The 259639-nt window shown below is 25.4% G+C and overlaps 1 protein-coding gene across 4 annotated transcripts; it reads right to left on the bottom strand.

Annotated features, from left to right (window-relative positions):
• Nucleotides 1-31659: 31659 nt before the first annotated feature.
• On the bottom strand, nucleotides 31660-203108 carry LOC129618639 (putative uncharacterized protein DDB_G0282129). Of its 4 annotated transcripts, none has more exons than XM_055533502.1 (4): nucleotides 200999-203108; nucleotides 137086-139046; nucleotides 106695-107367; nucleotides 31660-31716 (listed from the first exon to the last, which is right to left on the bottom strand). In XM_055533502.1, the coding sequence occupies exon 2, from the start codon at nucleotides 138857-138859 to the stop codon at nucleotides 137447-137449; it is 1413 nt and encodes a 470-aa protein (XP_055389477.1). In that variant the 5' UTR covers nucleotides 138860-139046; nucleotides 200999-203108; the 3' UTR covers nucleotides 31660-31716; nucleotides 106695-107367; nucleotides 137086-137446. The 4 variants fall into 4 exon arrangements, with proteins under 4 accessions (XP_055389477.1, XP_055389478.1, XP_055389475.1 ...); XM_055533503.1 differs by lacking the exon at nucleotides 31660-31716 and adding an exon at nucleotides 57175-57968 and having other exon boundaries at nucleotides 200844-203108; XM_055533500.1 differs by lacking the exon at nucleotides 31660-31716 and adding an exon at nucleotides 57175-57968.
• Nucleotides 203109-259639: the final 56531 nt, after the last annotated feature.

The raw sequence follows: 259639 nt of genomic DNA, 5'->3' as shown, positions 1-259639 counted from the left end.
AAAAATTAATTTACTGAAACAACCACGCAAATACAAGAAAAAATATCTGTTGTCTTTCTTAGCAGTCAAAACATAAACAAGATGAACTTGACAAGTGAACTTGTTAAAAAATACATTTTTTTTGCTTTTCTGAATTTGTTTTGTTCTTGAATCTCTACAAACAGAAGAAAAGGCAGGGTAGAAATAAAATAACAAGCTTTTAACCTTAGGGTAACTATGTAAAATTATAATGTATATTTGGATTTTTTCTTACCTTTTCAATGTGTTTCTTTAAACAACAAGCTATTCAAACCGAAAAAAGTATGGTAAGATGTCTTAAAACTAGGGTTCAATAATCAACATAAATTTTTAGGAATAATTTAAGTTGCTAAAGATTCACTTTACATTTTGAAAAATTTTGTAAATAAATTAAATATTTCTTAATAAAAATACTGTCGTCTAGAGTACAATGTAATATTGGTATCTGATACTACCTCAAGGAACTTGTTAAGGGAAAGCCAGATCGTGAAATACCGGGACAGAACCCCCAACAAATTTATCATCCTATTAGATTACTTATTGTTAAATTCAACAATTTATCCCAATTTAGCATAATCTTACACTTTAAATATATAGTACATTTAATTCAATAACCCAGAGAAGAACTAAAATTCATTAACCCAAAAAAGTGAATAAATTTAATATATTCTTTCGAATTTAATTTCGTGATTACTTTAAATTTGAGCAGTTGACATTCAACATTCAACGATTTAACATTCGTTGAATAAAGAAAATAAATCCAAATTAAAATGGGTAGTAAAATTTGTGCTTTAGGAATAACCTGAGTTTATATATAGATGTATCTTACTACTTGTTGAGATATGATAAGCTATTTTGGAAGCTGTATTTGGCTTGGGCTACTTTTATTATTTAAAGCTTCATACTAAAATTGTTTGTGTGAAATTTTGACTTTCATCTCTCAATTATATTAATGAGATTGAAACATACTGTTTAGATGATTTAAAAGTGGTTAATCGGTTCCCAGTTAGGTTTCCAAGCTCTAGTGTTAATAAATTATACGTTAAAACCTTGAATTCAAAAATGAAATTTTAAGGAATTCGATTGGCTATTAATATTCGCAAAAATGTAAATTTGACTCGTTGTAAGAATAAGGTCGCTGACACCTGATTTCTTTGAAAAGATAAGTGCTTACTCGTACTGCCAAACGTAGCTTTAATACAAAATTTCAAGAAAAATCGTTGATTATTCTCTTAAAAATGGTCGACAATATAAAATTGGCCCATAGTAAAGATCTAGTGCCCGGAAACTGACACATCCTGAAAGTTGATCAAACTGTGCTACAACCAAAGTAAGCTCACATATCAATCAGTTTTATCATATCATATCAGTTATATCGGTAAAGCCGGAATTGAGATACAAATCTGCACAGACTTAAAAACATCTCTCTAAAAATAGTTTATTTGCGCTTACCTACCATAGCGAAACGTATTTCCGACAGAAACTCCGTATGCGAAATTTCGTGCCGTTATTGTATGCGATGTGATCGGTGAAATGTTTAAGAAGTTAGTATTATAAGAATTTTTTAAACTAAAAAATTTACATCTTGAGATTTGCAGTTTAAAATTTAAACTTGACACCTTAAATTTTAAGCTTACAATTTATATCTCAAATTTAAATTTTAAACTTAATAGTTTTTAATAGAAACTACAAAAACTTTTGGAAGATTTTAAGTGATAAACTGCCAAGTTCTAATTCTTTTGAAATTTCGAAATTATTTCATGTTTCAAAATTATTTCAAAATTATTCAAATTAATTTTGGAATAATATGCAAGGCATAATTAAAGTACACAAGATAATTAACTATTTTTGTTTATTTAATAAGAAAAACTTGTAACAATAATTTAATTTAAATAAAATATAATCGTAACAAAATATAAAATTCTAAATAAAATTTTCGTTCAAATTTACTTTTATTATCGACTTTTTCATTTTAATTTTAATTTTAATGCAATATTGGTTTACAAGTAAAAAGTTTATATCACATTTTAGCCTAATAAAATAATCATTATTATTATTATATGAAAATAAAACGACAATAACAAAAAATAAGGAAAAAATTAAAATTAAAATATTCAGTACACACATTCTACATACATACACATACATATATACATGCACTCAGCCCCGGATTTATCATACATGCAAAGTATGCATTTGCAATGGGCGATAAAAAATAGGGGCGCCATTGAAAACTTAAAAAACCCCTAAATTTAAAAAAAAAAATTTTCACCCAAAAAAAAGGATTCCAAGTTTTTTTTTATACATCAATTTATAGCGAAATTAACTTAATAAAATCTACCTACATGCAAACATAATATTTTGTTCCTACACATATTTTCTATTTGCACCATATAACAAAAAATGTTCATAGAATTAAAATTACTCATTTCTTTACTCTACACTACTCTTTCATTCTTATTTTTTATGTATTGTATATGCCTATAAACACAGAATATTATTTCACACAGCTGTATACATTCAAACGTTCATATATATAAGTGAAATCGTCTCATATAATATACATACATATATAGAAGCAATGTACGCAACAAATAAAAATATTCAAAAATACACATGTACACATAATTTATATTGTCTAATATGAATAAGATCAACACTCATGCGTACACATATAATTATCTCATAAAGCAAAATTTTTATTTTGCTGAGATTGCTCCCTATCAACACTCTCTCGTACACATATAATTATATCACAAAGCAATGTTTTTATTATGCTTAGTGGCTACACTCGTTCGTACACATTATATTTAAATTGTTTCACACATGCAAAATTTTATTTTTGCTTAGTTGGCGCCCACTCACCAAACAAACAAACACATTATTATAATGTATTACTTTTCTGTATACTATTGCATTAGTAAACAACAAGAACAAAACAAAAAAAACACAAATTAAGAATGAGAATAGAAAGAAATTAGAAAAAGAGAATGAGAGCAATATTCTTAAATGATGGAAAGCATAGCTTGATATTGAGATTGTGTATACCAATATTTTGTTTTTGTTTAACAACAAAAAATTTTGAATGAATTTTAAAATTACATGATCGTTATGAATTTCTACTACTATGTTCTGCTTTCGTTTTTGAAAAAACTGTTATCAATCACAGAATTAAATTTTAATTGATAAAATCTACTACTTATATTGAATTGAAAAAATGTTGTTTAATAATCAAGTGAATGTTAAGAATTTTTATGCTGAATTGATGTAGTGTAAGTCATCCAAAAAATAAGAGTAAAATGAAATGGCGCATAATTTGCTTCACACATTTATCTCCAAAATTAAAACAGTTAAGCAAAACGACATTCTGAAATTTCAAAACCACGAGCCTATAAATACCAGTAAATGCATTTATTTTAATAAAATCTAAAAAATATAATGAACAGTATAAAAGCTTATAGCTATGTACATGAAAAGCTTAGTTTTTAAGTCACAAATTTTAGAACGAAACTTTGATTTTCCTTAAATTTTTGAATGCAAGTCGAAACTTTTTTTATACGCTGCTTCATTTCTCAGGCGATTTGTGAAATAAAAAGCCAAATTTTACGAATAAAAATAAAAATAATTATAAAAATAAAAATAAAATTACGAATAAAAATAAAAATAATTTTTTACTTTTTTTCATATTCAAATAAGCTGTGAAAAAGTTCATTTGATATAATTTTCATAGAACCTTTTACAATAAGTTTTACTTACGTCAAAAAGTAAATTTTTTGGTTGTTAAAATCAAAAAATCAAGTTTAAGTGATTGATATAAATCTGATCATAACTTCATAAAAAAACGTACAGTTAAATAAATTACCTTGTTTTTGAATTTATAAAACAAAAAATTGAAAGTTTAGTTCCAGACTTTAATTCTATAATTCAGCACAATAAGGTTACAAGAAACTGCTTTATGATGCACAATGTGCAATGCCTATTAAATTTTGTTCACAGTAATAAAATAGGTGAAAAGGTTGAAGGGGGGGGGGGGGGGGGGGGGCGCACTTTTTAGGAACCGCTTAGGGCGACGAATACATCAGAACCGCGCCTGCATGCACTATGTTATATAAAAAATCAATATTTATTGTTTAATTTATAAAAAGAATGTTAATGGTATACCCATATTATATTATAATGTTGTATGTGTGCATAAAGGAAACACAGAAAATAACACAAAACTGGAAAAAATTGAATATTTATGTAAATTCAATTTATTTTTGCATAATAAAATTCACATAAATTGCTTTAAATACATACTTATGTGTCAAGAAGAAATTTTCATAATATTATTTGTAATTTGAAACATGTATATATATAGATACATTTGCGTACGTATATTGGATACCTTATTATTCGCTGTACGTTCTCATTATAGAAAGATCAAAAATACATATAGAGAAAAATAGATGAACCAGAAGATTTTTATAAAACTGCAAAAATCACATTATGTTAATATCATTTAAATATACATAGAAGTTTTATCAACCTTAGCATATTATTGTAATTTTTACCACCTCATAATAAAATATTTCGTAAAGTTTATTAAGATTGCATAGCATTTAAAAAATAAAGGAGAAAATTAGAAAAAAATCTATCATACAAAATTCACATATATCTCTATAAACACACTTAATACAATACGTAAAAAATACAATATGAGCACATAATTATGTCCTAGTATTTGGCAAGTACTTTATTGCATAAGGCAGGGTGCAGATTTGATTTAAAGTATAACAACCTGACAGTTAAAAGTTCTTAGAATAATATTCAACATGGCTTTAAATGGTTTTAAATGAAAAGCATTCTTCAAGTACATTTTTTGAATTAATGTGTATAGATATTATATGTAATATTATAGATATTATATGAATCTTTAGGCAGATATCTTTCGAATTAAAAAATTCTGTTTTAAAGTAAAACAAGTTTTAAAATTAAAATTTTCTAATTTGTAAAATTGGAGTAAATAAATCGAATTTGTAAAAAAATAAATAAATCTAATTTGTAGCTCTTGAAAGCAGTTATAGGCCCTATTGTCAGGAAAAATTAGCGTTATATATAGGAATCATTTAGTCTTTCGAATTCCAACTGGTTTTTATTGCCTACAACTAACTAAAGCTTACACATACATAATTTCATAAAACAAAAATAATAAATTATTTTTTAAACTTACTCCTGTTATTTTCATACTTAATTTTCTAATATATTTTTGATTAAACAACTAACACAACCTGTACATCTCAAAATGTTTAAATTTCTTTCAATATTTAAACGCTTTTCTGTAAACTAGAGAAAGACTAAATATACATATGAATTGAGAATTAATGCACACATTGTGCACACACATACTCGTATATTCCTATTAATGAAAGAACGGAAAATTAAAATTTCAATTTCTGGCAGTTTTCATTTTTTTTTTTTAAATCATGGAAAATTGCTCAGTTGAGTGCTTTACAGCTTTACACTGTAAATAATTGCATACTATTTTGCTATTTTGAACGCTATTCAATTTTATTGAATAAAATAAAAGTATAAAAACAAAAATAATTCAAGAACAATTCATAAAAACATAAAAAAAAACATTGATGAGAAAAGCTTTTAGAATTGCATACTAAAGAGGACTTACTAATTTTTAAACGTGAACACATATTATATGTAAGTATAAAAACATTCCTAATTCCAACAATTTTTCACTGTCGAGTCAAATAAGTAAGTGAGCGAGCGTATACTAGTTGTTTTTCTTATGTACACATTATTCCTACTTTCTTTTTTTTAATCGTTTTCTTTTTTATATTATTTTCGCAAATTTTCTTTTCAGACGCCAGACATCCTGGCGTTAAAAAATACAAAAAAATAAAAAATGTTCTCAAAACAGAAAAATCTTCACTCCCATATTTTGTTTTTGCATTTTTCTATTTTTTCAAATTTTATTCTCAAAGTTCATTTTGTGTATTATAAGAGGAGGCAAGTGAATCCTAGACAAAATGAAAATAAAAATAACATGTGAATTGTATGCATGTACTTATTTATGCATGTTTGTATGTAAGTATGTAACAATAAAAAATTTTGTACTCGTATATAAACAGATCTGCCTAACAGTTTCTGTATTTTAAAATGTACAAAGTACATATGTATGTACATTTACATGTTATATGCTTAGATGTGTATTGAGTTGTGACAATATATATGAATGTACGCATATAAATTTCTATAAGTAACGAATGTATCGAAAGTTGCGTCAAGCTTATAGTTTGTAAAGAAGCACATTTCCTTTGAACATGTGAAAATACGGCTCTTAAAAGCAGTCTATTACATTTTAAATTTCTTACATTCATATTCCAGAATATTCTAATTTATATAAAATTTCAATTTCCCCTAAATATTTCAATTGCATATATTTAGGGTGAGAAAAAAAAATTGAAAGAGGCATTAAACTAATGGTGAAATTGCATAAGTTAAGATAAATAATCAATTAATTATTTACTTAAGTTTGTAGTTTCGAAAATATAAGAAGTCAAATTAATAAATTTTGAGAGACGATTTGCTTCCAATAATATAAACTTTGTTAATATTTAAAGGCTGGCAAAATTTTAGACCCTTACAACTTACGATCTAGAAAAAATACGTATGAAAATAAGTATGAAAGATATGAAAAAAGCGGGTTTTAGATAATGATTAACTTTAGCGGTAATTTTGCCATTTCCGTGTTCCAATATACTATTCCATTGTGGATAGAGCCACGTTTACAAAATTTAAAAAAAGTTGGGATTCAATAAATAATGAAAAAATGGCATTTTTAGGATTATGGAGGGCTATAACTTTTAGAGGAGGGGGATAGGTATGAGTTTTTCTCTACCGTAATGAGTTTTTAAATATAGATCTTTATGTAAAATTTAGCTGTCTATGTTAAGGGATGTAGAATGGACAGAGTGAAACTAATAAATACTTTTTTTCGAAAAATTGTTAGAAAAGTGCTAAAAAGGTTTAAAATGAATGAAAATAATATTATCTTTGCATATACATACATATTATATATACAACAAATACTTACATTATACATTAGACGCATTAGACAAAACAAAATTAATATGGAAAAGTTATTTTATAAATTTCTGTAATTTCTCTTCCTCTATAACATGAGAATAATAAAAATTGTTTTATTCAAGTGGAACTTACAGCATTAAATCGAAATGATGAAAAACTATATGTTAGTATATTATATGCATGTATACAAACATTTTATGAAATTAGATATTAAGTTTAGATGAATGAATCAAAAGCAATAGAAGAATATTTAAGTTCAAGCATTAAAAATAGCTTCAAAATTGTACAAAATATTTGTAAATTTGTAAAGTTATTCCAAGTATGAAATTATGTATGCCTATACGAGTATAATGATTAAAAATCCTATAAAATTTAATGATAATCTATGTTATGCTTAATCGCTTTAGGCTTTATCGTTAAAATAAGTTGACTTACTCAAAATAAAAAAGTTGATTTCTCTTTGATAATAAGTTTATTCAATTTCGGAATTTTTTTTTTTTAAATTCATATGCTCCGGAAGAGTTTCTATTTAATTGTATGCCTACTTTTTAATTCCTGCAAAATACGAAAAGCAAAAGCCTAAGCTCAGTACAAATAACGATTGATCAATCAAATGTACGATCTTAAATTTAACACATAACTTTAGATTTTTCTTTCTATTTTGTTGCCTTTAATATCACAGTTTAAGGAGTTAAATAAAGCTCGATAAAGAACCTTTTTGAAAAAGTATACTTGTAGATTTCAACAACAATATTATTCATAGAATAAGATCCGGATCCAGTTAGTATTCGATTTTAAGCGTCCGATTGATTTATACTTATATCGCTGCCAATTTTATTTGTCATGTTATAAGTGTCGGTGGCAATTGTGTTTGTGGTTTAAAGTGGAGTTAAAATTCCATGCAATGAACGCATTTTATCTGCAACATTCATCACTAAACTATAGGATTTTTAAAATTGTTTATTATATTCTAGGTAGTATATCTATTCTTTGAAACAGTTAAAAAAAATTTTGTTTTTGGCAACATACTGGTATTTATTTCATTCATTTAACAAAGTAATTCAATTTATTCCCATGACTTTTGCGACATTAAAAATATACAAAATCATTTGGCAATATCTGGTTAACAAGAAATATTAATATTTTCTATATCATCTTCATCTACTTAGTATTTAAAGAATATTCAATAATGTTTTTTTACTTTGAATTGTTAACAGCATTAGAAGACTGTAAAAAAAGGACAAACTTTATACAGAAACTAATAAAAAAAGAAGAAAAACAATAAAATAACAAAATTTTGTAAGTCTTTTTTCCGTTTTTTATTAAGAATCAGTAAAAAAAAATTTTTATATTTTCTATACCAGGTTTCGAAATTTGTCTTTAAGAGAGACGATGATAATACTTTTCTATATCTTTTATTTTATCGACATGCATGGCACATAATGTACTCAATTTCAGATAGATATGTACACAAGTATTTTTTGTATATTTTCTAAATCACCTTCCTTATAGCGATTTAGTCGTTGTTGAATAGAACCGAATAAAAATGCTATGGGTACACCCATGTATATGCAGAATGTATACATACATATATGTATCTCTTGTAAAAGCAATATAGAAAATGCGACCGAATTTATTTTGAAAGAAAATAAAATTTTCTTTTGTTTGAATAATGGCGCTTTTTATGTAACTTAAAAGGAGGCATAATTTACTATCTTTAAAATAAATATTCTCTACTTTAATTGATGATACCATCTGTAGTTTAACTTGGTTAGAATTATAATATGTATGTATTGTTTTTTATTTTGTTTCATACAAAAACCCTACAAGCATTATTATACCTACGAATACGATCGTCCTTCGAGTATAATATTCCAACTCATGCAATATGAATGTAAATGGCATATAATAGCAATATTTAAGTATATGTTTAGTGTAGAAAAGTGAATATATTTTCTTTTTTTTTTATATATAAAATGACAAGACAAGAATTCTTACTATTATTCTATTGAAATTTATGTAAATTGTAAAATAAAAGAAACGAAATGGAAACATTAAGTTTGCTATATCAATATATATATATATATATATATATATATATATATAAATAATACATTTACAGAATATGATTAAATGTTGAATGTATTGAAATAGGAAATAAATTCGAATAAAAAGCTCAATGAACTAAAATTTTCCATTAGAATATCATTTTATTATTAAAATACTTTTTTATTTTCACAAATAAATTCTGATAAAAATTCTTATTTTTATTATTCGATCATTTTTATTACAATAATATTTTAATTTTTATGTATAAGCACAGTTATAACTGAAACACTTTGTAAAAATCACATTTTTTAAGGAATATTTTCTTAAACAAAATAAAATAGAAATAGGAAAAAAATAGAAAAAAAAACAGTCTCCTCTAGACGACAATAATATTTTCCTATTTTACAATTTGTACGTATGGAGGAAAAATATAAATTTAGATGACTAACACGAAAGTTTGACAAGAAAAAAAAATTTAATACTTTTAAAACTGTTAACAAATTTCAATTTTGCATTAAAATGAAATCAGTTTTAGAGAATATTCAAATCTTATACAAGAAGGTACGTATGTAATTAAGTTACGATGAAGAATAAAGATTTTCGGGGTACTTTTCAATTTCGTGTTGCAAGAAACCATCTTGTCCTCAAATATTTGACGAGGCATAAATCTTATGAAAAATAACTTATGATTGAATTCCATTATTTTTGTGTTAAAAAAAATTTTTTGTCTAGTCTGCTACGATAAGAAAACTTCTGGACGTTTTACTTTTCATAACTCTACAATTTATTCTACATATTCTCTACTTAGAAAGGGCTTAATATGGAATTGGCAATATTCTACTCTAATAAGAAATAAAAATTAAAATCTAATGTTCTTGACAAAACTTTGAAACAGTTTATAAAAATCATGTCGAGTTCTAAATTATTCATCGTGCATTTTGTAATATCAACATATCATTTTTAAGATAATTTAACATGAATCGTTCAATAAAAACAATTGATTGTAGGACCTATAATTTACTATGATTTTGTAATTTACATATTTTGATTTCATATGCTCATAGAATATTATTTGTAAAAGTTTTAAAATTATTTTCCATTTTATTGGTTTGTTTTAGTAAAAAAAGAGAAAATTTTCTTTGGTTGTTTAATTTAAAAAAAAATTAATCGAATAAATTAAAATGGAAATATTCCTCTTCCTCTTTTAACATTACAAGTACAATATTACAAATTCACGATGAGAATGAAAGATTCAAATGAAATGAAAGGCACAAATCAGATCGAAGAAAGCAAAATGGTATGTAAAAATACATTGGAAAATTTAAAAGAAGATAAAAAAAAAAATAACAAAAAAATGAAAAGAAAGTATTAAGGTCAAGAAAATATCTACAAGATAAATTACACTTTATAGTTGAAAAATGCTTTTTTTGAGATGAATTGAATGTAATTGATCCTTGTGAATTTACTTCTTAAGTTAAATCGAAAAAATTTATCCTATTAAAATGTTTTCAAAATTTTATACAAAAATATATATTTACATATATTGTATATTTGTATAAGTATATGTATCTGTATATAGAAAATGAAAAAGTTTTCCGATTTATATTTCGTATATAATGGAGCTGAAACTAAATACAAAATTTAAATACAAAACTGTGCGAATAATGATGACAAATATAGACTTACAAATCATTGTTAATTATTTGCTTTTTGATTTTATTCAATAAAAATTAGAGAAAAAAAATATTTTTTTTTTCACTGTATACACAGATTCCAAAAGTTTTTATGAAGCGAAGCATTTTGTATATAATTTTACCTAAAATGAAGATTAGTTTTGTAACAATTGAAAACATTTCGAAAATTTTAAGATCCATTTCTCAAGGTAATATGGGGAAAATCAAATTAAATTAGAAGCTATTTAATTATTTTTTAAATTTTGTATTAATTTTCCGTTGAACAGGTTTAAACTGCAAACTTTTTTAGTCTTCTTATCATCTACAAAATATTTACATATATGAATATTAAAAGTTTCGAGTATAGAATTTCAAAAAATGAAGACTTCAAAAAAGAGTAATTTCAAATTACAAGTTGAAGCAAAAATATTAAGGGATAATTTGCTTAAAATATTTGAATATATTCGAGTAAATTTTGACTGAATAATAAAACTATGTTTAGAAAGATAGAATAATTAAATTTTCATTTGAAGAAGATCAGCTTTGTTAAAGTGCATATGTTACGCACGAAATATATTAGCAAAAATAAAGTTTTTTATTCCGAATAAAAGGCAGTTTTCTTTTATTCGGAATAAAAAACTGAAATGAAGAGTTAGTATAGTCGAATCTTTTGGTTATGTTTATTGGTGGCAATCGACATTTTGTTGCTTTAATAGAAATTTAGAAAAGCTTTCAATTTCGAAAACTAATGTGTTTAAAATTGAAATTTTATTATTTTCAAGAAGAGATAACATTTGTACAATTGAGGTAATATTTTCATAAATCTTAAACACCAATATATTATGCATGCATTATCTAAATTCACCTTTCACCTCAAAGTCTTATAAATCTTATTTTATCATTACAAGTGCAATATTACCTATGAAAGTTGAAATATTTCACCTTAAAAGGACATTAAACTTTTCAATGCAAAAACCGTCATTATTTACTGTAAATTCTGTTTTTTTTGATAAAATTTTAATTTTCTTTATTCTTAAAATGTAGCTTTGTAAAAATTAAATATTATTTTAATCAATTTCAGCAAATTTTAAATTAACTATTCACAATAAACGGTTTTGAGATTGTAACAAAACTATGTACTTAAGCAAAAAATGACTAAATAAATTTGATAAAAACAAATTTATAATGAAAAATTAACAGAAGAGAAAGACTTAAAATTAAAACGAATATTGATTGAAAATTTAAATAATTGTTTTAGAAATGCATTTAAATTATGCTATTTAGGTTTACAAATTTCCAATATTGATGAGTTTGCTTTTTCCATATTGATTAGTTTGGTTTTGAAATAAAAATAGAAATAAGAGTTATTTTTGTGAACTTAAAGTGATTAGAATTCTATTTTTGCTCTCTCTATAAGCAAAAATTAAAAGTTGATGAACAACCATTTTCCAGTTAAATTGATAATATTTTTTTACCTATTCTCTTTATGCCTTTATGGTAACCAGTTTGAAAGATAAAATATTCATTAAGTTCGTTTTGTTGCGATTTTATGAAAAATTTACCATTATTTAAAAGTTCGGGAATTTAAGTATTTTTATACCCGTATGAAAGTATATATATATTTGAAATGTTATGGAAAATAGATTTACCGTTCAGTTTTTAACTTGAGAAAGAATGATCTTGAGTTATAAACAAATTCATGTCTATATCTATATATACAGTGTTGAAAGTAGAATCGATTTAGCAATTTTTATTCTTCCGTGTAAGCGATTATTCACAAAATAATACAGCTAAATTCACTGAATATTTTCAAATTGCTTAAAGTGATAAAAGTCAGAACCCTAATAAATTTCAGTGTAATCGGGTCCATGTTTAATCTAGCCCATATCTCGAAAGATATTAGAATTATAGAGTACTGAAATGCGGCATAAAAGTGATTGCACGAATCATTATGGTATATAGTCTCGCAACTTTTCGAGTTGCTATACAATGGCTTGAAAATTATTTAAACTAACGTACAGAAATGTTGCATAAGCAAATTTAGTACCAAGCAAATAGTACAAATATGGTAACAGCCCAATGGTCTTACTAAAAGAAATTTAGCTTACATAAGTTCTCGTTGTAGAAGTCACACAACTTCAAAAATTATTTGACCTTATCTTAGGAAATATAAAAGGTACAATATTGAAATTTCGTGCATATACAAGAATTGTATAAAAATATAGTAATAATCAACAATAATAAATCAGTACTATAAGAATCATTCATTCATGCGGGTACGAGGGATTAAGAAAAATGCTCAATACTTTAAATTAATGGTGTATCCGTTTCAAAAATATACAGGTTCTATACAATATACGTTATAACAAATATATAAAAAAATATTTGTTATAAAATCAAATTGTCAGGAAACATTAAATAGGATTTTGTTGGCATTAAATTCAATACTTTAATTTAGTAAATCGCATTTGTCAAAGAGCAAGATATGACATCACACGTCCTATGTATTGTAAATATTTAGTATATACCTAAATTATTTGTATTTTCAAAAATAGTTTTCCAGATTTTGAACAAATTAAGGGAATTTTTATTTCGACCTTGAGTTACTTAAATTTTATCACAAAAATAGTTACAACGAATAATAACACATTCTGAATACATTAAATACATATTATATTATGGTATGAGTTTTATTACGTGTACGTATGTATGTATATAAGTAAATATTTTGCAAGTATACACGAACAAGTAAAAACAAAAAGCAACGCCCCATATAAATACAAAGGCGTTGAAAAAGAATAAAAGTATCTGTAGCTATAAGACTACTTTTATGTTTGATTTTGATTTTATTATCCAACATTAGAGTTGTATAATAAATAGATATGTGCTTAAACTTCAAAATTCATGTATACGAATAAGTAAATATGTATTATATAAAATGCTCTTATTATATATTAATTTGCGTGAGGTAGCATAAAATTACACAAATTATAAAGAACGAATTTTAAAACGGTTGCTCTTTTTCTTAAAAACAGAAAAAATTCTTATATATGTATAAGAAAAATGCCAAAATAATTTTTCAAGTATGGGTTATCATCATAATAAGAAACAAAGAATACAGTTAAAGTTACTATACTTTAGTGACGAGAAACCTCTTAACCTCATTAGATGTAATGTCGATCCCCTCATAAATATTATGTGGCATAAAACATTAGTTTACTTTGTACTCGTATGCATGTCAAAACTTTTTATTTTTGGACGGAATTTTTTATTCAACATGAAATTGTGCAGTATTCCCAAGAATATTTTTTACTTCATTTGCTATAATTAAGATACTTGCCGCCCTTAAAAATTATATTTTATGAAAAATCATTAAAAAAATATGCAATAACGAAACCGTAAGATAAGGTTTAACAAAACTTTAGTAGTTATAAGATTTGAAATTTTTTAAGATATATTGTTTTAAGATTTTTCTTCAAAGATTTACTACATATATACATATATATATATATTTTAAACAGCATCTATATAAATGATCAACAAATATGAGTTAATTTTTTTATTCAAGTATGTTAATTAATCTGCCAATTATATGAAATATTACATCCTAAAAGCCATTATATTAATTTGATAAGTTATAAGGGTTTCCAACTTTCTATTACTCAATATTAAAACTCCTTGAGTAATTCCGTAATTATAGCATTAAGCCGTGGCAATATTTGTCCATCAACTACCTTTGTGAATCAGCTTGTATTTTTTCGTTTATTGTTGTCTTTACCCAATCTTCAAACAAAAAAAAAAAATAAACGCAATTTGATATGTACAGAAAAGCAAAATGCTATCTGTCAATTTTGTGTCAAAATCTGCTTTTGAGAAATTGAATTGCTTGTATTATGTCAAAAAAATTGTTGTATGTCAGCATTTGCCTATTAGTACATTCACGTGTAGCAACTAGGTTATCATCCAGAATATGAATGCATTTAAACGTTACATTACATAATATACATTACGTTTTATTATGTGTAAAATGGCAAGGAGCATAGGAAAATAGTTATAAAAATACTTATTTCAATAAAAGTTATCAAAATTAGCACCACATTTGAGGTTCTGAATATTTTTCACTTGTTATATTATTTAAAATTTATTCAGAATTGTATAAGAAGGTCATATTGGAAAAATCATAAAATCATATTAAAAATTAAATAGAGCAAAAATTGGGAGATCACGCTTCACCTACATTTTCAGATATTATTCTTAATAGAAGGTGAACGTGCATTTAAATTGTTTATACATTGTGTATAATTTAAAAATAAACAAACAAAAGGAGTTGTAACAATAACACAAGAATTATACGCCTATGGAAATAACATTCGAAAGGTATTATGAATTATACATTTGGTTTTTAATATTGAGATAAAAAGGATTATTATGAATTCATAATTCCAAGGAGTTATATCGCAATTCAGTATAAAAATTCAGTACAAATCGACGAAACTATATTATTATTTTCTAAAAAGAACCACACCTAGCGCAGTAGAAATATTAAATACATTTTATGTATCAAAATTAAAAAGTTATAATTGCATTTAACGCCTTTCTTTCTCTGAATATTGTAGCACAGAGACAATTTTCAAATAATTTGAAAATCCTAGATTTTCTTCAAAAATAAGATATCATTACAGGATTCATTATTTAATGAAAATAGGGCACATTATTACATATTCATTAAAGCCACAATTATACGAACGTTAGATGGGCGAAATTTCATACCAAGTTCATATTCAGCATCCAAATTTTAAAATGATTATTTTCAGTCAAATTGATAAAACATTAACATTATGGTACACATTTACACTACGTTCAAAATTATTTCCATTTTTATTATTAAATCCCTTTTATAATATTCATATACATGTGAAATATATGAACATTTGTATGTTGATATTATGTATGTATTTAAAATAAAATTTCTTTTAAAGGTTATTATGATTTTGAAGAGTATTACAATGGTGTATCGCGTTTAAATTTATATAATATACGATGAAAATAAGAGCACGAAGTAGTTAATGTGTGGTATGTATTATATAAAGAGCACAATCATCCATCGTATATGAAAAGGAAAGGAAATTCTCATCAAATGAAAGGAAAAGTTTTATACATAGCTTCTATACAAAAATTGTTACATTGAAAATTTTATTACTTTAGATGTAAATGTACTTTATGTAAATGTAATACATTCAGTGTATATAACACATTTTTACATAATATTATTACCTCTTATACATTATGGTGTGCCCATTGAAATTGAAATATGTATGTATGTTTAAATACAATCAGTGATGTTTCATATTAACATACATGAGCCGTGCTTTATTAAATTTAATTTCCATTATGAATGATTTTTTTCTTGTTTTTTCCAAATATACATGTATGTACGTATGTATGTAGATAATAATGTATTTCTTATACCTTATTTTGTTCTTATTTTGTGTGTCACAATAATGATTTTAACAACATATCAAAAATTATGCATGTATACAGGCTTAGATATAGAAATTTATATGTTTACTTTGGTTCGTATACACACGAGTACATATGTAAGGTATGATATTTATACAGACATATGCATATAAATGAGATGGTGGTTTTTGGCAAATCACTTTCGCATAAGAAAAATTTTCTTTTTTGTATAGAAATTTTTAAGAACATATAGGAAAAGTTTTCGTTATAAACAAGAATTTCATTTTACATGTGCTCTACAATATATTTATTGTTGTTCCTCTAATTAATTTTCAAGAAGAAAATGAATTTTGAAGGAGTTAGTAATATTTTGATACAAGGATGTGTAATAAATTCATTTATTGAAGGTAATTATTTTTACAAATTAGGTAGCTATTTAAAAATTCCTTAGAAACATTTTTTTTTTCTCTCTCAGACTGTTTTTGTTTCTGTCAGTAGTATGTTGGTATGTGACATCTTAAGTGCCAACATAACTTGACTTAAGTAATTTTCTTTAGGCTTTGTAAGTGAAAGAATTTGTGATGTTAACATACATAAAATATGGGAAAGAAATATTACTTTCACTTTCATTTTTACAAAAGAATTTGTCATCACTTTAAAATTAAAACGAAAAAAAAAAATTCAAAAAATTTTTTTAATTAGAATTTTTATTTAATTATGAAAATATTTTTAATATTCAAAGACGATAATGAAAGTCATAAAATAATGACAATTTTACAAAAATTAAATTAAAAGTTGAAATATTTTTTCGGCTTTAAACTAATTTTTCTTGTTAAATTACACAAAAATACATAATTATAGGTATTAGCTTTTATTGCATACAAATAATTATACGTGTACGAGTATTATATAGCATAAACATATACACATTATACAGTAGTGTGATATTTTTGAAATATAATTTTCATTTAAGTATGTAAGTTCATGAAATTTGCATATTATTTACATTAAAAATACAAATGAAAACAAAATAAATTTTCCCATTGACATGCAATTTAAAATTTAAAATTTCAAATTCATGAAAAGGAGAAAAATATTTTAAATTGTTTTTTAAGTTACAGAAATCTCATAATTGAAGAAAATTTAGTTTTACTTTTATGTTCTTAGTTACAAAGCCACTTTAATTCAGACAGACTAATTTTATACAGTAAGATAATTTGAACAAAAGTTAACTAAACTAAAATGATATATTTTTAAATATTTTTATATTTAAACTAACAATATATTATTCAGTCAACTTTTCCATTTCCTTTCGATCACACGATATCTCAAAAACAAACATCACCCAATTTTCGGGAATTTTTCTTCCCTTCCAAGGATGGCTGCTTTTGTAATTTCTATAATTCAAACAACGAGAATGGGTAATTACCATATAACTTTCAAAAACTAATAATGGAATATTATCATGAAACTTTTTAAACTTTTGTCGAGCTCTGTTTTATACATGTATATTATATGAAATTTTTAATGGAATATCAGTACTAGATCGGGCTATCTACCACAAAACCCTTAAAGACAATTTTAAATATTTCAAAAAATATGATAAAGCTATAAATGCATTAAATTTGACAGTCATGTGACGAATACCAATTACAAGTCTGGAATCATAGATGTTTTTCTGGAATAGCTGGAAACAGTTTCAGGTGTCTTCCAAACAGCTATAAATTATTTTTCAATATAACGTATATACATATGTATATTGTAGAGAATTTAATCGGTTAAGATTGACTAAAGTGCTTTTAATTGTAAACAAAAACAAAAACACTCATTTTTTCGAAAACGTGTTCACAAACTTTCGGAAAGAGCAGAGTGTAAGGAAGTGAAAATATGGTGTGATTTTTTATAAAAGAAAAAAAAAGTTTTTTGAAGACCTTTATGTTGAGTGTATGCAGAGTTTACTTGCACATTATAATTATTAAAATTAAAACTTTTCATAATATTTGTATATATCAAGATAAAAAATGAAGTATTAAAATTTTTAATAATCTATATTATATTTTACAAGATTTTTCCAGTTCATGAACAGTTATACATATAATTTAATAAATAACAAAAACAAAAAAATGAAAATAGCAAAAGAGAATACTGGGTAGATACATTACTCAATTGATTATACATACTGTAAAACAAAAACAAAAAATGAAAAGCGAAAGAGAATAAAAAAAGAGTAGTAATATTTTTTTTGTTTACAAAATAAACAAAAATAAAAAGCAAAAGGAAGCGAAATATTTTAAATGAGTTAAGTAAGAGTAAAATAATTTTTTGTTGTTGTATTTAATATGGAATGCAGCGTTCCCACTTGGATACATTTGTATCCATTTGGATACATTTTTGCTTTAAATTTGAGCTTGGATACAAAGATACTCAAATCTGCTAAAATGCCGAAATTGGCTACATTTTAAAATTTTGCTGAAATAAGGATACATTTTTTTTCAAACACTAAATAAATATTACAAAACAGTTAAAATGCTGCTAATATTAAATCGCGAAGTTGCTTTATCTTCAATAAATGTTATTTGCTGGCCATTCTAAGCAGGTTTCCGAATTTTTTACAAGAAAGTAAAAAGATACTTTATTAACTGCCTCTTCCTGTATTCAAATTTAGAAAATTTATACAAGAACGTACCAAAAATATTTTAGTGTTAGCTAGAAAATGCATTGGATGTACATGTTTTTTAAAATTTGTCCGTTTTCATGGTCAATCGTCTTTACCGCATAGTTCAACAGCTACAGAAGGCATATATGCATATGTTTTTTCTGACCTTAACTTTCACATTTAAAATATAATAGAAGTTGTATGTGATTTCTTAAAGAATTTTCTATAAATAACAAAACTCATATTGTGGAATAAAGCAAATTATTATTAATTATGGGTTAATTTGTACAAAATAAGACGACTTATTATAATAATGCTATTTTACGAGGTTGGATAAATTTTGGATACATTTTTTTCTCGAAATTGGATACATTTCGTTTTTTCCGAGTGGGAACACTGATGGAATGGAATTAAAAAAAATAAAACTAAAAATTGTGAGAGATATTAGAACACGAATAATGTTACGTTACGTACTTATCTAGATAACGTTGTTTATAAGGAAATTTTTCGTTCTTAATTGTTAACTAATTCTTAATTTGAATTTTAATCATATCTATGTAATTAACAGTGACACATATTACATCTTAAAATTTATTAAATTAAAAATATTTCCATTACTTTTATTTATCATTAGTATTCAAACCAATATGATATTTATGCATATACAAGTATATACCTGCATATGTATGCCATAATATGTACAAATTTTTCTAAACTTATTTTAAAATTGATTGCCACAATCCTGTTTTTACAACAGATAATGCTGCTTATAAGCAAACCACAGGGGCCCCTAGTTTTTAGTAATATTGTGTACATGCATTTCATAAATTCTAAATTTGCATTACGTTAATTCAAGAAGATTTGTCAAAGGATTGTCAATTTTTCATTGCATTTATTTAAATCAAAACGTTTTTGATCTTTAGTTCGTAGAAATTTAATTGTGTTTACAAAAACCTCCACATCCCTTGCAATAGAAAACTGAAATTTTATGCTGAAGTAGATGTTTACGAAAAAACTATTTCTCCATCTTCTTCAACAAAAGTTATGGCCCTTCAGTACGTTTTACCGTCAATAACAATAACAAGAATATCTTTTTTGATAATTTATTGTCTTAAAATCCATACAAACAATCTTAAATTCAAATTAACCAAATTAAATTCCTTTCCAGTTTTTGAGATCGTCATTTTCTAAGACCTTACGAAATTCGAAGACTTTATCAATTTGTTGAAGCTAATACATGGGTAACACATGGCTCAGTAATGGAAAAATTCTGATTTTAAAAAAAAAAAATTTTCGAAGACGTGCTCAAATTGGAATAAAGAAGTACAGCTTTAGATTATCTACATTTTTTACTTTAGTAAAATGTAGAGTAAAATATACTTCAGTTGCACTTTTGAATAAGTCACATTTACCAAAACTAGCAATTTTTGTATTGAGAAAAATTAAAAATTGAGTAAGAAGAAATTGGCTAACAACTTGTTTATTCTTTGATGGCTGATTACAGTTGCAACACTTGCCATATATTTTACACAAAAAAGTAATGTGTTTTAAGTACTGTCATTCAAAAATGTACATGTTGTAGTGAACAGTTTGAGAAGTTAATATTTTTCTTCTTGAGATTAGCTTGTGATAGCAATTCAAAACTTTGACATCAAAATATGCTTCACTTTTGTTGCAAATGAGATGTATTATGAAATTTTACTGATATCTATACATAATGTATAGATAAGTATGTGAGCGAAAAAAATATTTTATCAGCCCGAAGATACAAGGAATATTACTTGTGATAATGTTTTAAAATTTTCTGTATTTTACAAGGTTGTCCTAAATATTGTTCTCATTATATATAAAAAAACAAAATCTATTTATTTATAATTTTAAATAATGAACTTTTTGTATTTAATTGTCATAGAAATCAAGTAGCACTCATTTTGACTTCAAGAAAGCGAAATTGCAACAAAATACAAAAGATTGCAGTTTCACATATTAGATACCACTATACAGTTTTATTTTTTTAATTGTAAGGCAACATCCCCAGAAGCATTTTCTTTAAATAGGACAGAATTTAATGGATTTCTTTCATAATTTACATTCTACTTCGCTATTTTCGTTTTTTTTTCTTATTTAAAATTCATTTTAGCAAAAGTAAAAAGTAGTAAGTAAATGAAATTCGAAAATCGGTTTCAGGGAATATATTGTAAGCTACATTTTAGGTTACCATGAATTAAAAAATTTTAATTTGTAACTTGCTAAATTCAGTATTTATTACATTTATGTAAAAAAATATCGTTATTCTAACGAAGTGATTACACAGGTTAGGTCAAGGTGGGTACTGTAAGGTACACATAAGCCAAATAAGTTTGTTGTGATATAGCCGTATACACAAAACCTCTTGCTATCATAAGAAACAGCACAAGCTTTTGAAATAACGGCTAAGGTCGCTGGCATTTACATTCGCCAGATCCGTAATCCGCAAAAAGAAAAATAATCCAAGACATCTCTGACTGTTCCTTGCCAGAGCCGGACATGAGCAAAAGGGATAGGCTACCGTTTTCCTTCCTCGTCACAGCAATTTCTACACTCACCATTCACAGATCTAGCTTTGGTCACAATTCCCTGATCTCGTTGATATAGTTCCGTTCGCCCATCTGCGGTTGGCATACTTAATTGCATGCCAATCAGCAACTTTGTGGCATTCAGAAGCCCTTCCTTTTGGCTAGAACTTCAAAAATCGTCCCATGCTTCCTCAGATCATCAATAATTTTCTTTTCTTTTCTTCCATAAATAACATATCTTATTATGCCCTGAAATGGAAAGCTAAAATTTTGAAAAAAATAATTTGTATAAATTTTTCACCAGTAATCTATTTTCAATTTTTGACAACTCTAATCCGTTTCACACATTTTCGTATCAAATATCTTTAAGGGTCTTGCAAAATTTAATTAATTTACAGTTTTTTTAAACTCTTCTATTAACAATTGTTGTAATTTTCGCCAAATTTTGCGAAAAATTTCAATTAAATTATTAAAGTATTAAAAAACTACATTAAATTACAAGTATTAAAAAACTAGATTGGTTACTTTGAAAGTTATTCTTATTTTTCAGGGTTGGTTTTCAAACTGTAAAATTGTTTATATATTTACAAAACTCCTTAATTATTGCTCTAATGGCATGAATAGTTTGCAGAAACCTATTTTATAATTAATTCAAATACAATTTCAGTTTTGATTCCACCAATTAAGAATTCGGACCACCATCAAACATTTAACCAAAATCGTTATGTGCTCATCATTGTTTATTGTACACAACGTTATAGCAATGAATAAATAAACAAAATAAGCAAAAAAAAATATTTTTGCTCTAAATAAATAAATATATAGATACAACGGTACATATGTAGGCACAGGTATATAAATTTACGCATATTTACGTACATATCTTAATAACAATAGAAGGAAATTGAGTCCTTCTGTTTTTTATACGCTATTTACAAAACAATGAAAGAAAAGAATAAATAAAATTCATCCATTTTGTTTTCTTCTCTTTCCTTTCAACAATCTATTTTAAAATTTCACGTTTTCTGTTTTAATTTTTCTTATTAGTTTTCTCTCCTTTTTGTGTGTTTTGTTTCTTTTACTAACATTAGTTTGTTTTGACTTATTTTACCTTTAGGTAACTTTCTGTCCCACTTTATATGTGTCAATAGCACGTTAAGTGCATTGCAATTAAAAAAATAAAATAATAATAAGAGAAAGAGAAAAAAAATGTTTTCCTTTATTTTTTTTATTAAAGTATCTAACATCATTATGGAATGAAAATATCATTCTTCTTGTTTTTGATTTTACTTTACTTTGCTTTTTATTTTGCTTCACTATGCCAAATATTTTCCAGTTCAAGAACCCAAAAGGTTATAGTCCCATGGAAATATGATATTCTTTCAGTATTTCTGCATATGCACATATTCAATGTATATATATATGCATGAGATGTGCACTCATATTTATTTGTTTGTGTGTTATAACAGGACTCTGTGATAAAATATGAATGATGTTGTGCAAAAATGTATTAAATGAATATTTATGCCAAATAAAAAAAAACTGAAAAAAAAATATAATAAAGATTTATGAAGTATGTGTGTATATCCATAAGCGCATCTATGTATGGATATATGCATGTTTGGCAGCATATAAGATATAGAAAAAGGGGTTTTGTAAGCAAAAAGTAAAAAGTTCTATTTTTTGTATAGAAATACTTTTACTTAGTTAGGTATATTAAAACATCCATGTATATGTATGTACGTACATTTATGTAGATTTTGGGATATGTTAACGTTTATGCACGTGTAGGTATGTCTTTAAAATGAAAGGTAAAGTAAAGAAAAGACTTAATGTAGAAATTTTTGTTTCTTTCTATTTCGAAAATTTTTATTTCTACTTTATACTATTTTTTTTAATTTGCATATAATATGTAACACACATTTTCAACGGATTTTTAGTTCTTTTCAGGAAAAAAATTTCGAAAAGAAGTGCTTATTAGTTGCCCGTACGTCCGCGGATATGTTTACAAAACTTTTATAGCCTTGAAGATAGAAAGCAGAAGTTTCACTCGTACATAAATTTTTACTAGAAACTTATTTCTGTAAAAAAAAATTTTTATCTATCTCCCCCTTTTTTCAAGTTATAACCAACGACCTATACATTGCAGCGAAACCATAAGCTTTATGGCTGACTTCTTTTAACGCGTTCAAAAATCCGTTTTTTTTTTTTTTAATTTTTGATGTCGTTTTTCTTCTAGACCGCATGGTTTATAGGATTCTGAAATTATAGCAGCTTTTAGGTACTAATAAATAGTTCATACCGTTAGAAGAAAATTTTTTTCCACCTCCAGCACTCGCAAGTTATTAGCTTTCGAAATTTGTGAACTTCGAATTTTTGACACTTTATATTTCCGTTATAAAGCTAATGCTAATTGCCATAGAATTAAAAAGAATAGTTATTTTTCTTAACTCACGCAATTAACCCTTACATTCAAACATTATGTTAACGCCTCTTTCAATTTTTTGTTTGTTTTATTAAAAATTTTTTGATTGCTCATCCTAAATATATGCAACCTTTGAAATACATTCATATACGAATGGAAGTAATTTTAATAATGTAGCACATCACTAGATAGTTTTTAAAAGTAGTATTTTCACTGGTTGGAGGGAAAAGTGCTACACTAAAAACCAATTCTTTGACCCAATTTTATATGAAATTTTATTTCAAAATTCATAAAATTAAAAGAGAAGTTAATTGTTGATTCTGTTTAAATTAAACAGAAAATTCGAATGATGTTAGAGTAAACCCTTTTCAGATATACATGCAAATCTATAATAAAAATAAATATTTGTTCAAACTAATGCATAAAAAACACGTTTTCTTTAAAGTAACAGCAATACTTTTATTATTTTTTTTTATAATTGCAAAGCGTACTAAGTATTCTTATATTATAAATTTAAAAACATTTTTATTATATCTAAATTAATTTATTTGTGTTAATTTATCTCATCATTCTTTGCATTGTTTCATCAATATTACGTATTGAATTACACATATCTCTAGCAAAGCTCTTGCAGATAAATCCGAAATAATTTACAAGAAATTCATAAGGAACTTACACAAAATTTGTATGAATATTTAGACTTCCAAACTATAAGAAATTACTAATACTAATAAATTATCCAAAGAAAGATGAAAATAAACAGTTTCAAAATTTGTAGGAATGAGAAGAGTAAGCTATATGATGTTTTGAACAATCTTGATATGTGCATGTTAAAACCTTCCTCATATATCTACAATTTTTCACATGTAGTTTCATAGTATTTGTATCATTGCATCATGTAGTGTTGCAAGTATTCGAAATTTACAATAAACATATTGCGTTAATAATAATGATCTGTACCTACACTGAAATACAATGATCTGTTAAATTATGAACTTTTTCAAAAAAATTTTTATACAAAATTCAGGAATATTGGGAATCTATAAATTCCAATTCCTCAGTGATTATTTTGCTAAAATTATTAAATGATTGAAAATTAAACGTGTTAAATAACTTTTCAAGAATCGTTTTTAAAATTATGAAAGTTTTAAAAGTTCTGTAAGGCAAAAACATTAAAACTAACAAGAAGTACAGGCTTAAAAATGTGATATCAAATAAAAATTGCATATAATTTTAAGTATCTATTAATTTCGTTAATATAAGTATCTATTAATTTCGGTTTTGCCGAAATTGAGATACTGAAGTGCACAAATGGACAAACCAACACCTTTTTCTTTTCTTCAACAGATTAAATTTGAAATATAAATTGAAAATTACGTCAAAACTTTATTAAAGTAATAAAATGGCGCACAAAAATTTAAAAATTTTCTTATCATTTAGATTTATAAACAATTTTCATTTTCTATATTTTAAAGCCCTAGAAATATCAATTCAATGTCAAAAACTTGTTACATTAAAAAAATCGCGATAACCATAATGTCATGTACCTATACTAAAGCAATTATTTAATTAAATTTTTAATATAAATGCGGAAAACATTATGTAGGCATTTTAATTCGACACAAGCTTTTAATTGTAAATTTTATTGTACATATGCATTTACATATGTAAATGTAGGTAAATAAATAGTTTGCCTAACTTCATTATATACAATATGAAATGTAAAATCCAAAATGTGATCATGACATAGTAACCTTTATAATATTTTAATTATGTAAAACATGTTAATTTCCCAAGTACAAACTTTTAAATATTACAAGACATGTAACTAGATACATAGATATGTATGTATATAATATTATAGAATTAAGGATTTAATTCAACTATGTATTTGTAAACTATTCTCAAAAGTTTATAAATTATAAAACTAAAATGATATGTCCTTGAAAAGTTTACAAGCTTATACATTGAAAATGTAATTTTTGTATATAAGTTTCATTATGAGCTACCATAAGATCACTTAAAATTTTTTAGAATAATTTACGTACACTCGTACTTTTTTACTGCTCTTTCCATATTTACAACATAGTAATTATAAAGAGTATATAAACTGCATCTGATATGCTTATTATATGAGCATAATTTTCCTAGGTTAATGTTTGTAGAAATGGGTAAATATGATGAAAAATTTATCCTTGAATTTACCATTTTTCATTTTGTTTTTACAATTTTTTTATTTTTTTGTTTTTACATTTGTAAATTTTGTTGTTTATTCTTTCCATATGAAACCGTCATTAAAATTTAAATTTTATATTTGAGGTTCATAATATTAAACTCGAATTGAGTTCATTAGAAAACTTAAAAAATGCTTTTTTTAATTAAAAACATTTTATGATGTAGACCTTCCATGAATTGTAACAATATACTTTGTACTTTTTCAAATGTAATTTATTTATAGAAAATTTTATGTGAATGTTATACTCGTACACGAACAATAATTTTGAAATATATATTTATAGAATAAAATGCTAGATCCGTATATAAAATTTTCATTTTAAGTATTCGAAATTATTCCAAGTACAGCGTTTTTGGCAAAAAAAAAACAAAAGTTAAATGAGAATAAATTTTAAAATTTTATATCATATACAGTACGACTCTAAAATTAACGAAAAGTTTTTGCATATACTTGAAAAAGTTCAGCAAGAGGTTCGGTGGATAAAGATTTTAGCAAAAATTATCTTGTCAGTTTTGTTCTATATTCTATTTGCAAGAATTTTTTTCTGAATGTTAATCTGCAATTTAATACGCTTGTATTCGAGTAAGGGGAACATTTGTTAAGACTCCATAAATGATTTTTTTCCCAATTATAAAATATTTTTGCCAGATATTTTGTTTGTACAAAATATTTCTGAGTTTGTTCAAGTCCAGTAATTGTATAACATCTAAACTGTCACTACAATATTAGCAAAATAATATGATTTCCTGGATCAATTCCTGACTATGCCATTTTAAGAGTTTTTATTAGTAATAAAATGTTTTCAAATTAGGGTAAAGAATTTTGAATTTACTCAGAATTGTACAAAAGTATGTAGATACGGTAAAGAATTTCGTATAGTACAAAAACATGCTAAATGTATAAAAGTTCACAGAGTCAGACTGTATATTAGAATTCTTTAAATGATTAATAGAGGAATGAGCATGCTTACGTATAATGTATATGAGTATGACAATATACTTTAATTCTTTTAGAATCTATTTGTGGTGCGATGTATTTTCGTCATCATATTTTTAGGAATGGAGGCCTTTTCTTTTTATGATGATATTAGAAATAAACTTTAGCACGTACAGCCACATGCATATATAGTTATTCTACAAGCATTCATTTACTTTAGTCTATTGTATGTATTCATTATTTCTTATTTTCTTTTACTTCTTTTTAGTTTTTTTTTTTGTTTTCTATTTATATTATTTATGCAAAAAACAAAAAGGAATAATTTACAGTTGGATTAATCCTGCCAGACTTTAGCAATAATGTCGTTTACTATTAATATTTTGAACTGAACTCATCCAACCATAAACTGAGTTTATCTTTTGTGAATAAAATACAAATAGAAAAAATATAGTAAGGTAATTCAATTGTCGGATATCCGAATGTATAGGATACAGTAAAAGGAAACAACAAAATGCAAAAATAACAAAATTTTTTAAATAGAAAAAAAAAAGGAATGTCAACTCAGCAAATACAAAAGGTTTACATATAAAAAATATTTTAGATGATTGCGAATTGTATGTACACAAAATAATAAAATAAATATACAGAAAAGGTAAATGCACATAAATTTCATAAAAACTAATGTATTTTTAAGGTTAAAAACAGTAATTCAAATCGTTGAGATGGATAAGACTTGCAAGTATTTGACAAAAATGTATAAAAATAGAAAATTTAATAAAAAGGACAATAAATTTTTGTCAACAATTTTTCATACAATTAATAAGAAAAACAAACTTCTTTTGATTGATATGCGTCATAGTTTGCTGCTAAAATATCGCATTTTCATCTTAGTTACCTTCCATAATTGTTTAAGAAATTGGTAGTACGTCATTTCGGCCATGTTGTTCAGGAAGAATTACTTAGGTAACCAAGTATACAAAAGTGTATTATGTACGAATTTCTATAAAGAGCATGCATATCTAACACTTGTAGTGCATGTATAGTGTTTTTAAAATCTTAAGACAGTCTATTAGAAAAAACTGTTTTTTATGATAGAGGTGATAAGTGACTCTTCATTAAGACGTGCATGTGTTTAAATTTATAGGTTTGTATTCTTATGTAATAGCATTTCTATACCAGAATTATGAAACAGAATTGCATACAAGGAACCTTGCTTACAAAAATTATATTGTAGCTATTGAAAACCATAAATACGAGTCATAGTTAAGTTTAAATTCTTTACATACGGTTTCGTTATACAGGTGTCGTATAAGTGTTTCTAGTTATTTACATCATAATTGAATTATAATAATAAAAAAATTACTAGAATGATTAGTTTTTAAAATGGGATTAAAATACGTACCTATATTAAAAATATAAAACTATTCATATTCAAACTATAAATATTCAACATTATAGACGAAACTTGCAAGAATACTTTAATATTCGTTTTATCTAAATACATGCTTGTGCCCAAGTATGAACGTAAATATTAAAATGGAAAAAAAATCATGCGCTCCATCAAATCCTTTTTAAAATTATATTATTTAATTGTCATTGCTTTAAGAAAAATGGAGCGGAAATGAAATAGAACTGCATAATTTAAACTAAAATACTATATCTGTTTTGTTTTATTATATTTTTGACTTCAAATGCGTATATTTTACCGCATTGTGTTCAAGTATATATTTCACTTTATTACAAATTTTAAAATTTTATTTCTTGCAAGTATTAAAACTTTAAAATTAAAGTTTTAGATAGAATATTTATGTGAGTATAAACTATGTATACAAGTATTTCCTGCTTTTAACTCTTGAATGATCAAAGGAAAATTAAGTTCTTTTAAGATCATTTATAAAATTTTTAACATAAGAACTTCCTATAATAAAAAATTAACACCATTCAAGTCGTATTTATATCTCTTTCTTTGATTATTGAATAATTCCGTGAATTTATGAAAAATATATCAAATTCATAATTTAATTATAACATGACGTATAACTAGTAGTCAAAACATTTAAATTTTAATTAACTGCTAGTTTTGTAACTTAATTTTCATTTAACTTCGAACTTGTTAATCAAATTAAAAGTTGCTTCAAACTTTATCATGTTTTCTGAACTGAAAGTACTTTAAATAAAATTGTTAAAAGTACAAAAAATAATTTGGTATGGTTAAAAATGATTCAGTTTTCATTCAAAAAAATACTTAGGTTCCAGGAGGAATATTTTCATCAAAGTTTTTCTACCAAGAAAAGAATTTTTCTTAATTTTATAAATTAAAAATTCTAGTATCTCATAAAAAAAAGGAGGAGTGTATGGAGGAATAAAGAAATCTGTAGTTCAAATTTTTACAAAAGACTAAAATATTAATTTGGTGTAAAAAATTTTAAAAACTTTTTTTAAAACTCTTCAAATCAAGAAATGTTAATAAGAAAAATAGTACATGATTTGAGTAAATAGATTTTTTTTTATAAATTATGTTATATAGCCCAATACCAGGTATGCATATGAAGCATTTTATAAAAATATAAATTGAAAAATTCATAAAATTAAATTTAATCTTAATAAAATTGGGTCAAACCAATGGTTTGTAATGTAGCACTTTTCCCTCATGCAAGAGAAAATACTGCATTTAAAAAGAATATATTAATTTAGATAATATTCATGAATACATTTATTAGATTTTAATAAATACATTATTAAATTTACTTTCATTCATATACAAGTATATTTTAGAAAAAACATATTTAAAGAGGCGTTAACGTAATGCTCGTATTTAAGGGTTAATCGCATTAGTTAAAAAAAATAATTATATTTTTATCATTTTATGATATCAAAAAGTTGTAAAAAATAGATTATAGATAACGGTAAATTTTAATGACTATTTTGTTTCTTTAAAGTTCAAGTATGGTATGCCACGGTAGAGAAACTCAGCCGCAGACAGAGTGAAACTAATAACCACTTTTTTGCAAAATTTTTTTGAAAAAGTCATAGACCACAAGTAAAAAATATGCAAAGTACAGTGTACGCAATTTCTAGAGAAAACATTTTTCTGCTTACAATTTGAAAATTATCTAGCATAAGCATTTTTTCTTAGTATTGTTATGTTTTACGAAATTTTTTATTCGTATTGTATTATTCTTTTAAAAATAAAAAGACATACCATTTTCATAAAGTGCTATTAAATTGAAATTATTTTGAAGAAATTGAACAAATTTTTTTAAATCTATTGTACAACATTCTTTTCTTCTTTTTCTTTTCTTTGTTTTGTTTAAAAGTGGATTTAATATTGAAATAGATTAATCTTCCTTTATATGTTTTTTTACCTTTGTCAGAAAATCAATTTAGTACCTAAATTTGCATTAAGGCTTTTGTTTTTACGAGTATGAATCTTTTATATTGTAGTAATCTTTTGTGCTTGGTGCCAATACTATAAAATTTAGAGAATTTTTATTTTTTTAATAATTTTTGTTGATTTTTTTGTTGTAAGAATTTCCTCTTTATTTCTCATGAAATACTCAAGAAACTTTAGCATTGTTGAATGGATCTACAATTTTCCCCACATAGTTTTCACTGTAGTCTTACATTATAAAAATTTAATTTATATATGTAATTTAGAATATATGTAATAAGGGCATTTTATTATCCTTTTTATTTCTATTATCCTTGCAGCCCTACAATAACTCTGTAGTATTTTAAAAATTTATAAATATTTGGGCTTACATATTATAGTTCAAACTTTATTAGCAAATATTCTTCATGGAATTAGAGCATAATGTTGTAGAATTTTGAGATATAGAATTTAAAAACACCAATTGTATATGCATTATAATATAATAAAACAATTTTTCTAGCTACATAATGTGTTTTTAAAAATTACATATATACTCGCATAATTGCTCTAAGAATATTTAATAATACCTATTAAAGTGTCAAATTCATCGATAAAAGCTGTTTGTAACAATGATAGTTTTCGTTTTCTCTTGAATAGTAAACAAAAAGTTTGAAAAGTAAACGAAAATTTGCAGTGATTCAAGATGATGCAAATATTTACCCGTACATGTACGAACGAATTTCGCAGGGTGTTACAAATTTAGCTGTCCATTGAAAAACAGTTGTTTGAATAGTTGTTATACAACTGACAATAATATAGTTATGTTTCGGAAACAGTAAAGCTAAAAGTGTTCAAATTTCTCATAAATGAATGAAGTAACACGGTTACTATTCCAGTAAAATTAGCTTGGGATTGTGTAAGTTCTAATAATAGTAGCCATAAAAATTTAAAAATAATTTGCATTTAACTCATACATTTACAATATGTACGAAACGCAAACCATAAACACTCAACTTCAGTAATACTCGTAGAACCTTTCTGAAAAATGTTTCCATTAAATTTTTCCTTAAGTTTTGAGTAGCTTATTGAAAGCATTCGTACTATAATTTCACAATTGACACGGTTTTCTTTTTGTTTTAAATATTGTTTTAAGAGTAAAATAAATTCAAAAGTATGTTATAAGTACAAGTGTTACCAGTTATAATCTTATTTCCAACTATGTGATGTTATTATAATATTGAATTCAACTTACCTGCAAAAGAAAAGAAAGTGTAATATGTATAATAAAATATCAAAATTTAATAAAAAATATATAATAAAATATTAATCTAACAGAAGTAAAAAATTACTAAAGAAAATCAATAAATGTTCTTTGCAAGTTCGAATTCCAGGGCTATCAACACAAAAAATTTTGCAAGCACAAAAAAAAATAAAGAAAACGCGAATTTTATCATTTTATTTTTGGCCTATGATGATTCGTGATAAAAAAAGTAGTTTGCTACTTTCCTATGGTAGTTTAAAGGCTTTTCCAATACCGCGAGAAATTTTGTCAACAAAATTGCATATTTAGGACTTTGATGAGTCATATTTTTTATGTCATATATTCATAATTATCTTACACGATGCGATGTGGTGGCAATAATTAAAGTTTTTAAGATATTCGGTTGCTCCAGGAAAATTAAAAAATACTGGTAATTAAGAGAAACTGCATTTTATCTCAATTTCTTCTTTTGAAAATTTAATTTTTTCCAGATTATTTATCATTTCTGATTATTTAGGCATTTTTCGCTGAGGCGTATAACATTAATTACCCATACACATAGTAAAAACAAAAGCCAATCAAAAATTTTTTTCAAATTTTATCACATTAAAAAGAACAAAATTTATGTCCTCGTACGTCAGTTAATAATGACATGTGTGTATATGTATTGACATATTATGTACGTAACGTGATTCCTTTTGACAAAACAATTCTTTGTAATGAACAAAGAGATTAAAGATTGAATGTAAAAATATTTATAACTTCGTTTTTATTTTATATTTGATTACGTAATATATATTTTTTTGTATACCACAGGATGGGAAAGAAAATAAAAGTGATAAATACACGAATAAAAGAGATTTTGTTAATCTGCTATCAAACAAAAAAATAATAAAATAATAATAATATTAAAATAAAACCAAAAAAGCGTAAGTACTTTTGAACGTTTTATTTATACAAAATGCTCATTAATGTTTAATACTTAAAGTAATTTTATGAACAAAATAAGAAGGAGCCTTAACAAAAATTAATTTGTCCCATAACGAGATAACCGAACATTATATTATCCTTCGCTTGTTGTCTACAACGGCATAAGGAATATCAGAGTGTAAAAAGAACGATTGTTTCGGAAGAAAAGGAGACCTAGAATCGAAATTATGAAATTTGGGAAAGGGTTAGAAACAAATTTTGTAAATTTGTCTTTGTTTGTAAATTGTAAATCTGACATCCAACAATTGTTTTCTAAGATAGAAGTAATATGTCGTCATAATCTGTCTTTACTAAAAGGTAGAAGTTTCAATGATGCTCACATGAGCCATCAAATTTTATTCACTTATATCTAATTACATAAAGCAATATTTATGTAATATCAGCAGCCCCTATTTAATTTACGTGCATAAAAGTAAAATAATTTCTTCATTACGAAATTAAATAAAAATACGAAAAATATAAGGCGTAAGTATGTTTTCAGTCTGAACATCGAAAAATTGAAAAATTACTTCTATAATAGTAAGTAAGTAATAATACAAATTATTTGCAAATTATTTACATACGTAAATACCGATACAAAGAGAAAGCCTTAATCAATAAGATAATTTAGTTTTGAACGGGAGAACTAAATGTCTTTTCATTAAAACAACATTTCCAAAATAAACTTTTAGATTAAAAACATATTAGTATAATCATAAAAAAGTTTTATTTTATCTAGTATCATTCCAATGTTCTCTGCATTGGATTGGATGTTTCTCTGTTCATGCATACTTAGTTTGAAAAATTGAAATTAAATATTAATATTGCATACGCCTGTATGTATGTAACTGTGAATGAATTAAAAATAATTTTTCATAACCGGTCTTTAATTTAATATAGCACTGCCAGTTAATGCGATTTTACTATATTCGTCGAAACTTAAATTTGAATTTTACAGAGACAAGTTAGAAATACTTAGAATAGGCAAAATAGAAATACTTCTTTAAAAAAATGATAAAAATCTTCTAACAACTAATTTTCAGCTATACATTTAGCAGTTACGTTTTTGGTTCTCTTTGAAGTATTTTTAACAAAATTAGAGTTTGTACCCTTCTTCTATGAGATGTTAAGTAGTAAAAGAGACCAAACTCTTATTGCGGATAAATAAAACGTCTATCACAAAGGCATGCTTTTCAAATTCCTTCAAAAACAAATTACAACAGTAAATATGTTGCTATGTAAAGTCTTTCATAACACACAACATTAACGACAAAAAAACGCCATTACAAAAAAACTCAAAAAATTATTGTGTTTTTTTTTCTATTACCGTCGATGTTATAAAATTACAAACAACGTAAATAAAACAAGTAAAAACGTTTCAGTCGGTATAAACCGATTGAATTATACCCTGCACCTTTCGTTATTGTATAGCAATTACTCGAACCTGTGAAATCATTCTATAGAAATTTAACGGATATGTCTGACCTATAATTGGACATCCGACTGCCAAGTTTCATGAATCTGGCTTTATTATTTTTCCAAATATTTAAAATAAGCTTTTGGAGTTGTATGGCAAGTACCCGAACCTGTCAAGCAATTCCACTAAAACTTCACAAATATATCTGATCTATAATCGGACACACAACTGCCAAGTTTCATGAATCTGACTTTATTATTTTTCCAAATATTAAGAATAAGCTTTTAGACTTGTATGGCAGCTACTTGAACCTGTCAAAGAATTCGACCAAAACTCCACAAATATATCTGGTCTATAATCGGACACACAACTGCCAAGTTTCATGAATCTGACTTTATTATTTTTCCAAATATTTAAAATTAGCTTCTGGAGTTGTATGGCAGCTACCCGAACCTGTCAAGCAATTCCAGTAAAACTTCAGAAATATATTGAGCCTATAATTGGACACATGACTGCCAAGTTTCATGAATCTGACTTTATTATTTAATCGAATATAAAAAATTTGCTGTTGGAGTTGTATGGCAGCCACCCGAACGGGTGCAGCTATCCCATTATAATTTTTAGAGCATGTGTAGAATATAATTGGACACATGTATACAAAATTTTATATTTATAGCTTTATTAGTTTTTGAAATATTTAAAATAAACTCTTTGAGTTGTATGGCAGCTACCCGAACCCGTTGTCCGAATTAGTCCAATAACAATAGGGTTCGTCCTTGGCACAAAAGAAAAAACTTGTGAAAGTTTGGTGTCGATTGCATTATTCGTTTTTGAGTTATCGTGCGATCGGACGGACGGACGGACGGACGGACGGACGGACATGTCTAAATCGACTCAGAATTTTACGCTGAGCAAGAATATATATATATGTCTATACCGCAGATGACTCCTTCAAGTAGTTACAAACTCCATACCAAAGTTAATATACCCTTCACGAAGTGCAGGGTATAATAAAGTTATTTTTAAAAGTTTTACTTTTCTCAACACTTAATTTTTGCTTTCTAAAATTAATGTCTTTAATAATTAAAATTAGGTTGCTAGCCGGGCTATGCACTGAAAGAACGTGACAAAATTAAACTATAATTAAAATTTAAGATATGCTGAACCTAACTAATATGTACATACAATCAAACTGCAGTGTGTATATATCTCAAGCATTTATTGGCCATAAGCAAGATTGAGCGTGAAATACAATGTACATACTGCTAAAATATTTATTGATTAATCTTAATTTACTAATTAATCTTTTAATATACATTATTGTTAATTTTACTAAATTATGGATTGCGATATATCACGAAGAATTTGCTGTAATCACGATTTTAAGCCTAGTAGAAATCGAAATTCATCAACCATTAAAATGAGGTTATACAGGCAATAAATTATTTATTTATCTTTCAATTAAAGATGTGCAAAATTTCATACTAATTTTCATTTTATATAATTAAGAATTCAGGAAACTTATAAAGTACAACGCCACGTGCGTTGTGGTTACTGTTTTGATTTCATTTCATTTGCTTGCACCTTACTCAGAATAATTAAAAAATTAGTTTTGTGAACTTTTTGTTTTATCCAGAGAAAGAGCTTTGAATATTTTGCTCTCATATATTATGTAATTATACGTATACTTTTCTCATATTATAAAAGTCAAGAGTAATTCTTTTTTTAGTTCAACTTGAGAAAACTGGACTACATAGTAATTATCTGCTTATACCTACACAATAGTAATAATAATTTTTTTTCGGATAAATATGTTAATTCATAAAATTCCAATTTGAATTAGAATTCATAAAAACAAAATTATTATAACGTTTGTCTTTATTGTGTACACATATTCTAAACTAATGTGAATAATAGACATTAGTATTCGCATAGATTTAAGGGAAAACTGAAAAAATACTTCAATTAAAATTTGAATAGAATCCAGGACAAAAAAGCAAAAATAAAATAAAGTTGAACGAATAGGAAACAAAAAAGAAAAATAATTAATTTAACTCAGTTACCTACTTATCACAATGAGTAGAAACTTTCTTTCTTTTTTTTCATATTTCAGACCGTTTTTCTTAATTAAATTTAATTTAAGAACCTTAAGAAAGTTCCTTTTTTTTCTAATAATTTTTTTTTGTTTTTTGAGATTCTTTAGAAAGTTGGCAGAGGAAAACCCAGATATTACGACAAACAAAAAAAAAATAAAAAAGGAAAAAAAACTTCGTGATAAAAGTTCTATAATAAGTTTCTTTTGGTCCTCTTCTTCTCTTAACTTTTGTTTTAATATTTGAAGTCAGAAGGACAATGATAACCTCTACAATTTTTTTTTTCTTCTTTGTCTAAATATAAAAGAAATATTATGTACCAAAAAAAAGGGAAAATTTTCAAATAGCCATTAAAATTTCAGAACGATCAAAGAAGTAACAATCACAGCTATGGTGAGGACTTTTTTTTGTATTTGTCGTGTGTTGCGTCGGAATTATTTTAAAAACAAAAATACCAAACTGTATAGAAAATATTGAAATTTATTTAAACGTAAATCAAATTGTGTTTTTCTCTTTTTGTAATTTCGCATTTTATATTAAAATAAATATTTACAATTTCTTTTATATTACTGTCAACAATATTTAATATTTGAAGTTAATTTGAAACTGGATTATTTTAGCTTATAGATAGTATCAGCAGGGGTCTTTCTAGGTGTATGTATACTCGCTTATCTACTCTCAACTAAAATTCCATTTGGGGTGTTCGCACGTTATAAAACACCCTATTCAAAAAACAGAGAATAAATAATTTAGGTTATACATATATGAATTATCTCACAATAAAAATCAGAAGACACAGAATTATTCCTGTACAATGCAATTGGTGTCATATTAAAAGAACTACTATATTGTTACGATAAAGTGACACGAAAATCGTTTTTAATATTGGACATGCATGCATGTATGAACTGTTTTGTTTTGAAAGTGGTATAAGTTCATGTTTTTGTCAATGGGAATATATAATTGTTTTAACGATAAAATGTCTATATCATACCAAAATTGCTGGAAACTCAATAAAATATTAAGTTTAATTTTTACATTTATAACCTTGTGAAATAGAAGAAATTAATTAGATTCTATATGCTTTTAAGTATATAGTTGGACAGACAGACTCTGCTTGAAATTTTATTTTTAAAATTAACTTCTCCTAGAACGGAAACTCATACCCTTAAATATTTTCTATTTTGTTTTAAAACAAAATTTTTTACAGTAATAAAAAAGTAAAAAATAAAAAAGATTAAATTCTTTAACCTTGTCGCAGTATTTATAGGGAATGTATACGCCTGTGTATGTGTTGACAAAGATCTTTTATCTTTATCTTTTATTTTAAATGTCCCTCAATAATTCGACTTACAACCATTCCCTTTGTCTAGCGGTATATGAAACAATGTAAAATATGTACTGTTTAAGGAACCAAAAGGATCATTTAACTGTAAAAGTCGAAACAAATGAAAAAAATTATTTTTGTTTTGTAAATTAAGTTTTTTTTTTGTTTGTTTGTTTGCCTTTTTTTATAGCGTTGGTCACAAGTTTCTTTTTTATTTGAATTCCTTGCTTTTTGTTTTCTTGTTTTGATTTCTTATCCTTCCTTGGGAATTAGAAACAGGAAAGAAAATGCAATGTTTTTTCTTTTACGATTTCTTTTTGTTTTTTATGTAATTTTTTTTACTGAAAATACAAAGTTTTTGGAATGATGAGCTTCAATTACAATTTAAGAAGGAACATTTCAAAAAAATGTATAACAAAACAAAAAATAAACTAAGAAACGAAGGAAAAACAAATCCTGAAAAATACCTATTAAAAATTAATGATTCGTAGAAAATTCGAAATGATTTTTGAAGTGAAGGAAAACAATGGCAAAACTGAAACCCAACACAAAAATGAGTAGAAAAGATTAAAAAAACAACTTTTCTTAGGAATGGTCACAAGGTTAACAAAAAAGATGAGAAAATTCTTTTATTCTTGAAATATTTCTTAAAAATATAATTAAATTTTTTTTTTTGGTTTTTTTGGGAACGTAGCTACTTTTCAAATTATTTATTTTCGAAAATCTTCAAAATGCAAGAATTGCCTTTAAGGAAATATTAAGAGGAGCTTATCGTATTTGCTGCGTAGCTTTTACATGCATATAAAACACTATAGAGCCCTGTTTTTCCTTCAGGTTACCGCTGTATGAAATACGTAGCTTATTACTTGTGAAATGAATTGTGCAATACAATATCATTAATAAATATACTTTATTAAATGCTTTTATGTGGTGAAATTTCAGTAAGATGTTCCGAAAGAAACTCTACTTAATTAAGATCAAGAATGTTTTATTTTGCAATATAAATTATGATGGAATCTGCAATGTTTTAAAAAAAAAACTATCAAGTGTCGCCACTTGAACAAGATTAAGAAATATTGCTCGAATATACAGCATAATAATTACGCATATTTATTCTGTTAAAGGACTTAATTTTTCATTTTTATATGAAATATAAATACCGAATCTTCAATATTATAGTTTAAAAATTTATTCAGGTATATAAAGTAGATATTCCCAAACACTGCGGAGTAATTTAGAGCACCATACTCCTGAAATCCGGACCACAACAATTGTTGTTATATTTGCAGTTACATGCAAAATATTTTCGATTTTCTTTTTAAATTGACAAATTCAAAAAAAATATTTACAGTATAAAAGTCTTAAACAAATTTTTATTATTTTTCGTTACCATGAAAATCGTTTAATAGGCACCGAAAGTAAAACAAGTATTAAATGTACCTACATGAATTTTTGAAAAAGAAGTTTATTGTACGTTCTCTAAATTTTTGTAAATATGAGAACAGTTATTTGAACAATTCGAAATTTAAAAAAAAATTGTAATTTGGTTTTTAATATCTGGTGAAATAATATTTCGCGGTTAAGGTTTTCCAAATGAGTAGTGGGAATAAAAATTTATATTACACGGTTAAACACAAAATTATTATGGAGGAAAAAAAAACTAGAATGCAGTTGAAAAATTTTTGAGTTCTTAAATATTGAAAATAGTTTAATCATTTATTAAGTTGCATAAATTATTGATTACAAAAAATTTGAACATTTCATTTTATTCCGTATGTTTTGGAAGGGGCAGAAAGAATTTTTCCACTTTCAGAGATAGAAAACATGCATAAATTAAAATTGCTTATGTTTCGTATATAAAAATTATTTAACATAACGAATAACAAAAAATTAAGAAGCACAAATAACCAAAACCACAATACCAATTCCTAACATTCTATTTTCCATTGCAAGGAAAGATCTACTAGGGTTAAATTCTAGTAACTTTCAAATTTTAATGAATTTAGCCAATATTGTTTTCTGAATAAATGCATTGAGAACAATATTTCAGACAAAAAATTCTAATGGTAACTTTAAAAAATCAAAATTTCTGTAAACTCGAACATTTGGTTACATTACCAGAGATGTACCTTTTTAGATACTTATATTTATATTAAATCAACCATCACTGTTATATTTTTAAAGAAATAACACAACATTTTTTATGTTGCTGAACACAAAAAATATAAATAAAAAAAACTTCTTTACAGGTTAGAATACTTAAGGTAACAAGAATTCGCGATTTAATGATGCGTATCATATTTAATGACCTGTTTTCTTATACAACAATGAAGAAATATAAAGGGGATTGTACTGTTCCATGCTAAATGATTAACTTCGAACGGTTTCAAGTTTTATCTTATATTGCAAGAGTAGTATAATGCGCTAATAATAGCGTTGTGATACAATGTAAGTTGAAAATAATATTATGTTTATTATGTGATAACATTCTTGATAATGGAAAAGTCTGTGAAAGTAAAGTTTTATTAGGTAACGCAAACCGTTCATTTATTTTAATCATGTTTAAAACTTCGAAAAATTTTATTTAACAAATTTGAAATTAAAATTTTTAAATTATTATTTTACTTATAAGGGAATAAAATTTTTACATTGGCACAATCACACATATATATATAGGCGTATATACGAATAATGTTTAGTCTTGAAGTGAATAACTAACCCCAAACAGTTTAATCTGAATTAAGCAAAAACATTTAACAATATTTCGAGAGTTAAACCTTACGCCTCGAAAAATTAAAAACTTAATAGTATCACTATTTTGAATAAGTGAGAAAAATTATAGAAATTTTATGATCAATAGTGAATAAGTAATTTATCATTTCTCTTTTTTGAATATGGAAAAAAGTTAAGAAACAGCTTTCATACATGCAACTCTTTCTTTTACTCAGAAATGTCCTAAATATATGTACAATTCTTCATCATAGCAAATAAATTGAATCACATAATTGATATCACATAAATTACAAAAGAGCTTAAGTATTCCATAATTTTTCATTCATTCACTGAGGTGGAAAAAAATTTGATTAAAATTCTTACTTTCTATATTAAAGTTCTCATTTTTCCTCAATACTAAATTTAGTTAGAGGGCTTTCTTTTTACTGTTATTAAAACATTTTCAGCATTTTTCACATATGCTTAAAAAAAATTTTAAAACAAAATTGTAATTAAACTCATTTTTTAATATTCTGCTTTAAAAAACATGAAGTAAAAAAAAATAAACAGTTTTTTTATTATATCGTTTTACCCGCAAAAATTGTTGAAAAATTTGCATATTCCTTCTATAATATTATTTACAATTCTTTGTTTAATTCATTCACATTTAGTTTACGAACCGAGAAGCACAAAGAAACTGAAAATTAAAACTGATATTTTTTCAAATTTAGGTAAACCTAAAGAATACGAGTATATGGATGAATGTGAATATGTGAATTCAAAATTACTTCAATTTTCAAACGGCTCTACAATAATTAAAACTAAATCAATGTTAGGCACATAAAAAATGTGTGGTCAATTTACGTGCATTGAATTTAACATGAATAATTTCTAAGGCAAAAACTTATGTTTAGTAAAAGTAATTTTAAGTTAAAAATAATTTTAAGCTGTAGTATAGTATTACCCATAAAATATAATATTATAGGGTACACAATTTACATACGCATTGAAATTTCACTAAATATTTTTATTTTACTAAATAATACTTATTCCATATTAATAAATTTCTGTAATTTATTTTTTTGGAACTATCGGCATTGGTGAAGCATGTGTTTATCATATGGCAAAAATAGAATTTAAGGGCATAAAAAGTTATTCGGCCATATCTCAGCGCATAGTTTTGAAAATTTGCACAAGCAAATAATGTTTCTAAGGCTTTTATGTTTGATAAAAGAAGTTGAAGTTTCTTAACTACTTAAGGTAGTTTTCATACAACTTCATATTTGTTCTCGTTGCAATATTTGTTCTCGTTTTTTATAAAATTTCAATATTTTAATACGTCATATCTTTGATATTTTAGGAATGTCAGAAATACTTTAATTGAAGTTTTCTCTATTTCTAATAAAGCAATTTTAATTGAGTTGTCATTAGGCTGACGAAGGATAATTTAAATAATTATTTACGAGTATAACTAAATTTAATGCAAAAAAAACATTTCAACTGCTAGCAAATTTTTAAGAAAATCCTTTGCTTTGGAAAAAGCAAAGTTTAGTGATGCTTTGCAGTGTTCATATAAAATCGTAATTTTATTTGTTTTTATTCCACTGGAAATTTTTTTATTACCCCCATAAAATTCGTATATCTAATAAGAACTTTCTAAATTACTGAAAGGAAAATAAAAAGTGCAAATAAAAAGAAAGAAAAAACTAAAGTAAATTACTAGCCATCATAAAGTTTGCGAAACAAAGAAACCAAAGGGAAAAAATTCTTAAATGTTATTTGTCTCTTAATCCATTCTAATCAATTACGTCATTCTGTTCAATATATTATTATAATGATATCGATTGCCAATTAATTAACTGTATTTTAGTCTTTACTTTTATTTAATTTTTTTTTTTGTTTTTTATAATCTTTTTTGTGTGTGTATTGATATTGTCTGTGTATGATTATTGAATATGTAGATATGATGGTACTTTATACTTATATTTTATAAGATAAAAAGGGCCCTTCGATCATTAGTTACACAACATAAGGCTTCATTGTAACAAACACATTACGATGAATTATCAAAAGTAAAATAAAAAAACAAGGACAAAAGTACAAAAACTTTTTATTTCGTGCTCTTTTGTAATGAGAAAAAGAAAAAATTATATCAAGAACAGGATAACAATAGGTGCTATTATAAATAGCTCTAATATATCGTAAATGTTCTTATATTAGATCTCTAAGAACGCTTATTTATCAAGTCATTAGTTTTGACTTAACTTAAGCTCCTAATAATTTACAAAAGAATAAAACAAAACAAAAAAATAAAAAAAACAGAAAAGATAAAATAAAAAGCGCATAAAATATGTATGTATAAATGTACATGTAGGAAATTAATTTTAATAAGGACCTGGCCAGGGAAAACAAATAGTACATTATATAATATAAAAATAAATCTATAACAATATATTATTATATGTATTATTTATTAAACTGAACAGGGGTAAACTAAGAAGGAAAGACTATTTATATATGAGAAGAAGGAGAGAAATCCAGGATCCTTAAACATATTTATTCATAACATCCTATATTAAATATAAACATACTTAATAACAAAAGCATATATCCCCATACATACATTATATGTATAATTATATCAAATATCCTATTTAATTCAAACATGTATGTACGTACGTAGGTATACATAATTTTTCTGCAAAAAATGAGAAAAATATAAAAAAAAACCATTATAGTTAATATTATATAAGATTTTCTGAAAATTGATAATAATATGTACTCCTGAGTCTACTTAAATTTGAAAGACGAAAATGCTTTAAAGAGGTTATTAGAGCAGAAGTTGGACATGGTTGGTGGTATTTTTTATTCCTTTGTCATGCGGTTTTTACATATATTTCATCTTAATTTATTTCTATGTATTATTATGTATATATGTACATACACAGCTAATATATACTCACACAATATAATCCTCATTATAATCATATTTGCATGTACATTATGTATTTACAATTATTTATGTAATATTGTGTAGTACATTAGATAGTTCTGTATATGTAGATTTATTTCAATGCACTGTTAAACTACGTAGATAATTACCATCTAATAAGATCCAGAGAAATAATACAAATTGAAGTAATTTTATAGCAAGACATGCTGGTAATTTCATTATTCAATACAAAGTATAACGTATGAGGTTTTATTTACATAATAATCTATAATTAAATATGTATATGTTTATATAAATAAATAAAGACAAGGTATATAAAATTTATTTTCTAGATTATAGTTAAAAAAATTCGAAAAAAAAATCTTTTTAACCTTAAAGTAAATACATGAGTTTAGATTATATGTGTATTGTAATGCAAGAATTATAACCAGACATTATGTAATAATTAGTAAATATTTAAAGTATAAGTATACATAAAAGGATTATGTTTGTGCATAACGATTTTCCATTACAGAGATATACTAAATTTCTATCCAAATGTAAAATATGGAAATTAGGGGTGTATTTTAATAAAAATACATAGAATCTGCTTCTGCAGAATAATTTTAAGTTACTAGTAGGCATAAAAAACATATAAACAGAAATTATTGGTTTAATTCCTTCCAGAAACAACCCTTCGACGATAACTTTTTTATACAGGTTGGTCAAACAAAAAAAAATTCTTCATACTACTGTAAAATAGATGAATGACATAATCCAAGTGACGAGCCAGGGCAGAAAAATTAAAAAATTAAGTCAACATTAGATTGATATAGACGTGACGTGACTGTGGTCTAAGGGCGACCAAATCTAATTATATTTCTTCCTATAGTTATTTACTGAAAGGGAAATACAATGTGAGATAATATAGGTAACTACAAAAGGGTAGGAGTTTTACCAAACTAATAAAATTTTAAATAGACGAATAAACGAATGATTTTAGATTTTTTCTGAAAATCTCTGAACATAAAATTGAAATGTTATGAAACCACAAAAACAAATATTTTACATGAATTTGCATATCTTACATAACTCAGTGTGTGTAACTAGTTTTCGTATGAAATTAACATTTTAACATAAATTATCAAAATCATGCCTCTGTAGCTCAGTTGGTAGAGCGTCCGCCTAGAAAGCGGTAGGTCACTGGTTCGAGTCCAGTTCGAGGAGAAAAATTTTTTGAATGAATAATTTTTCTGCCTTTAACTCGTTCCTTTGATTACGTCATCCATCTGTTCTGCAGTTGCATGAAGAAATTTCCATTAAGATAAATTAGTAGTGTAATAGACACATTCTTATTGATTCCGCAACTATAATGTTGTATTAGTAAAATTCATAATATAGTCAACGTTAACTTTTTTTGAACTTTTTAAGTTCCTTAGACTGAAATTGCTTTTAAAATTTTTTTTGTATTCTATAATTCTATTGGCCAAATTTTTATTTATGTTCTTATCTCAATTGGGTTATTCAATTGCAAAACTATTCAATTTGAATACCATTTTAAAAATTAAAAATAACTCAATTTTCATGAAATAGTTTTTATATTTAAATATTCAACTGTTGGGGTTTATATTTATTTGATTTCTTATAAAATCAATTTCTTTCAGTCTAGTATTGAGTTCCAATAAGAGATTTTTTTATACATATGAAATGAAAAAAAATTTAAAATCAAACAAGTAAAGGAAAATATAAATTTTTTACCTTTTGGAAGTAAATAAAGCTACTAAATAATTTTTTTTTATTCTTTAACAGCAAACCAAAATTTAGTGTAAGGAATTGGTTAAAACATGGCTAACTAAACATTAAATGGTAGTTTGTATGTTATACATAACTAAATGTTCACATAAAAATATAAGAATACGGAAAAAACTTTTTATGTAGCACAATTTTTTCCAAAATGCTGCAGAAAACTATACTAGCAATAAAGTAAAACAAGTGAATATGTTTTTATCACTCCATTTGCAACTGTCATATTAGTCATTTCGAACTGACTTTTTATTTTATCAAAGAGAATAATTCATTTTTGCCCTTGCTTCGTCACGCGTTGCTTAAACTTTTAACAACGTCTTGCATGGTTTTCATGTAACTGTATTCTGACTCAACCTCAAACAGCCTCAGTCTTATTGTTCATTAATTAACTCTTTAAATTGATGTACGTTCGATAATCAAACTTGTACGACAAACTTTAAGAAAAATGTTAGTTCCAGAAATTATAGACCAGTTTCTTAATTTCATAACGTTTTATAACATATACGAGTATAAATTTTAGTAATTATTTCTTTTAAAACAACTTGCCAAAGTCACACAAATTCTAGTCATGATTTTTGACAAAACCTATAATTTATGCCGTGAGATTTGCTGTCATATACCGTCAAATATCGCATTTAGTTGATTGCCACGAATTTTCGACAAATTCGACTTGTTCAACTTTTGTATTCTTGCAACATTGCAATGTAAGTCTTTATTCTAATTAAGATATGAACTTATCGAGTAGTGAATGTATCTTTTTATTGAATACGAATGCAAATTAAATTTGATTATAAAAGTAGTGTTATTTTAATACACTTGAAATTTTGTTACTATTCCGCATTAGCTTATCATAAGACTTTATTAAAAAAATCTATAGAATTTACAGAAATTTAATCCTTTCTTAAAAAAATATTTTTTTTTCTTTTTAAATAGCTAAAGTGAATATAAATTTATTGAATTTGGAAAATTCAAATTTACTTTTTTCAATTCAAAAAAAATTACCCAAATTCTATTATGTAGCAGAATACATATTATTATCGTACGTACGTACATACATACATGTTGTATATTTATAATATTACACAAATAAATAGATTTGCATGTTTGTACCTTGTACATTCTGCATATACGGTTTCATGTATTGAAAATTCATATAAGTAGGTACAGCGGATTTTCTTAAAAAATTCCTACCTTAAAAATAGCATGAATATATGAAGAATATTGAACAGTTTTCTTTTGTTGAGTCTACCTTATAGGATATTATGTACATATAGATGTAGAATGTATATGTCACATTTAAACTTCTTATTTTTGCAAAAAGGCAAAATATATAGAGTGTGTATCTATGGAACCGTTTTTCAAAATCATCAATGAAAGATTGAGGGATTTAAATGAAAATTTATTTTCACATTATACTTATTTAATTTTATGTGAGTTTAGGAAAAAAATTTGAAAGATAATTCGCTTGATTTGCTATTTCATATTTCCATTATAAGGCTTTCATATTTCTTTTATGCTTAATTCTATTTTTCTCTGTTATAAAATCAACCAGATATTAAAATGTACATGAATTCAAACATAGAGAAATATAATGCGTCAAATTTTTTATTATGCTTCAAATTTTCTTTTAGATTTTTGATTTTAGATAAGATCAAATTTTGATAAACTTGAAATGAAAAAATTTGCATGGGGACATGTTCACGGATTTGATAAAGGCTGCTCAAGAAATTCTAATTTCACTTGTTTTACTTTAAATTTCTATAACAATCAGCAACTTTTATTGCAGATTGCTATAAATGAAAAAAGAGTTTAAAGGATATTATCTCATATCTTTTACAATTACTTTATCAGATCAGAAAGTAAACTTCATGGTCACTTAAGTGCTGACCATATCAGATTTTGTTAATATGTTGGAAGTATCTGCAATTATTAAATTTGCCAAAAAATTTATATGAGTTCCAAGTAATATATATTACTTTACATTTGCATATTCTTCTGTCCAAAATCACAGAAATAATTCCTCTTCCCTTTCGCATTCTTGTCATTTGCATATTAAAAATACACGTGTAGCCTATGTGAATGTCATATTCCGTTCTGATTTAAATTTCTTTGTTTAACTTAAATCAATTAAAATCAAAAATTTATTATTATGAAAAATAATTCATATTGTATATGAATATTTCATATTATTTAAACAAAGTCTTATCTGATTATTTTCTAAGACTTTTTTATAATGATAAAAAAATATTCATTAAATGAAAAAGGCAAGAATAATATAAAACAAAATTTATTTAATTCTCTGTAGTCATATCAATTTTAACAAGGTTTCAATTATGCTAATATACAAATTACACCATAACCATAATAAATTCATTATTCATATTATAATTTATGTTTTATAATACGAAGCACAATATGCATAAACATGGGTAATATACGATTCTAAAGAATTTTTTTTGTTTAAAATTTATTAAAAATTTTATAATGAGAAAATCATGTTATCACACCTTTGTGTTCTCAAAGGTAATCACAAAGTCAGCTACGAATGTATTCAGATGCATATAGTAGATATCACATAAATTATAGTACATATACATATACACATATTGTGAAGATTATTGTCTACACATAGAAATTCATATTATGCAAAAGGATAATTTGTTATTATTATTTATGCAAAATCTTATATACATAAACAAATATAGGGTGACCAAAAAAAAATATTTTTAATTAGCTTAACTATGTATATACATGAAAAACAAGATGTCTCAGTGTTGTTTTTTAAAATTGACAGGGAATATTCGTGAAAAAACACATATTTAAAAGCCTTTGGTAGGAATATTTAAAAAGAAAGATCTGATGTGATCAGCACATAACCAACGGCAATGCTTATTGTTTAGTTTAGCGAAAGTGTTACAGAAAATTATGAATATGACTTTCAAACACTTTCTTCCAATTTCATGTATCTAGAAAAATGTAAATTTGGCTCTTAGTACAGTTTCGGTTTGTGCCATCTTAATCCTCCGAAAAGTTCACCGCAGATAGTTCTGTAGATATAATAAAAATATAAAATTGACTCCAGTTCGGTTTTCGAGCCCCCATATTTTAAAAAAAATTACAGGGTCATTATTTTAACCCCAAGTTTATTTCATTGTTTACAGTGTTATTGCTTTAACGTTTTTTGAATTTGATTATTAAATTTCAAGAAAATTGGTTGACCATTTCTCTTTTTATGCGCCAAAAAGTAAAATTAGCTAGAAAGGTGCAATTCCCGAGTTCTTATATATCCCGAAAGTTGAGCAATCCGTGATATAGCCAAAATAAACTCACATATGTATAAAATTTCATCAAAATTGGTTCAGCCGAACTTGAGATACACGCGTGCACACACAGATCTAGCAAAAAAATTCATCAATACTCAGTTTGACCACATTTTGCGACTTTCAACTTTCGTAAAACAGGGCTCGAAAAATCGATTTTTTCTATTTTATTTAATTTTTTTTTAATTTAGAAAAAAAAATTAGCTTCATGGTTTCATCAGATTAATATTGTATAACAGATTAAAGGACTCATCTAATTGTATTATATTATAATTGTGTAGTTGTTATAGAAAATAGTAGATTAAAGTCCAGTATATTTTCGTATAAGTATATAAGAATTCATTTTTCGTTGACACTGTGATTTTCAGATTGATTATAAATTTAACATTGCTTATGTATACTCGCACAATGTTGTTATAAATGAACCAAAAAACTATTTATTCTTATGAGTTTTTAAAAAAAAAAGAAGATACCACAAAAAGCGTAAGAAAAAAACAAAATTTGAAAAATGGTTCGTCTTATGGGAATTATTAAATTTTTATTTAAGATAACATCAAACAAGATTATCCTTTTATCATTTTTTTTTATAATGCTCATTCTATATGTATGTATGTATTGTATGCATGTATTTATGAATCTTTGCTTTTCTAATATTTTCTATTGAAAATTTCTCCTCGTGTATTTTGTTTACTTAGCTCAACATTCCTTTATATCGTTAATATGTTACCATAAATGTTAGTATGAGCTTGTATAACAATTTCTTCATATGTATGTCCATATGTATGTAAAAGTGATTATTTATAATTTTTCCAATATTGGGGTACAATTTTTCACTTATATCATCATCTCAGTATTGTTTTCATTTTCTTTTTTTTTATGGATATAAAAGGTTAGTTTATGCTCTTGTTATATGAAATTCCTCTACAATATTTTTAGAATATTCATACGTAGGGACAAAGAAGAAACAAAAAGAACAAAGGGCCTTATTCCCATATCACATCAGTTTGTATTATGACATCAATTTTTTGTTTTAAAAAGGATATTCGTAAAAATATAATAGCATGCTTTATTGTGACTTTTTTAAGTGTCTCAATGGATTTATCACTTAAGATATTATTATGAAATGATAAAAAAAACAACAACAAATATGAAAAAACTATTCATAAACTTTTATCTTTAGCAAAAAGAAAACAAAAAATTATAGAATCAAGGCGAAATCTTAGAAACTTGTCATTCTAAGGAATGTGACATTGTCTAATATACGTGTGATAAGGAAAACGCCTACAAATGATCAAAAATTGAAGAAAATTTTCAATTTTCATATCAAAATTTTAATGACAACTTAACAATTCGAAATTTTTTTTCAAAAAAAATTTAAAGGCAAAATTTTTATTTTAGAAATTAAGTTTTCTAGTAATTCTAAAAACAACTTTGTTTAACAAAAATGATTTCGTTGATATTGTTTTTAAAATTTTAGCCTTCTATTTTCTACGTGGACAAAAAATACATAAGCTGATAACTGCAAATAGAGAACGAAATCAAAGAGCACCAATTCAAAGGAAATTTTCTGCCCGAAAAAGCCCGTTTAAAAAAATCTTGAAATCATGAATGTCTGAAATTTTTGTTGAAATAAATTCATGCAGTTGCAGAGTACTTTAAAGGTCGCAAAAGACAAGAGGATCTTTATAGCATTAAATAAGTAACATAGAAGAATTTTTTAATAAAATAAAAACAATTGAAACTTTTGTATTTTAAAGCGTTTCAATACTTCTACATTTTCGAGCTTACTTTTTCTTTAAAAGATATCTAATATCAGGTTATCTGTAGGGTAAAAAACGTCTTTTGCATTACGACTTCACATTATAAAAGTTTAATGTTGTGCAAATATACGATAGAGGTAAGTTAAGTATAAAAAATTTACGGCGACAATAAATATTGTGGTAGCACATAGCACTTACTGGCGAAGATAGAAGACGTTTTAAAGTTTTTTTGGTAGGTTTATTTTTCACATTCTTAAGTTTCAGATTTCTTTGCGTGTTTCATAAAAAAATTTATAGTAAGATAACATATTTTATGGAAGATGATAAAATAACTAAAAGCTTAATTCTGGTCTTATGTTATTACTCTGTTAAATTAAGTCGAGCAATGATACTTAATTTCCAGTGACATATAAATGAAATATAAAACAGAATGCTTTAAGCCAATAACCGACAATATTTATTAAGCGTATATTTCCGCAATTAAAACAAAGAACCAGAAAACAATTACTTTTATTAATAAATTAAGCGGAAGAATAGAATTTCGGAAAAATTTGAAGAGTTTGACACAGTGTATTGATGTAAAAGTTTTAAGAACAATAAATTCGGATCAAAAAATAGTTTTCTGAGTAATGTGGTTTCTACGTTCCAAATTACTTTTTAATAATTTTTGGCATTTCTGATGTAGAAAATTGTTGTAAAATGTAATTTTTAGTACTTTGAGGTGTTATAACTTTTATATATGTATGTATATGTAAAAATATTTTTCTAGTCGAATAAAGTGAAACTAATAATGCGAGCGTCTTCCTTTGTTCTTCAAATTTTATCGGAAATTTCTAAAAATTAACTAGTTCATGACAAAATTTAGCAAATATGTTAAGAATTTTCAGGAATAATTAGGAATTTTTGATACTTAAATAGGGCAAACCAAATATACATATAAAATAATTGCAGTTATCTTAAAGAGATTCTAAAGAATCAATCAAATATACATACGAGTACATAATTAAAAATCAAACTCACTCCATGAAGATTACGAAAACATTGTTAATTTGTAGTTATAAGATTTGATTGAAATCAGAAACATTTTCGATAAAATATTCAGTTTAATCATAGTAGCAAAATTCAACATCTCAAAAAAAAATTAGGTGAACAACACTAATTTGAAATATATTGCTGTAGCAAAAGTTGTGCTAATAAATTTTATAATAAAGCATATAAAATTCAAACGTATAATTAAACAATAAGGAAAATCATTTCAAGAAAATTTAATGCTGATTTATTTTTATTTTACGTTTACAATATCATTAAATTTTATATTACAAAGAATTTCCCATCTAAAGGAGGAGGAAGGTATAAATTGTTAATTTGTAATCAGCCTGATAATATAAAAATATATGGTCTACTATGTGTTTGTAAGAATATTTCTTAATCCTTGTGAAATTTAGAAAAACCTTATTTTAACTTTGAGTGGATTTTCGAGAAATATGAAAGTTTAATTTTATCACATCATTATGATTTTACTAGTCAGTTCAAATATTTGCGTTTTCGAATGGCTCTGATGTATCATTGTAACCATTATTGCAATAAATTAAATAACATTTGAAAACGATAAAAATGTTTATTAAAAAAAAAATATAATCTTCAATAAATAGTACTACTTTCGTTATAACAGGCTTCTGTTAGATTTAATTGTAAAAGCATTACTTTTGCAATCCTATCTTCTCATTTCCAAATATTACAAATACCATTTTTTTGGAGTATTGTATCAATTTTCGTTATGCAATGAAAAAATTTTTATATTTTGCTTTTATGGTGGTAGAGTTTCTTTGCATTACATTAACTATTAAATTAAACATTTAAACGATCTCGCGGGAAATTTCTATTTAGAATTTAACCTCACGATCTCCTCATTAAAATTATAAGTTTTTCTCATTTTATTCTTTTATGTTAATTCATGCAATTCCATTTTCCCTTATCACAATTCTTATTAATTGGGGAGCCTTATAAAAGCTCTCAAACAGATTATATAATATGCAGTGCATTTTTTTCCCAGTTGTATGTATGCAAAAGTAATCATACACTCATAATTGCAAAATAAATAAGAAAAATATAATTATATGAAGTTTTTAATACTCATATGTGACACAAGAACTTAAAATAATGAGGTTATTAGCAACGCCGTAGCTGAGAAATTTATAATTCAGAATGCACAATAAATCGCATGGCAACACAAGGAGAAAAAAATTTTATATTTCATATTGTAAAAACTTTTTATTTTTTACTTTTAATGTTTTTTTTATAGTTAAAAGCAAATTGCTTTTTAAATGAAACAAAGACCTTGGTGAATATTATAATTTGTGTAAAGTTTCAATTAAAACACAGTTACATTTAATTATGTTGTACAAGGTTATCTTACTATTTAATTAAACCAAAGAAACAAATGATAAACAATAAACTTATTAAAAAGTAAAAAAAAAATTGTTTGCTGCAATGATGACGTTTTGCGGTAGGGAAGTACAATCTTTCAAAATTATATAATTATGTAGGCGTACATATAGTCAACTTGTGTCCACACTTCGGATTGTACTTTGGAATTTTTTATTTTTTAACACCCAAAATTTTATTTTTAAATTGAAAGTTGAATTTTTATATTTTGTCAGGTTCAACTTACTTTCTTAAAAATCCAGAAGATTGGACTTTGTAAAGTACGATAAAATTGATCCAAGAAGAGCAAAGGATTAAAAGCCGCGCGATTTAATTTTGAATTCTTTACCTTTAGGTTCATTGCCGTTTGCAAATATGTAAGAAGATTGCCAGAGATGTACATTGTACAGGAATTATTTTGCATTTTTTTATAAAAAAAAATGTCTTCAATTTAGATTAAATACAAGAGTAAAACGACATGGGCATGTATATCATTAAATCTATATTTTTTAGCACTTTTCCAAAAATTTTTTGAAAAAAAGTGCTTATTAGTTTCACTCTGTCCGTCCGTCCGTCCGTCCGTCTGTCCGTGTGTCTGTTTACAAAACTTCTATATTCTTAAAGATAGAAAGCTGAAATTTAATACGTACATAGATCTTTACTAGAAACTTATTTTCGTACAACAAAATTTTTACCTATCTCCCCCCCTCTAGAAGTTATACCCCCCCAAAGCACTAAAAATGGCCTATTTTAACTATTTGTTGCAATGAAACCATAAGCATTTTTGAAATTTTGCAAACGCAGAAAGGCACTGGCTTGCTTCCCCTATCGCGGTATACTAAAGTTAAATTTTAGAAAAACAAAATGGCCGTTCAAATTTACCGTTATCTAAAGTCCTTTTTTCCAAATTTTTGATGTCGTTTTTCTTCTAGACCCCAGCCTGTAGAAGCTTGAAATTTTAGGGGCTTTTATTCATTAGACATTAACAAGTAGTTCATTTCGTTAGAAGAAAATTTTTTTCAATCTCCACCCCCTCTCAAGTTATGGCCTCTTGAAATTTGTAAAATTTGCATTTTTGACACCTTATATTCCTGAAACCGCAAGTTTTTTCAAATTTCTATAAACGCAAAAAGTTAACGGTAAATTCCATGACATTAAAAAATATAATTATTTTTCTTAACTCACACAATTAACCCTTAAAATTGAGCATTATGTTAACCCCTGTTTATATTAAATTTTGCTTTATTTCAAAGACTGCATAAATGGTTCATCCTAAATATATGCAATCCTAGAAATAGTTTCGTTTATAAATGAAAATAATTTTAATAGTGTGGTAGATATACATTGACTGTTTTTAAAAGCAGTATTTTCACTTGTTGAAGGGAAAAGTGCTACAATACAAACCATTGGTTTGACCCAACTTTATTTCAGTTTCTAGTGTAGTTTTAAAAAAGATGTTATACCGATATTGTTTAAATTCGTTCCAATATTTTTATTTTTTTTAATAAATTATTTTCATTAATGTTTTTTTTAAAAAAAGTGAATTAAATTGATTCTTATTTCATATTTTTAAAATAATTGCCAAAAAAAATTATTGATTGAGTAATTTATAAATAGGTTTAATTCGTTTATTTTTTGACTTACATAAGTTTATTTGCACTATTAGTTTCAAAACCCCAACATTGCCATTATTTAAAAATTGTATTACATATGCACAAATAAAAAAGAACGTACGGACACAATTTATTACATAGTATAAGTAACAACTCGCGTTATTTTCCTTAATTATAGTTTCCTTAGCAATGTGTGTAGCAAAACTTATAATTTCCTTAACACTACGATTTTTAAAAATCCACAATTCCTTTGCAGATTCGGTGAACATAAAAATGTAAGTAACAAACCTCCATTAAAATTTAAAACAATTAAAAAATTTTCAGTCGATCAGAAACCGACCGAACATTGGACACACGGCATAAACCGACCAAATAATTGGACACACCACTGTCAAGTCGGATGAATCTGACTTTATTACTTTTTCGAATACTTTAAAGTAGCCTTTTTAGTTCTATGGAAGCTAGCCGAACCTTTCAAGCCATTCCACTAAAGCTTCAAGGATGTTATCGTACCTAAAATTGGCCATAAGAATCTTGGAGTTGTGTGACAACTACCCGAACCAGGGCAGCCAATCCATTAAAATTTTCAGAGCATATGAAATTTGTTGGCTCTTTCTCAGCCATACAACTTCAAAAGTTATTTGGCGTTATCTCAGAAATTATTGGAATTATAATATAAAAATCTTGTGTAAACAAATATATTATTAGGGCTGTTATGTGTGATAAAAATGATTGAAATTTCTTGACTCGTTATGATAGCAGCCACACAACTTCAATAGTAGCTTGGCCATATCTTAGAAAATATTAAAAACACAATGCTGAAATATTGCATAAATTAATATGGTAATATGGCAACTTAAAGTCATAGTCTGTCCTATAGTCAGCTATGGCATATTTATACGCACATGGGATAACAAATTCGTACGGATATCACAGAGTTGGCACGGTCAACTCTATTATTTCTCGTTTTCCTTTATTTCAAAGATCGCATACAGTACTCATGCCTTCACTTGCTGAAGGGAAAAGTGCTACTTTACAAACCATTGGTTTGACCCAATTATTATTATATAAAACGATTAACACAAATGCGAACTTGCAGGCATTAGGATTAAATTATAAATGCAAATCATTTAACAACACAGATATTCTTTGTTTTCCAAAATTATTTTATAATTCTGAAAATAAAATAACAACAAGTTTTCTCATAGCTCATACTAAAATTAATACTTCATTAAAAACCGACAGGGAAAAGCAGGATATACCCACAATTTCAAGAACCTTTTCGTTAAATTATTTTGTGAGAAATCCAACGATTCTTTAGCAAAAGTGTGCCAAAATGCATGTTTGGGTTTGCTCAACATGGTGCAGATCGAACAAGCTGCAAATATAGGACAATGCAAAATAGTGTTAAGCAGTTTATGTCAAAATTTATAGTTTTAGACATACACTACTGTCACTCAGGAAACCCTGGTCAGCAATATTTACCAAGAGAACTTTCTATAAATAAGATGCCCAAAATATACAGCCACGAGTACTTGCCAAACCTTCGACTAAAAAACAGTTACTTTCAATTTATATGTAATGCTGCATTTAATACATAGGTTTAGAAACTCTGGCTACTGATATGCGCTCTATTTGCCTGATATATGTATGAAAAAAAAACAAAAATACAAAAAGATAAAAATAAGTGTAAAGATATTATGATTTAAAAAGGGATACATACGCTGCGCCCAAACATATTCTTCAATTTTGTTATAGAAGAATAAGACTTTTCGCTTTGACTGTCAGAAAATGATGGTATTATCAAAAGTACCTGATCAAGCGGCACATTACTCAAGGCAACTTTATTTATATAATTTTTGTATAGTACAAGGTTAATTAAAAGCTTACAAGGTAATTAAAATAATTAAAAATGATCGCTTACAAGGAAGCAATGAAATTGCATCTGCTATGTATCACAGATTACGCGCGGCGAATTACGAAAATGTATCTGTTGTTCGACTAATTTGCGATGGGTATGATGCACAAAAAACAAAAAAATTCATCATTATGGACATGATATTAAAATGGCCATATTTCGACGCTCCAGAACACATAAACTTTTATTTTGCTGAACAGAGTATTTGCGTTAGTAGAAAAAAATTCCAAAGTAAAAGAACAAATAATTATGCCAGAAGAATATTTTCACTTGTATGAAGATCATGACCAAGTTACTAGATTGGGATTTGAGCGTTAGAGTTTGAAACAGACATGACAACGGAATTTGCAATTTAGTAAAATGAAAAGATTTGTAGTAAAAGAAATAGTAATGTGGTCATTCGTGGAGAGACACATTACAGATCAGACTTGGGGTGCGGTAGAACTGTTCTGACACAAGGATGTCAATTATCGAATATTAATTTTGATACGTTGAAAATTGGAGCAGCGAATTTAATTATGTTACGTTATGTATACATATAGGATTTCTTTATTTTAATAATTTAATTTTTTTGGAGTGATTTGTGTTGTATTTGCAATTTCATCTTTAACAATAGTCTATTGTTTAACAATTTAAATATATTTAAAATAATAATTAATTGATGCAATTATGTGGCTTTCTATTGAATATGAATATATACAATATATTTTTATATATATATACTGTATACGTATATAATGTTTTATGTAAATCATGAAGTAATATACATATATTTATGCATATATATGTGTGCATGATGTCACTAGATCAATATATAATCAAAAGGAAGAAAACTATTAATCACTATTTCATTTAATGTAAAATATATCTACATAATATATGGAACGTTGCATATTATTGTAATTTTTATTGTATTAATTTCAATAAATATTGTATCTTCAAATATAATAAAATAAGATTAAGAGATAGTAAAATATTATACATGTATAAAATATTTCAAATATGAAACAATAAAATTTTAAATATAAAAGCTATTAATGATTTATAGCACTGACGTTTCTTTTGTTAAAATTATTTTACAAATATTACTATCTAGAAATTAAAACTATATATATACATACACAGGGTGATTCAGAAAGGTATACAACATATACCATTGGTTAGATGATCGAAAATTGATAAAACTTCTGTTCCGGACTATGTGCGAAATCTGAAGGCTTGTGAAATACAGGGATTTTAAAGAATTTCCACGAAATTTCTACTTATACAAACTTTTTTAATTATAACTTCCCTTCCGAAAAAGATAGGGGCTTTAAATAAACAGTTTTAAAGAGCTAGTACAGGAGTTGAAGGCAAAATATTACTTGATTTTGTATTTTCTGATCACCCTGTATATTTAATAATGTGTTTAATTTTGTTTAAATTTATTGCAACTCAATTTCTAGAATATAGAAACTTGAGTTAACACACAAAATCAAAATTTTATTAAAAGACGATTAACACTTATTTTTATTTGTAGAACAGAGACACGTTAAATAGATATTGTATTTTACTATGTGCATAAATATATGAATTTTTTTCATTCCTTATAGTTCTTGAGTAGCTATAACCCCTAAATTTCCGATATTTGGCTTTTTATACAATTTTTATCAATTTTTTTAATTTAGAATTTAATGTCATTAAAATTAAATGTATAATAATATAAAATTGTGAAATATGTGTAATTTGAATACATCTTTTTCCTTTATGTCCAAAATAGATAAAATTACTCGTACTTTATTAATCTTTATTAAATATTTTCTTATATTAAAAATCCTCTTAGCAGGGAACAGTACCCATGATGCCCAAATCTGATATCCTCTTTTGAAGTGAAACACTTGTTAAATGACCATAAACTGTATATAACCCCATGATTTTTCAAACCACTGCAAATGCACTCTTTTTGGACTTACCTGGAAAGAAAAAAAATAAAATTTTTAGAAATTTTATTGCGGTTTTTAAACGCATGTATACTTATATTTACATTTTTTATCGGTAATTTAATTAATAAAAATTTGTAAAAGTGCGTAATCAGTGCGAATCTAATTCAGATCCAATTTTTAATTAGCTAAAATTTGTTACTTTTCAAAAAAATTAGAATTACTTTCAATTTATCCGGTTTTATCCGGTTTGTAAATTGATTTTTCAAAATTATCTTGTTTTGGATAGAACCATTAGGAGCATTCAAAAATATTCCCGACGGATTTTTTTTTTACACTAATAAATAAATATATTTTTTTAATGTGTAAGTTAATACGTTGAAAATATCGAACCATTAAATAAATAGAGCAATATTTATCATTTTTTACTGGTTTTTCACTGTTGGACAAATAAAAAAAAAGATTCTTCAAAGAAAAAACTATATTAAAAAAAACATGTGCATGTATAAATAGAATTCACCAAAAAAACTACATTCTTTTCCAAAATTACGAGAAAAAAAATAAAAAAAATATCGCAAACATTCGAATTCCAAATTTTTAAACTTTATACAATTTTTATTACTCAAACCAAATACAACAATGTAAAAGCAAAGGAACAACACAATGTAAAAGCAAAAATACGAATTTCATTTCTTATGAAAACGGTGGAAATAAACAATTTTCGAACAAATTTTAAATTTATACAAAGAACTTTACATTTATTCACGTATTTCAATATGTTAAATTGGGACATATCCGCTTCAAAAAGGAAACACTCCAGGCCATTAATAGATGTACATAATACTATTCATATTAAGATAAAAAATTGCGTTGGTGTATGTGTAATATTTAAATGCTTCACATTCATTAATAAAATGGTAGAAAAAAAATGTTTGATTCTGTTACTTTGAAAATAGAGAATCGGGGCAAAAAAAGTCTTTCCTTACAATTAAGCAATTGGATTTGAAAAAAAATAAATTCCAATTTCAGGAAAAGTCCGCTTGCTTTATGCTGATTTTAAAATGTTGTTTATATAAATCAAGAAAGTTATAAGAACAAAAATTTGGTTATTCTGAAAACATGCTTTTATGTTATACCTACAATTGATCTTGCACCAGAACTTTTATAACATAAACGTAATTTTTGCTTATATAACATTTGTGATTGAGGTTTTATTTAAACTATTTGTAATTAATTAATAAATTGCTTAAAAACAATTATGTTATATTCGTTGTTTCTAATAATTAACCTTAGTTTTTAATTATTGAGCTATGTTGCACTCTTTATGGCAATCTTTAAAATACGAAAGTAGAATTGTGTTAAATTTTTATTTGGTTCCGGGTTATTGACGTGTGAATGAAGAAAATGTTATTAAAAATGTTTTTGACGTAAAATCCTAAATAAATACTCGTAATTTACTTAACTAACAAACTTTTATTTTATAAAATAAATTAATAAATATATTGAGTTCGATAAAATTTTGATTATTTGAGAATTTTTAATCGTTCTCTGCAAATTGAATGCATTGAATTTATTAATATTTTAAGGACGATACCTGTGACTTTTTACTTTTTGTTAAGAAATCAATCATAACGTTTATTTTGATATGCGGGTCATTGAAAAAACAGAAACTTAAAGGCTCTATTCAAAAACATTATTATTGAAAAGAGTTTACCTTAATAATTTATATTAAGAATACGCAGAATTTGAGGCAATTAATAAATAATTTATTGGACAACAAACGTGGGTTACCCCACATATTGAAGATTCATACACACACACACATAAAATATAAAATTTTCAATGTGAAATTTTTTTCTTTCTTTTGTTATCCTACAGTTTTATCACATTTTTTTCCAGAATCTTCTATTTATATTTCACTTTATAGTATGTATATGCACATATTTTTCACATTTGGTTTACAATTTAAAAAAAAAAAGGAAAATTTTTCAAAATAAACGTGACTAAAATATTTAGAATACTTTGCTTCACTCAGTAATAGTTTATACAAGAAACATTGGCATACTTTTTACATGTACAAAAATATATTTCATAAAAATTATGAAAAATATGCGTGAAAAATGCAAATTAATTCTATGTCCGTCGTACTTTTTCTAACACTAGATTTATAAGATTAACAACCCTAAATCAAAGTTTTATTGCCAAAAATTCTTGTATCTTCTTTGTTAAATGTTTAGGAACGTTTTAGAGTTCTTAATGAATTTAATTGTCATTTATATACTTTTCTTATGAGGTAATTTTCACAATGTGAACTTTAATACTGAAATACCTTAAAAAATGAATTGAGAATAAAGTTTATTGCTTTCTGGTAAATGTTAACTTCTATGAACCAAACAACTTTTCAAAAGAAATGTGTTTTTTACAAAACCTTCAATTGATTATTGACTTAGACGGCTTTTTTTATGTTCTAATTTTGTATTTTATACGTTATTTTGTTAAAAATTTTTTGTAGCTTCCTTTTTCTTTTCTAAGAACTTACAAAAGTTTTCTCTTATATTAATTTAGTTGCCAGGTTTCCAGCTTTCGTAACAAAATTTTTAACTTTTTAAAACAAACAATAACTTTTCTATTTAGATTTAAGAGACAGGGTAATTTTCATTTCTAATGAATGAAAATGAAACATAACATTTTCTAGAGTTCCACGAAAATTATTATTAATTTATACGATTTAAAAACTCAAAATAGCTTTGTTGAGAATTTTACCAAGAATTCTATTTTATAGTGGGCTACAATAATCATACAACCATGGAGAGACGGGCATGAATAAGCACATTGTTTTATTTAAATAAAACAACGATTATAAAAAACAATAATTAGTGAGATTATTGAAATCCCTTTTATTATTCTAAACCTAACTGATACCTGATAAAATATTAGCATTATTGGCAGAAAGTAAATTTATTATTGCTTTCAAGAGGGTCTTTCAATATTCACAACTAACTCAAATAACATTGTTTTAATAAAAACCAGAGAGCATACAAATATAAGTTGACTTATTTAAAACCTGGCTAATTTATAAAAGAATCCTTTTTCTCTTCAAGGAAAACAAGTTCTTTTTTTAAATTTTATCACAGATTTCATTAAACACATCCTGTTCCTTTCTCTACCAAAAATTTTCATGTTTTCTTTCGATGTTCTATTTAATATTTTCTTTCAAATTATTTTTGAATGTAGGTTCTAAATTTTCACTAGATATTTCTTAAAACAGAAAGTTTACATGAATATGTGTGACTTTAGTATCATAAGTAAAACATGTAGATATAATATGTACGAACTTAAACATTTGCTTGCCTATTTACAAAGATATATATGTACATATGTACATACATTGTGTATAAAAAGCATTTTATTTATATTACGAACATGAAGATGGTATAAATATATATACACATATCTGTGCATAATATATACATATGTATATATGCAGAGAATGAGCACTACTGTTCCATAGTAATTTTATTTTAGAATGAATTATTTAAGAGCGTACAAGTTACTTGATTTTTTTGCTGTAATATCGTATTAAAAACAAAAAGAGTAAAAATACAAAACACTCAGCTTCTTGATAACTTATGGGAATGTTAAAAAAATTTTTATTAAAGAAATACGTGTGCTTTGGAACGAACATTCAGTTACATGAAGTTTAAATGTACAAAGTAAAAACTATCAAACATGTACAACAAATTCAACATTATATGAAAAATATTCCTCCGCCCTTTTAAATCAATGAATCTCGTTTTATACAAACAAAACACAAAATATTTTAAGATTTTTAACCATAGAAATCAAAATAAAATTTTGGTTTATTTTTTGTTTATTTGGAGAAGGAGGATTTTAAATTTACTAAGATTTTATAACCAATATTATATGTAAGTAGGTACAATAACATATAGGAGTGCATACATAATAAGGTTATTAATTTTGTGTAATATTACGTACAAGTGTAGGTGTAAACTACATTTGTCAATGTTGAAACACAACATTGTCAAAGAGGTGTAAGATTGAAAATTAAGATTCTGCAAATTTTTAAACTTTGAGAGAAAAGTAGTGGCAACGAAACTGCGTTCTAGTAAAGTAAAAAAAATATTTAATGTCAAGCACATTCTTCGATTTTTATCTTTTACATTATAAGATCAACAGTTTTAAAAAATAATCAAAAAGTTTTAGATTACAACTAACGTTGAAGCTTTTCTTGCTTTTTTAATTGCATTTTAAAATTTTTCATTTTATCTAATTCTAAAGTTCAGTTTTTAGGACAGGCAAGACACGTGTATAAATAGAACATCTTAGTTTTTAATAATTTTTTATGATATATACCTACTGAGTACAATTACAGTTGTACAGTTTTTAAAAGAGTTGCGGTGGCAAACTATTTTTTATGTCAATCCAACTGAATGTTCATCTTCTTACTTTCAATAAAAAAGAAACACACGAGGGAAACAGAGTGAAAAAAGGGAGCTTAAAAAGAGCGGGAAGCAAAATATAATTACTATGTATTTTTAATGTCTATGTATCTACACACAATTACTATGATTAATATTTTGTTTTCTTTAATATCCTTAAACTCCTTGTTTTTAACACCACTTGCGTGTGCACATAATTCATCAAACTAAAAATTTTTGTTCATTTATATATGAAGTGAAACCAATGGCTCTATTTTTGAGTGGTACGAAGATGGGAAATATTAATTTCCTTTTAAATTGAATCAAATAAAGAAATGATAAATTAAAATGCGTGAGGGTGAAATATCGTTGTTAAATATTGAAAAATTCTAAAACTACTTTATTAACTATCACTTTAGTTTCTTAGAAATGTACAATTTTAGTTTTTCTTCGAAATTTATGAATAGAGTAAAAGACTTTCATTATCACTGATTCCGTTAATTCTAATATTATTCTAATAATATTTTTAATATTCAATTTTGCATTCAAAATTTTCTCACTATAATTTACAATTAATTTGTCATATATTTCGAAGCAAAATAGTATAATTAACCGCTTAACATTCCGTAAAGAGAAAATATGTTCTAAAATAATTTTAACCACAAATTTCAAAATAAAATTAAAAATTATGCCTGATAACATTAAAGATTTCGACAGTAAAATGAAGTTACTAAATAAAACATTTACCAACTTCCTTTAAAAAGAAAACTTTTCAATGCTCTAAATTTAAGAATTGAAAAAAAAAAAAATATTTTTGCATGGTAAACGATTACAAATTGACCCCATTAGTTTTCCCAGGATATGGAAATGTAGGAAATACATTTTGTATGTATTTTCATTTATCGTTTTAGTGTTTATTTTTGCTTCCACATTACTTTCTTTTCAACTTTTCCTGCAACCATTTTCTTATTGTCTTTTATGGCTAAAACGAAGTAAGTATTATGTTTTGTTTTTCTTTTAAAGTAACTTTTACTTCTGGTTTTTTTTTGGTATACAAGTATTATGTTATTTAGTACAAAACATTTTTATGTAATTTAAGTTAACCTCTTTAATTGAGCAGTAAGGGGCAAATGAAAAATGTTTGCTTCTAAATTTTAAAAACAAAAAAAAATAAAAAACTTTCTTACTTGCAAATTTAAATATTATCATTTCATAAGTTTACTTTAAATCCATTTAAATATTAAAGAACACAAAAAGAGAAAGAGGAATGCTGGACTGTAAACAAAATTTTGGCAGAGCTTTTATTAAACCAATAATAAAACTGAAATTTCTTGAGTCGGTCTGGGTTGTCAAACACTTTGATTTTTATTAGCTTTTCGCCTGTGCATATTTATTTTATTGAAGTTATTTAATTAATTTTTATAATACAGTACGAATTAGAAAATTTTGAACAAACACTGAAATTGAAAGAAATATTTGTCAATCATTCTCAATTCCAGCTGCATGATTTTCAATGTATAAGACATGTTACTGTATCTTATTTTCTAGCATACTCTAATTTTCTAGAATACATTATGCAATACTTTTTTTCTCAAAATAAGTAATCAATATATCAAATATTTTGAATGTTAAAATAAAAACTTTATTGTTAATTTTACTATTAATTTTCTTAAACTTCAAAATATTAATGAGTTTTAAGAGAGTGAGTTCAAAAAAGAGGCGAAATATATTCCGTCACTCGTATAGTGAAAAAATATACATGCAGTATTTTAATTAAAATTTTGTAAAGTTGTTTCTATTGCAATATGATCATTCAAAGTAACGTTCATGAAGATTTTTCTCATCTAGAAAGGAAACTACGAAACATAAACTTCCTTAATTTGAATATTTTTATTAAAATAATTTTGAAAAAAAAAACTTATAAAATATTTAAACTATCTGTAAGAGAAACCCCCATAATTAGAAATATGTATATTATATACTTTACTATTTGGTGTGTAATATAAAGCATTTCAGATTGCATTATTACAAAAATACAGAAAAAATAATAGTAAGAGCAAGTAAAATCAGTTAATAAACAAAAGGGGGGGAGCAATTTCAATCTGTTTTTAAGATTCTTTTTTACTAACTTTGTATATTATAAAGTAAAAAATGAAATTAAATATATACGTACACGTTATAAAAAGAAAGTTTTTGGAAAGAAAATTGCTCTACCTAATTACAAAACTCTTCTATTTTCTGAAGTATTTTATTTTTATTTACGAAATTTGAATTTTCGTTGTGTGCTTCAGATTATGTTCAGCATAAATAATAAGGTAAGAAGGATAACAGTTTACAGCTATAACTAACAACAATAAGAGTAGTTTTGTCGTGCTAAATTTTATGTTACATTTTACTATAAACATTTCTAATTTTAAAATATGCGAATTTTGGGCAAAAGGTTTCCGAAAATGCCTAATGACATGCCTAATGACGGATGTAAATAAGGTTGACTCTAAATTAATGAACAAAAGCAAATTTTTATTTACAGAACTTTATAAATTTTTCTTAAATATAACAGTATTACAACAATGCAATGGTAATACTGAAAAATTAGTGTAGGGTATTCAAAGAAGGTATTTACATTGTATGTTCAATTAAAAGTTAACAATATTTATTAAAGATCAGTAATTAGTTCAAACGTTAAATATATTATTCACATTAAAATTCCCAAATTTCTATAAAGTTTTTTGAAATTTATTTTAGATATTAAATTTTAAACGCTTTATAAAAAATTAAGTGCGTATTCTAATGCATTTAATGCCCAATTTCCAAGCATATTCGTTTTTAAAGCATGATGCTATTGAATGCTATTATGATTGAGACATTTTCTGCTTTGGCAATTTTGGTTTTATCATACAAGCTTCAGTGATTTTTAAACTAAAGCAATAAATTTTAAAGTTTTCAAAAAAACATTTTTCACAATTTTGATTTGTGACTTGCCCAATGCTTTAGCTGAAATTATTAGGTCATTTTGCAAATTACAACCACAATTTGAGGGCTCTCAAATTGTTACGGTTTTGTTCAATTGTAATATAACTACTTAAAAATAATTGTATGTATATCTTGCTTATTTCGAATTATTTAACTCTGGTATTGTATATCACATGATATCAACGCCACATGACATTTAAAAGGAATTCAAAGTAATCCCTGTGTAAGTCGGTTTATTGTAATATAACATTGTTATATTATAATAAAAACTGAGATAAAGAGAATTTTTAATTAATATTTTGAGAAAACCGTTAAATTTCAAATCAAGATATGAAAGCAGTTGAATACTTCTAATTTCGGCATACATACAACACGACAAGCACTATTAATATCCATCAATTGTTTTTTTTTGTTCTCGTTATTGTGCATATACCCTTTAAAGTATACATCTTTGTATTTTGTGTAAATGCATATCAATACATATGTATATATTTTTGAAATATACACAAAAATTTACATATGTACAAGAATACAATATTTTTCTTATGTGCTAAGGATTTCTTAATACTTCAGTCTTACGTAGTAGTACTCTTATATAATAATGTAATTTCAGAAATTTAATGCAATTCAATTTCAGTTTCCTGAAAAACTATGTATGTAGTAAAAACAGACACATTATGTATTTGTTATACTTATGCTTGTGCATACAGAGGAATAGTTAAAACTTGACTTTTCTGTAACAGACTTTCAAGTACATCCATTGTAAAAAAATAAGTTGATATATTTATATTACTTACATAAACATGCATCATGCGATTAAAAACGAGTGGATGAACTTTGTTGTACTAAAAAAGTCAAACCGTGATATGAAAGTAGTAAATGTTATACATTTTTGTAGATATTCACATCTACAAACTTGGGAAAATTTAGTGGAAACCAGGTGACATAAGTTTTTAAACTTTATAAATAAGATAATCTTTTGACATTTTCTGCACTTGATTGTGTTAAAAATTCATTGAAAGCGATAACTTCTATCCTCTTATTTATAGTCGTACAATCTATTCAAAAGATAATCTCAAGATTTCATGTCTTTGATTTTTTTAATCTTTTCAAGGATTCTTTAAAAATATACGGATCCGTTTGTTGGTATTTAATGCATAGTGTGTAAACTTCACAAATGTAGGTACTATTGTCTGTGTATAAGAGGAAAATATTTTCAAAAGACGCTTTTGTTTTAAAAAATTAAGAGTAGACTATAAGTATTGCATTATAGAATTTTCATATTAACTTCAGAAATTTCAAACAAATACTTACTTCAAATTACTTTATAATGTTGTTATTATCATTATTCACCATTTTTCCCGCATATAAAACAGAAAATAAAGATAGTAGACTTTTGTTTAATTATTTCCAAAGAAGCATTAACGCATTGAAATTTTCACAAGCGTTTTTTACTTATACTTTAAAGTTTACAAGGACTTGCAGTTTTTGTTCATAAGAATTTTTCGGGAATAAACCATATACGCCTTAATATTCTAAATTAGATTAAAAATATTTAAAAATTTTAAGAGAAGAAATTTTGAAGTAAGTTCGTATATAACAGAAATATGTGGATTCATTGAGGAAAAAGAATCTTTGCTCTCAAGCTCTTCGGAAAACTAAATTTAGTTTTTTTTTATGACGACTAAAACAAATTTCGTTCATTGAAATATCTTATTGAGCTTTCGAATTTTTGAATTGAGCAATTTTTGTTAGACGTTAACCTGCAATTAAACAGATCGTGAAATTAAGAGAGTATTAAGGGTATTAAGAGAGCTTGTCTATGAGACGTATGCAAAAAATCGGAAAATTATAGTGTTAAAATTCATTAAATTTTAAGGATCTTAAAATAATCCTGATTTCTTTCTTTTGCATATATGAAATAACAAAATAAAGTTTCTGTATTTTTACGATACTGTGTTTTGTCAGTATTTGCACTATTATTTTTTAAAATTTATTATGTGCAAATTCTTGCAATCACAGATTTAACAAACGCCACTTACCGCGAAAAATTCAAATTAATTCAAATATAGATGTGCTTTTAAAATATACTCCAGTTAAAATGACAAGGTGATTGTAAATAAAAATTCCAATATTCAAAGAGCATAAAGTATTTAACTTTATTTTTAAATAAATTCAAAATGCATATATAAAAATTCTACACATATTTATGCATATAATATATAAAATTTCTATTACATATAGATTACGAAAGTGTAGGTGCATTACATTAGTGTAGAATAATTCCTTAGAATCATGAATTTTTAATACTTAGTATGATGCTTGAAAACTACTTTTAAAACTTTTTGAATATTGTGTTATAATAAACACTTATACACATACAATTTAAAATGTCTTAAGTATAGAATTTAAAATCACAATTATGTATGAACTTAATTTTAAAATTGAAGTGTTCCGGCTTTTAAAATTATGCTGAACGACAGAGTTCATAAAATTATAAAATTTACATAAAAGAACTCTATAATTTAATCCAACAGGTAGATATGTATGTATGAATATAAGTTTTATGTAAATAAATTATTTTTAAATAGTATTGGTAATTAAATATTCATTTTGCACACTAAAATATGAAAATTGTAATCATTTAAAAAGTTTTACTTACAAAGGTGTATTAAAAGTTTTAAATTTCAATTGAATAACTTTTGCTACGTGTACTTATTTGACGTCTGAAGGAGAATATTTATTTCTATACATAACATTTTTGTCGACCTCACGTTTCATAAAATTAGTAAAGAATATTGTGATTGCATCCAATTTCACATGTCGATTTTTCAATTGAAGCGCATTTCTCCATGTAAGAGAAAGGAAAGTTTGCTATTTTAGATAAATATTTGTTGTCTACACATTTGTTTATTTTAAATTTGATTTAATCGATTTTGATGAAAATTTATATCTAAGTATCTTGCCGGCTAAAATATGATAACGAAACTTACCAATGTGCTTTTAAAAAAAAATTTCATTCTGAAAGTTCCAGTATTCAAACTTTACTATAGGGACCGGTTCACTATTTCTTAAATTATTTAGAGAATTTTGTTGATGTCAACACTGCTGTTCTTTTTGTAAATAACCTTTCCAAAAAGGAACTGACAAATTCACAAATTATCTCTTGCATTCTAGAATGATAACCTTCAGGAAAAAGTCAGTTTTATGTTTTTTAAACATTTCTCTACTCAATGCTTATAAGAAGAGTAAAAAAGCAATTTCATCCATTGGAGTGTAATTATTGCAGTTTGCGAATTTAGAATATCATTTTGGAGGTACATGCATAATATATGACCGGGTATGGGGTGACCATATCAGATTTGTTGTTAATGTTAACGTATTTGCTTTCATCAAAGGTTATAAAACTTTTATAACTTCGTTAACTTCGTTTTCATTAACTATTACTTAATAATATAATTATTATAACATAGAAACAAACTTAATATTAAAAGTAGAAATCAGTTCAGAAACTAGTGCAAAATTATAATAAAATAATAAGCTGTTTATATACTGTATATATATGTATGTATATACACTTTACATAAAACAATGTACATAGCAAAATATAAGTACGTTGCTATAGTAAATAACATACATCATAAAATCGTAAGAGTTCTATAGTAAAACTTTTATTATACTGTCTACTTAATAATACTTCAAATTATAAGGGTTCATACATTTATCTCGTGTAAAGTAATATATCAAAAGGTAAAGAATTCTTTTCAAGAACTAATTGAACCGTTCAAAAGTGTTTGTATGTTGCATCAGAAAATGCTAGAGAATTTTTTTAGAAAGTGTATAAGAGGTAACTGGGATAGAAATAATCTTTTTGTAAAATGATAAGGCGTTTTCTTCTTTAAATAAATAAAATTGAAAAATAACCTTTTCAAATTAAAGGCCTAATTTTCAATATGAATTGAGTACATCGAGTATTATACTTTATGTATTTACAAGGACTGCAGTTAATTTTAAATTCATTTAATTTCTAAACCTGTTGCAAATAAGTTTATTGTTCAGATTTGTTAAAAATTTCAGGACATAATTTGCGGATTTTCCAAAAATCGCCCTTCAAACAGATTCAAGCATAAGTATATAAATTGAAAAGTATTTGAATTAAAACTCAAATACTACAAAAATTAAATCATAAAATTAGGAGCATGTACACATATATTTACAAATACTTAATAACTTAGTATAGACATGTAATAATTTTTATATACTATACATGTATGATAGCATCTTGATGCCAATAGAAATTTTACAGAAGAGTTACATAGTATTTGTATAGTACAGTTATTTTTTGTGAGCCATTTTTTTAATCTTCTCAAAAAAGATGTCATGGTAAAAATTAAAATAATAAACTAAAATATTTTCTCCTTCGAACTCAAATTATCGAAAATATACAATGGCATGCACACATAAATATATATACTTATGTATATGCGTATATCAAAATAAACCCAACAATATATGAATTTACAAATATAAATCCTAAAATCCGATTATTTTTCGAATGTATTTTCACTTTATTTTCCGTCCCTTCGATACTATGTATTTACAATATTATTACACAAGCCATAAAGAAAATGTAGTATGAAAATGTATATGTATGTAATAGTATTGTATCTATCTATGCTATATGATGGAGATTAATTAAGAAGGTGTTTAAAAAAGAACGCAAACTTTTACGCATGTTTTTCAGAAAAAAAAAATAGAAAATCCTAAATTATTTTCCTTTTCGCAATAAATATTAAATAAAAAACACACGAAAAAAAAGTTGTTAAATAAGAAAACATAGATGAAAACATAAACAAATAAATTGAAAAAAGAAAAATAATAAAAATAAGCAAAGTTTCTCCTCTTTTCTTAATTTTCGCTTTTGGTTTATTTTTTTTGTTTGATGTTATCCTTTCCAAACAAGAACATAGACTTGTTTATTAGAATTTTTTTTTTCTTATCTTCAGTTCAATTTTTTCTTTTATTTCTATGAGCGCAACAATAAACATATGAGTTCAAACTTACATTCCTATTTATATAGGCAATAATACCTTGAGGAGTTCATAAAGTCATGCGAAAATACAAAATGAGAAAAAAAATTCAAAATACCAAAAACCATTCGTTTTTCTCGTTATATAACGCTAAAGTTGACTTCAACATTCTAATATTTATCCATGCACATACATACGTACATATCTACATATATGGTTACGTTCATACTTTATGTTATTATTTTCTCTTTCTAGGATTTATGAGTCTCAAGAGTGCTACTTTTCTACACAGGATTAATAGAAAAAAAAAAACAAACATTCTTTTTTTTTAATTTATTTTTCAAAGTCTTTTTTTTTATGTAAATTTTTATTAAGTAAATACTTTGAACAGTTAAAAAATAAAAAAGAATGAGAACAGATATGAAAATTATTGTGGGAAAACTGAAATTCCAAGTATTTGTTTTCTTAAACCCTTAAAGTTGTTTTCTTGTTGAAATTTTAAAAGAAATATTGACATACCGTTTGGCATTTAGCACAATTTAATTTTACGTTCCCTAAAGGATATAGCCTTTAAGTAAAACAAAAAAAACCAAATACATAGATTTAGTACACATTCATAGTGTTATACATAGTTTTGTATATAAATGTATGCAAGGCTTTCGATAAAGAACTGAATGGACATACTTTTATGACTTTGTGCTATTTCAAATTAAAGAAAATTTTGCACAAAATGCTCTATTTTTATTTGGTTACATTCTTAACATTCTTTCCCACCGATTTCTTTATGCAAGGATTCTATTTTACAAAATGTATATACATATGTTTAACATAAAAGTTGGTGAAGAGGTATAATACTGTTTTAAGTCAGAAATACAAAAAAAAAAAGATTTTAAAAGACCAGAATCTATGGAAATAGAAATGATAGAAATGATCAAATATGGCAAGAAGATATTTTTTAGTAGAAATCTGTTCTTTGTTTTTTATTGCTATTAATTTTTTCAATATATCGAATTTTATTTCCGCTCCTTCTCTCAAAACCCGATCAAATTGTTTTGAAAATTTCAATATAAGAATGATTTTAATAATGTGAACAACGTAAGCACAATTTTCTTGGCTTCTTCAACTTACTTGCCTTAAATTTAGAATAGACCAACTATTATTAAACCAACTTTTATTAACTTAAGTTGTGTCTTTGTTGAGCATTACTTGAGGTATAGTTCATAAAGATGTGATTTGATTTTTTCTGTTGCAAATGCTTAGAACATAATGTCATAAAAAAACTGATTTCTTAACTTGAATTTGAACTTATTTGAAGCAAAAAGCAAAATTACAATTTTTTAGCACTTAAAAAAAAATTCCCTTGGGAGGATTAATCAAAAAAACATATGGAAAGGTACAATATGCCTTTACATGTAGGTATATAAATAAAGTAGTTAAAAAATATCCATAAAGCTTCTGGAACTTTTTCATTATTTACATTTATTTGTATAAGTAAAATTCAATTTGCATTTGCAAATAAATATTGTAATCTTTATGTTTTTCAAAGTTGTATACATATGTACTCATATTGGTATTTCTCTGAAATATCAGTTCTTAACTTTTACTTTTTTAAGCACGTTATTGCTTAACTACATAAGCATTCGGAAAAATGCAAATACCATTGGATTAACGAAGCTGAGTACATTAAGAACTGAAAATAAGATTTTTTTATTTCGTACGCAATAACTTTTTATAAAGAAATCTAAAGAATTCAATATTTTAGTCTAAAGTTTTAGGTGAGTTATTGAAAAATGTTTTCTGTACCTCAAATATTTGTTAAAATAACTTCTATTTTTGTTTTTCTTTTGCAATTTTTCTAAATTAAACCGAGAACAATAAAAATAAATTCCATTTTTCCAAATGAATTACTCAATCGGACAAACACACTTTAAGCCCTATAAGCTCCGAATATGTTCATTAATTTTCATTTCGATGTACAAAATAAAAACTGAAACCACTATACAATATACATATTAATTTTTGTTTCACGTTTCCCTGTTCCTGTTTTTTTGTTTTTTTTTTTATTTATCCTTCTTAAATTTTATTTGTATTTGCTTTCTTTGTTAATATTGTTAACTCCAAAATGTTAAAATTTATACTACTTACATAAGAACAAAAATTCTTGTAACATAGAAATGGGTGAAATTATTATTATTATTCTCTTACACTATATTTTATTTTAATATCGTCTGTAAAAATGAAAAAAAGAAAAAAAAAAACAAGGATAGAATATAAACAAAATGAAAAAGAAAATCAAAAGGAAAAAATGAAGGACAAAATGAATAAAAATGATAAAAAGGCTCTTACAACTTTAAAGTTAATACAAATTGCTTAAAAATTAATACAAAATGTAATCTAAAAAGGATTTAGTGTGACGAAAATTTATACAAACATATTTATTATAATATATATATACACATATATATATATATATATATGCTGATTAAGCTATAAGCTTATTTCAACAATTGTATAATATTAGGATATACATACATATAGAGTTGAATTTATATAATCTCACTACTATATAGATATATAATAGAATTTGAAGAATTTAAAATCCTAAGATTTCGTTAAATCTTAAATATAAAAAACGAAAACAATTCAAGCAATAACTAATCCTCGCGCTCCTACAACAATTTAAACTCACTATATAGTACATAATACACGATACATTCATAGAGTATCCATATTAAAAAAAAAAAGCAAAAAAAAAAATAAAACCTTGGTGTATAATATGAATGAAACAAGTTTGTGGTAGGTGTAAAAAAAATTGAATATTTTTCATTTTTTAAAATTTTGAGATTAGTGATGATAAACTAATGGATCAGAGAATAGTGAATGTATTATAAGAAATTTAAGAACTTAAGAAAGCATAGTCGCGTGACACAGTATTTTATAAAGTAATATTTATAAGCAATTTTACTAGATTTGAATGCAAATTGTCTACTTTTATACAATTAAATGTTATGCCGCAAATCACAAATGCCGCAATTCCGAGTCATGTATTCATCCTCGTATACTAAAGAAAATTTTAAATAAAAATTACATTAATTAGATAAGCTTACCCTGTCATAAATCAATTACATTATTTATAATAAGATTAGCTTTTCGAATGGGCTAATTGATATACATAAATTAATATTTTATAGCATATAAAAGTGATTTATTTTGAAACACATTTGGAGGATAGGCTCATCATCTTGGACCTATTAAGAAAAATCAAATTCGAGGTACAAGGAAAAAATCAATAATTTTCAATGAAACTCTTCATATAATATGTAATTTATGTCAAAAGCATTTCGCTCAACATAATTTCAACGAATTGAAATGCATTCATTTTTTTCCAGTGCAGTTTTTTCTAAAATATCAAAATTAAGAATTTAATTTTTAATTGATTACACATAAAAGAGTTTGAAGAATTGCGTTCGACTCCATTTAAAAATTTTAATTTCTCATTTTGTGAAAGCAAAATAAAAGTACGCTTCCGATTATTTTTACATTATTCCAAGTAAAAATAAGATAGAGTTTTAAACAGATGGATACCCCATTAAAGAAAAGTTATGTTATTTGTTTGTTATTGTTAGCATATATGTTTGTAAAAACTGTGCTTTCTTTGGTTTTATTTATATGCCTTCTTTTAATTTCGTATACTTTCTTTCTTATTTTTTTTCTTTTCTTTTTAGTATTCTGCTCTGCGTTACGATATAAATCTTTTTGGCACAATTGAGTCGAAAAACAAAGAAAAACTCAAAGGAAAGGGGGAAAACATAAAAACAAGGATAAAATCAAAATGAATTATAATACACATAAACAGTTTTAAAATAAGAATAGATTTTTGAAGAAATGAGATAAAGTGGAATCAGGATCAGGACAATTTTTATTTTATGTTTTGCTTCTTTTATTAAAGCTTTTAATTTAGAATTATATTAAGTTTCAAGGTTATTCGCAGACCATTTTTGCTTTGTTTCGCTCAAATCCTTTTTTTTTTTTGGATCTTTGTTTTGTTTTAAAATGGAAATTTATGTTAAGATTTACTTTTTTATAGATTAAATCTTTATTCTTTTTTTTTAATTAATTTCTCAAAACATCCACCTAAAACAAGAAGGGGATAAGAAAAATAGAATATCAAAAGTCATAAATATTTTAGATTTCGATATTATTATTAATAATATTTGACATTACAAAGATATACATAATTATATAAAAAATTAGTTTTGTTTAAATTCTAGGAAAAATAATGTAAAGACAACACGATAAATAAAAGCCGTAAATAGCTAACAGTTACTCGAATCATAGTTGAATAAGATTTTTCTTCTTTTTATTAATGTATTAGCAATGTGCAATTGATTATCTGAAATAAGGTGTCCATTTCTACGTTTTTAATCAAATGCTATTATTATCTTTATTGCAAATGTCCTTGGAAACAATTAATTAAGAAAGAGGGTTTAGTTGAAGCTGAAATCGTCTACTTCAAAGAAAGTATTATTTATTCTATTAATTTAAGTAAAATTTTATATATATGAGGTTATTAAATCTAAAATTACTTATTTGAAAATTTTTAGGAATACTTGTTTGTTTTTACAAAATTTTATGATAAATTCAAATTCTCCAATAAGTAACATTCGTTAATTATATAAAAATTTGAAGATATTTCAGAACGACTAATTTAAAAATATTAAGTTACAATAAAAATTGTAAAAATCGAGTCTATTTAGCAATCAAATCTTATTGTACCAATATTCGACAAATACACGTCATATATGTTCCAAAGTTATGAATAAATTTATGAAAAATTAAAATTGTTTTTCAAACACAATTCTTAAATAATTTAAATACTTCCTATTTCATCAGTTTTTAGTACAGAATTAATTTAATATAGGTTTTTTAACAAGATAATTAAATGCTGTAAAAATTATCAAGCATAAAAATTATTAAAATCTAGGTCCAGTGCGAAATCGCTCAATTATTTCTCATCAATATAAAAATAAATACAAATAAATACTAATAATTACAGGGGATTTAATAAATTCTCCAATATTGAATTTAAATGAATTTAGATCTAACTCACGGTTTGCAATATTGAAGAAAGGTTTGCGATTGCTTATTTTTCAAAGAAAGAACAAAAATTAAAAGAATAATAGCCAAAACCGACGGCCATATTTCTTTTAATGAAAAATATAATTTTCATCTTAAATAAAGGAATTAAGATGAAATTTGGAAAGGCTTGCATTTTCGGAAAATTTTCTTTTAAATTAATTATTTAAAAGTTAGTTGTCCAAAAGTCGCTAAAATTTTAGAATTCTATTTGATTTTTTGTCTGGAAGAAAAACGATATCAGAAATTGAAAAACGAAAAGAATTTTAATGCAACTATATGTTCCACTTCCTAGAGTGATTTCGTTTACTTAAAATATTTTTATGTATTTTTCGTATTAAAAAAGTTCGAAATTATGGGAAATTATTTTAAGTTATATAAGTTTTGACAAATTTTTCTATTAACTGCACACATAAATTTTTATTATCAAAAACTTAAATTTTTATAAAAAAGACTAATTAATTAAGAACACAATATGATCACAATACGAGTAATATGATAAACTAATCGTTTCTATATTTTAGCATTTATATTCGCATGTAATCAAAAATATGATAATAAAAGTAAGTATATATTCAAACTTGTATTGGAGCAGTCATTGCAATCGATATTTTTTGCTACTTAAAAACTTCACACATCTATAATACATAAAATATTCCTTTTAAAACTCTACTCGTATATGTATTTAAAGATTCATATATTCAACATTTATGTATATTCAATTTTAAAATTTATAAAATTTTTGCAAGACCTGCATATAGTTTTAATAGCAGTGTTAACTATATAAACTTAATAATACAATATATATATATATACATATGTACATGTATGTACTAAAATCTCTGTTCTTTACTATTATATTTAAAAAACTGCACACTTATTATATAAAATGTACATATATTTCATATTTTGCAAAAATCGTGAAACTTTATTTGAAAAGTTTTAGCCTTCAAAATGTGAATGGCTATATAAAATTTATATTAATAATAAATGTGTTTGTGTGCACATATACTGATAATAACATGATTTATTTGCCTCCTCATATGCACATAATAAGGTCTCTTTACCTAACTATAACATTATCAGTTCTGTTCTTTCTTTTACTTTTCCTTTTTTTGTCTTGCATATGTAATAGGCGTTCTTTAGTACACCATATTGCTATCAATAAATTTTCAATTTCCTTAACCTTATTATATCCTTGATAAAAGGATATAATTTAGAAAAAAAAAAGAAAATAGTTTAAATATTATATAAAGTTCATATTGGTTATAGGCAATGCAAACATACAGGGTTATATGCAAAATTATGCTTTAAAAGAAAAAACAAAAATTTTTTATAATTTCTGAAACAACATAAAATTGGGCAACGTGATTGTAATTTTTGAATTTTACTTTTTAACTGACTTATACAACAAGGCTTGGTATTTTTTGTGATCGTTCCAAATCTCACATTCGACATTTCAACCTAAATACTCTTCTTCATTTCAGAGAAGGGTAAAAAAAAACTTTAACGAGAAATGTCAGCTTGTCTGTGCACTCGTGTATCTTAATTACGACAGAACCGGTTTTTATAAAAATTTATTTCTGAGTTGACTTGCAATTGTAATAAATTTACCAACTTTCGATTTTTGTCAGGTCACCGTAACGAAATCGTAGCTCTAGAGAATTTTATAAGAAATTATTGGCATATTCGAAATTTTGAAAGCGATAAAGTGATCACCGAACAGAATTTTTAGAGAAATCAAATATCATGCTGAATTTATTTTTCTGCTCCTGTATAAAGGTAAATTATCCCAAAAGTAGGCAATAAAAAGATTTATTGCAACATAAAGAAAATCATTTAAAAGAGCGTTTTCTAAAGAACTTTATCTTTTCAACAAATCTTTTTTATAAACGGGAGATTGGTTGCTTTGTTAATTGATTAAGACATTTTATATTAGTATTAATACAAAAGTACTTCATTAAAAAAATGATGTAAAAGTAAATTGTGGGAAAATAATTATAGTTTCTACCTGTCTTGATATTCGGAATCTTTCGGGATATACAATGCATGCATATTACATTTCAAATATGACATTATTTAAGAATTTCATTACTTACTCAAAATCAAATTTAAAAAATTCAAATATTTTTTTCATTTAAATGGAAAATAAAATTGTTGATAAGGCATTTTGCATCCACGAGTTGCTAGTTATTATTTTGAGGATTACACGATGTTAACGTTAAACATTAATTTATAATTTTTTCTATTTTAAAGCAATAAAGTAATTTTGCACATCACTTTCTGTACAACACTTATAAATTACGATTAATTAGAATGAGAAGTAGATTGTAGAACAGAAAATTTGAAATGGTTCTCTATACTTAATAATTTTTACATAGATACTTCTATGGAAATACGAATGTACATTTTCACAATATTTAAACTGCCATTATATGTGTTTCTGCGCCACTAAATTTTATATATAGTCTGGACAATAGCTATTATGTTAGCTCCTATATTTTTTTATGAGATCTATACGTCAGCTATAACCTCTATAAAATCGTATGCCTAAACGTGCTAGTAAAATGTATAAAAATAAATTTGTAATGTAGATGTAGACGACGCCACATCCCATACCAAGAAGATATATGTACATTTAATGAATATATACAATTACATATATGAATGTTTTTAACATATTTGAACAGAAGTAAATATATATTTTGTGTGAATATATATATTACTCGAAAAGTGTTTGAAATATTATACAAACATTCATATATACTAAAATATATGTTTTCATAATTTGTTTTTTTGCTAGAGAATGTGATGACATCTTAAATTTTATACGGTCTTGCTGTTTTTTTTTCTTGATGTCTATTTTCTTTTTTTATGTGATGTCGATTTGCATTATTTTCAATGGCTTTTCTGTGAAATCCTTACATATTCATGTATATGGAGAGAAGTTGTGCATTATACATGCTTAGTACATACGTATTATACTCACATGTATAAAAGTTTAAATTTTGTATAAATTTTAATAAGGATTACAGAGCACAAGAAGAAAAAAAAATTGAGCCAGGAAATGTCTCCATATTTTTTTTATCGAGTAAAAGAATTTCCGTAGTTCTTTGTTATAGAAATTTTATGGTCTCATAAGCTGCTATGCTCATTTTTTTTCTTGCATTTTGAACGAGAATTATATTTTTTTTTGTGACAAAAGTACGAAAATAGTTTTTTAGAATATAGTAAAAAATAATATTTTTTTTCTTCATACTTTGTATGTCAACTAAAATCACATTAAAATGAATGAATCGGTATACAATTGTCCTTACTACATATAAAATGTATTTGATAATAAAAGGAAAAAAAATGAATAGACATTTTTAAAGTTTTACGTGTTCACAACTTGGAAAAATTTTATAGAATAATGTGATAAAATTTTAGAGAAAAAAAATATCTAATATTTTGTGTCGAAATCTATATCATGTCAAGTGATGCATTTGGTCACTAAAAACATGCGATAAAAATACTTGAATTTTAAAAAGTTTTAAATTAGTTTTTTGTATGGTTTATACAATGGTTTGGTTACACACTGAACTACTTAATAGTTTTGAAATTTTAGTAATATAGAAAATATTTACGTTAAGATTGCATCTAGGTTTCAGCCGTAATAAGCTTTAACTTTTCTTTTAAAAAATACAATGTGCAACATTTATCATTATACATTTAGAGTTTCATTTTAATTTGATGGAAGAAGTACTGTCCTCAAAGAACCACAACCTTTAATATAACAGCTATTTACCTTTTTATATTAATTTTTCGAGTTATAATCAAACCAATACAGAGTATTTCAACGGGAAAATTTGAAACTGATGAAATAAGAGTTTGAAAACGTTAGAAAACGTGTTTCTATTCCCTACTCTCTTTTGCTTTCTCGTTGTATTTTCTAAAATTAAAAATGTCAAACAAAAACCAGAAAATGCGAATATAGGTCAACGTACATACTATAATGGATACTTTAAGACGATCTAATCTCAAATAACTTAAGATAATCATTAAATGGAAAAAATTTGATGCCAAATATGATCTCAAAAGGTTCTGTTAAAAAATTACTGCAAAAAATTTACAATTTCTGTTGGAGAAGAGGATATTTTCAAACCATTAATACCTAGATAACTCAATTTATCACATGTGAAAATGCTTAAAAGCTTGTCACCCAAGGTTTTATACCAATTTGAGAGCAAAAAAATCGTCGATTATTATTATGTTACGATTAAGACTTCAAACGATTGCAAAATGAGTTAATTTTAAAGTTATTTTTCTTAACCTGTTAAGAGATTATATCGTATATATGCGTCAAATTTCAAAAGTTCATTTTTTAGTTAATGCCTTATATGTGCGTCATGCCGAAAAAGAAAATTGCGTTTGCTATGAAATTTAAAGTTAAGTAAAAGAAGATTTCCCTGTTAATAAAATTTCGTAAATACGCGTCTTCACTTGAAATTAATTCAGTACAGTAAATCGAGCTGTCTAAGTAAAACTAATCCCTTTTTAAATTAGTTCTCTATTAAGCCTAATAAACCTTCTAGCCAACAGAATATGTTCATAAAATATCAATTTCACAATTGAATTACGAAATAAATCTTAATTTTTACCGACCGTATTGTGTAAACAATAGGTAGTTTATGTGATGGCAACAAATTTTGCATATCGAGTTTTCGGTGGGAATGCACTTCTCCATAGTAGGGAAGTGTAAATAAACTAATTTTTGCCAACCTGTCGGTCTGTCGGTCTGTGTGTGCACGCGTGTATCTCAAGTTCGGCTGAACCGATTTTGATGAAATTTTATATGTAAGTTTATTTCCATCATGGCACGGATCGATCAACTTTTGGTATATATCAGGCCTCGGGAACTGCACTTTTTAACGGGCCTGTTTTACATTTTTGAACATTTTGAAGAAAATATTCAACCGATTTACTTGAAATTTTATATATAAGCTCAGCTCGACCGTCCGCAAAAATTCGTATGTTTTGGAAGAAATCAGGCATCGGCAACTAGACGTTTACTACGGGCCAAATATACATTTTTGTGTATATAAAGAGAAATAATCAACCGATTTCATTGAAATTTAATGTATGAATTCTTCGTATTAAAACAATGAACATATAAAGTTTTTGGAAAGATCAGGCATCGGCAACTAGACGTTTACTACGGGCCAAACATACACTTTAGTGAATATAAAGAGAAATAATCAAACGATTTCATTGAAATTTAATATATGAATTCCTCATACTAAAGGAATGAACATATAAAATTTTTGGAAAGATCAGGCCTCGAAAACTGATTTGCGGGCTGATTTTACATTTTTCACCATTTTGAAGATACTATTCAACCGATTTACTTGAAATTTCATATATAAGCTTCGCTCGATCATACGCAAAAATTCCTAGCTTTTGGAGTAAATCAGGCATCGGCAACTGGACGTTTACTACGGGCCAAATATACATTTTTGTGTATATAAAGAGAAATAATCAATCAACTTCATTGAAATTTAATATTTGAATTCCTCGTATTAAAACAATGAACATGTAAATTTTTTGGAAAGATCAGGCATCGGCAACTAGACGTTTACTACGGCCCAAACATACACTTTTGTGAATATAAAGAGAAATAATCAAACGATTTCATTGAAATTTAATATATGAATTCCTCATACTAAAGGAATGAACATATAAATTTTTTGGAAAGATCAGGCCTCGAAAACTGATTTGCGGGCCAATTTTACATTTTTCACCATATCTACGGAACGAAATGATGGAATTTATTGAAATTTGATATTTGAGTTCTGGTTGTTACCGAAACTTACTGGCGAGCATTTCAGAGAATTCGGGTAGCACAAAGCGAAACTTTACTAAGAGCCAAATTTACATTTTTCTAGGTATATTAACTATAAGCTTACTAAAGTCCTAAAAATTGGAAAGAAGTATTTAACAGACATTTTTATAATATTCTGTAACACTTTCATTTAACTAGACAATACACAATGCGGTCGGTTATGTGCTGACCACATCAGATTTTTTGCTTTATGTTTTAAAAAAATACGGGAAATTTTTACTTAAATAAGTCAAGAATATTGGGCATTTCCAATTAAAGTTGAATTAAATTAGAATCATCCAAAATTTTTATTTTCCCAAGAAATTGGTTGTTTACAATAAACTTTTGTAAACATGTAAATTTTTAATATATTATTTTTGACTGTATCCCAAAAATACGTATAATTTAAATAAAATTACAGAAACATCTCGAATTTAAGATTTACTTTAAGCAATACAATATTATCTCGACTATAAAAAATTTCCATAATAAAAAAGACATTAAATTCCTAAACAATATTTTTCTATATTATCGCTCATATTTCTGCTCAAATATCATCAATCATTCGAATTCTTAAAATACTTATTTTTACTTTTTATGTAAAAACCGACCTTCATCAAAAGAAAAAAAAAATAGTGCTAATATGATCCTAGAAAACACGAAATAATTTTAAAAATTTAAAGTTAGTGATTCCTTTTTTGTTCGTTTTCTGCTATTTTGTATTTCTGATACAACAAATGATTGAAAACTTTCTTTATTTCAGTTTAAAAAATTTTTCTTAAAAACAGCAATACATAGGAAGCACATACATATGTATATTTACATATATGTAGTAATACAAGAGTCTATAAAATCATACGTAATATGTACGGTTATAGTTAAAACCCATAATAATATATTAACATACAAGTTTCAGGATACAAATAGAAACTTTAAGTATAATATACAAATACATAGAACTTTAAACATGATGTACATGTTTCAAATTCATTGTAGACATATTTGACATGTCAGCATTCTGTATGGGTGTCCATTGTACACATAATTATATATGGATAATATGAATGTTCAAACAAATAAACAAAAATTTTTGAAATTATGATTGATATCATAAGTCCCTTTTATATTATTATATTTCAAGTTGTCTTTAGATTGTTTTTTATTGAATTTCTGTAGAATTCGAAATCAATAAAAAAAATTGTTAACTTAATTTATATGTAGAAAATTTTCCTATGTAGAACAAAAAAAAAAACTTCATGTTTTAATGTTGTTTTGTATATAATGAACTTTGTTGAAGTCTTTATTTATACAATACCAAATTTCTCTTTTTTATTTGTACAACGTCAAAGTTTCAAGTTGATCTAGTAATTTATTAAAGCTTATCAAAGTTTACAGCGCCATCAATATAAGTTAAAACTTAAGTATACGTTAATTTTTATTATATTCTAGTATACGATAATAATTCTTGGACGGTATAAAAAAAAGATTCCTAATTAAGTAAATTTCAAGTAAAAACAAAATTTCTAAGAATCAAACAAAAAATAGCTTTTCATGAGTAAGAATTTTTTTCAAAATATTTAAAATTTACATCGCTAGCTGCAAAATCCATATAATTACACATATATTTTTGGCAATATCACATAGTCCCAGTTGCAGAACACCAAAATTTTTTTTGCAATGCCACAATATGACAAAGTGTTTATATTTTCCTTTCATATGATAACACAAGCATGATTAGAACATAATTACACTTCATTTGGTTTGTATATGATTTTAATTATATGAAGAGCATGAAGAAATAAAAATAATGTGAGAATTGTGACCAAAAATGAAATAATATGAACAATGTTTTCTATTTGCCAAGTGATACTTTTGCTTGTTCAGCAATTTTTGCAAACGCTTCATTCGCGCTTTATTTACAACTTGACTTCAAAGCATAGAACATCGTATTATAAGATTCAATAAAATATCTCTAGCTTATTTCATGAGGACCTATTCCTTGTCAATTTTTCTCAAAAAGCTCTTTTTTCGTTGCTTGTTCTTTTCTTTCATTTTTGAACTCATCAAATCATAAAATATAATATAAAACTATTAATAACAGCCAAGAATAAGAGTATAGGATAAAAGTAAAGTTAAACATGATACAATACACATATGTACACACATTTATATAAAATCAATTGTATGGTTATGAAATTTTGACAGCCCAAAAATTGTGATAAATATATCATTATTATTATTATATTTTAAACTTATCAATAATTGAAGTATAAACCAAAAAAAGTAAAAAAACAAATTGTAAAAAAAGATGATTTAATTATGCATTATGAAGTTATAAAATAAGAAATTCTAAATAAAAATTCTGATATGGTCAATCAGATTCCAGACGTGATTATTTGTGCTAAGATATCTTACAGTATAAACAAATGATCAACAACGATAGTTGAAATTACTTTTCTTTTAGGTCATAATTTTAAAACTTATTGTAAAAATCTATAAAATTATTTCAGGACAACCTTGTAAAATATCGGAAAAATTCATAAATATTTTCAAATATCTTTAAAAACAGCTTGTGATTGAGTTCCTAATTGCATATTTAGGATTATATTATTTTTGATAACAAAAAGAAAATGTTTAAAACTAAACTCGCTTTGATTAAATTTTATACTAAATTTTATATTAAATTAAGATTTGCCCATACAAAATTCAGATATTAATTTATGACTTTTTGCGTTGTAGACGCTATGGTTTCAATATAGAACACAAATCATAACTTATCAACAATTTCTCGATATAAGCCATATCACCTGCCATTTTGTGCATTTTAAAAGTTGTTCTTCATTACTGTTACAATAAATAAAAGAAAGTAGTTGTTTAGAATGTTAGTTTAAAGAATAGCATTCTTTCTAAATATTTGTTTCTTTTGCGCAAATTTGCAAGGAAAGTGCATAGTTTTATATGAACTTACAAACAAAACGGAGCCAATCAGAACTCATTCAATCTCAATGTTAAATATTTAAACTTGTGTGTACATTACAATGTAAAATGCATATAACACATATCTGCTGCAAAAGCGCATTCACTATGTAGCTGTTCCAAGTTTGCTTGAAATATATTTATTACGCTGCAAACAAAATGCATTTATTTTATTTATTTATCTTTTTGTTGGCAGGATATATTAAATTGTATATTATTATGTTACAAATATTTTAAGAGTTCATACAATTTTTGGCGTTTACATGTTTGAATTTTTTGTTTTAACGCACTTATATAATTTCAAAAATTTATTTTGCTTCCTTTGAAGCAATATTATATTGGTACAAATGAGGTTCTTTATTAATAATTGGGTAAAGCATTTTTGTAAAAAAATATAATTTGACAGTCCTAGCGATTGTGCCTTAAAAAGCAATTTTTATCAAGGTGATGTATTAACTGTTAATTAGAAACTGTCAATAAAACTGTTTCATTTGCATATAGAGTCGCAATCTACAGGTTTTTTAGTTTAGTTAGGCATTTCAGCTATACCGAAATACTATAAAGTAATGGAGATAGTGCAAAAACCCTTCTACTTAGGTCTGATTCTTACCTGTTTTTGGAACATAGATTACAAAGATATTTTTCCGTAATATTTTATGAAAGTATTCAAATTCCATTGTGCCTATAATTGGCATTAGCCTAACATTTGGTATTTCGTCATTACACAGTGCCTTTTTAGTCTTCAATTTTGTAACTTTATCCATAATTTCATTTTTAGAAATTGAAATATAGTCCGTATAGCTGGCATTCCAATCTTTCTTTTTTTTAATACTTTACACAAATTATGAAATGGTTTTGAAACCCTGTCCAGTGAGAAGAAGTACTGATTCCATAAAATAAAATACATAATTATTTTGAATGGAAGTTATAATTTATAGTTTATTGATAACCTTAACTTATTTAGGCTTTTTAATAATACGTGTAAAAATTAATGAATATTTTTTTAAAAATTAATGAACAATTCAAAAATTCACTAAAAATTTACAATATTGGTTTATTCTGGTGTGGCAAAACTTTTTGTTTTAAATTTCGGATGTCAAGTAATGAGCACCAAAAATTATTTTTATATGGTCACAGTTCCATTTTTATTTTAGGAAACCATTAACAACTGTTTACATTTATCATTTATCAATATTAAGAATGATCATATTAAGTATATTATATACAAACAGTAAGTATATACATATGTACATTAAATAACAACCATATTTCATTTCAAATTGAACTTAATGCATTTTAAAGTACTTTAATTTACATATAATGTGTTTGTTCATGTGGATGAAATAAACATAAAAACAAGTAAAAACGTTTCAGTCGGTATGAACCGATTGAATTATACCCTGCACCTTTCATTGTTGTATAGCAATTACTCAAACCTGTGAAACCATTCTATAGAAACTTCACGGATATGTCTGACCTATAACTGAACACACAACTACCAAGTTTCATGAATCTGACTTTATTATTTTTCCAAATATTTAAAATTAGCTTTTGGAGTTGTATGGCAGGTACCCGAACCTGCCAAGCAATTCCACTAAAACTTCGCTAATATATCTGATCTATAATTGGACATACAACTGCCAAGTTTCATGAATCTAACTTTATTTCTTTTCCAAATATTTAAAATAAGCTTTTGGACTTGTATGGGAGCCACTCGAACCTGTAGAGCAATTCCACCAAAACTTCAGAAATATCTTTGACCTATAATTGGACACACAACTGCCAAGTTTCATGAATCTGTCTTTATTATTTTTCTAAATATTTAAAATTAGCTTTTGGAGTTGTATGGCAGGTATCCGAACCTGCCAAGCAACTCCACTGAAACTTCGCAAATATATCTGATCTATAATTGGACACACAACTGCCAAGTTTCATAAATTTAACTTTATTATTTTTCCAAATATTTAAAATTAGCTTTTGGAGTTGTATGGCAGGTACCCGAACCTGTCAAGCAATTCCACTAAAACTTCGCAGGTATATCTGATCTATAATTGGACACACAACTGCCAAGTTTCATGAATCTAACTTTATTACTTTTCCAAATATTTAAAATAAGCTTTTGGACTTGTATGGAAGCCACTCGAACCTGTCAAGCAATTCCACCAAAACTTCACAAATATCTTTGACCTATAATTGGACACACAACTGCCAAGTTTCATGAATCTGACTTTATTATTTTGCCGAATATAAAAAATTTTCTTTTGGAGTTGTATGGCAGCCACCCGAACCGGTGTAGCTACCTCATTAAAATTTTTAGAGCATATGTAGAATATAATTGGACACATGTATAGAAAATTTTATATTTGTACCTTTATTAGTTTTTGAAATAATTAAAATAAACTCTTTGAGTTGTATGGCAGCTACCCGAACCCGTTGTCCGAATTGGTCCAATAACAATAGGGTTCGTCCTTGGCACAAAAGAAGCAACTTGTGAAAGTTTGGTGTCGATTGCATTATTCGTTTTTGAGTTATCGTGCGATCGGACGGACGGACGGACGGACGGACATGTCTAAATCAACGCAGAATTTTACGCTGAGCAAGATTATATATATATGTCCATACCGCAGATGACTCCTTCAAGTAGTTACAAACTCCATACCAAAGTTAATATACCCTTCACGAAGTGCAGGGTATAATAATATTATTAAATAAAATAAAAAATACATGTATTTATATAAAATGACGATGAAAATATTTTCAGACACGCATAACATTACAGTATCATAAAACACAAACTGTAAAAAGACGCAATATTTTATAATTTTTTTAAATCTGTAATATAAATAATACCTACATACTTCTATTTCATTTACTTATGATAAAATTTTTCATTTTTATGTGAGTATTCCCCAACTTTAGGCCAATCTTCCTTTACAATGTGAACTCGCTTAAGAACATAATGGTAATTGTATATTGTGTCTTCAAACATGAATAACATATTGTAATTACTTCAAGAACTATTGCATTAATAGTTAAGTTGATTAAACATAATTTACTGCGCTAACAAGGAATTTTGTTCTTAATTATATGGAACTTTGTATGTAATTAAAATTTAAAATTTTCTCTTACAGCACTAACAGTTTCTCTTCCTCGTAATCACAGTCAATAACCAAAAGAAAATAACTGCCAAGCAAAAATATCTAACTTTAAACAAGGCCAATCTCAGAAGATTAATTTTAAATACTAAAATAAAACATTATTTCAAGGAAAAATAATTCTCGCAAAAAATTTAAATTACTATAAAATTTTTATCGACTCACACTTCATATCTGTACGTACACCATCGAAAAAAAAACAAAATGTTTTCTTACTTAATAATTCAATACAAGTGAATGTGTGTGACATATTTTTCATTAAAATATGCACAATATGGAATAACATTACGATTTATATCATGTACACTTTAAAAACTACATATTTTGTTAATTTATTTTCATAATAAAATGTAATAAAAATAATTTAAATTCAATTTTATGAATATTAATATTGGAAATTATTATGAGGAAAATGCAATCTAAAATAAATAATATATGACCGAATTTATTAGAATATTTAGAGGCGGAAATTCAGTTTTTACCACTTCTATTATTTATATTTTAGATGATTATCAGAAAAATGATTAATATTCAATATTAACCGGGTAAAAAAAAAAATATTTCTATAGTAATTTATTCTAACAACTTTATTATTTAATAAAATTATGCATATTATATTGAATATAATTAGTATAACATTGCATATTTACATAAGTATGGAAGAATTAGGAAATAAATTCCACGCAAAAAAATTATTTTAAAACAAAAACTCAATTTTATTAGCTTAATACTAATCCCAATCGAAATAATTAATTTTAGACGAATTTTATATCACAATGGCGTACGCAAAAGTGCATTATTTCGAGCTCTATAAAAATAAATAGAAAGATGTTGCAATAAGAAAGACTACACATATCAAATAACAAATTACATACTTAGTAAAAAATTAATTTTAATTCAGTTCCAACCTGGTACATTATCGTTTTGAAGATTTTGAAGTTGATAAAGGTTTTAAAATTAAATCAAAAGTTTGAACAATAGAAACATAAATCTATGCCCTTATTACCTTACGTTCGCGGCTTTAATTTTATAGGGTATTGATGTAAAATGTACGAATGCATTTTGTAAGTGTTTCAAGATTTCTGAATAAATTATATTTTCTGTGTATACGTATATTAATTCCACTTTTAAATAATCAATTCGATCATTTTATTGGATACAAACAAATTAAAAATTTCGGCCCCTTTGTTTGAAATAAAAATGTAATTTTCGAAAGAACCTAACATTAATAATTTGTTTTTAAAAATATATAAGAGCAACAACAATTTGTCTTATGCTTTTAAATACTACATACCTCTACCGTCACCTAAAGATTTAATATGCAAAAAATATACAACATTTTTGTAGAATTTAATTACATAAAATTTTATTAATCTACCATTTTTTATTTATTACGGTAATGGAGGCTTTCAAAGTAGAATCAAAATTTAGAATCTAAAAGATGAATTGTAGCGCTTGGTTAGTTATCGCGGCACAGTTCTTATTAACGGTTTACAACACATTTTTTTTTTGGTTCTAAAAAAAATTACATTTTGTATAAATGACAAATGTCAGTTTTATTTATTATTCATAAAGGTATTATATTTTTTATTTCTAACTCAATGGTAAAATGTTCAAGTTAAAAAATAAATTTCATAATTTAAGTAAACCGTTAGGATGCTAATACGGTTTACTTAAATTATGTACAATACGCATTTTGCTTGTAAGACTCCAAGGTGCCTTATATCTTTTGCTTCATTGTTCATTGAATCTTAATTATTAACATTTTCTTTTGTGCTTATAATTTTGAAATTATTGTGTGTTGAATAAGTAAAAATAGAGATAAAAGCTTTGTAGAACGAAAGTGCCATATAGCAAAATTAGTTTCTAATAAATTTAAGAATGCCTGTGAATTCTTATAATATGAACATTTAAAAATATTAGAAGAGCGGTTCAGTTAACTTGCGGCATTTTTGCAATTTGTTTTTTTTTTTAATAATTTCAACATTTATAATTTTTAATCTGATTTATTGTCTGTAAAAGCAATCTCAGCATTTGCTGTTATAACCATTTTTCAATAGAACTCGAACCTAGTCTTGATTTTACACTTTCCTATTTACCCGAAAGGCTAAATTTAACATTTTTGATCTGACTATTTCATTTGCTAAGTCCTCTTTTCCATAAGTTAAATAAAAATGAAAACATTAAAATTTATAGTACATTTTATCTTCTGTACCTTACGCCCTATATTTTTGTTTTCTTTCCACTTTTTGTTTTCGTTTTATTTATGAGTGAGGATACTTAAGCATATAAGATTTTTTTTTTGTTCTCCAAGGACTATAGAATGTTTATTTTTTTTTTAAATTTACATAAAACTTTCTTTTATATTTTTTGTTTTCATCCAAAATCCAAGTGGAAAAAATTAGAAACAGATCTAATAAGATTTATTTCTACTTGGTTTATCCTTTTTTATCCTTAAGGAAATTTTATGTTTTTGTTTTGGAATAAAAAAAAAACAAACAAAAATAAAAAAGAAAATATTAAATTTATGAAAACAGCTATAAATTTACGATAACAATATAACTTAAGATTTCCCATAATCATAAAAAAAACAATTTATTATATTATGTATGTACAATATTCATTTACAAAGTAAAACATATCTCTTTAAAAAAGGAATAAATTTAAGCAAAAATAAAGTATCCTGTTTCCCACGAAAGCTTATCAACATGTGTATTGTTCCACAATGTATATATATATATATATATATGTACGTGTAGGGAGTATTACATACATACTTATATTTTAAAAATCAAATATAAAACTTAATTCAATTTTTTTGTTTTTTAATATTACATTTTATGTAGATACATTTAAAGACCTTAAAAAACGTAGGTAAAAAATATATTTAACATGAATAACTGTTGTTTTAAAACAACCAAAACAAAAAAAAAATAAAAGAAAAAAGAAGAAAATTCTGATTGCAAAATTTCTAATTTTCTGATAAAAACAAATATGTTTTAGTTAAGTTCTTGAGGATGAATAAAATTGAAATATCCTTGGGAAGAATTCAGAAATTAAATAAGGAATATACATATATTATTTACATGTTTTCACTCTATATACATACACATAATTATTCTTTTACTGCCCACATATGTTTTTATTAATTGAAGTTGAATTGAAATCTTCGGTATTGTTAGCAACCATAAGTTTCAATATTGCGAACACTTTTTTAATTGGTTTTCAGTTTTTGCCATTGGGCTATATGCTAAGAAAATATCTATAGAGGTGATTAATTTTCTATTTTTTTTAGCACTTTTCCAAAAAAAATTTTGAAAAAAGTGCTTATTAGTTTCACTCTGTCCGTCCGTCCGTCCGTCTGACCGTGTGTCTGTTTACAAAACTTCTACACCTTTGAAGATAGAAAGCTGAAACTTAATACGTACATAGATCTTCACAAGAAACTTATTTCCGTAGAACAAAATTTTTACCTATCTGCCCCCCTCTAGAAGTTATACCCCCCCAAAACCCTAAAAATGGCCTTTTTTAAATATTTGTTGCAATGAAACCATAAGCATTTTTGAAATTTTGCAGACGCAGAAAGGCAGTGGCTTGCTTCCCTTTGCGCGGTATACTATATTTCAACTTAAGAAAAACAAAATGGCCGCTCAAATTTACCGTTATTTAAAGTTCTTTTTTTCCAAATTTTTGATGTCGTTTTTCTTCTAGACCCCAGACTGTAGAAGCTTGAAATTTTAGGAGCTTTTAGATATCAATAAATAGTTCATTTTGTTAGAAGAAAATTTTTTTCCATCTCCACCCCCTCTCAAGTTATCACCTCTTGAAATTCGTAAAATTTAAATTTTTGACACCTTATATTTCCAAAACCACAAGCTTTTTCAAATTTTTATAAACGCAAAAAGCTAACGGTAAATTCCGTGAAATTAAAAAATATAATTATTTTTCTTAACTCACACAATTAACCCTTAAAATCGAGCATTATGTTAACCCCTTTTTATATTAATTTTTGCTTTATTTCAAAGACTGCATATATCCGTCATCCTAAATATATGCAATCCTAGAAATAGTTTTATATATGAATGAAAATAATTTTAATAGTGTGATAGCTATACATAGACTGTATTTAAAAGCAGAATTTTCACTTGTTGAAGGGGAAAGTGCTATAATACAAACCATTGGTTTGACCCATCTTTATTTATTAAAAGTTCTCATTAATTGAATTTTCAAGGGAAAAAATTGTGTACTTCACAATTGAGTAGAGTAAAAGTTTTTTGTTTTTTAATATTCTTTTTTATAAATTCCTCAACAATAATAGCAAGGCTCTTTAGTGCATGTGTGATTTAATAGTTAATTTGAAATGTACAATTTTTGTTCAGGATACCAAAGTTCACCTAATTTGACTTAGTCGGCTTTGACAAAATAAAATTCATTAAATTCTTTAATTAATAATGTTGGTTTCTTAAACCACTTTTCGATTTCTCATTTTTCTTAGGAACAAAAAAATTTCCAGCCTCTTTTAACACATTTTTTGTACAATCATAAATTTAGAAGAAGTATTTTTCAAGAAGCTTTTAATTTTTTGGAAATGGTAATCTTAGAAATATGAAAATGGCACCTCGTAAATTGAAATATTAATGTCGACAAAATTTTATAGCTCGATTGAATGAAGCTTTTTACATTGAATGAAGTCTTCAATGAAATTAAACCAAGTACATATAACTTGATTCATTGTAAAACTTTCTAAAATCTAAAAAAGACAACCCTTAAATATAGTACGCAATTTTGACAACCCTGACGAATACGTGCTTAAAAATTCAAATATAATTTAAATGATAAAGATTCAAGTTCGTAAATCTAGATTTTTTAAAGATACATAATGTATAATTTTGGATATCAAAGCAATTCATTAATATTGTAAAAAATTGTGGTTTTTTAAAAAATTTGAACAAGAGGATAAAATAAATAAATAAAATAAATTAGTGTACACGAAAATGTATGGCAACATTACAATAAAAATGCTAATCTTTAATAAACCTGAAGTCAATCTCATATATTTTTACAGTAGCCTCAAGCTACTAGTAAAATATTATGAACCATCATTATTTAACATTTATTATGTTTGATTAGTACACGTATTTTATCTGCAAAGAGGAAAAAGGATATCTGCCATAAATAATGGTACCAATATTTTCCCACTTTTTATTTTCATTTTTTGCTTATAAACAATTTTTTACTGTTTTAATATTATTTCCTGTATTTTATTTTATTCAAAAAATATTCGAGTTAACAGATGGATTCATTTTTTTTTTATTTCGTTGAATAAATTAAAGATACAAAATGATTGCACATCAATATAAGCTTTTCCTTGAGAAGATGTAAACAAAATTCAAAAATACATACAATGTGGTATATAATGAATCACTGTGGTACACAATATCTTGAACAAAAATTCCATTTTAGTAAATAATTAAACCAAACCAAATGAATGAAAGATGGTATTTTAATGGTACATTGTTCAATTAAAATATTACAAACAAACTCTTTGTATAAAGGTATGTTATTTGACTTTCAAATCACCTCCGGATTTTAAGTGATAACAAATTATGAAGATTGCATAAAATCTTGCATTTAATGATTATTTTTCATTTGGTCGACTAAAGAACCTCATTTGATAGAGCAATAGTTTTTTCTTAAATCGTGAACTCACCCATTTTCCAATAATTCAGGTTAAATTTACAATATCTAAGCTCTCTTTAACGTGATTACTGTATTTAATAGATTTGCAAATTAGTTATAAAGAAGATTAACCTTGATCCTTATTATGAAGTCTATAATTAAAATGTCAAAAAAATATATTTTAAAAAACATGTTTTAAAATTAATTCTTCAATGTTTTTCCCCCCGGAATTGAAGAAGATCACTTTTCAATTTTGTAATTTGCCATTTTTAACACAAAAATTTAAACTGGTTTGTAAGATTGATAGATTCGAGAAATATTTTTCAATCGATTCGCACAATGTACGGATTTTATAGTGAAAATTATCATCTTTTCAGTCTAGCAAAGTATTGCGTAGCATTTATGATTTCTTCTTAATTATTAAACTGCTCAGGTATAAACATTGTTATCTATAGAAACAGATTATTATAAGAGGAATATTTATATTTTGGAAGCCAAATTTTCCATATTATTTTCCAACAGTATTTTAATAAAATCAACAATTAATTCTTAATAACGTGACAAATTCTAATGCTCATATCTTTAACTCTACTTTGTCATTTAAGCGTACATTTTATTTCATAAAATTTGATTGACGACAACCCTTAACATAGATGCTATAAAAAGAATAAAATTACATACATAATATAAAAGTATATACATATATAAGAAGTATTATAAGTGCAATCGGATGAAATTATGCAAATTTTTATTTCAACTCGCTGAATTAAGTTAAAAAAAAAACAACATTACCAGGGTTTTACAAAAACAAAAACAATAATAACCTTAATATAATATATTTAATTCCATTAAATATGCACATAATATCCTATAAATTTTAGATATAATATTAAAAAAGGAAGTTTTAATGTCGGAAAATGAAAAACGATGCCATTCAAATAATATTATTATCCTTCCGCGTATTTAAACTTCACGTTGGTGGAAAATCACTTTTTTTATTATATTTTTGTAAATAATTTTTTCCAGTTTTTTGTTTTTTATTTGTTTTGTTTTTAAGGATTAATTTGTTTTCAATAGTGGCTCTTTGGTTTGAAAATCAAATCTGCATGAATTTGGTGTTTGGAAAGACTTTTATTTTAATTTGAATTTTGAGAATGAATATAAAAATTTTAAATTTCAAGTGATACTTTTAATTATCATTTTTTGCGGATTATAATTAATGATTAAATAGTGAAACACAATTAAATAGTTTGTTTAGTATATTTTTAACTCAGATTATTATTAAATTTCATGTAAGTAGGACATGCGGTATATTTAACATTCATAATTAAAATTTTGAAAACAAATGCATCATATTATTTTTGAATTATGGCTTCAGATTGAATATTTATTATTTAACCATCTCATGTGAAAACGTTCGTTATAGAAAAATAAATTAAAAAAAACAAATCCCAATATTGGGATTATAACCACATCTATTAAATTTTGTAAATAAAGCAAAAAGCTTTCACTTGAAAGCTGTAAAAGGAATCCACCTGACCAGGGAAAATGTACTAAATTAGATGTAATTTTTTCATTTATTCATCGACTCAAATCTGCCATTATTAAGAACTATTCTTTAAAAGATTTTGAATTCACGATTTATACAATTTCCCAATGACCATAAACAATTCATTCGTAAAATTATATTATATAAGAGTATGCCTGTTATGTTACAATATTACGTAACATTCTGTTAACATTAGCATTGTTATATATATACAGAATACAAAATCAAATAGAAATCTATGACCACTTTTAAGTTCCTTTGTAAAATTAAAAAATGCATAGTATCGCACTTTTCCATTCAAATGTTGGAAATGTGTTTGTTTTAAACGTTTTACTATAAAATAGAATTACGAAATATAGAAGATTTAAAATGCAACATACAAATAAGTTTATAAATCAATCTCTATATATGTATACAAATTGGCTTAAGGCTGTTTCAGATTCTTATATGCATATGAAGAATGCATTTGTTAGTATGTAAACTTTGTTAGTATGTAAAAGTATGTAAACTTTGCTTCAGCTTTAAAATATTTTTTTGAGTTTTGAAATAACTCTAGAATTTAGAAGATTTTAAACGTATCTATATGTATAAAATTTTAACTCTTATTTTCACTTTTACTTTTACTTTGTTTAATCTCAAAGCAACAATAACCAGATTAATGGAACCTTTTTGTTTTCCAAATTTTTTAAATGCTTAAAATTTTATTAACAAAATATATCTCGCAGCGAAATGTGATGGGCTTGTTGCTGCCAAAATCATAAAAACAAAATATTTCAACAAGAATTCCCACACATTGATCCTGTAACATATGCCTATGCAGATTCATTCGTTACATAAATGAACAAAACTAAAAAAGTTTTGTTGTTCACGAAAATTTTTTAAAAAAGGCTTCCATAGCCTTGGGTTAACTAAAAATTTTTCTCAGAAAAATCTTGTAATATTAAAAACAAATTTTTGGTTGAATTTTTCATTTTAATAATTTTAAATATGCAATATTTTGGAGGTTTAAATATTTTATGTTACTTTCATGCGAATTTGGTTTTTTAGTTAGTTGGTTATTATAATTTTAATTTGAAAGGAAATAGTAACCATAAACAGATGGAAAAAGATAATTTCAACGACCTATGCATGACATATTTAATTTTTGAATGTTTTTATTCCTTGAAATTTTTCATAGAAATAAATTTTTTTATTTCAAATAAAGAATTTCTGATAAAGGCTCATAATTCACACGTTCGAAGAAGTGGGATAGTAATTAACCAGAATAGAATTTTATTGTATGTTTCATTACTAAGTTATTAAATAATTAATAACAAAGTCTTATAAGAGGTTTCTTTCATAAAATATTAAAAAGTTTGCGTTTACTTACAAAAAACGGCACTTTACACATGTTGCAATTGAAGTTTTCACTTACCTAGAAAGAAAAACAAAAAATATAAAATTAATTGAATTTCGTCAAAGCTCTCTATCTAAATTTTTATTAAAATATTTCGTCGAATTAAATTTTTCTAAATTAAATTTAAACTATATTTTCACATAAGAAACAAAAACATTATAGAAAGAAATTTTTTTCGTAATTTCAACATTATGCGAAAATAGCATTCATTTCAATAAGATTTTTCATATATTCAGACGAAATATTGAGAACTTAAATTCAAAATTTAATAAGCCTTTAAGAACTTTTGCATTTTTAGATTTTGATTTAAGATTTTAAGTATGGAAATTTTTCCCAAAATAACTTTTATTACCACAACTCACACACATCTAAATTTACGTTTATTAATACAATTGCTGCATCTAGACAAAAGTAGCTAGGTTATATTACAACTATATATTTTAATTAAATTACAGGCTTAATTTGTAGGCCATAGGTAATAAGCTTAATATTAGTTATTAATTAGGTTTTAAATATTATTTTCAACTTAGAATTTAGAAAAGAAATAAAATCGAATTTAAACCTTAATATTTTTACATATCCGGCTAACTATTTGGTATTTTATATTTTCCTTTATTTTCTGTTTGTATAGAAAATTTTTATTTTAAAGATTTGCATGCATGTGTGTATTCTCCCACAAATCCTTTTTACCGCAAATTCTCTATTGGGTTTAGGTTTAAACCCAAAAACTCCAAAAATATTTTTAAAATTTTGTGTAAACCATTCTACCTATATAACTTATAATGTATTATAAGTTATAACATAAAATACGAATTATATGTATAGCTGTGTACATACTTACTTGTATGGTATTATAGTATATTATAGCCTATATTCATTTAATTTAGGGAAAATCTAAAACAAACTTTTACACATTCAGTTTTCATATACATTATGATAATATTATAATGTACATCCTTTTTTCCATTTTACACTCTAATGCACATTCTAAATGCCTAAGTATTCCATTCAAATCCATCTTATTCGTATATGAAAATAATGAAAAAAATCTCTCCATTCTATTTTCAAATGGAAATTATCGAACACAATTATTTTGAACTCTACTTAGCACATTAAATGTAATAACTTCTATATGTATATATGTATATGTATAAAAATAATTTAAATATTAAATGAAATTTTAAATAAAAGGTAGCTTAGAATACAAAAACTTTTTTGTTCATATCTTAAAAATTAATAAAATTAAATAAATTAAATAATTGAAATTAAATTAATAAATTTTTGATAAGTTTAAAATGCATAAGAACTTTAAAATTTACTTAAATTATCCATTCGGCAAAATATTTTTAGTCCCCATTTAAAATTGTAATAAAGTGAAAAATTAAAATGGCTTAATCATTACAAGTTGGCATCATAATGGCTAACTAATTACAAGTTCAAATCATAAAGTTGCAATTTATATAAAATCGATTTCTGTTGATCATTGCTAAATGATTAATTAATTTAGTAAAACCCATTTTTTCGAATCTGAAGAAAACTAATGAGAGGCTAGCAAAATGTCTAAACAAGTTACAAAATTAACTTTGGTCTCTAGCAAAATTGAATATTGAACATTGTACAAGAGGTTTAAACCAAAAAAAATATCTGTATCAAATTCCAAATCTCTAGCTCTTTGCCTTCTCAAATAAGTGTTGAACAGCAGACAATCGATATAGAACTTGGCATGGAAAAATCTCCCATAATGTAAATACATGCACATAATTGCAGACTCTTTTTTTCGGTGTTTTACATGCATATTGAAATAATGCATGTACTCTTTATATAAATGTCATTGAATTGCAATATACAAATATAACTGAATTGCAGTGTGAAACTTGCAGTCATAATGTATTTATACACAATGAGTTACAAATTGTTAAAAGGTTTAGAAATAAAGAGTTACTCTAATTTCGAAGCCATTGATGATTGCATTTAAGAAAAGTAATGGGTAATAATACGACCAACTATGAAAAAAGCCAAAAAAAATTTAGCTGTCTCATCTTTCTGTCCCCGAAAGATTATAGCAGGTACAGGTTAATTCTGTATAATAAATTAGTATTTCAGCTCAAATATATTTGATTTGTTATATTTCAATTGTTAAACCAGAGATATACTCTGATAAATGTGCTTACTGTTGCGGTTTGTATTAAAAGACAAACTCCGGAATCTTGCAAATGGAGATACTTAAAAGTTTCCATTCGGGCAGATTATTTTAAGGCAGTGGAACTATATTTAAGTATTTTAAAATAAATTAGCATTATTGTAAATTATGTGATTCAGTGCTAAAGATCATATTGAGTTATTCGTGTTTTTTTATCAGATTTTTATGTTCACCCCCTGGGCTTTTTTTTCCAATTCTCTAAATCAGATTAAATTTTAAATTAAAATGGTTATTAATTTTAATTGAACGAGTTTAGTGTTGCTTCTCTCTTGAGAAGGAGGAGACTTTTTTCGATAAACATGAATGTATTATTAGGATTGCTTTAATTACTCAGAAGCATATTTATTAACGCATGTTGTGTATTAAAATCAATTGTATATTTTCTAATTTTGTGATACTTCAAAGCTAAATATCCTTATTTGAGTGATACTTTAATGCTGAAGTGCCTTTCATCGCAGCTTTGTTTCAATTCGCATATGAAAATTTTAAGTGAAAATGATTTTTAATATTAATTGGAACTGACAAATTACATATATGCATACTAATTTAAAATTTATTTTAATAATTTCCTAAAAATACTGTAAAAAGTTTCTGAGATCATTCTTTTGATGAACAGATATAAAATGAAAAACTTTTAAAACTTTTCTTTTGAACTTCCTTTTTTTTCGGTTTTTTAAACACACATGTGTACACAATTTGTTTTTAAAACAGAGCATGCATAATTTGTGATATTTTAAAATACATAAATTTTTTTAAATATAACTTCAGCATGTAAACATTTATAAGTATGTAAGCATATATTCAACGCGTAATACATAATATACACCTACATATGTATGTAACCATGAACACAATATTTATAAAAATTTAATTCAAATGCCTTAAGTAAATCCACATTTTATTTTTGTGTGAAAATTACAAAGGACTATCTTACAGTTAAGTTTGTAGAATAATCGAATTTCAATAAATAAAATTGAAAAGTTTGTAAAAAGTATCATAGTAGAAAATTGTTTTAAAATTTTAATGCTAAACAGTGGTTTTATCATAGTTTGACGGTTTTTATGGACTAATAACTTTTTGTAAGGATTCTTGTTAATATCTTAGTAGCACTCTTGTAGAACTGTTAGCAGAGTTTAATCTATTGACATCTGCGCCATTTACATGTTTTAGCGACAGCTCAAGACTTTCTTTGCTAAACCTATTCAAGACGCTTGATAGTCCGTTTCTCAATTAACAAATCCTAGTTTTTAGAAAGCTTTCTTACTCCTTACTTTCAGACAAAAACACTGTCAAAAATATGTTTTGGAGAAATGAAACGCCATTTCAAGAAAAAAAAAAATGAATACATACACATATACATATTTAGAAAACATCGAAATAATTCTTCGGAAATACTTTTTAAAAAAATATTTTTTTTATATTAAAGTTCATTAGTGCTTTCTTCGTGCAATAAGCACTTTGCTGAATGATGATTTTTCTAAGTTCATTAGTTTGTTTTTCTTAATTAATTTTGAATTTCTTATAGTTTCATTTCCAAGTGCAATTCTGTATAGTCTGCAGAAATTTTTTTAGATGAAACTTTAAAAATATTTAATTCAAACAAACCTAAAACTTAATGCTCGAAATAGATTTATAAACTAAGTGAGTTTTACTAACGGCATTAAAAAATAAATAGATTAATAAGAAATTACTTTCTCGATTTCTATGTAGTCAGCCTTTTGTATTACATTTCTAATACATTTATAATACGTATACGTATATTTTACTCTTGTGGTGTCTATCAATTCGTACATGTATGAACATATAATATGAACATATGTATATCATTTAAAATGACTGCAAAAATATCCCATTATGATTATTATTCTACAATTTCCATTTACATAAACATAGGTAAATGTGTTTAGATAAAAATATGAGTGTATCTAACAGGTGCTTAGTTCTTATAAAATATATGATTATTATATAATAACAAATATTTTAAATAATATTAAAATAGGATTTACTTTTTTCAGTTCAGTGAAAAATTAAAAAAAGCACAGGAGTCAAAATATCAGAAAATCAGGAAAAGAGCAAAAATTAGGAAATAAATTTTATGAATTCATGTGGTATGTATTTTTCAAGTAAATATTTTTTTCATCTACATTCATATATGCACATACGATGCCATGAATCAAATTCATATGAAATATAATCCAAGATATACTCGTTTTCGAGCTATCAGATTTCACTTTTTCAATTTCAGTATCATAGAATAAAAACTGTATTGTCTGAAAATTATGAATTATTTTTCAGTTTAAAAAATATTGGAATAAAAATTTTGTGACAATTTTAATTTAATAATTGAAAAGAATTGTTTGTATTCATTTTGCATGTAGATAATATAAACTAATTTTTTAATTCTAACTCATAAATAGAGAGTATTATAAAAGAAAACTTTAGTTAATCCTTACGACGGAAATTCATTTAACGCAACTATGATTAAAACATTCATATAATGAGCCTATACCTAGACAAAATATGCAGATAAGAAATAATAATGTGTATAATAATAAAAATGTGCAGATAAGACTTTATTAAAAGCATACTTAAAAATTATACACCAGTTTAAAAATTAATGAAAAAACTTATGAGAGCAAAATTTTCAAAAAGTCAAAAATAACGTAGTTCAACCGGATCTTGCTGACGTATTTTAAAACAAATTTTTCTAATATGTGCGCAACAAAACTTAAAGGAAAAATATTTTATGTATAATATGTAATGCATTTAAAACTGCTGTAATTTAATTTACAATACGAGTCACTGACACAAAGGAATTATGTATTTATTTTATGTACTTATTCACTTATGTATTTAAAAGTTTTATGAAAACTTTCAGGATTCAAAACAGAATGTTAAATATTAAATTGAAATGAAATTTTTAGTGCGCTTTTTAAAATAAATTTGTATAAAAAGGAAACTAAGAATAACTAAAAATTTAGAAAGAAGCACATGTTCTAATGAAAGTTTCAAATCCTACGAATTGACATATTTAATGTGACTAAACATAATATGCATCAACGTAAAAGTCACGATACAAAAACCTGTTTGAGCTAAGTACATATATGTATCCATTTGTGGAAGGTACCATTACTTTATCTATACTGTAATTATAATAATATTGTAATTATTTTATAATTCCAACTTTTTTTTTGACCATAAGGAAGTAAGTAATGGAGCCCCGGAAAGAAAAAGTTCTATTTTTTATTCCTTTCGTCGGCTTCGGTGCTGCCTTACCAAATAATTAGCCCAGATTTGAAACTTATGGAAGTTTGTTTTTAATAATTGAACTTCTGTTACAAATACTTTTATTTTTCTCTCACGAATTCGGAACATTAATACAATTAGTTTGAATAAACAAAATAATGTAACTTTTACTTCCTAATACTACAGGTCTATACATGCTTTAGAATATTTCTATTATAAAACTTTGAAATAGAATTGTGCATTTTAAGTAACATGAGGCATACACATACTTACACGTACGTAAATATAGAAAACATTAATTAAAATTTTCTTTGTAGTTTTATACGTTAAAAGGAAAATATGCGAATGTTTGCAATATTAACATATCGGGACCACTTTTAAGCGTTACATCGGTTTTCTTCTTTTAAAACCGACTACTGTTTCCAACTATAAGACAAGAAATATCTAAGCTACTATAAATTCTAATACTTTTTGTACTGATACCATAAATAATCATTATTATATAAATAAATGCTTTTTAATGATGTATAAAAAATATTATTTGTAATTTTGTAGGCATAAACTTTTGATCTTAATTGAATTCTTAAAAATTCACAATTAAAAATGTGTTTATAAATTTTTGGTGAAAATAATGGAAAATATCTTTTAATGCGGAAAAAATGCTAATTTGCTGATTTAATTAAAAAAATTATTCTTCCTTCCAAAAATTGTTTTTTGTTTTATTTAAAAATTATTTCAATAGCAATAAAACAATATAAAATAAAGTTGTCAGAATTATTAATTTATAAAATAAAAATTGAGATAATTAAATCACAAGAGAAAGAGACAGATATCATAAAGCAAATTTAAATAGAGTTGAAAGAAGGAAAGAATTATTTAGAAAGTGATAAGTGCAAAAACTCAAAATTCACTCACAGAAAATTCATTTGAGTGGAAAAAAATAAAAAAACAAAGAATAATAATATGAAAAACTGAAAAAATCTTGAAAATTTGATTAATTCAGAAGCATAATTCCCATTTTGAAAATACATCATACATACATACATACATACATTATATACATAAGTTTATGTGTATGTCCTTAATTATATTTGTCTTTAAGTTTAGTAATCGTTAAAATAAAATAGAAATGAAAATTATATTGCTAAGTTTTAGGGAGACTTTCATTTAAATGTGAGGGTGAATGTAACAATTTAATTGACGTTATCGCAGTTTTGGAATATTCGCATCATCCAAATACAGAAACATAAATTACATTTTTGAGTTTCAAAAACTTCATATCATATTTATTAAGCAACATTGACAATGCAAAACTTTTTTAAGTTTTACGAAAATTTTCATTTTTCATTTGCAGCTAACATTTTGCATATTGGCATAGCTAGTTATGATTTTATTCACTACATATTTATTGGAATATAAGCACATGTAGAACACTTATGTAGAACACTTTATTTTATTTTATTCTCGATATACCATGTAGTTAGGTACAAAAACTAATATTTATTTTGAAATTATATTTCATATGATTTCAACTATTATACATATCTATATTTTTTGAATGTTCGCACTTTAACAAAATTTTGTTACTGATTGTAGAATTGTCCGATTGACTTATTTGGATATGAAACAAATATGACTTTGTTAGAAGTACTTCTTCTTTCCGTACGAACATAAGAATGTACAAATTTACGATTCCATCTAACCTTGAAAAACAGCGATCATCCTATTTAAATTGGTTGTAAGCAAAATGGTGGTTCTAGTGGCTACCATACAACTTCAAATATTTTATCATTATTTTAGAAAATATCCCATTTGCATAAACAACTATAGATGATATAAAGCAATTTTCCAATTATTTTGAAACCCTCAGAATAATTTTTTATTTCCATTTTATTATAGTTTTAATGAATTGAAGTTATATTCTAACAGTTTAGTTATAATAAATTTTTTAACAAAAATTACTCACAAAAATGTCTTATTTTGGCGGTGTGGTCCTTCACCTTCAAAGAAGTTAACCCCTTCAAAATCGATTTTAGTTAAACAATTTTTGTGACTTCGAATATTTTTAATTATTTCTATGTGAGTATGTCCATTTTATGGGTTAAGATAACAAATAAAATTTTCTTGTAAATTTTAAAAAGGTACGGTCAATGTTATCTTACTAATATGTCAATTATTCTTCGCTAACAAATTTCATTCGCAATTATGAACAATTATTGCAAAATGCATTACTGTCGAAATATCTAAAAATAAAACCTAAAACTCAAATACAGAGTACAATTAGAAGTTTTCGCTGTGAAGATTTAAGAATATAAAATATAAATTCAGTTTCGTCATTTAAAAAAGTAAAATTGTTTGCTACACAGGCGCAACCTTTTAACTGCAACAAAAAAACATATTTTATATATTGGTTAAAAAAATTGGAAATAACTATAGAAACAATAATTTTTAAAAATGTATTAAAAAGGAAACACTTTTATTTTTCACTTTTATTTCCATTCCTAATATTGGACGTCACTTGTTTACCTAATTTCAAACCAACAAAAAAAAAATCAATTCAATTGAAAAAGGTTAAAAGCAGCAACGAAAAAAGTACTAACTATACGATTTCTTAGTATATGAATTTGTATGTATGTATGAACGAAAAGTAATAAGAATAACAGTAACTGAACCAAAACAAAGAAATTCAAACAAAATTGAAATGGAAAATTTAATATTATTTCTTTATTTTCACTCTTATTTTTTTCAACTTTTATATACATACATATGTAGGTATGTATATAATATTAAAAATAATTTAAAATTCAATAAACAAAGGGAATCAAAAATGCATAAAAACAGCGTGCCATATTTCTAAGTTTTTAAAGAATAAATGTTTCTTAAATGCCTAACATATGCACATGTAAAATTCGAATTGCTTTGAACTAGGCAAAGTAATTGTTAAAATTTTTTTTCGCTTTAAATTTACTGATAAATAATCAATCAATCTATTTATTGCAATACAGTAAAAATAGACCAAATCAAAAAAAATTTGAATCGAATGGAACAAGTTAAAGATGCAAATTTTCCTTCAATAACTAAAAATGCCTTTTTAGCACTTTTCCAAAAACATTTTTGAAAAAAAGTGGTTATTAGTTTAACTCTGTCCGTCTGTCCGTGTGTCTGTTTAAAAAACTTTTAAACTCTTGAAGATAGAAATCTGAAATTTCGTATGTACATACATAGATCTTTACCAGAATCTTATTTCCGTAGAAGAAAATTTTTCCTACCTCCCCACTCTAAAAGTTATACCACCCAAAACCTTAAAAATTTAATTTTTTAACTATTTATTACAGCGGGACTATGCGCCAATGCAGAAAGCAGTACCTGGCTTCTTCTATCGCAGCATATCATATTTGAACATTAAAAAAGAACATAATAGCCATTAAAATTTACCATAATCTATCCGTTTTTTCCAAATTTTTAATGCCGTTTCTCTTCTAGACCCCAAGTTGCAGAAGTCTTAAATTTTAACAGCTTTTAGAAAAATTTTTCGCACCTCCACTACCTCTCAAGTTATTGCCTCTGGAAATTTGTAAAATTTGAATATTTGACACCTTATATTTCCGAAACTGCAACCTTTTTAAAATTTCTATAAATGCAGAATGCCATTTCATTAAAAAATATATTTATTTTCTTAACTCATGCAATTAACCCTTAAAATCTAGCATTATGTTAACGCCTCTTTCAATTTTTTTTACTCTACTTCAAGGCTCCATAAATTGTTCATCCTGAAAATATGCAATCCTAAAAATATATTCGTATATGAATGAAAGTAATTGTCACTAATTGTTGAAAGAAAGAGTGCTACATTACAAACCATTTTTGTGACTCATTTTATTAATATAACATAATAGATTATAAATATTGCATACTTCATGTTAAGATTCTCTATTAGATAATAGTAAAGTAATAGAATAAAGCAACAATGTGACTACAATTGAATTAAAGTTCGGGAAGTTGGGAGGGCATAGCGAACAATTTCTTTTAAAAAACAAAATTCCTGCGATCTGCTATTTAAGCAGATAAAGTAAATTAAAAGTATAGAAACATGACTAACTTCAAATTAAAATTCAATTAATAATAATGAAATATTCATAATGTAATAATTAAAATGTAGACAGATTGTTTTTATAGTCCGTTAATTCCAAAATCGTAAATAAATTTAATTGATTACTTATTTAACTAACTGTTGGTAATTATTAACAATGAATTTATTTATTATGTAGAATTAAATTAAATTAAATTTAATAATTTAATTATTACAAACAATTAAAAAATGCTTTTTACTTCTTAATTGTCTTAAATAATTATTAATACAGTATTATAAATTTTATGTAGATTTACTGGATTCCAATAAAAATTTTAAATCAAAACACTTCATTTGGGAACAGAATTTCCAACTTCGGTTTTTTTGTGACTAAAAATTTTAAAGTATCTGATTTTTTATAATTTTTAATTCCTTAAATTTTTAAATTCAATTTTCATTTCTATATACACAATATATTTATTCATTTTTTGATGACAATAATAAACTTTTCCTATATAATAATTTAAGCCCTGACGATGAATATAATATAAATATCTTAACATTAACATGTTTTCTAAGAAGAAATCTGCACAAACTTAACAACAAAGTTTGATAAATTAGATTTTTTCAAATTTCCCATTTTTTGAGTATTCGCATTTTTTATTTTAACTATCCGTTAATATTTTATTCACTCTATCACTGAATAGATATATATGTAGATATACTAAATGAAAATCAAGATGTGTACCTTTTTCCGAAAAATTTTAATGTTGTGTTTTTCTTTGGAAGTTATTGTATAAAATTTAGTTTTTAAATAGTGAAAAAAATATTTAAAAATTATGAATAAAAACAAAAACTTAATTTGATAAAAAATTCAAGAACAAAGGCAACTCAAAGGTGGAAAAAATAAGAATATGAAACTCATAAAAAAAAATGAAAAATAAAAAGGTAAAAAAAATATCAGCAAATATACCGAAAGATGCAATCGACTTCTTTCATTACTTATCTTTTTTTTTGTAATTTTGTTTTAATTTTAACTAGTTTAACTTACCGAAAACGCTTTAAGAAAAACCAAACACTGAATAATCCCCTCCATAGTATCACCGGTTAAACAAAATGTTCCAGTTAAATGACGACCTTTACGACCAACAGCCGTAGCTAATGACGCATGAACTAGGGCACGTTGGTTTCCTTTAGTAGCAGTTGTTAAAGCACGTGGCAAAGGTGCCGCACGCATTAACCTTTCAAGCGAGTCCATTGCGTTTTTATTACAAAAATATATAGAAATTGTAATCAATTTTAATGTTATTTTTTTTTTTTTATTTTTTTTATTTAATTTTCGTTTTAGAACCTACTCATTAATTTTTTTCTTTTTCAAATTCTTTTTAAATTTTTTATATGATTTTTTTTTCGTATTTTTTTCCTTTTTTTAATATTTTATTCACACAAGATTCATTTTTTTTCTCATTCAATAATATTGGGTTGTTTTACATTATTCTTTTATTTTTTTAAATAATAATTTTTAATTTCTATCATTTATTTCGGAATATTTTATTTCCACTCCATCACTTTTAACGCTATTTACTTTGCTGTGTTTTGGTTATGTTAAATTTTTTATGTGTTTTTTTTTTTTATTAAATTCTCAGGGTCATTTGAATGTGCATTAAAAAACAATTCAATTAATTTTTTTCTTTTAATATTATTTTTTGTTTTTGTTTTTATTTCTGTAAAATATTATTTAAATTTATTATTGTAATTTTATTTTATTGAAAGAGATGATAGAAAAAAAGGTCGTTTTTTCTTTGCCTTTCGCTTTCTCTCTCTACTTCCTTATTTTATTTTTTTTTAATAAAAACAAAAAATCATTATTTATTGGAAATTGACAATTATTGAATATTTTATTTTTCGAAGCGTTCTACTAACAATTTAATCCGATTTTTTTTTTGGTATATTTAAAAAAGAAAAAAAATAGAAATTGATAGGGTAAAATTTGTACAAATAAATTAAAAAAATTATAAATATAATAAAATTAATATAAGCTTAAAATATATTATTTAAATTTAAAATTAATTTTTAAGCTTGTGTTTACATTTTATGTTTTTCAAAAAAAATACTAATAAATATTCAGTATTTGTGTACATGTTCTGTTTTACAATGGTTCCTTGGGTTCCATATTGCAATATAGCAGTTTTTAAATTAGATTGAGCTTAGAAATAAATTGATAAATTCAATTTCATCGTAAATTTCTGAATAGAATTTAAATACTGTATTACTACATTATGGAACTTAAGGATTATAACTACATAATAACAATTATAGCTAAATATAGTTCCTTTTCTACAATATAATGAGATTAAATAATTTTCACTAAGTACAGTAAAACACGCTTAAGTGGATTTCACGCTTAATTGCATCAAATTTTCGTGGCTTGTACTTTTTTCGATTTTTTCATATAAAAAAATTCGTTTAAGTGGAATTCGGATAAGTGCACAACACGCTTATCAGCACATACATATATTTTTTCCCTCATGTAATACTTAATATGTAAATTTATTCGGTTAACTGCACATGCCTGTTTTTATTTAGCATAAATGTCAAAAATGAAAAACTACACTCTCAACTACAAAATAAGAAAAGCAACACTATGTAGCTACACAAAATATTTTAGTTTCTGTCATTGTCAAATTTTGAGTGTTGAAAAATTAAAGTTTAGAACCAGTTTTTAATAAATTCAATTCTTTGACATCGGAGGTAATTTTTTAAGTCGAATTCGTATAAGTGGAAAACACGCTTTAGTGGACAAAATTTTCTTGGCTGATCGATTTCCACTTAACCGTGTTTTACTGTACATTCATTGAAAATTTTGTTTTAACAACTTAAATTGCTAATATACTCGTAATTTCTTTCTCAATTGAATAACTTTAATGCCAGTAACAGATGTTAGTACAATCAAATCTAATCAGCTTTTATTTTTTCTTTTCCAAATATAAAATTTAAAATATAAAATTCAAATCCAATATTCACAATTAATAAGAAAATTTATACCATCTAAGTCTGATTATGCTTAAAATTTTTAAATTAGAGAACCAGAAGTTACTTTTAGAATTAAAAAATAACAAATTAGTAAAAGAAACTTATCTTATTCAAACATCCGCAATTTGTATAACATTTAAACATATCTCATCTTAAAGCAAACACTACACAATTCAAGACACCAAATCACTGGTTTCATGTTCACTTTCAACTTGCTGCGACAATTTCTTAATTTTTAAAATTTCATTTAAGCTAATCTACAGTAAAACGGACATAAGTGTGTTTATTTCTACCAAATATTTATTAATATACATAATAACTGTTATACATAATTCATATGAAATGTTATACATTTTTAAAATGTAAGTATTTAAACTATTACATGATTATACATACATAATATCACAAAAAGGAAGAGATCATAAAAAATAAATGAAATTATTGAAATATAAATTAACAATAAGAGCAGTATATTTTCCACCCATGCAGAAAAAAGAAAAACTTTTAAGTAATCTAAACTTTAAAATTTACTTTAAAAAAAATAAAAAAAAATTTTTTTCATCTATTGATCCTTTTTCATTAATTTTCATTAAAACAATCATTGGAAATACACTTTTAAGTATCCTGTACGTGTTAAATATCAAAACGAATTAAAATCTTTCTTAATTTATTTTTACTTTTTACATTAAAATATCGCATAACATTTTAATATTTTTTCAACGATTCTCTCACTTTTCCTTCGATGTTCGGCTGGAAAACTTTTTTTTTTCTTTAAAGAAATAAAAATTTGAATTCGTTATCAGCACTCTTCTTTGCATAGTTTTTCTTAAGGTTTCCTTCCAAAAAAGAAAAACCATCATTATAAAATTTTATCACGATTTTAACGATTTCAACAAGGGTTTTTGGACTTCATATACTTACTATTATTACCTTTTAATATATATCTACATAATCGTCTATATATGAACAAGTATAATATATATATATATATCGTATATGAAGTAAAAGTTTGCGGAAGTTGTGCTTAATTTTTTTTCTTATAGGTATTATAAAAAGGTAAAAATTAAGGTTACATCAGCTTCAGGGCAATCAAATAGCTTGAAATCGTTTTATAATGGAAAAATATTTTTAAAGCAAACGTTCACGAAAATTTCCATTTCTTGGTAAAGGAAGAAGTATGAACTTCTTTTTTTATTATTGCGTTTTTCTTGAATTAAAAATAATATCATATACGTATATAAGTACCTTTTATAATGGGGTTTTATTTTCATGATTGAGATCGCCTGTAAATGTTAAGTAAAACAGATTATTTCCTTATTCTTAAATATTGGTAAAAGTAAAAAACAAAGTTTGAAAATTCAAAAAAGGGAAGAAGAACTTTGTTTGTATAAAGGTAAAAATCGTTTAATTATATGGAAAGGTTAGCTATTATCCTTATGGGCCTAATAATATCCTGATGGTACATTATGGTGTAATGTTGAAGAATAAAATGTAATATTTTTTTACTTTACTTTTCAACTTAAAAAATGACTTTATTATTTTATGAAAACAAAAAAAAAACTTTCGCTTTCTCCCTGCTCTGAGTCTTTTCAAAACATTAAATAAAATAAATATTAAAAATAAAAATCGGTTGCTTCACTTAATTTGTCAGTCTGTTCGCACCTTTGTTCACAGAATTCCTGTAAACTCGTTTAGTATAAATTAAAATTTCGACAACCCTATGCATGCTCTTATTTCAAAATTTATTTTCTATAAAATTCACAAGCTTCCAAAGAGTAATTTTAAAATTTCGAACAAGTTATTACTATTTCCTTCATGATTTTATCTAAGAAATGTGAAGTTTTTTAGTGTTTTAATAGAGAAAATCAATTGCTGATATGAAAAACACATGGTGGTTTTATGTGCCCAAATTTTATGGAAGCATAGTTATTAAACTTTACAAAATTTAATTTCATTTATTTCATTCGATTAGCAATATTATTTTAAAATTCATTCGCAATATAACTTAAAGAGAAATGTGCTACTTCAAAAACCATATATCTACTCTAGATTTCCTAATACTAGATAAGTTATTAAAGAGTTCTTCAAAAACTTTTTATAACATTTTGAAAAATTCTTTTTCAAAATATTTAGAAAGGTAAGGAAAAGTAGATTAAAATTTTAAAATATAAAGTAATAACAACAAAGTACATTTTATCATTTTTGCAGCTTATTTCATACTTATGAGAAACTTAGTACAATTTTGAAGGAGTTCATAAAAGCTTGACGAAATTTTTTCATACATACATTTTAATATTATACTACAATACAATTATTTTTTAATATTTTGATTATTAAAGTCCGGTGTTAATACTTAGGACTTTTTAACTCTTTATTTATAGGGAGTTTATGGAATATCTGTAATTTTTTCTTGAACCTTTACATATGAAAATGAAGAATTGACATTGACATAATTACATACAACGACACCGAAAGCGTTACTTAGTTTGTCTAAAATTTTAGCATATTAACTAAAAATCAAATTTCCTTTAAGAATGAAATTATTCTATTTTAGAAATTAAATCAAATTATTATAGTTACATTGTTATTAATTATATACATCAAATACTTTATTGCCATTTCTAGTTATAAGGATTAAATTAGCAAAATTTGTTTCTCCTAGCTTTAAAAATATTGCTAGAAGAATCCCATGTCATGTGGCCAGAGCATTAAAAATTGTAAATTTTATTCTGAATCTGGGAATACTGCTCTGAAACTATTATTTAAATTTTAAGAATCTTGAATTAGAAGACTTAAACTTGATTTAGTTTAAACTTATATTAGTGTTAATTCGAATTTGCCAAAAAAAAAACGTCAATGATTTTCCTTTAAAAAATGACCAACTCAAAATGAAATGTGTTCATTATTTCTTTGAATTTTAATGAAAAAGTAAAATCAATAAATTTTAAACCTTCCGAAAATCAAATAAATTTTCTTGAAAATTGGTTCAGCCAAAAGTGAATTAGCAAAACAAGTTGACACACTGACAGCAATTGACTAAACTATGGAACTCTTTTGCATTCCTACTGACAATTATATAACGTTCAATTTGGTGTAGAAATAAGTAACTCCCGCACAGTTTGAAATTTTCATGTAAAATAAAATCGCCTCCACGTCACGTAATTACACACTTGTTAAATTTTCTTTTGTGTGTAATCTTTTAAAAGAACCATATGTTCACTTATATCAACAAAATTTTTGTATATTTTTTCTATTTACTTGCTTCCCTTTTCTTTTAGAACCGCAAAAAAAAAATTCCCAAGTGGTTCTCACCATTAAATAAAATTTTGGTCCTATCTGCCTTGTTGAGTTGCCAAATCAATTTGACGATAAATAGCCAAGACGTGAATTTACTTTCTCCAAATCTTTTTATTCTATTTTGTTTCATTTAATTTTATTGCAATTCTCTAAAGGGACAAAATAATGTAATTGTTTTGACATCCACAATGGCGACAATGAAGAGAATTGAAACAAAACAGAATTTTTAATAAATCACGAACATAGAAAATCTCAGATTCCTTTATGAAAATCACATAAACTTGCAGATGTAGGACTTTTTTTTGTTTAATTTGAAAAAATTATTTTCCATGAGAAATAAAATGAGATCATTTGATCCCAATTCCAAGTTTAAATATAAAATTTGTTTATTAAAATGCAAAAAATCTTTCATCTGCACTTGGTATTCATGTCAAGTTTTATTACAAAAACATAATGGTTCCATTAGGCTTTGTTTTGACAGGTAAAGATGAAACATCATTGATATTTTTGTGAACTAAACCGAAGCATATTTCAAAATTTATTGGTTTGAGCGGTCTTGCACATAAGACTGCCCATTAAATTTTATTGCTACTTATTTGAGAATACTAAATATCCGAAGCCTGCTTTTCCACAAAAATTACAACAACATATGGGAAAAATATTCTCACTAATGTCTTGGCAACCCATTTTTGCCTCTGTTTACCAAACTTTACAATTAGTAGTTTAATTTTCACACACAAATGTTACTTGGTAAAAACATGAGATTTAAACAACTTTAAGGCAATTAGTTACAAATACTTTACTTTGCCGAAAAGAAGAACTTAATATTTTCTTTCCTTCATAATTTCCTATCTTTCAGAATAAACAGAATTTTATTTCCGGCTGATTTAAAGAAAAATCAAATATTTTCCAAGAAAAGTGTAATTTCATCGAAAATGTAAGCTTAACAACTAATACTCTCCTCTTTTAAGAAATAGTTTTTTAACAATTCGAATTGAGTGAGAAAAATTTGCTACCTCACAGTTCGTTTGATTCTACTTCCCTTTTTTTTTCAATTACAAACGAGAACAGTTAAATGTTTTCTTTAAATTACATTTTAATTTTGTTTTTCAATTTTAAAATATCCTTGAACTGAAAAAAATGATGTAAAAAAAACAAGTGCAAAAATCAAGGGATTTTAATGTTTCCATTGGGAATTTTATCACAGTTCGCCAAGAAGATGACCGACTAAGGAAATTCAATCAGGATTCATTTCTTAAGATTTTGTTTTTATTCTTTTAATTTAATTTCATTTTATTTCTCATAGCCTTTTCTTTATCTAGTTTTTTCCTATTAATCTAACAAAAAGTTAAGTACATTGAAGAAATCAATGGTTTATTGTGAGAAAAATAAAAATAATAGCGTCTTTTTATTTTTCATTCAAAGGAAAGAGAACTTATAGCCATATTATTTCTAAGGTGATTTCAAGATAGGATCAGGGAAGTAAAAAAGAATTAAATAAGGAACTAAGAAAACATAATCAATTTTTTATACTAAATATATAATAAGACAAAAAAAAAACAAAAAAAAAAAGAATTTTATTTGCAATTTTTTATAAAATTTAACACTTTTAGCTTGAACAATATTTGAAGTTCATATGCAATTATTTGAATTAAATTTTAGAACACCATAAGCAAAATAATGAAAATATTTTAATAATTCCCATTTATTCTTTTATTTTTTAATTCAGAAGGTTAAAGTTTAATTAAGAAAAGTCATATAGAGGTAAAGTTATAAGTAAGAGGTCTCTATAACTAGACTATAAATAATTCCACTAAATTAAAAATTGGTAATAAACTGTAACTCTAAATTTGAGTTTCTCGAATCACAAGCATTTAATTATTATTCAAAATGAATTTAACAAAAATTTTCCTTTGATTGTGTTCAAATTAAATGGATGCTTCAGCAATTTAAAATAGCTTACGCGCTACACAATGTTCGATGAACACATTCATAATTTTAGCACTTTTCCAAAAAAAATTTAAAAAAAGTGCCTATTAGTTACACTCTGTCCGTTCTTTCGCCCGCCCGTCTGTCCGTATGTCTGTTTACAAAACGTTTCACACTTGAAGATAGGAAGCTCAATACTAGAATACATAGATTTTACTAGAAACTTACTTCCGTAGAAGATAATTTTCATCTATCTCCCCCCTCTAAAAGTTATAATCCCTGAAAGACACAAAAAAACTATTTTTATGTCTTTGAGGCAATAAAGTTGTTTGGGGCTTTTTCTAGCACTGCATAGCATAACTAAATATTAAAAAAACAAAATGGCTACTAAAATTAACCGTTATCTTAAGCTCGTTTTTTTTTGCTTTTTTGATATTGTTTTTCTTTTAAACCGTACATTTTAGGAGTCTGAAATTTAAAAAGCTTTTCGATATTGATAAAAAGTTTATTTCATTAGAAGAAATTTTTTTCCATCACCAATCCTTCCCAAGTTTTCACCTATTGAAATTTGCAAAATTTGAATTTTTAGCACCTTATATTTCCGAAACTTCAAGCTTTTCCAAATTTCTATAAATGCATAAAGCTAACGATAAGTGCCGTGTCATCAAAAAAATGACCCAACTTTAACCCAACTTTATTTAAGTTTATATTGCTCAGTCTACGAAATTGAATTTCTTGTTGTAAGTTTTATTCTGCAAGCTTGTATTTGATCCGTTGTTGTAATGTTCATTTCAATAAAATTGTAGAATTTTAAAAATTCGGAAACACCCCCATTTATCTACGAATTATGTATAAATTAAAAATAATGTGTATAAACTGTATATTGTACAGTTTTCTAGATTCTGAAAAACAGGTTCTGAAGAATCGAAATATTCAGTTTCAACGTCGAATGTAAAAAAATTTAAAAAAAAAAAGAGCAAAATAGTACGCTAGCTATTAATTTACTTAATGATTATCTTAATAAGGCACACATTTGGTTAATCCTGTAGGGCAATTACTTAATAGGGTTTTGCATTGAACTTTCATTTTTCACAGAAACTTGTGTGCTTTTATTATTCAATGTTTAATAATTCTTAAGTTGTTTTATAAGCATTGTGAACGTGTTTTGAACTTAAAACAAAAATTGTATTCAGGTAGTTTTACCCTATATCGCAGATGATCTACCAAATTAAAACAATAAGAAACCGAATTATATGGAAAATTTTTAATGATGTCACTGCTTGCAGCTTAATGTACTAACCCCATTGTCAGATCTAGCTCCCACAACCTATTCTTCTTAGGTACCTTACTACAGATCATTAGAAGGACATAATGAAATAAAAAATTATACAATCAACTTTTAAATGAATGTTGAAAGCAAACAATGTAAAAATAAATTATCAAAAAAAAAAAATTAAACAGACTCACAAGTCCCATTATAATGTAAAATCTCAAAAATAGGAGAAAAAGCATAATACGAAAAATAAAAACAACAACAGAAAACTCTCAATACCTTACCTATTTTCTCTTATTTCTGAATGACCTACTATTTCAAATATAATCACCATTTTTCAATATTTTGGATTAAATTCATTTAATTACAATTTTTGTTTCTTTTTTTTCTATTTCTTTTTTTTTTGCCCATTTTAATATTTTCTATGTCAGGAATCTTTTCAGGATTAAGGTTTCAAAAAAAAATCTATTCGGGTTAAAAAGAGTTAAAAAAAGAGAAAAAAAAGAGATTACTTTTTTTCAAATTTCATTTTTGATTATTTTGTTATGCTCTAATTCCGACTTAGAGTAATTTTTCGTTTTTCAATCTCTTTTTAGTGAGTTTTTTTATTCTTTTTTTTTTTTTCTTCTTTTTTATGAAAAACTCAATTACACGCTTATTACTTTTGTCTTGTACGTGACAAAATTTCAGTTTACACAGATTTTTTTTCTCTCTGTTTTTTTTTTTCTAAATTAATTCATTCAAAGGATCAGACTTACTTTATGTACATAAATATTATTATATTCTCGTGAAAGGATAATATAATAAAAAGGATATGATTTATAGATTGGGTAAAAATTTCATTCGTATTCGTTTTTGGTTTTTGGTTTATTTTCGTTTTATTATTTTTGCTTTTTTTTTATTAAAATACCCGTGTCATTATAGTTTTTGAAAAAGGTTTTTTTCACTTGAAATTTTTGAATATTTTTTTTTTGTTTTTTTTCTTGTCTCATTTTTTTTTCGAAACAAGTAAAAAAAATTAAAGAATTTAAATGATTATTGCTAAATGAATATATCCTTTTCATATAAATTTGAATAATACACTTTATTAAAAGGATTTCATTTTTTCATAAGCAAATTTTATTTAGAAAATGAAACTACAGAACAAAAACAAAAAATGAAAACAGGAAAAAAACAAAGGCAAAAAAATTGAATTGTAATAAAAAGATTAAAAGGAAAGCATATCATTAGCAAAAATTATAGGGGTTTCAAATTTATTTAAATAAGATCCTTTTCAGTTTGTCCTTTTGATAATAAAAGAATTAATGTGACGTTATAGTTCATATTAATTAATTCTTTATTTTTGTTTTCCTTTATTGTAAAAATATAAAGAGGGTATAAAATTCCGTATATGTGCTCTATATTTAACATAATATTTTAAATTAGTGTACAAAGTTATAAATTTAAATTTGTTAAAAAAATGTTAAGTGTTAAAAATTATTATGACCTTTAAATTGATTGGGTATATAAACCGTTATAAAAATATAATAACCGAATGGTGAGTGTTATGTTAACGGTTTGCTGAATTCTAATTTTTTTAATGAATTTAAAAACTGTGTTATTAATTAAGTGTTTGCAGTACAATTAAATGTTATAGGACTATTGTGACAATTGCCTATATAAAAATTTTATTAACTAAAATAATTTTAATTTGCATACATTTAACATTTGAATGAATATTATTTACACAATGAAATCTATTTCAGTTCTAATTTGTATTCTTTTTAATTTGTTCGCAACTGGCACTGAATGTACAAGTGTTTAATTATTTAAAATGGAATAATTGTGTAATAATGATTTTATAATAAAAAAATTTAATCATAATTTGATTTTGTTTTATACGAGAGAGAGGTAATATGTTTTTTTTTAAACAAGCCCAAAAAACCCTTAATTTATTTAGGAGCAATATTTTTAATTAATTTGAATAACACTTATAAAATCTTAAAATTTGCTTCCTATCATCTTAATTAAAATTAGACTGGGTAAAGTTGAAATAATCCTGATAAATTTTTGCGGACAAAGTTGTCAATACGAAATTATAATGTCTTTTATATGATAACTTACATATGATATGATATGCTCAATAATTTCTGAGTTTTTGAAGTTGTATGTAATTTCTGATATTAACCATTCGTAAACATTCTATAATATGAAGTATATAAGATTTTAGTTGTCGATGTTGAGATAGACAGGAATCCAGGTAGCCATCGCAGAATTTGATGCTAACAAAAATATTTTGTATACAAGTGATAATTTACGGGTAGAAGAATAAACTTTCTATTGTATTGTATTCGAATACTATACACCACTTTGCGATTCTTACATAACACGTTTACGTTTCAAGAGAGTTCAACACTAACACAAAACAAATTATTTCCGTTTGTTTTGAAAATTATTTTTTATATATTGCATTTACTTAAATTTAAACGTGTTACAAAAACAACATGACTTTTTAAATATCTTCATTAAATTTAGTTCATTCTTTTATAAGGCTCATAAAATGGAAAATTGTTCTACGTTCCGACATTTATTTCACAAAAATAACCTCTTAAGAAATTTATTTTTTTTTTGTTTTGTTTTTATTTACTTTTTTTATTTCAATTTTGTTTTTAAAAAAAACACAATGTAACAAATTTTCTTTATTATTTTATTTTAAAATAAAACAAAATCTTATGAAGTGGCAGAAAAACTCATGCTTCACTTTTATTTCTATAGATACACCAACTATTGGCAATGCATACATATACTCGTATTATATAGAAAGTCAAAACTTCAGTTCTAGAAAAAAAACAAAAAGTCATGAAAAACAATCTCACTGTGTACATAAAGAAATACGAAAACGTAAAACAAACTAAAGGAATTTCAGTAAAATAGTCTTAAGAGTTTTTTTACTTATTTATGGTATTTGTTTTTGTTCTTATGGAAAACCTAAACATAAAAAACTTTTCCTTCAATTTTCCATTGACTTGTTTTGTTGAACTGCAAATTATATCATCAGTTTGTGAAGTGGAAGGCTTCAAGGCGAAATGTTGGTTATTTCAGTTCCTGATAGGATTATCCAAAAGACAAGAAGGAAAATCAAGATTGGTCCACAAAACCTTAGAAAATGCATTACATATGAAAATTGAAAAGGTTGTACAAATTTTATTTTTATTAAAATTTTAGTGTTTTGTTCTTTTTGAATTCAATTTGATACACGATTATAAAAATTATAATTTTAATTACTAATAATCTGTTTGATTTATTAGGTGCACAAAGAAACCCGGAAAAGATTTTCTTTTTACTTCTAATAATATACGTGTAAATTTGTCATATTAACATGCCAAATCTGAATTTTCTTCATATACATACGCAATTTTTGAACATCTAAAGTAATTGCCAGATACCTAAAAAAATTATCTAGAAAAATTAATTTACATTAATCCCAAATCCAAAATGCATTACTTTGAAAAGAAAACTTTTATTTTAAAAACTTATTGACAATCCTTCGTACTTATTATATTACCATTTGATATCAAATTTATTAAAAACTTTCTCTCTGAACTCAGTGAAACCACAATATAAAAATAAGCTTTTTTGTTCTGATATTCTTTTTCTTTATTTTATATATACATACAAGTAAATATATAAATGTAATATTGTTACGAATATAAAAAGTATATGGATTTTTGTAAGCATATATATGCATTTAAATACATTAACAAAACTACAATTTTTAACGAGCAAATCATTTCTCTGACATTTCAAGTGCTGTTTTATAGGGTTATCCAGCTGATGTTTGAAGTGGAAAACTTTTTATTTTTGTCGTTTTTTTATTGGATAAAAATATCTAAACAAAAAGTTTCAACTATTCAAAAATATACTAAAAAATGTCTTATAAAACAACTAAAAATGGTCGAGAGCGAGAGAGAGAAAAAAAATTAGTAATATTTTTACTTTATTTGATATAGTTATTTTTTGCTGTGCCACAAGATTACATGCACATAAATTTGTATAGCAATTTCTTAAGTTTTTGTAAATGTGTAAATGACTATATGCACATCTTAATGTATAAGGTTCATGGTAAAAACAAACCACTTTAAGAAAAATGTACAAGTAGAATTCTTTAAGACTTTTATTTCATCTTGTTATTTATAAAAATTAAATTTTTGTTAGAATTCCGGAAATTAAATACACATTACAAACATAAGCAAAAATATATTCTCCCCTATAAGTTTATTTATAGTTATATATGAATATAAAATACTAAAATAGGATGTTTTAGATTAATGATTTTCACAGAGGAAACCAAAAAAAAAAAAAAAGGGAAAAAAATAAAGACAAGGATGTTTGTGTCACAAAAATTTTTAATAGGATTGATGAAATTAAGAGCTTTGATATCGCAAATTCTATTAAGATTTTTGTAGGAAAAAAAAATTTTTTTTGTACTATCGAATAACCCAAATTTAATTTTAAAATATTTTATATGTATACATTTTGAATAATTTAAAAAAAAATTATTTGAATGATGCAAAAACTGAATAAAATTATAAAATCTAAAAAATGCACAAGAAATCTAAAACAGCGTAAAATAATTGTTTTTTTTGAATTTAAAAAGAAAATTGATTAAATTTTTCTTTTCATCTCGCTAAAGAAAACTTTAATCTCTAGAGTACTGCACTTATTTTTATACTTCAAAGATGATAAGAGAAATTTTTTTTAGCACTTTTCCAAAAAAATTTTGAAAAAAAGTGCTCATTAGTTTCATTCAGTTCGTTCGTGGACAAATCTGAAATTTCAGATATGTATATCTTTGAGAGGAACTTGTTTCCGCAGAAAAAATTTTTTATCTATTTCCCCTTCTAAAACTTATAACCTAAAAAAATGCCAACTCTTTAAGTATAATTATTGTAGCAAAACCAGAAATAATTTCTACATTCTGTAAACACTTTTCAACGCAGTAAAGTAGTTACTTCCTTTTCCAATAGCGGCATACCATATTTGAACATAAAAAAAAACCAAAATGTCCCTTATAATTTACCGTTATCTAAAATCCGCTTTTCCAAAATTTTGATATCGTTTTTCTTCTAGGCCGTAGATTGTATACATCTGAAAATTTAGCAGTTTTTAGACACTAATAAATAGTTCATTTAGTTAGATGGAAATTTTTTTCTACTTCCACCTCCTTTGAAGTTATTCTTGAAATTTGTAAAATTTGAATTTGTGGCCCTTTAAATTTAAAGCAGAAAACTAGCGGTAAATACCATGCCATCAAAAGTACAATTATTTATCTTAACTCACACAATTAAATCCTAAATTCGAGTATTATGTTAACACTTTATCGGTCGGTTGTGGTTGAGGCTGCCACTCAGTAAGTACCGGTTAAGTCCCGAATTTACTCCCAGTACCTGCTAAATTTTCACTATGCATTGTGTTGTGCTTATTCCTTTTGTTTTAAAGTAATGGAATTTTATTGATATTTATACTTTATTTTGTATTTGTTTCATACAATTTATTGCCTGTTTAACTTACATTCATGAAATAAATTCAAGGTAACAGTAATTAAATTTTTTAATATCAAATAATTAACGACGTTGGCGCTGCGTCGATAACTAAAAGCTGATTAATAGACTACCGGTTGATGAGCATAAGGAATCGAAAAGCCGAATAATAGGCTACCGGTCGATAAACATAATGAATAGAAAAGCCGATAAATAGGCTACCGGTCGATTAAGTGTTAACACTTCTTTAATTTTTATTTATTTCAAAGATTGCATATACTGCTCATCCTAAACGAATGGAATCTTTGAAGTTCTTTGTTATATGAATGAAAGTAATTTATTAATGTAGTACATAAATAGATAGATACGTACTAAATATTTCCTGCTATATTCTAAAAGCAGCATTTTCACTTGTTGAGGGAAAAAGTGCTATTTTAGAAACCGTTCGTTTGACCCAACTTTATTAAAGTGGAATTTCTTTGAACAGGATTTTTAATAAAATATAAAACATTTTCTTGATTTTACTAAGATAAAGAAAAAGTTTTAAAATTGAAAGGTGACAAAACTGAAAAAATGAGAAAATTTCCTACGAAATTTTGTTAAGTGTTCTAGATATTTTATTAAAATTCTAATGATTTAATTTTTTAATAAATTCTAAAAACAAACGCTTAAAATTCGTTTCTACTTTAGATACTCCATTAAAGCAGAAAACCATTAAAGTAAAAAATGTTATTGCTTTAAAGGTACTAAAAAATTTTTCTGTTTTATTAGAATGAGTCCGAAATTATAATGATTTTTTTTTAATTTCGCTTGAAAATAATTTCATTAATATTAATTTTAATGCTACTTCTAGAATTTAAATATTATATGAAAATGCAACCTAGATTCCTTGTGTTCATGACTTACAATTATATTTTGTACAATTTTAACGCACTACATGTCCTTACATGTCCATAATATTTGAATATTCGGTGGCACAATTATCTAAGAGAAAATAAATATACCATTTTAATATAAAGTAAAAATAGTTCTGTTAAAAACCAAAATTATTTCTAATTATTTGCGTCTATTTCTAATGATTGGTTAACGTAGAGCAAAAATCGAACTCTGACGAACATTTTTCAAATTATGTAAAATATATAATATTTACTTTTTTCCATTTTATATAAATTGGTTCATTGATTTATCATATAAAAAGTGAAGTCCTTATGAATAGCGCAATATTTTGGTCTTAGTTTCTGGGAAACTTTGCACTTTTTTCAAATGAGTACAATTGATACTCGTAATCGTAATCTCTTTCAGAATTACAATTAGCAATTATAATTAGGAGTCATATTTTGTTCTGCAAACTTCGTAAATTGACATATCTAAGTCGAATAATATCGAACTGTTCTAGAAAAAATCTAGTTAAATAAATACCTATACGCTTTTTAAAATAAAAGTTCATATTCGATAATATTTTCGTATTTTTCACTAAAATTCGCAGCAAAAAGAAGCTCTCAAAGAAATTTTCTTTCCTGAAACAACTGCAATAAGTAGATTACAGCGGGTTTTAAAACCCCAAATTCCTTTTCATTAAACATTATATGCGTAAATTTTCTTTTTTCTCCTAAAAACAAAAAGAAGAGAAAAATAACCGCATCTCACGTTCACACTCTCGTGCAACTTATGTTTATTTTTGTTTTTATTCTCATCTCACTTTTTAATCAAATTATGAACTTGTTAATTTAGTCATATTTGTTTGAAATGTAAAAAAAATAACAAAATGGCAAAAAACCGTATTAAAAAAAATCCATCAATCAAAGCATTCAACTTTATTATTTTTTATTTCACATATTCATTTTTCATAAAAGTACAAAAGAAAAACAAAAAAGTTCAAGAGGAAAAAAAATGTGCTTAACAAATGAGCGCAAATCAATAAAAAAAATTTTCCAGCAAATTTACGAAATTTCACATCACGCCAGTGTATTGCAGATTGAAAATAATAAACGAACTCTTCTACCGTGTATAAAGTTGTTGAAACTCACATCTTCTATCTTCCTACGTTCCAATAGTCCCTATTATTCCTATTCATTCTATTCATACATTACACATATGCAATACATTTTTTTATGTATATACGTGTGTGTAAATACGTTCAAGCCCTTTTTTCTGAATAGTCATCATAATTGGCGACACAGCCGTTTCAAGCTGTCAAAACGAATGAAATTTTTCCCTTTACATTAAATTTTTTTTTCTTTTCTATAATATTGACATTACGGTATTGAAGAGTCTCATACAAAATGTCATTTAAACAATATTGGTAAAAAGGATTCTTATCTATACATCTTAAATGACAATTGAGATTTTCATTTACTTGCAAAACCCTTACCAAAAGGAAATTTTTTTTTGTTTTCTTTAATTTGTACGATGAAAATTGATATGGAAATTTTTTATAGGCAGACATTAGTCTGTAAAGAGGAAAATTATTACATATTTATGTTTATTAAAAGAAAAATGCAAGAAAAAAATTTAAATTTAAAAAGTTTAAAGGAAATTTTGCCTTTTTGAAATTTTAATGGAAGAAAATGGAAATTGTTTTTCCTAATGATAAAAATATTTTATTATCAAATAAAATTAGAAGATAGAATCAAGCAAATAGAAATTTTTTTTTTTAAATTGATGATCATTTCACAATATCAGTTAAATTTAATTATTGTTATCAGTAAAATTATTTTAATATTCACATGGATGTAAAACGACAACTCCAATACATAATGTAAAAATTTGCATTGGCGGACTATAGGAAGAATAGTCCTTTTCGATTTACAAGAGAAATGAAATCAGTCTGAAATTTGACGTTTTTTCTTGTTTTTTACTTTAGGTCGGAAGTTGTTCATTAAAAATTCTATTGTACGTGCACCTGAAAATCATTTTTGCAATTGCAATTTGTATTTTGTTATTTGAGTTATTTAATTTTTTAAAATTTTAAAAATGCTACAACTGAAGTAAAAAAGTAATGAATACGATCCTAAATAAAGAGCAATGTAATATAGTAGGTTTAATTTATTAATTTCCTCAATATTGTGGGGAACACTTCTTATGTATAAATTGTGGAATAAAATACAATATTACATTTTATAACTTTTATTCATTGGTGGAATCCATTTGATATATAGATTTGCGGTAAGTGAAATGTTGATAATATTTTACAATAGGATATTTTTATAATTTGCTTTCTGTCAACTTCGATTATCTTCGATTATCTTCAATATTATCATTTTTTAAAATTATTAAAAAAATTTATATATTATATTTACAATTTCCTTAAGTGCATCAGCAAAACACCTACATAGAATTTTGTAATAAATACACAAAATACATTTGCGTCCAAAGTAACTTGCACTCAAAGTGGCCAGAAATACTTCATAAAATTAATTTTATCAGTATATTGAAAATATTAATAATGACTTGTCAATTCTCAAAAGAAACCAGAAATGTAATCTTTTTTCTTAGTATAGTGACCGAATAATAACGTGGAGGTTAATTATATAATACGTTATTCCTCAATATAAAAATGTATTTAATACTTTTTGAAATTTTTTTAATAAATTTCGATTTTTATCTAAAAATAAAATTTTGACAATAATTTGAAAATTATTACAGTCAAAAATTATTTTTTTTAAATAACTATTAAAACTAGTAAAATAGCCACCTTTTTCATTTACATAGTCTATTTAAGTTGGAAACGAAAAACCAATGTAACAATGAAATATTTTCACTTCATAAAGAAATTTACGAATAATAATAATGATAAATAAAATTTTTGAATAACAGCGTAAAATGCGGAGAATACAACATAAACTTCGTGTTGACGACACATAATGCGAACAACTATTTGTTATACATAATGCGACAGCTCCAATATTATTGCCCCAATATTATTGCAGTTGTCGCTTTAATATAGTAGCAGATTTAAAAACTTTATTGCAAATCGAAAAACATTCCTCAAGTAAGTTAAGCCCAAACTTATGCCGAAATTTTTCAGCAGAACTTAGTTCTAGTAGAATTCAAATTCGGAATGCCTTTGATATTATAGTAAAAAAGATATCCATTTAATTGAGTATCAGAAATGGAAACAAAAATGAATTACAACCTACGTTAAAAAGTATTTTTTCTCCTGAAATGAGGTCCTTTAAATAAAAGAGTATCTATACGTATTTAATAAATATGTATGCATGTACATATACAGACAAATATATGCCAATCATGATTGCTAGCACCATTTACATTATTATTATCAACATTATCATCATCATCCATCATAAAAAAAAAACATCATACAACAAAATCGGATACAAAACCCTTAAAAAAGGATCAAAAAGAAATTTCTTCCCTCTGTCAAAAAGAAAATGCAAAGAAAAAAAAAACTCTTTAAACTTAACGGTAACAGTAAATTGAAAAATGAAGAAAAATATTTTTGTTTTTTTTTTTGTTTTTTTTTTTTTTATCCTGAGTACTTTTCCTTATTTTTCAATATACAAAAACAAACACATGTAAAAATTTTACAATTCTTTTCTTTTAAAAATTTTTTATTTTCTTATAAAAAAAAAAAAAAAAAAAAACAAAAAAAAAGGGGTGAGGTATCGCGTAAAATGAAAACCATGGCAAAATTCATAAAAAGAAAAAGGAAATAAAATTTTTTTTTTTTTCGAAAAAAGAGTTTTTCTTCCAAACAAATTCAATAGATAAAACTTGAAAACTTAAAAATGTATTTACTTTCACATAAAAATTTATTTTTGAAATAAAAACCAAAAAGGATAAAAAAAAGGAAAAAAAAAAATTGAAAATTTTAAGAAAATGTTTTTATTTTCCGTTTTTATTTTTTTTGGTTTGGAAATTACTTTTTCTTACTTTTGGATCTCTTTCAAGTAGCTGGTGAAAAAAGTTTCTGCTTTATATCATAACAAATTTGAAGCTCTCCTCTTCGCCCTCGAAATTGGTGAAAAGCTTGTACCTTTAAAAGAAACAAAAGTCAATAGGGAAATTGTACCATAAAGGAAGAAAAAATCGATTTTATTACCTGGGACTTATCAATAAATTGTGTACAAGGAAATTTTTCTTCAAAATTCAATTGTTATTTTAAAACGTTTAATTTGAAGTTTTTATAAAAATCTTTATATAGCAAGGAATATTGTTCAACACAATCAGGTATAAAGAAAAACAAAATTAAATTGTGACTTTACTATTGTGACAACAACAATATTTGTGACTACTACAGAAACCGAAAATTTTTTTAAAAATTCATGGTTTTCGAATTACAATTTGGAAACAACTTGAAATAAAGCTAATATGTTCTTTGAATATTTTTTAGAAGGTTGCCACCAGAACTTGATTCACAAAATTAAAAGGACCATATATTTAAATCGATATTTATATGATGATAGCAAAAAAACAAATTTCTTATATGCGTGTGTCATCAACTTGATATGTATGCTACAAATCGAAATACATATATGTACGTATGTACATAATATATATGTGATGTGAACGAAATAATACTGTACGTAATATACAATTAAACACGTATTTAGAAGAATAATAATTTTTTGTTTCGAGTTATATCAAAAAAGGTATCTACATAATATTATGTGAATGTCAGTATGAATAGATATGTATATTCTACGTGAAATACTGAACTTGTCTATGTTCTTTTTATGTGATTCTTGACAACTGAAACTTTTTTTGTCACTGAATTTTCTTTCTTATTTTCTTTATTTTTCAATAAAAAATATATAAAACGATTTTCAAAAATTGTATGTGTTTTGTGTAATATCGTAATTTCTTGTTTATGCCAAAATGTAAAATAAGGATGTTGAAGTGAGTTTTTACACACGTTTTTCTATTACGTGCAAAAAAAAGTATAAAACCAATATAAAAGGATTTATTCTTTCGCATACATGATTTTTTTTAGTAAGTTATGAATAAAGTATTCTGCTTGTTATTTCAAAAATATTTAAAAAAAAAAACATTTTAAAATTTCGCATGTCTTAAAATTGATTTTTTACATATTTTATAAATTGGGATGACTTTTTTGGAATTATTTGCCCATATTATTAAACATACTTACTTCAACAATTCAATTAGGCTTTCGAGCAATCACAATTCGCTAAGAATTTCTTATGAAAATGCCAAACATAATTATTTTCAGTAATGAAATATTAACTTAGATAGCATAGCAAGAATTTGAAAGTAAATGTTTGGATGTTGTAAGTCGATAATATTATGAATTTCTTTTCAAATTTATGACAAATTATAAATTGCTGTATTCTTTATTATTGATTCAAGACTAAAAAATGTATAAAGAAACTTTATCTATGTATTGTGTCATTTTTACTTTACCCTAAAAGTATGCAATTTATGCGTTAAATAACAATTTAAAACGTGTTTTGTAATTTCCTTGGCAAATAACGAATATAATTATTGTGCTAATTTTTGCTGACTTAATTTTTTATTAAAATAAAAATTCCACTATTGATTGGGGATGTCCTTTTAGGTAGTAACATTAAAGAAACAATTTATTAAGTAAAAGGACATTTTAACACACAATATTAACACAAGCGCAAAAATCAACCATGTGAAAATAGCAACATTACAAACACCTCATCTGAAGCAGACTACATGTGGGAGATGACATGAATATTCAAAAAGTAAAATTCATAAAATAATTTTATAATTGAAATAATAATGAAATGTCAAAATAATTTGTTTTTTCTTGTTGAACACGATTTATATTGACGACTTCTTAGATTCAAATAAATAAACTTCCCACGTACGGTCTAAAATTTACTCCCATATACATATAAAATGTATATTTTAAGTTGAAAGAGTGTTACAAATTTGTTTATCCACTTATAATACTGTTCCATTGAATTCACCGAGAGTGTTTTTGGATCAGTAATTTAGAAATGCTTTGAAATAGATTGAATAAAAAAACCAACTGTTATTTAATTTATGTTAAATGAAATTTAACATTAACGAATTCAGTAATCTAGACGTTATTCTCAAAATTAGAATTATTCAAATTACTATCACAGAGACAACAGGATTAATTCAAATTGAATTTTTGTTACAATTAAAATAAATAAAAGGAAATAAAAGCATAGAAAACTTATGAGTGGAAGGGACAAAAGTTTAAAAGTTTGAAATAAGCATTATTTGTAATTGCTTAAAGTGTTTTTAGGATATTTTTGTGTACATTTGTATAATAAATTTAAAAATCTTTTTGAAAATTAACGACTACACATTTTTCTTCTTCTGTTGATGTTAGAGAATTATTATAGTCAGAGCCCTACCTACAAATAAATATGTTAGTCACCCAATTTTATTGATTACACCAAAAAAGATAGTTTGCAACCTCAAATATTGTGAAGACTTTTTTGTCCCCTCAAAATAACTATTAAATTATTCAATTCAATATTTTATATTGATCCTAGTGCTTTCTTGATCCGCCTTGGAACTAAATTATGTGTCCATGCCTGGGTTAAAGCTCTTATTTATAAGCTGTTATATACACTATGTTTTGCGTTCAATCAAATTTTTCAACAACCTACATACGTAAATACTATACATACAATTGATATAACAAGATTATTTTTACTTTCGTGATAAAACAGTTAAGTTTGGCAAAAATACTAAACGTTTATAGTTTTTTAGCACTTTTCCAAAAATTTTTTTGAAAAAAGTGCTTATTAGTTTCACTCTGTCCGTCCGTCCGTCCGTCCGTCCGTGGACACTTTTTTTGTTTACAAAACTTCTACACCCTTGATGATAGAAAGCTGAAATTTTATACTTATTTCCGTATTTGTTGCAATGAAACCATAAGCATTTTTGAAATTTTGCAAACGCAGAAAGGCAGTGGCTTGCTTCCCCTAGCGTGATATACTATAGTTAAACTTTAGAAAAACAAAATGGCCGTTCAAATTTACCGTTATCTAAAGTCCCTTTTTTTCCAAATTTTTGATGTCGTTTTTCTTCTAGACCCCATAATCTAGAAATTTGAAATTTTAAGGGCTTTTAGACATTAACAAATAGTTCATTTTGTTAGAAGAAAAACTCTCAAGTTATCACCTCTTGAAATTCGTAAAATTTGAATTTTTGACACCTTATATTTCCGAAACCGCAAGCTTTTCCAAATTTTTATAAACTCAAAAGGCTAACGGTAAATTCCATGAAATTAAAAAATATAATTATTTTTCTTAACTCACACAATTGACCCTTAAAATCGAGCATTATGTTAACCCCTTTTTATATTAATTTTTGCTTTATTTCAAAGACTATGCATATATGCGTCATCCTAAATATATGCAATCCTAGAAATAGTTTTGTGTATGAATGAAAATAATTTTTATAGTGTGATAGGTATACATAGAGTGTTTTTAAAAGCAGAATTTTCACTTGTTGAAGGGAAAAGTGCTACAATACAAACCATTGGTTTGGCCCAACTTTATTAATAATGGTATTACATTACAAGTTGGCAATTACATATAACATAAAAATAACTGGAAAATGAAATGAGTTTTACCGTGATGTGTGCGTTCTTTGTCAAGTTTTCATCCTCCATTTTTATTTCAGAGCAAAGTATCTTGTGTATAACAGTTTATTAACTATATAAGAAAATTTTGTTTAAAACCCATAATTGTACAAGCAATGATGTTTTAAAAGAGACTCTGAATATTTATAGATTTTTTTTTACTTAAATTCTTTTTCAAAACTTCATTTAATTTAGAAGCCTTAACGACCATTTTTTCTTATCCTCATATTTCTTATCAAAAGAACTGACAAAACAAACGATATTACATCAAAAAAACCAACGATTAAATAAATTGCTCTGTGTTGACTCCTCATTTTAATTTTTTTTTGAATCAAATTTAATGGCGTTATGTTAGAGAAAAATATGTATGTATGTATGTGCATATTCAGTAAATGTAAAATCAAATAAAGAAATTAAATTGGAAAACTACTGAATATGACAAGTTTCATTTTTATTTTTAATTTGTTTTTTTTTCTTTTACTTAGAAAACTCATAACACAATTGTGTAATCCTGGTGATGATCTTTCGTGTAAAAAAATTCTGTAAAGTTTTATAAAAACTAAAAATATAACATTAATGCTAAAAAAATACTATACATACTTATAATTAATATATTACGTCCTTTGTATACGTGCTTTCAAATACACAAAATGAAAAAGTGAAGTTTGAACATGAAAATAATTTTAATTAATATTTACTGTATCTTGATGTAAAGGGTCAATCATTGTAAAATAGAGAAGCTTTTTAATCAAACTTTATTAAACATTAAATATTTTTCAAAATTTAGATTAATTTTAGCTTGAAACAAAATAATTGCAGATGTTGCTCTCATAATAAGCAATTCAGAAATCTCAACAAACGGATTTTTCCTTGAAATCAAAACCAATATAATTCCGCTTAACAATTATTTGAAATATTTTGAATAGCTCTTTTGAGTAGAATACTATATTGAAATTTATTAATAAAATTAGCAGAGTTTAACTCTCAAAATATTTATATAAATTCATATTGCAACTTTCCCGCATTCTTCATCACATACAAAGATAGAAAGTTGATGAAGAATTCGGATTCAAAATAAATTTGGAGCAATATTCATGAAAATTTGCTAAAATAATTATGGGCACTTCAAACATCCGAAAATTCTAGTATGAAATATTTGTTGTTCACAAGATTTTTTTTATAATTACTTGAAATAGAATTAATTTCGATTTAAAAACTAAATCAATATTTGAGATTATCGATTCATAATTATTATAACCACGATAAATACAATAATTCATAAAAGTATCTGTCTTCGATAAGAAATTGTTTGAGGAATTTACTTAATATATTATTGCTTTTATAAATATTGTCCTTTATAAAAAGACGAAAAACTTAATATATGTACTCTTACCAGATGAGTACACAAAAATATGAAAAACTAACATAAGTTTCCTTAAGTTATTATTAAGAATAGCAAATAACATTGACAATTTTGTCTTATCGTCTATAATTCTCCTGATGTGATATATTAGTGTTTCCAGAACCACAAAACAAACTTTGTTATGTTATTTTTATTTTCAAATGTTGTGAAGAAGCAAAGGCGTATAAGAAGAAGAAGTGATTTAAAGATTTATGGAAAAATTAAAAGAAATACCAACTTTTTTCTTATAACTTTTTGAGATAATTAGAAAACTGAATAACTTTACTCAAGCTTCTTGTGAATTAGCTAACAAATCTAGTTTATTTTGTAAATTATATAAGAATTTATTTTTAGAACATCTCCATCTTAATCAAAAAAACGTGCATTATGGTTTCTCTGTCCGTTTTTCCATGCAACTTTTTGTTCGACTATTATTTTAACATATCTACTCCACTTTAAAAATAATAGACCTACCAATTTTCTAAGTGATAATTTTCTATAAGATTGGTGCTTACAGCAAAATATTATCACCACGGTTTTGAATTTTTTTGCATACGTTGTGCAGTTTTTCACAAATTTTAATACGAATTATTAGTTTTACACAAATATTAATTTCGATACTACTCGTATTCTCGTATCTAAAATTTTCTGATAACTTTTTGTATTTAGAGCGTAAACAATTTTTTATAATTTTTTTTAAAAGACATGTAAGTACTTTTTAATTTTTGTAATTTAAAATTATCCAAGATGTAGAGAAAGTTTCTTTCTTCAGTTATAGGAGAACAGCTTTCGTAGTTGGACACAAAATGGATAAGTAAAATAATTAAGGGCTAATATTTTTCACTTAGATAATAAGTTGAAAAAGTCTTTTCAACTGAAAGAACGAAAGAAATTTTGTCTGTTTCCCAAATGCAAAGTTTCGATTTTCGTAAAAAATTTTCCTGCAAATATAGTATTTTGGTGTTATTCCTATTAAATTAATACAATTAAGTATAAACTAACTAATCTAATTCGATTTAGTTTGACCGATCTAATACGTACATACTTTTAATTTATGTTCCCATAGTTACAGTACGTTAAAAGAAAATATTATTGTTGTAGTAGGATAAGAGCGGGAATTCATCATGAATTTGTTTTGAACATCATTAAGTTGTTCACAGGAAATGTGCTACTTTGCAAATCATTCGAACTTATTTTAAATATATTGATTTATAGGTATGTATGCGAATCTGCATAATATGGGTATCAATACATAAATGTTGACTTTTAGCAAATAAAAATTACTTGAAAAAAAAAATATAGAAATTCATACTTTTCCTCCTTTTTCTAATTTCATATTTTGTGTTTTTATAAGTTATTAATGATAACGCATCACACTTGCCCTGATATAATTAAAGGAAATAGTTAATATTCAACTAACTCGGTTCTTTATTATAGGCAATGGGGGAGAAAACTACTACACCTAAAAGAATAAAAGATGAAAAAGTTGTTTTATTCCGTTGAGTATGTAAATATGTATATATATATATATATATATATATATATATATATATATATATATATATATATATTTATAAAATTAAAAGGATAAGAGATAAAAGAAATAAATTTAATCTATTAAAAGTATTCTACAAAAATTACTGAACAATTTATATAAAAGTTTTAGAGAATAACAACGCTGCTATACACTACTGTTATATACACATATATACTATGTATGTATATGAATGCATAAACAGTTACAACAATGCGTGTACCCAGCATTTTAGAACTATCATTCAAATAAATAATTCATATGTATGTATGTATTTATGTATGTTTGTGAAAGAAAAATTTAAGGACAACATTACAAACAAAAACTTATTTAAAATATAATTACACATTACGTACATCTGTATGTATGTTTTAGCATAACCACATAAAGACTATAAGTGAAGTATGTATTAAATGGTAGAAGACTTTTTTTTCTCGAAAAATAATTAATAATAAATATTTGTTTTTGTGATTCAGAGAAGTTATTAACTTATTTAATGAAGATGATTTGTAGTCAAGTTGAAAGATGATAAATATTAAAGTCGTCAGTAATGCTTTAGGGATTTTTTCCTTTAACATTTCCTTGAGATTCTAATAAACTTATAGGAGTGTGAGAAAAATATAAAAATTTACGTTCATAAATATATGAATATGAATAGGAATACAGCAATAAGTTGCTGTGAACAATGAATTTTCTTCCTCATTATCACACAGCTTCATTTAAAAATTCATATGAAAATTTACGAGTTTAAAATATGAATATAAATAGTGGATTTAGAAAAATGTTTCTAAATTTTCATTCTTCAAAATCTTGAAATTCAAGCAGTTAGTACTTTATTTATTATAGTGGTACAAGTGGAAGTTTATCTAATTTCGGAAAATTTTTAACAATAAATAATCAGGGAGATAGGTAGGAGCATAGCGAAAAACAAAAAAAAAACGTCAAAATTAACATTTCTTCATTGATTAAAATTAAATATCGAAAATATATACAGATAATATCTAATATTAATAGAAACGAGAAAAAATAGAGTTGATCGTGACAACTCTGTGATATCCATACGAATTTGTTATCCTATGTGCGAGTTATGAATGTCTCATAGCTGACTATGGGACGGACTATGACTTTAAGTTGACATATTACCATATTAATTTATGCAAAATTTCAGTACTGTGTACTTTTTGTGTACAAAATTTCAGTACTTTCAATATTTTCTAAAATATGGCCAAACTACAACAAGGAGGGAGCCAAGAAATTTCAACGATTTTTATCACACAAAACAGCTCTAATTACACACTTATCTTCCCGAAATTTCTATATCATAATTATAATTTTTGAAGTTGTACGGCATAGCTACCAGAAGGAGCCAATCAATTTAAACGACTTTTACCGAACACATTAGCCCTATTAATATATTCGTTTGTGTGAAATTTCAATACCACAGTTTTTGTAACATAAAATTTTAATACCACATATAAATTTTATGAGATATAGCCAAATAAATTTGATTTTGAGATTTTGAAAATTTGGTAAACTAAGCTCAATAGTTTTTTGGTTATTGTTGGGACCGACGGACGGACAGAGAAAGCTAAATCTATATCTCAGAGCATTATTGCTTAGAGTTACAAACGGTAAGGCAAATTTAGTATACCCGAATATACGTTCGTACGGGTATAAAAAAGAGAAACGTAGCATAGGTTATTTCCGTACATTAATTTTTTCTTTGTGGTGACATACCCAGTGAAGTATGAAAAAGCTTTTGCTCCTTCTCCGCTTGAGCAACTGGAAAGAGCTTCACATACAAAGATTTGGGCAATTTTTAAAAGTTTACACCAATTTATGTAGACTCCCGTTTCTGACTATAGCTTAAACCTTATGTCTTTGGACTCCTGAAATTGGTACCAAATTTATGTAACATACAATAAGAATCGCCAAATCAAATTCACTATATAACAGTTTTTAATAATAGTGTACAGCAATTAATTTTTTTTTTTATATTTAAAGTTATATTTAAAGATTAAATATGCTGACATCAAAAACTAAAACAAAAACCAAAAATCAATTTATTTTTATGTATAAAAAAATTCTAAACCTTTTTCTTTACCTTCAATAAGAAAGAATCTCCTTCCTTCCTTTACAATTTCTATTACCCACAAAATATTTTTAAAAATTTCTTCTGTTTTCATGCGATTTTATACTTATTTAAATTTTATATTTGTTTGCAAAATGCTAAATATTTGAAATTTAATAAAAAAGAAAAATAAACTTAAATTGTGCAATTCAAAAATCAAATACAAGATTTGAAGTGTAATCATAGATAAAAATTGTGTTATGATAAATTTTAAGGAGCAAAAAAAATTTAAAAAAAAATTAAAGTACAAAAATGCAAAAATAAATCGGTCATATACTTATAGAATCGCAAACGTACAATAAATTAGTAGTTTTTGTAATTATAAAACAATAGAAGTTTAAAAATAATAAATAAGGCAAGTTGAAACCTATTTTCGCTCAAATCACAATTAATTAATTCAATATTAGTGGAAGAATTCTTCAGAAACTTACAAGGAATGTTACTCTCCTAATTAAATTTCTGCTTTAAAATTTTGTGTTATCACTCGCAAAAGTTTTTCCTTAATTGGAGAACTTTATTTTTGCTTTAAAACTTTTGTGCGCGGAGCTTTATTGAGTAGCATCCTTTTATTTCAATGTTGCCGCCGATATCGATTCAATCCAAAAACATACAACAAATTTGCAATTAACATTCAATTTTTTAAATTTAAGTTAATCACTTATTAATTTAATTAAATTAAATTTGTGATTATAACAAATTTAAAAAATTTAACGTTTATTTGTGAAAAAAAATATTGATGACTTATAGGTAAAAATAAAAATTGAATTACTTACCCATATAATTACGTAACATTATAAAATATTTGTGTAATTTTTCAACTTTGCATTCTGTTGATATTAAAATAAAGTTTAAGTAATGTTGGACACTACGCAAATTAATTTTATTATATATTAGAGTACGTTTACGAAATGGAAAGTCACTGATACCAATACAAATATCAATTTTGCATCGGTTTAGGGTTAACTATCCAAATTAATTTAAACACAATTTGTAAAATTTATAAGATTTCAATGTTAGATCTATCAAAATTTTCGATAAATGAATAGAAAATCAATTGAAATTTTCAACTCTACCGAATCAACGAGTACAATTGTAATTTTTTTCTTTTTAGAAAAGCACTTTGGAATTGTGTACTCTGAAAAAGTTTTAACTAATCTTTAGTTGTTTTAGAAAGCCGAACTAATTTTATTTCAAGTGGACGAATATTTTATTTGCCAGCGCGATTATTTCACACAATATGAAATATTTTTCAATTTTATGTTTACTTAATCATTTTATATTACAAAGAAGTAAAATGCATGAAATTCTGACGAAATTTTTTTAAATATTTTTGTTTATAATTTTTAATAGTCTGGAAAAAAATAAATATGCGGACAAATTCTTTCTGTGCATGCATATACCTTTCCTACCTGAGCCTTCATTTATACTGTAATTATACCATAAACATTTCTTCCCAAATTTTCACATTTGCTTAAGTCAAAATAGGTTGGGAAATAAATTTATTAATGGTCCGATTAAATCCATTATAATATTTAAAATTACTGATACAATTATGGTATAACATTGCAATTATTGTTAGAGTTTATAGTACCAACAGTTTAGCAAAAAGATAAGTATTTCAAGAGAGTAAACTGAAATGTCTATTGACAGGGAGCATCAAAATAGCTAAATAACTAATAAAATACCAGCAATCCCATTTATTTGTGGGTTGCTCGCCAATTGGATCATTACTCAGAACATAATTCTATTTCTGAAACTATCATAACGCGTTAAAAGTAAAATTTTGCAGCTTTGAAAATTATAAACAAATAACATTAGTTACTAACTTTAATAATATTTTTAACTATTTACTACTTATTAAAAAATTAAATCTAAAAAACAAATCAATAGTTTTTAAATTAACAAAAACTACTGAAGTAAATATTTACTAACTTTCATAAGATTTTTAAGTTTTCAAAATTTCATATTTAACAATTATATTACACTTGACACAAATAGTATTCAACAACAAAATTATTTGTACTTGGGAATGAGTGTATCAGTGACGTTTTAATTTAACCCGAGTTCAATTTATGTTAAAACTAAAATATCTCAAATATAAATATTAGTTTGAGCAAAAAATTTGTTTCTACAACAGAATTATACAACATTTCCATTCTTATACTATTGAAATTGTACTCGTATAACTTCATTTAATAATTATTATTGATTTTTCGTGAAATTTGAATTGGAATATCAAAATATGAAATATCAAAAATTGAAAAATATCGTAAAAATACAATATTTAGGCCAAAGTAATCATCTGGACGCTTCTACGCTTTGTATTCCCAAAATTTCCCCAATTTATTTGTAAATATAAGTCTATGCAAATATGAAAGTTAACAAATATCTTTCTACTTAAAAAAACTATCGTGTATAATATTAAAAAAGAAGAATTTTAAGTACAATTGTTTTTAGCAGTCACTTATATAATTGTCAATATCCTTTGAGAAATAAAAGTTTTCAAAATGAAAAAAGGAAAATAAACTGAAGAAAATAAAGACCAAAATTTTCTACAAAAAATTTAACGTAAACCGAAAAAAAGAAACTTATAAAACATTTTTCAAAGGTGAATTTTATATACACACATATACGTATAAAACTTGCATGTATTCGTGTGTGTATATCAAAATATTTATATAAAAGGTGTGTACTGCATATAAAGTTTATTTTTATTATAAAAATAAAGCGAATATCAAGATAAAATATCTACCTTTCTCACTTCCACCATTTTGACTATCTTTTTTTTCTTATTTTAATTTTTTTGCTTCAATATACTTTATCTTTGATTTTAAAAATTTAATAAATTCACGAAAACTTCATTTTTTAATAAAAAAAAAAACAGAATGCTCCAAATATTTGTTTCCGTTTTTTTCCATTGATATTAAATTTTTCACATACAAAAACAAATTCTTTTTCCTTTTTTTTAACTTTTATTCAATTATGAATATTTTTTATTAAAATATTTTTAACATAAAAGGATTTTTTAGATAAACGGGCAAAGTGCATTTAAAATTTTCTATCCTTTTTGTTATTTTGTTTTGTATATTTTTAATTTTATTTTTTTTGTCGTCTTAAATTTGAAAATCTAAACTTTCACTAATACTAAAAACAGATTTTGTTGTTACTCGTTTTGGCATTATAATTTCATTATTTTCAATAGCAGTTGACACTAAACCATTCACTAAATCGTTATCCTTAAATGAAATTTTATTATTTATAAAATTATTATTATTACTATAATTATCGCTTATATTATAACAAGAACTTGAATTTAAATTTTTACTATTAGTTGTTAAATTATTTTTAAAATTATTTATTCGATTACGTTCAGCAACTTGAAATTCTTTAAAATTTTTTTCGTCATTGACTATTGTATGATGCCTAAATTCTACAAGTTTTGGAATTTCTGTAATATTTTGTTGTTGTTGCTGTTGTGCTGCTTTTTGTAAAATATTAATAACAGAATTATTATTTTTAGTAATTAATGTTGGATCAATTATAATTGTTGATGATGATGTACCACCATCAGTAATTGTTGTTGTAGATGTTGTATTCGATGATGGTAATTGTATTCCCTTATCTATAATAGATTTTGCTCCAATAGTTTTTGTTGGTAATTGTATTAATCCAACACCGACACGATCTAATGATAATGTTGATGGATAAACACGATTATGATCTGATGTTGATGAAGATAATTTTGATAAAAAATTTAAATTACGTGTATCACTAATATTTTTATAATCTTTATGTACAAGTATTGGTGTATTCGAACTCAATGAATCTGTTGAAGCAATAATAGAACGTTTTTCTATTGATGAATTTCGAAAATTTTTTAATGATGCTGATAGATTTTTACGAATTTTTTGTTTTTGTTCATGTAGTAAACGATGCTGATGTTCTTCTTGTTGAATTTCTTTTTGTTGTGATATTGATGTATTCGAAAGTATTGGGGCTGTTGAAGATAATGTTGTTGCCGGTATTGAAAAATATGTATCAGTAGAATTTAATTCAGGATTTGAGGATATTTCTAAAGGATCGATAACACTTTCTAAACTGGGTGATGTACAAGATGTTGCAAGTTTGTGTAATGAAAATGTTGAATTTTGTTTATTATTAGTTTGATGCTGTTGTCGTTTTTGTTGTAGTAATTGTTGTTGTTGTTGTTGTTGTTGTTGACACTGTTGCTGCTGTAGTTGTATTTGTTTATTATCAATAATGGTTAAGGTTGAAAGAGATAAAGACGATTTGGATTCTAATAATTTATTTGATAATAGGGTTGAAGAATCTGCTACCACTTTTGATATAGAGCAGCCTTGACTATCATCTAATAAATGTTCATCACTACAACCAAATTGTCGAGCATAAGATTCACGTAATTGATTTACGGTTGATGGTGCTGCGCTATGAATGCATCCTTGTAAAAATTCTAATGCTTCATACAGAATAAAACATAGCCCGAGAACAATGAATGTCTCCATCATATAATAATCAAAGAATCAGCATGTCGTGCTGATTTAATCTTAGTTTTTTTTATTTTTCATTATAGATTTCCAAACATTTTAACCAAACTATTTTATATCTTTTTTCTAAACCACTTTTAGTTTCTTTCAAAGTCAAATTCAACACTAAGATTGTGTCATTTAAACGTTAAAATAAATTATTCTTATGCTGTGAATAGAATATACTTATAAATATACAATTCGAAAAACTATCAATAATTTCTAACAATTAATTTATTATTACTTATTAATTTTAGAAATTAACTATTTCAATAATTAACTATTTTTTATTAAATGCATCCACTAAATTTGTAAAAAATTATCATTTTTACTTTTGAAATTTTATTCCATCAAGCATCTACTTTTCATTCATATTTAATTGAGATTTATAGAAAATACACAAAAGTATATATCAATAAATTAGACGTTATTAATAATGTCAAGCTGAGAGTTTAAAACTGAAACTAATTTTAGAATTGAAAATAAACTCAATGAAAATTTCCTTGCACCTAATTTCCAACCAAACAAAAATCGTTTAAAAATTATTTCCCATTTATCCTTTGTTAAATCATAAAAATCTTTTTGTAAGACTTTAAATTTAACCTGAATTTTATATTGTCATGTTTTCAATTACAATAATCTTTGCTACGAGTATTACTAATAATATTAACAACATTTTCAAGTCCTCATTAACAACATTGTAAAAATTGGTGTTATGCAATTTTTTTGATAAAATTATAATGGACCATGAGTATTTTATGTAATTTTTTTATTATTTCAATAAAATTACTTTATTCAATCACAATTTCGAATGGATTTTTCCAAAATATTGTTGTTAGAATGAAATTATAACTTATTGTTCTTTTTCTCAATTTAATTTCTTTCTTAATTCCCAATAATAAATTTCAAATTCATTATATTAGTCTACAAAAAAAAATCAAAATAAAAACTTATAAAGCCAGATCGAAAATAAAACAAAAATGGTTCTGTTCCGTAAACAATTAAAAAAATTAATCTAATTTTAATTAACAATTTAAAAGCAATAATAATAAATAAAATTTAAGGTTATTACCAAAAATTTTCTAAACCATTTCCAATGTTGCAGATTATTTCAATTTTTAATTTTGTTTATTAAAATAGATTATGTTTTGTGAGATGATTAGTTCACCATTCCATGACATTTTAATTTCAAACAAAAAAAATTTTTTAATATAATTTTTATACAGAACAATAAGTATAACAATAGAATATTGAATCTCCAACAAATAAAAAGCATTTTTAACTTAAAAACCATAAAAGAAATTAATGAATAATAAAATGAAGGTTCTATAATTGCAAATTTGAATTATCAATACTTAAAAAAGATGAAACCAGAACGAAATTTTAGAGTCTAATTTATTTAAAATGAAAATTTATTTTAAAGGTCACGGTATAAACTCGAATTGTATCTAATCTGGATACATACAGAATATGAAACATAAACCAAGTGCTAGAAATACAATGGCAAAAACAGAAGAAAAAAATTATAAAAATAATAAAAAAAATAATAAATAAAACCTTTTGATGAAAATAAAATTGTGAAAATAAAATTAAACGAAACAAAAGCAAAAAATTTCAAGTATTAAAATAGATGAAAAAAAAAAACAAATAATGAAAAAAAAATTCTTTTTTATTAATTTAAAAGCCTCTTTGAGAACACATTTTGTTTTTGTTGTTGCTCTTGTATATCCTTAATATACATGCATATGAGAGTAATAAAAATAATAAAAAATCTTTTTTCTTCTTTATCTTCACAGAACATGATTCCCATCTCCTTTTATCCAAATGAAAAATAAAAAAAACTCCTTACATAATTCTGTTAGACTTTGCAAAAGATGAAAATAATGTGTTCGCAATTAGGAAAGACCAAATCTACCTTACCACCTTACCAATACTATGCTACATTCTTCTTTATAATATTATGACCTCGGAAAAATGTATACAAATGAATATACTATATTATATAAGGAGAAAATGAAAAACAACAGACTTCAGTTTATGTCCTCTTCACTTTTCAACAACAATGGTATACAGAGAAATGATAGGTACTATAAGCATCACATCATATCCTTAAATTCAAAAAATTTTTAATGTTATAAGTCATACAATCGTAAACACAATTCTGAATAATAAAAAAAAAATATATATTTTTGTTTTAAATTTTTCTATGTTTTACTTTTTCTTTTGCTTTTAATTCTATAACATAAAATATTGTATTTTTGCTATAGAGACTTACATACACTGAACTAAATCATTTTTTTATCCTTGAAGCTTCTATATAGTTAGTCCTTAACAGAAGTTTATATTTCAAAATGGTTTTTTGTATAATTTTTTTTTTATAAAATTATCAAATGTGTGAACGATAATGTTCTCTATACCTATATGTATATATATAAACATATATACATATAGGTATAGAGAAAATAGATACAATATAACAAAATAAATATTATTAAATAAATTAAAAACAATGGTCGGAGTGAAATAAAAAATCATGACGAAAGTTAAAAATTGTAACTGAGTTTATTAAAATATTTTTTCGAAAATTTATACTTAAAAGAAAAATTTCCAGTATAAGAAAATTAATATGTATATATTAACGAAAGGGATGATATGCATGTGTATATGTATTTAATAGGGAATGGCAAATAATTTTATCCAAAGCATTGTACCAGCCAATTTTGGTTCAGCTTTTACTTTTAAAGTTTATAAAAAAGTGCTTTTTAGCATTTTTCCAAAAAAGTTTTGAAAAAAGTGCTTTTTAGTTTCTGTCCGCCCGTCCATCAGTCAGTGGACTCGTTTACAAAACTTCTATAGCTTTGAAAATGAAATTTCATAGCATTTTTTTCCACCTTTATCTCCACTTAAGTTATCGTCTCTCGAAATTTATAAAATTTTAATTTTCGGCACCATATATTTCCAAAACTGCAAGATTTTCCAAAATTTCTATAAATACACAGAACTAACGGGAAATGCCATGCCAACAAAAAATAAAATTACTTTTCTTAACTGACATAATTAGTCTTAGAGTTCGAGCGTCATTTTAAATGCATGCAATTTCTCAAATGTTTTGGTATATGAGTAAAAATAATTCTAGTAATGAAGTATTGTTTTTAAAAGCGGTATTTTCACTTGTTTAAGAAAAAAGTGATAATTTGCCAACCAGTGGCTTGACCCAATTTTATTACTTTTGCACTAATAGTATAGTTCATTGCAGTTTTGACAGTTAGTGCAATAGGACCCGCAGGTCCTAAATTACACGATTTTTTTTTATAAAATTCTTTTGATAAATATAAGTATTGATAAAAATTGTTAAAAATATTTCGATATTACAAATAATTTCGGATATATCATGGTTGTTAGATTGGAAATAGCTTTTATTTACGTATATTTGTTGTAAAATTAAAATCAAAAAATTTTTCTACCGTTTGGACCAATTACTATTGTATTTGGAGATATTTTTAAAATATTAACTTCAACTTTATCACACATTTGATTTATCTTAATTAATCATGTTAGAACATGTTACTTTTAATGTGATTTAGAAATTTTTTTAAGTATTTGTCTAATTTTAGTCAATTTTACTGAATAATATAGAGTGGAACATCATAAAATCAAATTTTCATAAGTACATAACAATGACTTATTCAAACAAAAATTTATAAGTTTTGACTGTTGAGACGAAGTACTGTAAGCGTTGAGCTACTATAAAAATTTATAAAATTCTTTAGTAAAACTCTATTATTTGAAATTTCTAATAGAGTGAAGAAGTGTAGGTGGCCTAGTGTGATGTAAAAAGAAAAGAAGCATATTTGATATAGTTAAATCATAATATTGTGATTTTTACTCCTTCCTATTTTAAATAAGTTTTAAATCATAATAAAAATTTGTGACAATTTTTTTTATTTCTCTGAAAGCAAATCTAATGGGGTTTATTTATTTATTTTGTTAATATATGAAGTATGCATGTACAATACATACATACATATCTATGTACGTTCTAAAGGTATAATATTTTGTGAATGGCATAGCACATTTAACCCACAGTAAATAAAACTTTACTATTTCAGAAAATAAAAAACAAAAATAAATTGTGTTTTTTTAACTTTTGATATTTACTTTCAGTGACATTTTGAACGGATTTCCCGTCAGAATCCGGACGTCTGGACTATTGTGTACGTATAAAACTAAGACATACATTCACATACATATAAAAATGCCAGTTTAAAAAAAAACATTAAACAAACTTCAATTTTTCACAAACAATTGTTGTAGAGAAATTGGAACTTTTAGTGTATTGACTTGTTATAAGCTTTCTCGAAATTTCTATACGGAACTTCAATAAAAATTCAAATCTGTATTTCTTCACATTTGCGAAATAAAATAAATGTGAGATGTAAATTTACATAAATTGCTAGGTTTTATTTTTAACATTGCTGGATTATTGGTAAACTAATTTATGTTCACCTGAAATTGACTTATAAACTTCATTATATTTCCTTATTCTTTCATGAAATGTCTAAATTTACATAATCTGAATTTCATAAATAAAAATGAGTCAAAAATTATTCAAAATTTCATATTAAGTCCAATTGTGGGTAAATAATTATTTTTACAAAATAACAATTCTAGTAATTTGAGTAAAAATGGTGTGACTAATATTGTTAAATTTTAAAGCAACTTAATGAATGAGACTGAGAAGACAAAAAATTTCTGCAGATAATACAACTATTTTTCAAAAGTTTCAGTGTAAAAGCTGCAGTATTGACACAATTATTAAGATAAACTTTTCTAAATAAAATCCCACACTTATTCCCAGGAATTCAGCAAAATCACTTTAGATCTTAATTTGAGGTAATAAGTACATGGTAGTTGACATAATATTTGTTTATGTTGCATGTACTTCATGTATTTGGAAAAAGTAAAAAAAGAACGAAACCTGGCAAAAGAAAACTAACGGAGGGCGGGGTAGAACAACTTTTCGTGCCCTCATGTAGCGTCCATTTATAAAGTTAATTTTGTTTTATTGATGGTATTTGTTCGTACATATTGCTCTAATTTGAATTTGTTTAATTAAGCATTCTGTTATGATAAATGTGCGGTAGAATAATACGAAAATGAAAATTTAATTTTGTTTTACAAGATTGTTTCAGAATTATTTACGGGTAATGGCGTTACATTTAGGAAGTGTAATTATGAAATGATTGCTTTGTACAGAAAAAACGATTTTATCTACGCATAACATACTTTTGTTTATATGTACAATTGTACATAATTATATATACGCAAGTACATCGTTTTGTTTTTAATTCTGCTTCCATTTCTCACTTCATTTGATGAATTTTTGTTAGATACGCAATTAAGATTAAAAACATTACATTGTAATTGGAATTTATTCTGTAAAAAAAAAAAAAAAAACAATTTATTTATATGATTGTATTTTGAAAAGTGGTTTGTGTATTGTTGAGCACATATTTTAATTTATATGAAATGTTTTTTACATTGCTTGATGTTTTTATTTTATTAAAGAAGCCACAATATTTACATGTTTTTGAAATTTTTTAAAATATTAAGAAAACACATATTATGCAATGTAGGAAAAAAGTTTCATTTTTAAAGATTTGAAGCTAAATATAGGGAAGAAGTTATCATAAAAAAAAAAGTCAAAATTTTTGTCCGAAATTTAAAATGATATTTTTCGTTTTCTGAAATTAGATTTTTGTGCTAAATGAAAGATTCAATTAACTCTTCTAAATGTTTATTTGAAAAAGGAAACGTGTTTTACTTTAATCATTAAAGATTTATTGCCGTACCGTAAGTACATATAATATTTTAAAATCAAAATGAGACAGGAGTTTCGAATTTTTCGAAATGAAAACATTCTTTTATTTATGATTTTAAATTGAATATCTCTCTTTAACTAAAAATCTTTCTCTGAAGGTTCGCAAAGATCTTTTTGTATATCAAGTTTCAAAAAAAAGTATCTAACAGAAACATTTTTTCTAAATTTTGTTAAAAAAATGCTAAAATTATACTTGAACTACAATAACTGTATTTCATTGAAACTTTTTCATTATCGTTTAAGAGTGTACATGAAATGCATCGATGATAGCTTACAATAAATTAACATGTATAAGGAATCCATAAAATATAATGTATATATGTAGCTATACACATATTTTCTAAATATTTGTTACACCAAAACAATAAAATTTAGTCTTTTCTCTCATTTAACATCGTGATATTACGGTTTGATGTTACCCCCCATCAATAATAAAAGACGAAAATTTTTCAAAATTTTTTCAAAATAATTATTAATGTACGCATGTAATGTGTAAGTTATTTGAAAAATATCAATATGTTCATAACGTTAAAAAATCATGTTCGTCATCATAAACGTGTTATGCATACTAGTATTCTTACAAAGCATAAAATTTTCTGTCGATTTAGCCTCATTTGTCATAGCTATAATTTAAAATTAAATTGAGCTAAAAGTACAAAATTTTCACGTATAATTTATAATATCAAAAGATTATAAAATTTGGATATTATTAATTATTATTACATCGAATTGAAATTTGAAGAAGCATCAATAAACACCGAAAATTTGAAAAAGCAAACATAACAATGATGGCTATTATTTTCATTACTCCACGAATTATTAAATAATTTTTTAAGAAAATTATCAAACTAAAATGGTAAAGTTTAACGCAAATTATATCAATGACAAACTCATGTTTTAAAACCATTAAGGCCATGAATCGTGTCTTAGTTGAGTAATTCCTATAAAACCTCACTTATGTCAGTATACCGAAGATCTCTACCTCATATTATTTTTTAAATTTTAAAACTTCACTTACTTTATATTAATTGCTTAGTCAGTATTATAGTTTTATAAATATATTTTGTGTAATTTCTCAAATTTAAATATTTGTTAGCCTTAATGAATTGAATATATTTTTCATGTAATCGAAAATTACCATAATTATTATTATGTCTTCTTATTCAACGAACAATACAGAAATTATCTCTGTTATCTTAATATTAATGCTTTTTCTCAGAAAATTTCATCAAGATTTTATAAGTATTTTATACATAAATATAAAATAAAATTTTTATCCATATACTTTGCCATCCTTTCTTTATAGCTATATGTATATTCATGTATTTTATCTATTCGATTACTTTTATTGTTACTTAATTAAAGTATACGAATATATCTAGCAATAATAATAATTTCAACTTTATTACGTACTATGAATGTGAATGCTTATAAATAAAGAATCTTAAAATCTCATTTACGTATTATGGTTATGGTTATAATAATGGCTATTTTTGGTCCTTGCTGCAGTACCCAATTTAACTATATCACAAAGATTTTATAAAATTAAATATTATACATAAATTTAGGTGTACATACATATTATATAATATAGCAGGGATTTTTCGTAAAAATAATAGTTCACCGTTCTCTTCTTTAATAATATTAATAAACCATAGGAGTAAATCCTATTTGTTTTTTCTTATTCTATTTTTTCATTATTTAATTTGTTTTTATTTGCAAAAGGAGAAATCGAAAAAAAAATGCTTTTTTTTAATAAAAAATTTTTAAAACGGCAGTTATCATTTTCCCTGTACAAAGAGTATTATTTTTACTGACCGTATTGTGTATACAATAGGTAGGTTATGTGATGGTAAAAAAATTTGCATATCGAGTTTCGGTGGGTATGCACTTCTCCATGGTAGGGAAGTGTAAATAAACTATTTTTAGCAACCTGTCGGTCTGTCGGGTATTTTAGCAACCTGTGTGTGCACGGGTGTAACCCAAGTTCGGCTGAACCAATTTTGATAAAATTTTATATGTGAGTTCTTTTTTGACCATGGCACAGATTGATCAACTTTTGGGATATATCAGGCTTCGGGAACTGCACTTTTTAGCGGGTCTGTTTTACTTTTTTGATCATATTAAAGAAAATATTGAACCGCTTTATTTGAAATTTCATATATAAGCTTCGCTTGACCGTCCGCGAAACCTCCTAACTTTTGGAAGAAATCAGGTGTCAGCAACTTAAACAAAAAATTGGAAAGAAGTATTTAACAGACATTTTTATAATATTCTGTAACACTTTCACTTAACTAGACAATATACATTACAGTCGGTTATGTGCTGACCACATCAGATTTTTTTTTATAAATTATTTAAATTAATTTTTCGACTTAAATAAGTTTTAAACCTTTCTTGGGAAACGGGAAGTGAGCTAAAAATGTTTTTTGCAACAGGAAATAAAAAAACCACAGTGCTTACATACATACATACATCCAATGGAAAATAATATGATTTAACTTCCATGTTGATGGTAGAAACCATAGAAAATATGAAAGGTTCTTAAGTTCTTGAAAAATGGTTTTTCTTATAAAATATTTTGAAAAGTCAAATTAAAAATCAGCTAGGTCCGCAATAAAAGGAAATTAAGACTTTAGACTGTAGAACTCATATAATGAATAAACAGAGTATTGGTAAAAGATAAAACCGGCGGTTGGTACGAATCGACAATTTAAAGGGTCTAATATAGGAAAATTTGAGAAGTAGTAGCTAATATCTTGATATGTTTTTTGAAAAATCTTGATGAAAACGACATGAATATTCATGCTTATATATTACTCTTACATATTACTCTTAAGTACTTCTGACTAGGATCACTAAATATTCAAAATCAACCATATCAACTTGTACTTAAGAGTACTTTCTACTTTTGAAGGTTTTTCATTTTTTATTAAGAACTAATTTCTCTTCTAAATTCAAGGCCTAGTTTTTGTATTTCAAAAGTTTTATCCAAATGGTAATCTAAAAATGAACGAGTGATATAGGTCACATTACCAGCTCTTAATAGCTTTATTATTATGTGGGCTTGAATATAATTTTGAGTTTTTTGTTTCAAATCAGTTAAAAAATAAAAACATGTGTAAAATGCTTATTTTTTAGACCTGTGACTTTATAAAATACTGCCAAGTGATTGTGAGCCAATCTAAAATACATTTTCGAAATATACGTTGAAAACCGTGAGTGCAAATTTTTTATAAAAATTCAATAATTTGGATAAAATTTTTTCAATTGTACTCGTCTTAAACTTCTCCGAATGGTAGAAAATATGTTGGAAATTTAGAGTGCTATTTATCGTAGTAATTGTCCTTAATAGTAACGATGTGAAGACTTCGAAGTAAAATCGGAGTACTCTAATTTTTCTTTGAGTCTTGTGACATATTCCTGTATACGTTGTATAATTATGTGTCTAAATTATATGTATATATTGAATTAATATTGCTCTTTCGGATTATTTCGAAGTATTGTTTAAATATTTTCAAGTTTTAAATGTTTACAATTATTTAAAAAGTTATATTTAAACTTTTATAAAAACATTTATTTATCCCATTTAAAAATATAAAACTTTTTCATCCATTTTTGTATTATTTTCTATAATCTATCTATATATTTAAAATAGGTACGTAAAATAAATATAAATGTTAGCATTTGCTATGAATATGCATACATACATATAGTTTTATCTCTTTAGTTATTGCGGCACTACGCGTTCTTGATATTTAGCAGAAAACGGAGCACAAAAAAGGTATTCAGTTTGAAAGATGCAAATTTATTATTTGTTCTACTATACTTATAATATACTAATTAATGTATGTATACGTATATATTAATTAGGAAAATGAAAACGAATTGGAGTGCAGAACAGCCTAAATTCTTTCTAATATTTTTTAATTTTTCTTAATTATTTTTACTATATTCCTAATACAAATTTAGTTGCATTAAAAATTTCCATCTAAACATATAATTAAGCGTCGAATTTTTGGGTACTATGCATATAAATCGAACGTACAAATATTTATTATTATAATATGAGTATGAATTAGAAATATCTATATCATTCAGGTCATAAAATGCTATTTATGCTGCAGTAATAACTGAATTCAAGTTGTCAACTATGATTTTAATAGATTTAATAAAGTTGATTTTCTAAGTATATTTTATTGTGCCTTCAATATTTCTCAAATATATGAATTTGTTTTTACCGACCGTATTGTATAAACAATAGGTAGGTTATGTGATGGCAACAAATTTTGCATATCGAGTTTTCGGTGGGAACGTACTTCTCCACAGTAGGGAAGTGTAAATAAACTATTTTTAGCAACCTGTCGGTCTGTCGGTCTGTCGGTCTGTCGGTCTGTGTGTGCACGCGTGTATCTCAAGTTCGGCTGAACCGACTTTGATGAAATTTTATATGTAAGTTTATTTCCACCATGGCACGGATCGATCAACTTTTGGTATATATCAGGCCTCGGGAACTGCACTTTTTAGCGGGCCTGTTTTACATTTTTGAGCATATTGAAGAACATATTCAACCGATTTACTTGAAATTTCGTATATAAGTTTTGCTCTACCGGCGATGAAACCTCCTAGCTTTTGGAAGAAATCAGGCGTCAGCAACTGGACGTTTACTACGGGCCAAATATACATTTTTGTGTATATAAAGAGAAATAATCAACCGATTTCATTGAAATTTAATATTTGAATTCCTTGTATTAAAACAATGAACATATAAATTTTTTGGAAAGATCAGGGCTCGAAAACTGATCTGCGGGCCGATTTTACATTTTTCACCATATCTACGGAACGAATTGATGGAGTTTCTTGAAATTTGATATTTGAGTTCTGGTTGTTAGCGAAACTAACTGGCGAGCATTTCAGGGAATTCGGGTAGCACAAAGAGAAACTCTACTAAGAGCCAAATTTACATTTTTCTAGGTATGTTAACTATAAGCTTACTAATGTCCTAAAAATTGGAAAGAAGTATTTAACAGACATTTTTATAATATTCTGTAACACTTTCACTTAACTAGACAAACACAATGCGGTCGGTTATGTGCTGACCACATCAAATTTTTTATTAGTTTAACTGATTTAACGCTGGAATAAATAATGAAGCTCATTATAATGTTACAAAATGCCCTTAAAATAAATCAAGAATTTATATAAGAAAATTTTATTTTAAAGGACAGTTGTTTTCATTTCAGTAGATAGAAAAGCTTTCTCCTAAACCACGTTAACCCAATCTCAATTTAATTTTATTTTACGTGAAGCGAAAATTTTCTTCTATTTTAATTGTTTACCTTCTCATTACGTTTCTCTTCTTTTTTGAGATTTAATGAGTGCGAATATTTAATTATTTATTTTACCAAATTAAATAAAATGGCGAGGTTTAGTCAAAAAAATAAAATGTTTTTTGAATAAATATTTAATTCATTTAAAATTTAAATTCATAATATAATATATTCGTTATTTATATAGAGTAGTGAGAAAAATATAATTGCTTAAAGAACCACTAAGAGTATGCTAAAAATTTAAATACAAATTTATTTTATTTTTTTTTGTTTTAAGAAATTGTTTAGTAAAACAATATTAAGTTTTTCGAAACTAATATATGAAAACTTTGCTTAATTTGGTGATAATAATTCCACCCTGAAGCTGAGGATGCAACTGAATTTACTCAAAAATCGAATTAGCCCAAAAATATACTAAATAAAACAGCTCTAATTAAACAAACTTATTTTAAGTGTTGCAAAATTGCTAAACGAAAAAAATCGCATTCAACTATAAAAGTTAAATTCCCCTAAATCACCTCAAAGCTTTTACTTATACGCATGTATCTATTTTTACGCCCGATGTTTTTTGCATTAATAAAAAGAGTTTTAATGATAGAATATACTAAAAGTTTTATAATAATTGAAGAATATGTGGCAATACGCATCTAAAGTGATCATAAAATCCTTATGAAATTTCATAAATTATGAATTATTTTGCTCAAAAGCAAATTTATTATTAATTTTATCATATTATAAGTGTTATACGTATAATATTATAAGAGAAACATTTTTAGCTTTGGTTACATTTTCGTTCAAAGACTGATTTCAATAATCGAATTTAGGTTTTATAAAAGAATTTACTTTGAAAATTGTGGCATAAACAAATTTGTGGCTTGTTATTCTTATTTTAACTCTATTTCTTTTGGTATTTTGTATAAAAATAATTGCCAAATAAAAAAAAGTAAACAGAGTAAAATTTTCCTCATAAAATAGAAGTGGTTATGGAATGATTAAAAGCATAATATTAAATTAAAATGCTGATGAAAAAATGAAAGGGTCAGGATAATTTGAAACTGAAATTAATAAATTTTTCTTGATAAATTTTCAAAAGAAAATTAATTATTTAAATCATTTGTACAATTGATTGTTTGATTTAAAATCCTTCACATCTTCTTCTTTTAAATTATTATCAGAATATATCTAGAGAAATTTAAAACCAAATGAGCTTATTAGTTACATTCTGCCTAACTGTCCATACATACATTGATTTACAAAATTTATTTGCGTTTCAAGTAAAAGCTTCTTATAAAAACAATAATAATCATTCACATATCTTATCTGAGTTAATATACCGTTACATTAAAGAATCTCCTAAGCGTACCTAAAAATGTATAGGGAAAAATTCAAATTTGTTTTTATGAAAAACGCTTAAGTACTTCTTGGCGAAATCGTTTAAAGAAAATGTGCTACTTTTCACACCATTGTAAAATACATTTTTTAAACACTATGTATACAATATTTTGTATGTACTATATTTTTACACTTTGTAATATAATTTTTGGCCATTATTAAATTTGTTTAGGATGACGTCCTTTTTTAAAAGTAGTTTAAGGAAATTTTTATACCAAATCAAATATTTATTAAAATTTGATGAACAAAAGCTAAAACAAAACAAGAATAAGGAAAACGAAAAAAATAAAAATATAAATGGGAAACCATAAAACATCAAAACTGTTTTATCCTTTTTTAGATAAATTCTTCTAATATAAAATTAATTCTAAGCGAATATCTTACAAATATGGAAATTTTCTATAATTATAAACTCAATATATTTAATATGAACAGATTTTATAGCATTTTTTAATTTTTAATCATTTTGCCAAATAAATTTCCAACTGATCTTTTTCTATCCCTCTATTTCACTATCATCCGTATTGTAAAGTAGATACTGAAATTGGAGAACCTTTATTTAACTAAACGTCAACCCTAAATTACATGTTGTGTAAAAGTATTCACTTTTAACAAATCAATTTTAATATTTTACTATTCTTGCATATAAACTTTAGTAATAATAAGTTCATGAGGAATTTCTCAAAATTTTAAAACTATGAAAAATTCGAATAATTGTACGCAGCAATTAAAACTTGTAACCTGGAAACAACATATTAATTCCTTATTACTACAATTTTTTAGTCTGGACCTTCATACAAAATGATATTAAGAATAGAGTATATTCATAAGTTATTGATGTTTCTCATTCCGAAAGAACAACGCGTACGAAATTAAGTCATATTTTAACTTAAAGTTATCAATGACTTCTCTCATCAAATCAAATATCTTTCTTAGATCTGATAATAAAAGCAAGTAAAAATCTATCAAATATTCACAAAATTCCTGTAATCCGGAAACCATTTAGATCTGGCGCTTAACTCGAAACCAAAGCTTACCCATTTTTGATGCCCTAAACCAAAAGCTTGTGAAAGTTAAAACGTTCATTACTGAGTCACTCTGTGTACATTAGCATTTCAAAAGAAAAAAACTCTAAAATTGACTTGCTTCTCATAATATTAGGATCAAAAAGATTTTAGAAAATTCCTTCGACAAGAAAACAAATCCACAGATATTTTTATTTTTAAAGCTCATACATTTACGTATCAAATAAATTCTTTTCTTTTTTTTATAATTAAAAATTAACAAAATCTCTAATTATTCTAATGGGTATTTAATTTTTAAATAGAACAATTTTTAAAAAAATTCAAAAGGACAAAATCCAACAGACAATCTATTTAAATTTCCTTTTTTGGAAAATTTAACTAAAATCAACTACCATAGATTAACTATAGAATGTGATTTAATCGCCATTTGGTTGCATAAAATTTTATTTAATACTCTAAAACTATCTAGTAAGGATAAAGTAAGCTATATTGCTACTTTTTTAAACAAAAACAATTAACGAAAGTGTGTGTTTGTGTTCAGGAACGAATAAAATGATTTTACAAAAATAAAAAAAGTCTATTTAATTTGCAAGAAGTTCTATATCTCTTAGGTTCTGCTTTGAATTTTTTCTGGGATTAAAAAAAAATTTATTATTTTAGATTTTTTACGCTACAATACTTTTAAAAACATTCTTACTTTATATAGCTACGATCTTGTAATTTACATTCTTGTATAGAATTTATTCAATTATATTATTATAAAACTAAAAAAACTCTAAAACTTGTAAAAAAGGGGAATAAAAATGTTTAAGCTTATTTGTTCACTTATCCCCTTTTTTAATTACCAAAGTTTTAGTATTGTAATATGAAAAGTTAGAATTTGTAGCAATGTTACAATGGGATTAACAGTACGATAATTTAAAAATTTAAAACATGAAATATTTTTTTGAATTTTTTTTTTCTTGAAAGTTAAGACAGCTTTGAAAGTTTTTATATTAAGTTCTATAAAGTTATAAAGATTTAAAACAGCACTGAGAAGATTGTTGAATTTACGATAAAAAGCAGCTTTGTTAAAATGTTAACGAAGAAAATCAATTTAAATTTGAAAATCTATTTAAAGTTCCACACTTTTAAAAATTATTAAAATACTCAATAAATTTTTCATGCTTTTTGAAGAAAGTGTTTTGTTTAAAATTATAACTGCATAAATGCACGGGTAGGTGTCCTCTAAACTTTAAATCTACATTTAACAAAATTTGAAAGTTATAATGAAAATATAAGAATATATGTCGTGGAGAAGTCACTGCTATATGAGAAGATTTTTATGTATGACAGTTTAACAGACATTGTTCCTGATAATATTGTATTTTTTAGCACTTTTCCAAAAAATGTTTGAATAAAAATGCCTATTAGTTTAACCATATCCGTCCATCCGTGCATGGGCATCTTTGCAAAACTTCTACACCCTTGAAGATAGAAAGCTGAACTTTTACATGAACATAGATATGTACAACAATATTTTTACCTATATCCCCGTCTCCAAAAGTTATACCAGGAATTTTTAAATAATTATTGTAGTAAAACCATAAGCAATTTTGCAAACGACGAAATGTGGTGGCTAGCTTCTTAACAAAAACAAAATGGCCCATAAAATTTACCGTTATCTAAAATCCATTTTTGCCAAATTTTTAATGTTGTTTTTCTTCTCGACCCCTGTTTGTGAAAGTATAAAATTAACAGCTTTTAGACACTAATAAATAATTTATTTTGTTATAAGAAAATTTTTTCCCACCTCAAGTTATCACTTCTCGAAATTTGTAAAATTTGAATATTAGGCACCTTATATTTCCAAAACTGTAAGCTTTTTCAAATTTTTACAAACCCAGAAAGTAAATTCCATGCCATTAACGAATATAATTATGTTGCTTAACTCACGCAATTAACCATTAAAATCGAGCGTTATGTTAACTCCTCTTTAAATTTATTTTTGCTTTATTTCAAAGACTGCATAAATCGTTCATCCTGAACATATGCAATCCTACGTAGAACGAGTTTCGTATATGAATGAAAATAATTTTAGTAGCGTAGTAGGTATTATTTGTACATTAGATTGTTTTTAAAAGCAGTATTTTCACTTGTTGAAGCCATTGGTTTGAACCAACTTTGATTAAATTTATTTTAAAATTTTAAACATTCAAAATTAATGCATCTTAGCGACAACACTGTAAATATAGACAGCTGAAGAAAAAAGTTAAGCATATTTGAAACAACCTTTATTATCTTATTTACACAAAGGATTCTTATACATACTGTTATTATTACTGCTTTGATTGCTTTTATTATACAACTATATCAAAAGGTCTATAATGATACACTAACATTGTATGATAGTAACTGTATTATTTTTTACCGCTTTATTTATTAAAGAAAAACATATTTTATTTTATCTCATTCATATATGTATATATACATATGCAGTTCGTTTATATAAGTATGTTATACCATTGTAATAAATCTTTGTATTATTTTGTATTAATTAAAATTTATGAAAGCTTTCTACTTTTGTTTTGTCTTGTAATTAGTTGATAGTTCTGCAGCAATGTCTGCTTGTAAATCATTGTTTGTAAACGCTTGTATGAATAATGAAGCTGAAAATACAGTTATATAGTTTTCTTTTTTGTAAAAAATTGTTAAATATCATAAATTTAGTTATTATATATGTACATACACATACCAATATGCAAATACACTTATTTATTTTTATATTTTATTTACTATATGTACTTTATTTAAAAGCTGAACAATGCAAGTAGCGAAATTATTTCGTGAAATTGTGTCAGTGAATTAAGGCGCATTTTGATAGTGAGCTGCAGTTTTTTAAATTTTTTCTGAATGTTGGGTGAATGAAAAAAGAAATAAACAAAAATAATAAAAATTTTAAACTTTGAAGCTGCTGTGTGATGCAAAGACAGATGAAATAAATAAAGATGCTATAAGTAAAAAAATTAATATTATTATATTATGAAATAAGTTTAAAAAAATTAAATGAAATAACGTTTTAAGTTTGGTTTTATAATATAGAAAATGTTGCCAGAGCGAAAAAAAATGATTAAGAGAATCGTGAAGTATAAATGTAAAATATGATTAAGTTTACAAAAAAAATAATGCATTACCTGAGAGTGATAAATGGGGTTGAATAAATCTTCCTGAATATATAGATAGAAATGATATTTAATATATTTTTTTTATTAATGATAAAATAAAAAGAAATTAGTTAATCATTTAAAATATGGACTTGTTTAAACTTAGTAGTTTCAACTAGAAACTCAACGTTCTAAAATTTCTGTTTATGTGTAATGAGCTGTAAAATATTTTATTTATAACAAGTAGTTAAATATAGGTATATATTTAAAACAAATAGATAAAATCTTAATGTATATATATAAGTAGTATACAATAATTATGAGATTATTCAAAATCTGCTAGTTTTTGAAATTCAAAAAAACCTTGCAAAAATTTCAGCATCTGATTGAGCACAAAAGTTTATAAAATTTATCCGAAAATAATACGGTAGCTTAAAAAATATTGATTAATTAAAACTCTTGTGGGTCTTATCTACAGTTAGATTTAAATTTTTAGCAACACTTAATATTATTGAATGTCAATCATTATTTCATGTTTCCTTGTTTATGAAAAAGATTTATGAAATATTAAAAGGTTAATTCAACCATCTGGGATTTAGTTATAATTCTTTTTCAATTTAACCATCAATCCAGCTTGTCAAAAATTCGGGTTTTAAAATAAAAAAAAATTTGTTTTAGTGAGACAACAGGTTGCCTAAGAATAAGCGCTAGTTGAAAATACATCAACAAAATTAAAATATCTTAATTGACGCTGAAACTTAATAAATTTCCTAAAAATGAACTTGAAATTTTATTTGAATAATTTATTTCTAAGTTTATAACATCATTTTTGTGATTTGTAACCAAAATTTGATCTTAAGCAAATGATTTTTGGTACCAACGCAATTCGTGATATAATAAGCAATCAATTGCATGTACAGAAAATTTCATAGCATTCACAGTAAAGCATTTGTATAACATTTCAGAAATAGTATAGGAAATTTTCAAATTAATAATGTAATGGGTATTAATTTTTATTTATTAAAATTTTGTTATTAAAATGTTGGTATTCATTTTAATTCACCTGACAACTCATTATGTATGACATACATACATATATTTTTAAACACGACATCTGGTAGTCCAAACAATTTTCTTTTTTGTTCACTTATGCTACAACTCATAAAAATTACAATAATGACAACGATGAAATTAATTTCTTCCATTTATTTTTTTTTGTACATTTCGTTTTATGAAATAAATTTTTGCTTTTCATGAATTTTTCCACGAATAAGTGGATGGAAAAAGATTTATATAACAGAATAACAACTAAAATATAACTGTAAAAATAATATAAGAGATTTAAAAAAAAATCTTTTTGTTTTCCATTTTTTTAATGCGCTACAACCATGAATAATATTCCCGGCGAGAATGTTTTAAAAAGATTAAAAGTAGATGTAGTGAAAATGCACTTCACATATGTGTGTGTATATATACGTTATATATATATATGTATATCTCATACATACGTATATATGTATATCAATGAATGTTGGCAATTGCATTTAACATAAGTATGTGTACGGTAGATATCTTATATATGTAGGTACCCAAGTAGATAGGTAGATGTGTAAACTCTTTTTGAAATAAAAAATTGAAAATCCTAAAGAACACAAACCCAAAAAAAAGAAAGAATACTTTCATACAACCATAGTTAAAAAATACAAATGCACATATATAATTTACATTCACATATATATATTATACACAAAAGGAAGTTTTCCCATGAAACCAATTAAATGGAATACTCAAAATTATAAAAAAAATAAATAAATAAATAAAACACAATTTTAAGGAGCCAGAATTTTGCAGTTAAATTAATTTAGAAATGTTCTACAAATGCAAAAATGTAGTGCAAATTTAAAGTATAAGAAAGAATTATTTTCAGCTTAAAAAGAAAACTTTTCCACATTGTTCATGCATACGGTCTGTATTCAATATATATACATAGTAAACGTATACACACATATCTAATGATATGCACATACATTTGCATTTATATAAAAAATGTATTGTATCCCCATATTCTATTCAAATTTATTTACTTTCGCTTTTATACTTATAAATAAAATCCGTTATATTATATTCCATACATGATAGAGAAAATATACTGTGCACAGTAATTTGCGAGAAACGCGTTTTAAAGATCTATATACTAGTAATGTGTCAATGCCAATGCAATTAACCCAGATTAAAATTACGATTTACATCCTCAGTTCACATTATTTGAATTTCTCTTCTTTATGGGAAATGAATAATTAATATCACAATTTTGTAAATTTCAGCAAAAATATTTTCAATCAGTCACTTGAATTTGTGTTAAGAGTTTATATAACTAAGACTGTAATGAAAATAACTATAGTTAGCAATAACTAATAAATTCACTGAATAATTTTTTTTAAGAATTGTGGAATTAAAATTTCCTTTATAAAGTAAATTCTGAGAAGGTATAATAAAATTTTTACAAAAATTATTTTTTCATACCGAATTTTTGAAATATTAAAATTTGGGAGATTACTATCCAAATATTCTTTGGAAAAATATGAGTGCAAATGAAATATAATCTAACTTTAATAATTCGATAAAAAAAGGACAATAATTAACATAAGAATTAATTACTTTAATAATTAACAGCAAGAACATATGAAAGCCGAAAAAAGGTACGAGAAATTTAAAATTCCTTTCTGCTTGTTAGTTTTGTTAATATAAAATTGGTAAAATATCAAATTGTACTGTGCTGCACTTGATAAAATTGTTTCTTTAAAATTTAGCTGTAGTTTCCTCAAATTCAAATCGTATCTAAGACATATGCGTTTTTGTTTTGAAATTGTATACTTAATTTTGGGTTTCACTTTGGTAAGTTGCTTTAAATCAAATTCTATGCAAAAATCAAAAATGAATTAAAAACTCGCTGTACGGCAAGGTGATAAAATTTGTGGTAAAAGTTTCAACAATGCAATTTCTTATGCTCATAAAATATCGCAAATTAAACATTTTTTTTAATTTCGTAATATTAGGAATAAGCATATTAATTTTCTAGCGTTATTTGCTGCCTAATCCATTAAATTTATTTGAGGCGCTTAGCGCATTAGCGGCCAACTTGTAAAAATGGCATTTGAAGTACCTACAAACTAACCTACAAAACTCACTTATGTAAAAATATAGTAAAAAGAGGACTAAACTAAATATTTTGAAAATATAGAATAATTCCTTAGGCCACAACATCTCTATTGAACATAATAACTCATTTTTACAAAAATGTTGGATAGGCCAATTATGGCCTCATTTCTGAAGGTAATAATTCTGCTTATCTAAATCTATAAGATTGCATTACTCTTAAAAAATTTGAGCTTATTACCAATTTGAAGTTATTATTACCACCTTGTTACTTCGCTCACCTGCTCCAGCAATAAATTATTATACGTAGTAAATATTGGTAACTTTATCCATATTTAGATTCTGTGTAGAATTTTTTTGGGTACGGAATGTGATGGGTCCAGAATATTTCAAGCACAATTAGAGCTCTTCAAATTATTTTTGCTATTTGTTCGCACAAATAAAATTTATTTGGCACCGTTATTTTGAAAAACTTGAGTGAAATTAAATGGTCTCTTAATTAAATTTTTAATAGAACACTCAAGCTAATTAATCTATACATTACAGATTTAATTTAAGAAATTTATTCAAATAAATAAGGTAGAAAACCATTCTCCAGGTTTCCAGTTTCTATTACATTAATAATTTAGTACCTTAGAGTTTTATATACTACTACTGCTCGTTTTTAAAATACAGAATTTGAGGAAGTATAGAAAATAAATAAAGTTGGGTCAAACCAATGGTTTGTATTGTAGCACTTTTCCCTTCAACAAGTGAAAATCCTGCTTTTAAATACAGTCTATGTATACCTATCACACTATTAAAATTATTTTCATTCATATTTCTAGGATTGCATATATTTAGGATGAACGATTTATGCAGTCTTTGAAATAAAGCAAAAATTAATATAAAGAGGGGTTAACATAATGCTCGATTTTAAGGGAATTGTGTGAAAAAAATAATTATATTTTTTAATGTCATGGAATATACAGTTAACTTTTTGTGTTTATAAAAATTTGAAAAAGCTTGCGGTTTCGGAAATATTAAGGTGTCAAAAATTCAAATCTTACAAATTTCAAGAGGCGATAACTTGAGAGGGGGTGGAGATGGAAAAAAATTTTCTTCTAACAAAATGAACTATTTATTAATGTCGAAAAGCTCCTAAAATTTCAAGCTTCTACAAGCTGGGGTCTAGAAGAAAAACCAAATCAAAAATTTGGAAAAAAAAGACTTTAGATAACGGTAAATTTGAACGGCCATTTTGTTTTTCTTAAGTATGACTATAGTATACCGCGCTAGGGGAAGCAATCCGCTGCCTTTCTGCGTTTGCAAAATTTCAAAAATGCTTATGGTTTCATTGCAACAAATAGTTAAAAAAGGCCATTTTTAGGGTTTTGGGGGGGTATAAATTCTAGAGGGGGGGAAATAGGTAAAAATTTTGTTCTACGGAAATAAGTTTCTAGTAAAGATCTATGTACATGCAAAATTTCAGCTTTCTATCTTCAAGGGCGAGAAGTTTTGTAAACAGACACACGGACAGACGGACGGACGGACGGACGGACGGTCGGTCGGACGGACGGACGTACGAACGGACGGACGGACAGAGTGAAACTAATAAGCACTTTTTTTCAAAAATTTTTTGGAAAAATGCTAAAAATGAAAATGATGTACGTATGCACATTTCTGTATTTAATCATGAGATCAAAAACACATCAGGATCAATTTTGTATTTTTAAAAAAATTTTTGAAATCATTGAATTTTCTTTTTGTTTTGGAGATTTATTTTTTTTTTCGTTTTACCTCCGTTTCAAAAGCTTAAATTTGAAAAATTAAATATTTCTGTTTTGTAATATTTTATTATCTATACGTGCAGTATTTTTTTTTTTTGTATTCGTACAGGGTGATAAGTTTTATTGGTAGAATTACAAAGTAGAACAATGAAGTTTTATATGACTTGTGCACATATTTAGTTTCTTATTTATATAGAGCACATGTTAGAACAATTTTGAAAATATATTGTGAAGATATTTCCCAAATTTCAGAGTGGTCAAAAACATTAAAGAAAAAAATTTGACTTAATAAATAACCCTTCGTAAATCAAATTTTATATTACAAAACCAAGAGTAAAAACTTTTCAATATAGGATTTGCGTTATGAATTATTATTGCTTGATGAAAAGAAATTGTAAGGCTCATGTACTACGATTTCTTCTTATTTTGAGAATTTCGTACACCCTGCATTAAATGTAAAAATAAATTCTTTAAAAATTCTAAGAAAAATTTTCAACTGATTGGACTCAAACTTATTCTTATATGTAGTTCAATTTTTTTTTCGCTTTGAAATCTGGTTTTATCTTAATCCCTAAAATATCCTTACATATATTCCCATAAAGCTTTCTATTTGAAAATCAATTGTTTGAATTTTTTATTTGTTTAGTATATAATTTTGTATTTCTTTCACTTTTTTTACTTTTTATTTGTTTATTTTTCTTATTTATTATACATAGCATTTTATTTCGATTCCTTTGAATTACATAAATTGTGAATACGTACGTAATATGTGATAGGGCGTATCAAATTTATTTTCAATTCGCTTGACATCTTTAAATAGACAGAAAACGCTGTTCACGGTGAAAATTCTTTTTGTTTAAATGTAATTTGAGCGTAAAGTGTCATTGAATTTGTGTTGCCTTAATTCTTTGTCTTTATATAAACATTTTTTTTCATTTTCGTTATTTTACTATGGCTTTTTTTAGGATTTCAATTTTCTTTTGATTTTCAAAGCAAAAAGAGAAAGAAATTCTTCGTATGTATATACAGCAAGTTCAATTTACAATTCAAGTGTAAAACACAAAACGAATAGGTCGAAAGGTGAAATTTTAAGTTAAGGAAAATTTTGCGATTTTTTCTTTCTTTTTACGCCGAATTAAAGACATTATGTATGTGGGTGGAATTTTGTAATAGAAGGGATAAAATTGCTTTATACAACTTTTTTTTTTGAATTTTTTTTATTATAAACAAAATGTAATTTTAGATTGTTAGAGTTAATATTAGGCGTTAACAATACAATTTTGTATATTTTTACAACTAATTTATTCAGGGATAATAACACGAGGAACTTCTTTTCAAATCGTTTTGTGGAATGTGGCGTTAAAGTTTGTTTTAAAAAGTATTTTTTCTATTATTTAAAAAATATATTTTATATGAAAACATAATATACATATATATGCGATAACTTTGATATTCTTAGCAGGAAGAGTGAAAATTCTGACATAGGTACAAATTTATGATAAAAGCAAAAACATCATTTTATGCATTAAGCACAATTCTCAAATGTTCAAATTGTAATTTGTAATATTTTTGTACTCGTAATTAAGAAAAAGCAACATTCGATATAAAAGTTACGTTTTTGGAATTTAAAAAATATTTGTACATTCCAAATTTTAATTTATTTTTAGGACTAAAGAAGACCGTATTTTTTAAAAAGGAATGGGTTAAGTTAATTTTAAGCATATTTTTTCAAAAATTACTGAAAATGTGCTAAAAAACAAATTTAGTTTTAGCAATAAAATTTTTATACGAAACCCAATAAAATTTTAACGTTACAAAATTTTCGCTACAAAATTTAGATTACGTAAATTTATAGATCTTAAGTTGACATACTCAAATTTTTTTAATCATGTAAATTATGGCACAATAATTGAGAAACGTCTTTAAAGTTCTATTCTTCGCAAAAAAAAAAAACCAAATTATTTTCTGTATTGGAAACATCTAGAAAGTATAATATAAAAGAGCTTAAATAGGATTCAGTTGTATATTATGTGATTTTCTTACTCATATGTATCTATAATATATACATATATATTATATGTAAATAAGTATGTAGGTATTAAGTTGCATATGAAACTCATTAAAAATTTATTTTAATGATTTCTTCTTAATTTATTATTTGATTTTTTATGTTATACAAAAAAGAAATATTATTTAATTACTATTTATGCATACTACTCTTATTTACATAACTACATACATATATATACATATATGTATTTTAAGTAGAATATTTTTGAATCCTGTATATTTATACAAGCATATATTTAATGCATTTAATACGAATTGAAGATTAAAAGTTGTCAAAATCCTTTAATTATTTTTTTTTTTCTCCTTTAATAACGTATGCATATATAAAAGTTTTCTTCTTCTTTTTTATTTTTGAAATCAAAAACGAGTGCGATGATGTATATAAGTTACATAGATAATAATCTCATTGATGTGCATCAGTACTGGTGCTACTACATGACTCTAATGAGAATATTTTTGTAATAATCTTTTTAAATTCATACACATATACATTATACATATCAATTTAATAAATATAACTTAAAATATGAATCTCATTAAATTGTCATTTACTCTCGAATATATAAATTATAATATAATTTAAGTATACCTATAAAATATTGATATGCTCTACTTATTGTATAAGCGCACTTTTCTTATAATATTTTAAAGTGTATAGGGTATATGCATATTTGTATTCATGTATTTAAATAATATAATGTATAGATTCTTAAAGTACCTGCATAAGAAGTCCTTGCAAGTATATTAAATTTTCATTTTCATATGCAATTTTTATATTTTATATTCTTATAAATCTACTTTAGAGTTGTGTATTATAATTTTTATAATATCTAAAATGAATTTATTATTATGTATCTATATTATTATGTATCTATAGAAAATATAATATATTTGTATAATATGTGATAGTCACTGATGCAGGAGTATTCAACCTGATTTCCGCGTAATATTGAACGTCCCTCACAGTGTTGAGAGAAATTCTCCGAATTTTTATTATTTTCTCTATATTTTGAATAAAATCAAAATCATTTACGTATAAGTAATCATTTAAACAAAAAGAGGAAAGCTTTATTGAAATATCAAATGAACAGAATTTTCTATTATTTAATATAATTATTATTTTAAAACATTGTAGTAGGGAAGTTCGATTTAACACATATTTGCTATTCTATGTCTCATGTTAACATAATAATTGCCTTATCAAATTAATTATTTTATGAAGTTGGGTTTTAGTCTCAGGAGTGCAAAGGTTGAAGATTTCTGCACTAATTGAATCTTGTGATATTTCCTAATAATTTATATATAGCAATATGTATGGTAAGCGAAAAAAATAAGAAAGTATGAAAAATCGACTATAAATATAAAGCTTAGTACTTATTCATTCAAAATGGCTTACGTGCGCGAAAATTTTTGGTTTTGTTTTAGTTTTTATGACACAAAAAAAAATTTTTTTTAATACAATTTTTCCCTTATTTCTCTATCCCGTTTGTAAGCCCATCTTTTCTCCCTGAAAAACAAAATAAAAATTCTAATGTAAAATCTTTAAAATCAGTACTTGAAACATGTACACAATTTTATATGAACATTTTGAATAACATATCTTTCTTGTACAAGTGTTTGCCTTTGAATACATTCTAGGAAGAGGACATCAAAAATCAGTATAGCAGTACGGATACTGTGTTAATAACAATAATAATAATAATGGAAGAAAATATTATTATCTCATCATAACAGTAATAATAATAATTGCATAAAATTTTATGTGAATTTTGCCGAAAGGATGAATTTTTCGTATGAATATAAACGCTTTCAGCAGCTTTCTTCTATTCATTATCATATGCATGTTTTTGTAATAATGTGTGTTATGGCGATATTCTTCCGTTCAAGAAATTCATTTTGCTTTCTTTTTTATTCAAATGCTGATATTGATATTTTTCTGTGTTTTTTTATTAAATGTTATGTAATTTTTTCTCTTTTAGAATTTATTTTTTTCTTTTTGTTTTTCATATTTTATTATTATGTAATTTGAAAATTTTATAAGGACGAACCATACGTTGTTGATCTTATTGAAATTTGATATTATTGAGCGTAAAAACAAAAAAAAAATTGCCTAAAGCTGTTTATTATTTTGGTCCTTGCAAATTTTCTTCATATATTTTCTGATATTTGTATTTTATTTTGATTATTTTTTCTCAAAGCAAAGATTTTATACATAAATACTTGTGTGTAGGATAACGCGGTTGCTAATATTTTTTATCATAGTGTTTCCGTCACAAATGGAAATTTTAAATGATGCACTTAATATATAGGAAAGGATAGCAAACATAAGAAGAAAAGTTCAGTTTTGTTGTAAGTGTCGACCAAATTTTATGTTTATTAATGTTCATATCCTGCGGTTATTTTCCAAAAAAATATTTATCAGATTATGAGTCATATTTTTACTATAGGCAAAGGTTTTATATTTATTTATATAGCCTCTCTTTTTATTGTTTTTATCGTTTCTTTTATTGTTATTATTGTTATAAAATAACGAATAATATATATATATACTTATAAAATATTCACAAAATTTATATATATATATGCATACTAATGTGTATCTATTCATGTTTAATATAAATAGTAGAGAGTTTCGTCACTTTTCATTTTTAATATTCACAAATTAATGTATCTTTTTGGTGCATGTTCAAATATTTTTGACTTGTCAATCGGATTTCATTTTGTAAATAAATAAACTCGAGCTAAGTTACTTGCTTCAATGATAGCGCATTAAATTTTATAATTTATAATTTAAAATAAAAAAAAATGATTTAAAAATAAGTGTTCTTTTGAAATCGTTACTAATAAATATTCTCACGTTGCATACTTCACGAAATCATGACTATTCAATTTAACTAAAATATAAGTTAGATGAATCAGATGAGTGCAAATTCTGGCCTGATGAATGAAAAGGCAAACAAATAGAGAGAAAACAATAAGCACATTTGTTTGCAAATTAAATTTTGTTACTTTTTCACATAAAAGTTTAATTTACATACCGCACACAGTATGGGAGGACATGTATTGGCACCAAAATATGCATTGCAACTTTTAGGTGGAAACGCACTTCTCCGTGGTAGGGAAAGGTTTATAAATTATTTTTAAAGAGATTTCTGTCGGTTTGTCAGTCTATCCGTCTATTTGTCACAAGTTTAACTAAACCGATTTTAGAAAAAATTTATATCTGAGTTTATTTTCAGGATGAGATGGTTTGATCAACTTTTGATCAACTGGATTTTAACTTTTGGTCGATTTTATGTTTTTTAAAATTAAAAAAAAAAACATTTGTACAATTTTCTTATTATTTTATAAATAAGTTTCCTTTTATAATGCAACATTTCACTAAATCTTTCATTAACATATGTATGTGTTAGCAAGTGCACTCTTAGTACGGGCCAAATTGACATTTTTGCTCATATACGAAGAATAATCAACCATTTTTAAATTTTAAATTCAAAATCTTGTTATTCCAGTGAATACATCGAATCAGTAAATTTTTACTAAGGGCGACATTTACACATTTAACCATGTCTCAGAAATTAATTGACGGAATATCTTGAAATTTAATATTTGAGTTCTTGTTGCTAGTGAAGCTTTCCAAGTTAAATGAGAAATTTTGGAAAGAAATCGAATCTCTGAAAACAGATCCAAATTTACTAGTTTCAGGTTCGCATGTCGGAAAATGGAATATACTAAGAATTAAATTTACATTTTTCTAGATACATTAACAATACCGTTTACTACCTATCATTCACGGAATTTGAAATAAATATTTTAAAGTAATTTTTCATAATCTTACATAATACTTTGGAAATGTGGTTGATAATGATCTGTCATTGAAATTAAATGAATAAATTTTAAAATTGTATGTAAATTCCAAATATAGTTTTTAAAATAGTTATATAGTTACTGTAAATTTTAAAATCGGATATCTTTCTCGAATTGAAGGTTAATAATAAAAACATTTTCTTAATATCTATTAAAAAAAAGCAGTCCACACTGGTGCTCTAAAATTTTTTGCATGCTTTTACGTTACTTCCAATTCGCGGATTGTGAAACATTAAAGAGAAAACCATTTTTTGTAGGCATATAAAATAGAAATTGTAAAATCCCCCGAAAAAGAAGGTAAGGTAACTAAAGTCTTAACATTTAAAGGTTTTAGTCAGAATTATAGTATAATTTTGATTCATTTATAATAGCGTTGTTTCGGTTATAATATCGTAATTTCGATAACTGGGGATAAATTAAAAATTCAGCGCAAATACATAACGAGAGTAAAAAACATTTTTTAAGATATTTTTTTTAGATCTCCTACAATTTTCAAATTACTGGTTATATAAGTGCATGATTTTTGAACTACACAACAAAATTATATCTAAAACAATTAATAATCATAATTAATTTAAATAGAAAGAAAATCACTCACCGCCAGTTTCTCAATTTTACAAATTTAAACAATGAATTAAAGAAAAATATAGGACATTTTTTTAAGCACACACACTGAAAAGAGATTTTTCGCTACTTTATGCGGTCTTATAACACAAAAAAATAAACGAAACATTCCAAGATATATCCAATAGCAAACGATTTAGGAAGGAAAAGAGATATTTGAAAGAAAATCGTGTTAATATTAAAAAAGCTAAAAACAAATTTCCTCAGGGTAAATTTTTGTTTCAATTTGAAAAACAAATGAAGATTTTTTTTTTAATTTCATGACCTTTTTCTTTGATATTTAAAATTTTTCTCTTTTTTTCTTATACTCGTATTTTGTAATGGTCCTACATATATAGCAAGTGTATACGTAATATAATCGGTGTATATAGAACCATTTTGAAGACAATCTGAATTGGAAAATGTAGGAAAAAATGAAATTCTTCACATTTTTGTGATTCAATATGTGAATTTCTTCTAATTTTATTCTGTTGTTTTTATTTTTGGTAAAAGAATCCCTTTTTTTATTACCAATACATCTGTTTAAATGGAACATAAATCGCATCATTAAGTAGATATAATTTATTTTTGAATTTATTACGAATTTATTTTATTGTTGATCAAATTCTTGAGTTTCATGCTAATGTGAACCCCTCTTTTTTACCAAATCTAAATGAGAAAATTTAGTTTCTTTTTCCTTTACAAGATAATAATATTTTTTTGACGGTTAATAATAGTAATGGTGAATTTAATCCAAAGTTTTTTGAATAAAAATATGTTCTAAGTAAAACTTTTAGGCTTTTAAAGAAATAAATTGCTAAATAACTTATAATTTAAAAAAAAAATGGCCAAGGGCTAATCGTAAAATTGTGTAAATAAATACAAGTGTGAGGTGTAAATACAAGTGTTTCCATATGACAAAAAAAGCAGTTTTTAAACCGTTTAAAAAGCTTTTATACTAGATTGCCAAAAAAATTTTAAATAGTGTTTAAATATTTGACAAACAGGAAGATTTTAATAAACTCTTACATTCAGTGGCAGCACTGTTTACACAAAATTTATAAAAAGCATCGGGAAATTTTTTGAGGAGCTCTCTGCTTTTTTCTGCGTATTCAAACATTTCTGATGGTTTCCAAACAATTTTGAACTTACTACATTGTCGAAAACTTTTGAAGTACAATATAGAATATGAAAAATGTCTTACTTTTTTTGTTGCTGGAAATTTTAGTTTAACTCCCTAAGTATGTGTTAAAACACTCATTATTGAATCATATATACATTAAGGGGAAAACACTTAATATCCGCATATTGCAGTGTTTCTTAACCTTTTTCATGTACCGCATCCTTTTTTATGCTAAAATGTGCTCTCGCACCCCTCAAAAATAAGATGCTTTTTTTACAAAGAAAACAAAAATTTATTCAAAACCTAGAATATGTACATACATTATGTATATTTATTGAGATAAATAAAACCGAAATATTAAGAGGAATATAAATAACATAAAAATCGATCAAAAATTAATGACTGCATTGTTGTTGCTCATTTATTATGATGATATGAAATCTGGGTAATTTTTTTGATAAATCGTCAATCGTATTTAAACGATTCTTTCCTTTAGATTTTATGTGTAGAAAAGATGGAAACCTCAATACACATAATATGTAAATACGTTGGTGAAAATGGTATAAGTATCTCTAAAGTTCTTTTTGTTAATAAATTTTGCATTTTATTGTAAATATGTGTAATATTTTTAAAAAAAATATTGTGTGCGACGTTTGGGTCTTATTTGAAGCGGCTGACGTTAGTTTTTACTAAAAATTTAAAAAAACGTTTTTTGCATTCCTGAAATTATCTTCTTCCAACCCAGGTTGAGAATCACTGGTATATTGTATTCAAAATATATTTTATTTCACTATTATAACTTCTTGGTTATAATTAAATTTTTCCACTAGTTAAGAGAAAATGTTTTTGAACAAATTTATTTTAAATAAAATTATGAACATGAGACTTATAAATGGAAATAAATTTTATATGTAAGATTTTTATTGAATAACTAAAACTAAAGATAATTTTTCACATAGTAACAAATGATTTCTAATATTTTTTCAAAAAATGTACCTATATACATAATATAAATGTAAATAAATACATAGTAATATTTTTAGCAGTAAGAATATTAATTTTTGGACTTATATTTCAATTTATAAATTATGCTCTTTAAATTTCTTGATCAAAATATAATACTCTTAAAAGAAAATTCTATTTTCAGTTTTCAAGTAAGTTGAGTAGAAATAAACCCACTTATGGTCATATATATGTACATAAATCTATGTATATAAATAAATTAAAGTACATATTTATAGAATAAATATTATATTTCCTTGTAAATGTAATTTAATAATAAATATTCAAAAAATATTAATATTTTTTCTTCTAATATTGCTTTGGCAACATCATATTGAATTGTATAAGATTTCCTAATTAATCCTCTTATTAAAATTCATTACTTTATTTTCAAAGAGCATATCATTCATATTACTTTTTCATACATTGTCACTCACATGAACATCAATAACTAAATATTAGTAAAATAAATTTATATATGTTTACTTAATATTATTTATTACCTTGGAAAATTCTTATTACTATAAAAGTCAAAAATATATGTAATAAGATTACTATAGGTATAATTGTATAGGTCTTTACATGACAAAATTAAATACAGATTTGATGTGAATGTGGTAGTAGTAAAACTATACCAGAAAATAAAATAAAAATCAAAATTCATACAGAAAAAGGTATTTGATACTAAAATAATATATTTTTGTATAAGGATGGTAGTGATTGAATTTCTTACCTACATGCTTATAAGCTTTTACACATTTATATAAAAATAATATAAACGATATACATTTATATTCATGCATTATAAATGTATATATGTATGTGAACTGAAATATATTCAATTAATGTCAAACTAACCATCATAATATCCTTTACGTCCGTCATCAGTATTATTCTTATTATTCAACGAATGACAATAAAAGAGATTTTTTTTTTCTAATAAAATGGAATATTAAAATCGAATATTCTTTTTGATACTTTTCTAATGTAATAATACAATTAGTATTTATGTGTATGTATTTGTAATATATAGAATTCTCGACAAGAATTTTAAAGCGACCAAGGTTCTATAACTATTTGATAAGACAATATATGAAATAATAAAATTTTATTAAAAAACGGACCAATATTCCGAAAATTTCAATTTTCGAAAGTTTCAAATTAAGTCACTATAAGGTAAATTTTTGTTCATGGAGTGTATTTCTTTTTCTGAATTAAAGTTTCAAAACACATTCAATATATTTTAATTTATTTTCAATTATGCGTACAATATCAGAGCTGAAACTGAACATTTTAGACAAATTTGCGGCATTCCATATGACACTATCTGAGCGAGTCTTTGAAAATTTTGATTTTCATGTGACAGTCTGTAAACATTTAAATCATATAATTTTTCACATATAATATTTGTAATGAGTTGTATTTTTAATTAAAAATAGGAAAAAATTAAAGAATCTATTTTATTTTGACGAGTTGTATTTTAAAACAAAACCTAGGCGCGTCTATGGAAATAGAAACTGTCCCAACAATACAACTAAAAATTGCATATTTCTTGTATGCTTGAAAGCTGGCACGTAGATAAGCTTGTTCTATAAAATTTGAATAAAATCTATAAATCACTTCTCCAATTACTTTCAAGATTTTAAGGGAAATAAATTTAAACCCTTATTTGTTAAAGTTAAAACTGTAGCGGAGTATGAATGTTACCTTTGTTTGCTTTCATAAAGATAATGTTATAATATTAAATTGCATAGGTCAGGAGCCCGAAATTTTATTATTGTGTTTATTTTTAGGTTTATGTCAATTAAGTGACATATTTTTTAGAACTTAAACTTTTATATGTTTTGAAAAATATGTTGAAATTAAAAATATAACAATATATGAAGTGATACATTTACATTAGTGACATGAGATGCGATTTGGTACAAATATCGGTTGTAGAAAGATGTCAGAAACATTTTTTTAGAAATTAAATAATTTGAAAAGATGAGTTGTTTTTATTACAGAATATATAGTCAATCTAATGGAATTTTTTCTAAAAATAAAATTTTTTAAATGAAAATAATAAGAAGGTGTGAACAAAACCTACATTAAATAATACATTTAATTGATTGATGATTTTAAAAATTATTATAATTCTACGAAAGGTAAAATATTAATTCGATTTTGAGAAAAAATTTGTTCCATATTCTAAACGTCAACATTTAATGTATTAAATATTAAACAAAATTTAATATTTTAATATGCTGAGGAACACTGATTGACAACGATTTTAGGAAACCAACTTTACTTTATTCATTTTTCTGTACAATTAACTTAAACACTACAATTTTCCACAAATTATATTAAAAATCAAATAAATCTACCCACGTCAATATTATTTTAATACACATATCTCTATTATATTCGTATTTCAAATAATTTGGGTAGGTATACACTTTTTATATCCTTGCACGTATATTAAAACGAAATTAGCTTTCACGTTCTTAAACTACTCCAACATTATTCTAATTTTAGAAATTAGTAAAATAAAATTAGTGATTATCCTTTTTTTTCTGTTATTTAATAATAGATACACTAATGAACCACAATGATAAACATTTTTATGGAAGTTCCTTATTTTATAAAATAAATGTCTTAATTAAAATAGGTATATTTTTCTATATAATTTCTTAGTATTATCAGTATTTAAGCATATTAACAATATAATTGCTCCCTTGGCAAAAGAATCGCTATACATATTATGTATTTAATATATTATATGTATTTAATATAGTATGTATTTAATGTATGTATTTAAGTATACAGTGAATTCGAAACACGCACAAACTTCGGAATTTTAAGTTCGATTCCTCTTTACGGTGACATAATAGTACTCGTAATTACCTCGAAAAAAAAAATAGTTTTTCGTTATCATTTTCTGTGCATAATTATGTATATGCTTTACTGAAGTTTCTTATAAATATGCATAAAATAGAAGTTCAAAGCATGTGTGTAAGTTTTGAGCAAAATGACTTTATGAAATACAAATTTAATGTATCACATAATGAAATATCGCAGTTCGCATGAAGGCTATATAAATCGGGACAGTTCAAGTGATGTTTGTTTTTTTTTTTTGTTATACGTTAATATCAAATTTGCTTTCAAATTTGACATTAAGAAGTTGATATTTAGTTGGAAAAAGCAAAAAATTGAAGCCACTTTAAATTATTAGAGGAACTTCTTGTTTTCACTTCCTAATGAAAAGGCCAGTTACAATAAACCGTTTTTTACGTTTTTTTTTAACGAATTTAGGTTTTTTTCAAAGAGTACTTTAATAATGCAACATATAAAAGGGATATTTTTAAATATTTGAGCAACTGAAAAAAGTCAAAAATACTTAGTTGAATTTCCTCTCAAAAAAAGGAACAACGAAAAATAAACGAAAGGACGAAAAGTAAAATTTCCAGATGAAGCCTTAATAATATAAAGAGTAAACATAAAGTAAAAGTCATCAGTCCATCAAAAGAAATAAAATTTCAACTCAACAATCTATTACATAATAGGGTAATGTATAATGTTTCTCTAAAAAAGTTTACTCTCAACTAAGCTCATCATATTTTCATACATATAATAATTTTGCGAAATTAATCAAATATTAAAAAAAAAGAAGAGAAGAGAAATGAATTTTTACGACATAAAATCATTCAAAATATAGATAAGAAATAGAAAATTTTAATTATAAAAAGAAGAAAAAAAACTTGATTGAATAAAATTCTAGAATGAACGACCCAAATTTGAAAATCCCTAGAACCTGCAACACCGCGTTACATACTTATTAAGCACTTGTAAATATGAAAGTATATATATGTAGATAAATGGCATTCACATAAACGTATTTACGTGCAATATGGGAGGTACGTAAAAAATTTCTGTTTGTCGATAAAATATGAAAAATGTGAATTTTTTATTTTATATTTTCTACAGAATTTTCATATTTTTTTTTGACAGAAAATTAAAAAAAAATTTAGAAAAAGAAATACGAAAAAAGCGAAAACAAATAAAATTTCATCAATAATAATAATAATAACAATAATTTAAAAAATATTTTTGTCCTTTTCTTAATATGGCTATTCACAAGATATTACAACCTTCCTTCCTTTTAAGTCCCTTTTTTTTGCAGGATTTCGTTTTGTTTGTTTCCTCAGAGTTTTGCCTATCTTTTCAAAAAAAAAAAAATATTTTTTTTTTTTATTTTTTGCCTTTACCTTTGCCATTTACCCAGATACTTATATAACTACATACAATTATGTATTTTTATTATAAAATTTTCTTCCCTTACTTTATTATCTTTCATATAGTTCCTATAAATATGCTATGCAATATCATATCATCATTTTGATAGCGATAAGTTTTTTTTCTTTCATCCCCTTCTTCATTTCTTCAATTATTACCTTCCTCATACAATAGGTATGTATGTATAGTAAGAGTAACGAATGCCTAAAATATTATTTAGATCTTTTTTATTCTCACATAGTTGTGTCTGTGTATGTATATTTCTATGTGTGCCTATATATTAAGATTTTCACGTAAACGTATGCGGGGTACTCGTATTTACTGTTTTCATAAATTTTTCGAGTTATTTTATTCTTCTTTTGTTTTTCTTTTTTTTTTTGTTGTTCATTTTCACCTTTTTAATAATTTTTTTCTTCTTGAGGTGATAATAATAGATATTTAAAGAGGAAAATCGCATTTTACGTACTCTCTTAGGTTTTGAATAGTTTAAGAGAAAGAAAAAAAATTTTCTTGACTATTCCAATTGAATATTTTGTTAAGGTAATATTTAGAATTTTAGATGGTCAATTGTTTTTTTTTTACTAGTGTCATTACATAACGTGATAGATATAAGTTTAAGAAAAATTTTATAGGTATTTCTACAATTTGTATATAGTGTATAGTGAATTAATATTTAATGATATTAATCTGGTGGAACAATATAATAAAAAGATGAAGCTATTTGTGGTATTTTTACGATTCTATTAATAATATTGATCGATCTATAATGTATGAGCGTATATGTATAGGGTTTCCATAATAAGTGATTCGCATATATTACAAATAATATATACATACATGCGTACATGTTTAAGCATACTGGAATTTCAACCAAGTTAAAACATTGTCTAGTAGTTTCAATTAAGTTTTCGTAACTTTATATGGATAGTGAAATTATTCAAATATAATATTTTTTACTATTAACAATGATAATCCCATGTTTTTAATTTCGTTTATAATATTTCACTGATAGGTATAATTTACGTTGATAATATTATGTTGTTGTATATTTTGTAAAACAACATGTACATGTATATGATATAAATTTTGAAACATTCAACTACGGTACTTGAATATTGTACAAAGCGATTTAATTTTTGGTAAACTTTGATTGGGTAATACCAAATCAAAACATTTTATGATCTTGATGCCCTGAAATGGGGCAATAAGAATTTTATAAAATTAACTTACAATATAGTTTGGTCGTTTAATGATTGTCCTTCATTTATTTACAAGATTTTAATAATTAATTCACATCGTTTAAAATTATACACATTTTATGCTAGAAATCATTTAGACATAAAATTTTTGCAAAATTGCATTAACTCAATAACTGGACTAGTAGAGAGGCTAGTAGAGTATATTCAAGTATTTTACACAAATAAAATAAAATAAAATTAAATAATAATTCAAAAATATTACATAAATTAATTGAAATTGTATAAATTTTAGAAAAAATGAAAAAGCTTTAACAAAAAAACACTTTTTGAAATATTCCAAATGTTATAATTTTACTAAAATATTCTCTATTTTTAGAATTGCTCTATATATATTATAAGAATGTACAAAATGTAACGTATTACAAGAATGTAGATGCTTGAGAAAAAGTAATGTTAACAAAAGGTGTAATTTCCAACTTTTTTTATAAATGACAACAGAATACATTTATAATATTAGTTTTAACATTATTAAGCGTTATTTTTATTAAGCACCCGCGTTATAACCTATATAATTAATATTATAATCTTTGTATACACTTTACACACCTAAGTATGCTTAGCAAATCGATACTTTTTTTGCTTTTGGTTTTAATATAAAATTTCTCTGTCAATTACAATTATATATCAGGCACACGATACCGATGATATTTTTTTTTTAATGTCGTAGTATATACATGCATATCTTATTAATTTATTTTAAAATATCCATAAATGTCAAAAAAAATTATAATCAGCTCCAGAATGCTTTCAATGCTTGAGCTCAACAAAACAAATTTTACAAAAGAATGACATATAAAGACAATAATGTCGACCTTGCAACATCTATGGAATCAGCAAAGTATACGGAAGAAACGGAAAAAATTTTAGACCAAAAGAACCTTGAAGATGAGATGAGAAAAATAAGAAGAAAAAACGCAGTAATATTTCAAGAAGAATTTTCTTTTTTCCTTTTTTTTGTAAGTTAAAACCAAAAAAATATTACCTATGTAATATTGGAAAAAATAAACGGTAGAATCTGAAAACGAAATCAAATTATTATACTAATACAAATACATTATCTAGAGAGGAGAGAAAAAATACGTTCATTTAACAGAGCACACATTTCCACAGTCAGAATCTATAATTGAAAGACACAAGAAAAACACAAGAAAAAGAAGAGCAGAAAGGAGGACTAAAAATTAAGAAAAACTAAGCAAATGAAAAGAAAAAAAAAAGTATAGAAAATGCTATCATGAAAAATTAAGCTATGAGAAATGGACATAAAATTACTCAAGTGTTTCGGATATCATACCCTCCGAAGTAAAACAATAAAAAAGAAGTGAAGAAGTGGAAAACAAGTAAAAACGTTTCAGTCGGTATAAACCGATTGAATTATACCCTGCACCTTTCGTTATTATGTAGCAATTACACGAACCCGTGAAGTCATTCTATAGAAACTTCACGGATATGTCTGACCTATAATTGGACATCCGACTGCCAAGTTTCATGAATCTGACTTTATTATTTTTCCAAATATTAAGAAAAAGCTTTTAGGCTTGTATGGTATCTACTCGAACCTGTCAAGCAATTCCACCAAAACTTCAGAAATATATCTGACCTGTAACTCGGCATACAAGTGCCAAGTTTCATGAATCTGACTTTATTATTTTTCCAAATATTTAAAATAAGCTTTTGGAGTTGTATGGCAAGTACCCGAACCTGCCAAGCAATCCCACCAAAACTTTAGAAATATGTCTGACCTATAATTGGACACACGACTGCCAAGTCTCATGAATCTGACTTCATTATTTTTCCAAATATTAAGAATAAACTTTTAGACTTGTATGGCAGCTACTCGAACCTGCCAAGCAATCCCACCAAAACTTCAGAAATATATCTGACCTATAACTCGACATACAACTGCCAAGTTTCATGAATCTGACTTTATTATTTTTCCAAATATTTAAAATAAGCTTTTAGAGTTGTATGGCAAGTACCCGAACCTGTCAAGCAATTCCACTAAAACTTCACAAATATATCTGATCTACAATCGGACACACAACTGCCAAGTTTCATGAATCTGACTTTATTCTTTTTCCAAATATTTAAAATTAGCTTATGGAGTTGTATGGCAGGTACCCGAACCTGTCAAGCAATTCCTCCAAAACTTCGGAAATATGTCTGACCCATAATTGGACACATGACTGCCAAGTTTCATGAATCTGACTTTATTATTTTTCCAAATATTTAAAATAAGCTTTTGGGGTTGTATGGCAAGTACCCGAACCTGTCAAGCAATTCCACTAAAACTTCACAAATATATCTGATCTATAATCGGACACACAACTGCCAAGTTTCATGAATCTGACTTTATTCTTTTTCCAAATATTTAAAATTAGCTTATGGAGTTGTATGGCAGGTACCCGAACCTGTCAAGCAATTCCTCCAAAACTTCGGAAATATATTTGACCTATAATTGGACACATGACTGCCAAGTTTCATGAATCTGACTTTATTATTTTTCCAAATATTAAGAATAAACTTTTAGACTTGTATGGCAGCTACTCGAACCTGCCAAGCAATCCCACCAAAACTTCAGAAATATATCTGACCTATAACTCGACATACAACTGCCAAGTTTCATGAATCTGACTTTATTATTTTTCCAAATATTTAAAATAAGCTTTTAGAGTTGTATGGCAAGTACCCGAACCTGTCAAGCAATTCCACTAAAACTTCACAAATATATCTGATCTACAATCGGACACACGACTGCCAAGTCTCATGAATTTGACTTTATTATTTTTCCAAATATTTAAAATAAGCTTTTGGGGTTGTATGGCAAGTACCCGAACCTGTCAAGCAATTCCACTAAAACTTCACAAATATATCTGATCTATAATCGGACACACAACTGCCAAGTTTCATGAATCTGACTTTATTCTTTTTCCAAATATTTAAAATTAGCTTATGGAGTTGTATGGCAGGTACCCGAACCTGTCAAGCAATTCCTCCAAAACTTCGGAAATATATTTGACCTATAATTGGACACATGACTGCCAAGTTTCATGAATCTGACTTTATTATTTTGCCGAATATAAAAAATTTGCTGTTGGAGTTGTATGGCAGCCACCCGAACCGGTGCAGCTATCCCATTATAATTTTTAGAGCATGTGTAGAATATAATTGGACACATGTATACAAAATTTTATATTTACAGCTTGATTAGTTTTTGAAATATTTAAAATAAACTCTTGGAGTTGTATGGCAGCTACCCGAACCCGTTGTCCGACTTAGTCCAATAACAATAGGGTTCGTCCTTGGCACAAAAGAAAAAACTTGTGAAAGTTTGGTGTCGATAGCATTATTCGTTTTTGAGTTATCGTGCGATCGGACGGACGGACGGACGGACGGACGGACGGACGGACGGACATGTCTAAATCGACGCAGAATTTTACGCTGAGCAAGAATATATATATATGTCCATACCGCAGATGACTCCTTCAAGTAGTTACAAACTCCATACCAAAGTTAATATACCCTTCACGAAGTGCAGGGTATAAAAAACAGAACAAATAAATATAAAAAATAAATTCCAATTTTTTTTTTTTATTTTCCACAAACTGTTATACAAACATTGATATTCTATACATATACCTGTGTGTATATGTAAAAAGTATATATGTACTTCGTATTTATTATTATATGGTTATACATATAAATAAGTTATGTAAAACAAATGTATAGCATGACTGTATAATAGATGTTAAATTAAAATGAAAAATATAAATGAAATGAATAGAAATCGTCGAGGTCATTGGGAATGAAAAATTTTCTATTTTTTATTTTTTTCTTGCGCCTTATCGTTTTTCGTTTTTTTTTTGAACAGGCAACATAATTTACTTATACAAAAATATATGAGTGTGTATGCATACTTGCCTACACATGAATTTATCTATAATATGCAGAACAAAAAAACAAAAAAGGATATTTAATATAAAATATTCTTATGCATGCATACATACACACAAATATAAAAATATTATATTGATTTTTTTGGCAGAATCTTATCTTATACGCATATGTATATGTAAAGAGAATAAACTTCAATACAAAATAGTAAGGAACACAAAACAAAGTTTATAAGGAATTATTCTTGAATTAAGATTTATATAGCATACATGGTTATTATGTACATATATACACAGATTCATACATACATGATGTTATAATACAAAACCTATTGTTAGCACACAGAATACTAGATATAGGTAAATACACAAATATATAGGTAGATATATCTACTTAATACAATATTATATTGAAGTTATGGCATAACGAATTATTTTATTGGCAATCATTCAAAATTTTCTTAATTGCAATACCAGATATTTCCATTTAAAATATAAGAATAATTTTTTTTTTCTATAATTGAAAATTATCCGAATTTAAAATGAAATCAATTACAAATGAAAGGTATTATATTATTCTGGGGCAGAACCTTTAATTTTGTATTTTATAAAAATTAAATATTATTATGGCAAATATAATGTTATTATTAAATTAAATTGGACAAAACAATTTTTGAAGGAGTTTGAACGTAGTTAAATAAAAATAAATTACATCTACTTATATCAAGGAGTAAAATTAATATCTATTTCAACAATGAGTATACTGCATGTTAATTTCAATACTTGGAAAATTATGCATTTTAGGTAGGGTTTAAAATAATGGCTCTATTGTATAAAATAAGTTTTTATTCTTAAATCGTAGAGGCCACCATTTATTCAAGTTCAAATTTCAACTGTTTTCAATTTGTTTACTGCAATTACAAATAAGTGCTTGATTCTATTACTAGCCCGATAATTTTATAATACAAAGTGTCTTTAAACAATTGTTAAAAAACTGTAATGAGCAAAATAACAACTGTGTGAAATATGTAGGCACTAAAATGTTATAATAATTTTTGTCAAATTTGGACTTGAATAATAATAAAATTTGTATTGGTAATTTGACTTGCAATTGAATAATAAGATTTGTTTTAGATTTCCAGCAAAAAAAAATGGGCCTATTAATTTAACTCTTTATCCGTTAGACTTTCTAAATGAACTACCTCTTTTAGTAGAACAAAATTTTTACTTAACTTATCTGCTCGACCTAGTTATAGCCCTTATATTTACCGAATTACTATACAATGTTGTTTTTGGACAAGCTATGTGTAGAATGACAATATGGATTTTGAAAATAACACTTTCCAAATAATTTTTTCCCTCTTGAACGGTGTAACAGGAATCCCAAATTCTAACATTTCATTGATATTTGTAAATAGTTTGTCTTTTCGAGAAAAATATTTTTCTACCTTTCAAGCCATCTTCTCTCACAATTACCAAGCCATCTTCTCTCACAATTAGCATAATTAATTTCTTCGGAGTTCTAAGTTTTTCAAAGTTTCAATATAAATGAAATTATCTAACTGTAAATGTTTTCAAAAAGTAAAATTATTTATCTTAACACACAAAATAATTTGCTACCTTAGACCAATTCATTTTTGGTATTAGGCGCTAGTTTATTGTATCGTAGTATCATGAAACATTTGACGCCAAAGCAGCATCTAGAGAAAAAAGCGTTTACAAATTGTACTATTTATACCATAGGTATAAAATTTGTACCATAGTTATTAAATATACAATTATAATCAGATTACGACCTCCTACATATAAAAAATAATATTTCTAATTTTTTAATGAAAAATATTTATATTTTCTTTTAGATTCATTTTCCGTTTATTTTTAAAAATATGGCGATTATAACAAATTTAAACGTTTTGAATTGTAGTTTCAAACGAATAGGGTTTTTTTATGAAAGGAAAACATTAAATTTAAAATAAAAGAAATTTTATGTAATTGTACATGCAAACTTGTTTTTCGGAAAATAATGTGAAAAAATGAACGGTAGAAGAATTTGTATTAAGGATTTTATGAAATTTATACGTTATCTAAACTAAAATATGTGATTTTAATCTTCTCATATAAAATAATACAAAATACGTGATCGCAGTTCTTAAATTTTTGCAGTAAAATATTAAATTTTGCGTCAGTTTATACATCTAACTACAAATCTTAATAGAAAAAATGGGAATAGATTTCCTTGACAAAAAAAACCTGATGTGATCAGTACATAACCGACCGACAATGTGTATTGTCTAGTTTAATGAAACTGAAAATTATGAAAATGCGTTTTGAACATTTCCTTTCAATTTAAGAAAGTCAGCAGACTTTTATCTAGAAAAGTTAAAATTTGGCTCTTAGTAGAATTTCAATTTGTGGCATGCAAATTCCCTAAAAAGTTAACGAGTTAGTTTCGGTAACAAGCGAAATCTTTCCAAATAAATTATAGATTCATTGTTTTAATACCCCGAATTTAAATATTAAATTTCAAGAAAATTGGTTGATATTTCTCTTTATATACGCAAAAATGTAAAACTGGTCCGCAAAAAGTCCAGTTCCCGAGGTCTGATATATCTCAAAAGTTGGTTAATCCATTCCATATCCAAAATAAACTCGCATATAAAATTTCATTCAAATCGTTTCAGGCGAACATGAACTACACGATTGCACACACAGACCGACAGACCGACAACTCTCAAAAAAATTCCCTTCCTATGAAGAAGTGTGTTCCACCGAAAACTCAACGTCCGAAATTTGGTGCCATCACATAACCTACCTAATTGCTTACAATGCGGTTGGTAAAAATGTTTGAAATTTTAACTTGTAAAAGTTTGGGAAAACTTGTTTCAAATGACAATTTATTTATATTAAAATATAGGATTTATTTTATAGAGCATTATATAAAAATGTTTCCTCAGTTATACGTATGATAAATAATACGTAACATAAGCTTTTGTATGAGAACGAAAATCAAGTTAAAAGTAATAAATAAACTTCTTTTTCTTGGTAAGCACTAATCGGACAGACATTGTTTAAAAAATTTATCCCTGTATTTTGCTGAAAGGACGATCTCTTACACCCCAGCCCACAAAAGAAGAATTTAGGAAAAATTAAGGCATTTTTTGGAACTTTTTAGATTTTTGCTAGTTTTTCAAATCGTATTTACAGGATCAGATACAGGATCATTACGTATTTTAGATTGAGCCAGTGGTAATTATAGATATTCCAGGATAATAGAACTTTTTTAGTAAGAGAAAATTTTCTTCATAAACATTTAAGTTTTTAATATAGCTGCACTTCTGGTAAATAAAATAAGTGTTTACCAAATGCACTTACATACATTAATAAATATTAAAAATAAAGCTGTTCAAAATCAATTTACACTTAAATATTCTTTGCCTTTGAATTTATTATTGAACTAATTGAATTGAGAACTAAGTTCAGAAAATTCTAACAACAAAAAAACGGAATAGACCAAGAAACTCTCGTTATATGAGTTTTAAACTCAAATTAAACCAATGGTTGATCAGAGTACAGCATTTTTCGTCAACAAGGCAGGAATGAAATTAATGCCACATGTTTTTTTCAGGTTTTATTGTAAAGATACTAAAATAATTTTCGCGTAATAACTGGATTGCGCTACAGAATTGTCTCTCAATATTAGCAATAGTTCAAATTTCGGTGCTTTATTTCTCCAAAACGGTAATCTTTTTATAATATTCTTATTATAGCAAGAAACTAGCGATTTTCAATATAATAATCAATTTAATTAATGTAATTTTTTATTTAAGCTGACATATTTAGCTATTGAAAACAAGAACTATATTAATTGTAAGTGCTTCTTTTACAAATTTTTATTTTCATCCCAGTTGTATGCAATAACGAAAAAATATTTTCGTATTAATGCGATTAATTTAAATAAAATATCTTTTTCTTTTAAAATGTTTTAATCGTGCATGGAAAATATGCTACTTTACGAACCATTAATTTATTCCAGGACCTTATTGCACAAAAACCTTCGACTTTTTCTTTTGCTTTTACTACAAAGTAAATAAAGTTGGGTCAAACCAATGGTTTGTATTGTAGCACTTTCCCTTCAACAAGTGAAAATTCTGCTTTTAGATACAGTCTATGTACACCTATCACACTTAAAATTATTTTCATTCATATACAAAACTATTTCTAGGATTGCATATATTTAGGATGATGCATATATGTAGTCTTTGAAATAAAGCAAAAATTAATATAAAGAGGAGTTAACATAATGCTCGATTTTAAGGGTTAATTATGTGAGTTAAGAAAAATAATTATATTTTTTAATGACATGGAATTTGCCGCTAGCTTTTTGTGTTTAAAGAAATTTGAAAACGTTTCCGGTTTCGGAAATATAAGGCGCCAAAAATTCAAATTTAACAAATTTCAAGAGGCGATAACTTGAGAAGGGATGGAGAAGGAAAAAAATTTTCTTCCAACGAAATGAACTAGGTGTTAATGTCTATAAGCCCCTAAAATTTCAAGCTTCTATAGGCTGGGGTCTAGAAGATAAACGAAATCAAAAATTTTGAAAAAAAAGACTTTAGATAACGGTAAATTGGAACGGCCATTTTGTTTTTCTAAAGTTTAGCTATAGTACACCACGCTAGGGAAAGCAAGCCGCTGCCTTTCTGCGTTTGCAAAATTTCAAAAATGCTTATGGTTTCATTGCAACAAATAGTTAAATAAAGTTGGGTCAAACCAATGGTTTGTATTGTAGCACTTTTCCCTTCAACAAGTGAAAATACTGCTTTTAAAAACAATCTATGTATATCCACCACACTATTAAAATTATTTTCATTCATAAACGAAACTATTTCTAGGATTGCATATATTTAGGATGAACGATTTATGCAGTCTTTGAAATAGATAAAAATTAATATAAAGAGGGGTTAACATAATGCTCGATTTTAAGGGTTAATTGTGTGAGTTAAGAAAAATAATTATATTTTTTAATGTCATGGAATTTACCGCTAGCTTTTTGCGTTTATAGAAATTTGAAAAAGCTTGCGGTTTCGGAAATATAAGGTGTCAAAAATTCAAATTTTACGAATTTCAAGAGGCGATAACTTGAGAGGGGGTGGAGATGGAAAAAAATTTTCTTCTAACGAAATGAACTATTTGTTAATGTCTAAAAGCCCCTTAAATTTCAAGCTTCTGCAGGCTGGGGTATAGGAGAAAAACGACATCAAAAATTTGGAAAAAAAGGACTTTAGATAACGGTAAATTTGAACGGCCATTTTGTTTTTCTAAAGTTTAACTATAGTATACCGCGCTAGGGAAAGCAAGCCGCTGCCTTTCTGCGTTTGCAAAATTTCAAAAATGCTTATGGTTTCATTGCAACAAATAGTTAAAATGGGCCATTTTTGTGGCTTTGGGGGGGTATAACTTCTAGAGGGGGGGAGATAGGTAAAAATTTTGTTCTACGAAAATAAGTTTCTGGTAAAGATCTATGCACGTATTAAATTTCAGCTTTCTATCTTTAAGAATGTAGAAGTTTTGTAAACAGACACACGGACAGACGGACGGACGGACGGACGGACGGACGGACAGAGTGAAACTAATAAGCACTTTTTTTCAAAATTTTTTTGGAAAAGTGCTAAAAATAGTTCGTACTAATTTACATTAATATATAACTTACGAGTTAACGTTAATACCATATCATAAAACATTGAAAAAAAATTAGTTGAATTAATGAATAACTGTACACTGGACCAAAAAAGAAAAAAAACAGAATTTTAAAGAATAAAATTAAATTTTTATCTTGAAAATTTCTACTACCCGTAAGAACAAATATTGAAAAAAGAATTTCTATTTGAACTACTGTATGCGAGTGAACCTCTTAATTTGGACTTATAGATCGTAAGCCTATAAAAATGTGTGTGGCTGAAAACAAGATTGTTTAAATTAAATTTTATTACATATTTTTTAGAAACTGCCTCAATGATATTAAGTTTTGTATTTAATAGCATTAAACTTCGATTAATAAATGCATTGCCATTACAACTGGTGCCTGTTAACCCAAATCTATTTAAATATACCGTAAAACTCCTCCTACAATATTACTTACTTTAATTATAATTATGGAACAAATATATATAAGTATATCTGTGTATACATAGTAAATATAAAAGTCTTCTTCTTTTACGATTAAAATATAAAAAAAAAATACTAAAATAAGTTTTAACTAAATACCCTTTAAATCCTTGTTTTTTTTCCTTTTTTGTTATAACAAATTGTATAATGGTAATACTTGAAAAAAAAAAACATTTACATTTTTCATTTTTACATTTTATTAATTCGTCCTTTTTATTATTATTATTCTTTTTTTTACTTTTCTCGTTTTTCTCTTTTTTCTTTTGAACGTTTTGTTCCTCACAACAACGAAATGAGTATTTTACTTGTAGTAAGAGAAAAAGAAAATTTATTTTCTCTCTCCTCTTTTTTTCTCTGTTGATCCTTGAAAACGTTTCTTTTATTATTCATATCTAATGCCTAATTCATCCGTAATTTCCAGCAACATAACCCCTATTACATAACCTCATCATAAGCTTGGTATAAAAAGCATAAAAGCACAAAATAACTAAAATAGAAAAATTAAAAAAAAATATACAACAAAACAAGATTTCTATTTTAGATAAATCGGAGTTAACCCTTAGAAAACTACACTCTGACCAACTGACTGTATCGTTATGCTTTTGCGTTTTCTTAGTGAATAATTTGTAAAACTTTTAAAGTTTTTTCATTTCCGCCTAAAAGTATAATATAATTCTTGAATTTTTTTTTTCAAAAATGTGATCTATGCTTATCCCTTTTAAGAATAAAAAAATAGAAAAAAAAAACAACTCACATTTGAATAACAAAAACAAAATGCCATATAAATAAGGAAAAATGAATTTAATGAAGAGAAATAAAGCAAGGATGAAAATTACTTCTACACAAGAAAAAAAAAAATATTTCATTGTAACCAAAATCAAACAATGAACACAAAATATTCAAAAATGAAGAGTGAATACAGTCATGTGTTCAATATGAATAAATTTAACACAGAACTAGATTTTATATAAGTAAGCGTATCAATTAGTATTATTTTGTATAAATTAATGTGTTTTAATTAGAAATTTACAATAATTAGATTTCCTGTATTAAACGACTCCTTAAAGTTCAAAAAATATATTGAAATACAAAAAATATAAAAATATCACACATATTCTTGTCCTCATAAATCTCACTTTGTTCAATGATCGTTAGAATATTTTAAAAGCCACAGCTATTTTCACTAAAACTATCTGTTCTTTTTCTATTTGAAAATAATTAAAATTATTCAATATTTTTATGAAAAAAAAAAACTTTCAAAATAATTTCAAATCCAATTTAAAAAAAAGTTTCCTAAAAACGTGAAGTTATAAAATTTGAGACACTGTTGAAGTTGTTTTACAATTTGAGACACTGGTTAACAACCAAAAATTTCTTTCTGTGTAAAATGTTATGAAGCTCTATCTATCTAGTTACATCTGATCCCTTTAATAATCTTTAAAATTTAAGTTTTCTATTTTAAAATGAACATGTTCACTGTTAAGACCAACAATAGCAATTTTTCCAGGAAATATTAAAAATTATTGTTCTCATAATTCTCTGCTGTGTTCTTTTATTTTTGGTATTAAGAATTCTATGTTTAAAACTGAAAATCACTTTTAAACAATTACAATAAAGTTTTAAAACGTTATTTGGTAGGGTTTTTTTAATAATATTACCAAAAACTCAAGAGAAAACATATGAATTTTGAGAAAGTTTATTAAATACTTAAAGTGTATTAATAATTAAATGTATAACAAATTCAAAAACAATATATGTATATATAGATAGTTCAATAAACTATCAAATTTTGTACTTGAAAAATATTATATTGAGGTAAAAATATATAAAAATAAAAATCTATTGGCAATAAGTAAATTAAAATCTAAATTTACAGTACACTGTCACAAAAATTCACCACATCTCAATTAATATTTATTGGCATTTAAAATTAGAACAAAATTTTCTTTACACTGACATTGACAGCAGTATTAGGATATTGATAAAAAGCAGTATGTGGTGTACATTGGTTTCTTTTTAAGAAAATAATGAATTAATGGTTTGAGATTGAATATAAAACGTAATTATAACATCTATTTGTAAATAATTAAGGATATTGTAAGAATGTATACGTTGGTTTTATTATTATATAAACAAAGTATTGGAAAAAACTTCAAAACGTAGCGAAAAAGGAGTTTGATCACACTCTTTGCATCTAATATGTACGTATTTATTGTATACGTTTTTATATACACGTACAAGTGCAAAACTGAGATGAAATACAATGTAGATATTTTCGCTTTTATATGTTCTTTTTATAGTCGTCCTCGGAAAATCCTTGCTGAGAGAATGGTTTTGTATTAAAAGATTTTAAAAGAAAAAAAATTTTTTAATTTGTCAAATTTATAAGGAATTTTTTTTTCTATTTGTATTTAAAAAATATTTTTGAAAATAGAAATAGAACAAAAATTCAATTTTAGGAACACGATGAACATTCAACTAAAATTTAGTAGTCGAATTAAGAATGCTATTTCAAAAATATTAATATATTAATTGAAGAAACACAAAAATCAAGGAGGGGGTTGAATAAAATTATCAATTATGAGTATAAACTGTGAATAACATAGTGTCTGTAACTTGTAAATAAATGTTGTCAATTTCAAAAATTTTACGAGTTATGTTTACGTAAGTCTAAATTAAAAATTTTTCTAAAATAATTAAAGATTTTTCAAATTAAATCTGTATTCAAATCCAAATAATATGTACTGTTTTTTTATAATACAACATGTTCCATATTATTTTCCTCTTTCTTGTTCAATGTTACAAATTCAATTAAACAAAACGTAGAAATGAAACAGTAATAGAATTTAATTTGATAATCACTGTCCGATATTCTGCATATATTAATAGCATTTTTGAAATAAACATCAAGAGAAACTGAATTCATTGAATTATCAATGATGTAAAGCTTTTCCATTTACATTAACAATTAATGAATTTTGATTGTTGGCAATCAATGACTTGAAAAGGATGAAGAATTATCGTAAATGAGTATAATAGTTAGCATGCCGCAATAACATCACTGACATTAAAATTAGAAAGAAATTATCACGGAATTTTTATTACTTCAAATTCTAAATGATTAATCACAGTTTCAAACAAAGTTCCAAAACATGAACGCGTATAACTTTTCACAAAAAAAAAAATGTTTTTCATTTTGCTAAACGATAAACTTTTGTTTCTTAAATTTCCATTTTCAAAATTCAAAAAACGGTGGTTGTGGGAAAATTGTTTTTATATAAAATTCATAATTTATATTTTCATTTTGTTCTTTCTTTCATTTCTTATTTTAGGATATTTTTAAGATTAAATCTCTCCAGCTATTTTATTGCGTAACATTACTGTGAACAAGGAATTTAAGTATTTGATGACGAATAACGAAATACAAAGTACAGTGAAAAACAAAATTATCAAAAAAAAATTCTACTATTTCCAAATCAGAGCGCGGATATTTTTTGAATACAATTACATTTTTTTACTCTCTGACAACTTTAATACAAAGAGCGATTTCCTTTGAACTTTTATTTTAAATTTTCAATAATATTTCATTTAAAAATTTCAAATAATCGTAAATTATTTTTACGACGTTAACAAAAAGAGCACAGCTAAGTAAATGAAAAAAGGCATTTGAAATATTATGATTTTACTTTTAAATCAAAATACCCTTATGATTCATCAATCATGAATATAAAAAATTATTGAGTTAATTTGTAAAAAGCCAATAGTTATAATGTAGAAATTCTAATAAACCTTTCGAACAAACGAGTAGCAATCCTATTCAATTAGAAATTAAGAAAATGTTTCAAGTTTTCAAATTAATTAATGTCTAAATTGTCCAACAAATTTAGTTCAGGTAAATTTCTTACAAATTTCGAGTTCTCTTTGACAATTTAAATAACAATCGTCATGAAATTGTTATTAATTGATTAAACCAAGAGCCAGCCCCTTTCTAGAATTACGACAATTTATTTTTCGATTTTCGCATAGTTATTTTAGTACAACGTAATGTAAATTGTTATCGAAATATCAAAAGCAATTTTTTTTTTACAAATCATTCATCTCGATTTATGATAATTTTACAAAAAATACCGAGACCGATAACTAAGAAACTAACTAAGATACCGAGATGGATGCATGACCTAATGTCTTTCACAAATTGTTTCTTAAAGTTCATAAATTGAATAAGATTGTAAGATTTTTTTTTGTATATGACTGTGGCGATTATTAAATTACATTTTGTTATGAAAAAATAAAAAACACAAGATTTTTTCCACTTTTTTAAACTTTCCATGAAAACAATTTAAAATAAAAATTTATTTAGAAATAGTCATAAAGCAAAAACTTTTTTAATGTTCTAAAACAAAGTATTTTGTTTTCTTTCAAACAAAATAGGCAACAACGAAGAAATTTTTTAAAAAAGGCGAAGGGTGCGTATATAATATATTTCTAGATACTTTGTAGATATCTATAAAAATTAAAAAAGGACACGATATATGTGCGTATGTATATGTTTTTTATAAGTCTTTATCTATAATTTTTATTTTTTAACTAAATCAAAAATTCAAATTTAATATTTGAGATTAAAACGTTTTTATTTAGATAATAAAACTTTCATTTCAAAGATTATTATATCGAAAATCTCAAAGAGAATAGAAAATTGTAAAGTAGTTAAAACAAATGCACAGGCGGACCGAAACCGTGCCGAAAAAATTTTTATGTAATCAATGTATATATAGAATTAGTAAATGCATACACGTTGAAAATCTGTGGTATTAACTGAGTGCCATGAGACCACGCTTTTATTTCAATTAAATATTTTAAAAAGCAAATTACAGAATAAATTTAAAGTAAAAATTATTTAAACAAAATTTTTCTAAATTTGTGATTAGTTTTCGATTAAGTCACCTGGTTATTAAGTACCTAGTCGATAGTTTCAATAATTTTTTCGATTTACATAAATTAATCTACAAATTCTAGTTTTTCTGTTGGTTTTTAGGGGTTAGCAAAAAATTCCAACAAATTGATGTCAGCCGTATTTTTAATGTTGATATTTTATTAATGTTTACATAATGTTACTTTAAATTCATCATAGAGAATAATATCAAGATATTTTTTTAAAAGTTTCTCTAATATTTAAATAAATCATTGTATTGCAAAATTTTTAACAAAACTTTCAGAAAAATATCTGAATGACTTGCCTAACTAAGTATTTTATTACATACGAAACTAAACTATGTATACATTAAATAAAATTATCCTTAAAAACAAAGTACAATTTCCCCTAAGTCAATGCCCAATATTTCGCTTCTTAATAAATAAATGCTAAAATTTTCTTTTGTTAGACCTTTAACTAAAACTGCCAACAAGACAAAAACTAATAAAATAAAATTCTTGTGTCTTGGAATTGTTGAAATATTTGCGAATATTTTTGAATGAAAAAATTATGCAAGGACAGCAGAAGGTAATTTACTAGAAAAATTAAAAATTGAATAAAAAAAAGGTAAAATTATACAACAAAAAGGACACGAAAACAAATATTTTTTGTTTGTTAAAAAATTTTTTTCACACTTTCATCTTGTATGCGCAAATTTAGCACATAAAACGATTTTTTTAAGTACCTGCTATAATTATAATTCTTGCTGGATAAGTTATAAACCGACGGCTTTTTTTTTGTAAATGTAAAATACTGTAGAAGTAAGAATATACACGAGTATAATGCTCTTCTGCTCATAATTTATGTATAATGAACTTTTAAGGAAACAAAATCAAATCTAAAAAAAAACAACCCACACAAAAGGCTGAAAAACAGCATCAGAAAAAGTACGGGCTTTTCATTTTTATAATAAGGATTGAAACCGTTTTTTTTTTATTTTTTTTTTTCATTTTTTGTTTTTAATATTCTACATTTTATACTAAATTCTCTAATAGTTTCATAAACAAAGAAGGTCCGTTCATAAATCTTTGGAAATATTATAATTTTACTCACATATTTTTGCTTGTTTTCATTTTTATGCGCTCTCTTTCTTATGTTTTCATCCCAAATTTTCTTTATTTTAGTTTTTATTATACTGCTTGTGTAATATTTGAACGTTATAAATATATATTGTCGCGACAGTAAAACGTCACATAATACAAGTAAATCCAAGCAAATATAATAAGCAACAATATAAAGCAAAGAACAATATAGAACAGAAAAATATAAAGAAAAAAGTAAGGCACTAAAATGAGATTAAAGGAAAATTATTATTATTCGTTTTCTGTTTTTTAAGGGTATACGAGTACATAGTTTGCATTCCGTAAATCTTATCCGTGTTACAATTTGTACACAATGATAAAAAATATCTGATGTGATCAGTACCATGATCGATCTCATTATTTTCAAATAGTCGACCAATAGTGTCGACTATTTTTATTGTATACTAATAAACAATTAACAGTAAATAAAAATTCAATTTGTAAAACTTATAGTTTCATGGAAAACTCAATCAAACGGAATCGAAATATAATAATGTCAATTATTTGTACCTTAAATTTATCTAATTTTAATGAACTCATCTCGTTAACAAAAAAAAATTGTGAAACCGTGAAATTTGGTGTGAAAAATGTATCTTCATTCTATGCGGGGACATCAATTTGGAAACAGTCTAACATGAACTAATAAATAACTTTTGTTATATTAACCAGAAACTAGTCAAGAATTCCGCATATGAAATGTAAGCTTTTATTCTCTAACATCAGAAGTGTTTTCTTGCCAATTTTCAATCTTGCCTTTCATTTCTTATAAGGTAGCAAATTTTACAATTGTGGAAGGTGAAAATCTCATTAAAAGAGAGTAAGACGAAAATCTTATTAGGCAAATTTTTCAGCAAAACTATATGAAACTTGAATTAGCCTTTTTTTTTACAACATGCTTCTGTAATGCCAGGTTCTTTTTATTTCAATAATTTTCTCATAAAAATTTTTATTTATTTGATAGTGTAAAATTAATTATACAAAACCAACTTTTCCTTCAAATTGTAAAATTGTATAAAATAATTATTATATACTTTGACTCCAAATAATACATGATGCACCTTAATTTTGGTTATTTAAATAATTTCTTTTAATCTTTAATAATTTTTTCTATAGCAACATTCAAGTTAATTTGATATTAATTGACATTATATTTGTACATTAAACATAAATCCTTATATATCCTTAAATTGTATTATGATTTTTTTTACCTTGGAAAGAAAAAAGCTAGAAAAAATTTTCCCTTATACAAAGCTTTTACACTTTCCGAAATACAAATGAATCTAAAAAATTCTAATTATATACGATTTTACGGAATTACAAGGATTTTTAAATACTAACCCGAATTCCAAAATTTTTGTTATATCATTTTTCTCGTGCAGATATTATCACTTCAAAATATATACAAAACACAATTTATGGAGAGTAATTAATTCGAAATTTTTATAAAAAAAAATAAGATTTTTCCTTAAAAGCAAAAATATAACGTTTAATGTTTTCTTATTTGATGGTATAGATAGGCTATGAATTTTTCAACTGAACTAATTGACCGTCAAAAACCATAATTTGTTAATACATTTTTCAACTTTCCTTCTCTTTTCCTTATGATATGCAACAAGAGAGGATTATAAAAAATTTAATAGCCAACGGTGAATAAAATATTTTTTTTTCAGAGTAAACTTTTTCCAGAAAAATGTGCTAATTTTCGAAACATTACTTTGATCGAAATTCATTTTTCATAATACCTGATCTACTGAACCATAACATAGTCGACACTCTGATCCAAAAATATTATACAGAAAAATCTTATTACTATTTTAAAGAAAATATTTTATTAAAGTAAACGAATGAAAAAAAATTTTATAAGAACTTTCCAATAAAATAAATTAACATTTCACATAAATTATCCCGTACTGAAGACAGAAAAAAAATTAATGGAAAACTTTCTCGCGATTTTCGTGTTTTTTTTTAAATTATTCAATAGCTTTCTCTTTATATATGATGTATGTATTTGTACATAATACCGTTATAGACATAAGTCTATATTTTATTATAATAATATGGACATATTCATTATTTATTAAGTTATAAAATATCAAAGGAAATAAACTTGATTTCATAATATACGCATGCATATATATCCAAACACTATATGTAAGAGAAAAATGTACAAAATAACCTCTCATATACATATATAAAAAAAAAATATAATATAAAATCACGATAAAAGTTCAAGAGTATTTTATTATATGGCAAAAGTAACATTCAAGAGTCCTTTTTGATTTCTTACTTTCTTCTTAAAAGTTTCTCTCCTCTCCTCTTTTGTTTCACTGCTGTTGCTACTAAAATAAAAACAATACAAAAAACGAAAAAAAATACAACGATTCCTGGAAGCGACAAAAGTATTTTTCCCTCCCTGTTTCTTCGTTTTTCTTTTTTTTTTTGCTTTTTCTCATGTACTTTCAGAAGTATAATAAATTTTATTTATTGCATCAATAAAATTACAAAATAATTTTCATAAAGAATATAAATTTGTATATAAAAATTCTGAGATTTTATTGGTTTTTCAAACAGCAGAGTTATTATACGTGAATAACAATGTGTAAATGTGTACAAGAGGACAAACATCATTCATTGACAAGCGTATTTTAGTTACAGTGAAGAAAGAAGGGAAAACTGATGAAGAATCACAACAATTTTTCTTTTATAACCAAAAGAAAAAAACAAAAAAACGGGGGGGTCATATAATACAGATGCACCTTTATTAAGCTCTTTAAAGCCTTAAAAAGCCTTTATATGGTACACACATTAGAAAATTATAGTTTGTTATTTAACATATACGAATTAAGTATATGTATATGTTTGTATTATTAGTTAATGAGCTTATAAAAAATTTTAATGGTATGTTAATAATTTTGAACGAAAAAGATATACAATATTAATGCGATATTTATTTGAATGTGGTTATACGAAATCCTTTTATATTTTTAATGCAATATGATAATAAAAATTTGGTTTAATATTAAATATAATAATAAAATATACATTATGTCCTTAATAATTTGATTCATTTGGGTATACGTTTGTTAAATGATGAATTATGTTCATTGTTATAGATTAAATTGTACTCTAAATTACTCCTTCTTTATAGCATAGTATAACCGAATAATTAAATACGATATTAACTTAAGCAAATTCTGTAAATACATTTATTGTGTTTAAATTTTAATAAACTTCGTTTTAATAACAAGCTAATTTATTGTACTCTACTGTGACATCGAAGATCTGAATTACCTGACGGACATTTTCATTTTAAACATAATTTTTTTCGTAAAAGTTGAAGACAAACTTTAATTTCATAAAAAAGTAATAACGCTTTTTTAAATCTTATTGATAAATATTTCTGGATTGAGTTTAGAAACGTGTTTCCTTCTAATCGAATATACTTAAAGATTTTTTTTAATCATCAATTTACGCAAAATTTTCATGATCTATATGATCTATAAATTTCTGTACAATCCAATATATATGATTAATATTCCTGAATCTTTTCAATATTGGAATACTAAATGGATAATAGAGAAATTAACAAAATGAAGCTTTGCAAGCACATGGTCAAATTTCTCTGTTTATACATAAGACGCATGATATTGGTAATGTATATTAATATTCTAATAATACGGAATATATCTCTTTATATACACGCATGTATATAACGACCTATTATGTAGCATCATATTTTGGTTAATATATAAAATTTTTTCCCATAACAACGTGAAAAACGACAGTTAATTTTTTTATTTTATTTTTTTATTTAATAAATTCTATGAAGATAGAGAATTATTTTAATCAACTTCTATTTAATTGAAAAATTTATAAAAATTCTTTGTCACTTGTTATTTCTAGTTGAACTTAATAAGTATATGGATGTATGCATAACTTTAAGAAGTTTAGAAAACTTTTATTCATGTTCTTTTCATCCTCCAAATGTACTAATCTAAATTTAAGTAGAAAAAAAAACTAATTATTTAAGTAAAATAACTCAAGGATATTTTTAAGTATATATATACATTTAAAATTCGATATTTCAAATCCTTACAATCATTTTAAATATTTTTAGGCAAAGAGCCTTGAAAACATTTCCTTTAAATCAAAAAAAAAGTGTATTCACCTAAATTAATATATAAAATGAACTAAGCAAAGAAAAAGTTTCCATAATTTACCCGTGTCTATGTAAGAAAATAATAAAGCATTATAATACATATGTAGGAGTACATATACACATAGTATTTTGTACATATACTTCGTTGTTTGTTGTAACGGTGCAAATATAATAAATAAAAATTAACCACCTTAAAAATTTCCATAGGCGTACTTTAATATTACATTGACGTATAATTAACATATATATATATTTATATATTATGTATGTATAAGGATTCTATCAACACAAAATAAAAATTTAAAAACCAAATAAAAATGCCTTCGATTTATTAGAAAAATTCCTATTTTCCACCTTAAGGCTATGTACAGAATTTAATTTTAAAAAAATTATATTTTGTGTTTGTTTTTATTTTTTTGTTTTTTGTTTAAATACAGCCACATCCTTGTTTAGAATTTCAAATTTTGAAAAATTTACCAAATTAAGAATATAGAAATGACGAAAATGAAAGAAAATAGAAAGGCGAAATTATTTAGCTGCTGAAGAAATTAGTAATCTTTTCACATTATTTAAACTGAATTTATTTATTTATTTACTTCACGAATTAATAAATAGATCTACATATATATATACACAAAATTTAATACTATATATAAGTAGGTATAATATATTTCATGTTGTATTTCATTCTATTACTTTATGTACTTGCATTTACGTGAGCAAATACATACTCATTATATTGGTAAGCTAGAGTGTGTATTAAAAAAAAATAAATAAACATTTGAGTTATGATTATTGATTTTCCTATACCTACAAACCTAGAATTTGTTTTTAATTTTATTTAATTTTTTTGGGGATTTTAAAGAAAATTTCGACCAAAATATAGTAAAAGAAACGTTTCAAAAATGTAGTTATAAAAGACAAAACCAGCGATACTGAAACCACATTGGGGAAAAGCACGATCGAATCGCTTTTTAATTTTTTATAAAAAAATTAAATAAAATTTATTTCTTTTTAACTCTTTAATCCAGCATTTCTAGTTCATGTTGAGGTATTCAAAAATGAAAAATTACAGAAAATTTCAGAAGGTAACAATAGACGCTAGTTACGTTAAATTTTAAATAAAAGGGTAAAAAGAATTATGTATATTTGATAAGAACATCTAAAAAATAGAGTTGGATTTAAAGAGTTCAAAACTTTTTAAAGTTTTTTTAGCAAAGACGATAAGGTAATAAGTATAGATAAGAATTTGGAAAACATATTTCAGGAAAACACTCAAATATAAGAAAAAATCCATGATATAATAGAATGTGTATAAGATTTTGACAATTTTTTCAAAGTTTAAGACAATTTTTTCAAAGTATACATTCCATTGCGTTTGTCTCCCGCTTTCTTTTTAAAAACAATTACTACCAAGCATAAAAATATTTTCAAATAGTGCATATTAATCTTGGTATTTTCTTTTCTTACACATCTTGATTTAAATTTCGTTTAGAAGAATTACAAAAATTTTTGTTGTAGTATGTGAAAACTTGTAGTTTTTACAGTTTTAACTAGAAAATTTCAAATGTGCGAATACGAAACGACCAATTGAAAAATGAAATCTTTACTTAGACAACTGAGATGTTTAAACTAACTGCATTTGATACTATGCTCATAATAATATTGTTTTTAATATTATTACAAAATTTTACAATTAAAATTTGTTTTAATATTTAAAAACAGACAAAGCAGTTTAAAAAATTATCAAGTATTTTGTTAAAAATTACGTTATGAAAAATCAATATATTTGTCATAACTACAGGAAATTCCTTTATTATATATGGTATACAATTGTAACTGTAACTATAAAGTTTAATCTATAACACAACTGCAATATAATAAAAATTCTTTCTACTTCATTAAACATTACGAACGCAATGGCTTATTTATTCATAATATAAAAAAAGAGTATAAATACAAGTATTTAGGTATATGCGGTTGTACATATAAAAAGTAAAACCAAAATTTACAAAAACAAAAACTATGTAGGGGAACAAACAAAAATAATACCAACATTATTAAAAAGGATCAAAGAATTGAGATATAATACAAAACTTGTTGAGAATATTTAAGAAGAACTTTTCTACTTAAAAGATATTATCTATATGAATCTGGAGGTTTAGAAATATTCTTATTTCTACATATACGTAATTATATATGTGTACTAAATATACATATTTATCGGTTTATCCATAAATTTATATAATTTAAATGTACAATATTGAATACATTACAAGCATATAAGCGTGTACATATTAAAATGTTAAAGCAAATGTAAATAGAATTTGAAATAAGAATAAAAAAAAAAGAAAATTTTGTAAAATTTTATCTGGATAAACATTTTTTTCTTAATTTTATTTACTTGTGTTTTTTTTTCTCCTTTTCTTATTTTTAAATTTCTTTCTTAACTTTTGATTCATCTCTATATTTTATTTTATAAATTAGAGTTTCCAGTCATTCACAGAAAAATATAGACCAATTGACTATATATAAAGAATTCTCAAAAGTAAATAAAAAATTCTATGCACACATACAAATGAGAAATGTACAAAATTGTATATGTATAAGAGAAATAATCATAGTAAATATATGTACATTAAGCTTCATTTTATAATAAGTATATTATTTAGATGAAATCTAGAAAAATAAATTTAGAAATTAGAGTCTTATAGGAAATCCACCTCCGCTTTTTGTCCTTAAGTATTAAATTTGTTCATAATGAAAATTTATTTTTTTCAAAAGACTGGATTTTTTTTTTAAATTTTTATGCCATTTATTATAAAAATTATTTTTGTTAAAATGTAACATCGAAATATTTGAATTTTACAAATTTTTATTATAAGGATATGAATAGGTAAATGGGGAATTAGTACAGCTTATGTCATGCACTGAGTAATGCTCTAAAATTTTCTCTTTAATAATCATTTTAAAATTCAATTTAGTTATCTCTTGATAAAATTTACTTTTTAAAAGTAAAATTTTACATATCGTAAAACGAGATACATATTATTATTTCAAATTGAATTAATTAATATTTTGGAAAGAAATTTTTCAATAACAAATTAAATGTACAATATGAAAGAAAAACGAAATTTTGTCATTAACCCTGACTTAATTTAAGAATAAAATCAAACATTTTAGTATTAGAAAGTTGATAAGATTAACTACACAATTTAAATAATTTCTTCGAATGTAAATTCATGTATTTCCATTTTAATACAACACTATTTTTCAACTCAGGACTAAAATATTTCTTTTGATCTTGTTAAATTCAGAAAGAATTAAAGAAAGGCAAAATTTGAAGTGCGAGTTGTAAAGATTTTAATAGTTTAAACAGTACAAAACCGTATTGAATTGGTAGAAACATTTGCCATAATTCGAAATATTATGTTCTTAAATCACATATGCGAGTTAAATTTTCAAATACTCATAAATTAAGTCTGTTGTTCAAATTTTTCTAATATCAGCATATTAATATGTATTTTGCACTTTATTATGTGCTTGACAATGTGATTTAATTCAATACAGTGTCGTATAAATAAACACAAAGATTTTTAATTTTCAAAAAATTTTCTCGAAAAGGAAAATTTGTTGCATTGGAAGAAAGCTTTTAATTAATTATCAGATATTATTAAAGAAATTATCAGAATTTTATTGAATAAGAGACGTTTTTGTATGAAATATACTTGTAATTTTATCGCAGAACAATAGCCATCTAAAAATTTGATCTTTTGCAACATTTTTTTCTTTTAAGCATAGAGTTACATTATATGTATAAAATTTTAGAACCCTTACATTTTCACATTGTTAAAATAATTAATTTTTATTTAGAAAATTTTTAACAATTTGATGAAAAAATTGTCATCACATTTTCACACCATTCTGCTATTATCATATTAATAAATATAGGAATATTATGTGCTACAAAAAAAATAAAATCCATCAATTGAAAGTCAGCATCAAAATCCGATTATAATAAATTAAGTCTTTCCAAAAATGAAAATGAAAAGCAAAATGAAAATACATGAAAAGTATTTTTCTTTTCACATTTTCATCAATAATTATTACGTATGACTGATATTCTCTTCACTTTTATAAATATTGAAAAATGAAATTATTATGTGCAATAAACTGACATATCTACAAAAAGATTTAGCGAAAAAAAAAATTTTATTATTTTCTCTATTTAACTATACATACTCATAAAATGTATGTATATTAATTCAAATAGCAATATGTACAGGGCAGTACTATTATATCAGGTATAAGACCATATCACAGAATTGTTCTTTCGAAATAAATTAATGATTTATTTGAATTTTCTGTATTCAAAATTGAATATTTGAATTGATTGTTCTCAGACATACGAGTATACAACTAGAATTTTTATGTTTGTTTTTTTGAATATGATTATTAGAAATTTTGTGAAAAAACATTTTTGCAGGGGCCCAAAGTGAATTAATTTGACTCTGCATAAATATACATAATACAATCATTTATTACATTTATATATTCTTTTGTACACACATATTTTAAGCACAAAAGAAGAATAAAAAAAAAAAAACGGAAATTGTATGTACATAAATAAATAATGTAATTCAAAAATATTACAATGTTCCTTGTTGTATTATGAATTTTATAGAACAATTAACAATTGAATATAAACAATTAAAATTAAATGTGTACATATACATATCCACGTATGTATAAACATAAATAAAATTAATTAATATATGAAATATTTATGTCCTTATCATAATATTATGTAGGTATATGAGGAAAAAAGTTAATAAATTATTATTAATTACTATATTGATAATTTGATTGATATTAATAATAAATTATTTCAATTGCAGAATTTATTTATTTAAATGAGAAATTATATTAAATTTTATAGATCAGATGAATTAATAGTGAATTCATATTACAATGGGTAATATTATTGCAATTATAAAATTCTTAATATATCAAATTTTAGGTTTTTTTTTAATTTTGACTTTGATTTAATTTTAAGTTCTTTTTAATAAAAACTATTTAATTTTTGCATATTGCTACTGTCATATAAGTAGTGTAAAAATATTATAAATTTAATATTAAAATGTAAATAAGTGCTATTAAATAGCATGAATGTTAATTTTGGTTATAAAATTATTGATTCGTAAATTGAGTGATCGTAAAGTAAGGAACTAAATATAGTTAAAAAACAAATTAAATTAAATAGATATTTTATATTGGAATCATTCCAGCTTTTATAGTTTCTAAAAATATTTTTTTTCCAATCTAAATTTTGCTACTTTAAATAGATATTATTTGATTTCTTTTTTATATTATGTTGTAAATATAAATTTACTTAGTTATACTTGAATTAATGAAAAATTCCTATAATCCTTATTATATAATTACAATATTCATGTAAGATTAAAAATAAAGTTAAAATAAAAACAAAAGGATCCCTTCTTTTCAGTTTTATTGTTTAAAATTTGTATATATAGAATTTTGTAATTTTGCATTAACATTATCCATATGAATTCCTTAAATTTATTTACATAATAACAAAGTTTAATTGGGAAAATTTTGACAATTAAATTTTTATTTTATAGCAATTTGACTTTTTATATTAATTTTATAATTGCGACAATTATTGTATATTTTGTAATGGTTTTCTTTTTACATTAATTTTTATTTTCGTAATTTTAGAAATTTTAATTTTTTGAGAAATAAATAGAATAAAATTCAAATATAAAAATGATAATTTTCACACCTGGTTAATTTTTGCACATTTCATTTTAACAATATTATTATATTTATATTAAATATATTTGTTTGTATATATATAAATAAAGTATGTACAAATTTTTCTACGAATAAATATGTACATGTATGTATATACAGATATACTGCTATTATAAAACCTACTAAATGATTTAAATTAAAAAATTCGTTTTCATTCACACACAAATGAAATATCCCTTTAATATATTTTTGGGTATTTTTAATTTGTTTTCATTTATTTGGTTGGTCCTTTTATATATCTTTAATGATTTGAGTATTTTCAACAAATTTTGTATATATTTTTCATTTTATTTTGTAACTATAAATTTTTCTTTTTATTATTATTATTATTATGTTCATTTTTGTATTTGTTTAATATTTTTGCATGTATACACAACCTAATATAATTAACAAATTTTTTTTACATATGTATATATAGCTGTATCATTGTAATTTTTATAACTATTTTTGTTTGCTTTTCTCTTTCATTTGCATTTTGTTGGTGTATCAATTGAAATAAAAATTATTCAGAACTATATAGGCAATATATTGAAATAATTGCATAGTTCCAGGCGCGCGGTATTTTATTGAGCATTAATTAATGTATAATTCTTTATAATAATAGGTTTTTGTTGAATGTTCTTTTCTTCGTTCTATATTCCATTAACACTAACGTATAATAAACATATAATACACTTATACTAAGATTTTTCTTTTAGTTTTATTAATTTATTTTTAGCACAATTTGAGAAAAAATTAATACATAATTTTTTTTTTTTGTATACTTAAACAAATTTGAATTTTGTTTGAACGCGATTTCGAATCATTATGTTAATCCCACGTTTATTTTTGCTCTTTAATAATAAATTTTTTTTTTTCATATTGAAATTGATATCATCACCAATTTTTAAAAAATTTTCATTTTTAAGATATCAATAAAATTTCATAATTTGATGAAATGAAAAGAAAATTACAAATCCAATTTGGTTTTTCTTTGTACAATTGTATATTTTTTTTTCTAAAAGAAAAAAATTTCTGAGGCGTCTTGCGACATTATACACACGTATATAGGAATTTTTTCTTTATCGTCCTTACATCGCCCGATTGAAATTCAGACTGAAAATTCTAATTTTAATTTCATAGGAATTTGCTCCATAAAATCTGCAAAAGGAGATTTCACGAACAAAAACAAAGAAAAGAAGAACAATTAAACACGAAAGGAAATATAAAATTTACGAAATAAAAGGACGTGCTCTTTTCCCATTTTGTTTTTTTTTGTTATAGAGATTCTCAACTTTCGTGCTGCTAGATGTAAATTAATTTTTTTTTTACTTTTTTTTGCAGAAGAGGAAAATATTATTTTGTATCTATAGTAAGAATTTTGTGATTCTATATCTCAAATTGGATAGGACATGTTGTGGGGAAAATATGATTTTGTGGTGAGTTTCATATACAATATAAGTGATACAGAACAGAAAAGTCTGAAAAATGTTATAAAAGATTTTAAGAGATTAATATAATAAGAGATTTCAGCGTCTGCAAAATTTTTGAAGAGAATAAATTAATTTATAAGGCAAAGGACATAGCTGAATATAAAATTTATTTATATCAACAATATTATGTATTATAACAAAATTTATTTTTATATCCTTAATATGATCCAAAAGTTAAACAAATAATACGGTGTACCTTTATATAAAAAATATTATACTGGAATCTTTTTTAGTGCTGATACACGCACATATACGTAATGAAAATATGTTTTTATGTACACGTACATAAGTATGTATAAAAGTACACGGTATATTATCTTCTTTCAGTAGCCTCTCAATTAAAACAGATAATTTTCTTATAGGATGGTATGTGTGTATGTCGATTTATTGCAGTCGTAAGTTTTACTACTATTGAAAATTTGAAAGAATGTATTACGTTGTTTTTATCTTCAATATGGTACATCAATTATTTGTCGCATTTTCTGACCTTTAAACTTTCTTCTTTTTAATATACATAAATTCATAAAATATTTTTATATTGAACATATAAATTGCGAATATTATTCAGTTTAACTTTGACTCTTATTAAAAAATTTTTTGATATTTGAAATTTGAATAGAGGGAAAACCGAACATAACTGTATTAACTCTAACTAACCTAGGATAACTCTATATTTTTAAAAATAATTTAAAAAAAATAACTTCTACTTTTAACGATAAGATTAACTGTATTGAGAAATACACATCTAAATGGAATGGAAATTCAAAACCGTATCGATTTGATTTACCGTAGACTTGAACTTAAGGAAAATTTATTTTTTTTTGCTACTAAAGCTATGTTAGGAAAAATAATTCTAAAGCATAAAATTCAAGCAAGAAACATGGAAATATAATAAAATTGGAAAAAATGAAATTTTCGACTTGATTATTTCAAGGCCCGGTACTTCTCTGTTATTAGCTTTGTGCAAATTTTTTGTATTTTGAAAACTAGTTAGTTTTATTAATTTTTCCCTTTTTTTTGATTCTTGTAAAATAAATGGTCTGATTTTTTAATTTAAAAAATTGCGAAAAAATTTCGGTGAACCTTATATCAATGAGCCCGCAATCTATATGTTCAAAACTTTTAAATAAGCAGCCTTAAATTTTCCGTAAATTTTATCGGCTTGAGCACTTTTTAATTAAGTTATATATGTACTTACCTTGTTGATAAAATGATTTAATTACAAAAGTTCATCTATGCATAAAAATTCTTTCAAACTTACCTATAAAAGTAAAAAATAAAAAAAAATTAATATTAATGAACGACCCCAAAATAGAATAAAATTATTAATCTGAGTTTCATATAAGATAAGATTATACATATTATGATTTACAAAATGTTCGAAGTGGTAAAAAAAAACAAATATAAGTGAAAAATAAAAGGGCTTTACTATTTCAAGTGGAAAATTTGTACTTTAAATTTTTACTTTCGATTTTCTTTCATTTTAACAGAAACTTTAAAAGTTTTACACAATATTTCTGCGCACATACTCTTATATAACAATAAATAAGATAAAATATATATATATATACATATATGCACATATATGAGGAAAACTATCATATTTTGCTTTATTAGGGTAACAAATCACTGTAATTTATTAATTTCTCTTTTAAGAGTTTTCTCTGATCCAATTTTTCAAAATGAAGTATTCATTCCCCTTAACGTGAGATTTTGTGAGATAAAACATGTTGCTGAATTAAAAAAATTTCTACAGACTATTTCCAGATACTTGATTTTTGATTAAAATTCTCAACATGGAACATGTAGGACATCTTACGGTAATTTTTTGAAACTAGAAGATGAATTTTGCAAAATTGAATGTTCCATCCTTTTATACTCTTAGTCTTAAATGTTATATAGAAACGAACATATTATTTATTATAACACTACTATGTATACATAATATATCTACGTATACATATTTTTTTGCATGTACATATACATATGTACATACGTAGGTATCTATTTACATATATTTTTGTGTATATAAACTGTGTAAATAAAAATAATAATTTTATTGTTGACAAAAGGTTAGCAACATGCGCACTTTAATTATTTTTGTATAATTTAGTAATGATTAAGTATGAGAAGAAATAAATAAAATAAACGGTGGGCCTTTTAAAAGAAGAATCTATATTAAAAAAAAAATAAATGTTTGGATCTCGGTAAAAACTATACCAGATTCTATAACATACTGCAATCAAGGGTAGACGAAGTATAGAGTGATAATAATTAGACTGATGTTGCTTTAATTGCGGTTCTTAAAAAATCTATTTTAATCATCATGTAGATCATGGCAACAACAATGTTTCTAACATAAATAATGGTAAAATATATTTAATTTTATATCACGCACATTATCTTAGAACATTTTGTTCTAATAAGGAAATTATATTTAATGCAATTTATTTGATTTTTTTAAACCTTTTAAAAAGTTATTTAGGCTCGAATTTTGATTGCATTCCAAGAGCTTCCGTCAAGAAATTTTACAAGAAATTTGACAAATTTTACACTCATTGTACTATTGAAACTCTAGAATATTAGCAAAACTACCCTTTAAAAAAAATTATTACAATTTTATTACTTATATTAGTCAGTTTCTTTTTTAAACGATCCTGTATTTTCGAAATTTCGGCAAAATTTTTCGAAGTTCCAATATATGGCTATACGGAATCTTTTATTATATTTTGTTAAAATTTATACGAAGTGTGGCAAATTAATGTGTCAGTTTACAAATTTGTTTAATTCTCCTACAAATTCTTAACTTCTTTATATTTTCATATAGACCCCCTTTTAAAATTTATGCTTTGCAAACATTTAAGGAACTGAATCCAGAAATGAAAAGTTTTTGTAAGTGATTGCAAAGATTTACCTGTACAAACTGTTGAGCTAAATTAAAACTGATATTGTTATATTTTTATTTTCATAATTTGCACAATAAAAGTTTCAGAATGGACGATTTATAGTTTTTGACTTTTTAAATACTATTACGGTTGCATTATTTTGATGAAGATGGTATCACTTTTTTGAAGAAGAGTTTCACTCATTCACTTCTGAACACAATGAAATTCTAAAAAATTAATTTATATTGAGTTATCTTTATTTATCCTTTATTCAGTTTCGTAACATGACAACGAATTTAAGACATATTTTTATTATCCTGTATGTACCGGAAATGTTTTAGTACTTAAATAATAAGTTGATCTTTTGTCCTAATAATTTAATTTTGCCATTTTTATTTTATGTACATTACATTTTATACGTTTTGTACATAATTTGTATAAAACGAAATTACATACTTTCGTATTATTTAAATTTTTCACACATCCTTAACCCAAAATGTTATTTCAATTTAATAGGATTTCCATTTGTTTAAACTTAGATAAAGGTCGACAGCACAAAATATCAAATCCAATAAGAGTCATACAAAATAAAAAATAAAATTAGATTTACGCACCAAAACATGAAAACTAAAATGTTGAATCCTTATATTACTACTCTTATATTAAGCAAAAAATGAAATGCGATTGTGGTTAAATAAAGGTATAACAGACATATATACTCGTATGTGTGTATATTACAACACTTGGATAATAACAACAATTCAAGGACAAAAGTTATAATTTAAAACTTTTTGTTTTTGTCATAATTTATAAACCAACAACATTAAAGTTGTTTAAAGTTTTAATGACGTTAAGTTTTACAAATAATACAATTTTGTTAAGACTTTTATATTCGGAAAATTTTTTTATTATAATAACAGATTTATTATGAATTTTATAAGGATTGAAATCAGTTCTTTGGCAAGTTGGAAATGAAAATTTATATTGTTATAATCACAACTTTGTGAAAGTAAAATGTATGTTTAACAATTTATTCAATTACTAATAAAAGCAGTTAAGTTTTCTAAGGAATTGAAACATATATCTAAAGATACTTTTTTTTTATAATGACACTGCTCACTTGGGTTATATTACATGTACGAATATATTCCCTTATATATAGGATCTAAGTATTATAAATGTAAAAGTCGGTGTTTATACCCGTATGTATAGGGTACTTTCCTTACCGATTCTAACAGCTGGGAAATAATGATGAGAGAAATAGAAATAAGTGTATGTTTATTCATATGACCATATCTGTCCGTCTGTCCGTCTATCTGTCCCTTCAATCAACAACTCAAAAACTAATTGAGCTAAGCCCCACAAATTCAAAAGTTATTTTGTTATGTATCAGAAATTACCGAAACTATAACAACGCTAGCTGTACAGCTTTTAAGGTAATTTGGTCATATCTTAGAAATTACTTGAGGTACAATGCTGACATATTAACAAATATGCTAATAAGGCCACTATTTTCGGTAAAAGATATTGAGCGTTTATGAAAGTTGTAATATAACTCCCATTGACAATATCTCAGAAATTATAGAAAGTATTCAGCATTAAAATATCACCTAAGCAAACATTTTATTTGGGCTGTTATATTCTAAAAAACTTTGAAATTTCTTGACTCGTGATGAAAGCTACCATACAACTTCAAGAGGTATTTAGTCGTATATTATGGAAACTATTAAAATTGCAGGGCTAAAATTTTGCATTAACACATATTCGTTAAGCCATTATTTACGGCAAAAACCTTTGAGATGGTAGATGCCATAAAAAAAAATAATAAATAAGTATAAATTTTTGAATTAATTTATTATAATATTATATGTGAAAGGGAAAAGTAATAAATCAATTAAGATAAAGCAACAACAATCGTTAGCAATCTTTGATAGCAATATTAAACTTGTATTTGTAACTAAATATACATTTATATTTATTAAGTGTATTTATGTCTATTTATGTATACCAATACGATCTACATACATCTAATTGCTCACATTAAATAATTTAATAACAAAGTTGCAATATGTTATTATTAAGCGAGAGAAAATACTTAGAGGAAAATAATAATTCCCTTTTGCCTTGTGATTTCCACTTATCTTTTACAGAATTTTTTTTAAGGAATTTTCTTTCTTTCTATAAATTATACGAACAATTTCAGTTGAATTTGCAATAATACAGGTTATCAGTTTTTATCAGTTTTGTAATACATAATCCAACATCACCCAAAAATATAAAAAAAAAAAACTATTCCTGTTAAAACTATTATGCACTCGCGTTTGAAATGAGAAAATTACTTTGTAGTTTTCCATAATTTTTCAACATTATCACTTTAATGTTACAGGAGAGGTAAATTAAATTTAGAATACAAATACAATTCACCGAAAGGATTACTTCTCTAGTACAAAATATTTTCGTAGCTCTAATAATCTTCCAAATTATATTAATTACACAAAATTTTGCAACATTTTGCAAAATTTTGTAAGTGCGTTGACCTTGATTCTCAATGCCAATTCACAAAAAACTATATAACAAATTTCGACTGTTGAATTATCACTTGAAATTCCATACTTTGTAATATCTTACACTTTCGAATATACCAGTAATTCCCAAAATGGTCTATGTAGACTCCCAGGGGTCCATGAAGATCTGCCAGAGGTCTACGAAGGTGAAAAAAATTTGAGCTCTATCAAATAATAAAGTTGGGTCAAACTAATAGTTTGTATTGTAGCACTTTTCCCTTCAACAAGTGAAAATTCTGTTTTTAAATACAGTATATGTATACCTATCACACTATTAAAATTATTTTCATTCATATACAAAACTATTTCTAGGATTGCATATATTTAGGATGACCGATTTATGCAGTATTTGAAATAGAGCAAAAATTAATATAAAGAGGGGTTAACATAATGCTCGATTTTAAGGTTTAATTGTGTGAGTTAAGAAAAATAATTATACTTTTTAATGTCATGGAATTTACCGTTAGCTTTTTGCGTTTATAGAAATTTGAAAAAGCTTGCGGTTTCGGAAATATAAGGTGTCAAAAATTCAAATTTTGCATACTTCAAGAGGCGATAACTTGAGAGGAGGTGGAGATGGAAAAAAATGTTCTTCTAACGAAACGAAGTTTCTATTGGTTATTGTCTAAAAGCCCCTAAAATTTTAATCTTCAACAGGCTGGGGTCTAGGAGAAAAACGAAATCAAAAATTTAGAAAAAAAAAATTTAAATAACGGTAAATTTGAACGGCCATTTTGTTTTTTTGAAGTTTAACTATAGTATACCGCGCTATGGAAAGCAACCCGTTGCTTATTTGCGTTTGCCAAATTTCAAAAATGCTTATAGTTTCTTTGCAACAAATAATTAAAAAAGGCCATTTTTAGGGTTTTGGGGGGGTATAACTTCTAGAGGGGGGGAGATAGGTAAAAATTTTGTTCAACGGAAATAAGTTTCTAGTAAAGATCTATGTACATACATATGATATTTCAGCTTTCTATCTTCAAGGGTGTAGAAGTTTTGTAAATAGACACACGGACAGACAGACGGACGGACGGACGGACGGACGGACAGAGTGAAACTAATAAGCACTTTTTTTTTTTAATTTTTTTGGAAAAGTGCTAAAAATAGGGATCTACGAAATGAAAATGGGGCCCCCCCCATTGGGGGGTTGAACCTCAATAAATTAATCGATAATTTATTATCAAACCATCAAATTCATCTCTACCATTAAATTATTTTTATTTTTTATAAATACAGAATAATATCAAATAATGAAATTATTTAAATTTAATAACTAAATTAATTAAAAAAATATTAATTTAATTTAAGTTTTATATTTAACTTTCCCATTTCATGGGTGTGCTTTGCTATTGTTGGAAATTTAAATCTAAGAAAGTAGCAGGAGATCTATCAAAAATTAAGAAACGACAAGGGGTCTACTAGAGAAAAAGTTCGGGAACCTCTGGACTATTCAGCTATTTTTAATTTAGCATACTTAATTAGATAATAGAAAATAAGCATTAAATTTATAATTCCAAAAAAAAATTAATAATTTGTTACTATGTTATTTATTCGTGATTTGTAGGACAAAATAATTTTTAATTGGTTTGTTTAAGGAATGTTCTATTAACAAATTTTGTGCTAAAGAACGAAATAAAACTTAAATAAACCTTAGCATGAGTGTCTATTTAATTCATCAAAATTTCTTAAAAGATCAATTATTTGCAAAATTGATTTGTAGACGTCTGGAAATTTTATAACAAAAATTTTCCAAAAGCAGTTTTAAATACTTTATCGTTGGAATTTATTTTTATTTTTTTGCATTTCAGTTTTATAACAACCTACACATTCAACAACCAACTTTCATTAATATAAAATTATGGAAAATTTTTAAACATTAAAATTTACATGCAAATTTATTCAAAAACAAAAATAGATATAGTCGACTGTGTTAACTCTGATACCCGTACGAATAAACGATATTAAGTGTAGTAGATAATTGAAATACAATTTCATTCAATCTCTTACTTTTTATTTGTCTAGTGCTTTTAGTAGTTACTATATAAACTTACACAAAGTAAGAGAGTTTTGCTAACAATGATGGCCACATCACCAAATTCGTATATTTAGAATTTCAGATTTATAGCTTCAGTAGCTTCTGAACTATTATCAAATAACTTATAAAGTTGTTTGGAAGCTACCACAAGCCTTAATAATATTTTGCTTGTGAAAATTTTCAAAACTATACCTTGAATAATTTTTAAGATATAGCAAAATAATGTTCCAAGTTGTAAGGCAGCTGCTAGAAGAAGCCAGGCAATTTCATCTTCTCTTATCAAACACAATAGCTCTAATAAAAAATTCCTTTGCGCGAAATTTCAATAAAATAGCTTCTATAATTTCTAAGTTATAGCCAAAAAAAATTTTGAAGTTGTATGGCAACTACCCGAACCAGTGCCTAGATCATTCCCAATTTAAATAAAATTATAGCAAAACGACTCACAATTCGACATTGATCAAAAACATGTACTTGAGTCTCAGCCAAACATTCGTTTATTTTATTCAATATTTTGTTTTGTATATGTTACAAAAATTAGTTATAATAATTTAGTTTTTCGTGGAAAGAACATATGTCTCTGTTTATTACACAACACAACGACATGTGATTAAAGGAGATGTCTTAGAGTTAAGTAAAGGAGATAACTATTATTAAAATAATATTACAATAGTTATAATTGAAACACTGATGGCAACGTTGACTTGATGAATTAGATAATTTTTTCTTGCGCCAATAAAATGTTTGTAAAAACAGAATTCCACGTAAAAAGTGAGTATTATTTAAAAAAGTTTAATAAATTTAATAACTGCCCTAAAACTACAAATTTAAGTAATTATAAGTATTGCTTAATTTTGTTCAAAAAAGAAGGAAATTACGAAGAAAACCCCTACCAATTAAATAATGAAAAAATTAAAATTTAATTTATTATTTTGGAAAATCTCGTTAAATTTCAGTACTTAATGAATGAGGTTTTTCCTGTTGATGATGACGATAATTAAAAAAAAATCAATTTAAAAAGTATAAACATTAATAATTTTGACCGTTGTTTGTATTGCGCTACTACTGATGTAAACAATATTTAATTGACAAGAATTATTAATGACATGTATTAATATCGAGTAGAGTGTTACACCGCTCATTTGTGGTCTACTCACATTGTGCAAGAGGTAATATTACACATTTAAGAGTATATTTGCATACTTATATACCTATAATTGAAATTAAGTGACTCAAAAGATTCTTGTGCAATTATATTCAAACAGAATACACTATATACGTCTTACAATTGCTGTTTGAAACAATATTCTTAAACAATGAGTCTATTCGTTTGCAAAGGTTACTCAACTTTGTCGATATACATATTATGTATACGTAAGTCAAAATATTTTAATGGTAGTAATATTGATGATCATTAAAAGATTTAAAACTTTACAAAGCTTTATTCTTAGCAAACTAAAAAGCTGATCATTCTAAAGCTCAAAAGTTATTGACAATTTAAAAATTTTGCAAATGTAATTTTGCCATTTCCTTTAAGCTGAAGTGAAAAAAAAACAATTATATTGCATGATAATTAAATATATATAAAAACCCACATAATTTGTATGAGCACACATAAATTATTATGTACAAGAATCTAAATTTATCCACAGATATGTATCACTGTAAAAAAAACTTGTAACGGTTAAAAGTAATTAATTTTAATTTTTCTCAATATTATTTTATTGTAGCAGGATATAATAAATAACCACAAAATAAATGTACCACCCATATTACGCATATATCTTTACGTATATATATGTATGTTATTGCTTGTATTTACTGTGTGTTCATAATACTCGTATACACAGAAAAAAAAGAGTAGAACATTTAGCTAAAACAATAGTATAAATCACCTAATGAAATGCTTGATTTTCAGCCTCCTAAACTATTTAGCTACATTGCCTAATTTAAATTAGCTGAATTTACTTTTTAATAATTAGGAAAATTAACCAAATAAATTTGCTGATTTATCTACAATACTAGCTAAAATACCTAAAAATTTAGGTGGATTAGAACTAAGCAAATAGTCGGTTCACCTAATCATTTAGTTGATTTATTTTAAAACCTTTTTGAAATTTAACTAAAGAAATAGGAATTTCACCTAAATAAATAGTTAAAAAATATTCTCAACAATAGATAATTTACCTAATTATTTAGTTAGAAAATAGAAAATATAACTATTTTTTAGTTAATTATAATAGGGTTTTTACCTATTATATTAGAAAAAGTATCTAAATAAATTAGGCTCGTTTCTAAATTTATTTAGGTTTAATCCTGAAAATAAAAAGGTTCTATAAATTAAAAATTAAGTTTTGTTTCGTTTAATTTTATTTTATCCAATATTTTTTCAGTTAATGTCACATTATGTTAAATGTAAAAACACGAAAGTTTTTCTAAGCAATACTCAACAACAATGATGATGGGTTTTGTATTTTTAAAATTATTGACAAGTTAATATTCCTCCTTTATTACATTGAGTTGTAATTTGATGAACGATGTGTGCTTAAAATATTTTATAAATTTTAATATCGTTAATAAAAAAATAGAGTAAAAAAAAATTCAAAGTATTGTAATACCGTAAGGTGTAATGCAAAACATCTAAATTTGAAGGTTTCCATTGTTTTTTTCGTCACATGTAAGGCTTTATGGTTTGTGGTTTCTAAAATTTATATTTTAATTATATAATTACGATTTATTCAGGATTAATATTATTTTTGAGCCAAATTACATTGCTTTAAGTTTCAGTCTCCTTTTTCTTAAACTGGGAATTAAAACTTGAAATTAATATTAAAGTTATAATAATTATTATAAAATTTATATAAAATTAAAATTACCTTCAGGCTGCAAATGTAATGATTGACTTTTCAAAACTTCTACATCATACTAGAACTATATTACTCTTAACACGATTATCACTTTTTTTATTTAGTCCAATATGTAAATTTTTTGAATATTATTTTTAATTTTTTTTTTAAATAATAATAATTATTTTTAAGTTAATTTCAATCACGAAAAATTTATTTTACAATAATAAAACTATGCTTATTTACTACGCCAATATTCAACATGTACTAATTTCTGTTCAAAAACTTCAAAAATTAGAATACAAAAAAAGTAGCGGTATTTTGAATTTTTCTTGATAAAACAAGTGTTTTTTTCTAAATTTAGCTAATTTTTTCGATATTTCAACTAGTGTTTTAGTTAATTCTTTTTTGAGTAAAATAAAGTGGCTGAATTAACTAAGGTAATAGTTAAAATATCTAGAAAAGTAGTCATTGAAGAAAAAAGTAACGGTATTTATTTTTAAGTAAAACATTTGATCTTTTGATAACTCAACCAATGTTTTCAGTAGTTCAACTAATGTTTTAGTCAATTTTTGGCAATAAAATGAAATAGCTGAATCAACTAAAGTTGTAGTCAAAATATTTAAAAATGTAGTCATTGATTAGGAATTTACATAAAAACTGTAAACTTATTTTTTTGTTTTCTTTTCTAAAATAACTAAATGTTTAGATGAAATATCTAATTAAATTAGTTGAACTTTTTCAACTATTTATTTTAGATAATACATCTAAATGAGTAGATAAATCACCTAATCTTTTAAATATTGCATTCAACTAATTCCAAATAGTTGAGCCAGCTAATAGTGAATTTTAAAACAGCTAAAGAAGTTGTCAATACTTCTAATTGTTTATATAAAACACCTAATTTGAAACCAGCTAATTACGATTAGTTGAAAAATCTAATTCATTTTTTTCTGTGTATACCTATTCATCTTTAAGGATTTTCAACAAATTTTATCGAAAATACCCAAATCTAATTTGTTAATTTTCCTCACTTGTTTTCTTTAATTATAATCTATGTTTATACAGTAATGTAAATTTTTCTACTTATCAATATCTCTTTACTAATAATGCAAGGCCTTTTTCATCGCCAGTCACTTCCCCATATTATGCTTATACATATTTATACACTTAAGAATTAGGTATTCATTTTTAGCCCTTTTCCAAAAAAAAATTTGAAAAAATTGTTTATTAGTTTCACTCTGTTCGTCCGTGGACATGTTAACAAAATTTCTACACTATCTACCTTCAAGATAGAAAATTGAAATTTCATATACATATAATATAGATCTTTACTAGAAACTTATGTCCGTAGAAGAGAATTTTTACCTATATCTCTCCCTGTAAAAGTTACTGTCACCCAAAACTTTAAAAATGCCATTTTTAACAATTTATTGTAGCGAAACCATAAGCATTTTTACCATAGTGGCGTCATATCACATTTGAACTAAAAAAAACAAAAGCGCCGTAAAAATTTACCGTTATTAACCGAAATTTGACAAATTTTGGTTAATAACAGTAAATTTAAATTTGACAAAATCTAACCTTTGGGTTTTGTCAAATTTTCGTATCGTTGTTGTACGAATCTGAAATTTTAGAAGCTTTTAGACAATAATAAATAGTTTATTTCGTAAGAAGCAAAAATTTTCTACTCTCTCTCAAGTTACCGCCAATTGTAAAATTCGAATTTTTTGCACCTAATATTCCCGATGCTGTAAGCTATTCGAAAATTTTTATAAATGCAGAAAGCTAACAGTAATTTCCATGCCATTAAAAAATGCAATTATTTTTCTTAAATCACGCAATTAACCTTTGAATTCGAGCATTTTGTTAACCCCTCTTTAAATTTTATTCCACCATCTTAAAGGTATGCAATTTTTGAAATTTTGTCGTATGTGAATGAAAACAATTTTAATAATGTAGTAAATAGCTAGATTGTTTTTAACAACACTATTTTCACTTGTTGAAGAGAAAAGTGCTACATTACAAACAATTGGTTTGATCCAAATTTATTTTATTTTATTGCAGATTTTCCTTCGATGTTGAAATAACACATTATAGAAAATGTAAGCAGCTTATAATATCAACCCCATTTACACATGAATTTCAGTAGAAAGAAGGTTAAAAGAAATTATTTATAAATTGTGTTTAACGTTAACATTTTACATAATATTTAAATATATTTTTATTCCAAGAAACTTTAATCAATTAATAGAAACTTGAGTTTTCGAAATAAAATACAAATCATATTTAAAACAAAATTAACTGCAATTGCGAGTTGCTAAAAATGTAGCATTTAAATTAATTAAAATTGTAAGAATGAACATTTTTCCTACTGCTTCTAATTTGTATTAGGAATAGTTTTAGTTACTAATTTACATAAGCAAATTTTAATATAATGACTTTGCTTTTATATTCTTTGGGTTTTATCTAATAAAATTTTTTCACTCTAAAAAGTATTTGAGTAATTTTTAAATTCCAAATTTGTTTCCAGTTTTTTTTAACGATGTTTTCAATTAAATCAGAAATTGTTCCTTACATTTCACGAAATTTTCAAATAAAATTTAGGTGTTTTACCATTTTTAATTTATTGCATTTTTCTGAAACTGAAAGATTTCGTTTACTTTACTGCCGCAATTAAATCTTTCTTTTTTTTAATTTGTTAACATTTACATGTACCAATTACCAATTTTTTTAGTTTAATATGTCATGAATGTAGAATTTCACCTATATATTTCTTAAGTGTAGTGTATTAAATTAATACCAATAAAAATATAAATGTTGGACCCTTTTCATAAAATTGAAAAAAGGAAAGAAATCGAAGTCTTATATTTTAAATTAATGTGGTTAGCCCTGTTTGATATGGAACCATACCATACGGTATTATCTTTATTCGTATGTATATATAGTATTCGTTTATTTATATATAAACTAAGTAAAAACATTTTGACTTGCTCAAAATTTAAAAACAACTTAAAATATTTAGCACGGAAACTTTCATTTTTCAAATTAAATAAATAAGGAAGATACAGAAAATACTTCCGTTATAAAATTCAAAATATATTCGTAAAATCAATTAAATCGTCCTGGCTATAAACATTTTTATTATTTTTTATATTATTTTTATATATAAATATACATACACGTACACATAGCTATGTTATGTACAGATAAATCCACATTCATTGAATTTTATATATGTATATGATATGCTTATGGCTATGTTATATGAGTGTGACTACATTATTTGGTATATTGTTTTTATTTATAAGATTAACCCAGGTTAAGTACAGTTAAGCAATAAAAGTTTCCAAAATATTTTCTTGCTTTGAAAGTAGTTTTGGGTATAATTTTTCACAATACAAATTGAAAATTTGTCCTAATTTTTAAACAAAATAGAATTGAAGTCGTTTGATGACGTTCGAAAAGTGCAAAAAAATAATATAATACTATAATATAATACTATAATACTATAATATATTTTTATACTGAATATTGTAATAATCGTATAACAAGTTTCAAATTCATTTTGAAGTCACTTACGTTTTATTAATGATGTTGTGTATAAGTAACTTATATATTTGGAGACAATCTGCAAGTTAACAAATTGTTTGCTTGATTGCAATATAAATAAGTCATTCTAGTAGCATAAGTATACATATATGTATGTACATAAAATATACCCGAATACTAATACTGTTTAAGCAGTATTAACACAAATACTAAACCATTTTTTGGCACAGTTTTTGAATTATTTTCGCTTTCTAGGTACTTTTTGTAATATCTTTTATTAATTGTAATATCTTTTATTAAAATAAGTTTACAAAAAAAAAATACTTTCTCTACACTTAATAACTTTAATTCAATAATAAGTTGGCAACACTAAAACATAATTATTATATAAGTATGTACCTACTTGCCTGTTTTCAGTATTAATTTACTTTTTTTATTTACAAAATTATTATTACACGTTATACAAGCTTTTAACCTTGTAAATTTGAACATTTTTCAATAGATTACTGTAATACACCAAAAAAACCCCTTAATTTCATTATTCCCCGTTTGGAAAATGGGAGATATTAAAGAACTTAAGTTTCAGAGTGCTATGAGTACAATCATAATTCCCTCATCTATACATTTAAATTTATCCCAACTAAACGTATTACCTTAAATGTTAAAAGTTTTTTTTTACATCATTAACTGCTGCAAATTGATAAGATAAAATATATCTGATGTTGTAAACATAAAAAACATTAAAGCATAAACACGAATACTAAAATAAAATAAAATCTTACACCGGTATAAATTTCAGTAAACACGTAGTTCAGTTAAACTTTTGTTATCTATACGTTAAAAACTTTCAAAATGAGGTTTAGTACTACACAATTGACTCCAAACATCCAAATTGCAAGTAAAACCCAAACTTTATAACTAAGTTTTATGATCCAAATTGCAAAGCTGAAAAATTTTTACAATATCATCTGATTCAAAATGTTTAGTAAACGGCAAATAAAGAATAAACGGCAATAAAAGAACTTTTGCATTTAAAAATTTGAGTATACTTTACTTAAGCTTTCACAATATTGTGCATTGAAAATTAAATATTATGCATTGACAGTCTCCTTTCTGCCAAAACAAACTAAAGTCTTCTTAATGCAGTCAAGTGGGCTACTGTTGAAAAGGTCTTGTCATGTTCTACGAATATTGTTCGAGGACCGCCCTGGAATTCGATTCTGCTGGAGTACAGACTCCAAAATAGGTCTTAAGAAAGTGAAAAACAGTCAAGTGTGGTACTGTTGGAAGGGTCTCGATGTGGTCTATACTTTCGCGTTGAAACTCTTCCCTCTTGAAATTTCATTGCTTATATAGTTATATCTGAAAACTATAGTTATTTAAGTAATGAAGTTTGATTTTCGAAGAAAATTCTTTTCCTCTAAAAATGCTACCATATGAACAATTGCCACATTTTATACTCGAAAAAATGTATTTTTTATGCCACGAATTGCACGTATTTAACGTTAGTCGTTTTCTTTTTATCCCGGATAAAAATATTTCAATTTAGAAAACAGCTAAAAATAATTTTATTTTTGTTCCTTTTTGAAAAAAATAAAAAAAAATTATTTTATTCCTTTTTGTAAAAATTCATAAATTTTTGAATTTTTGATTTTATGTGGAGAAGAAAAAAGAATATTAAAATTCAAAAAATTAAAGATGGTGAAGAATATTATTAAAAAAAAAAATAAAAATATCCTCGATCATTTTACCACAAATTTCATACTTATGATATAACCAGTAACACTCTTAATATCCGAGCCATAATTATGCTTACTGTATTGGTAAATTCAATATTGTATTATACCGGTGAGAATTTAGAGCAATAAACAAGGTGAATAAAATTAACTGTTGATGGTTTTAGATGAAAATTAGGGGTTTTTAACAGCATTATATTTACTATATAATAAATATGTTTATAGATATATACATACCTACTTGTATACAGCAATTTTTATAAAAATAAGGTATTATAATGAATTTTTGCAAATAAAATAACGTAAATGAAATCCGATTCTAAATTGCAAATAAAAAAATTTATCATAAAATTATTTTATTATCCCTTTCCTGACTTAAGCATTAATTTTATTTAGAAAGAAAGAGGAGAATTGGCGGCCGCCTGAATATTTGCCATTAGAGTTCGTTTTATGTTTCTCTGTTTTTTCTATTTGTAAAATGATTCCATTTGATAATGGGCTAATAATACCCATTTAATTTTTAGAAAAATATATATTTAAATAGAAGAAGGTGTGCTTTAATGATTTTGTAATTTTATAACAAAAAAATTGATGTGGGCAGCACATAAGCCACCATACTGTTAAAGTGCTTCATAACATTTTGAAAATTTCCTTTTAAACGTTTTATTTCAAATTCTATATGAACGATAGGAAATAGCTTTTACTTAATGTACCTAGAAAAATGCATATTTAGTTCATACAAGGGTTTAGTTCAATTTTTGTTATCGATGTTCTCACAATATTTCCAGTTAATTTCATAAACAACCAGAACTCACCACAAACTGATGAATGATTTTAAATCTTTTATTATATCTGGTCCCTCAATAGAGGGAAGCACAGAAAGAGTGACAGAGAGAGGGACAAACATACAGATATTTGTCTAAAAATAGTTTGTGATCAGAAAAATTCAATTGTAAAGCATTCATTTCCTTATAAACTTGTTGGTTTGATTCTATTTCATTGTACAAAATTAAAATACTATATAGTATTTGATACTATAAAATGGTTAGACAATCGAATTATACTTTCAGTACTTTTCACTATGTCTTGATATTAGCTGAAACATTTTGAATTACCGTAATCACTCGCATATAAAGTCACCTCAAATTAGAAAAATTCGATAAAGCTAATTTTCTAAATTTTTAATAAAATCATCTCATTTTAAATCATGTTAATCTCGCTGAAAGTACCTTTCTTTTAACAAATAATCCAAAATTGAAGAATTATTATTTCTTATACATAAGTATTAAGTATTAACCTCGATTTGGATTTACCATATTGTTCGAAAACAAAATTTATATCATAATTTACATTAGGAAGCATCTAAGAGTTAGTATTACAAGAAAAAATAAATTTTCTAGTATGTCATGTTTGATGAGGTATTCCGCAAAGCAGGTTGAAGATTGGAAATTCATTTCAATAAATTTATTTGGTAAGTTAATTTCGAGTCACAATTTTTAATAGTGGAAAGTTATTTTTTAATTTTCTTGCATTTGGTTTTTTTTTTTGCACCTAATTTTGGTTTTTTAGCAACAAACTTTTTCGATATTTGCTCAAATACTTTAAATAAACTAAAACTGCACTTTCGAAAAATTTCCTACTTTCAATTAAATTTTCATTTCGTTCAAAAATGAATTTTTTGATCGCCATTATTTTTTCAATTTGCGAAGAGATTTGTTTGTAACGCAATTATGGAGAAAAAAAGTTGTACTTGAAAATTAAGTAATTTTTAAGTGTCACATAAAGTTAAAATTTTCGTTATTTAAAACAGATTAACATTTTGATAACACTAGTAATGCAGCATTCAGATTTTATTTCATTAAAGATTTACATTTACGTATATTATAACATTTTGAATACAATTTTGTACAACTATGTATGTACGTATATAATTTTTCGAATATTAATTTCTTATTGCGTATCTTTGAAATTCACATATATAGGTACATACACACACGTTTGTATATAACACATCCACATCTATATTGTGTTTTACTACCACAATTTTTACAGGACTGTCAGAATTGTTCGCCTCAATTAAAGCATTATAATTTCACTACGAGTATATATATGTAAGTATAATATTTTCAACGATTGAATTCCTTACCTAACATAATAATAAATAATTTTTAATGTAATTGACATTATTTTTGCGCCTAAAGTCAAAATGGAAACGTGCTGAGGCAGCTTTTTAAAAATGTAAAAAAAAAGAAATTTTTAATTTTGTTACTAACACAGTTTTTTTGTAATATAAAAGCAGCAACAATAATGAAAAAGCGAAATAACTTTCAAATATTTTAATATAAAAATGAGAAAATTAAAAAAAAAGAAAAACATAATGAACAAAAAAAATCAAACGGAAGTTAGTCATAATGCCCCAGACAAAACGGAATTGTGCGGTTTTGACATAAACAAACAAAATAATAATTTTCAAAAAATGAACACCACCAGAATTAAAAAAAATCAAAGAAAATAAAATAAAAATTTGCTTCGAAAGTCCCTTCGCCCAACATTGAAAATAAAAAAAACAAAAACAACAACAAAATATTACAACGCCAGAAGCGTAAAAAACAAAAAGCCAAACGTAAAAAAAAAGAAATTCATAAAATTATTTTCAGGTGGTGGATGCCTAAAAAAAGTAGCAACCACATCCATTTATGAAAAAAATAGGTATGTACATTGCACATACAAGGTATACATATTATATACAATACGTGTTTATGTGTGGGTATCACAAAATATAAAAACTTCCAGCTAATGTTCTGAGTCTCCGGTACATTATGAAAAATTTTTCATAATAAGTTTGCTCATCAAATCGCAGTGACTTTTTCGATGTTTGTAATGAAAGGAAAAAAGAAAATTAATTATAAATAATTATTGGAGAAATTAACTTTTGGGTTCAGCTATTTTTGGTAGTTTTGGCAAAAAACGCGTATTCTTTTTAATTATTTCACTTTTTTTATATCTTTTTTTTATGCGCGATTCAGCACAATATCGTAATATGATTTTTCTTCTAAATTTTTTTCAAGGAATTGCTCATTTTTGGTAAAGTGTGTTGATAATAAAGAATTTGTTATGTCCAAAAAAGAAAAGATTTTATTATCGTGAAAAACTTTTATAATATTTATAAATAAAAAAAGTAGCAAGAGGCAAGAGTATTTGATAATGACGATTGCATTAAATTATTTAAAATCTGAGTTTGCATTGTCAGCATTGTCATTTTTAGGTATCTTCTCATTAACCATTTTACAATAACAACACAATAAGTATAGTTTAAGCTACATAATTGTATTAATCCTCAAATAAAAATTTTATTCAAAATTTGAACGATTGAATTGATCATTATTTTTTTAAATTTCGTGCATATTGGATATTGTAAAAGGGGGAATTTGCAATTATCCAGCAATTATCCTGCAATTATAATAACGGTAGGTAATTTTTCATTGCTATTCCGGAGCTTATACTGCCTTCAGCCAGCATTAGATATTTGTGATAGTAATCTTATCACAAGTGATTATCAAAGTGACACACTTGTTACTAAAAAGTTTATCGTGTTAAAGCATTCGAGCACATCTCCACAATATTCCCGACTATAATATAGAAACATTAATCATTTACCCGCTCAGTGATGTATTCCAGAATCATCTATTCGCACCATAATATATTATTTACAAAATCATACTACACTTTGAACATGGTTTTGTTCCTAGTATTAAGAATATGAAGCAAAACCAAAAAAAAAAAACAATTTTTTTTGTGGTTTCTTTAAAACTTCAATTGCAATTCTTAACAAAACAAAAAAACTAATCGCCAATACCCTATTCTGTTTTGCGTCTTTTTAAGCTTCAACTGATTGAAAAACTTGAATGCAATATAAAATGATGTTGATTGTGATGATGATAAGTGATTGATGAAAATATTTTTACCTTGCAATGCAATAGTGAAAATTATTGTTCATATTTTTTCATTTTTCTACTTTTCACTTTTCGTTACATTATTTTTTTAAGATTCTGGCACTTTCAGTATAGTTTTTGCGAAAAATTCCTTTATTGGTTTCTTTCTAAAGGGAATAAAAAAATTAAAAATACAATATCGTGTTGGTACACTGAGCAAAAAAACAACCTAAATTCAAAAAAAACAACTTTGAATCAAAGTGAAATCAATATGATTTCCGAGTAAACGCGTTTTTTTTTAATTCAAAAACGAACAACTTTGATTCTAAAATGCTAAATTTGCATTGAAAAACAACTTTGAATTAAAGTAGTTTCATATAGATTTAAAGATGGTACATTAATATTTTGAAAACGATTTAACATTGTTTCTAAAATGTTGGATTTTAATTCAAAAATTAACCGATATAGTTTTAAAAATGTTCGTATTTGATTTAAAAATGTTCGTATTTAATTGAAAATATTTCGTATTTGATTTAAAAATGCTTAATATTCTTTTGAAAATAGGTATACTTACTTTTCGAAATTAAATTTGTAATAATGCTGTAAAACAAATTCAATTATGTAAAAAGGGTCCTACTTTTTTAAAAGTTTTTGCATATGGAAATAATAAAATACAAAACAATTTTTTTATCTTAAAGCTTGTATTTTTTTATAAAATGTTACATACTTAATTAGATTTCTTATAATATAACTTCCAATTAAATATATTTACTTATTATTTACATTATATGCTTTTATTTCTAATGTAAGTTTTTCCATTATTATTAAACATTTAAAACATAAATACATTTTTGATTTAACAGTTCATATAATTTAAAAGAGAAGTGATACTTGGTGATTTAAAATCAAAAATAGTAGAAATATCAAAAAAAAACTTTTGTATAAATAGCCACGGTAATTTACATGCTTGAGGATATTCTAAAGATAGCACTTGAAAAATTTTGAAACATACATTTAAAGCTTCTAGAAATGACTCAAACTTATATAAGGTTTTATCAAAAAAAATATAAAAACTTTTTACTTCTTCATCGGATATCCCTTCAACGATGATAAATCGTTGTCCAATTGAATAATATTTATTTATCAGCTCGCTGATTTTCCTTTCGTAATCATTGATTGACGTTAAACGAAGGACGAAACTCTCTTGAGCGTCACTAATCGTCACTTTTTTCTTATTCTTTCCAGTTTTGGCCTTAAATCTTGCTGTGGGTAAGATAACTGCATTCAATAAAGTAGTCAAAATATAGTTTTTGCACTTTTAATATAATTAATATAAATAACTTTATTTTAATATAAATAACTTTTGCCACACTTTATTTTTTTTAAATAGTTAATTTTTCAATTTGTAATTAATTTTATAATTTTATATGCACTAATAAGTAAAGACCTCAACTCTTTACAAAGTCTCAATTAGAAATGAAAAAATAACAGTACATTTCAAAACAATGTAATGTCAAAATGTTTCAATTTTAATCTAAAAACGTTTAACTTAATTTCAAAAACGCTCAATTTAATATCAAAAACGTTCGACTTTATATTGAAAATGAACGAAATGTTTTTTATTTTGACAATTTTTGGATGTATACCAAACATAATAAATTTTGATTCAAACAGGTTCATTTTTAATTTAAAATTGCAGCAATCTAAAATCAAAAATGACATTTTTATATCAAAGTTTTCATTTTTGAATTGAAAATGCTATCAAGAAATTAAAATATTTCAACTTTATTATAAAAATGTTCATTTTTGATTTAAAAATGTTTCGTGAAAAGTTTTAAAAAATGTTTTATAATGCAACATTTTTATTTCAAATACGTTCGTAATTAATTCTAAAATGCATTTTTTCGCTCAGTGTATATGTATAGTATTTTTGGGAAATGGCATCATATATTTCTGGAAAGCCAAATATAATAGTGTTTTTAAGTACATATATTTACAAACCAAAAATTATTTTAAAGATTTCTTCCACATACTTGAAAATAGTTTTTTACTCCTATTAAATTCAATTTTTGAAAGAAATCTTCGATGCTTTCTTAAATTAAATCCAAAATATTTTATTTCTTGTTTCTTAAGAATTTTTCTAATACTGGGATTCACAATTTAATAAATCTCAAATTTGATTTAAAATTTTTTGACTCAACTTGTTTAAAAAAGTAATTTGATAAGCTTGGAATTTTGGAACATAGAACCTATGAGTTGATACTAAATTACCTAAAACAATAATAAATAAGTGACATTCGCCAACAACCAATAAGTTAGTATACAAAAAATCATATTTATTACCATAATATATACCAATCATATACTTTGTTTCATTACGAGTATTTATCAATCATAAAAAACTATAAGGAAAAAATCTTTTTTTTTCACATCTTACTGAATAAAATTGTTAGAACTTCTACAGATATTTTGTAAATTTGAAACGAACATAAAAGTGTTATTTTTCATGGACTCTCGTTGGAATTCTTTTGATACAGAATGTTTAATTTTTCTGAAAGACTTCGCTATTGATTTTCAGATAAGTGGCCGAATAAGAGTAATAAAACTGCCTGTAGTGTTAAATCCTATTTAGGTTAAATGTAGATCAAAACGAATGCAATATGTAGGTAAATATTTTATGTATGCTGTTATTTTCACCATGTGTTTCTCCCAAATCCTTATGGATTTTAATACGAGTCAAGTTTTATTCAAATATTGCTAAATAGAAATTAAAGTATCACATATCAATTGTATTTTTATTCTAGTTGTTATATTGATCGAATTATCATTATTTTGTATTTATCAAATACAAAATAATTTTTTTCGAATTATCAAATTTTAATAAATAATTTATTTTTTTTTTAATGCATCCATCTGTAGTATATATATATAATATAAATCCGCACTACCCACATTAGTTTTATTTTGTAAAATAAAAACTGGTCAAAGACAGTTTTATAATTCCTGAAAATATCTATATTTTATGACATCCTTGGTTTAACACCACAAAAAGGATATTACTATTTTTTTGTTTCAATTTCGTATTTTTATTTAAATTTTAGACTAGCAATACAATTTTTATATTACATTTAATATTTTTATATTATATCATAAATTATTAAAACAATTCCAAAGCAAAAAAGAATTATTTTGTTTCTTATTCTATTGTGACTTGTGGTTTCACCATCTTAAAATATATTTTGTGGCAGCACTAAATAACTGTATATAAACTGCAGCTTTAAGTTGTGTATTTAATAAGAACGGAGAGTAAATTATGGAAGTGAGATTTATATATAATTCAGTATATACGTACAAACTATTTACTATAAATGTGAGTGTACCAATAGCAAAAATTTTTCATTTTGTAAAATCAATCCTTAACCTACTTACTTCAATATGAAATAAATTGTTGAGTTTTTAATATTAATTAATTTATGTTTAAATAAGGCAACCACAAATTTCAATTTTATTAAATTTGATATTTCAATTTTAAATAAAATATATGAAAATTGGATACTAAATAAAAAAATTGACATAATTAATAGTGACCTTGTTATACCAAATTAACTCGAATTTTCTGGGGTTTGGTGAATGATTCAATTTCGTAATCAACTTTCATATAAAAAAATTAAAATGATATAAGATACAAAAATAAAGAACGATTTTAACATGGCTCTGAAGTTAATGAAAAAACTAACAAAAGAAAGAAAATCTGATGCAATCAGCACATAACCTACCGCAATGTGTATTGTCTTGTTTAAGCAAAAGTGCTAGAGAAGGTTATGAAAATGCCATTTAAACACTACTTCCAAATTTTAAGGAAGCTGGTAGTCTTTAGGGTAGTTTGTAGGCATACCTAGAAAAATGTAGGTTTAACTCTTAGCAGAGTTTGGCTTCGCGAGTTAGTTTCGGTAACAACCAGAACTCAAATATTAAATTTCAAAAAATTCCATTAATTAAATCCGTAGATATGGTAAAAAATGTAAAATCATCCCCTAATCGATTTCCGAGCACCCAAAAAATTTATAAGTTAATTGTTTTGACATCCTAAATATAAATATTAAATTTCAAGATCGGCCGGTTATTCCTCTTTATATGCACAAAAATGAAAGTTAGTCCTATAGTAAAAGTTCAGTTGCCGACATTTGTTTTGTCAAACGAAACTTATATATAAAATTTCAAGTTAATCTGCTGAATTTCTTAAATATAATCAGAAAATGTAAAATCGAACCGTAAAAACTAGCAGTTGCCGAGGTCTCATGTTGAGATTGTCCCAAAAGTTGATCAATACATAGCCAAAATAAACTTACATAATATAAAATTTCATCAAAATAAATTAAGCAAAATTTAAGATACACGCGTACACATACAGACAAACAGACCGCCAGACTAAATAGTTTAAGTTAGAAGATTAAAAAATTCGTTTCTACTAGAAACGCTGAATGTAAAATTTGGTCCTATCACTTAACCTTCCCTATTGTTTGCAATGCGATCGGTAAAAATGTATGACGTATATACTTTAATTCATATTCACATTGTCAAAAGAATTGGCATGTGATAAACGATATATGTATATAAAATTTACAAGTAATTTTAATTCAATTAAACACCGTTTTATTTTCATTTTGTCAATCGATATAGAGTGTGGGCTAAAAATGTTAAACTTAAAAAAGTGAAAGAGCTTTACTTAAGTTAGTTTTAAGGATGCTTATTTAAGTTTAGAGTCAAATGTAAAAATTTTCTGTGAAATTTTTAATACACAGTTTTAATTAAAATCGGTATGACATATAATTCTTAAGCAATGAACAAAATAACAAAATAAAGCATACGAACAAGATTTTATATCTATGGTGAAAATTTTCGTTATTAAGGAGCTTCCGAAAATAGATAATGTAACGAATAGTTAAGGAATATCTATTTTCGGAAATTGGAAAAGTGAAATATTTAACACAAAAAAAAAAAAAGTTGCAAAAACTTAAAAAGATTTCGATTGCCGAAAATAATAGATTTGATTCAAAAAATCTTGAAGCAAATAAATAAGAATGGAAAGAAAGAAAGAATTGAGTAATGTTGTTTACAAATGGTTTTGTGTTGCAAGAGCAAAAAAATTGTCTGTTATTGGCCCGATTGTACAACAAAAAGCAAAAGAAGTAGCTCAAGCAATGAATGAATGAAAAATTCGACTGGTCCTGGAAAATATGTAAAAGAGGGTTCTGTAATTTGTGTTAAAAAAGTACTTCAAAAATTGCCGCTGTCGCATAAGTTGCGAATAATATTAACAAAAATAAGTAAACGCAAATGAGCTCACGCGAATTGGTACATCAAAAAGTTCAATTTAATTTTTCTAGAAAAAATAAATTAATATCAAAAAATATAAATTTTCTATTACGCATTTGTTACATAATAAAAAGAAATACTTAAACTCCTATCCCCAAATTTTAACTTCGACATTCTTACACGACACTTATTGAAGTTTAATTGTTTTTAATTTAAAGATGAGTTACTAAGTTTTTTAAATTTTGCAAAACAGAAATGATACAGGAGTGTACTCAGAAAATTAAATATTTAGAACGAAAATATCAATATTAATCATTTAATAAATTGAATACAAATCTCAACAAAGCACCGGCCAAATTACTTTATTCTCGGATATATTATTGATGAAAAAAGATAAATTTTTATAATGACGTTAATTCTTATAAGCATTCATTGAATTGGCTTAGCCGACAGTATTTTTAAAAGGAGTTAGCGTTTTTCCTTACGAATTTTTTAAATTTTTAAGTCTTAGCGAATGTCTACATAAATTATCTTCATTTGTTTGAACGATCACAGATATCAACTTAAAAAAATCTGATGTGGTCAGCACATAAGCGATCGCACTGTGTATTGTCTAGATAAGTAAAAGTGTTACAAAATATTATAAAAATGTCTGTTAAATACTTCTTTCCAATTTTTAGGACATTAGTAAGCTTATAGTTAACATACCTAGAAAAATGTAAATTTGTATCTTAGTAGAGTTTCGCTTTGTGCTACCCGAATTCCCTGAAATGCTCGCCAGTTAATTTCGGTAACAACCAGAACTCAAATATCAAATTTCAAGAAATTCCATCAATTCGTTCCGTAGATATGTTGAAAAATGTAAAATCGGCCCGCAGATCAGTTCTCGAGCTCTGATCTTTCCAAAAAATTTATATGTTAGTTTTAATAAGAAAAATTTAAATATTATTTCAATGAAATCGGTTGATTATTTGATTTGATTCATTTGGATTATTTCATCCAAAAGTTAGGAGGTTTCGCGGACGGTTGAGCTAAGCTTATATATCAACTTTCAAGTAAATCGGTTGAATAGTTTCTTCCAAATGGTCAAAAATGTAAAACAGGCCCGCTAAAAAGTGCAGTTCCCGAGGCCTGATATATCCCAAAAGTTGCTCAATCTGTGTCATGGTCGAAATATACTTACGTATAAAATTTCATCAAAATCGGTTCAGCCGAACTTGAGACACACGCGTACGCACACAGACGGACAGAACGACAGGTGGCTAAAAACAGTTTATTTACACTTCCTTACTATGGAGAAGTGAATTCCCACCGAAAACTCGATATACGAAATTTGTTGTCATCACATAACCTACCTATTATATACACAAGCTCTAGCATAAATATAAAAACAAAAGAAAATTTTTTTCAATTTCTATACTTTTTTAAAATATGTTTCAAGGATGCAAATTTTCTTATGTGTATAAGTTGGATAAATGAATAAATGTAACATTTTCAATTCAACATTTAAACTTTAAATTAACTTAATGACAAAAAAAAAAGGAATATTAATGTTTTTATTGCAGAAACTGCATTAAAACTGTTTGTGCATTACTTTCCAACAAAAGTAACTATCTTGAAAACTTATAATAAAAGAAAATTTTTTAAATTCTCTTCCCAAGGGCAAAAGAATTTGAAGATTATACGAATACAATTCTTTCATAATTTCTGATTTTTGTTTCACTTGTTCTGACTTTATATTACAAGATAACTAAAATGAAAACCAAATCTATGTAGGTCAACTGAACTGGACCTTTACAAATTACATAAAATCATATGAAACCCGCAACATAACACAACATATATGCATACTGTATTATAATATAACATAATTGTCACAAAACTAAATAAAAGAATGTCCTTGAAGAAGGATATTTGATATAAAATTTAATGATATATAATTTTATCTTATTCTTTTACTATTATTTTTTCTTTATTTTTACATTAATGTAAATAAATCATAATAATTTTTAAATTCTAAGATAATAATAATGAATTTTAATACACATATGCATTATATACATAATATATACATAATTATATATTATATAAATAAACAGATTATGTACAAAATGTACATAAAAACATATATATATATATATGTATATACATAATTATAATACAATAATGTTTTTTTTACCAATTACCTTTTAGAAAATATTTCGAAATATATTTTACTAAATTCTTACTCACATTCTATAGCAATTCTATATATTCTATACTATGTAGCTGTTAAAAGAATATTAAAATTAAATATTCACTACTTTTAAAGCAAGAAGCTGCGCAATGCGTAGTAAAAAAAAAATATTAAGTTAAGTTGATCAGGTTACATACTAAAGAATATTTTTTTGTAAATTGCTTAGTTCTTAGGTAAAAAATTTTTTTTTTCCTTCTTCACTCCTAGGAGGAGTATAGGGCTAGTGCATGATATCTATCATGCCCTAGTTTCTATAGTCATAGAGAGTTAGCTAGATAGATGACTACCCTACCGTAAACTTAGGTAAAATTAATGCCATATAATATATCTACAGGCCATCAAGCTCAGAGAGCAAATCAAATTCCAAATTTATATGGAGCTTAAATGAAAGGTGCGTCAGAATTTATTTGTATGAAGGAAATCCATCAATATTTTTGGCTCTACTGATTCTACATATTTTTTGAAATTTAAAATTTAAATTTCAAAATAATTGGTTGATAAATTCCATCTGAAAAATGCATTTAAAAAAAAATTACAATTTTTAGCGCAGACAACCTTTCTTGTCTGCGTGGAAGGGAACTGAAATGGAAGGGTACTGAATTACAGAGTAAAATTTTTGAATAAAAAATAGAATTTAAAAATGAATTGAAGAAAAAAGCAAAAAAATAATAATTATAATCTAGATTGGTTTTAAAACTATACTAAATAAAATGAGATTCATAAAGAATACTGAAAAATTTCACAAAAAAAATATATCAATCGGCATACTTCGAAAACATAAAACATTAAGAATTGTTTTTGTATTTTTTTCCGATTCAAGATTTCGGAAAATATTTTCAGCTTGAAGGCCTGATAGATATATATGACATAAATTTTCATAATTATTTTCCAAGCTTTAATCATATTTGATTATTAAATGAGAAAGAAAAATGTAATACCGCACTGTTTTGCAGATAAACTTAAATTTTTTTATCTAATTGTAAATTATGTGCAGTAACATACCTATTGGTGAAAGTTATGGCCTTAAGGTTAGTTTAAAGTTTTTATTATTATTATTTTAATTTCTCACAAAAACTCTGAAAAGAAATTTTCTATTTTTAATCAGAAAAACTGTATTCGTCTTACAATTTTATTATAATTAAGATACTTACAATTTATTGAAGAATTTTATATCTATGTATATATATGCCAAAATTAGTGAACCATTTGTATTACTATAAAACCATTTGCTACTATTTTTAATACCACAACATGGTCCATTAGCATTGATAATTAAACGTTTGAATTAGTATAAAAGTGACCAAAAAAAGTCTCTTTTTTTTAAAAAATTTAAAGTTTCATCTGACGTATAATTAAGGATGATTGCTTTTAAAGTTTAGCATTACGGACTTTTATGACAAAATAATAAAAATATTTCAAAATTATTTAAAATTTTCTACTGATTAAAATTACGTGAAAACCACAATAAAAAACGTATATGTATGTATGTGTATAAAGCGACAAATGATTTTAATCAATTTACAATCAGATGTGGCTATACAACTATAATAATATATTTACGGTTAATTTCCTCCAAAACGATAAAACCAAATTCAATAATAAATGGTTATTCATGCAAGTTAATTAATATTAACACATTTGTATATATATATGTATTTATATACACATATATGTATATAAAAACTTATGTTCATGAAAAATCGAAATTTCCTCATCGAATCCAGCCCATTATATTAAGTGACATGATTGTTAAAGGCCAAAAAGGTATTCATTTGCTTAAATATTTATTCCAATACCGTGAAAAGCAGCATTGAAATTTTAAAAAATGATAAACATGAATTTTAAATTTTATTTTTATCATATTAACTTCAGATTAAATTTACTGAAATAAAATCATATAAAAAAAAATAAAAATCACTTTTTTTTAAATAAATTAAATTTTACAGCTATTCGAGCATTATTATGATTACATTAAGTTTGCTATCAAGTTTCTCCGATACCCAGTTAGCAAAAATAACTACATATAAGCTCATTTTAAATTTTGGTTTCCTGAAATATCCAGTTTTTAAATTCTAAACCAAGGAAAATCATTTTGTTTACCTTTATGTTCAATATTAATCAAATTGACTGTTTAGTACCTCCTAAATAGAGAAAAAATATAATTTTCTCTTATAAAAATATAGCCACTACGTATCCTCCAAGAAGCCAACTGCTCTAAGCAGCCAAGAAATCCAAAATGAAAAAGTGCATCATAATCTCCTAGGATGTACATATATTGAAATTAATATAACATCGAAGGGAAGAATTCGTCAGAAGGAAAGCGTAAGCTAATTTGCCTTTACAACGAATCAAATTGTATAATTTTACCAATATTGATAAATATTAGTTGATTTTAATTCGTTTGATTAAATAGTTTCTGATGAACATAACTTCAAATAAAACTAAAAACTAATTTAATACAATTTATAAATTAATTTAACTTAAATAACACGAGAGCTGAAACATAAAACTCATAAACTTTTCTATTCACAAGTTTTCCTTCTTTGTATTTTCCTTTTTTTGTTTTTTGTTGAACAACAGTCTCATTTCAAAATTTTGTGGGCTAATTTATTTACTTAAACTGATATGAATATTATTTTTGCCAGTATACATATGCCGAATTTAATGTGCTTTCAGGTTATTTGTACTTTTCCACCAAAAAAATATTGAAAACTTTTCCATCGTTTTTATTTATATACGGAAATTAAAGCCTATTTTTGAAATGATTTTTAAAACAAATTTTTTAACAAAAACAAAATTCAAAGTTCCTCTTTCAAGGAAAGTTTACTACTATTTATTATGGAAAATAGGACACACACGAGGCGGACGATAGTCATTTAAAACACAATCACAGGATGTTGTGTTCCAGTTTGATTGAATTTTGAGAATAAACTTTTTAACTTTTTGTTTTTTTTAGGTTCGAATATATTATATAGTACCGAATTTTTTTCACTATTTTTTAATTAACTTAATGGGCATTGTACATATGATTGATAAACTTTCCAATTATTGTCGTTGAGTTATTGAAAGTAACTAGAATATAAAATTCTGCTGTATAATAAATACTTTTTTAATTGCAACGAACATTTTTTTAAATTTTAGAAAGAACAAAATGTTGGTAAAAGTTTATAACAAGAATTCAAAAATCCTATTTATATCCTTCCCTAAATTAAAATCCCTAAAAATATTTGTTTTTCTAATTATATACTTTTCCTTAAATTTAAAATAAACTGTAAATTTCTCTATCATTTTAATTGTTAAAATTATTGAATAATTTTTGTTAATAGTTCAGTAGATGCTTTAATATTTTATTTTTAGAAATTAAATTATTTATTTAGTGTTTTTTCCCATAGTATTCAATATGAAAGTAATTATTTTTAAATGTTTCTTATTTATTTGTTAAAAGAAAACCATTTACACCATATGAAGCCCATATTTATTTTGATTTTAAAATTCTTGCTAAAACTGGAAATAAAGTTTTAACTTATTTTTGAAATCAAATTGAGAAGCAAGTCAGCCATCTTCTCAATTTTAATAATTTTTGGGATAATGAACTCAAAATTTATCAATTTTTTTTAGTCTTTGTAAAAACTTGAATCATTACGTTTTATATCATGTGCATATTTCGATAATTATAAACACCCTGTGGTACGTAGCAAAACCTTATACATATGTACATACATTTACAATCGCCCTGTCATTTTGAATAAAATTCTGCTTTAGCATTAAGCTCTAGATTTTCGCCTCCGTCAATTAAGAATTTTATAAAATTATGAGCTTAAGAATTGTATTTTGATGTGGTTTTAATTAAAATGGTCAAATTTAAGTTGGCGTTTCCCGTAAATTTTTAATAGTATCTGATGTTTTTTAACCGGTCCTTTTCCATACATAGTCTTAAAAATGTAAATTTTAATATTTTTACGCAGAAATTAAAAACAAGGAATTGTGTACAATTTTCTTCTTTTAAGAAATTATGTTTTTCTCTCTTTCGATGATTCGCCATTAAAAAACCAACTTTTTATCTTTTAACGAAATAAAATGATATTATATATTACATACGTACATATATAGATAAATTTATTATGTACATCATAAAGAAATATGTATGTTTGCATATGTATGTATGTATAATAGAAAAAATATAATAATCAGTTTAACTTCCACTTGGATTAATCCAATTGTCATCCATAAAAAATGAAATTTCCGTTTTATATTTCTTTATTTCTCTTTGTATAGACATGGTAAAGGAATAGTCGAGGCTATGTCTAGTGCAGTATTAAAAATTGTGAGAGAGGGAAAAAAATTAAGATTAAAGGAAAAAAGAGGATGAAATAGAAAATATTTTTATGAATATACATATGTATTTTGTCCTTACTAAACATTCTCCAATATTTCCCTCCCAGATTTTTCTTAATAACGAAAGAAAGATATATATATATCTTTCTTATAACAATATATATATATATATATATATATATAGGGAAAATACATACATTGTAGATTAATGATGATAGAATCATAATCAGTGGAGCACAACCCAAGCTCTTACATTTAGTTTTTGAAATATGCAAAATGGGCATTACTTCGTTCAATTTAGAATGTACAAAACATGTGAAACAGACAGAGTGATAAATTACTGTTGAAAGAAAGAACAAACTAATATTAGCCGAACAAAAAATTTTTTTAATCAGTTTTTGATAAAATTTTGCTTACAGTTTTTCAAAATCCTATTCAATGTTCATTTTGAATTTATACATAAAAAACACTTTATTATAGTTCGAATGGAATTCATTTAAACAATCGCAATTTGGCTTTAACATTTTTAAAGATTTTACTTTTATATTGGATATTATAGTCAAAATAGATATTAACTTATGTGTCGAATAAAACTGAAATTACTTATAAATAAAAAGGGTTCAATTGCAGTAGATAATTTATTTGTTTGAAATAACAACCTGAGAAAGTTCCAGTACATTTCAAAATATAAATTTTCAATTTGTCTAATGTTAGTTCTCTCCAATTATATTGTTAAAATGAATTCCTCTAACAAAGAAATTACGAAAGGCAATTAATTCGAATAAGAACTCAAACCAAAAAATGAAATTTGTAAATTATAAAATAATACAAAAACAGCCAAGAGTTCACAATTAAAGCGTCAAGCGCCATGATTCAGGAATCCAAAATATTTACTATCACTGGTTTATTAAAGGGATATATCATATACATGTATGAAATATATTTTTTATATGTAGTACATATACATATATTGTTTTTCTTTTGAATATAACTACAGAAATTGAAGGTAAGAGCACAAGATAATAGCAAAAACCAAGTGCGGTCGACAAAAAAATATTTTTGTTTTGTGTGTTTTTATATTAAATTTTGCTTGTTCCAGTTTCAATAATTTCTTTAAAACTACTTCCAGTTTTTTGCTTTTCATACTTTTGAATCTATTCTGTTGAAATTGTTACAAGTACGTAGCAATAATAACGGTTAGGTCATATCAATTAAAATTGAGAAAAAAAGGAAATTTAAAGTCCTTTTGGAAGGACGTTCTAAAGAGTAAATAAAAATATTGTTGTGTATTGTTTTAATTTAATGCTTTGCGTAAGTATCATAATAGAATTGGTTGATTTCTTCACAAAACTGTTGTATTCAATGTTATTACAGAATAAGCATGCTTTTAAACGTTGTGATACAAAGATCTTAAGATTAACTATAAATTTTTGAAGTTCTTTCTTTACTTTTATTTTTAAGGAAGACATTTTACTTGAGTATTAAATTTTTTTCTTCCTTTGTATTAATACCTAATTGTAATTCCTGCGACTTAGTTTGATATCACCCACATCAGGATGCAAGCAAATGACTTATGGTTATTGGATGTTTGAGAAGGAAAAAAGAATTTAGGCTATCATTTTTAACTTGTTTTGTAGTTTTCTTCTGGCATTTTTTGAATTTTTTTATTGATTAAAACAAATGTGAAAATGAAATAAGTTTTTGTTTTATTGTGCATGCAAAGTTATAGACATTTCTTATTTATTTCAAGAGAATGTGTAAGAAATCAAATCACATGATTCCCTAATGAACAATTATTTGGTTCAATAACGGCGCAAATGTGTATTAGTCCTTCTAGTTCTATATGTAAAACAAGTAGTTATTTTCCGGATTGTATTAGTTCACATATGAGTTCGGCTTGCATTGATAATCATGCTCTTTTAATTAAGTGGATGTTAACGCCTTCTAATAACCGTAATTCTTTAAAACTTTCCAACTTTAAAAAGATTAACTTTTAACTTTTGATTTCTTCATTAAATTTTAAATTGGGGAAAAATGTTTATTGTGAGGCGGTTGTTTCGTCGTTTATAGAATTAAGATTTTTAAAGTGGTTAAAAAGAATTCTTCTTATAATTGTTTTCGGATTCCTTACAAAAAGTTGTGTAGGTAAATTAAGAAGGAACTTAGGTTGTGTAAGGAGAATTGTTGAATTGGAAATACTCACCAATTTGAGACTAGTAAGGGTAAAACTAAGAAACAATGGCCGGTTTTTGATTCTCTTTTTATAGGTTTTTCAACTAAATATAAATGATAATTTCGTTAGCGAACCAATTGAAGTATGAAATCACTTTGCTATAGCAAAGCTATTACATAGCTTATATAATGTCGCTATAAGAATCATTAGATTTCTTTTGTCATGTAGTGATTTTGCCGAAAATTTTGTTAACTTTCCGATTTGGACAAATGTCATAATAATAATAAACTTTCCTTGAATCAATTTTTGGTTCTGAATTACTTTTAATTCACTCAAATAATTTTACGTCCAGTGGTGTTGACGACGCTAGTAATATGATATTAAAAAGAAATAAATTCCACTTAATTGGCCTTCTTTTTAGCACTTTTCCAAAAAAATTTTGAAAAAAAGTGCTTATTAGTTTCACTCTGTCTGTCCGTCCGTCCGTCCGTCCGTCCGTCCGTCTGTCCGTGTGACTGTTTACAAAACTTTTACACCCTTGAAGATAGAAAGCTGAAATTTAATATGTATATAGATCTTTACTAGAAACTTATTTCCGTAGAACAAAATTTTTACCTATCTCCCCCCCTCTAGAAGTTATCCCTCCCCCCAAACCCTAAAAATGGCCTTTTTTAACTATTTGTTGCAATGAAACCATAAGCATTTTTGGAATTTTGCAAACGCATAAAGGCAGCGGCTTGCTTCCCCTAGCGCAGTATACTATAGCTAAACTTTAGAAAAACAAAATGGCCGTTCAAATATACCGTTATCCAAAGTCCTTTTTTTCAAATTTTTTGATTTCATTTTTCTTCTAAACCCCAGCTTGTGGAAACTTAAAATTTTAGGGGCTTTTAGACATTAACAAATAGTTCATTTCGTTAGAAGAAATTTTTTTTCCATCTACTCCCCCTCTCAAGTTATCGTCTCTTGAAATTTGTAAACTTTGAATTTTTGACACCTTATATTTCCGAAACCGCAAGCTTTTTCAAATTTCTATAAACACAAAAAGCTAACGGTAAATTCCATGAAATTAAAAAATATAATTATTTTTCTTAACTCACACAATTAACCCTTAAAATCGAGCATTATGTTAACCCCTTTTTATATTAATTTTTGCTTTATTTCAAAGATTGCATGAATGCATTATCCTAAATATATGCAATCCTAGAAATAGTTTTTATATATGAATGAAAATAATTTTAATAGTGTGGTAGGTACACATAGACTGTATTTAAAAGCAGAATTTTCACTTGCTGAAGGGAAAAGTGCTACAATACAAACCATTGGTTTGACCCAACTTTATTTATTTCTTTAATCGCAGTGTGAATGAAGGTACATTTCTCGATATTTTGAAATACGATGAAATTATTCCCCTTTTTAAAATTTTTTAGAAAGTATTGGTATTACGGAAAGTATTGGTATTATTGGCATTTAATAAACATTTTTTTGGTTCAAGCTTAATAGGGCACTTTTTTGGCAGGAGATAACGTGTTGGAATCGATAATTTTCATACTTCGCGGACGTAGCTTTCGCGGACTACGCTGTGTGCTTGCTTTAATAACTGGATTAAAAAGAAATTTCAATATATATATTTATATATATATATATATATCATTTGTCATATAATAAATAATATATATACCGAATTTGTAATGAAGTTAGAAGTATAAACTCTTTTTAATTTTAACTTATGTATAAGTCTAAAAAAAATTAATTAAAAAATTTTTTAGTTATTCTTGGAAAAAAATTAACTTTTAGTCAACAATTCTCTTATATGGAAACCAAATTTATATAGAAACTGTTCTAATCAATATTCAAATTTCCTATGGCAATCATTTGAAAGTGAACTTAATTTAACATAAACTTTATGCAATAATTATTTTAAAAAAAAATTTTTTGAAGTTTTAATATTCAAATTGGACTAATTATATTATGAAAAACAAATGAAAATGTACCAAATAGCAAGGACAAATTTCTACTTCACTTTAATTCTAAGAATTTTTAAGGCAATTGATTACATCGTTGAAGCATCTACTTGGACTGACAGACAGAAGAACTTTATTGTAAATTTGAAAATTTCTAGAAATTTATTGAAAACTCTTAATAACTTTGTATTTGAGAAACAACAATCATGATCACAATCAAGAAATTCCTCTTTTTTAATTATTAAATCAGTTTTAAATGATTAACAATTATTATAATAAATCTTCAAAAAAAGTGAAAGATAAATTTCTATACTGAAATTTTCATTCCTTCTTTCTGATTTCACAAAATATTACATAAAATATAAGAATTTTTTATATTTTGCTTATTATTCAATGTTTTTTCCAAACACATTATAAAAATAAAATAATGAAAGGTGTTGTTATCTGACTAAATAATCTTAATTATGTACGGCATACTTTTCTTGACAAATATTAATTATAATAGCATATTCCAATACTAAAAACTATATTTTTTAATCAAAACTCTTTTTACAGTATGATATTTAAAGAATATATGGGTACACTTTTCAATTTTAACTGGAGAAGAAAGAAAAACAAATATGCCTTTAGGCAGTTTTGTTAAGAAATTCGTTATTTTCTCTATGTTTCTTAAAGATTTTTATCATATGAAGGATAAAAGAAAAACTTGTTTGAAAAAACAGTAATAATTTTGCAGAATTTTAAATACCCGTAGCTTCAAAAACTATTCTTCATTTATTTTAGAAAATTGACTTTTTATATAATTTTCATTTATGTTTTTTCTTTTCAAATTTTTTTTGTCTTTTGCCCCTTCTTGTTTTACTTAAAAATAGTTTGTATATGAGTTTGAAAATAATTTCATCTCATTTATATTACAAAATTCTCATTTTCGTTTAAGTTCTGTTTTTTTTTTTTCTAAAAGAACACAAACATACATAGAAACATACATATAACACTAATAGTAATCCTTCGTTCCTGTTATAGAGGTTATGTGTCATAAATTTTTCCTTTTTTTTCCTTTTTTTTAAATCATTAATCTGACATTTTGTATAAAAGATGTCACTGTAAAATAATGACATTTTATCTTATTGGTATGCCATTTTTTATAAAAATACTTATCTATTCATCAGTGCTATTTTCTTCATTTATGTACATATGCATGTAGTATAAAGAAAAGATCCTCTTTTCAGGCAGTTATACAATGAGAGTCTTAAAGGAGAAAGAGCTCCAAAAAGAGAACCGAACTTAAATAAAAATTATAAGAATAATAGTTACAATTTGGAAAAGAAAAAACTCCCGTTGCTTTTCCTTGTTGTTATCCTTTCTCTTTAAAGGATATTTTACAATAATAAAGGAACATTTTTATAAAATAGATTACTTTTGTTTTGTTCCTCTAAAAATAAAAGAGACATGATATTTGTAGATTCTATTATAGCCGTATCTTTAAAAACATTATTTTAACTCATCGCTATTATTATTTTTTATATTTCTTTCCTATTTTTTGTTGCAGTATATTTTTTAATATTTGTATTTTTCACTTTGACAAATTTTAAGTTTATAGAACATTTTCCAATTTCCTTTCAAATATGTAATAACTTATGGTGTGCCAGGCTAAACTTTTACATGTTAAACTGATAGAATTTTGTTGTTTACCTATTTAATATATAATTTTTTTTCAATATTAATAACGGCCAATTAAATATTAATAAACACCATATGATAAACATAATTTTCTATCTAGCTGTCTATCTACATATTTTTGAGTATAATCATTGTTTGACAAGGTAAATACAATATGTATACTTATAAACATATTATAAATAAAAGAAATCAGACGAATTATACGTGCATATTGCTACATATCATTGCATAGACCAGGGGTGGCCGAACTAAAATTGGTAAGGATTCAAAAATTCTATAAATCTCTTCATTTTTGTTGTATTACATTTTAAAATTTTTTATGGTTCAGAATATGTTTCAAAATGCCTTTTAAGTTATACTGAAAAAAAATCGGATGTGATCAATACATAACCGATCGCATTGTTAAGTTGTTGCACAATATTATGAAAATTTCTTTGTAACATTTATTTCAAATTCTATGAAAGATAAAAAGTAGCTATTTGTTAATGTGCCTAGAAAAAAGTAAAACTAGTTTTAGCAAAATTCATTTTCCGTGATCCGATTTTTTTCTAATTAATTTCGTTAACTAACAGAACTCAAATATTAAACTTAAAGAAATTCCGTTAGTTAAGTATGTAAAGTTAGTCCTTATTAAAAGTTTTGTTTCCGAGCTCAGGTATTCCGGAGCTTAATAGTTTTAGTAGTAAAAGTCCACTTACTGACACCTTAAATGATATGTTTCCACGGATCCACTAATAATAGTAAAAACATAAAATGCAGTTCAAGTAACCTAACATGTTACAAGTGTTTAGGAAGTCCTTCAAACCCCAAAGTAAACGCAGATATGCAGATAAACTGACAGACCGAAACTGACAGAATGAAAACAGTTTATTTACGCTTTTATAGCATGAAAAAAAGAACTTTCGCCCAAAACTCAACATGCGAAATCGTGAGTAAAAATGGTAAATCTATTTCTTGCTGGTTTAAGTACGCTTCCGAATTTCCTTTAAGTATACTTTCTGAAATACTATAAACATATTATTATGACATAATCCAATTTTTGTTGAAAATTGTTTAATTTTGATGTTCCGAAAAACCGTCAAAACTCATCCCTGCGATAGTTCCTATTTTCTATATACTCGTTCTGTATATGTATATGCACAGTAGGTTCCGTGTATTTTTTGGTTTAACCACTGCGATGAAAATAAAATTCACCGTTTTAACAAAAAAAAAATTAATGTCATCTATGCTCGTACTTCATTCTTTATCTCCCGTTTGGTTAATACTACGATTTAATACCGAAATGCTTTGATATTTTCTGTTTTTTTCCTTCTCTTATCAATAGAATTGATGATCTTTTCATTCATTTTTCTTTTTAATTTTTTGTTACGCTTTTAATATTTGAGTTAATTTTTTGCTTTCACTAATGCAGGAAAGGTGGAGACATTTTTTCTCATAAATTTATCATAACTGTAGATTACAACGACAAAAACAAATGTTTAAAATATAAGTAAAAACGAGCGAAAAACAAAACAGAAAAGAATAAAGAGAGAAAAGGAAGGAAATGTGAAAGAAGAAATTTTTGTTTCTGTTTAATTTTTTCATTCTTGGTTTTTTTATTCTTTTCATTGTTGCTTTTCATTTTAGGATGCACAATGCACATTTTTCCTTTTCCCCATTAATTCAGTTGCTCTATAAATTATATGAAGTAAGTAATCGAGACAGAAAAAATTATAATAAGAAGAAGGACTACTTCTGTTTCTGACTCCAAAAATGACTGCAAAAATGCATGTATAACACGAACAAAGATATTCATGTCCGACACAATTAACCTCATTTTATCGTCCTCCAAGTGTAGAATGTACATAATATATGCAAGCATAAATGTATGTAGAAATTCATTATATGTTATAAGTAAATGGATGTGCAAGAATTTCATAGAATTCGAATTATACAGACATGTGATCTATGACATTGAATACTATTTTCATTCCTTATGAGAATATTAACAAACTTTTATTACTCATTTCATATATAGTATTAACAAGTATGGAGAAATTTATTTTCTATTTCTCCGGGAATTTGAAATTTTTAATCAAAACTGGTCACCCTCGCATGCATTCCTTCTATACTTCATTTGTTTTTTTTATCCGAATTAATTTTGTTTTCAACTTTTCTTTTGGATTTTGTTTGCGTTGAAAAAATCAATTTATTTGAATTTTTTACATAATATCATTAAAAAATATTCAAAAGCATGAAAGAAATAATATACATATGTAAATCCAAGTCCATACTATTCATTAAACCTTTTGTTCTTTACTTAGGATTTTTAAAATAAGTAATTTTTATTCTCCGACATAGGATATTCACGCTTAAACTCAAAACCAAAAACGAAAATACTTGTACAATTCAAAAATGAAACCTAATGACAGATTTGTTCCCCATAAGTATAAAAAATAAGGAGATTTTCGAATGCTTACATCAAATCTTACATCTATCTACATATGTCATTTTTTTCCAAACTTAAAATTATTTTGCCACATTAAAAAAAATCTGATGTGGTCAGCATATAACCGACCGCATTGTGTATTGTCTAGTTAAATGAAAGTGTTACAGAATATTAAAAAAATGTCTGTTAAATACTTCTTTCTAATTTTTAGGTCATTAGTAAGCTTATAGTTAACATACCTAGAAAAATGTAAATTTGCCTCTTAGTACAGTTTCGTTTTGCGCTACCCGAATTCACTGAAATGCTCGCCAGTTCTTTTCGGTAACAACCAGATCTCAAATATCAAATTTCAAGAAATTCCATCAATTCGTTCCGTAGATATGGTGAAAAATGTAAAATCGGCTCGCAAATCAGTTTTCGAGCCCTGATCCTTCCAAAAAATTTATATGTTCATTACTTTAATATGAGGAATTCATATATTAAATTTCAATGAAATCGGTTGATTATTTCTCTTTATATACACAAAAGTGTATGTTTGGCCCGTAGTAAACGTCTAGTTGCCGATGCCTGATCTTTCCAAAAAATTTACATGTTCATTGTTTTAATACGAGGAATTCAAATATTAAATTTCAATGAAATCGGTTGATTATTTCTCTTTATATACACAAAAATGTATATTTGGCCCGTAGTAAACGTCTAATTGCCGATGCCTGATTTCTCCTAAAACATAGGAATTTTCGCGAACGGCCGAGCTGAGCTTATATATAAAATTTCAAGTAAATCGGTTGAATATTTTCTTCAAAATGTTCAAAAATTTAAAACAGGCCCGCTAAAAAGTGCGGTACCCGAGGCCTGATATATACCAAAAGTTGATCAATCCGGGCCATGGTGGAAATAAACTTACATATAAAATTTCATCAAAATCGGTTCAGACGAACTTGAGATACACGCGTGCACACACAGACCGACAGGTTGCTAAAAATAGTTTATTTACACTTCCCTACTATGGAGAAGTGCGTTCTCACCGAAAACTCGATATGCTAAATTTGTTGCCATCACATAACCTTCCTATTGTTTACACAATACGGTCGGTAAAAATAAATTGTTTCTACAAATTTTTCTATTGTCGCATAGTCAATAGCCTCGCAAGTGTTTTCATACACATTTGTGCATTATTTTATGCACAAATGTGTATGAAAACACTTGCATACTTGCTTCGCCAGTGTTTAGAAAAAAATAACTTGAAAAAATATGACATTTACATTTTACTGCAGCAAACGCGTTATAAAAGATGATAATATATAAATCCTATGTAGATGAATATTTTCATCTAAGCGTGCAAGCACATACACACAGGCATAAACACAATTAGTAAAAACAAAAATTTATGAAAATAAAATTGAATATAAACAAGTAAAAACGTTTCAGTCGCTATAAACCGATTGAATTATACCCTGCACCTTTCGTTGTTGTATAGCAATTACTCAAACCTGTGAAACCATTCTATAGAAACTTCGCAAATATATCTAATCTATAATAGGACACACAACTGCCAAGTTTCATGAACCTGACTTTTTTATTTTTCCAAATAATTAAAATTACCTTTTGGAGTTGTACCGCAGCCACCTGAACCGGTGCAGCTATCCTATTAAAGTTTTTAGGGCATGTGTAGAATATAATTGGACACATGTATGCAAAATTTTATATTTATACCTTTATTAGTTTTTGAAATATTTAAAATAAACTCTTTGAGTTGTATGGCAGCTACCCGAACCCGTTGTCCGAATTAGTCCATTTATAATAGGGTTTTTCCTTGGCACAAAAGAAACAACTTGTGAAAATTTGGTGTCGATTGATCGTGCGATCGGACGGACGGACATGTCTAAGTCAACGCAGAATTTTACGCTGAGCAAGAATATATATATACTATGTCCACACTGCAGATGACTCTTTCAAGCAGTTATAAACTCCATACCAAAGTTAATATACCCTTCACGAAGTGCATAGGGTATAAAAGTGAAATGAATCAAAATAAATAGAAAAAGCAAAGTATAAAAATTGCAAAAACATAAAAGAAATATAAATTAAGCTACACAGGAAACTGCTACGAAAAAATAAGGATATCAAAAATTGATATTTATCCAATTTTCGTTATTTATCTCGTTAAGAAAAATTGAAAAAAAGGAAAAGAATAACAAAAATCAAAAAATGAAGAATATTTTATGACACTACATTCTGTTGGCAGAAATATGCACACGCACATACATAAGTACACAAAAAAATGTATGTTCTTCACAACATTAAAACACCGCAATATAATAAAACCCTATACAAAAGTGTAATATTTTCAAGATTTTTTCGGAAATACAATTTTATATTAAAAGTTGAAAACTTCAAATTTCGAATTTATAATCATATGGCTTATCAAATCAAAAAATAATACAAAACTTGAGTATTCCTTCAAGTGAACACATTTAAAATAATTTAATCGAAAAATTAAAATAATTTAAAACACAAAGCTGTGTTTTCTCTACAGGTATTTTTTCCAAATTTGGTTGAAATGTTCCAATGAATTCTGAAAAATCAACAGTTACAACTTTTCTCCAAAATTAATGTCTATATCAAACATAATTTCTCACAAAAAAAGTAAACCGATTCTGAAAATTCTGGGAATCTATTTAAACTTGAGCTCTTCATAATTTTATCAAAACGGTATAAGTAAGGTCTGAGCTAAAAGTTAAAGTTTTATAAAAAAGTAAAGTTTTATAAAATTTTAGCGCAATATTTTTTTCAGAAAGATATTTTCAAATTCAAAACACTATTCTACTCTTATTGATCTAGTAAGTAGATCAATTATCATATGATCTTACCATATAATCTTATTGATCACATTTGCATAAAATTTTATCAAAATCGAATCCGCAAAAGAAGTGCACAGTTTGAGAGACCTTTATTTCTCGAGGATTATGCACTTTGTTTTCTCTACCACCTACGATGTACATTTTTCTTGAAAATTCAACACGTCATTGGCAATATTAGAAATTAGATAGAGATACTGGATTGAAGCATTCTTTGGTTAAATGTCACTACGTACGGCAAAATCAAATTTTTCAGAAGCTAAAAATTATTGAAGTTGGAGCAAACCAATGGTTAGTAATGCAGCACTTTTCCCTTCAATACATGCTACATTATCAAAATAACTTTCATTCGTGATACTTTTACTTTTAAAAATACTTTTAATTTTCGATGGCCTGGAATTAGCCGTTTGATTTCTGCATTTATAGAAACTTTTTTAATTTCTATTTTTAATCAAATTTTACAAACTTCAAGATTTAACGGTAACCTGAGAAGGTATGGACGTGGAGAAAATTTTTTTCTAACGAAATAAATTATTTACTAATATATAAGAGCTGCTAAAATTACAGTAAATATAAACGCTCATTTGTCTTTTTAAAGTTCAAGTATGGTATGCCACGGTAGAGGAAGCCAGCCACTTCTTTTCTGCGCATCAGAATTTATGTTTATGGTTTTGTTACAATCATTTCTTAAAAAATGGTGTTTTTAGGGCTTTGTGGAATGGCATTTTAGGGCTTTTTTAAAGGGTGAGAGATGGGATAAAAATTTTCTACGAAAATAAGTTTCTAATAAAGATCTATGTACATATATAATTTCAGCTTTCTATCTTTAAAAGTGTAGAAATTTTGTAAGCATGTCGACAGACGGATAGACAGATGAACGGACAGAATGAAATTAGTAATCACTTTTTCTCAAATTTTTTTGAGAAAAAGTGATTATTAATTTGCTAAAATGGGAATTTTTTTCTTTTGAGAACAAAATAAGTACAAAAACAATAAAAAAAGGTAAAAAAAATAAAAAAGAACAAATATTTTAATTTTTTGAGGATTTTAAAAAATATTTAAATTTAAATCATTTCATCTTCCGTTTACTTCTAGTTAGCTTTTTTAGTACTTTTCAAAAAAAAATGTTGAAAAAAGTACTTATTAGTTTAACTCTGTCCGTCCGTGGACATGTTTACAAAACTTCTATGGAATTTTTGGACTACTTATTTTAAGAAACCGTAAACATTTTCCAAACTATGCAATTGCTGAAAACTTGCAACTGGCTCCATCTATCGCTGCGTAGCATCATGAATATCAAAAAAACAAAATGGTTGCTAAAATTAACAGTTATTTAAAACCCGTTTTTTCCGAACTTTCTTCTATGATATAGGCTGTAGTTGCCTGAAATTGGAACAGCAGCAGCCTACATATACTAATAAATAGTTCATTTCGTTAGAAAAAAAAGTTTTTCACCTCTACCTCTTCTCAAGTTTTCCTCTCTCTAACTTTGTAAAATTTGAATACTTGGCACCTTATATTTCCGAAACTGCAAGCTTTTCCAAATTTCTATAAATGCAGAAAGCTAATGGTGAATGCCATGCCATTAAAAAATACAGTTTTCTTTCTTAACTGACGCTATTAACACTTATAATTAATTAACCCTTATAAATACTATATTAACGCCTTTTTCAATTTTTTTTTTGCATCATCCTAAATGTATGCAATCTGTGAAATTTTTTCGTATGTGAATGAAAGTAATTTTAATAATGTAGATAATGCATAACTAGATTGTTTTTTGAAAACAGTATTTTTATTTGTTGAAAGGAGAAGTACAACTATAAGCACAACTGTATGAAAACCTTGGCTCTTCTTTTTTGCGAATGTATGTATTAAAACTGTGAATGTGATGAAATGACGTTTCTGAATCATGCTTCTACCGACCATATTGCGTACTATAAGTAAACATGTCATGGTAACAAATTTCGAATGTCGGAAATAGTAATGAAAATAGTAGGGAAACGTAATAAATTATTTTTAGAGAGATGTCGGTTTGTCGGTCTGTGTGTGCACGCATGTATCTCAAGTTCGCTTGAACCGCTTTTCATGAAATTTTATATATGAGTTAATTTGGCTATGGCACAGTTTGATCAATTTTTGGAATAAATCAAACCTCGGGAACTGAATTTTTTTGAGAACCGATTTTAAAATTCGGAATGTAAAAATAATGAATCTATAATTTTTTTGGAAAGACCAGGGCTTGGAAACCGAAGTCTGGGCCGATTCTATATTTTATCTACCTAACGAATTGGGAAATTTCTTGAAATTTGATATTTGAGTTCAGGATATTCCCTAAATGTAAACTATGTTAACCCCTTGAGTGGAAATAACGGGCCTTGCCCGTGAAGATTTTCTGTACTAAATTCGAATTTGACGGACGTCACCTGCAGTATATTTTAAAGTTTAAAATCATGAATTTCCATGAAAAATAAAAATATTATTATTGACTTTAATATTACTATTGACATTGACATTAATATAGATAACGGTTTTAAGAGTTTTTTTTAATAAACCGTTAGTTTGTCTAATTGAAATATTTTACAAGTTTACTTCAGTTCTTTAATTATAGCGTAATTGTTTTGAGTTGAAAAGGAGTTTTTACATTTTATTAAATCCACTTGGTGTAAAATAATCCTAAAAATGTCTGAAACAATTGAAAATTATTTTATTATTACATTAATGAATTTAAATATTTTGTTAGGTTTTTCTGTGTATATCAAGAACTTTCTTTGTTTTATCTTAATTTCATTGTTACTTAAAGTCCTTATTTTGCAATTTTTGTTTAATATTATCATTACTTAACAAACCTGTTTTTACTTTTATATAAATAGATTAAATAAAAACAAAAATACTTAGGTTTTATTTTATGATAATTCCTTAGAATTGGAAGAAAGTGTTGAAAATACATTTTCATAGTCTTTTGTAATACTTTCACTAGGTAGCACACATTACGGTCGGTTATGTTCTAACCACATCAGATCTAATTTTTTTGAAAAAAATTATGATTTTTACACCTATTTTCATTTCGAATTTTCTATAAAAAAGTTGAATAAAACCTAACTATTTTTATATTAAAATGAAATTTAGAGTTTCCAGTGCACATATCAAAAATTCAAAATTCAACTAGAAATTTAAACTAATATCTTTATATCTAACAAACCCCGTTTCTAAGAGGGAAACTTGAAAGTATGCCCTTATTTTATATGGGTTTTTTTAAATCGAAGTGGCTATTTTTTGAGAAGAAGTATTAAAATAAATTAACACTTATTATAAAGCAGCTAAAATTCCAATAAGTTTCTATAAAATTCCAATATCCGTAAAGTTTCTATATTATAGTTTCACAGGTTTGAGTAATTGCTATACAACAATGAAAGGTGCAATCGGTTTATACTGGCTGAAACGTTTTTACTTTGTTTTTAGGAGAAATAAGTAAGAGATACTGAGCTGAAACATTTTTTGGTTAGAAGTCGCTTTGTACACCGAAACTGAAAATTAAAAGAGTAAAAAATTCTTTTGTGCACAAATAAATCATAAAAACAAAAAAAACAAAACGTAAAAAAAATAAAAAAATTAATATTTTAATTTTTTTTTATTTTTAAAAAAATTTTAAATAATTTAAAAAATGATGTTTATGAACCTATGCTAATGATATTGACCATTTTGTCTTGCTTTTAGTTCCATTTCATTTTTTTTACAACTTTTCAAAAATTTAATTAATAAAAGTTTCCCTCTGTCCGTGTACCCGTTTACAAAACTTCTACACCATTGAAGAAAGAAAAGCTGAAATTTCAAAAAATGTAAATGGATCTTTATTAGAAACTTACTTCCGTTGAAGAAAAGTTTTAGCTGTATCCCCCTATCCTTTAAAAGTTATAACCTTCAAGGAACCACTTAAAAGAAACCATGAACATTCAAAAGCAAAAAAGTTGCGGCTGACATTTTTTACAGCGACACAGGATAACCGAATATTAAAAAGAAATGTCTTCTAAAATTAACCACTACCTAAAGCCCGTTGTTTTTCAAGTTTTTAAAGTCTAAAACTTCTCTAGCTTTTAGATACTAATAAAAACTTTTTTCCAAATCCACCCCCTCGCAAGTTTTTGTTTCTACAATTTATAAAAGCCGCATTTTTGGCAGAATATATTTCCGAAACTGCAAGTTTTTCAAATTTCTATTAATAAAAGCTAACAATAAATGACGCAATCAACCCTTGACTTCGAGTATTATGTTAACGCCTCTAGTTTTTTTAAAAGTACAATTCTCACTTGGAAAATTGCTACTTAACGAACTATTCGATATTTGAACCAAATTTGTTAATTTTGTTAACTAACTTTAATACAAAACCTTTTCGATTTGTAAATGATTTATTTTGTTCATAAAAAGCAAATACATATTAAGGCAGTCAGTACTTACAATAACAAAGAAAAACTGAATAAAACGATTTCAAGATTTTTAAATATTTTAAATTTTTGAAAAATTTTGTATTTATATAGACATATTTATTTGTTATAAGTATGCGGTAATGTGTATTTCTAACAAAAACTTTTGTATTTGTGTTAGTATTTTCCATAAATATACACACATATAAAAACGCTTTATATTAAATTTTTTTTGAGGGAACTTTCTATTTTTCAGTTTTTAGCACTTTTCCAAAAAATTTTTGAAAAAAAATGCTTATTAGTTTCACTCTGTCCGTCCGTCCGTCCGTCTGTTTACAAAACTTCTACACCCTTAAAGATAGAAAGCTGAAATTTAATACGTACATAGACCTTTACTAGAAATTTATTTTCGTAGAACAAAATTTTTACCTATCTCCCCCCCCTCTAAAAATTATACCCCCCCAAAGCCCTAAAAATGGCCTTTTTTAACTATTTGTTGCAATGAAACCATAAGCATTTTTGAAATTTTGCAAACGCAGAAAGGCAGTGGCTTGCTTCCCCTAGTGCGGTATACCATAGTTAAACTTTAGAAAAACAAAATGGTTGTTCAAATTTACCGTTATCTAAAGTCCTTTTTTCCCAAATTTTTGATGTCGTTTTTCTTCTAGACTCCAGCCTGTAGAAGCTTGAAATTTAAGGGGCTTTTAGACACTAATAAATGCTTGATTTCGTTAGAAGAAAATTTTTCCCATCTCCACCCCCTCTCAAGTTATCGTCTCTTGAAATTTGTAAAATTCGAATTTTTGACACCTTATATTTCCGAAACCGCAAGCTTTTTCAAATTTCCATAAACGCAAAAAGCTAACGGTAAATTCCATGTCATTAAAAAATATAATTATTTTTCTTAGCTCACACAATTAACCCTTAAAATCGAGCATTATGTTAAAACCTGTTTATATTAATTTTTGCTTTATTTCAAAGACTGCATAAATCGTTAATCCTAAATATATGCAATCCTAGAAATAGTTTCGTTTATGAATGAAAATAATTTTAATAGTGTGGTGGATATACATAGACTGTTTTTACCATTGGTTTGACCCAACTTTATTTAAAAAGAATATTGGTTCAAGTCAGAAATTATAATTTTACTATTTGGTTTTTGTACCTACTTGAATCTTTTCATATATTTTGCAATTTTCAGTAAATTAAAAATAGAAAAGTAGAATTTAAAAAGTTGAAAAGTAGAAAAATAAAATGTTCGCGTTTTTTATATGAATTTCTATTGTATAAATTGTAATCTAAATAATAGTTAAGAAGGATATTGGTTAAAATTCAAATCAGAAATTATAATTTTGCCGTTTCCTTTTGCATCTACTTGAATATTTTCATAAATTTTGAAATTTTCATTTAATTTTCTTAGAAACTAAAATGTTGAAATTTCCCACCCAAAAAGCTGAAAAATATAAGATACAAATATTTTTTGTATGACTCTCTAAGTCTATGAGAACATTTTTGCTACATAAAATTTTGGGTACATTGAAAAATTTATCCTGAAAATAATTTAGTACTCATTTAGGCATATTTTAATGAAAATAATACTGGCGCTGTAATCGTTTAGTATATTATATTAAAAAAAAAAACCAGGTCTTAAACCTTTTTCTTTTTAGATGTTTTTTTTCTTATTCAATACTTAAACCGAAATAAATTTCGGAAAAAAAAATTCATGAAGATTTACTTTTCTGGGATATTTTCATTGAGCTTTTAGGAAATCTTTGGAATGTAAGTGTTTACATATGTACAAATACATTTTAGCATTAAATTGGCAGCATAATTTAGTACTAAACATGTACTAAAATCTAAAACGGTGTATAATCATACTACGCATTCAGTGTAAACTTTCTGGCAAGAAAATAGAAAATGTATGAGTTTCTCACTCACATCAGAGGCATCTGCTGAGTTTAAACGATACATGTATGCATAAAAAATAACCAATATTGTTGTTATACGACTTTCGACTGTTGAACATGAAAAATTATAAATTATAAATCATAAATATCTAATCTTTCACTAATCTAATGGTCTGATAGATACTGTAGTAAAAAAGGTTTAATTCTTCGTTAGCTCTGCCGCATTTTGATAATTTTTAAATAATGTGCTTCATTTCAATTGGCTTTCTCTTATACTATTATTCTGTTCAATCTATCCCTTATTTGCCCTCCACTTTTCCTAATTTTTATATTTTTCACATATGTAATCTTGTTGATCGTTAACAGAATTAATACTTTACTATAATTGTATGAAATTCTAATACGTTCTCGTAATACAAAATTCAGTATATAACATACTATTTTCATTTAGTGCATTTTGATTTAGTGCAAATTTTAAGCAAGAAAATTATTTTGGCAAAATTTTTAAATTTACTTCCACATTAAAATTAGTTATAAAACTGCAAAATAATTACAATTATAGATATTAACTTTTCTTTATTTACCGACCACCGCATTGCACAATAATGAAGACTATGTTTTTTTTTTTTGTTTTTTTTTTTTTTTTCCTTCTTCACTCCTAGGAGGAGTATAGGGCTAGTGCATGATATCTATCATGCCCTAGTCTCTATAGTCATAGAGAGTTAGCTAGGTAGCTGACTAGCCTACCGTAGTTTTTATTTATATTAAATATTTCAGTTTATTAATATTTTACTGTTTATTTTTTCTTAGTCTTTAGTATCGAATATTATGAATATTTGAAAATGACTTGGATAATATTTATTAGTATTGCATATCAAGTTATATAATATTGAATATAATTTTTATAGTGACCTGACCGGGGTTTGAAGGGCTGACCCGACCTTCGTTTAAAGGGCCGATGCCATAACCACTGCACCAATGGTCAGATAATGAAGACTATGTAATGGCTCCAAATTTCAGATATCGTTTTAAAAGTTTTATTTTAGCAAATACTTTCATTTAATTGAGAAAATATCCTCGGCTAAGAGCGATACATATCAAATCAAACCAAATTTATCCTGTTAATTCAAATTGATTTAATAGGTGTATAGAGCAGATTTAAAAAAAAATTACAAAACATGCGGGACTTTTCTAATTTAGCATGCAGTCCAAACTTATCTGCCGTTTCATACATAAATTGCACAATAAACTTTATTTTTGTACAGCCAATCGCGCGTATTTATGAAGAAACTCATATTTTAATTTAGTTATTGAAAGTAATTATTTCAAATTGGCTTTGTATTTTTAGATTCTGGAAATTTAGAAATACGACTTCTTTTATTGTGGGAGAAAATTGCAGCATTTTTTAATTCAAAATAAATGGAAGTATTTAAATTTATAGTCACTTTAATTTAATGCAGAGAAACATTTTGTAATAAATTTTCTTTGAAGACTAAGAGAGAAAAGGGAATTATCCATAATGAGTTAAGTTTTTTTATAAGAACATATCATGTAATGTAAGGACTAAATTTAGCGATTAGTAAATATTGAATTTAATAACAGCATATACTCGAATGAAACAAAAACAGAATAAAGAAATAAATTGTGCATTTTTTATATATTATGAAATTTGAAGTCTGAAACAATCCATGGTAATACTTTTCAAATTAAAGTGGTTCCTTTATTGAATTGAATGTAGTTTATTTATCCCATTGTATAACAATAAAAAGTTTACAATAATTCATGTATAAAATTGTCAAACTTGTTATAAAATAACTAAAAAGAATATTTTGTTAGAGTAGAACAACAACCCCCTTCTTTTCGTGTTTTAACTAAGTTCTTAATTAGCTGAGAAATAAAGTTTTAGATGTTAATTTAAAAAGTATCCGCAAAAAATAAATTCCAGCACAGAACAAAACTTAAGAGTAATTTTATATTCAATTAAGCAACTTCTTATTTTAAAAAGGATAAAGTTTTTTCTGTATACGGTTTTTCCCTTTTCAAGCCCTGAAACTTCGTGGGGAGTATGTTAACTTTGGTATGGAGTTTGTAACCACATGAAGGAATCATCTGCGATATTTACATACATATATATTTTTGCTTAGCGTGAAATTCTGCGTTGATTTAGACATGTCCGTTCGTCCGATCGCACGTTAACTCAAAAACGAATAATGCAATCGACATCAAATATTCACTAGTTTTTCTTTTGTGCCAAGAACAAACCCTTTTGTAACTGCACCAATTCGGACAACGGGTTCGAGTAGCGGCCAACTCTGAAAGCAAATTTTATAAGTTAGGAAAAATAATTCAGCCAGATTCATGAAACTCAGCAGTCGTGAATCCAATTATAGGTCAGACATATCTGTGGAGTTTTTATAGAATAATTTCACAGTTTGAGTAATTGTTTTACAACAATGAAAGGTGCTATACTCTGCACTTTTCAATCAGTTTATAGCGACTGAAATGGTTGTACTTCTTGTCTCTTAAAAGTCCCACTATAGGGTCATTTAGTTACACATTAGGATAAAATTTTCACAAGGAATAACCTTAATGTATATGTAGAATTTTACTCTATGTTAGATTTAATATATAAACATATAGACATTGTAATGTTGTACGCGAAAATGTTGCAGTTATTGAAAATAAATAAATGCACACATTTTAAATTTTCAACTTTATTTTTTATTATTTGAAGATAAAAAAATCTGACGTGGTCAACACATAACCGTTCGCAGTATGTATTGTCTAGCTAATGAAAGTGTTACAGATCGTTATAAAAATGCATTTTGAGCAATTTCTTTCAATTTTAAGGAAGTTAGCAAACTTTAAGCTAACATACCTAGAAAATTGTACATTTGACATAATGTAAAAGCGACCCGCGGATCAGTTTTCGAGCCCTGATCTTTTCAAAAAATTTATATGTTTATTTAAAAAAAATCAAAAAGAATATTAAAAATTTAAAATAATGAAATCGGTTGATTATTTCTCTTTATATACACAAAAATGTAAATTTGGCCCGTAGTAAGCGTCCAGTTGCTGATGCCTGCCTCCTTCCAAAAGTAGGAGGTTTCGCGGACGGCCGGGCGAAGTTACTAATTGAAATTGCACGTAAATCGGTACATATAATTGGATATATAATAATATTAGAAGACATTAATAATTTATATATAATGAGATTTTATATATAATAATATTTGAAGATATTGATATTTTATATATAATGGGATTTTATATACTCGTATAATAATATTAGAAGATATTAAAAATTTATATACAATGAGATTTTATATATAATAATATTTGAAGATATTGATATTTTATATATAATGGGATTTTATATAAGTTAACAACGTTAACGAAAACTCTTGACAACATGTGACAAATTATTTTAATACGTTCCCACGAAAATTCGTAGACACTCATATTTCACAATTTTTCCCATCAAAATTATTAAAAACAAAAATATCGTATTGCACTTTGCGTAGAGTTAAGTTAATAAAACAATTGTAAAATTTTCTCATAGAAATTTGCCTAATAGGCATTTTATATTATTATAAATATCGTTAGCTTTTAAGTTTAGTTGATTAGTATTTTAAATATAATAAATAAATACGCATCGGTGCTACACCGTGCGAAAAATTAAAACCGTTGTTTTTTTTTTACAAACAACAAGAAAAGAAATTTAACTGGCGCCCGAGCAGGGACGGCCAGAATTGTGAAAAGTGCAAATTTAAAAACAAAAAAAAAAAAACCTCAAAACAAAATTAAAAAAGTGAACACAAAAAGCCATATAAACAAAATTTATATAAATTATAAAAAAATTAATTAACTGTAATAATATTTACAATTAAGCTAACTACAAAAAAGCTGTAATAATATTTACAAAAACCGATAAAATAAACCTTAAATTGTTATTAAAAAAATAGTAAAAAAAAAAAAAAAAAAAAAACAAAAACTAATAAAAATATCAGTGCCCAAAATAAAAATAAAATAAAAACAACCTGCAACAAGTGCTCATTGCAATAATCACACAAATCAGGAGTAACAGCCTAAGTGAAAGGGAACTAGGCCCCGGAGTAAACCTGTCAAAAGGATAAAACGGAGTTCGAAAGGAACAGCCAACCTTCCAGCTGCCTGAGAGAAATTGGTCATCCCAGAATGCTAATCCGCATCATCGTTATGTAAGTCAAAATTTTTTACTACTTGACTTGGTGCTATAAATTGTTAATTACTACTTTCAAGTAAAATAATACTTTCAAATAAATTTTTTTTATTTTATGAAACAAATTGAAATAAAAATATTTTTTTTTTATAAAAAAATTCAAAGAAAATTAAACATAGCAAAAGAAAAAACATTAGAAACCATATTTAAATAATAAATTTTAATAAATAATAAATTTTAAGAATAAAATTTTTCTTTTTTAATTGACAAACAAAGTTTTAAAAAAAAAACAAAATTGAAAATTAAAAAACGAGATTAAAAATTTGAGAAATTTAATTGTAATTGAAATTTAAGGAAAAATTAAAGTTTTACAATAAAAAAAAAAAAAAAAAAAAAAAAATCAAATACTAAATTTTTAACAAAATCCTGGACAACATTCTACATATACATTGCCTATTACATTTAAGATAAATACTCGTATAATATTTTATAAAACTTTTAAAAATATAAACCTGCGAAAAAATAAATATTGCTTCCTTAGAAAGTAACAAGTTAAAATAATATTAGCAACAAAAGTATTTATAATATAAATATTATAAATATAGATATTTTTTAAAAGTATTTTTAATTTAGTGACAATAATTTGTTTTGAATTGATATGGAAGGAAAAGATGTTCTTCAACCTGCTCGTTTGAGTGTAGATGGTGCTAGGAGAGCTACTCCTAAAGCTTCCGGTAATAGCCAACAAATGAGTATGGATGAACTTATGACTCAAATACAAAGTTTGATTCAGACTTCTATACTGACACAAGTCCCCGATCTAATTCAGAAATGCTTGAATCCAAACTCGGATGATTGCAATAATACAGATCAAATAATAGACCGCAATAAAGACCAAACACTTACAGACATGGATCGCATTCCTGATGTGGTCAAAAGTCTTCGCGAGTTCTCTGGGCAACCAGGTGAATTTAGTTCGTGGAAAAAAAGTGTAGATAGAATCTTGAATATTTACGATCACCTACGTGGAACCCCAAAATACTATGGGATCCTCAGCGTGATACGTATTCAAGGCCATATCCGTACCCGATGTGTCTAAAGGGTGAAATCGAGAGACAAGTGCAGGACCTGCTTCGTGATGGCATAATCAGGCCATCCAGATCTCCTTTCAATTCCCCTGTATGGATCGTGCCAAAAAAGGCTGATGCTTCGGGAGAAAAGAAGTATCGTATGGTCATCGATTTTAGGAAACTAAATGCAATTTCCATTGCAGATAAGTATCCTATACCGGAGATCAACGAGATTCTTGCAAATCTTGGCCAAAACAAAATTTTCTCGGTCATAGACTTGAAAAACGGGTTTCATCAGATTCCGTTTCAATAACGGAAAATACGAGTTCACGCGACTTCCTTTCGGATTAAAGAACGCGCCTTCAATTTTCCAACGTGCGCTTGACGACATATTACGACAACACATAGGAGAAAGATGCTACGTATATATAGATGACATCATAGTTTTTGGTAAAACTGAATCGGAACATTTTCGAAATTTGGATTCCATTTTCGAGACGCTAGAAAAGGCAAACATGAAGATTCAACTTGACAAGTGCGAATTCTTAAAGCACGAAGTTGAGTTCTTGGGTTTTATCGTTTCTGAGCATGGAATTGGGACCAATCCAAAAACAGTTGAGTCAATAGTGAATTTTCCAGTTCCAAAGACCTTGAGGGACCTAAGATCCTTTCTCGGTCTGTCAGGATACTATCGCCGCTTTGTCAGAGATTACGCCAAACTTGCAAAGCCTCTGACAGCCCTCTTAAGGGGGAAGGTGGACGCGTGTCCAAGACGGCATCCAAAAATAAAAACATACATCTAGACGAGGTTGCAATCGGGGCTTTTAATAAGCTCAAGAATTCTCTTATATCCCAAGAGGTAGTTCTTTATCACCCAGATTTTACAAAAGAGTTTGAGCTGACGACCGATGCCTCCGAATACGCTATAGGAGCCGTCCTGTCTCAAAATGATAGACCACTAACATTTCTGTCGCGAACTCTCAACAAAACGGAAGAATCCTACGCGGCCAACGAAAAGGAAATGTTGGCAATAATTTGGGCCTTGGAATCACTTAGGAATTATCTTTTTGGTTCACGAAAAGTAAAGATATATACGGATCACCAACCCCTGACGTACGCTCTCGGAAGTAAAAACACTAACGCAAAAATGAAGCGTTGGAAGTCGATCCTGGAGGAATACAATTATGAATTGAAATATAAGCCAGGAAGATCCAATGTTGTCGCAGATGCGTTATCGAGGTATCCCAATGTTAATGCGCTTGCATCAACGATGCACAGTGATGAGAGCTCCTCACATAATTTGATTCCATCTGTAGAGAGTCCCATAAATGTTTTCCGTAACCAGCTAATACTGAAAATCGGTGACGAGGACAGTTACCAACTGCAAATCCCTTTTCACATATATAATAGACATACTATAATTAAGGACCAATACACGGGAACTGATATTGTAAACATTTTCAAGAGATACCTTAACCCAAATGTTATAAACGGTTTACTAACGGACGAACCCACGATAGGGCTCATTCAGACCATATATCCGGTACACTTTTCAAACTATAGGATTCGTTTTACACAGAAAATGGTTAAGGACGTAACAAATGAGAACGAAGAGAGTGAGATCATATGGCATAGTCATAAAAGGGCTCATCGTAGTACGAGGGAAAATGTTTCACAAATCCTTGAAAAATTCTACTTCCCTGGAATGCACAATAAAATTAAAAGCAAAATAAAGCAGTGTGAGATATGCAAACTTAACAAATATGAGACATCCCAATAAACCATTTATAAATCCTACCCCTATACCGGCGTATCCTGGTCATACTGTACATATAGACATTTTCACTACGGAAGGACAGTTGGTCCTGACAGCACTTGACAAATTTAGCAAACTTGCACATGCCAGATTTATTAAATCTCGCGCAATTGAGGGCATTAGAATACCATTACGAGACTTACTATTCTTTTTTAGTGTACCAGAAAATGTCGTTCTCGATATAGAAAAGTCCTTTAATTCGGCTTATTTAATCTCCATGATGGCGGACGAACTAAAAATTAACATATTTACCGTCCCGCCATATAAGAGCGAGATTAACGGACAAGTCGAGCCTTTTCATTCTACGCTCTCGGAGATAATGAGATGCCTCAAGGCAGAAAACATTGCTCGTAATTTCCAAGGATTGCTAGAGCGTTCGGTTAACGAGTATAATCATACGTTTCACTCGACCATAGGAAAGAAACCTGTTGAGTTATTTTATGGTAGGAGTCCTAATATTGCGCCTGCCGAGTTCGAAAGAACGAGGTTCACCAATATAGAAAAACTGAAAGAAAAACAGGCGAGGGACATAAGATACCATAATAAACGGCGACAGCCTATGAAAACTTACGCACCTGGACAGGTTATATTTGTGAAAATTAATAAACGTATAGGATCAAAATTAACACCAAGATTCTCTCGAGAAATAGTATTAGAAGACAAACATACCACTGTAATTACTGAAACAGGGAAAACCATACACAAAAGTAACATAAGGAATTAAGTTTTCGTTCTAGGTGCCTCTTCTGGGTAACGAAAGGGGAGATCCAAATATTAGACTTTACAAATTCATACTTCATTCCTATACGGACTGGTTTTGCGAAAATACAAAGTGGCAATTTCAAACACTCAATAGACATAAACAAATACGAGGACTGCATAGCCCAGATTGTTCCAGTGATAGAATCCAACAAAAACCACTCAATTTCACCATACTTATTTCACGAATTGCAAGAAATTCGTAACTTAATTCAAAACTTAAAACCGGTTCGACATAGAAGGTCAATAAATTTCTTGGGAACCGCGTGGAAGTGGATTGCCGGTAGTCCAGACCACGAAGACTTCATGACAATCAGACAACAGATGACAAACGTTTTAGAAAATAATAACAGACAGTTTATAATAAATTCTATATACAATGAAAGGATAAATAACATAACAAAGATAAATAACGAAATAAAGACACTTTTAAAAAATTCTAGCAACGTGGGCCTCGAGCTTCTGATGAGTTTTCAATACAAAATCAAACTCATTAAAGAGGAATTAAGAAATATCAACTACGCCATACATTGGGCTAAGGTTGGCGTCATAAATTCAATGATACTATCTACCGAAGAGGT

The sequence above is a fragment of the Condylostylus longicornis genome, unplaced genomic scaffold, assembly GCF_029603195.1.
Source record: "Condylostylus longicornis isolate FDR11 unplaced genomic scaffold, ASM2960319v2 ptg000010l, whole genome shotgun sequence".
Classification (NCBI taxonomy): domain Eukaryota; kingdom Metazoa; phylum Arthropoda; class Insecta; order Diptera; family Dolichopodidae; genus Condylostylus; species Condylostylus longicornis.
Note: the sequence above shows the minus strand (reverse complement) of the source record. Positions and strands in the feature narration are given on the sequence as shown.

What these genes read in the sequence shown, in the direction of transcription:
- LOC129618639 (XM_055533502.1), bottom strand. Translation starts at nt 138,859, where the DNA reads ATGATGGAGACATTCATTGTTCTCGGGCTATGTTTTATTCTGTATGAA.